We start from the raw sequence: 288,358 nt of genomic DNA, 5'->3' as shown, positions 1-288,358 counted from the left end.
TTGCTCAACTACCAGTTGCAATACAACATCATTACCAGTTACAATTGACATCAATGACAACACAATAGTTCATCAATGCAATCTTCAATCAAAAGCCATTTCCTTGATCTATTAAAAACACTTCAAATACTCCACACTAGTTGTTTGTAACCCCATTGAAATTGATTTTTTTTGTCAATTGAAGTTTTTCAAAACTTACAAATTAGAGCTCACTGGCGAAAGTCTTGAATCTAAGACAAGAGGGATGATTCTAAAAATGTAATGCTCAAATCTTTACTCTTTCCCCCATTCCCAGCCTCTTGTTCCTTACCCCTATCTGGATAGAAGATTCCCTCTGATCTTTCCCATAAGAACTATTGTCCTCCTCATTCCCTCCTTCTTTTGTGTTTCTTTTGATCAGTGGAGAATTTGTTTCTCCCACTCCTACTTCAATAAATAGCTCATATGAGGAACTTGAATGCTTTAAAGCCCATACCATATGATTTTGAGATTCCATACATATTTTTATTTTGGGAAGTTCTTACCAAATCTCAACCCTGTAGAGATTTATCCATTACCTAGTTTGTTTGGAGGGAAATATGGAGGATTAAGAGAAAGTGGAATGTTGTTTGGAAAAGGATAAAGGATGGAATCACCAACTCTTCTAAAGTTGTTAGTAATGAGGAGGAAAATAAGCATTCGACACTACCTTTGTTGGGGGTTTATTCTTCAATCCATATGAGAACCGTAAAACATTATTTCCTCTTTTAAAGATTTCCTAGTGATCTATAGTTGAAGCCTTCTTTGGAAAGAGAGGATTAGCAGGAATCATAGAGGCCCAGAGTGGAAAGATTGGTATATTGTTTAGAAATTACATTGAGATTTCCCATGATAGGGTCTTTGACCATAAGAGCTCCTTCTAACATTACTTCCTCCGTTTTAAGAGAAATATCCATATTAATTTGATATTCTTCTTTTGAATGGTAGTCTGCGATATTGATCTGGATGAAATGAAGATTGGGGAACTCTTCCAAGCCGACTGAAATCCTTCCAAGAACCCAAAATCACCCAATAAATCTCCAACCATCTCTCTTTGGAACCGACCTCCATGCTCCATGCTCTAAGAATGAAGTAGGCCAACCTTGTGATCTTCTATCTTTCATATCATGGTTGAACACTATTTTGTTGTAGAACCCTAGGTTTCTATCAGAGCTAAACAATATCCCACTTCAAGTTAGGAAGCATCTATCACCCTCCTCTATGAGAGCACCCTTCAATCCAAATAATACTAAGAAGCGTCATTGGGCTAAGCATAATATTTGATCAAAAGCTGCGTGTGATGAGATCACAAATCAATTTTTGACTCATACCCAGAAAATCTAAAGGAGGAATAATTTGGTATCTAAGAGCTCCTTGCAAAGTAAAGATTCTCCTCCTAAATATGGCAAAGATTGAGATGGGGGATCATTTAGGGTTGTATTTCTAGAGAATCTTATTTTGCCTCATATTTTTTTTGGGGTAGAGAACTTATTGGTAAGTTCTTGAATTTCTCTCCTCACCCATCTGAGTTGTCTTCATAGGAAAAGAAGGTGTGGAGAGGGGTTAAGGAAATATTTTTTATGGATAATGATTCTCAGTTCTTCATTGTTGTATTTGACTCGAAAGAGAATAGAGATTTAATCTATAGGTTTAAGGGGTGGTTTTGCAATGGGTCTAGACTCTTTACTCTGATATGGATTCCCAACTTTAAGCCTGACTATGACATTTGTAAGTTCACTCCCTTTTGGATTTATTTTCCAAGTTTACTCCTAGAGTACAGAGATCTAGAGTTGATTGAAATATTTGCAAATCAGATAGCCATTTTTGTCAAACATGAACTTATTCCTTTTGAAACGACTTACCTAAGAGATTGCCAATTGTTTACAAGTTTAGTTTATGGGAGAAAGTTATTATTGTTCGAGACCCCAAAGCAGTGGAGTATCGTGAAGATTACTTGGGCCACTTCAATTCACAATGCCAAGGTATCGACTGCCAATTAGTTAAAATTTGTGATGATCATTCTTTTGATCCAAAGCTCTATTCATTTTTTACTCATATGGTGGTGGGTTATCAAGATGTTAACATGCACAACAACATGTGTATATACTAATGCTAACATGATATATCATAAACCATATTTATAATTAACTTTAGATATTTGCATAGAAAGATCATTTAAAACCACTATATGACACCCTTAGGTATATGTTAAGATAGTTTCAAAAACACTTTAAAAGTATCATCTTAGGAAAACATTATAATCCAAATGTCATCTAATTATAAGGCCTAAGTAGGGGTATTATATCAAAAATTTATAAAAGTAGAGCCATTGTTTAGACTCATCATCTCGCCCTAACTTAACTTCTTGTTGATCCTCCAGCAATAGGAAAATTTCGGATTCTGCCATTAATTCAGAAATTGCCTAAGGTAACCTGCCCAGAACCGCCATTCTTTAAGCTCCAGTAGAATCCTTTCATTTTCTCCAATCTCTTCCACCTGGTACGTTTTGCTTCTTCACTGTATGGTGGGTCAATGTCTCTACAACCCATCAATAGCTATAGGAGGATTAGAGGCTAAAAATCGAGAGGAAGCCAATGTCATCCCTTTGTCCTTCCCAAGTGTATGTACTTGAGTGCTCTGTTTAATGCTGCATAGTAATTTTTCACAGAGTGTGGCTCAGATTGCTTTAATTCATCTGTTAGGCTATCCCAGCGTTGGACTATATGTTCTTTTTCTTCATGTCCTTCCCTTGGAGTCATTTGTTCATATTCTTTATAAACTGCTTCCTTAAGGGGTAGGATTTCCTTTGCATAGTCTGGTTCATAAACAATCTTTTGCCAATCAAAATAAAATCGCCTGGGTTCTCTTGATTCAGCCCTTAAGGGTAATGAAAGCTCAATTTCTTCCCTGTGATGCACATGAAATTGCTCTCCCCTTGATATTTCATTCTGCATCCATGACATAAGAGCCCTCAAGTGAATATCTCTAATGTAAAGGAGAGGGTTCCAATTAACATCTTGAGGGACAACATAGTTATGGACATACAATTCATAGAGTAAGTTTTTTATTGTCGTAGGAGATGTCTGAAAATCACTATAAAATTCTTCTGGTGTTTGCAATGAAGGACTCAAATCCCTAACAATCCTCATCATTTGGAAACTGATGTGTTGTTCTTTTAAATATAGAGATTAGACACGAGGAGGAGCTCGACATTACATCAGTTGTGGAACCATGGTGGCTATTGTTTCCACCTTAGCTTTAAGCTGGGCTATTTCCTCGTCCTTCTAATCAACAACCTTCTTCTGCCAGTCGATTATCATCTGCATTTTTACTTTCTCCAATTCCCAATCCTCATAAAGAGAAAGTCCCACCGCATGACTAGTAAGAGAGGTAGGTGGTCTATGAGCAAGCGCCCTGGGTTTCTTCATTTTTGTTTTATTCCTTGATTCAATAACCTACTCTACAACAGATGCCAAACTATTTAGTCTCTCAAAATCTACTCCTTCCTGTGGCTGCTCTATATTTGGAAGCTCCTCTTCTTTCTGAAGTTGCAGTTCCTGCTCTTCCCCCTTATTTTGCAGTTCTTCCTCCTCTTCATGTTCCATTTGAGGTTCATTAGATGGAGAAAGAGGAATATCATGTTGAAGCGGACTGTATTGATCTCGTTCTAGGGAGTTGATCAAGATGGTAATTTTTGGCTCGGTTGATTGGTCTTGGTTTTTATACTTCTTATGAAGCCTACCACTGCTTCTTCAAAATTTCCCTTTTCCAGTTGCAGGACTACTTCCTGTAGCAACCTCCTCAACTATATTAACAGTTTCTGCAGGAACTGGTTTTACAATTCTTCTCTTCTTGGCCGCGGGAAGGGGTACATTCTCGTTTTTACTGTCTGTGTCCTCTTTCTCTATATCAACTTGTTTTTCTTTGCCCTTTTCCTTCCATGCAACAACCCTAGTTTTTCTTAAACCTTGAGGAGGAACCCCTGTTTCAGCTTCTTTTTGTAAGGGTTGCTCTGTTGTAGGAAGATTTTGTTCTGAGGATTTTAAAGAGGATGAGAGTTCAAGAGGGGAACCAGGTTCTATAAGGTTTTCTTGTTCCTGTGACGGAAGTGGTTCCTCTATAACTACGTGCTCTACCCTAAACATTTTGGTTTCAATAAATTCATTCCAAAGCATTAGAGAAACATCTCTCAAGGATTTTTCAACTAAAAGCTTATTTAGACAACGGTGAGAAACAGAGTGAGGCCTACCTTTCTGGGTCTTTGTTGCACTTATAGAAAAAGGTTGTAAAATAAGCTTGGAACGTTCATCCTTCTTCCATGGTGCAGATGACTTAGGAGCTTGAAGTGATGAGAATGCAGACATGAAAACCTTCCTTCACAGGTTAAATATTTTAAGACATACAATGCCATTGCTCTCCATTCAGGCGAAAGGGACTCTCGCCTAGCTTTTTACCTATCTACTACTAATGGGGGGTCTTTTGGATGTGTAAACTCTACCCTTGCACTTCGTCCATCCTTGGATTCTGGGTACTTCTCCCCATTTGTTGGTAGCCCAGTTACCTCTGCTATCCTTTCCTTTGTAGCCACTACTCTTAAACCTTTTACTTGAGCTTCCCCATTTGATAGTGTGTGAGTAAATTCCCTCGCAATTTCCTCATTAAATTATGTCAACTTTAAGAAATAATCTAACCATCCACTATTCTTGAATACTAGTTCACAATCCTGGTCCTGAAGGAGAACTTCATGGACTGTCGACTCATGTCGAACAGGCGGACCACCCATCGCAGTGATAATACTTTCAATTTTATAATGGCATAAATTTGTTCAAACACTGCTCTAAGTTTCACACTGTAATGAACTCAATGTGCCTTTCCTTGGTCAGAATCTAGCTACATTCTTAAAAAATAACTCCAAACAAATAGACAAAACAGAACAAAAGATATTACGTCAAACTAGGAATTTTTAAAAAATACAACGCGATTCGAGAGGACATCACAATTATCTGGCATAATAATTATCAGTGTACTTCCCCCCCCCCAACCTAAGGCTTGACAGGTGTCCACACATGTGGAGGAGGATTAACTTAAATGACCATATGCAAAATATCATAATGAAAAGTAATATGGTTTAATTATACGTATGAAGCAAAAATAATAACACACGAGTGTACCTGATATCAAGTGAGAATGACTGCATCTTGAAGATATGATGTCGCCATGCATGGAAATTGATGTGATAATGGGTGAAGTGAAAGGAAAGAAATGAATGAGTACAAAAGGAGATATTTATTAGGTAAAAAAGTGCTTCTTCGAGATGCGGAAGCATTTATTATGATCATGTGAGATGGATATTAAAATGGAGTGGTGACGGCTAAGACGTCATCACTGGCTGTAGGAATCTCAACATGCAAAGTAGTGGAAAACTACAGTAGGAAATCATCTTTGCTCAAAGGTTTACGGTATAGGCGTAGCCGATGACCGTTAACTAACAATTTAAACCGAACAGGATCTATGGTAGATAATCTAATAGCACCATTGGGAAATGTCTCAACTATCTCATAAGGGCCTAACCATTTGGTCTGCAATTTGCCTAAGTTATCTTTGTACTTGGAATCGTAGAGAAGATCCCAATCACCTTCCTTGAATGATTTATCCTTGACATAGCGATCATGCCATTTCATGCTCTGATTCTGAACAGATTCAGTATGTTGCAGGGCATATTTTTGTATTTCATCCAGAGCATTAAGCTACACGATCCTTTCTTCTTGTGCTGCAGAAAGTGTCATATCTAAGGAAATAGCCCTTCTCAAAGTTTTATGTTCAAACTCAATAGGCATCATTGCTTTTGTTCCATACACCATTTGAAATGGTGTAAACCCTGTGGTAGTTTTCTAGGTGGTTCTATAAGCCCATACAACCTCAATGAGTTTGCTACACCAATCTTTTCTGTTAAGGGCTACTGTTTTGGTTAATATTGATTCAAGCTCCCTGTTAGTAACCTCTGCTTGTCCATTGGCCTGTGGATGATAAGGAGTGGATTTCCTGTGCCTAACATTGTATTCATGAACTAGGGTTGTGATTAGAGTAGAAGTAAATTGTGCCCCTTGATCTATTACTATTTATCTAGGAACTCCATACAGAGTGAAAATTTCTTCGTATAAGAACTCGACCGCTTTATTATCTCGGGCATGCTTGAAGGCTTTGACCTCTACCCATTTAGTAACATAATCACTACAAACAAGGATATAGGAGCGACTATTGGATGGTGGATCAATTGGTCCAACAAAGTCTAATCCCCTTTTGTCAAATGGCTTAACGACCACCTGAGGGTATAGAGGCATTTCATCAGACCGAGTTGGTCTACCCATTCTTTGGCACCTGTCACATTTCCTGGTGTATTGAGTTGCATCCTTGTGCAAGGTTGGCCAATAGTACCCTGTAGTTAATATCTTAAACGTTGTTCTCTTGGCTGCAAAATGACCTCCACAAGGTTCATCATGACAAGCATGAAGTATGCCATATGTCTCATCTTCCCTTACACAACACCTCATAACCTGATCTGGACCTGTGTAAAATAAGCAATCTGAAATCCAAGAGAAGTTAAAACTTTTTTCTACAAGCGGTCTCTTTTCTTTAGGTGAGAAATGTGGTGGTGTCTTGTTGGTTATGTCAGCATACCATGGGCTATTGGAAATAATGGAAAATAGATGCTCATCTGGAAATGCATCATCAATGATGTCATTATTGTCTGATGTTGGAATCCTTGATAGAAAATCTGCCACCACATTTGCTTTTCCAGGTTTATCAATAATAGTAATATCAAATTCTTGCATTAGTAACAACCATCTTGCTAATCTACCTATAATGGAGCTTTTGTTCACGAGGTACCTGATGGTTGCATGATCAGTATGCACAAATATTTTATATCCTATTATAGTGCCCAAATTTATTAAGGGCATAGATGATAGCTGACATCTCTTTTTCTCTAATAGTATAATTCAGTTCTGGTCCTTGCAAATTTTTACTAGTGTGATAAATTGCATTTTCCAAAATCCCTTGCTTCTGCCCCCAAACTACTCCTATTGCAAAATCAGATGCATCGGTATGAATGTGAAGAGGAACTAGCCAATTAGGTCCTTTAAGTACATGTGCTTGAGTTAAGGCTTCTTTTAGTTTAGAAAATGCATCTTCACATTGAACTGTCCATTCAAACTCAACATCCTTTGTTAATAAAGAATACAATGGCCTCGCTATTTGACTAAAGCTTTTGATAAATCTCCTATAACACCCTGCATGGCCTAGAAAACTTCTCACATCCTTTTGTTTAACAGGGGCAGGAAGATTAAGTATCACCTCAATTTTAGCTGGATCTACTTGAATACCTGTTTGAGAGATTCGATGCCCAAACACTATTCCTTCCTACATCATCATAAAACATTTTTCACTATTGAGGGATAGATTATGATCTTCACATCGCTGCAATACTTTTGTCAGATTTTGTAATGCCTCCTTAAATGTAGTTCCATATGTAGTAAAGTCATCCATGTAAATTTCCATACAATCATGGCATATGTCTGAAAATATACTGAGAACTGCCCCTTTGAAAGGTTGCAGGAGCATTACATAAACCAAAAGGAAGGATTGAATAGGCATATGAGCCCCAAGGGCAGGTAAAGGTGGTCTTCTCTTGGTCTTTTGGAGCTATTTTGATCTGGTTATAACCACTAAATCCATCTGAAAATAAAAAGTATTGCTTACTCGTTAGAGAGTCTAACACTTGATCTATAAATGGTAATGGGAAATGATCCTTTTTAGTAGCAGTATTAAGTTCCCTATAGTCCACACAAACTCTCCATTTTCCTCCTTTCTTGGGAACTATCACTAGAGGAGAAACCCATTACTATCTGAAATAGGGTAGATGAATCCTGCATGAAGCAAGTTTTGCAGTTCCTCTTTAACTATTTCCCTTAAAGCAGGATTAATCCTTCTTTGAGGCTGTCTAATTGGTTTACAATCTTCTTTGATATAAATTATATGGGTACACAATGTAGGGTTTAATCCTTTCATGTCTTGATAATCCCATGCAAAAGCTTGTTGTTGGGCTTTAAGTAGTTCTATTAATGACAATCTTTGATCTGCTGGCAATTGACCATTGATATTCAGATTTCTCCCTGTAGCAACTTCTATTGGAATTATTGATTTTGCATTAGATATTTCAGACAGACAAGAGGTTTCAATCTCCTGTGGTAACAATGTGTGAAACATATCGGTGGCTGCAGGAGAATTTAATAAGCCCTCTGATGGAAGAAGGGTATACAGAGGACTTACTGATATACCCACTGACTGTGGGGTTGTTCCATAACGATTCCTTATTATGTTAGAAATTATTGTATCATCCTCTTGAAGGGATATGGATGGATCCCTTGATAACATCATTAGTTGTTGAACAAAGTTAATTTCCTCCGCTTCTTCTCCTATATCTGGCCACACTACTCGGTTTTGGTCAAGTTGAGGTTGTGCTGGAGAATAGAGCGCAAGTGTTTTAGTAGTAATACCATCTAAAATTATCATATCTCCAGACCTCCAACCTATATATGCATCAACTGTTGCCAGCCAAGGTCTTCCCAAAATAATTGGATATCCTCCTAATGTTGCCTTGGGAGAAAGGATTATAAAATCAGCAGGATATTCCCAAGAATCTAATGTGACAACAATATCTTCAACCATTCCTTCGGGCCGAACAATTGAGCTATCAACAAGCTATAGGACTGATGGAGTTGATCTAAGATTAGTAATTGTAGACACCCAAAATTGTCATGTCTGATTAAATAAATATTTTATTTATTTAATTATCTAAGCCTAATTCTTCTATTAATTAAATAAATTTTTATTTATTTAATTAATTCATTTATCCTCTTCTAGCCTTATTTCTCATTTAAATAAATACATTTATTTATTTAAATTATCCCTTTCCTAAATTAAATAAATATTTTATTTATTTAATTGTCCTACTTCTTCTATTAATTAAATAAATCTTTATTTATTTAATTAATTCATTATCCTTTTCCACACATGACACATGTCATTCATCTCTTAATTCATACACTACCTACCTCTTTCATTATTTTACTATTTCTTATACCTACCCTCTAATCCTAGCCGACCTCTCTTTTTACACCTCTCAATCTTAACCCTCCATTTCTCATTGTGTCTTCTATTTAAGGAGATGCTTTCTTCATTGTCAAACCCTAATGGCTAATGACATATCCTAATGACACATCCTAATGACTGATTTTGGAGTACTTGGCTACACTACGATCCTACTTGCAACCACATTCCGTTCTTTGTTGAGCTCTTGTGCATATAAAAATCTAAGAGCAAATATATCAAGCAAGATCAATGGAGATAGGAAGAATGGAGATCAAAACCCTATTAGACATGTGATGGTATAATCTTTGTGATTTTGAGTTATTTGCATTGTCTTAGGTAATCTTCATATGTTATGGTGGATCTTTGTTCATTGTTAGGCTAGGGTTTGGTGGTTGAATTCATTTAGCCTTTCAATATTGTTATTTGTTATCCATTTTCACCATAAACAGTAATGTTGAGTTGTTGCAGGACATCCTTATTCATCACATTTATTGCTGCTCCCAGGTCTACCAAGGCATTTTTTATTCGAGTTCCATTAATAACTATCTTGACAATAGGGCTACCTAGAACAGAATATTTAGGGACTGTTATTTTTCGAAACATAATATCAGCCAACTGTCCTACTACATGCACTGTTGTTGGATCTTTTTTCTTCCTCCTAGGTTTCTTCAAACAGGCTTCTTTAATAGCTTTTCCATATATGGGAATATCCTTAATAGCTTGGAATAGTGGAATTTCAACACATATATGTTTTAGCTGATCAATAAGATCAAAGGCTATATCATCTTGCTGCTTAGATACTTCTAATTGTAACCTTTGAGGAAATGGGGGAGTTCTTATAGCGATATTTGGGGTTGCTAACCGCTAAACTTGCTCAAGATTTCTCGCTTTACCAGGCATGCTTTCCTGAGCAGGTTTCCTCTGTTGGTAACTCTGTTATGATTGGAGGAGATGGAGTAGGCAACGTTGTCCCTATTCTCAAATGAATATCACTTATATTGAGAGAATATGCAGGATAGTTCTTAGGATCAGTTGAAAAAACTTGTTGTTGCTATTGTGGTTTATTATTTGGATTTGGAACAGGCTGAGTTGGCAATTGGGTTGGCTTGGGTGGAGCAGAATTAGAAGTTGGTGGCATTAAAGCTGGATGTTGGGACTGTTGTTGTGGCTGCAAGAAACCTAGTGATTGGTTTACCCATTATTGTCCTCCCCTCCATTGTGGTGATTGCTACCAATTACCTTGAGGGGGAGACAAATTCCCTTGTGGCTGCTTCCATTGAAATGAGGAATTCTGATAATTGGGCCAAGGATTCAGAGAGTTATTCCAAGACTGAGGAGTATAATTTCTAAATTTTTGGGAATATGGTGGTTGCTACTGATTGTTTTGTGCATTGAAGTTCATATAAGGATTAGAAAATGACAATGGGTCATGTGGCATACCTTGTCTTGGAGGCCAAGGCCTTCGTTGTGCAACATAAAAAAGTTGTTCATCATCTCCATAAACAGGCTTGAAATCCGGGGAACTCTGCTGGTTGTCAATTTTAGCTAACATTTTGCATCTACAGTCCTTTTTCTTTTGCCGACAGTGAGGATAAAATTCAACAAGCATAGCCTCTGCCTCCTCATGCTTCTTCTTTGCCTACAGTGTATCCAATTGAGTAGCCATATTATTAATTATATCTTCTTTAAAATCCTTCAGCAGATGATTTATTTCCATTCTTGAGACTGTTGAAGATGATTTAGCAATTGAAGAACCAAGCCTATAGTGTCTTCCCCTTTTTGTTGCAGCTCATGAGTATTTTTGACAGATTTGTCTGATGTCATCCCATTGGACTTGAGTAATGTCTCCTCCCATTAGATCTAAGGAGTCAACACAATCATCATTGATGCCCCTCATAAATATCAACTTCATAGAGTCTTCACTTAAGTTACTATGTTTAGATTTGCTGACACTAAATAAAAACCTTTCCAAATAGTCTTCTAGGCTTTCATCTTCTTTTTGTGTCATTCTGAAGATATCATAACCATGTCGGTTCATTCCTCTGCAATAGTCTTTATATTTATCCAAGAAGTTTGTCTTCATTACATCCCAGGTAGTGATTACATTTCTTCCTAAACTCATAAACCATCTTAAAGTAGCTTCTTTCAAAGTAGCAGGGAATAACTTGAGTTTATGAGCATCGAAAGTATAATCATAACTTCTGCACAAAATATCAAATTCAAACAAAAAGGTGTCTGGATCCTCTATTACCAACCCATGAAATTTTGGAAGAGAAAAGATTGGTATATTATTTAAAATTTTCATTATCATGCAAGTCAGGAATGGGAAACTCAAATGTTGGATTTACAGGTGGAGGTGGAGGATTTGTTGTCATTGGTCCCTGATAAACGACTAAAGGTAAAATGTTTTCTTCAGGGGGTTCGTGCAGGAAGTCTAGATCTCCTTCTGACAAATTAAAATCACTACCAGGTAGCACATAGGTTTCTGCAAAAGGGTTTATTTCAGGTGCTTGATTTGATCTTATATATTGAGTAGAATGTGAGGGAAGAAATCTTCCTAATGCATCCCTTCTCCTTCTATGCATCTAGATGAATGAAAGAAATTTATAAAGGTAATTAAAAAAACTTAAAGCTAATGGTTTGCAACAGATTCTTAGCTTAGCACCATCCCCAACAACGACACCAAAAATGTTGGTCCTCACAACTGGAATGGTAACTAAGTGATAAAACACAATTCAGAGATTAAATATCCTTAATTAGCTAACTTTTCCTGTGGCAAAGGCTCATTTAGTTATCAACCAGGGACGTAAACTTGAAATGGGTCAGCACTGTATGTGCACCAAGTTCATATTGCAACCATTTTATATAACTACAGGAAATGAATTCTTCTTAAATTAAACACACACAATCTCTAAGAAACTAATATTTAATCCTACAACTAGAAATTGCCTTAAACAATTACTGTTAAAAGATAAAGTTCTGGTGAGCAGCAGGAACTACTCTGCTGCTGTGGCTGCAGGAATAGACACGGGAACTATTTCCTATGGCTGCAGGAACAGACAACTGCAGAAAACAACTATAACAGAAGTATGAAAACTAGTTTAAAACATACCAAGGATTACTCACCAAGTGGGCCCCCTTGAGTGAGTATTTCTAGAACTTTGGATTACACTTATCTAATCATCCAAAATTACTTGATCTCTTTTTATTTCATCTTTACTGGAAAATACATAACACCAAAAAACTGTTTATTACAAAATACTATATTTTTCTCTGTTATCCCCAAGAGGAGAGAGATCCCTTTTATTTATAGAAAAGCTTATAACAAACTTCTAACTAACTGCCCACATTCCTACGGAATAAGTGAACAAAATTTATTTAACAAAAGAAGAAGAAGAAGTCAGCATAGGACAGTGGAAAAACATCTGTCCTGCAGCTGAGAAAATATAGCATGGCCACCTCCTAGGTCTAAGATCCACTAAGGGCAGTTATAAATGTTTTCATTAATCAATCTGTTGAAGAACCAGTCCAGTAATCCTAATCATAACTGCATTTCCTTGACTGGGTTTGCATTGCGGTTACACACTTGATGATCTTTTGAACCGCCATCTATCTTTTCCTCACCTTTGCTGGCCCTGCATCAAGATGTTAACACACACAACAACATGTGTATATACTAATGCTAACATGATATATCATAAACCATATTTATAATTAACTTTAGATATTTGCATAAACAGATCATTTAAAACCACTATATGACACCCTTAGGTATAGGTTAAGCCAATTTCAAAAACACTTTAAAGGTATCATCTTAAGAAAACATTATAATCCAAATCTCATATAATTATAAGGCCTAAGTAGGGGTATTGTATCAAAAATTTATAAAAGTAGAGCCATTGTTTAGACTCATCACCTGTAATAGATATGGGGGTAACAATCAAGATCATACTTACAATACCAACTTTCCCATGGTCATGATACGTACAATTACCCTGGACCTAATTCACCTCATCATAATACCATACCAAGTGGTTTTTTTGTAAAAGTACAAACCTATGTCACACTTTTAAAAAGGAAAAGGCTAACACAACAATAAGTGTTCAATTTCGTTGCCATAAAAGTGGCATTTGTATTTTGAATTTGAAGATGATGTAAACTGATAAAATGTATAAAAATTGATGAAGTTTAAGTCTACTATTTTTTGAATTTTTTTGTCAATAATTGATATGTTTTTTTAAGCTTTAAAGTCAATTTTTTTTGTCAATAATTAATATGTTTTTTTAAGCTTTAAAGTCAATTTTTTTTATTGCTGAAAATCAGGGGGTTTAGTTCCCACCAAAAAAGAAAATGTAAATCAACTTTTTTTTAACGATTTTGATATCCCTTATAGATGACATCCATATACAATGTATCAATTTTTTATTTTTATTTTTGATGTATATTTTCTTTGTTATAGCATTTGGAAGTCGAATATACCAGAATTTGATAGTTTTTTTCTCCCACCACAATTTGTCTATTAAATTTATAATAATCAAAAAACCAAAAATACCCTTTTGGAGAAGACTCTCTTCTCTAGTGAACAATATTTTTTTGAATTTTTTTTAGGTTATTGAAACATTTTTTTTGTTTTTCAAATCAGCCTCTTACCAAACATTAGAATACCTACTTGTAGTATATATATATTAAATTGAATCAAAAAATTATAAAAATTATACGAGTAGATTCTTGACTTTGATCTCGACAAAAGGGTATTTTTTATTTTTTTAATAAATTGAATTTACCTATTAAATTTTGTTGCAGAAGTCAGAAGTTTCAGAAAATGACCAAATTTGGTGATGTGGCTACCACTTAGGATGCCACTTAGACGGTTCCGACGGGAACCCTTTTGGCCAAAACCTTGAAGGTCGATGTGCCCGGTCATTTGCACGACCAGTCGCTTGAAGTTCATATAAATAAAACATAATTTTTCATTTTAAAAAATCAATTTCAACTCAGTGCGAATTAATAAAAAGTGGTTTTTTAATAAAATCATTTTTTTTAAATAAAGTTGTATTTGGGTATTTTTCAAAAAATATATGTCTAATTTACATACATTTTAATCATTTTAAACATATATAAATAAATATAAAAAAGAAATTTACACATAAACATACAGTTTCATTATTTTAAGTTCAAAGGAACATTTAAAGATATAAAAAGATATTTAATCATAAAAATAAATATAAGCATAAGTGATCCCTTAGGACCACATATGACCCCTTAGGACACTATTGGGTCCTATGGGGTCAAATTGGTTCTTAAGGGGTACATTATACACACTAGGATGCTATAAGGGGTCATATGTGGTCTTAAGGGGTCACGCATGTCACACATGTGTTAGAACACATGCATGACCCCTTAGCACCACATATGACCCCTTATAGCATCCTAGTGTGTAGATTATGCATACTATTGGGTCCTATGGGGTCAATTTGGGTCCTAAGGGGTACATTACACACATAGGCTATAAGGGGTCATATGTACTCCTAAGGGGTCGCACGTGTTCTAACACATGTGCTACCCCTTAGGACCACATATGACCCCGCGGACAAATTGGGTCCTAAGGGGTACATTATACACACTAGGATTCTATAAGGGGTCATTTGTGGTGCTAAGGGGTCACGCATGTGTTAGAACACATGCGTGACCACTTAGGACCACATATGACCCCTTATAGCATCCCACTGTGTAGGTTGTGCATGTTATTGGGTCATAAGGGGTATGTTATATAAACTATGATGCTACAACAAGTCATATGTGCTCCTTAGGGTTCACGCATGTGTTAGAACACATGTGTGACCACTTAGGACCACATATGACCCCTTATAGCATCCTAATATGTACATTGCTTTCTATTGGGTCATGAGGGGTATGTTATATAAATTAGGATGTTATAAGGGGTCATATGTGGTCCTAAGGGTCACGCATGTGTTAGAACACATGTGTGACCCCTTGGGACCCTATATGACCCCTTAGGACACTATTGGGTTCCATGAGCTCAAATTGGATCTTAAGGGTACATTATACATATTAGTATGTTATAAGGGGTCATATGTGGTCCTAAGGTGTCACTCATATGTTAGAACACATGCATGACCCCTTAGCACCACATATGACCCCTTATAACATCCTAGTGTGTACGTTGTGCATGCTATTGGGTCATAAGGGGTATGTTATATAAACTATAATGCTACAACGGGTCATATGTGCTCCTAAGGGGTCATGCATGTGTTAGAACACATGTGTGACCCTTTAGGAGCACATACGACCCCTTAGGAAACTATTGGGTCCTAAGGGGTACACTATACACACTAGGATGCTATAAGGGGTCATATGAGCTTCTAAGGGTTCATGCACGTGTTCTAACACATGTGTGACCCCCTTGGACACTATTGGGTCCTATGGGGTCCAATTGGGTCTTGAGGGGTAAATTATACACACTAGGATGCTATAAGGGGTCATATGTGGTGCTAAGGGGTCACCTGAGATGTGTGACTACTTGGGACCTCATATCACCCCTTATAGCATCCTAGTGTGTACGTTGTGCATGCTATTGGGTCACAAGGGGTATGTTATAAAAAATAGGATGTTACAAGGGGTCATATGTCATCCTAAGGGGTCACATATGTGTGGCCCCTAAGGACCACATATGACCCCTAACAACATAATATGACCCCTTATGACACTATATGATCGTATGGGGTCAAATGGGGTTAGTGGGGGTCATCAGGAGTCATAAGTTGTCTTAAGGGGTTATTAGAGGTCATAAGGGGCCATTAAAGTCCTAAGGGGTCTTATGGTGTTGTTAGGGGTCATAAGGGGTCATTACAATCCTAAGGGGTCTTATGGTGTTGTTAGGGGTCATTACATTATACGACCCTATGGGGTCATATGGTCTTCTAAGATGTATTTTGTACATACTGGGACTTTAAAAGTGGTCATATGGGGTCCTAAGGGTTCACATGTGTGGCCCCTTAGGACACAGGAGTGGCCCCTTAGGACCCCATATGACCCCTTAGGATACCATATGACCCTATGGTATCCTAAGAGGTCATATGGGGTCCTAAGGGGTCTCACATGTGTTAGAAGGTCATATGGGTTCCTAAGGGGTCACACATGTGTGGCCCCTTCAGACCCCATATGACTCCTTATGACACTATATGAATGTATGGGGTCATATGGTGTCCTAAGAGGTATGTTGTACCTACTATAACTTTAAAAGAGGTCATATGGGGTCATAAGGGGTCACACATGTGTTAGAAAATATGTGTAACCCCTTAGTACCCCATATGACCCCTTAGGACACTATATGACCCTATGGGGACATATGGTGTCCTAAGGGGTATGTAGTACCTACTAGGATTTTAAAAGGGGTCATATGTGTGGCCCCTTAGGACCCCATATGACCCTTAGGACACCATATGTATGGTGTCCTAAGGGGTCATATGGGGTCCTAATGGGCCACACATTTGTTAGAACACATGTGTGGCCCCTTAGGATCCCATGTGACCCCTTAGGACACTTATGGGGTCATATGATGTCCTAAGGGGTATGTTGTACCTACTAGGACTTTAAAAGGGTCATATGAGCTCCTAAGGGGTCACACATGTGTGACCCTATATGACCCCGTACGATATTATATGACCCTATGGGGTCATTTGGTGTCCTAAGAGGTATGTTGTACCTACTATTACTTTAAAAGGTGTCATAACACATGTGTGACCTCTTAGGATACCATACGACCCCTTATATATGGTGTCCTAAAAGTTATGTTGCACCTACTAGAATGTCAAAAGGGGTTATATGGGGCCCTAAGGGGTCACATGTGTGGCCCCTTAGAACCCCATATGACCCCTCGGGACACTATATGATCCTATGGGATCATATGGTATCGTAAGGGGTCATAAGGTGTCGTTGGGGGTCATATGTGGTCCTAAGGGGCCACACATGTTAAAACACATGTGTGGCCCCTTAGGACCACATATGAACCCTAACGAAACCATATGAACACATGTGTGGCTCTTAGGACCATATATGAACCCTAACGACACCATATGAACACATGTGTGGCCCTCAGGACCACATATGAACCCTAACGACACCATATGACCCCTTACAACACTAGATGATCCTATGGGGTTAGTAGGGGTCATTAGGTGTCATAAGGGGTCTTAAGGAGTCATTAAAGGTCATAGGGGGTTGTTACAGACAAAAGGGGTCTTATAGTGTCATATGGGGTCTTATGTTATACATGCTAGGATGTTGAAAGGGGTTAAAAGATGTTTTAGGATGTATTAAGGGGTTTTTCATGTCTTAATAGCTCCTAGGATCTACTAAGGGGTTTCATGATGTCTTAAGAGGTCCTAGTATGTGCTAAGAGGTTGTAGGATAACATTTTAACATCTAATTGTATACGTGTACAACATTTATAAATAATTAAGCATTAAAAGATTTTAACTATTAAAAAAAAAATTAACCATTAAATAATTTAAAACTAATATATTATTAAGCATAAAAAAAAATTAAAATTAAGTATTAAAAAACTAAAAAAATAATAAACTATACAAAATTATGAAAAAAAAACTAAAACATTAATATATTAACACTAATTTATTTGCCCCCTTCTTCTCCTCGGCCGCTAAACTCTAAGACGGTTAGTGCAAAATGAGGTGAAAAGCCTTTTTTTGCAGGTTATATAACAAAGGGGTTCTAGTCGGAAGGTTTTCGACCGAAATGCCTTTGCCATGCTGGCGCCACGTGACTGCCACATTGGTCCAGCCGAATCGAACAAATTAGCTCTAGGTGCGACACATATCGGTACTTTTACCCTCTTACAATGACTATGTTCCTCCTCCATATGAGCATATCTACAATCAATATAATCCTAGGTCAGACATGGTAATACCTCAAAGAGAGAAAGCACTACCTAGCAATGACTTACAACAACATATTAAGGATTTGCAACAACAAATGACAAGTATGTAAACACCAGCAAATCACACCAAAGTCAATGACATATGTCCTTATTCTTTTTACAAAAGCACACCAATGCCTCTTTTTCCTCCAAATTTTGTGACACCTAAGTTTAACAAGTACAAAGGAAAGGGAGATAACGAGGCACACGTTAGAGAGTTTTTCACGACTTGCATAGAGGTAGCAAGAGAGGAATCCTACTTGATGAGATTATTTCCACAAATTTTAGGTGGACAAGCCATGGAGTGGTTTGCACAACTTCTGTCTGGGATCAAGCCATGGGATGAATTAGTAGAAGCCTTTATACAACACTTCTCATACAAGATTGAAATGGACATATTGCAATATAAAACCAAAAATTGGGAATCCTTTGCATCATTCTGATAGCATTGGAGAAGATTGGATAGTTGTTTCTCTTGTCAAATTCTACAGAAACAAATAGTTGAAAACTTTACTCAAAATGTCAACAAGGATATTGGATATGAACTAAGGAAATCTTGTTTGTCTACCTTTGAGGAACTCATTGAAAAAGGTCTAGTAGTGGAAAAAGACCTTATTGAGCAAGGTACCATCGAAATATTTAAGGACAACAAAGATGACTCTAATAGGAAAGATAAACCTTATTTTTGGAAGAAAAACAATAATACCATCAATGATGGGGTAGTGGATACTAATGTGGTTAAACCAAAGTTAACTTTCCCTGGTGCAAGTTCATCCAATAAACAAGTGAATACTCAAAGGACATCAAAGCCACCAAGAAAGTATACTCCATTAGGAGAACCAATTGAAATCACGTTAAATAATTTGGTTGCAAACAATCTTATTACATTACCATATAATCAACCATTCAAACCTAAGGTAAAGCCATCATGGTGGAATGACAATGAGTTTTGTGAGTATTACAAGAGCAAAGGCTATAAGACTAGTAATTGTTATAAACTGAAGAATCTCATCCAAGATATTATTGACAATGGCATAATAGAAGTTGATGGTCACACTTTTAATGAATATCATGTGATGTTTAAGGAATGATTCCCAAAACATGATAAGGGAAAAGCCCCTAAGACATACAACAATGCCAATTATACCAATTGTAAAGCGGAAAAATCAAACCCTAGTTGTTCTCCCCTCCCCAACTCCAAGGAGAGAGAAGGGAGAGTCACTAGGGTTGATGGTTTTCACTTAGGAGAGACTTTACAATCAAAAGAGGGGTTGAAACCCACAAGATCCAATCCCACGCAATGCAAGATTGGATTCTAAATGAGTTTCAAGGGTTAAGACATCAAGGATACCCTCTTTTGTAAAGAATGTAGATAGAAATATTGAACTAGGAATGCATGTAGAAGCAAGAAAGATTCACTTATAAACAGAGATAGGGATATGGGATGAAGCTGCGGACCTGGAATTAGCAGTAAAATGTCGAGATGGTGCTGTCCTGCAAATTTGAGCGAAAGTTGACGGGACAATGGCGCCCGGCGTGCACACGGTCCTCTGAAAAATCCGCGAAACGAAGGGGGATCTGTTCGTCTCTGCACAAGGATTCCAGATCTTCAATTACAGCCGCGTACCTGCAACCTACACACAGAAAAGAGAGGACGATTGGGGGGTTAGGGATGAGGGGTTTGCCTTTAGGTCAAACCTCGGTTTTGGAATTAACCAAGAAATGAGAATGCTGTAAATGTAAATGTTTGTAATGTAAACAAGTACTGATACCTTGTTGTAAGAATGTTTGTATTCTTACATGCGAAGGTGTAATGTATGTAGTATGTTGTATGTTGTATGTGATCTCCTCTTCAATGGTTGAATCCTTGTCTTGAATGCAACACTTAGCCTTGAATGGAGACTTAGAATGCTCAATTGCTTGAAGGAATGCTTGAATGCTTGAATGTTTGAATGTTCGAATATCGCTTCCGCCTTTTGCACACATATGTCTTCCTCCTTTTCCAGGAGAGGAAAGTAGTTTATATACTTGTCAATTAGGGCTGATAGATTGATTTTCTCGACCTTAGGCCGACTAGGAAACATTATTTTCCAATTTGCAAACTTAAAGACCCGATGCCCACAAGAGACCGGGCCCAAAATAGGGCCAGGGACCAGGGCACTGGGCGCCATGGTCCTGGGGGACCAGGGCGCTGGGCGCCATGGTCCCACCTCCCGGGACAACAGGGTGCAAGGAGGGATCAGGCCAGGGTGCAGAAAAATGCAGTTTTTGGTGTCGTAAACAAGTTTCAGGGTCTCCATTCAGGTTCAACGTTGCGCCGCCATCGTGAAGACCCAAATGCAGTCGAAATTGCAAGTGTCACAATTTTAGGACACTACACCAATATATCCTATGATTACACCATCGACCATATTTCAAAAATGGACAACCATGTGTCTATCGTAATTATCAAGGTTAAAACCCACAAAGGTACTGCAATACCCTAAAAATGGTCATCTAAACCATGGGCCCCTAATCTCAACAACATCACCAAGGTCCTAACCAAAGGCAATTAAATAAATCTTGAGCACACAATTAATTCCTAAAATCATCAAATGTCACATGGCAAATCAATCACTCAAAATTAATTAAATATTTATTTAATTAATTAATCATTCCAAGTAAATCATTTTAAACAATTATCTTATTTATTTTAATTAAATATCCTAGCATATTTAATTAAATAAATCAAATTGCCATAAATCTTCAAAAAACGAAACAAATCAAGAAGAGGAATTAATTTAATTAAATAAATCAAATTGCCATAAATCTTCATAAAAGGAAACAAATCAAGAAAGAGGAATTAATTCAATTAAATAAATCAATTGAGCACAAATCTTCAAAAATTGAAATAAATCAAAAAAGGAATTAATTGACAAAAAAAGAATTAAAATTTGAGAAAAGAAATCAATTGGAGATAATCTTGAAAAAACAAATTAAAAATTGATAGATAATCTCAAAGAAAGCAATTAAAACAATTAAATATTAAAATTGAATGAAATAGATAATAAATCAGTTTTTTCCTGATTTAATCTTAATTTTAGTTCAATTTCCTTTAAATTAGTTTTTTCTTGATTTAATCTTAATTTTAGTTCGATTTCCTTTAAAACTGAGAAAAGCATCCAATCACATCAATTCACCTGGATTGTGCTTCCTCTTGGAAAATCTTGTCCGCTCATCATCATTTGATCTCAACCGTTGGTTTCTTTCTGAATTTTCTATAAATTCAGGCTCATCTCTCATTCAAAGAGAGGCTGGAGAATATATTGTTATTATACTATTTTTGCTCTAGACTTATTGATATATTGCATATTAATTATTTCATATTAATTAAATCATTTATCTTAATATTGCTTAAATCTTGTTAGATCAATATTGCATCCATCTAGCATTCATCATGTTCATATAGATAAAATCCTTCGTCTTGATGTTGTCTAGTCACTGGTATTGTTAAATAATCTGAGAGCAATCTTATACTCGCATCTTTTAGAAGGCAATAGGTCGATTTGTTATGGTTTATTATTCATTAATTATATCTGATTAACCATGCATGTAATGGCTTGATTGAAGTGTTGTGCTTACTAGTACAGGTCCACTTTTCACACACAGGTACTACTCAAAGGGGTAAATTTATTTTGCAAGGCATTGGACCATCATCTTCGTCATATGATCACAAAATCCCTAAATGCAATGTTACTACTCGAAGGGGTAAAGTTACCTTACAAGGTGTTCCATCCAAGACAACAACTTCATTATCTACCAAGAATGAGTATGACCTTGTAGACCAATTAGGAAAGACACCTTCCCTTATCTCCATCCTTGATATTTTGTGCATTTCACCCTCACATAAGACCATTCTAGACAAAATTTAGAGAGAGACATTTGTTCCTACTGATTTGAACATGACCGGTTTCAAGCCTTGGTGGGATACCTTTCCACTCCAGATTGCCTCACATTCACAAAAGCAGAGATGCATCTCCATGTCAATCACACAATGCACCAATTCACATTGAAGCTTTCCTCCATAAAAAATGCAGAAAATGAGTCTTGATGGATGGAGGAGCAGGTCTCAGTATTTGTGCATTGAAAACTATCTTACAATTGGGATACTTTGAACAAGTTATGGATTCTAGAAACAATATCATCATAAAAGCACATGATGATGAAGAACACTCCTCAAAAGGAACAACTACCCCATCTTTAAGCATTGGGGCAGTAACAAAGGATGTTGTTTACCAATTCCTTGATCTTGATCTCACATACAAAATACTTTTGGTATGTCTATGGATACATGAAATGAGCAAATAATAGTGTCGAAGTGACAATCAAAGGTTATCCAAATCCATGCATATATTGCAACAATATTTGACCAAGGTCTAAAACAATAGTCCTAATCAATCGAGAGACTCCTCCATCTTTAGAATATGTTGATCTAGAATCATTTAAAGCTTCTACTTCAAAGAATGCAGAGCTTAAATAAAAATTCAAGGTTAAAGACATGGGATGCGGTTAGTATATTTCATATTGATCAACTCCCACTATCTCCTAAGACAATCGATCGACAAGTTTAGGGTACTATGGACAATAATGTCACAGAGAAAGATATCAAGTACGAGTATGGTGAACACAAGACCAAGTTACAAATTACGCGCTATCAATGAACACATATTGGTATACTTGAGCAAGGAATGCTATATCTCTCACAACCTACAAATAATTTGTAATGCCAAGGAATTGGGTATAAACCACCCAGTGTTGTGGCTACTAAGTCTAAATGCAAATCTCCTATAGTGGTGCAAGCAACTCTTGATATCAATAGTCCTAAGAGTGGTTTTGACAAATAACCCACTTAATATATCACCAACCCTTTTCAAATCGTATATCCTTACCATTTCATCTACTCATTCTATTTCCATTTCTCTCCTAAACTTCGATCAACAAGAATCACAAAAGCCCTTACTAATTGGGGATAAAAAATAAAGCTTTGAAAAGAAAAATCTAAAAGGAAAAAATAAAGAGAAGTCCTTTAGTCCAAATCAAAATCAAAAGCTATTGGAATCTACAAAAATCAAAGTCAAGGATAAAAATCCTATGAGAAAAAAATAACAAGAGTTGATCTCCCCTAATACCAAATTAATTTGGGGCATAAATTTCAAAAGTTGTAAGTCAAAATGCATACTCATTTAACCTATGTCTCAATCAAGTCATCCTAATTTCACTTCTTCCCACATATATAAGACTTCACCTCACAAACATTCATTCCATAAATCCATCTCCCTTGGTGGTATATCACATTAATGGACCTTTAATGAAACTTCCTTGAGGGGCTTTGTTATTAGGGATGCTCAAACTTCTTTAGGTGACATGCATATGGGCCAATGTAGCTCACACATCAGTAATTATACCTTATCTCCTTCATTGAGAAAGACAATCAATGTCCAGCTACACATCATTCGGTCAAGGAACAGGTCTCCTTACACAATCTTATTGGTGATGAAGACTATAGGGTCTCCCACTTGCAAGACTTGGAATTGTTAGATGAGTGTCGGCAAACTACGTTCAATCACCTAAAAGCATATCAACAACACATGAGTGACACCTACAATCAAAGGCTAAAGCCTCACACATTTGAGGTGGGTGACTTGGTCCTAAGAGAAATCCCTAAAAATTAGCAGGACAGAAAGAAAAGGGGCAAGTTTGAACCAAATTGGCTTGGGCCTTATGTCATCACATCAGTCTATGTATTAGGTGCATATCAATTATCAACTGTAGAAGGAGAACCATTGGATGATCCTATCAACAACATGCACCTTCACAAGTTTTATACATAGCTTTTCCAAACATCCTAATAAAAAAGGCAAAAAATATCACAAATACAAAAAAAAAAATCAAAATTACAAAAAAAAATAAAAAAATCGTCACTTTGGTGAAAACCTAGCAAACAAGCACCTTGTGACAAAAAGAAAAGAAAATTGAAAAAAATAAAGAGAAATAAATTAGAGTAATGGTGAAAACCACTTTGGTGGTGCCCTGGGCAACTGTGGTGAAAACTGGGTTATGGAAACCATGTGTAGAGACTTTTGTTGCTCCCTCCTTCGAGAATTAGTTTCCCCCCTCCACTTTAAACACACTCACTACCTATCACTCCATAATGAACTTGTCCATCCCCATCATGGCTTATTATTTATCTACCTAGGATTGGTTCACCATCCATAATAAACCCTTTCCACCCTTTTCCTTTCACCCATACTAAATCAAGTCCCATCTATTATCGGGGGAATATCTTAAACCTAGTGTTGGATGTGGAACCTTGGAATCACATGTTTCGAGGAGCATTCTCTTTTCATCCCTTCCTTCTTTTCATGCACAATCCGCAATAAAAGATCACTTGCATCGCTGACCTGCAATAAATTTTTTGCTCTTCTTCAAAATAATGTATCAGTTTCATGGAATAGGCCAATTTCAGATGAGACACAAGCAACAGTTAGCTTTCAACAAAACAATCTTTTGATAGACTTTGACTACAACAGAGTTTTTCAGCATTATCTGTCCTTTATCGGGATGACAACATTGTGACCAGATCAAACATGTTAACATATGTGGAAAGATACTTGTAACTTGACGATTTCAGTTTATGTTGGTGTGAAGTCTTGGATTTTCTTTTGATTTGATCTTTTCTGGTGACATGTCTTTTAGCTTTTCTAGGATGTCTTCGACTAGATATTTAATCTCCAGGATGTCTTTGACTAGAAAGACAAGGATGGGGTATGTTAATCTATTTGTTATTCGTGAATTGTCTCTTAGTAATACCATGGCTCATGCAAGGATATGAGGACATTGTGGGTCTAGTGTGAACTCAGGCATTCCTTGTTTGTGACTATCTGGTCTCCATGCAAATGATATAATGACTATCTAGGTTGAACCTATATCTAGAAGGTCACAATACATTTGCCTTAATAAAGCTCAATAATGATAATAGTATAAGAAGCTCATTTACCTCCATATCTTCTACCTTCCATCCCCTTTTCCCCTGTGTACTCCATCGTCATTCGCCGAGTCCTTGTAGTCTGGAATTACATGACTAAGTATAATGACACACCAAAAACATTTGCATTTCATGTAGTGTCCACTTCCATCATCACATGTTAGTTCACATCATGTATATCATATACATAGAAATCATGTTTGCATCCATCCTTCATATCAATAGATTAATTTCATACATTATATCATATCTGTGTACATAACATCACATCCTGCACACAATACTTGTTAGCACATCATATAAACATCACTATCATATTGCATCCATCATATATCATCATAGCATAGAACATTTGCATTATCATAAATATAACATTACATCATCTTCATCCATAGCATAAACATTTTTAAAAATAAAAAATAAATACATCTCATAAGTATCGTATCACATCATAGGATCATCAACATCACCTTTGCATCATAGATCACATAAGAATATCATATAGAATAAAATACATCATCATAATAGATGTCATAGAGCATATAGAAGCATGCATAATAAATGAATCACATGCATATCATCACAACCAAAATATATCATCTTGCATATATATAAAAAAATATTGTGTCATGATACAATGATGTCCAAAAATCATATAACTACAAAGTCATATGAAGGTGTCTACATCATCATACAAAATTGATACAGTAATGGAACCAAGAGAGAAATGATGAACTCCCTCCCTCAAAGCTGGTAGTCCTCGATGAAATATAAGCTCTCAAAGGCCTAGCCCCTGGATCATCCCATCGTTTCCCTCCTATTTCCCCTGCTGCTAGTGGTGGTCCAATGAATCTACCACAAGAAGGCCTCTGTTTGTCTTTGTGAGTAGTGGTCTGAGACGCTATCTGTAGCTCCCTTCTCTAAGGTGAGGTTGAATTGTCACTTCATATAGGATCCTGTAGTACCCAATCTTGTCCCCAACCTTGATGTAGTAGGCATATATTGATCCAGAGTTAGTCTACTGTGTAGCCATAGCTGCTCTTATGGTCTCCTTTATGGTTATATACTTCTCAATGGCCCTATCTCTCTCATCTTTGGCCTCCCGTAGTTGCCTCCTCAGCCTATCCATCTCCCTCTCTAGGTCCTCTATCTCATCAGCCTATCCCTATGTGAGCTCCGTGTTGGCATTAGATTGTCATTGATGTCAATAGTTGAGAAGATACGATTGACAAATACATAGAGATGATAAGTGCCACATAGAGCAAGTGTGGCTTGACAAAGAATATGCAAAGTGACAACTTCACACCCATTGGTCAGAGATGCAAAGGCATTTAATCATATACCACAGAGAAGATAGAGAATACAATTGGAAGTTTGTTTGGTGTTGCATTTGGACAAAGAAGTCATAGGTCATAGTTTGGTGAAGACATTGGACAAACAAGTTTGATTCAGAAAAAGTGTAGTTGCAGTTATACTAACACACTATATTAGTCACATGCAGTTACAGGGATTGTCATTTGCACACTGTTACAAGAATATCATAACACGTTGTGTTATCGCTATTGCTATTTCATGGTCAACTCTTTGTGTTCACCAAAGATAGCTGTGAAAACTATGACAAGGGATGTAAATAACATGACGGGTTAGTTGCCCGCCATACCACAACAAGGAAGACTTAAAACAAAAGTCTCTGCGGGGTAGTTTCCACTGTGACGGGTTAGTTTCCTCACCATCATTCAGTAAGGAAGACTTAAGATAAAAGTCTTTGCAGGGTAGTTTTCACTGTAATGAGTTTGTTGGCCCGCCATCCAGTAGCAAGGAGGACTTAAGACAAAAACCTCTATGGCGTAGTCTCCACCATAAATAATTGATAGCCCCACCAGCCTGCAACAAGGACTTGGGGAAAATGATCCTGAATGATAATTAAAATGCAAGATTGGGTGCAATCCCACTAGCCTGCAGGAAGGATGTTTTGACGAAGGCACATAATACACATGTTAGTCAATCTGCAAAACACACCAGCACGTAGCTCGTGAATCCAACGTAGATTTCTTCTACACATGGACTTTTTTGTAAGTAGAGGGATATGTTGATGGGTCCCACCATCCACCATGTGGTTGAGTAGCATGTGAATGCTCTTTGGACAAAATATTTGACTGGTCTATGAATCTAAGAGCACATGCATGAAAGGAGATTATTTTTCAGTCAGAACATAAAACAAGAAATGGAGTTAATGTTGAATAGTGTTGCAGTTAATCGATCATTTCTAGAATGGAGATTGTGTGTTAAAGAAAAACTAGACTACAAAGATAGCTGAGAAAATAAGGAAGGTAGCATTTAATATGGATGACTACTAGACTGGAATGAAGAGACAAGGTGGATCTTCTAGTGGCTCAAGAACATTTTGTTTTTTATTTTCGTTTTGGAGGGAAAGCTCTTGAGATATGTAGTTGACCAAGAAGAAAAGTGAGAAGAGATGGGTAGTTCTCAAAGGAGTCAGGGTGTGCAATGATGTGTAGGTGAAGGATCTCTGCAAAAACTAAGATTACTAAACATATGATAAAAGTAAAGGGTCACAGGTGTGCATAACATGATGCCAATGTAAGCATAACATCATAGAATAAACTACATGCGGAATGATCAAATGGTGAACAGGAGATAAGAGGCTGTTGGAAGCTAGAGCAAAGAGCAGATAGAGAAGATAATAGAAGTGAAGAGTAGAGATCAAAGACTAGAGAGTGGAGAGTCAATGCCAATAACACAAAAGGTTAATCACATAGAGTGGGGTAGAGAAAGAGGACTAAACTAAGCAAATATTAGAGAAGCTATGTGTAGAGATAAGAAGAGGATAGAGAGCAGAAGAAAAAGATTGTGAGCAGCGAAGAGTCACACAATCTAAAGTGTAGAACAATTGTGAGTTACAAAACTTCATTTGTAACAAGGTACTAAACTTGTAATTGTAATTTGCTTTCAATGTAATCGTCTGAGTTGGTGCTTAGATAGGGGGTTGACCCTCCTTTGGGTTCGTGCCCATAAACTTCAAGGGTTGGTGCACTCCTTTGGGGTAGTGTCCATAAAAGTGTAATCATTTGAGTTGGTGCTCAGATAGGGGATTGGTTCCCATAAATGTGTAATCAAACTTTTACTTGTGAGGATGGATTAGAGAAGTAGATTCTAGCAACATTTCTCACCGAGGTTTTTCCTCACCGTGGGTTTTCCTTGTATAACTTATGTTATGTGCTTTCTTTGTGTGTGTGTGGGTGTGCAAATGGGTTAAATGTCTCTACTAATAGTTTCTTGACTTCTATTATTAATGTTTTAATTACCATTGATTCACCCCCCCTCTCAGTGGTCCATTTGTGTTTAAAACTCCCTAAGGGAAATCAACTCTTCCTCCTCCTCATCTCCTCTACCTACAGCCTCTGCCATCCCATCATCTCTCATCCCTTGTCATGGGGTATCCTATATCTATCCCTATCCCTATAAGGAATCCTATGTCGGTTGTCCCCCTCTCCCTCTAAGTGGCTTGGGTGGTCTGTTTGCCCTATCCTCTCCATCTTCTCGTCGACCTCCATCATCCCCTCATCGGTTTGCATCCCCTCTTTGTCTTGGGTGGTCTTCTTGCCCTATCCTATCCATCTCCTCCTCGACCTTTATCATCCTATCATCGGCCTCCATCCCCTCGTCGGCCTCCATCCCCTCTTTGGCTTCCATCTCCTCCTAGGCCTCCATCATCCCCTCCTCCCCCCCTCCATTAGACTACCCTCCTATCTCCTCCTCTCCCATGACTCCTCTATCTACCCCCACCATCCTCATCCTCATCATCCAAACTTGGTACTGGCTCTCTCGGTCCTATAAGACATGGAAATGGATATGCTCTAAAATAAATCTAATACTTAGGTGTCATACCTGCATCCACCACATCTATGATAAGGTCCCATGGCATTGACACAAGCCCCTATAACTCTGTAACTACAACATCATGTGATAAAAATGGGCCCTACCATCCCTTCTCTCAAACTATGCGTGCAAGCTCCCAGATCCTTGTGGCATTTGTTGGGTCTTACCAAACCACCTAGATATCTTATCAATAACCTGTTTGTCAAAAATATATGGTGTCCGCCCAATCAAGTATATGGTTCTAAAGAAAAATAGTAGTTCTATACCATCCTCTAGCCACATCTCATAGTCTAAGTATGGTCACCATATCATAGTGTTAATGCCATTTATAAACCTCCGCTAGTACTCCAACTTCCCTAGCCATTGTTGAGAAGTGATCATAGAAAATGTATGAACATATGCCTGTCCCTGACCCCTGAATCTGAAGTGAACCAACCTAGTCACTGCGATATGCTTGTAACCTCAAACTTGTAACAAAGTAACCCTACATCTGTGGCCACATCCGCTGAGGTACACAAACTGATGTAACTCATGATATAAGTGTGCTAGTACATACGGTCCCATGCAAACCTAGTAGTTTATGTCATAAGCCTCTCCAAATCCCTATCTCGTCCAGTAGCCAACCCATGAATCATCATGTCTAGACATAGGAACCTGTTGATGATCCCTCCCACAAATTCTGCCCGTACATTCCCATTGGTTGACACATCCTCCCAACCCAAGTGTCCTCCCCCGATCTCTAGATTTGAATATCTGAACACTCAATGTAGAGAATCCACATCCCCATCATGATCATAGATGACTATCTCTCCTTTGATAATCGTCCTCAATATCCTATAAATATCCTATAGAGTGATTGACATCTCACCAGTTGGCAAATGAAAATAAATTCTCAGAGTGCCATCTCTCTGCAAGAGCAGTAAATAATCTTGTGTTCGCATGGATCTTAGGCATGAACATAATCTATCTCAAACCCATCACTTCTATAGCTATATGGTCATCCTCTGTTAGGTCTGGTCGTAGCCTTTGTGTCATAAAAAAAGCTCTCCATGACTCCAACTGAGCTAGATACTCCTGCAATCATAGTGAACCAATCACATCAGTACTAGTAATACCTATGTTTATCACATGGTGCTAGTTATTTTATCTTATCCTAGCCATACAATATTTATGTTTATCACATGGTGTTGTGTTGGCATTTGATTGAACCGGTAAAGATTGTTGTTGATATGCAACCGATAAATGATTGATTGGTGAATGTGATAAAGAGATTAAGATTCATATTTTATGACTAGGTTTTGTGCTGTCATTGATGGCAACAATGATTTTATAGTCATCTAAGTCTTAGAATCCAACCGATAAGGTATAACCGATACAAAAGACAGTTTATCAGAGAACCGGTAATTAGGAATTTAACCGGTAAATAGTGAAAAAAGTTGCATTCCGACAACCGGTACAGGGGATTCTTGAAGAGTTGGATGATGCGGTTTTAAAGAAGTATTGGAGACAGGTATTTGGTGTTTTGTTCACAACCGCATTGACAGATTCAACCGGGTAAGCAAGATTTGATGTACAAAGTAGGCATTATGATGAACACTCAACCTGTAGTGATATACTCACTTAGATCGATAAACTGACATAGGTTTTATCTTATTTTTTATTTATTATGTCCGTGGTCAACATAAGTAAATCATGTAATGTAAGAATGTCTAGATTCATTGAACCTAGGAACTTGTTCCAAGGTTGTAGCCAACTAAAGTTTGATGAGGTATCAAGTCGGTATATGTATGTAAGAGTGAAATCAGAAATGATGTATACGAATTTGAATATATTGTAATTAGTGAAGCTGTGTATTGATGTGTTGTTGAAGTTTTAAGGATTTGAAGCGGATCTTATTAGACATACAGGTGTTACATGAAGATATTTTGATTGTTGTTTTCCTAACAATTTGCAACAGTAAAATCCCTTAATCGGGTAGGTCCTAACATACCTTAATTTGTAAATCCACTAATAGTGTATCTCTATATCAGAGTCTTAAATCCTCTTGAAAGGTTGATCCTAACAGGGCATAGCTCCTAACCAGGCTCATCATCTAAATCCCTCAACCAGGTGACTCTTAACCGGGTCTGCTCCTAATAGGGCATATTTGTGAGACCTTAACCGGTCAAGATTTCTATTCTGCAGATTGTGAATCTTGTGGGTACTAACTCCCACCATGGTTTTTCCCTTTTGGGTTTTCACATATAAATCTCTTGTGTTGTGTGGAATTTATTTTATTGGGTGTTAACTTATATGGTGACATTCCTCTTATGTTTGTTAAGCTTTAAGTTGTTTAAGTTGGTGATCAGATTCATATTGTTTTTTCTTGCAATGATTCACCCCCCCTCTCAGTGCCTTATAAGTTCATCAATTGGTATCGGAGCCACACTTCCTTGAGGCTTAACCACTTGGGAAGGATCCCTAAGGCAGTCATGGGAGAATGAATGAGATATGGAGAGATGTCCAAAAGACTTGTAGAAACTGAGGAAGCCCTAGAAACATTGACAGGCAAGTATAAAGCTTCACTTGCTAAGAGAAAAGAGCTAGCTAAATAACTGTTGGAAGTTTCTGAAAGCAGTTCTTCTGATGAGGCAAACATAGATGCATTGGTTGATGAAGTGGAGAAACTAAATGATGAGAAAGCTCACTTGAGGAGAGAGCTAGAAGCCCAAACCACTAGAATGACTCAAGAACTTGAAGCAAGAAGGACAACAAAAGACAAGATCAAAGAGAAAGAACAAGAGATCTTTAAGTTGAATTAGGAAGTTGGTACTATGTATGCTCACTGGCATAAGGAGAAAGAAGAAAATGAAGAAATAAAGGCTTATCTTGATATGGCAATGTCTCTTGGAGAGACTCTTATGAAGCAGAATGAAGACCTTACAAAAGAGCTTGCCGATGCTAATGAAAAACTTGCTAAGCTCAATAAAAATTTTGCCATGCTTGATGAACATATCCAATCTTAGAGGATGAAAGGTGATACAATTGGATTAGGTTCTACTACTATTGAGAAAGGTGAGTCTTTCGATACAAAGGACAAAATGGAAGAAGGTAAACCTGCACCTAAGATTCAAAAATCCACCGGTAAGAAACCTTAGAAACCTGTATGTTTCTATTGTCGTAAACCTGGACATACTGCTAATGTTTGTAGAAATAGGCCTATTGTTGATAATGGTTATAGACCCAATACATATAAAGGTTATGTACCTAGAAAATTTAATGGATATTAGTACGCATGCAACATGTATGGGCATAGATCTATTGAATGTAGATATGGAGAAAATAATCCAACACCTCACATGAATCAAAGATCTAGTGGTGATTGGAGAAGAAATTTCTATGACCAGAGGAATACAAATTGGCAGAGACCCTATGCTAACCGGTCTAGCCCTTATGAGATGGAGAATAGAATGAATAAGATTTGCACAATCTGTAATAATTTTGGTCACATGGCTATGAATTGTAGAAGAAGGACAGGTAGAGGCAATGCAGGACCTTGGAGAGCATCTAGTATGGCTTGTTATCATTATCATTAACCGAGACACATTGCTAAGTTTTGTAGAGCAAAGAAGAATCAATCGGTAAATCAACTTGTTGACCAGAAAGGAAAGAAGAAAATCAGTGTTGAGGAAACCAGAGCTGAAATGAATAAAATCTAGAGGAAGAAATCTGATGAGGATTCATCGGACCAGTCCCATTCTTCACCTAGTGTGGAGAACCCTTCACTGGTAAACTAAGTTGTTTATACAACTTGGGGAGAGCTTATTGTCAGATCTTTAGAAGAACCCCTTGATGATGTATGGTAAGTTTGATCTGTATATTCTGATAGTTTTTGATGTTATGAAGTGTTTTTGGATTATAACCGGTAGAAATGATACATCTTTAGCAACCGATAGTATGTATTAGTGTGTTAAGTAATGTTTTAGGGTTTTACCGGTAATAGCATTTAATGCGATAGATAATGGGCAAATAAAAGGAACTTTTTGAATGTTATTTATCACATTTCATACTATTAAGCACACAAAGAGTGAATAGAGTAGAACATAGCTTGTGTATGCAACATTTGAACAGTTTGGTAGGAGATTTGGTGTGATTTGTGATCGAAAATCAGTGAGAAAGCTTTGTCAGGGTTTGGAACCCTAGTGCAGAAGCAGTAAAAGGTATTTTTTCAGAAAACTTATTTATCCTTTTGAATCGTTAAAAATGAGCACCCCACATTTGGTAGATGTTACCAATAGACCTTGACCTGAATTTAAGAGGCATCTCTTTACGTCTGAAGCAACTGATCCTGTCGGAGCTCTATCCGGAGTCCCTTATGGTGTTTTACATGTTGAATATGCTAGATATTTATATCATTGCAAATTAGAGGATCTTGGTATGGTTGTTATTTTTTATCAATATAAAGCATTGTGTGATAAAAATGGTATTTTGAAGGAATAGTTCAAGAAGGTTACTAAGAAAGGGTTTCACCATGTCCTAAATTTCATTGATGATTTTGATGATGAACTTGTTAGATATGTGCTTAGCCGAATTCATGACCATTTTATGTGGCTTGACTGACCACATAAAATCTCTAAGGAAGCCATTCATGCAGTCACCGGATTTTGTGCCATTGGTGAGGTTCCAGTTTTAAGATCTGTTCCAAAGAATGATGTAGAAAATTTAACAAGATCTAAGTGGGATGGCAGAGCAATGAATGAAAAATATCAATGATCCGGTAGTAAAATATGCTTCAATGGTTATTGGTTACCGGATCTACTACTCTAGTAGGATGAACAACAACCCTGCTGCTGCTATTCACACTGCCTACGTGATGATCAAGGAGGATGTTGACTATGACTTGTCAGAGGCATTGAGGAGTCAACTTATGCTGAACATGGAATCCATCAAGAAGGATAAGAGGTTAAGGTTTAAATTTGGGTAATAGATTCTTATTTTTTTCTTTTACTTTTAGAATTATTTTCTCGGTATTGGTGATATCCAATGGATAGATGACACTCTAGCAGACTAGCATTGATGCAAATGAAGAACAACATTAGGATGCTTGGAAATGATTTTGGCAAGATTACATAGGGATATTTCAAGGATTTTCAGAAGAAAATGCATGCAAGGGAGAGGATACCAACAAAAGTTGTCAACTGGTATGAGAACACTATTTATTTTATGATTGATACAAACACTTGCATGATGGAGGTAGTAGAACCCCAAACTACATGGGTAATGCCCATGGGATATGAGGTAGACAAGGATCTTTTGATTGCATATGTTGATCATTTGCTTGCTCAATTGGTAGATACGATACAACTACAAAGAGATTTGACACTTACGAGGCGAAATCCCTTCAAGTGCACTCTGAACTTCACAAACTGGTAATTACTAAAAATATTAGAAAGGAAGTTGAAGCTTTTGCTGAGAAATCAAGATTCACAAAGGAGCAAATTGTTGAAGCAAGTGCAAACCATGCTGCTCAATAGGCTGGAACATCAGGTGCTCCAAATGGTACCTCCACCGATACGAAAACAAGAGCTAGAAAGGAGAAAGTTACAAAGAAAGATAAACCAACAACTATTAAAAAAGAGAAATCGGTAGAAACAAAGAAGGAGAAACCTTCAAAGATTCAATTCCGAAGAAAAGGAAAGATTGTTGATCCACCTACTGCACTGGTAAAGTCTGGTAAAAGAAAGAAGCAACAAGCTCAAAAACCAGCATCGGTAGATACTGATGATGAAGAGATTGAATCCAAGGTAGAGAAGCAAGCCCTAAGGGCTAGTGGCAAAAGGCCTAAGGAAACTGTGAAATCTTCAAAGGAACCGGTAACTAAACTCTCACCCCTTGAGAACTTAATAATAAACATTAAGGAATATGGTGTATTGATAGGTATAAAGAAACTGTATGATATGTTTAATGAAAGTGAATAAAGAGAAATAGAAGATGTTGTTGTATATAGCATGAATAAATACAAAAAATCCCTAATTGAGTTACAAGGGCAAATCCCTAATTCTTTGTATAATAAGATTGATGCAAGATGGCAAGCTTCCATGAAATAAGACATGGAATATATTGAATTTGTTCTGAAATACTTGCAGCCTGAGGCAACAAAAGAAGAATTAGATGAGATTTTAGCCAAGGTGAAATCTTCTATTATATCTAAGAAGAGGCTGACAAGAAAACACAATTAGTCCATAAGGAGATTGAACAAATTTTGAAAAGAGTACTGGGCTTGATCCCAAATGAGTAGGAATAAGATGAGGAAGATGAACCGGAAAGGCCTAAGGCTGAAGATCTTCCTGAAGGTGTGAAAATAAGTGACTTTGAGCCGAATGAAATTGCGATGGGATATGATCAGTTAGATGATCAACCAATGAACAAACAAATTGAACCTATGATTATCCCTGATGATGATGATGCCGATAATAATGATGATGCTAATGCTACTAACAATGTTGATGTTCAAATGTCTGGACAACATCAATAGGAACAAGGATAGGAAGAAAATGAAGATGAAGAAGAAAAGAAGGATGAGGAGCCATCGGTAGTAACTCAAACTGTTGATACACAACCCCCACCGGTACAAGTAACTGATAAGGATAATGAAGATGAAAAGAAAGAGGAAGCAAAGCCTAAAGATGTAGAGAAGAAGATAGAAGAAAAAGAAAAGGAAAAGGAAAATGAAAAGAAAGAGGAAGTAACATAAGATAAGCCTGACGAAAGGCAAGAAGAGAAGACAAAAGAAAAAGAAAAGGAAGAGGAAAAGGACAAAATTGAAGACAAAGAGAAAACTAAGGAGAAGAAGTCAAAGAAGACTGAAAAGAAAATTGCAGATGAAGATGATGATGATGATATAAGAATTCAAGGACCACTTGACATGGATAAATTGAGCTCAATTGAGTTAATGGAGATTGCATCTGCCATGCAATCTTGAGCCAAAAAGAAGAGGATGAAAGAACATCAGAAGGAGGTTGAAATAATAAGAAATGCAATTGAGATTTTGTCAAGTCTCCTACTGGAGACTGATACAGATATTTTTGTTACTCCTATTGACAAGCTTGGTCAACTTGTTTCTAATGTTGGAGAACAAATGAAATCTCTTGAGGATGTAGCCTATGTGAGTGTTGAAAAATATTACAAGAAGAAGAGAGAATAGCACTTAGTGAAAGATATTGATAAAGGGAAAGTTGCTATTACTGTCAACAAGGACTATTTAAAAGAAGCACTTGAAACCGGAGGTAAAATCCTCTCATCTGTTTCTAAATTTTCATATTTTTGTGCTTATTTGAAGAAGAAGAAGAAGGAAGCTGAGCAAGAACTTGAAGTTCTTAGTGAGTCATCCAAGCCCCTTAAGCACTCTGTTAGCAATTTTGGAAGATTGGTTGTAGAACTTTAGCATAAGCTGAAAGCTTATGAGAGTGAACAAGTGAAAAGGATCAAATCACAGCAGGAATTACATACAACTAATACCAAAGATGGAAATCTTGCAGAGAGCCTATAAAGAATCTGAAGCTATCCTTGCAACACCAGAGATGAGCATAATTAACGCCATGGAGGAGCTTGTTGGACAGATGAAGACACACGTGGAGATAACCGACACTATTTTGGAGACATGGCATAATGATCTTAAATAATTGAAGTCTCATTTTAGTGATGATTTTTCTAAGATTGCATTGCAAAGACATTTAAACTCTTATATCTATATATGTTAATACCATTTTGCTACAAATTTTGATGTAGCATGTATTTATCTTTCATGCATTTACTTCTTTATTTGACATTGTTGTCAAAGGGGGAGTAATAGTTGAAGAGTCAATCAAGTCATCAAGTCAAAATTTTGTATGTAATTATATGTAAAAATAAAGGGGAGTAATAGTATGTAATAGTATGAGTCTTATACTTGTTTGTAATAGCATGCAATTGTTAAGGGGGAGTATATCTCATGAAGTCAATTTTTGTCCTGCACACTTAGTTGACATTTTTTTTCCTAAGTGTTGCCATCAATGCCAAAGGGGAAGAATGTTGCCATTTGGTTGAACTGGTAAAAATTGTTGTTGATATGCAACCAGTAAATGATTGATTGGTGAATGTGATGAAGCGATTGAGATTCATGTTTGATGACTAGGTTTTGTGTTATCATTGATGCCAACAATATTTTTGTAGTCATCTAATTCTCAGAAGCCAACCGGTAAGGTATAACCTGTACAAAAGATAGTTTATTAGAGAACCGGTAATTAGGACTTCAACCAGTAAACGATGAAAAAAGTTGCATTCCAACAACCGGTACAGACAATTCTTGAAGAGTTGGATGATGCAGTTTCAAAGCAGTGTTGGAGATAGGTATTTGTTGTTTTGTTCACAACCGCATTGACAGATTCAACCGGGTAAGCGAGATTTGATGTACAGAGCAGGCATTCTGATGAACACTCAACCGGTAGTGATATAGTCACTTAGATTGATAAACTAGCACAGGTTTTGTCTTATTTTTTTATTTCGGTGGCCGACACAAGTAAAGCGTGTAATGTAAGAATGTCTAGATTCATTGAACCTAGGAAATTGTTCCAAGGTTATAGCCAACTAAAGTGTGATGAGGTATCAAGTCGGTATATGTATGTAAGAGTGTGAGATTAGAAATGATGTATGCGAATTTGACTATGCAGTGATTAGTGGAGATCTGTATTGATGTGTTGTTGAAGTTTTAAGGATCTGAAGTGGATCTTATCAGACATAGAGGTGCTACAAGAAGATATTTTGACTATTGTTCTCCTAATAGTTTGCAGCAGTAAAATCCCTTAACCGGGTAGGTCCTAACAAATCTTAATTTGTAAATCCCTTAATAGGGTAGCTCTATATCATAGTCTTAATACTGTTGTGAGGTTGATCCTAATAGGTCATAGCTCCTAACAGGGCTCATCATCTAAATACCTTAACCGAGTGACTCTTAACCGGGTATGCTCCTAACAGGGCATATTTGTAGGACCTTAACCGATCAAGATTTCTATTCTGCAGATAGTGAATCTCGTGGGTACTAAATCCCACCTTGGTTTTTCCCTTTTGGGTTTCCACGTATAAGTCTCCTGTGTTATGTGGAATTTATTTTATTGGACATTAACTTATGTGGTGATATTCCTCTTATGTTTGCTAAGCTTTATGCTGTTTAAGTTGGTGATTAGATTCATATTATTTTTGCTTGCACTGATTCACCCCCCTCTCAGTGCCATATAATTCCATCATGCTGCTCGTCAGTATCTATCCCTATAGTGCATATGTTTATCATATGGAGTTATTTTTTTGTTAGTGTATATGTTTATCACATTACACTCAATCCTATCTTATCCTACTAGAGCACTTGCTAGATTTGATCAATCCAACAACTTATCCTAGAATTGCTTAGCATTCTGCATCTCGCTAGGGGCACCTATCATCGTTTATCACTTCGATAATTTATCCAATTGGCTATACATATTTATCACATTGTTGTTGATTCTTGCCCCAATCTTATCGCATCTCATATGGGGAATCTATCCGAGTATATCACTCTGGCAGTTTATCCAATCGACTACGTATGTCTATCACATAACTGTTGATTCTAGCCTATATGAGCACATATGTGATAAGGTATTACCTATACACATTTATATTGCACATATATAGTTTTATCCTACCCATGCGAGGTTTTGGAGACATACGTGACACTACTAGACCCATACATGACTTTGCAAACACATACCCTACAGTAGACCTATATGTAGAAATTTGTGACACATACATGATTGTAAACCTATACGCAGACTCCCTAGACCTATACATGTAATCACTTCACATATGCGTTCAAGACCGTGAAATTCACATCCACGTCTACGTTCTAACCAAAATTCCAGCCTAATAAATGTACAATAAATGTGAAATGTACATGCATGTTTGAGGTACATACAAACTCGCCCATGTCTACAAGCCACTTGAATCGTCAAACTTGATCAAAGCGGTGTAGTCTGATTGACATTGCTCCTTGACTACTTACTGCTCTCGTAAGCTCCTTGGATGCTCTTCTCTATGATCTCTCAAGTGTTGTGGATAAAAATGAGGATGTTTCTCCCTATGGTTGTTATATATAGGCTATGGAACCCTGATTGGCTGTGCTCGCCTCCCACTATCATTTTTTTGCTCGTTGATCCTTTTTGAGTCTAATGTTCATTCGTTTGACCTTGTTGCCTTATCCCTTCTAGCCTTTCTTTATTTTCGAGAGATTGCCTACGGTTTTTCAAAATAATTTCACCTAATCTCTTGAGGGGGCATGATGTCTTCCTTACTTGGGGAAAATTTTGTATTAATTAATCTTGTCTTCTTTGAGCCAATGTGACATGCTGCATTGCCTTAGAGGGGCAAAATGTAGACACCTAAAATTGTCCTAGCTTGATTAAATAAATATTTAATTTAATTAATTATTTTATCCTAAGCCTTCTATTAATTAAATAGATTTTTATTTATTTAATTAATTCATTTATCCTTTTCTACCCTTTCCTTGTTTAAATACATTTTTATTTATTTAAGTTATTCTTTCCCTGAATTAGATAAATATTTTATTTATTTAATTGGTCCTACTTCTTCTATAAATTAAATAGATCTTTATTTATTTAATTAATTCATTAGCATTTTCCCTTCATGGTACATGCCATTTATCTCTTGATTTTATCCTAACGACTCCCTTCATATATTATTATTTTTTATACCTACCCTTTAATCCTAGCTGACCATTTATCCTTTCACCTTTTAATCCTATCCCTCCATTTTCTAAGGTGTCTTCTATATAAGAGTTTCCTTTCATCCCTATCAACCCTAATAATCTAGCTAATGCAACCATATCTCGAACAAGAGAAATCAATATTTTAAGCGATCAAGCATCTACATAACCACAATCCATTCTTTGTTGATCTCTTGTGCACAATACAAAAATATGAGAGCAACTATATCAAGCACGATCAATGGAGATAGTGAACAATGGAGATCAAACCCTACTAAGGATGTGACTAGAATAATCTTTCACATTTTTTATATTTTGCATGTTTTTGGCTCTTTATTGGTGTATGGTGGATCTTAATTATAGAACTAGGGTTTCACATGGTTGGATCTTTGCTAGCTTTACAATAGTTTAACATTCCATTTTCACCGTATACAATTATAGGTTACAAGTTTCATGAAAATGAGTTGGATTCACATTTTAAAAAGTGATAGGAATATTGAGAAGACAATTTCTATCCTTAGGTCTTTTATTATCTTTCAAAATTACATTTTTGAAGACTACTGCAATTTCATTTGCATGTGACGATCTTTGATAAACTGAAGTTGAAACATGTCTTATCTTTGTATTATAATATATCTTACAGATAGAGGTTCCTTAGGAAAGATGTACGTTTTATTTTATTTTAATTTCTCTTATACATTATCCTTTGAATTTTGGTTACAGGTTTGCAATGCAATTTAAGCAAGGAAATATTTTATTAATTGAATTATTTAATCACAATCTTTAATCAAGTCTTTGTCTATGTATAGTTGCATAAAAGACCACCTTATTAAAAACTCTAACTTTTAATTAGGTCTTGTTATACACATGAATATGGAAAGATTGAGAAACTTGGATGGAAATTCTGATTTTGTAGATGTAATTGGTAATTATCTTGATTTTGTAGATAGAACAAATAATAATGTTGATTTTGTAAACATAATTGATAATTATCACTTTCATCTTAAATCAACAAACATAACAACATTTATACAATAAGGAATACAACTTTTTGCACAAGTAAAACACAAAAAACATACAATTTTTTTTGATAAATTTATGCTAAAATATCGATTCAATAGAATATTAATGCTCTTGTTAAAAAATTTCATTGATTCTTTTTAAAAGGGTCAAATTGTTTTGATTGGAAAGCTATTATCCTCATACCAATGCTAAAAAAAATAAGGGTTTTCAATTCTGAATTCTGTGATGTTTCTAAAATCCAATTAAGAAATTAAGATTATGTCAAAAGTATTTTTCCATATTTATAAATATCAATATATAGCATAAAAATTATTATTTTTAAAATATCTATTTGTTTCCTTTACATTCAATTGTTAATTCTACGATGTTTCTATAATTTAATTATTCAAAATAAATTAAGATTATCCTAATTATATTTATATGAAGGTAGTAATAAAATTATTATTTTCGCAAAGAAAAATATTTAGATGAGGATACACGAGAAATAATTTTTACAATAGCAAATCTCCCTCATGGTTCCTTCTATTTGGACTTACATGATGAAATGCAAGAATGTCATCACGAAACATTTATCTTGGAGGATAAAAAAGGAGAGACTGGCAATTTTTGGCTAGACTAATGGAATGGTTACAAACATTTGATTGAATTACAAAGGATCGAAAGGGGTCAGAATTACAAAGGATCGAAAGGGGTCATGAGATTTTAACTCCACAATGGGGACATAAGATAAATAATTACATTATTACTACTAATGAATTTGGTCTTGTTTCTTGCAAATGGAAAGACTTTGGAAGGTTAGATGGGGAGACCAAAGTCACATTGGATAAAGAATTAGCATCTAGACAGATAATATTGATAAAGGGGAAGATGACATATTCTAGTGCGTACCAAAATCAGGAAACTACTCCTCAAAATTAGATACAGTGTTATATGGGGGACAAATAACGAAGTGAGTGGAACCCTATCTTATGCTAGAATTCTATCATTCTTCCAAAGGCAGGAGCCATTGCATGGCTTGCAGTCCAAGGGAAGATTCTCATGGGAGAAAGATTGATGAAACTGGGGTTTGCGGGCCCTTTCAGGTGTCCTATGTGTAAATGCAATGAAGAAACAATAGATCATTTATCTGTGTAGTGTAAATTAACACAAGAATGTTGGATTTTTTTTTGTAAATAAATTGAATTATCAAACACCCCTGCCAACATCCCTTAAGGAATTTTTTGTGAGTTGGCTGCTTTTGAACAAAGTGCGATTTGGGGAGGATATGGTATGCTATTCCAACTTCCATTATTTGGAATGTGTGGAAAGAGAGGAACCAACACATTTTTAATAATATGGAGTTGAGTATGGAGACCATCCTCAATAAAATAGAAATTTCTATATGTGAACACCTTAATACGATAGTCCAAGGTAAAACACATCGCTAGTATATGGTGTGGGATGATCGTATACACAAAGATTGGCCACATCTAATTCCACCTAAGGTGGACAACAATAAAAATAATTGGGTGCATTCGAATGTGGAATGGATGCTGCCTCCCGAAGGCTGTCCAAATTTAAATTTCGACAGGACAACACAGGGGAACCCAAAACCCTGGGGAGCTGGGTTCATTGTCAAAAATGAAATAGGGAGGCTTATCTGGGCAGGATCGGTCAAACTACCAAATGGTACAAATCATGATGCAAAATTTGCAGCTTCGATGAAAGGATTGGTGATGTGTAAACAAAAAGGAATAAATAATTTAAAAATATAAGGGGACTCTCTAAATGTGGTTTGAGCTATCATCTCAGGTCAAGCCTCGAGCTAGAAGTCCAAGATGTAGACAGAGGCAATCCATGATATTTTGAAAGATTTTGCAGAGTACTTTATTAAGCACATCTTCCGGGAGGCAAATTCGGTGACAAATTTCCTTTCAAATCACAAGGACCACTGGGACACATGAATCTACAGAGAAGGCCATAAATCGTTTGGTGGCAGAACAGTTTAAGGAACAAGCTCTGAACACGTTGGGGGAATTAGTTTCAATTGCCTTTATAGGCCTAGTGGCATATTCTTTTAAAGTTGAAGATGTTCTAAAAAATGGGTTGATGTATGACACCATTTTGGTTCTGAGAAATGGTTTGGGGAGGGATAATCTGGAAATCTATGAGTATATGATGTCTATGAATGGATATTTGTTCCCTCTTGAACAGATTGAGAGGGCTCATGTGATCATTGATGCAATCAGGACTCTGATGTTCTCATGAAGATATTTTTTATATTTTCAATTTTATGATGTTTCTAAAATTTAATTACTCAAATAAATCAAAATTATGTAAAGTATCTTTTCATATTTATAATTATCAATATAGTAATAAAATTGTCATTTCTTTAAAGTTTCTATTTGTTACCTTATTATTCAATTTCAATTGAATAATATTTCAATAATTTAATTACTTAAAATAAATTAATATTATAAACCAAATTAAATTTTAAACGTAAATCAAATCGACATCTACCCATAACACTAAAATAAATTAAACGTTAACCATATACTAAATTGAATTCTATGAATAAATAAAAAAAGTAATTATTAAGAATAAAGATGTTTCTATACTTAAAAATATTAAACAAGGAGGACAAGTCCCAATATAGATATATTGATGATAGTTAATTTAATTTCCATTAAATATAATTGGCTGTTAAAATGCTTAAAAAAATGGAGGAGGAAGCCTGCGACAAGCCGAGTGATTTATAGGAGGACGCCTTCGACAGGAAGAACAACAAAGCGAAGGCTGCGAGACTAAGAAGGCCTGTCAAATGGCGTACTGTGGAGGTAGACTGGGATGAATTTGGTATCAAACGGACCTGGTCGGAGGGAAGTGATGGAAGCATTGACCGGGAGACGAACCGTCACACAAAAGTAGGAAGGGGCTCTGTGGATGACATTCAGGAAATCGATCTTTCGGATTGTATTGAGGATGAGAAGGAGATTTTCGACAGACATGCCATCATAGCAAAGTTTTTAGGGCCTAAATTGCCAAGAAAAGATATTCAAACATGGGTTTTGGAAAATTGGGGGAGTCACGTGAGGGTGAAATTTCTACCAAAGGGTTTCTTTGTGGCGGTTTTTTCCTGCGAAGAAGATAGAAACCACACCATTACACTCAAAAATTGGTTCCGAAAAGAACATCCCCTGTACATTCAACCGTGGGTTCCGAATTTTGACCCTACTGAGATGGCAACATATGACAAACCAATGTGGATTCGTTTATATAATTTGCCAATTGAATATTGGAGTGAGGGCTGCCTAGAGATGATTGCAAGATCCCTTGGTACGCTGTTAGAAATTGATGAAGAAATTGTGGAAGGAGATCTGTATACATACGCTAGACTCAAAGTTGCAGCCATAAGAACAATTCCTTCTGAAATTATGCTCCACACTGCAGACGGGAATTGGAAGCAACAGATTGAAATTGAAAAGGAAATTGAGGTTTGTTCTCGGTGTGGAAGCAAACTACATAACATTGTCAATTGCAGGATGTTCGTAAGGTTCGTAAGGAAGGCTTTTAAGCGCTCTGGGAAAAAAATAGAGCAAGTTTGGAGGGCGAAAGAAAAAACACAAGGGCTGGAAATTCTTCTTTTGGAAGGTCCTAGAAGAAGTAATGGCAAGGAGGAACAGAATGATTGTTCGAATACTCCCACCAAAAATACCCCATTCGGCGATGAACAAATCCTAGGCAATGTTTCTATGGTGTGTCCAAATGAGGTACCGACGGTGGAGGAAGAGTTGCAGTTCTCAGAATCGGACACTGCTGAACAAGGGAGTGATGATGATGACCTGAACATCATAGAACCAAGGCACATCAGTCAATCTGCAAATATCATACTCGGAAGAGAAAAAGCCACAAGAGGAAGGAAGAGTCACAAAACAGTTAGGGAGCAGAGGTCAAAAGAAAAGGGCATAGTTAGCATGATGAAATTCTTGAATTCAAACAAGGGAGGCAAGGCCTCCTTTGGGGGAAGATGAAGATGACATCATGGAATGTCAGGGGTCTCTCAGCCCCTGACAAAAAACACCTGGTCAAAGAGAACCATGACCTGGTTAGACTAAGATATTTTTATACTACAGGAGACTAAATTGAACAAGGATAAGGTGTGTGAATTCATTAAATATTGCTATAAATGGGAAGGTTTATTTCAGGATGCAAGGGGCTTGGCTGGGGGCTTGGGAATCTTGTGGAATGCTGCCAAAGTGGAAGTACATCCCATTGCTTCTTGTGATCACTGGATGGCGTGTATTATTACCTGCAAGTAGTCCAAAATATCATTTCCATTGTTTAATATATACGGCCCCTGCAAAACGAAGGAAAAGTTAAGAGTCTGGAATGAGGTTTTTAATCAAACAAGCCAAATGAATGGAAGTAAGGTCATTGCAGTGGGGGATTTCAATGCCATTTTAGACATTGATGAAAAGATGGGTGGCCTCCGGAAGCCCACCAAAGTGATGGAAGATTTTCGGGATTTTATAGCGAATTGTAAATTGGTGGATATTCATCCAAAAAATGGTAGATTCACTTGGACAAACAGGAGACTGAACTTTGCTAATATATCAAAAAGGTTGGATTGGTTTTTGGTTGGGGAGTGGTGGATCAATGGAGACTATTCCTTGGAAACTGAGATTGTGCCTCAAATTGGATCAGACCATTTACCTTTATCCCTATCTATTGCACAAGAGGTGCGTAGTCAAAAGAAGAATTATTTTAAGTTCCAAAGCATGTGGTGGAGAGATGAAACATTCCTGAAAAACTTAAAAATTTGGTGGCTGGAAGGTAACATACACTCTGGCTCCCCCAGTTTTAAGTTTATCAAGAGATTACAACATTTAAAAAATCAGATTAAGGAGTGGAATAAGAACACATTTAAAAACATTTTTGCGAAGAAAGGTAGAATTGAGGAAAAATTGGAAGAAATTGGCAAAAATGTTATGCAATTTGGCATGACAAATGAAGAGTATGAAATGGAGAAGGGCCTAAAAAAGCAGTAAATAGAAATTTTAAAGAGGGAAGAAATTTATTGGAAGGATAAGTCTAGGGAGCTATGGATTTCTGAGGGGGCTCTCAATACAAATTTTTTCCATGCATCGTCAAAAGCAAGGAGAATTAATAACATAATTTGCTCAATCAAGGATAAGAATCGGACACTACAAACCTCGGATACAGATATGGAAAGAATTGCCACTGAATACTTTGAAGGCATGTTGGGTAGTGTGGAGGAAGGAAACATGGGCACACAATCAATCATAGAAGAAGTCATATATCCCTTAATTTCCAGCTTTGACAGAGACATGCTTGTGGCTCCCTACTCTTTGGAGGAAATCAAATTGGCCACTTTCGTACTACACCCACACAAAGCACCAGGACCAGACGGATGCACGACGGAGCTTTTTCAAAAAGGTTGGGAATTCATGGGAAAAGATATATGGGTGGTGGTGGAAGAATTTCGGAAAAAACACAAGTTTGTTAAGGAAATGAATCATACCATTATTTGCCTCATTCCCAAAAAGGTAGATTGCATTTCCATGTCTGATTATAGGCCAATATCTTTGTGCAATACTATTTACAAGATAATCTCTAAGGCTATGGTTGAAAGATTGAAGAAAGTACTCCCTAAGCTGATTTCAGAAAACCAGAATGGGTTTACCCTAAATAGAGAAATCGCGGACAACATAATATTGGTGTCGGAAGTCATTCATTCAATGCATAAAGGAAGACTAAGAGGTATGATAGTTAAACTTGATGTAGCTAAAGCTTATGATAAAGTAATCTGGAGCTTTTTGTGCCAAGTTCTTATCAAATTTGGGGTCCCTGATAAATGGATTAAATGCATAAAATTCTGCATTAGTACTGTTAAGTTCTCAATACTAATTAATGGGAATGTAAGTGGGTTCTTTGATGCCACGAATGGTCTACGAAAAGGAGATCCATTGTCTCCTTCACTGTTTGTGCTCATGGCTGAGGTATTGGGGAGATTAATCAAAAGGAGGCACCACGAAGGCATTTGGAAAGGAATTAAAATTCATGATCAGTTTGAGGCAATCACACACTCACAGTTTACAGATGACACTATCATTTTCGGTGAGGCTACGGTACGGGAAGCTTTGGGCATTAGGAACACATTGGAGGAATATACTCTGGCTTTGGGACAAGTTATGAATAGAGGGAAATCACAATTGTTCTTTTTTAATACCAATAAACAAATGCAGGGCAAAATAGCACAACTTCTGGACATAAACATAACAGAGCTTCCAATCAAGTACTTGGGGGTGCAGATTAACAAAGGGAGCAAGCAAACACAAATTTGGGAAGATGTAACCCAATCTTGTCAAGCCAAAGCAGAAAAATAGAAAAATAGGTGGCTGACTCAAGCTGGCCGAATCATTATGATTAAGTCAGTTCTATTCGCAATACCCACATATAGCATGCCATGTTTCAAAATGTCGTCTGCGGCTGGCAAAAATCTGAATAACTTACTAAAGAAATTTGTGTGGGTTGGAGCAAAAGACAATAGGAAAATTCCACTGATCAATTGGGACACTTTGTGCCTTGTCAAGGAAGAGGGGGGTGCTGGTCTTAGAAAAATGGAAGTGCAGAATTGTGCCCTTGGGGTGAAGCTAGCTTGGAAAATGTGTAAGGAACCTCAGAAGTTGTGGTGCAGACTATTCCAGAAGAAGTATCTGGATTCAAACAATACCAGTAGAATCCTCACAATGGCAAATTCGGAGAGGGGGTCGACAACCTGGAATTTTATTTGGGATAATAGACACATAATCACAGATCATATCTCATGGCAAATTGGGAATGGCTGCTCCGCGCTGTTTTGGAGGGACTCATGGGATGGGTTTCCTGCATTAGCAGATGCTTTTGAAGACAAGGGATGGGTGGACATGGTGGAGAATTGTATAGGACGACATGTGTGTGATTACATGGAAAGACGGGTTGATCAGAATGGAATAAGAATATGGAGGAAAGTAGACATGGGGAGTCTCTCATTATGTGAACAACTATGGAAAGCAATTAAAGATAGTAAAATTCTGGAGACTATGGAAGAAGATATCATAATGTGGTGTGCAGCAAAATCCAGAAGGTTCAGCGTCAAACTAGGGTATGAAATTCAAAGACAAAGAGGATCCATCAATAGTTGGCCACATAAATTGTGCTGGAATCGTAAAGTGCTCCCAAAACCCGGGACTTTCTTATGGATTGCACTGCATAACAGAATTCTAACTGGAGACAGACTCAAAAGTATAGGCATCTCAGGCCCTAGTCGTTGTGTGATGTGATGTGAGGAGGAAGAGTTAGCAAATCATCTGCTTTTTTGGTGTCCAGTGGCAGAATTTTGTTGGAAATGTTTCCTTGAAAGTATCAATTGGGTGGTGGTAAAAAATGAAAAATTATTCGAATTCATTCTATCATGGCTAGACAATCAGAAGACAAAATGGGGTGATATATGGTTAATAGGACCTTCCTTAATTACATGGCACATTTGGAAAGAAAGGAACAGGAGGATTTTCAAGGAGACATCATTATCATAGGGCATGTTGGCGGAAAAGATCAAAACAACAATAGAAGAAGTAATGAATGGGAAGAGAACAATAGGAAGGGCCAAGATATATACTAATTGGGATGCACAAATGGAGAAAAATTGGTTCCTCAAAGAGCCACAAATAAAGGCGACCCCAACAGAGTGCCATGATAGAAGTACCATCAGATGGGCAATTCCTTTGAGGAGTTGGGCAAAATTAAATTTTGATGGTGCCAGCAAGGGGAATCTGGGGGTTTCAGGTATCGGAGCCATAATCTGAGATGAATAGGGTAAAATCCTTCATGGGTTGTTTGGTGGCATTGGAGTTTCCATAAACAACGAAGCCGAGATACGTGCATTAGAGGCAGGTTTACGTCTTTGTGTTAGGCAGGGAATTTCTAGAATCATGATTGAGGGCGACTCACAAATTATTATAAAAGGGATCAGTCGACCAAGTTTTCATAATTGGAAGTTGAATAAATGGGTCCCTATGATAAAATAACATCTGAGGAGAATTTGGAGCTATGAGATTGGGCATGTCTACAGAGAAGGGAATCAAGTGGCTGATTACCTAGCAAACCTTGGGGTGGGAGAATATGATGCTCCTGTTTACTTTTGCCAGACTTCTGCAATGGAGGATATCAAAGGACAATGCTTGAAGGACTGCATAAGATATCCTCGAGAGGAGATCGGATAGCATGGCTACGACCTTTTGGTCCTTATCGGCTGCTAGGGTATTATAGTGGCAAAATGATAAACATTGGCGAAGTACGAATTGGAGGCTGCAAACAGGAAATTGACTCTTTGGCAATAGGAACACATGGCACTCGAGCAGTTCATCATGATGCTTAGAAATTGCTACTCATCGAAAATGATATGGTTGCAGAATGAAAGATTCTAATAGGGTATGGACAAAATGCGCTTGATTGGCATCACAGATCAGAACTTTATATGGCGAATTCGGTGGGCAAAGGCAAAACAGGAAAGTGCGAGGGTTGTTTCGGGAGTGTTGCAGAGAATTTTTTTGGCAATGGCTTACTTTGGAAGGGTCAGTTGTGTAAACTGTAAGAATGCATTGAATGTGCAGTTGAGAAACTTGTTTTGCACTGATGAGTATTTATACGACTCTGTGAGGGGGCTCGTGGGCATCACTCTAAATTATGACAAACAGTGGTGTGATGCTATGGTGTTGGAAGCAGTTCTCCTGCCATCGGTGGATATCATTGAATCGAAGGAGCGTGTGGTTGAACTGTTAGCAAGATTCATAAAATCATTTATCACAGACATGGTTGTTGATGCCATTCTGAGTATGGAGGAAGAAGTCAAAGTGAGCATTTTGAAGATATACTTCCAATTTGAGAACTACTTACCCTCGGACCCGGAGGATGATGGTGAGGGTGATGAAGTTGGCAATGAGGAAGGGGAAGATAGTGAGGAGTATGCAGATGAGAAGGAATTTGTGGACAGTGATGTCATTCGTGAGATGGCCCGCAGAGAAGTATGGAAGGAAGAGTGAGTGAGATTGAAGGCTTTCGAGGAAGAGGCGTGGGAGATTTTTAGGTGTGTGATATTTAATGGAAACTTGGAACCATTTCGAAGGGTAACCGAGTCGGATGACTGGTGGCTTCCAGAGAACTCCATCCGCAATGCAATTGGTATTGGTGAATTTGCTATTGTAATCTATCAAGCCATCGGGGGGCAGGTGTAATCTTTGGGTTGTGTTGGAATAGTTGTGGGGTATATATGGATAAATATGCGCTGATAACTTTTTGGTTCTTTTATGTAATATTGGGTATATGTGCATAGAGGGATAGATGTGTATAGACAAGTGGGTCTTTATTGTCTACAATCATATGTAATTTCCATAATTTCAAGCAATATAGGGAGTTATCCCCATAAATGATAGCACTTATCTTAAAAAAAACAAAGATGTTTCTATACTTTCAATTCCATGACATTTTTTAAATTTAAGTACTTCAATAAATTAAGATTATGTCAAAAGTTTTTTTTTCATTTTTATAAATATCAATATCAAAACCTAACCTATCTATATCTATAAATAATGAAGAAAGTGGGCAAACATGTCTCTATCTTGCCCAAAACAATAATAGTTCAATACTAAGGCTTGACATGTGATGAAGGATCGTGAAGTTTCTTAATCTTTGCATATACATAATATAGACTATCATTAAAAAAATGGATCATGAAAATTATAGAAATATTAATTCACAAACTATCATGTAATCATTAAAAAAATCTTTCAAATTAAATTAGATGATATTTTTTAAAATTAATGTTTCAAATCACACTAGAATTTATAAAAAAAGAAAGAAAAATAGACCAAGAGGTCCCTTGAAATATTACCTTAAACTAAACTGAACTGAAATCCTAAACTAAATCGATACTTAACTTAAAACTAAACCAAATCGAACCCTAACCATAAAACAAATTTAATTGTAACCATAACCCTCAATTGAACTCTAACTCTAATCTTAATTAAATATTAAATCTAATTAAACTCTAACCCTAACCATGAACCGAAATCTACCATAAATCTAACAGTAAACCAAGTTGAACCCTACCCTAAACCTAACTAGATAATAAATCAAATTTAACCCTAACCTTAACCCTAATCCTAATTAGATCAAATTGAACCCCAGCAGAAAACCACTTTGAACCTTAATCCTATACCAAATTGAACCCTAACCCTAATTGTAAACCAAATGGAACCCTAAGCTAAATTCCATTCAAAATCAAATTCAAACATAATCTATACAAAATTGAGCCCAAACCCTAAATAAAATTAAACCCAAATCTTTAGGTCATTGATAATCCTATTGAAGATATAAAAATAATCACCCTTGACAACCAAATTAAACATTGAACCAAATTGAACCCTAATATTAACCCTAAATCAAATTACACATTAAACTAGATTAAACCCTAACCTTAACACTCAACTAAATTGAGATGTGACATCATCGTTATGATCTCTCACGGGGACGGAGGATGTCGCGGGGGCATTCAGTGTTGAGGGCTGAGCTAGGGCATCACCCTAGCTCGTGATCGGGGGAGTTACAGAGGCTACAGGGAGCGCGAAAGGGTCTACACAGAGCGGGGGAGTCAAGGCAATGCGGGGAGCAACAGCGGGGGAAGGGAAGAGGAGCAGTGGGTTGCGGGGGGGCTCGAGCTGAGCGGCTCGACCGCTTTTCCACACAGACAGTGGATTCCAGCGGGGTTGGGGGCCACGGGTGGACATCCATCCTAGGAGAGTGAGGGAGGGGTGGATTTTTGGGGCTTTTTAATCTTTCGGGCCCCTTTGGGGTTTAGAGTATCGTCCGCCTCAAGCTTTATGGTGAGTATTAGTGGGGAGGCCTCGAAGGCTCAGCCAGTCATGGATTTTCGTGCCGCGGTGGCCCCAAAACCCCCATCATAGGGCATGAAGACTTTCAATAATAACCTCTTTTCTTCAGAGTTGGGGTCTGATAGTGCCGGTAGTTCCCGTATTTCGAAGATTAATGGGTGCTTGGAGAGATGAAGCGAGAGGCCAAAACTGGTTATTCCTCTCGAGATGATAGCGGAAGACGTCGAATATTTCTCAAAACACTCGCTATATTGCAAGTTTTTGGGAATGAGGGTTTCTTTACAGTTCTTGGAAAATTGGGCACTAAGGACATGGGCTCTGGAGGGGGAAATGGAGATTATGCTCCTGGCAAATAACTACTTCATGGTTACCTTTAACTGCATGGAGGATCGCAATAGGGTGTTTGAAGGTGGTCCATATTTTTACAACCAGGTGGGGTTGTTCATCAAACCCTGACATGCAGGGTTTAACCCCTCAGAGGAACTTCCGAATAGGGTTCCTGTGTGGGTTTGTTTGCCATGTTTTCCTGTGGAATGTTGTCGGGAAGATGTGCTTCAGATGCTGGCCGCTCTGCTTGGGAAGCCAGTGGGATCCTCTACGCAAACCCTGGGAAGAAAGGTAATGACCTTTGCACGTATTTGTGTTGAAATTGATCTTAGTAAACCTTTGCCAGATGCCATAGATATGTGTGCAGGCTCTTATTCGTGGGTTCAACAGTTAGATTATGAGACTTTACCTTTTCATTGCCGGTTGTGTCATGAGTATGGTCATCTTCAACGTAAGTGTCCTAGATATAAACCGGTGGTGCGCCAACCTCAACAGTTGGAACTGAGACATGATAGGGCTCAAAAAGGGAAAGCTGCTATGTCAGTTGAGGTTGGGGGATCTGATGGTTTTGTACTAGTTAAGACTAAGAACAGGAACTGTGGACAAAAGAGGCCCTTTCAGGAGAGAAAGGAGGAGGACACTTTTAACAGATTTGAGACCTTGGATGACCTTTGCCATCAGGAAGTTAATATGGGGTTAACCCCACTGAATCAAGGTGTGTTAGGGGGGGCTCCGGAAAGAGCACTTGAGGACCCCATCCAAGCCATGATTGTGGTGGGAAGCTAATAAATGGAGATGGATCATCCAGTAGGGGCTCAGTTGGGACTCACTATTGGGGTGGAGGTGAATTTGGTTGAGGGGGAGGGATCTCTGAGTGCTTTGAAACTGGAATCGGCTGGGGCCAAAAGCAATAAGACCCCCATTCATCTGGGTTTGCATCAGAAAGACATTAAGAAAAGTGTGTCAGAGAAGAGCTCAAAGGTTGGCAGAAAGAAGGATCTGGACAAGATCAAATTGATGGGGGAGAATTTGGTTGAGTCAGGGTTGGTAAAGACTTTGGATTCTCTCTTTTCCAATCCTCCAAAATGATTGTGCTTTCATGGAATGTAAGGGGCTTGAACAACAACCCGAGACAAAAAGTTGTTTGAGAATTGATTAGGAATCATTCACCTGATGTCTTATTTCTGCAAGAAACTAAACTTATTGTGGAGAGTATGATGGGTCTGGTGCCGAAGTTGTGGGCTCGAGGAGAGTGTCAGTGTGTTGGGTCAGCTGGGTCCTCTGGAGGGGTGGCCTATCTTTGGAACCCCTTAAAGCTTCGCTCGGTTTGGTGGGTGGCCTCTCGGTCTTCGTTATCCGATGTTATCTCTAGTCTCGAGACTAGAGAATTCATTTTGTTTTCCAATATCTATACCCCTACTGATCTTTAGGGGAAGCAAATATTATGGTCTCACATTTCCTATATGCGTAGGTTAGCCCCTTTACATCCGTGGATTATGGTAGGAGACTTCAATGCCATCCTTGAGCTGAGTGAGAAGAAGGGGGGGGTGATGTGGTTGGAACCCTCTTCTTTCCTTTTTCAGGATAATATTTCCTTGCTACATCTTGTTGACATTAAACCTGGTAATGGCTTGTTCACCTGGAACAATAGGAGGGTGGGAGAGTATTGGATTGCTGAGAGGTTGGATCGCTTCCTAGTTTCTAATTTTTGGATTAGCGGGGGGTGGTCCACCAGTTCGTAGATTCTTGACTAGAGAGGATTGGATCACTGGCCCATCAAGTTGGTTTCTTCTTCGGCTCGAGTTGCTCGCTCACCTCCTTTTAAATTCCAACTGATGTGGCTTCGGGATCCTCATTTGCATGCTCTGGTAGCGGAGTGGTGGAGGAAAGGGAGGCCTGCCTTTGGCACTGCCATGTACTCCTTTGCCAAGCAGCTGCAATTTGTTAAGTTTAAGCTCAAACAGTGGAATCGATAGGGATTTGGGAACATTTTTTATGCCAAAAAAGCTGCTCTACTTGTGCTGAATGGGATCACCAGCGAAATCAGAGAGCAAGGTTTGTCTGAGGACTTGCTCAAGGAGGAAGATAGGGCTGTCAAAGTGGTTGAGGAATGGGAGCTTAGGGAAGAAATTTACTGGAAGCAGAGGACTCGTATTGATTGGCTGAAGGAGGGGGAGAGGAACACTGCTTTCTTCTTTAACTCACTGAAAGCTAGAAGGTATGGAAATGCCATCCTGGTTCTGGTTGATGACAAAGGCGAACAGTGCTTATCCTTGCAGGCGATATCTAGGGAGGCGTCTCAGTATTTCCGGACCCTTTTCAGGGAGGACTCGCAGGGGGAAATAGGAGAGGAGAACCAAGTTCTCGCCTGTATTTCCTCTCTGGTCATGGGGGAGATGAATGAGCAGCTTTTGTTTCCTATTTTTTTGGAAGAGCTTGAGAGGATTGTCTTCCACATGAGGAAAGGAAAAGCTCCTGGTCTGGATGGGTTACCAATAGAATTCTTTCAAGAATTCTGGGATGTTGTCAAGCTGGATTTACTGGAGGTGGTGTAGGAGTCCCACAAGAATAAGCAGATGCTTTAGGCGTTGAATGCGACTTTCATTGCTCTTATCCCCAAGTGTGAGGGGGCTGATCGGCTAGGCCAGTTCTGACCCATCTCTCTTTGCAATGTGATTTATAAGAGGATCTCTAAGTTGATAGCGGATAGATTGAAGAAGTGCCTGGGGATTGTTATCTCTGAGGAGCAGAGTGGGTTTGTGGAAGGGCGCCAAATCTTGGATGGGGTGGTCATTGCCATGGAGACCATTCACTCTATGGCAACTTCCAGGGAAAAAGCTATGTTTATCAAGTTGGACATGGCTAAGGCATACGACAGAGTTTGGTGGTCCTTCCTCCAGAAGATCCTCAAGGAGTTTGGTTTTGTTGATGAGTGGATTCAGTGGGTTATGAGTTGTGTTACGATTACTTCCTTCTCTGTGCTCATCAATGGCAATCATACTGAGCTATTTGGTGCTTCTAGGGGTCTCCGTCAGGGGGACCCCCTCTCCCCTTATCTTTTCATTCTTTTGGTTGAGGGTTGGGGGAGGCTGATTAAGCATAATGTGGGTCTGGGGATGATTCAGGGCTGGAGATGGGGTAATGACTTGCAGCCGCAGTCTCATCTGCAGTTTGTGGATGAGATGACTCTTATGGGGATGGCTCGGATTAGAGAAGCTAATAATCTGCATAGGCTCTTAGATGTTTATCTTGCGACGTCAGGCCAGATGATCAATGAGGATAAATCCTCTATCCTCTTCTTCAACACTCCAGAAGCTATTCAACAGAGGATTGCTCTTATCTTGAGATTCCAGGTTGGCTCCTTGCCGTTGATTTATTTGGGTATCCCTATCTCTCCTAGTAACCCTCCTAGGACGTCTTGGCAGGGTATTTTAGATAAATTCCGCTCGAAAGTTGAACATTGGACTCATAGATGGCTATCCTTTGCTGGGAGGGTTCAATTGATTTAGTCGGTGGTTCAGTCTCTGTCGATCTATCGGTGTATGCTTCATGTGTCTCCTAAGTGGTTCTTGAAGGGTTTGGACTCTCTAGCTAGACAATTCTTATGGGCATACAATCTTTCCTCTTCAAAATGGAGTCTTGTCAATTGGGACTTGGTTTGTAGCCCGAAGTAGTTCGAGGGGCTTGGTTTAAGGCAGTCTATTCCTTTTGGTGAGGCGTTGGCGGCTAAATTATATTGGAGGTGGTGTGTAGAGTAGGATCGGGGATGGGCCAGGATTTTGGCCAACAAATATATGCAGAGGGTTTCGCTGGAGGAAATCCCTAGATATTCGCTTGAGGGAAAGGGCTCTTCAATTTGGTATACTCTCAAGAGGGGGGCTTCTCTCATTAAGGCAGGGCTCTTTTGGACTTGCAGGAGGGGGGAAGAGGTCCTTTTCTGGAATGATTCTTGGGATGGCTACCCTCCCATTCTTGATCAGTTCCCTAACCTTAGGAATCTGTGCCAGATATTTTTGGAGGCTAGATGGTCAAGGGTGAGTGACTTCAAGGCTGCTTATAGGTGTGGACATCTGGAGTTGGAGAGGTGGAAGTTTCCTGATGAGTGGCCGGTTGGTGGGATGGAGGAAGAGTGTGCGGAGTTGTAGGGCATTTTGGCAAGTAGACACTGTAGCTCCCTCAAGGGTAGGGATGGGCTGGCTTGGTCTCCCAATCCTAAGGGCATGTTTACGGTGGTTGGTGGATACCGGGAATTTTTGTACTGAAGACTTAAGGGAAGAGAGGTGAACTGGTGGAAACAGGTGTGGAGTAATGTGTCTTGGCCGAAGTGTAACTGCTTCGCTTGGACTTTGGCTTTGAATTGATGTCTAACTTGGGACAATATCCGCAAGCGGGGATTTATGGGGCCCTCTATCTGTATGTTGTGCGGTAATGGGGAGGAAGATTCATCATACCTATTCTTCAGATGTCCCTTCTCTCAGTTGATTTGGCATTATTGGTGGGGGGTGTGGAAGCATCCTTGTATCCATGCGGATTCTCTGGTGGAGTTCTGGAGCAATTTGGGCAGACCTCCTATCCTGTCCTCCTTCCTTCAGACTGTTTGGTATGTTGGGCCCATCTTCATTCTGTGGTAGATATGGCTCGAGAGGAACAGGAGAATCTTTCATGAGGTCAGATTGTTAGTTCAACAAGTTTGGAATATAATCATTGCAATGATCTGGGAGACGGTGGAAGCGAAATGTGAGGTCAATTTTCCTTTGGGTAGGGATGAGACTGATATTGTGAGTAGGCTTGGTCTGCAGGAGTTGTCTCTGGCCTCAACTTGTGTCAGGCAAGGTAGACGGGCCATAAGGAAGGTGCAAAGGATGGGAAGATGGATACCCCCTCAGGATGAGTTTATCAAGATTAATACTGATGGCTCGTCTAGGGGTAACCCAGGCCTTGCTGGAGTTGGTGGTGTTGGCAGGAATAGCATGGGGAGGTTGTTTTCCTCTTTTCGGTGCATAAAGGGTGGCAGTCTAATAACTCTATGGAGGGATTAGCGATTCTCTATGCCCTTGAACGGGGTTGGGAACTGGGTCGTACGAAGGTGATTTGTGAATCGGACTCACAGATTGTTGTTAACTTGTTGATGGAGCAGAAGGTGAGCGGGATTCAGTGGCAATTGGCAGGGATTGTTCAGCAGATTCTCCAAATTAGTTCTTTAATGGAACGAGTCTCTTTCATCCACATCCGCTGGGAATGGAATAAAGCTGCTGATTGTTTGGCCAAGTGGGCCTCAAAGCATGGTAGTGATCGGAAAGTTGAAGGTTGGGAGCATCTCTCCGGAGATTATTGTCAAGACTTGCAGAAGATTTGTACTGAGGATATGGTTGGGCATGAAGTTGGATGATCTGGGGATGGGTTGGTGGTTCTTTCCTGGAGCTTTGGGGCTCTGGGTCTCTATGTAATTCTTGTATCTGATTTTCAAATAAAGTTTTTACCCCTTTTATTCAAAAAAACAAAACAAAAAAAACACTCAACTAAATTGAACTTTAACCCTAAACCTTGAATCGAGCCTTATCCTAACCCTATTTTAATGATTTTTTAATTAAATGGCAACCCTAATTAGTGTCTTATCAAGTGATCTCATTTCTAATTAATATGTCCTCATTACGTATTTTTAAATTAATATAATCTAATTAATCATGAATATGAAAACAATGTAAACCTTAACCTTAACACCAACAAAACTAAACCCTAATACTAAACCAAATTGAAGCCTAACTCTAAAACCAAGCCTAAATCACACTCTTACACTTATAAAACCTTAACTCGAATTAAACACTAACCTTAAACCTAATTAAACATTAAATTGAGCTATAACGCTTAATCTTAAAGCCATCATCATCAAGTTTATTTGCTCTAACATTTAAAATATTTGAATTTCCAAAACCTACTCTCATGTTGGATGAATTTTTAGAGTCATTATTAGCGTCAATTAAGTAATATTCAATAAAAATTACAACTATGTTACAAATGAAATGGTAGAATATTTAGTTTTGTATTTGATATGATTGAATCATGAATTGAGATTGATTAATTATCATTATCAAATATATAATACAATTAGAATAGTGATAAAGAAAGAGCATAGAGCATAGTGATTAGTTGATTAAGATTGATTAATTATTAATTTGAAAGCAATATTTTATTAGATTCTATTGTTAAGTTGTAGGTTTCATTACATTTCTTGCATGCATATCTATCTTGTAAATAAGGCTTCAATGTCTGATCAATTAATCAATTCAATATGGTCCTTATATATGTTTTAATTGTTTTAAATAGAAAATCTTGTCATTTTTTTATATTTATGAATGCTATTTTAAAAAAAAAATTGATATCTATCGGTGTCCTCTACATGAATTTTATTTATTACATCGAGACATGTATTATAAGCATAGATGAATGTAAAAACCTCCGTAGATAAAAAAAAAAGTCATTTAATTTGACGTGCATTTGGACATCAACAAATTTGTCAATTAATAATATTTTTTTTAATTATTATTTTATAATTTTTAAATGCAAAACTTTTTTGCTTTCAAAGAAAAAAAAATCAATTTTCTTTATTATTATTCGATTATTAAAAATAAAAATCAATTGATTTGACGTTGCATTTGGATGTTAACAAATTTGTCAATTAATAAGAAAAATATTTTTTATTATTATTAAATTTTATAATGTTTTAATGCAAAACTTTTTTGCTTTCAAAGAAACATTTAATTTTCTTTATTATTATTAAATTATATAAATTTTAAATACAATTTTTTTTGTTTCCAAAGGAAAAAAACATATCATTATTATCAAATTTTATAAGTTTTAAACACAAAGTTTTTCTGTTTTTGAAGCAATTTTTTTTTATAATATTTTTATTAGTAGAAAGATCAAACCCCTTTACTTAGATTGACTCCATCGCCCACTACCTGGACAACCTCCTTAAGCTACTGGTAATCATTTACATAGTATTACAAAATATCGAGAACAACATCTCTAAATTTTATAACAAAACATAAACCCAATAGACTACTAAGCCGCAATAATTATTTCCTTGGCTTTATTGCTCGTAGTCCTTCCACCACCACCTCAAGATAATCTGCATAATCAATGTGCTTTGGCGGGAACCTTGTCCATAATGTTCTCTGTACCTTCTTCTTCTTCAAGCTGCACGAACGATCTCACTTCAGTCTCAATGAGGAACCCATTGCCAATCCTGAAGACCTTATTTCATAGGGACTCTACTTATCCAGCTCCCTTCAAACCTCCAGTCATTCACGAGCCCTCAAATACTCCTTAATACCATGCATCAGGTGATTTGTGTAGAGGTCTAACAAACCTCTTTATTATAGTTTACACTCCATATGAGATATGTGTGCAGAAAATTCACCAACATGAAGCCAAGGACCGTCAAGACAAACGAATTCGTTCTCATCACATGTCATCCCCATGAAACTTTTAAGTTCTCCACACCATTCTTCTCTGACTTAATTGCTAACTATCCACCTCGCCTTTTCTTTGTTTTCTAGCTCAAAGCACCATGCAACAAACATGGAAGCAACATCGACATTGGTGCGGTATTTGAAGTGAGCCCTCAGGTATTCCTCCCCAGAAACAATCTTTACCTAGTTGAGGAAATCCTTATTGTCAAATTAAAAAACTTTTCTTAGTCTTTCATTGAAGATTTGATCCCAAAAATGAAACCATGGGTCTCACCGCTTGCAGGAAGAAGTTTGGCTCCACTCTCCAATGATGGATGTGATTCATTGAAGTGTATCTTGATATCAACAATAGGAAAATGATGAATGATACATCCTTTCTGCTTCTACAACTTGACTCAAAGTCTTTTGGCTTGCTTCATACACCAAAGGCACCTAAATCAAAGAAACCACTAAGATGTCTTTAATGCACTTAGTCATTGAAAAGGCACGTAGTACAAATTGTTAATAACTGTACCTTTATACAACTTGCAATTGGTACAGTTTAATGAAGAAATGTTGCCACCTTGTCCATTCAAAACAAAACAATTATTTTCCATAATAGAAACAAAGGATTTGGAGAGGATCCCCATCACTCTGCACACCCTTAGAAATATGTCATCGAATTTATTCCGACAACCAGTAAATGACCTTGTTTACTGCTAAAAGTTGACCCACCCATATCTATCTTCAAATCAATCTGAAACATTACCATTGGGGAGATAAATATCTAAGTTGAGATCATCTACTTGTAAATCAAAAGCTTGGTTAGCACAAGAATCAACATCCTGATTACCCTCCCTAAAAACAGGGACACTTTGAAATTTTGAAAAGATGCTAGTAGATTTATTTTTCGTTCTCTCTCTCTCTCTCTCTCTCTCTCTCTCTCTCTCTCTCTCTCTCTCTCTCTCTCTCTCTCTCTTCGCCTTTGATAATAGCATGTGTGATAATCTGGGAGTTCCCTTCCAGATGTAAGTTCTATACCTAACCTCCCAACAAATTGAACCGCCAAAAGAGTCGCTTTTACTTTCGCTTCATTGTTGGATCCTGCTTCAAGCCACTGTTTACATTTGCCCATCACTATACCATTGCTATCCTTTGCAACACAACGAGCGCTTGACGGTCCAGGATTGCCACAATTTTATTATTATTATTAGTTATGTTATATTAAAAAAGCATAAGAATTACATGGATAAATATATGCTTTCAAAAAATATATTTTTTTAAAAATATTAAATAATAAATTGTCATGATAAGGATATCCTTCCTAAAAGTCAACTTAATTAAAGTAAGTTTCTAAATTCATATTTAAAAAATATTTATGATAAATTTTTTTTCAATATTTTAAAAATGAAAAACAATTTATTCCTAGTTTTTTTCAAAATAATTTAATAATGTTTATAATAATATTATAAAATGATATATATTAATATTATGAATTATAATATTATATTATTTGAGAAAAATAGTGGGAAATTAAATTATTATATTATTTTATATTATTAATTTTACATCGAGGCATAACTATACATTAGCACCACACTTTCTTATCTATGTCACGAAAAAAAAGAATGGGTAATATCTAAGTTTCTAATTTTTCCATATTTAAAAGATAAGTTTGTATTTAATCATTGCTAAACTTGTTTCTTTTAAAACATAGCATGAGGGTTTATTGTCTTAGAAAGAACACAGGGTGACCATTGTTCTATGAAGTTTCATTTTAAAATAATTGGCAGATTGATTGGTAAAGTTGATTTATGAGCATAATTTAACAACATAGGAAGAGTATCATTTGTTTGTTTTGTTTATTATTTTCTTTTATTTTTGAGCATTACGGGTGGGGATGAGACAAAGGGAGATAACATTTGAGAGGCCCAATAGAGCTTGACTATCAACAATGTATTTATAAGAATACTGCTAATATCTTTTTAATTATAATTACAAGTTACAAGTTTGATGAAAATGAGTTGGATTCACCTTTTGAAAAGTGTGATAAGAATATTGAGAAGACAATTTCTATCCTTAGATTTTTTATTTATTTTTAAGCAAAAAGTGACGAGCACTTGATATATTAATAATAAGAAGATCTAGTTCGAGAGCTCATCAGAGAAAGAACTAGGAAGAAAACTCTGAATCCTGGCTCAATTACAAAAAACTAAATCTACGCTATATGGGGACAAATCACCCAATCTTAAAAAAAAGGATTCATCAAAATATACGTGTTTATGATGTGCAGAATTTGATATAGTATATCAACATAACAAAATTATCAAAAAACAGTAAAAAATTATGAGCTAAATCGGCTGCCAGTGGATTTCCTTATACATTGAAACTAGAACATATTCTAAGCAGCAAAAAACAGAGAGCCAGAACTATCTTTTTACTCTTCCATGGCTGCGTCACCTAGGATTTGATTTTCGGGGGCGTTGAAGGCTGAAAAATCTTCCTCTATCCTTAGATTTTTATTATCTTTCAAAATTACAATTTCAAAGACTATTGTAATTTAATTTGCATGTGATGATTTTTGATAAAAGAAGGTAATCAAAACATATTTTAATTTAATTGTGTAAAACACAATTGATTCCTCTATGTTGCATTTAGTCATATGTATTATAGAATAACTTAGAGGCAAAGGTTCTTGTGGAAAGAGGCAAATTTCATTTGATTTTAATTTGTCTTATATATTATGCTTTGAATTATGGTTGTACGTTCACAATGTAATATGGACAAGGATGAGTTTTATTGATTGAATTATTCAATCACAATCTTTATTCAAAGTTTTGTCATGTATAGGTATAGAAAAGATCACCTTCTTAGACAAAACTCTAAATTTTAATTAAGTATTGTTATACACATGATTATGGAAAGATTGAGAAAATTAAATGGATTTTTTTTTTAATCGGCAATACATGATTTTTTTATTCATAAGTCGGTTTTTATCTTGGTCCAAACCATTGGGGCTATAATAAGGGAGCCACCTCCCCACAGTCATCACCTCCACCAAGAGGAGGTACACAAGTACTATTGCTCCTCCTCTTATCCTTCTTCTGCTTAACTTCAACCCAACCATCCTCCTTTGCCATCTTCAAAATATTCAAATTAGTCTTTTCCACTAGGTCCAGATGCCTAAGGTCACGACAAATCTGCTCACATTGCCGCCCATCCACCTAATCCGTGCCATCTCTAGAAGAGCCAACTTCCAATCAGGGATAAGTCATACAAACACCCTAATTTAAACAAACTTTTGAGTTAGATTACCTTTGCTCCTTAACATCTCTACTCTAACATTTATCATGCTTTGAAGTCGAGTTAGTCTCCAAATCCTGAGTACTAAAGGCTATCTTACCATTGCCCTCCAACCCCACCAAAGCTTCCTGATTTTCCTCAATCTTTCCCACTGTATACAAAATAGGAGAAGCCTCTTTCTACTAGGAGGCTGATCTCTCTATTTTGGCCCTATCATATGAATCCACATTATGTCTAATGTTAAAGCATCTGCGACACCTAAATGGGATCCCCTCATAGTCCACAAGCTAAACACAACAACCTTTTGAGGTAGAAATAGAAATCTTTGAAGGAAGATCCAGGGACACATCCACCTCGACCAAGATTCGCACAAAAGTAGTGTGCAAAAAATTCAAAGAACCTTCATCGATCAAAATAAACTTTCCAATGAAATTCCCCATAACCTCAAAATAGGAATCAAACCAAAACTGCATCGGGAGGTTCAGAAGTCTAACCCAAAGGGGTGAGTGATCAAAAGACTCTATCAATGGGTTGAAAGTCGGATGCCAAGGTTTCAACATCATCGGTTGGTTGTCTTGCTAGCACCACTGTTCACCCCCAAGAACCTTGTTCTTATCTGCTTGCATTTGAAAAACCACCACAAAAAACCCTATAACATGAGGATAAATCTGCACACAATCATCAACCAAAGGTTCCTAATGATCACAAATCCATTTATGTAATTCCCCAAGGCTTGGCCATATACCGCTAAACCTCCCAATCAACCCTAAACTAGCGAACACTGTTTCATTATGCTCAACTTCCTTCTCCAGTTCCTCTGTCAAGTTCACAGTAACTTGCCTAGTTGTTGAAGCTACTGCCCTGTCATGAGGACTCGGTAACACCGTCTCAGAAGGCGAAAAACCCCTATAAAAGGCATCTTCTCGTTTCACAGCCACACTACTTCCATACACCCCAAACTCCTGCCTTCTAATAAGAAATCTTGCTTCTATGCTTTCTATGGCAACCAAAGCCACCCCTAGCAAAACTCCTATCATATAAACCATAACGCCCCCTGCATTGTTGGTACTGTGAACCATAGTTTCTTCCATATATTCCTCCAGGTCCGCTGCTAGAAACTGCTAATGCTCCACCACTCTGCGCTTTATGTGATGCCTGTAAGGGCATACCAATCCATCCCCAACTCCCCTTACACACCACACTTGCCCAACTTGGGGCACCCTGCATTGCTAGTCAGCCATATCGAGGGCCTACAACCAGAATAACCCTAGTCCGCAACTTGACAATTCAAAGCAATCAACTTAGATGGAAATTTTAATTTTGTAGATGTAATTGGTAATAATCTTGATTTAGTATATATATAATTGATGATAATGTTGATTTTGTAAATGTAATTGATAATGACCACTTTCATCTTCAATCAACAAACATATTAGCATCTAGATAACAAAGAATACATCTTTTTACACAAGTAAAACATAAAATACATACAATTTTTTTTGGTAAATTTATGTTGAAATATTGATTCAATAGAATATTAATGCTCCTATTAAAAAAAATTATTGATTTTTTTTAAATGAAATTGTTTTAATTGGAAAGCTATTATCCTCATACCAATGCCAAAAAAAAATTAAGAGTTTTCGATTTTTAATTTTCAATTTTCAATTCTATGATGTTTCTAAAATTTAATTAATTTAAAAAATTAAGATTATTGTTAAAATTATTTTTTCATATTTATAAATATCAATCTACTATAAAAATTATTATTTTTAAAATATCTATTTGTTTCCTTTACATTCAATTCTCATTTCCATGATGTTTCTATAATCATAAGATTTAAAATATATTAATATTATATCAAAATTTTTTATTTTTTTGATAGGTAATAGGCCGTAGCCGCGATATATATATATATATATATATATATATATTGAATTATTATTATTATTATTATTATGTTTGATTAGATTGACCCATGACCTTCCCCATCCTATGGAAGGCCAAGAGTCACAACTTAGAATTCCACTTTAGATGTCCCTATTGGGAATTGAACTCGGGTCTCCACAGTGAGAACCCAGTGTTTTAACCAGTTAAGCTCAACCCCTTGGACAATATTATATCAAAATTATCTTTTTATATTTATTTATTAAAATTATTATTTTCAAAAAATCTATAAAATTCTATAAAAAAGTAATGAATGAGATTAAAGATGTTTTTTTATATTTTCAATTGTACGATGTTTCTAACATTTAATTACTTAAATGAATTATAATTATGTCAAAGTATCTTTTCATATTTATAAATATCAATATAGTAACAAAATTGTTATTTTTTAAATATCAATTTGTTGTTTTTACCTTTAATTCTCAATTCCATAATATATCTGTAACTTAATTACTTAAAAATAAATTAAGATTATAAACCAAACTAGATCTTAAGCCTAAACAAAAATGACCTCTACCCCTAACACTAAAATACTAGCAGTCGCAGGGGGAGTGTCTGCAACAGGAGGCCAATAGGTGTGATTGTAAAGGCATTATAGAGAAAGAAGCAAATAAAGGAAAATATGCAAGGAATGAAAGGGATAGAAAAGTGCGGTGAGTTTGTAGAAGCATTATAAAGAAACAAAGCAATTGAAGAAACAATTGCAAGGAATGAAAGGAATATAAAAGAGTAATATTTATATATATGTAAATATGTAATTGTACATAACCCAACCAATGTTTATAGTTGTTCCTAAAATATGAAGTTAACCACCCTCCATCCCCCATGCTCCTGAATGTAGCATGATGTACAATATCAAAGACAAAAATAAAGTAGTTATTACAAATGTTTTCTATTTTAGACTATATAAAACCCAACCAATTTAATGTGTTGGTCCCAGAAAATCTACGTTAGCCACCCTCCAACCCCCATGCTGGCGTTGCCAACATGTTATACAACCATTTGATGTATATATTTGTGAAGTACAAAATTGATGTTATGTAAAATGTTGGTCGTAAAATTGAATCAAAATATTGAGTAGTTGTTAATGTTGTATTGTTATGTATGTCTTTGCTTGGTTTTGTAGAGTGATTTTAAGTTGCCATTGCGTACCTGTGAGAAATAACATTCTATTAGGAAATTCTAAGTGCATTAAATAATTGAAAGTGATAAAACTTGCAAATTGAAGAGAATAGGAAAGGAAGGTACTTACAATAGTTGTTGATGTTGTATTGTTTTGTATGTCTTTGCTTGGTTTTGTAGACTGATTTTTAGTTGGCATTGCGTACCTGTGAGAAATAACATTCTATTAGAAAATTATAAGTGCATTAAATAATTGAAAGCGATAAAACTTGGAGATTGAAAAGAATGGGAAAGGAAGATACTTACAATTGTTGAAAGTATGGTGGATGATTTTTTTGGTAAAGTTTGTGGTGGTTGTGAAATCTGCAAACAAGATGGACGGTACAAACAGAAGTTAACATCATTGAACACAAAGGTCAAAGAGATTGGAATACCCTTGTAGCATGTGTGGTTTAAAATTATGTCTTCTTTGATGGCCTGCAAGTAGAAGAACTGGAGAGAAGTTTTAGTGGAAAATGAGATACTAAAATTGTAGGGAGTAACCATTAGAAGGAGGGTAAATTGAAGTAAGGAAAATAGTATGAAGAGTTAGTGGATGGGATTTGCGGACCTGTATTTTTATGAATGTGTGAGAAAGGCAAGTTCTTGCTGCGATGCAAGCATTTACATTTCTTGTTGACCCTGCAAGACACAAGAGTTATAATGTGTGGCAATGAATGGAAGAAGATATATGGTATGCAAAATGGCATAGACGTTGTGGTTGCAGTACCTGTGTTTTTTTTTTGTAAGTAATTTGCTTTTGTGATCTAAGAAAGATTCAACAAACGAGCTTCTTCATTCTTTCTTAAAATGGTTGATGGACCACCTTGCAATTTTAATACCTCTGGTAAGTGAAAGGCGTGTGAATCCGGATGTGTTCAACTGATTTTACTCGAGACAGTGCTGTAAATGTAAGACCTTGTTTCTTTGTTTTGCCAATGTCTATTGTAACAAAGTCTAGTGTGAGACCTTGTGATTTGTGAATAGTAATACCCCATGCCATCATTAATGGAATCTGTGTGCGGTTTCCTCTAGTAATTGGTGCAATGGGAACATGTTTTGGTTTTGCAACATCCCATGGTGGGCCAGTGTAATGTTGGAAGAGATAACAACATATTTAGATAGATCTGGTGGTTTAGAACCTGCATCGTAAACCACCCCGAAACCCTAATAAACAAAGGGAAAACCCCCCAAAAATGATCCGACCTGTTAGGTTAAACAAAATAGAAATGGTAAAAGCACTTATAGAGGAAAAAATATTTAGGGTTAAGCAGTTAAAAAATTTCACCTTCAAGTGCGCTAATGTATTCACGAAAATGAGTTCCAGGCAAAAAATGAAATCCTAATCAACTGGAAGCTTGCATATTAACAGGTGTTAAAATATTGTACCTCAACCATGACGAAACCCTAATAAATAAAACCACTCCCAACCTGTAGAGCAAAAAAGAATTAATAGGAAAATTAGGATCGGGAAACAAAAGAGGACAAAATTTGTGAAGAACGAAACCCTAATCAACCACAAACCTACAAATTAATGGTTGTTAAACTATTGCACCTCAACCACCACGAAACCCTAAAAACTAAAAGCACTCCCAACCTGTAGAGGAAAAAGAATGAACGGGAAAATTAGCACTGCGAAACAAAAGAGGAGAAAATTTAAACCGTAATGAAACGAAAATGAGAACAGATGATTACCTTGTAGAGCAACAAGAATTCACAGGAAAATGATGGCCCCAAAACAAACACAAGAAAATGACAGATCACGGTAAACCCTAACAAGTCGATAAATTGCAGAGCAAAAGCAATTCACGGAAAAATGAGGACGGAAAAACAAAACACAAGGAAATGACAAATTAAGGTTAACCGGTTACCATTCCCTTTCATTTACCGATCGATAAATATCAAGGATTCATGCAATACACACGCTACAATCTAAGCCAAAATGGACTTGCCCACGTGTCGTTGCCCCGAACATGTCATGATCGCTGGGAAAATGAAGTTGACCACCGGAAACCCAAATCATCGGAATGTCTTACACTTCGGTAGGCAAAAGGCCCCACTAAAAGTCTATCGACTTAAAAATAAACCTCAAGCATAAACTAAATTGAACTCTATGATTAAATAAAAAAGTAATTTTTTATTTTTTTTAAAAAATAATGCCTCGTAAACTTTTTAACGTGACCAACGACGTTGGCATGACATGCCCTCCGATTCCACGTGAAACGCTTTTGACCCGGAGCTATGAACTAGTGAGGCCACAACCGAGGGACCTCATCCCCACACTTCACTTGTTCAAACCCCACTTCACTTGTTCAAACCCGCGAGCACAATGGCCCAACGAAGACACAAGGCCTGCAAGCACAATGGCCCAACAGGGGTTTGAACCTTGGTGGTCGCTTCACGAACAAATTTTTTTAACCACGACACTACATGTCCAAAGACAAATAAAAAAGTAATTAATAAGAATAAAGATGTTTCTATATTTTCAATTCCATAATATTTCTAAAATTTAAGTTCTTAAATAAATTAATATTATGCCAAAATTAATTTTTCATATTTATAAATATCAATAAGGTATAAAATCGTTCTTTTTATGTTTTTGTAATTTAATTATTGAAAATAAATTAAGATTATAAATGTAGTAAGTAAATTCTTATTTTGAATAAATCTATAAAATATTTCTTTCTTCCTATTATATATAATCTTTTACGAGTTCTCTAAAGTGAACCAATATGATTAACAAAGAAAGTGGGCAAATATATCTATATCTTTCCATGAACAATAAAAATAATTCAATAGTAAGGCTTGACAAATGATGAAGGATGGTGAAATTTCTTGATCTTCACATATACATAATATAGTCTATCATTAAAAAAAAAGTATCATAAAAAATATATAAATATTAATTCATAAACTATCATGTAATTATTATATAATTCTTTCTAATTTAATTGGGTGATAATGTTTTGAATTAATGTTTCAAATCACACTATATTCCAAATCTTAAACTCAATCAATACTTTAACACTAAACCAAATTGAACCCTAACCCTAAAACAAGTTTAATTGTAACCCTAACCCTCAATTGAACTCTAACCCTAATCTTTATTAAATTAACTAAACTTTAACCCTAACCATGAAGCAAAATCTACCATAAACCTAACACTAAACCAAATTGAACCATAACCATAAACCTAAACTCAACTAAAGAATAAATCAAATTTAACCTCAACCCTAACTCTAATCCTAATAAGATTGAATTGAATTCTAACACAAAACCACTTTGAACTTTAATCCTAAACCAAATTGAACCCTAACCCTAATACTAAACCAAATTGAACCCTAACACTAAATCAAATGGAGCCTCAAGCCAAATTCTATATGAAATGAAATTCAAACTTAACCTATACCAAATTGAGCCCAAAATTCTAAATCAAATTAAACCCATATCTTTATAGGTCATGGAGAATCCTATTGAAGATATAGGAATAATTACCCTAAAAACCAAATTAAATATTGAACCAAAGTGAACCCTAACCTTAACCCTAAATCAAATTACACGTTAAATCAGACTGAACCCTAACCTTTAAACTCAACCAAATTAAACCTTAACCCTAAACCTTGAATTGAGCCTTATACTAACCCTATTTTTATGTTTTTTTAGTTAAATGACAACCCTAATTAGTGCCTTATCAAGTGATCTCATTTCTAACTAATATGTCCTCATTACATATTTTTAAACTAATATAATCTAGTTAACCATAAATATGAAACCAAATTAAACCTTAACCCTAACACCAACAAAATTAAACCCTATTACTAAACCAAATTGAATCCTAACTCTAAAACCAAACCTAAATCACACTCTTACACTTATAAAACCTTAACTCAAATTAAACAGTAACCTTAAACCTAATTAAACATTAAGTTGAACTATAACACTAAGTCTTAAAGCCATCATCATCAAGTTTATTTACTCTAACATTTAGAGTATTTGACTTTCCAAAACGTACTCTCATGTTGGAATTTTAAGAGTCATTATTAGAATCAATTAAGTAATATTAAATAAAAATTACAACTATGTTACAAATGAAATGATAGAATATTTAGTTTTGTACTGATAATGATTGAATCATGAATTCTATCATAATCATATATATAATACAATTAGAACAATGATTAATAGATTAAGATTGATTAATTATTCATTTGAAAACAATGTTTTTTTAGATTCTATTGCTAAGTTTTAGGTTTTATTACATCAATCTTGTAAATAAGGCTTCAATGTCTCATCAATTGATGCATGCAATATGGTTTTTATATCTATTTTAATTGTTTAAAAAAATGAATCTTATCATTTATTTATATTTAGTAATGCTATTAAAGAAAAATGACATCTCTTGGTGTCCTCTACATGACTTTTATTTATAAAATATAGTTATGCTAAAACAAAACAGATTCTATTTTTTTTTATTAATTTTATAAAAGCAATGCTTTTAATTTTAAAAATGAAAAAATAGAATTTCTATTACATTTTATGAAGACAATGTTTTTAAATAACAAAAAGCAAAAGTAAAACAAAATAGACATTATTTTTGTTATTAATTTGATAAAAATAATATTCTTTTATTTTAAAAACATAAAAGTAAAATTTCTATTAAATTTTAATTGTGCAACAAAAACTCATTGTAAACTCAATGTTTTAAAAAAAAAAAAAAATTCATACAAATATAATTTTTTTAAAAAATAACGAAGATTGAAGACAAATTGAAGGTCTGGAGAGAAATTACAATGCAAGCAACTCTTGTTGAGAACAATAAAGCTATCATAGCAGGGGACTTCAATGCTCTGCTGGATGTGGATGAAAAAAGAAGGAGGTCTTAGAAAATGCTCAAAAGTAATGGTGGATTTCAAAGATTTCATTGAACACAATAAACTTATCGATATTATCCTGAAAAGCGGTAAATTTACCTGGACGAATAGAAGGCTGAATTTCTCTAAAATATCGAAAAGACTGGATAGTTTTTTTGCTGGAGAATGGTGGTTGTCAGGGGACATGCTATTGGTAAACTGCATTATTCCCCAGTGTGGCTCTAATCATTTACCGATTTCGTTATCAATTGGGAAGGAGACTCACAAACAAAGGGGCTACTTCGAATTCCTCAAGTATGTAGTGGTGTGACCCTGGTTTTAAAGAAAAACTCAAGGAGTGGTGGATGGAAGGAGACACCTTCGTGGGCACCCCTAGTTTCAGATTTGTTAAAATACTTCAGTCTTTAAAAATAAGATTAAGGCCTGGAATAAATCAACCTTCAAAAACATTTTTTCAGAAAAATTGAGATTAGAGGAAGAACTTGAAGCATTACACCAAAAAGTGATGTTGGTCGGTATGAATAAGGAGGATTTTCTGCTTGAAAACAATTTGAAGGAGGAGTACAATGAAGTTTTGAAAAGAGAAGAAGTTTTTTGGAGGGATAAGTCTCGGGAGCTATGGATTTCAGAGGGTGACCGTAACACCAATTTTTTTCATGCATCTTCAAAAGCCAGAAGAATCCATAATAAGATTAATGCCGTTAAGGATGAAAATGATCATTGGAAGATGTTAGACGAGGAGATTCATCATACTGCCCTTAATCATTTTCAAAGCATTCTAGGGAATGCTGAACTGGGGGGTGTTGATTTTGAGCACCTTGTCGACGTGAATATTAACAATAATCTGCTTTCCAGTTCGGATGTTGAATTGCTGGTAGCTCCCTACTCCATGGAAGAAGTTAAGGCTGTGACGTTTGGACTACACCCAAATAAAGTCCCTGGTCTGAATGGGATGACTGCAGATTTGTTTCAAAATTGCTGGGAGTTCATGGGAAGGGACATTTGGTTGATTGTTGAAGACTTCAGAAAAAAACATAAATTTGTTAGAGAATTGAACCATACCATGATTGTGTTGATTCCTAAGAAAGAAGATTGTGTAACCATGGCGAATTTTCAGCCCATTTCGTTGTGCAACACAATATACAAAATCATATCGAAATCTTTGGCCAATAGGCTCAAGAAAATCATTCCTAATTTAATTTCTGAAAACCAAAATGGCTTCACACCTGACAGAGAGTTAGCGGACAATATCATTTTGGTAGTAGAGGTGCTACATTCCATGTAGAAAGGCAAACAAAAAGGTATGACCATTAAACTTGACATTGCAAAAGCTTACGACAGGGTGGTTTGGGATTTTCTTGTCTGTGTTCTTAATAAATTTGGTTTCCCTAAAGATTGGATTGATTGCATTAAATTTTGTATTTCTTCGGTGAGTTTTTCCATGATTGTAAATGGAGCGGTTTGTGGGTTCTTTGAGGCCACAAATGGGTTGCGCCAAGGGGATCCTCTTTCCCCTTTGCTGTTTGTCCTAATGGCAGAGGTGTTGGGAAATTTCATTAAAAGGAGAAATAGTGAAGGTTTTTGCAAAGGCATCAGGGTGCATGAAAATTTCGAGGCCATCGCGCATTCGCAATTCGCAAATGACACAATTTTGTTTGGCGAAGCAACCATGAAAGAAACGATGGAAATCAAGAATGCCTTGGAAATTTACACTCAAGCTTCAGGACAAGCAATGAACAGGGACAAATCGCAGGTCTTCTTCTTCAACACCAACAAACCCCTTCAAACCAAAATTGCAAACTTCTTGGAGTTTAAGATTGGGGGGTTCCCCATCAAATACTTAGGGGTTCGAATCAACTCTAGTTGCAGGCAGAGCCATACCTGGGAAGATGTGATCCATTCATGCCAGTCGAATTCTGAAAAGTGGAAAAACAGATGGCTCTCACAAGCGGGATGTTTGACTATGATCAGAGCTATCCTCTCGACTATTCCTGTCTACAGTATGTCTTGTTTCAAGATGTCGCATGTGGCTGGGAGGAAGTTGGATGGGTTGCTCAAGAAATTTGTGTGGGAAGGTGATAAATATCAGAGGAAGATTCCCCAATCAACTGGGACACCATGTGCCTTCTAAAGGATGAAGGTGGAGCAGGGTTGAGGAAGATGGATCTTCAGAACCTTGCATTGGGGGCGAAATTGACTTGGAAAATGTATGAACAACCGAACAAGTTGCGGTGTAGACTCTTTAGGAGGAAATATTTGGATATGAAGAACCCGAATAGGATCCTTACCATAGCTGATGCTGCTAGAGGTTCATCGACTTGGAATTTCTTGTGGGACTGTAGGAACATCATCACCGATCATATATCTTGGTGCATTGGCAATGGGCAGATGACTATGTTTTGGCGTGACTCATGGGAAGGTGAGTAGGTGCTTGGTGATTTTTTTGCAGAACAAGAATGGATCAAAGAGGTCGAAAGCAAAGTCAGCCTATTTGTTAAAGATTATGTTGTTGACAGATCGAGTAATGGTGGGGTGGAAATATATTGATATTGGAGATAGAAGGCTATGTTTGACGTTGGCGGATCTTCTAAAAACAAATGCATCTTGCAGTTGGAATAGGAGGACACCATATTTTGGTGTGCATCCAAATCAGGTAAGTATAGTGTGAAATTGGGGTACGAGATCCAACGTCACAAAGTGAGGGAAAGCAAGTGGCCTTATTATCTTTGTTGGAACAACATTGGTCTCCCTAAAGATGGAGCTTTTTTGTGGATTTCACTTCATGGCAAAATTCTGACTGGTGATAGATTGAAGCATATTGGGATTTCAGGACCGAGTTGGTGTGTTATGTGCAAAGGGAGTGAAGAGATAGCCAATCATTTACTCTTTCAATGTCCCTTTGCGGATGCATGCTGGGATTGGCTCGTGGATAAATTGTAGTTCTTTTCGGTAAAAAATGAGCTTCTTAAAGATTTCCTTTTGGTGTGGCCTAAAGTAAGTCATTCGAAGTGGTGTGGATTGTGGTTGATTACCCCTGCATTGGTAGTTTGGCACATCTGGAAGCAGAGGAACAAGAGGATTTTTAGAGAAACTTGTCTTTCGTTGGAGGAGGTGATTTTCAAAATCAAGGTGGCAATTGAAGAAGTGATTAATGGCAAGCCCCCCAAAGTTAAATCACTCAAGTATTGCAGTTGGGACAGGGATATGGAACATAATTGATCACTCAAGGACTGGGGGTTGGGGTGCACTCCAGTTCCCAAAACCAATAGGAAGTTAGTTAGATGGGTTCCTCCACAATGTGATTGGGTGAAGCTGAATTTTGATGGAGCAAGTAGAGGGAATCCTGGGATTTCAGGTATCGGTGTGGTCATTAGAGATTCCTCGAGACAATTGATGGGAGGCTTGTTTGGGAGTTTGGGCCTAGCCACAAATAATGAAGCAGAGATTAGGGCATTGGCGACAGGATTGGAATTATGTGTTCAAAAAGGATATGACAAAGTCATCATTGAAGGAGACTCACAAATTATCATTAACAGTATCACTAGATCTAGCTTTCTAAATTGGAAACTAGGTAAGTGGATACCTTATATTAAAAAGCTTATGGGATCCATTAACTCTTTTGAATACAAACATACATTTAGGGAAGGTAATAAGGTGGCAGATCTTTTGGCCAATAGTGGGATTGATAAGGATCTTGGTACAATCATTTTCGACAAAGAGGATGCAGACACAATAGTATTGGAAGCCATTCTGATTGAGATCCCAGATTTGAATCGTACGGGGATTGGCTAGACATTGTCTGATGCTAATGCCTCTCGCGAACCGAACCATAGGTGGCATAGTTGTATGATAAAAGGGAAAACAAAACTGTGATTCAGTTCCTCGTGAGTCCCAGTCTACAGAAAGTGGTGGCGATAGGTACAGGTTAGTCGCACATCTGGCATAACGCAATATGAGATAGCAGGTTAGTGTGCAGTGCACAAATCCCATAAGATTTCTTGGAATGAGAGTTCAGAAGGTTCTAGTAGTCTGCATTCTATTTAAGGAGGGACAAGAGAGAGATGGACATCATGTTTGTATAGCCAAAATGCTGCCTTTTGTGGGTCTGAGTTGTGTTAACTGTGGAAAATCCTTGGAGCGACAATGTCTCAACCTGTTTGTGCTGGAAGAAGAAATCTGTGTGGCAATTATCACCTTGGTGGACTGTTCTTTGAGCTTAGAGCGTCATTGGTGTGATGGACTTGTATATGGAGTGGTAATCACTCCCATAGTGGATATCCTGGAGTCTCGGGTGGAAGGTGTCAGTTTGATGCAAGGATTTGTTAACCCTGTGAATATCCATGCTGTGGTGGATGCTATTTTTGAACTACGAGAACGGGTTAGGGAGAGCATCCTGAAGTTGTATTTTGAGCTTGCCGAGAGCATTTCTTCCGCATCTGACACAGAGGATTCGTCGGGCAGTGGTCAGGAGGAGTTTGATGGTGATGACGTCGAGGAGATGGATGCAGAAGGAGAGGAAGAGGAGGAGGCTGATGAGGGAGAGGAGCTGGACGAGGGCATGACAAAGATGACAGACTCGGACCACGACGAGGAGTAGGAGGTTGATGGTGAGGCAGCTCGCGGAGCAGAGTAGAAAAGAAAGGCCCGGTTCGCGAGAGAGGCCTGGTGTCTTGAGTGACAACCTCAACAATTTCAGGAGGCTCCTGGAATCTGATGATTGGTGGCTATCAGAGGGGTCAACTGGCAATATCCCTTGCATAGGGGATGCAGTGGTGGATATCCTTCGCTTTATCAAACAAAATTAGGGAACAAGATTTTGATGTTCGGGTTGGTTAGGGTGTATTTGCTAAGGTTTTCGTAGTCGGGCTCTTATTGTAGCTATGCTCTTTCCAAAGTTGAAGAGATTTTGGATATGTGATAACATAACTATGTATTTATTTTCTTAGAAAAAGGAGGCATTAGCAATGTTATGAATAGAATCTTAGAAAATTGAATTCTATGAGTTTTTTCTATTATTCATCTTCTTCTAGCCATAGTGGTTGTCATCTATGCAGTTATGGTGGTTGGAAAGTTTTGTTTCTTTTACTTACATTATAGTTCTATTTCCTTATGATAAGAGTTATTTTGATTTATTTTTTCAAATTTGATTATTATGTGTATATTGTTTGACAAATGAAATGTCTATAATCATTTTGATTGTTAAATTTTTTGCGTTTAATTCATTACCATAATTTATTTTAATTATTATTTATAAATATTATATACCTTCAAATTTGATCTCTCTATGTATTTTACATAGATTTTTAAAAACATAGATATACTAATATCATATAATAATTAAAGATTTAACTCATATACATTAAGTTTCCACAATACATAAGATATTATTCAACTATTTCTGACATTGATGAAAAAAAATTTACACAATTGATTCTGCAAATTAGAAAACTAACCGTTGCCTATTAATATATATATTTCCCCCAACTTATCATACATGATTCCCAATTTCCCACGCCTCGGCTGCCGCCTCTCCAGAAGAAGATTGAGAGAAAAGTAGGCGAAAAACCTATATATAAGACTAGTAGGTAAGACTCGCATTAACTACATTTCTAAATTTAAATAGAAACAAGATCAGATGCTACTGTGGCCGAGCTCGAAATGGAAAGCCATTATAAAGGAGTAAGTAAATCCTCGCTAGTGTCGACACCATGATCAACGGCAAAACAATTCAAACGATCGAAACTGCAGTCATTGCAAAATTACTGCCGATCATATTTTCTGACAAAAAAACAGTAAAGCCACATAGAATTGCTGAGACAATATAACAGAGGAAGGGCGCAGGCCATATGGAGACCATGGATCCACTGCCCAGCCCCAAATTATCCCCCCTCAATAACAACCCAAATTCCTCTTCAGCTGAAGAATTTCCTTCCATGGAACTGGGGACCAGAGAGAATGAAAATGCTATGGGCGAAATTTGTGAGGGGGCCGATCTTTCTCTGCCATTACAATTGCCGCAAACTCCTAAGGCAATCGATTATTTTCAGGTGAATTTAAATTCCTTATTTCACCCTTTCTAATTTCAAAAATTAAAATTATTTTAATTTATTTTTCGAATTTATTTACAATTACCATAAATTCCCAAGGCACTCGATTTTTTTCAGTTGAATTTGAATTCCTTCTTTTTCCCTTTCTAATTACAAAAAACTAGAATTATTTTGCTTTATTTTTCGAATTTATTTTCGGTCTCATTTAAATCTTTATCTAGTTTCCCAATTACAAAGTATTTTAGTGCAGGTTTTGCCATGTATTGTGGTACACATAATTGCATAGATTGTAATTCGGATGTAGTAGAATTGCATAGATTGTAATCCAGATGTAGTAGAGCTTGCAATTAGCATGCCCACCATGCCTACTATGATGGTCAAGTGTTCTTAACAAATGTTTTGGTAAATTCTTTTTGTGGAGAGTCCTTCCTTTAAGATTTCACAACCAAGAATTATTCTTGGTTCAAATTTGCTTAAGACTTGCATTGAGCTTTGTATATTGAAGTATGCCACACTCTCGATTGGATGTGGTAGTTTCTCAACTTGAACACTCATCACTTCGTGCACATTAGAATGACAATTATATATAATATTTTATTCAATGTAAATACTCAACATCCTGACCGAATACTTGCACCAGGCCTCGTTTGTTGGGGTACGTCATACCCACAGTGGATGTGGTAGTTTACCCTATTTAAACATTCAACTTTTTCACATATTAACATGTAACACGACTTGTAGGATTTGAACACAAGTCTCCCCTTTGAAAGCTTGAGTGCTTTACCATACCAGCTCATCCCATTTGATTCACTATGATCGTAAGCTGAAATGTAAAAGATAATTTTATTCTGTTTTTTGGTTTTGGTAATGTCTTTAACTGGTTACAATTATGAACCTACTAAGCTGTAGTCCACTAAGGAGTCAACTACTAGTTGCACAGAAGAATAGAATCTGCACAAGTGATTGTAAAACCAAGCAGCTTTACTGTTGGGCTGAAGGACACGGTTATGAAAAAGATTATTTTTAAGGTTTCAACATAGTCACCATACCAGTTTGGTTTATGGGCCCCAAGTATGGGGGCAAGGATACTTTTTATTTGTTTGTTTTGCTTTACATCTTCCATGGGGAGCATAACTCTTACTATTACACATTAAATAAATCTTTAATGGGGTCAATCAAAATTGCTTTCTAGCAACGTGGACAGCTAGTGTAGTCATACCTTTGTTTAAGGATTGGGACTCAACAATTCGTTAAACCTGTAAACTATCATAATGTATACGTATCCTTTCTTTGCTAAACTTTTCAGAAAGCTGGCAGAGTGTAGGATTAGCAGTTGGGCCAAGGAAAAAGGAAAGGGAGCTAAGGATCAAGACGGTTTTAGAAAAAACACAGTCAACAATGGATTACTGTCATGGTTAGACACTTGATTTAAAAGATTTGGAATAAAAAGAAGTCTTGGTTGTTTCATTTATTTGAAGAAAGCCTATGAACATGTTACAAATTGGAATGGAGGAACTAGGAGTTGCCGTTTATTTTGGGGCAACAGTTCAAAGATTCTATGAACAAGTCAAGGTCAAAATGAGTGCCTTTAGAGTGGTACTAGTGTCAAACAGGGCTGCCTTTTGTGGTCCACACTGTTTATGTATTGACATGTTGGAAGACTGGATAGACAATGATGGGGGTGGAGAATACCTCTTGGCCGGCTATCTGTTGAAGCTCTTCTTGTATGCAGATGGTATCATTTAAATTGCAAAGACAACCCCGAATTGGAGAGTCTGCTTAAAGGATTTGGCACTATTTTGTAAAGAGTCAGGGATATAGGTCAACAATAAAAACTAAAATACTCATTTGCTGCCTTAAAAGAAAAATAACAGTTCAACTTTCAGTTGAAATGTGAGTTTTTTGAAGCCCTATGAGAATATAAATATTTTAGTCTAAACTTCACAACAAAAATTGTTGGGATACGTGTAGAAAAAAGAGAAGCAAGAAGTATCGACAGCTAAACTTCATAAAAGATGCATGAAAACTAAATTAATTAGATTAGAAGATCACTAAGGTCTTATTTCGGTTGCTTTACACTCTATTGGTGTTATAAGAGTTTGAGATCTAGGCGTATGGCACATATATTTTGGAATGGGAGCTAACAGAAAGGATCTAGAAGCACTTATTTTTGATCCTTAGTGGCTTGAACCTCACAACTTCCAATGCTTGAGAAGTTCTAAGTTCCGTTTGATTGATTGCCTCGTAACCCTTTAACATGTATTGAGATCTCCATGTTCCAATTTTGTAGGACCAAGACAATTTACAGATCCTTTAGTTGCCTTTAATATTGGAGAGAAATAAACTCTTATGGATACTCAAATCTTATACCAGCATCATTCCCAAGGACAGAAGGTCCCAAGATGCAATTATTTCTTTCTAACCAAAACCCCAAAGAGACCACATCAACGAGATCTTCTATAAGGGGTGGAAAGATTGTGAACCTTTAGGCGAGTTACAAAGGGGTTGTTTGATTGAGGTTGGGACTACCCAACTGAACCCTATCACCAATCAATCCTTCATTGGAAAATAGTGTTTGTTGTGTAGAAGGGGAATATCCTTACTGAACCGAGTACTTACTAATGGGACCACCAATCTAGCGAATAGAATCCCCTTTGCAAAGGCAATGAATTTGCAAAGAAGGGAAGCAAGCATGGCCTCTTTTTGGTTTGTGCGGAAGGAAAGTTCTTCAAAACTTTTCCACATATGGAAGAGACAATCATCAATTCAAGACTCAGACTAATAATTGCACGCTTTATGACCCCAAAAACAACATAATGCTTCCCTAGCTTCAACCAACTTTAGGTTTTTGCATAAGGGGAGGTTTTGAAGCCAAGAATAACAGTTTAAGTTTGTAGACTGGTCGTCCCCTGAATCCCAAGAAAGCTAGGAGCCAATGATATCTTGTGAATAGATCAAGAAATTCCAAATAGATGAACCTTTAGGAGGGACATCTTCACCAAAAAAAATGAGAATATCTTGCTCACCTAGATACTTCATCTTGAAAAGAGCACCAGCAAGAATTGGGATCACCAATAAATTTCTAGGCTAACTTCACATCCAAAGCTTGATCATGTAAATTTTGGTCCTTTACATCCACTCCACCTTGAGATTTTAAACTACAAACTTCTTCCCACTTAAGTAACCAGAATCCTCTTTCCTTGCTAGTAGGATGCTCTAATTTTGATCCAATGCCTTGCTAAATTGAGCCAACTCCCACTTTAAGCTGCAAAGCAATCTTGGATTTTTTGTACCACTTCATCTCAAAGTTTTAATCCATGAAGATTTGTGAAGAGAGGTATATCCAAGTATTTGCATAGGGGGTGGCCACTTGAAACCTGAAGACTTTGAAGCGAGGGCTAACATGAAAGAAGAAGATTTTTGACTTTGTATCATTGATAAATTTACTTGAAGCAGAGCTATAGCAATTGAAGATCTGTTCCCAAGTCCTTGCTTTTGTCACTGTTGCAACATTGAAAAGAATAGTGCCATTCACAAATTGCATGTTTGGTCTAAAAAGAGGGGAGGCTTTAAACCAACAATCTTGCCATCTAAATAATTCTTGAGACTGAGTATACTGAGAGCTCTAGCCAAAATGATAAAGAGATGGGGAAAAAAGGATCTCTCCATCTTATACCATCAAAGTGTTGAAATGAACATGTCGGACTGCCATTGATGAAAATAGAGACATAAGCACTAGTAACCCAATTGACTCATTTAGGAGAAAAGTGATGCAAGACCATCCGAGTTCATTGGTGGTCTTGCATCTCACAAAAAAAATAAAAATTGTTGTTTCATTTAATCTTGTTTTATTTGTTTTTTCTTTGTCCTTTGCAAGCAAGGTTCGCAAGCACTCAATGAACACATCTAGTACACAGAAAATTAAAATGTTTCACTATGGTAAATTTTTGGCACCAGTATTTTGAAGACAATGGATTTAATTGCACATCAAATTAAAGTTATGACTTCAAATGTGAGGGAGAGCAAATTGAGTATGGAATTGGGCATTTTTGTTGCTAATTTGGACTCCATACATAGAATTTCAACGCCTTTAATTTGACAATGTATTAACCCCCACACCTAGTGGTTTTAGGAGAATGAGTTATAAAATTGAATTCTTGTAGAGGAGTTACAATTTGTTGGGTGCCAAATTGCAAAGGAGGGTTTCTTGGTGATTCCAAACGCCCAAATTGAGAGGAAAATAAGTAAGGAAAAAGAAGATTCAGGATGCATGATCTAATGCTGAGGAGAGGAGAATGATAGGTAGTTGGAGATACTTGATTTTGAATATTATCAAGGAAGAATGGAGGAGAAAGAACTCTAATGCCCAAGTTGAAAGATTCCAGTAAAAAGAAGTGCATTAGTTTGGTTGTGTAATGCTGATTTGAAGGTATCTTGCTTAGATTTGTAATTGTTGTTGCCATAAGTTTTTGAAGACAAATGTTTGGTTTGAAGAAGCAAGTTTTTGGATTTAATGTTGCCTGCAACTTCTTGCTGATTGTAAAAACTTTTATTTTGATTTAATTTCAATAAATTGTAAGTGGAAGCTCCCTCAGATCTGACAAAACCTAAAATTATAGGCAAAATCTTCAAGTATGCACACCACACAAGATTTCAATGGGGTTTTGCATTAATAGAAATCACTAAATGCCTATGTTTTCAATGCAAAGGTTGACTAAATGTAATCTTCTTTCAATTTAATTCATGAAATTACAAACATGGGTTTCATAATCACTTCAACTAAACAACAATTTTTGCAACATAAGCCTAGCATCCACTAACATTAAGAGATATGTGCTCGAAGCACTTATTTATAGGCTTCCAATAAATAACTTTTAAGGATTTGAAAATAATAATAAAATATCCCAAATTATATTGTTTCAAAGCAAACCTATTCTCATCTGCAGAAAAAGTGGAAATAAAGCTACTTTAAAGTAAGGCTAGTCCTAAATCAATTAATAAAAAGCAAAAGAGCCTAAGATAGGCTTATAAATGTTGCTTGGAAATAGCCTCCGCAAGAGTTGACAACTGCCCTATGCAGTTATTGTTAAAAATGGAAATTTTCTCATGAATGACCATTAGGATTTTGGAACACATTTTTTCTCTGGTATATGAAGAAGCAATTGTCTTTGGTAAAACAACCTTCCTGAAAAAGCACCTTTCTGAAAAAGTAACTGTCTTTGAAAGGGCAACCTTCTTGATAGAACAAATTTTTGAAAAATAGAAAGTTGAATATTCAAGCCCCTCTTATGATTCCATGAAAAAGCAAACCTTCTAAAAATAGTAGTTTCTATAAATAAATTGTTCTAAAAACTTTGCAGATTTTCCACCTAGCACTAAAAGCTTAAACACTAGGAATCCATTGCCATTTTACCAGCCTAACCAGTGCAAAAAATCTGATGCCTTCTTGATATACTAGAAACCCTCAACTTTGGAAACACGTCAATCTGTTCAATGATCTTTATGAAGGCCTATATTTGATGATATGCCAATCCTTTGTAGTTGGAAGAATACTTCAGCAACAATTTGATTTAATCTTTTTCGATGATAACTCAAAGTCTGAAAAGTGACATCCTCTGAACTTGTCCTAGGGTATACATCTTGATCACCTCAACTGACGTGTCTGTAAATAACAGGTGCTACAAAAACCTTCACAAATGGCACTGAAAATTTCTTCTAAAACTCTGGAAAAATCAGAAAAATACTTCATTCTTCTGATATGAACAGTAGGTGAAATTTTCTCCTGAATTTCAAAAGGATTTTTCCTTCATATATAGGCACTATTCAACTTTTGAACTCTTTTCTTTTCTTGCTTTCAGGCTGACTAAGGACAGGAAGGTGCCATTCTTCCTTAGATTGTTTTTTGCAACTCAGACTTAGGCACTTGATTCAGCATGTTGACCAATTGAGTATAGCACGGAGAGTTATCATGGTAAAACCTAAGGAAACATGCACCAAACAGAGAAAGTGAATGGCGAAGCCAAGAAACAAGTGTGCCTCACCTTAGGCTGTCTCTTTGTATTAACTTAGGTGCATATTTTCTGTGTCGAAACCACTGAAAACCACCTAAAAGGTGCACTTGGGGGAACCGCTGAATGATTCAGTCATTAATGTGCGTCTACATTATGTATCAGCACCTATAACAATCCTGCTCATCATGGGAAGATTCATCTTGAATGAAACCTATTGAAGATTCACCATTGGGCTCTTTTGGAGAAAAAAAATGGTTTCCAGAAAAACCTTGATTGTTGACTTCAAACATTGAAATCAGGTACAACAATATATGTGTCTTGGGACATTCACTATCATCACAATCTATTGAATCTCTTCAAGTAGCAGATTACCTTGCAAACCAAGGATGTTTCATACAGGAGGGAGAAATAATTGTATCTGAAAATGAACTTCTTCAGAATGAAGATCTCATGAATAGAGTAAAGGATGACCTGAATACTAAAGACAAAAATAAAACTAATGTTTTATCCTAAACTTGTGTTTGTTTTTGCAGTTTTCCAAAATCTGGAGTTTAGCGGGGCATGTTTTTATTTGCTCCTACATGGACGTGTTCATGCTGTGTTGGTGACATCATCTTAATCATTCCATGATGGGATTGTCTTAACAGCTGGCTTGCGAATGTGATAGATAATCATACTGAGATCATCCTCAGTACTTCCCCTTCATGTGATACTGCTATCATATGCATCATAAAGTTTTATTTTGTCCTTAATCTGCAATTTCACTTTGGAGCAGAGCCAGATGGCGATTTCAGTTCTCTTGCCATGTGTGTCCTATCAGAAGTTCGCTCGTGCTACTTCACTTGTTCTTGATTTGCTTAGGATTGCATATTATTCAAGAGATTTTGCATGTGTTTAAGGTCGATAAATATGCAACTCATAAAGATAGTCTCCTTGAAGTGGGTTTCAGATTTGTTTTTGTTTGTCATGGCGTTCAGAGTTTGCTGAGAGGAAAATTTTTGGGTGTGTGCCCAATGGGAAATACCCCTCTTTTCCCTGCCATCGGCTTTCACAGTACCCTGTTTCAGTATTCACAGAGCTATATCCTCTGTTTTGGGTGAAAACTGGCTGCAGGTCAACCTGTTTCTTCTTCCATCAGATGCTGCATCATGGTTCGGGACAGTGGTCATGGGTCTTACCTGGTCTGGCGACATCACCAAGCTGCTCATAGGGTCTTTTGTTCATCCTGCCTTGTACAATTGGGATGAGTTGACAGTAGCTTTGGAGAGTTATAATATTTCTCATGGTATGTAGTGGATTGGAGGCTTCATCAACATAGACGATGTGTTTGAAGAATCAATCCCACGATCAGTGCTCATCTCAACTATAAATGGTTTCAAGTTTCAAATTCCTGCTCCTTTCCATTCATGGATGTATTCTTATAGATCTCTTATTGCTGAACCCTTGTTTTCAACTGCATTATTGAAATTTGATGCAATTTGGGAGCTCATTAATCACACAGAAGTTGATCCTCATGGCTATGTATCTTCATTTCGTACTCTGGCTGATTTAGCTTCTTTAGAAGAAAGTTTGAATGGATTGTAGTCTGTCATTGTGGGATTCTTTTTTTCAGTATGGTTCTGTTTTGTATTCTGAAGGTAGCTCTTGATAGCGTGGGTCTCTTTTTGATGTGGTATGTGATAGTTGAATTCCTCAGTGGAATTATGGTTCAGGGATGTCTTTTCAGTGATTGAGGGTGTTATCTTTCCCCTCATTTTGACAATCTATTATTGTAATTATCCTTTATATATATATATTAAAGGCTTCGGCCTTTTGTCCAAAAAAATAATTGTTCACACTCTTGCTAGGAGGAGCCTCCAATGCAAGCCTTTGTGGGGTAGGAAGTAATCTCGGCCTGTTCATTGTAATTGCAGGGCCGAATGTCCTGCAAGGTGCTCCTTGATATGGCCACATTGGAGCATTTTGTGGGTATTGAAGTTTCATCAGAGCCACATGATTCACCACTTTTTATAGTAAGGGGTCAGCTGAGTTTTGATTGAGGGGTCAAATTGAATCTTTTTAAAGTTATCCAATGGTAATCATACCATCTTCTAGCTTAACTCCTTGTGTTTGAATCTCTTCAAGTTGATCTATGTCACATATCTTGATTAAAGTGGTAATCTTTAGAGGTAGTGCATTGATAAAACAACTTGGGGGAATTTTGGTTGAAGGATTGAGTGCCGCATCAGTCCTTACCACAAGGTGATTAAGTTAGCCAATGAAATCTTGTATAGGTTCATTGTAGTCCTTCTTCAAATTGGACAACCATGCAAACAAGAAGTGAATGCCTTTGGTCATCTCAAAGGGAGATGAGAATTTGCTGGTCATAAGGGCCCAACTAGTGATGCAACCTGAAGCATGATGGTGAAACCATTTAGGTGTCCCTCTCTTTACCATTTGATAAAAAACCACACTACAACATCTTTGTGAGAGACACTCAATATGTCGCAAGCTGTGATAAATGCTAAGACCTTTTTCATCCAAATATTGAGTATTGTCACCATGGAATTGGGGGAATCCCTTCTTGGATCCTTGAGGAAAATCATGACAAGCGTGAAACACACAATGGCTAATATTTGTACCCCAAATTAAAGGAAACAGTGGAACCCCATTGTTGTTGTTGCTTTGATCACTCATCGTATGATCAAGACAAAATAGATATCTACATGTGTTCAAGGATAGATGGAAGTGATCCTTTTGGTTGAGGCTTATTGTTCAAAAGCTGGAAAAGTAGACTTAGATGGATCTTCTTTTCTTCAAGACCTTGTGTAAATTTATAAGTCAAGATTCTTTAATTCTGCAAGTTATGGTTTTCTTTCTTCTTGTCTATTATTGAAATTGTTGCTCCCAATGGGCAGGATGTCATTTGATTGAATGGGAAGTGTCTTAGATTATCTAGGATGTCCTCTTGTTCAATTTAATTTAGACTAGGATGTAAAATAGGAGTTTGGATGGTCATTTATTCTAAGATGGAAGACTTTCAACAATTTTTTCCCTAGGGTGGATGCCAAAAATTGTTAGTGTTTTAATTTGCCCCTTTAAGGACAACTTAAGTTGGAATAGTGTTTGAACAAATTCTCTCTTCAAATTTGTTGGGGAATCTCCTTGGTCTAAGACTCTAATCTACCCTTAAAATCTAAAACAAATCAACTCGATTACTACATATGCATGCAATAAATTGTTTTTATTTGGGGATTTTGCATGTAATATTATGCTAGAAAGAAAGCTAGACCTATTTCTTTTGATAAAGCACAAGGTTGAAGATACTTTATCTTATCGTGAGTACTTATATTTATATATATAACTAAGCTATAACACAAATTAAACATAAATGCCATCCATTAATTAAAATTTAAAACATAGCTCAATGGATTTACACCAATAGTAGGATTGATTGAACAAAGAAAACAATATGAATAACAAGATGAATGAAGCATGAAAATGAACAATAACCCAAAAGCATACACATCTACTTCAAAGATAGAAGACAAATGTTATGCAAGGTTAAACACGGATCTTCTTTATTTCTAATTTGTCAAACTCTCACAACTACAACACATTGATCTAACTTCTTAGCTTGGATGAAAATTTTTGTAGGTTAAGTCTTACATAAATTCTCATTAAAATTTATGCTCAAGGCAGTTATTTATAAGTTATCTAGGAGAAGCTTTAAAATAAAATAATAATAAAACGACGTCGTTAAAGTTTCTTTAAAGCGATCTTTCTCTATCTACCACAAAGAGGAAACATAAGACTAAAATTGCCCAACAAAGTCTGATGCAAAGCCCTCCTTGTAACCTGCCAAACACCTCAAAATGTATGACACTGACCCCCTAAAACAAGAATGGGATCCTATCAAGGTAAGGCTCTACAACTTTAGTTCAATCTTCTCACCGTCTCCAAGACTCTTGCCTACTCAATCAAGGGCATCTTGCTACAACACACTCCATGATACCTCCAAGGGTTACAAATCATTTGCATACCGGTTTTGGGTCATACAAGACTCCATAAGGTCAGACAAAGCACCGGTTGCAAGGATACATACCCATTCCTTAAGAAACTCACCCAATTAGGCCTAGTTGCTTGTAGCCCTATTTAGCGGGTAAAGAGACCTTAAGTTCAAATTTTCCCAAACACCTTGGCAAACAAATTATGGATTCAAACACCCTTTTGGAAATTATACAAGTCCATAAAAGGAAGGGTCAGGGTTTGGAAAATAAAGACCTTAGCTGGTAGGATGTTGACTGTCCTAAAAGGGCTAATTAGGTCTCTTTTGTGAAGCAACTATGCTCAGATGAATGAACCGGCCAGTTACCATCCCATGGGCATGTTGGGAAACATAAATCAATAGGGATTCCAGGGTTACACGCCTGGAATCATCGCCATTTACACACAAGGTACTTTTGTTTGTTCAAGGTCTAGGTAGCCACATAGAGATGTCTACCTAGGGTCGCTCCAAACACTTCTCTCCCTTGCTCCTCCTGCAAAACACTCTTGTAATCCTAGAATACATTGACCATACTTGCCTTTCACCAAATCCCATGAGTCTCAGATTGGTAAAGTGCAAGATATGGCCATGGAGGAGGAAAAACCGAAGGTAAACCCTGGTTTTCTGGGTACCTACAGTAAAACTTGAATATCAGGAGCAACACACACAATCAAGACTTCAAATCAAAACCAAAATAGTTAACTCTCCTCTCCAACCAATTCACATCATTGGGAATGGATCCCAATCCGTACAGAACCGTACCACGGACCAAAACTCTAGAATTGTAGGAAAAACTCAAAATTCTATTAGTTTGTTGGCATCAAAACTCTTCTTCGTACAATCACCTCATTGGGAATTATATCCATGAGGTGTATAAACTATTCCACATCTGCTCTCAATCGAAAATCAAGAGGTTAGAGCCGTTGGAGGAGTTTCAAATTAACAAAATGCAAAAAGTGCATAAAAGTTGCTCATGACAACTTTAGACAACTTTTGCAAAAGTTGTCAAAATGTCATCTTTCGCCTCCTAATGCCTTGAGTCAAGTTCAACCCCTCCTAAAACATCTTAAACCACAAAAACCAACACATTTGATCCCCTATTGTCCAAAAGTCCTAATTGGCTCATAGAAATGCCAAAATAGGAGTTTGGCTCACAAGATGGGGTTCATTATTACAAACACATAATGCATGATTGAAAACCTATATAAAACATTCTAAAGACATATTTAATGCCTTATCCTCCCTCCTCAGAGTCTGGTTTGTCATCTTGAAGAGTTTGATGAGGTGCTCCTGCACCACAGTCCCCTTTTCGCTTTAAGTCTGCTTTCTCCATGCCACATGCACTAACTAGGATAAATGGCACCTCCTTTTGAATAATTTTTGCTTTAATATACTGAGCTTGGTGTTTGGGTTTTAAAGTGATAGATTTCGGCATGAAAACATAGACCTGGGTACAATTTTGAGGTGACAATGACACCCAAAAAGTGTGACATAACTTTGATATGTTTTGTTTTTACCTAGGCATTTTTTACTTAAAGGTCTGCCTGTCATGTCAGAACTTTCAATTGCAATTGCCCTCTACAAACCCTGTCATCTTATTGTTTTCCTTGTATTTATAATTGAGTGTAGTTTCCTTGTCTCATTGTCACCTTTGGTCAAATATTGTAATTGGTAATGCTGTTGAAAAACTATGGTTTCACTTAGTCTTCTTACCTATCATGCTGGTTGCGGTTGAATCACTAGTTTAGAATGGTGTTACCAATGAAAAAGCCATGACTTGGTCTTTGATTTATCTTGACTTCATACTTGGGGTGTTTTCCCTTGAGGTTAGCTACTTGAAACGTCATATTTCCTTGGCATTGTGAGCTAAAAGATGTGAATTTACTTAACTCATTCTTGTCGTCTTATTGTGACTTTACCCACCATTTGCCACTTTGATCACCTTTTTTAATTGGCTTAACCATCCATAAAGTGCAATAGTTAAGTTAAATGCATTTCTTCTTTGGCGCACTTTCACCACTTAGCCACTCTTTTGCAATGTTGGATTGGTTTGACTGCTGAAAAAGTGTGACCAATTGTCATTTTACTTGGCCTTCAATTCTTTGGTAGAGCTTCGACTATTTTCATCAATTTTGTAGTGGACTTCTTGCTGGTTGGTGTCAGTTGAAGATGTGCCACATCCTTGATACTAAAAAATCGTTCTTTGTTAAGCCTGATTTCTTTAGCAATTTTGCCATTTTATATAAGCATGGAATCAGATGACATCACTCATGTTGTGTTCATTTATCCTTGCCATTTTGTGCCTTGTGTTGATAATGTTGCTTGAAGAACAAGCTTGTAATGTCCCCTTCTCAACAACAATCAACTTAGCCGACCGTTAGCCTATTTTGGAGACCCGTAGGCTGGTCGGAAGCAAAAATTAGGGTTTCCTACCTCTGGGAGGATGTTTCTGCATTTTCAAAGGCTTGCATGTTGGAGATTGTCAGTTCGGGTTCTGGATTCCTTCTGGGTTTTCAGAAAGCTTCGCAATGAGGGTACATGCATAGCAAGTAATGGAGTTTGATTGCCTTACTATTTTTAGTAAGTGGAGGTAGAAGCAGCTGTGTTCTCTGGGTTTTTTTTGGTTTTCTGAGAGCTCTGCGATGGTATAACATGGAAACCTATTTGAAGACCTTTTCGAGACTTACCATTTTTAGTAAGTTCGGCAGCTGCTCAGAATGTGGTAAAAATCACCTCGGAAGCACTTACTATTTTTAGCAGTATGCTATTTATAGTAAGTACTGTTTTTGGCAGTGCTATTTTTAGCAGGGGTTCGGTAGCTCAGTTCAGTGTCTATTTTCGGCAATGTAGTTCAACACTTTGGCCTCAGGTCATTTTGGCAGCATTCAGTATTTGGAAGAGGAAGTATTTTTTAATACTTTATTTTGGCCTAGGCGAAACTTGTTTATGACTTCAAGGGGGTCAACATGGTGTTAGTGATTATATTTTCTAATTATATTGCCTTAGTTATATTTTTATTTGGAAGTCATAGTTGGGCACCCACTTTACACTTTATTTTATGAAACTTACAGTTATCAAAAAGGGTGACTAAGGGTGAATGTGAGTTGGGCATACTTGTGCAAGGAAATGAAATGAAATGCAACACCAAATGTGGGTGAAATGGAATGACATTTGGTTTGGGCGCATTTGGAGAGCATTTGAATTTGAATTTGGCTAGCAAAAAGTTATAGGGCTCTCATTTTGGGATCCATTCTTGCTTTGATAACGAAGTTTTGTCGAAATACTGTCAGACTCTTGCTTTGAGGGATGCTTACCTCCTAGTGTTTTCAGTTTCGTGCTTAGCTGAATCTGTGACTGTTTCTCATCTAGAGGAGCAGATTGGGGCTCAATGAAGATGAAGTTTTATGGATTTCTGATTTTTGGTAGTGCTGTAGTGTGTTTCCAGGTTGCTGTTTTCGAGTGTAGCTAAAGTGTTGTTTTCGTTCGTAGCTCCTTGTGTTTGCTTGTTCAATTGCTATGCCATGGGCGATTCATCCTGTAATTTTTCATTGACTATCTTGGAGTATTGGATTTTTGGTTGCAAGTCTAACTTTTCTGCTGTAGACGCCCTTTGTTGGGAGGTGTTGGATTGTGTGTTATGCTGATTAAGAATTGTTAGTGTCAATTTCTCAGTGCTGCCTTAGTCATTGTATGTCTTGGGTCTCTTGGGGTGTGTTTGGAGTGAGATAGAAGTGTTTCGTGGGGGTTTTATGTTGCTGGTCTGCATTTCCAGCCTACTGTTCATTCATATCAGATTTAGATTTTCGAGATTGAAGTTGGTTTTTGTTAGTTTTTAGCAATCAGATTAGCAGTATAGAACAGAAAACCAAACTAAAAATAAAGCACACACATAACATGCTTATACCCTGGGAAAACCTCCCTCTTGGAGGTGAAAAACCCAGCTACAATATCTCAGATCTTAATATTAACAAGGGTAGAAAATTGGTTACAACTTAGCCCAGCTAGGGCACAAATCTGAATATCAAATAAGCACAATTATCTGATGTCCTGATCAGATCTGAATATGACCGAATCCTTCAGAATATTATGTGCAGACCTTGAGTGAAGTTCGCTGGTAGGTGACATCAGATTCAGCAAGCATAAGTTGTCATTTGCCTCAAGAAAGAAGTGTAATTCGCTTCAGCTAAAACCCAAGGGGAATTCGCTCACCCAGAATTCATTCGCTTCACTTGTAGATAGGCTCGCCTACCTCAAGAAGACATTTGCTGATCATGTAGACAAGTTTGCCACTTCAAGGAGATATTCGTTGATCAATTAGCAAAGAGATATATTGATTGATGTGTAGGTTCTATTTGTGACTTCAAGTCGCTTCTTATTTATATGCCTCAAACTCCTTTGCCACCTAGGTCGGCCTTGGCGCCAAATTGCATTTACAATTTATATATTAAATAGGTCATGCCCCATAACACTTACATGACACATAAGTTGTACGGCCAAATAGGGCCAGATAAATATAAAGCCGAATTGCTAAGGCCAAAGGGCTCTTAGCAATTAAGTGAACTAGGTTGGCCCAAGCAAGGGATCTGACCTAGCTATAAATCAACACTCCCTCTTAGCTAGGGAGGATACCTTTTGAGTGACCAAGTCACATAGTGACTACCACCATGGCTACTCCCATGGATGAAACACATGATACATTCACCGTAGCTACTCCCAGAGGGTGGACAAACTCATCATGGAATTTCATCCATGATACCCACCATACCTACTCGCAGAGGGTGGAAAGGGCTCTAACCTCAGACTTCTCCCATAGAAGAATACAACACCACCATGCCTACTTGCAAAGGGTGGAATGAGGGTTTTCACCTCAACCTTTTCCCAGAAGATTGCCTTAACTGAGGGCTTTCACCTCAACCTTCTCCCGAAAGATAGCCTTAACCGAGGGCTTTCACCTCAATCTTCTCCCGGAAGATTGCCTTAACCAAGGATATGGCTACCTCTAAAGCTGAAACAACAAACAAGCTCCTTCTGAAGCTGAATACAACAAGCTCCCTTTGAAGCTGATGAGCTTCCTCTGAAGCTCCTTCCGACATTTGCTTCCTCTTAGAAAAGGAAGTCTTCATTTGACTTCTGTTCCTTCTGAGGAGTTCCTATGACAACTTCTGTAGAGGAAGCAAGAGAAGTCCCGATTTTGCAATCCCGAGCAAAATGACCAAAATTATTACAATTAAAGCACTGGATGTGAGATAAGTCCTTCCTTTTTGCTTTAGGAGCAGAATCAGAGCCTCTGTCTCTATCCCACTTTCTTCCTTTACCTTTCTCCATATGCGAAGCAAGAACTTGATTTTCCACATCATAATGATCACGCCCAAGTCCTCTTGCAATTAGCCGTGACTCTTCTTGTAAACAATCTGTCCTCAAGCGATCAAACTGTGGAACCTCAATCCTTGCGCTGATTCCTTGAATGAATGCTTCCCAAGATGATGGAAGACCATTGAGAGCCATCATGGATAGATCGCTATTTTCAACAACTTTCCCAACGGAAGAGAGCTGATCCTTTAGATCAGAAATCCTCTTGAAGTATGCAGTGTTTACCTCACTGGGTAAACAGGAAGAATACAGAAACTGAACAGCAATGTACAATGCAAATATAAAAGAAGTAACAGATTAAGCTTTCCATTAATGTCAAAGGATGTTCATATTATATCCGTCGTTAACAATACATTACATCTGACACGGCTAACATTACCTGTCTCAACACCCGAAGGTGGTACAATATATGACTGCCGAAGGGGTGCGACCCAACCGTCGCGACTCCAACTACCTACCCGTCGGCTAACTAACTATTGATAATTAACATTACTAACTATACACTTTTTCCCGATAACATCATCCCCCCCCAAAAAAGAAGTCGTCTCCGACGACTAACAACAAAATGGAGACAATGTAATATAAATATACAACCAAGTGGAAGTCAAGGAGGGGGCTGAGGAAGCGTCCCTGAAGTCGAAGGGTGAGATGCAGGTGTCTGGGCCGCCAGGCGGGCGCGGAGCGCATAGACCTGCTGGGTGCGCGCTGCCACATCCCGCTCTGCGACCAACACCTTCTCTAAGGCAGTCTTCACCATAAGCGCAGCCTCCAGTAGCTCCCTCTCCTTGGTATCGGCGGACTCTGTCATGCGAACCAACTGGGCCTGAACACCATCTAACTCCTGCTGGACTAGACTCCGCGCACTCTGTTCCTCTGAAAGACGGGCGTCCACCGCAACCTTCTCTGCGCGGGCTGCCTCAAGCTGTGCGACCAACTCTGATCTCTCGGCTGCCCACGAGGCTTGTTGCCTGGCCATGTCCCACTCCAACTCCACTCGAGCAGCCTCGCGAACCGCGGACTCATGCTGTGTCTGGCGTAAGGTATAGTAGGCCTCCCTATAAACCTGCTCAATCTCCCGGACGAGAGTCGTCACCCTACTCTCCACGACGGGCTGAGGCACACGCCAAGCCTCCAACATCGCCTCCGTCTGGGTAACTGGCCACCCTCGTGCCTCAAAACATGAGGTAAAAGCTGCGGGACAGCCCTCTCGCATAAACTGGAGGACCTGCTCTAATTCCTCCACAACCTGCTGTAGAGACCGTGTCTGGGCCGCGGCCACCACTCGCCGACCCCTCGTCACCATATCTGCCAGATAAACCTCAATGTCCTCTCCCTCTAGCCCCGATGTAGGTACAGGAAGCCCACGTGGTAACTCAAAAGTCTCCTCAACCACACCAACTGCATCCTGCTGGCCCAGAACACCTTCTCCAAGGACCTGTCCCTCTGCTGGTGCCTGCGTCTCCGCCGAGGAATCCTCTAGATCCACCACCTCAGTGGGAGGCTCTTGCCGAGGTGAGAGTACAGCTTCTCCTACGGGTGGCGTCACTGTCATCTGGAATCTCCGGGTCAGCCAACTCCCCATAGCCGCCACCGATGGAACTGCACTCAACACCTCTGACCCTCTCTCCCCCTCGGAAACATGTCCCGCGACGGGCTCCTCCAACAAGGAGGCCGCAACCGTCACCACTGCATCGGATCCTACGACATCCAGTCGCACCTGAGGCTCCGTCTCAACTATCTCCTCTGCCACGCCTCCCTGCGATGGACCACACAACTCTGCCGTGCTGTCGGTACATGCCTCGGCTGGTATGGTGGAAGGTGCTGCGGCCGGCTGCACGGGCCTGAGTGTAACGGGCGTGCGGCTCTGTCCAAATGCCGGAATCGAAGTACTGCCCGCGGACGACCCCACAAGTGTGCCAAGTGGGAGTGTGGGTGGTGCAAACAACACTCGCTCTCCGGCGGGCTCCATCCTCCCCTCGTCTGTGGCCCGACTACTACTGTTGTCCTCATCCTCTGAATCCTCGGAATCCTCTGCACTGCTAGAGGTTTCTCGCCCACTATCTGGTTCTGCTGCGGTGGTCTCTAATACCCGTTTCCGCTTCGCGGAAGAGTGTCCAATATCCAGATGTCGCCAATGCATGATAGGAGGCTCACCCTCCGCCAAGGGTCCCTGTGGCCGTACCTCCAACTCAGCCTCTGGCACTGCTTCCCGCGTAGCCTCCAAGAACAGTCCAATGGCATAGTGGGGCATGTAAAAGGTGCGCTGCTCCATCAGCAAGAATGCGCACATCCGCTCTGATAACAAGGTAGCCCAATCATAGACGACTCCGTTCATCAACCCGTTCATCAATACTATCTGTGGTAGAGCGATGTCTGATGCCCTACCCGACCCTGTCAACCTGCTTTTGATGACGTCCATAATGCATCGCCAGTGACCCTCTGCGACAAAGGACCTGCGCATCCCACGACCCTTCGTGGCATCTACGATGCTCGCCAACTCTGCGGGGGTCAAGTCTCGGGACACTCGCTTAATCCAATGTTCTTTTTCTTCCCGTGTCATCTTCTTCGGTTTCAAGTCCACTTTCTTGCCATGTATGCCAGGGATGCCAAATACTCTGGTGAAATCTGCAGGTTTGAAGGATATGGTGATATCCTTCCCCAAATACTCAAATGTGCTCGTCCGTGAGCGGCTATCAAAGGTGTCAACCATATACCGCAATGCTCCCTCGTACTCGCGAATGGCGAACACAGGCATCCGTATAGCCCATTCTACCCCTGCTCGGCGAAGACTTGTTTTCACCAAATTATCATCCGGCGTGTCTTGCCACCATTTCCGACATTCCACCCCATTCAATCCCTCAAAAGTGATATTCTGTGAAGTGGAGGTGTTCTTCCCTCGTGCGGTGGACTGCTGTGGTGTCTTTTTCTTCTGCCTGGCTTCCATTGTGCCACCTGCTATTCGAACACCTGAAGGGAGAATACGTGCATCTGGCTTCCTATGGCTGCTATCCTGCAGTTGTTTTTTCCAGTTTCTTTTTCCCGCAGACTCCATTAGCTTCCTGTAACTGATTCTTGATTTTAGCCGTAGTAAAAAAAAACGGCTAACTGCCTCCAGGCACCCAAGAGCGAAGACTGTGCGGTGCGTTTTTTTTTTCACGCTGTTCGCCCAGAATCCCCCTTCTTCCTTCTACCGCACGGTAGCTTCTTTCTCTCCGTTTTATCTCCCTTCGGTAGGCGTGGCTGTGCGGTGAAGGCGCGGCTGTGCGGTGTAGGCGCGGCTGTGCGGTGACTTTGTCTCGTGCGGAGCCTGTGCTTCGTGCGGTGTTTTTGTCTCGTGCGGAGCCTGTGCTTCGTGCGGTGTTTTATCCTAACCCTCGGTGGCTTCGTGCGGTGTTTTATCCTTTGCTTCGTGCGGTGTTTTATCTTCTTTCCCCTTCTCTCCGTTTTGTCTTCGGCAACTTTATGCGCGTGTTGTGTTCTTTTTTTTTTTCTTTGTGCGGCTTTTATAACCCCGGCTGCCACCGCACGGTGGCTTCCACCGTCGGTGGTGCCACCGCACGGTGGTGTCCACCGTGGGTGGTGCCACCGCACGGTGGTGTCCACCGTGGGTGGTGCCACCGCACGGTGGTACCACTACGTGGCCACCGTGCGGTGGTGCTTTTTCTCCCTTTTTCTAACCTTTTTTTTTTCAAAAATTTTTTTTCAATCAATTTTTTTCAATTTTTCTTTTATATATATTTTTTTTTTCAAAATTTTTTCAATTTTTCCTTTATATATTTTTTCAAAATTTTTTCAATTTTTCCTTTGTATATTTTTTTCAAATTTTTTTTTCGAATTTTCTAATTTTTTTCAAAATTTTTTTTCCATTTTCATTTATTGCCTGACTGCGACTGTGCGCCTCCTGTCGGGCTGCTCCTGCGCGCTTCCACCCTCTGGTGATACACTTTCAGTTTCGACCCATTGACGCCCTCTGGGATTTCCTGTCCGTCGAGGGTTGAGAGCTTGACGGATCCATTGGCTGCGACCTCTTGGATCCTGTAAGGGCCTAGCCACTTCACCTTAAACTTGCCGGGCTTAATCTCGTTCCTTCCGTTATACTTTAGGACTAATTGGCCCGGCGTGAACCTCGCCCGCCGAATGTGTTGGTCATGCCAGTATTTCCTGCGTTGCTGGGCCACGTCTGTCACCCATTGTGCCATCGTTCGTCTTTCATCCAACTTATTTAAGGCGTATAGTCTCTCTCGAAGGCTTTCCATGTCGCCTAGTTTGTTGTCAATGGCGATTCTGAGACTTGGCACCATGAATTCGATCGGCACTACAGCTTCCTGGCCGTACATCAATTGGAAAGGTGTCTGCCCGGTGGTTACTTTGTAAGTTGTGCGGTACGCCCAAAGTACCGAAGGCAGACGCTCTTCCCAGTCTTCCTTTTCCACCCCACAGGACTTATAAATTACCGACACGATGATTTTGTTGGTTGCCTCGGCCTGACCGTTTGCCCTGGGATAGTACGGACTCGATAGAGAATGAAAAATTTTGAACTCGGTTGTCAGTAGTCGAACAATATGATTTACAAAGTGCCCCCCTCTATCACTTGTCAGTTGAATCGGTATTCCGTACCGGGTGATAATCTGTTCATAAATGAATTTCGCCGTGCTGACGGCGGAGTTGTCTGCCAACGCCCTGGCTTCGACCCATTTGGTCAAATATTCTGTCGCCACGACAATGTATCTACATCGTCGGGCGCGACTCGGTTTTAATGGACCAACGAAGTCTAACCCCCATCTTTCGAACAATTCTTGAGCATGCGCCGGGTTAAGTGGCATGAAATCTCTTTTTAATGGTCGCCCAGCACGCTGACATGTATCACAACTTGTCACCCATTCTCTGGCGTCATTATGCAGTGTCGGCCACCACAAGCCAGCTAGTAGGATCTTCCTTGCTGTCGTATCCGGTCCCATGTGCCCTCCAGCAGCCCCTTCATGGGCTTCTCTCAATACTCCTGGGATTTCCTCTTCCAAGATGCATCGTCGTAGGATCTGGTCAGGTCCCATTTTGTAGAGAAGACCATTTATAAGTTGGAATGTTCGGCTTCTTAATACAAGTTTCCGTCTTTCACCTGGTGGCATTTCCTTCGGAAATGTTGATGTTGACAGATATTCCCCCACACTCGTGTACCAATGAGGAAGGATGGCAATGCGGAAAAGATGGGTGTCCGGAAAATCCTCGCTAATGCCTTCGGCCGGCTCTCCCGACTTGATCCGTGATAGCTGGTCAGCTATGACGTGGCTCCTGCCAGGTCTGACAATGATGTTGAATGTAAATTCTTGTAACAGCAACAGCCATCGACTAATCCGCCCCTGGATGATTGGCTTGTTCACCAAATACATCAACGCCTGGTGATCCACATAAAATGTGAATGGTGTCGCCAATAAATAATGTCGGAATTTTTGGACGGAGTATACCATGCTGAGGGCTTCTCTCTCCGTCGTGCTGTAGTTCCTCTCCGCGTTTGACAAGAGTCGACTTGCAAAATATACTGGGTGGTCTAGCCCGTGGCTGCCGACCTGTGCCAGGGTGGCCCCTATGGCGAAGTTGGATGCGTCGACATGTACATGGAACTCTTTGTCCCAGTCTGGGTATGTCAAGATTGGCGCACCCACCAATCGTGATTTTAACTCTTGAAAAGCCTCTTCCTGGGCCGTCCCCCAGACGTACGGCTCCCCCCTTCGTGTCAGCTTATCAAGTGGGTATGATACTTGGGCAAAGTTCTTAATAAACCGCCTATAATACCCGATGTGTCCAAGAAATGACTTGACGCCGGTGACATCGTCGGGCGGCGCCTCCATCTCTACAATGACTCGTATTTTGTCAGGGTCTGTCTTCAGTCCAGCCTTACAGACGATGTGCCCTAGTAATTTGCCCTGAGGCACCATGAATCTGCATTTCTTAGGGTTTAGGGCGAGGTGGGCTTGTCGGCATCTCTCCATGCATTCGCCAAGTGCGGCCAGATGTGCCTCCTCCGTGCTGTAAATGGACCAATCATCCAAGAATGCTTTGAAGTTTCCTACGGACATTTTATCGAAGATATGGAGGATTATCCGTTGAAAGGTAGCTGGCGCATTGCACAACCCGAATGGCATCCGGTTGTATGCATAGACGCCATCTTCTACGACAAAGGTGGTCTTCAATTTGTCCTCCTTTGCAATGGAAATTTGATTGTATCCGGAGAATCCATCCATAAACGAATAAATTTCATGACCCGTGACTTCCTCGAGAATGGTGTCTGTGAATGGTATGGGAAACGGATCTTTAATTGTGACAGCATTCAAACACCTGAAGTCTACACAGATTCTTATCTGATCGGCCTCCTTTTTCAAAGATATCACAATGGGTGATACCCATTCACTCGTCTGGACCTTGAAGATAATCCCTGCTTCCAGCATGCGGTCAATTTCATTATTTACCCTGGCCGCATAATTTTTGTTCATTCTGTATGGCCTCTTCCGTACGGGCACGGCTCCGGGAACCAAAGGGATCCGATGTACACAGAGTTCTTGTGGTACCCCCTTGAGGTCCTTATATGTCCAAGCGAACACGTCTTTGTATTCTGTAAAAATTTTGAACGCCGCCGTCTTTAAGACGGGATTCCAGTCGTCGCCGACTAGAATATTTTTCTGTTCTGAAGTTTCTCCAAGATTTGTAACTTGAAGTGCGGATTCTTCATACCTTATGGGCTTACTTTTGTCAAACTTGTGCGCTGGTGCGTCATCCACAGGGACATCCCCTTCCTTGTATTGTCCGTACTCTGGCGGAAACTCGTTCATGTCAGGTCCTTCAATCCCCAACATATTGCACCCATACAATAATTCATAGTCTTCCATTTGCCAATGGAAGAGCCCTCTCAAAGAATCCGTCTCATCCTCAGAACAGGCTTGAATTCCTAAGATGCCTTCATCATTTGGTTCCCTGCCCTCCTTCCCTTCGTCCGTATCGTCTCTGTCGGACTCTGACTCCGACGCCAACTCTTCACTGACCTGTTGAGTTTTGAGGTCAATGGTATACCTTCGGCCAGCCTTTTCCATGGACAAGGTGTTTTTCTTCCAATTGTGATTTGCTTTGGCCGCCACCAACCAGCCTCTGCCGAGGATGGCGTCGTACCCCTTCTTCTTCAATGGGATGACCACAAAATTCAGGACGAATGGCTGTGTTCCGATCGTCACCTGTTGCGCCATGAGTGTGCCCAGCGGCTTGATGCCGTGTTGGTCTGCTCCCAATAAAGTAAAGGTGGACGGCCAGAGAGTAGGTTTACCCAATTTTTTCCATGTTTCCTCTGGCAAGACATTTACTCCCGACCCGCCGTCGACAATTGTGTCGGTCAGGATGGTGCCTAATATACCCATTTCCACCACTGCTGGGTGTCTACCACTGTTGATCGTCAGGGTTAATGGGTCTGCTGCTGTCTCGCCAAGGTTGTCCTTGCCATGTATTGGTTGGCCTACTGGGGTTACTATTGCGGATTGCAACAACGTCGCTCGCAAGTGCGGCATACTTTCCAGGAGGTCCTTCATTTTGACAGGTATCTCGACCTGTAACAGTTGGTTTATAATGTTTGTTTCTCCTTCAGAGCGAGAAGTACCCGCCAGCTTTTGTGCACCCTTGCTCCTCAACATCTCCTTCTCCAATTCCGCTCGTGCCTCCAGTGCCTTTTGTTTTTCCGTACGGGGGTCTGGATAAGTGGCTGCTTTCGTCTTGGACCTTGTTATGGCGAGTGCATCCTCCGTTTCTACATTCAATAGGTTCACGCCAGATTTGGGACAATTGCCATCATCATGGTCCCCGGGACCGCACCACTTGCAAAGTTTTTGTGGTGCTTCCTCCACCGTACAGTCTCTAGCGAAATGCCCCCAGTGATTGCAAGCTCGGCATTGTATCATCGGCCGCCCTTTAGCGTCGTATTGGATTCGGCTTCTATTATTCGTATTGTTATTATTGCCTCTTCCTCGCCTGTTGTTTCGGTAGCCGCCAGACGAGGCGTTGTTGCTCGCAGGCTGGGACGTGCCGGCTGACGCAGATGGTTCTGCAAAGAGAACCTGTTGGCTACGAGTCCTCATATTGTACGGACACTCCTTGGTAAGGTGTCCGACAATCTGACAAATATCACAAAATGCTTTTTTCGGACAAGACCCCTTGGTGTGTCCGTCGGTACGGCAGTCCGTGCACCATAACTCCCCTTCGTCGCCCTTGCTTGTGCTTCCTTTTGTTGCCTTTATCTCTCTCATCATTCGCTCCATATCTTTTTGGAGAGCCCGTACCTTCCGATTAGAGTCGTCATCACTACTATCACTTTTGTCCGAAGAGGAATCATCGTCCGTCGAGGATTTATTTTTCTTCTTCTTGGACGTCTTCTGTTCACTTTCTAAATCCATTGCCCTGTTATAGGCGTCCGAATATGAAGAAGGGGGTACTATCTTCATTTTTCGTCTAAGGGATTTCTTTAGGCCTTCCACGAACCACCGTTTTTTCAATCCGTCTGCCGGCTGGTTCTCCATCTTTCCTAGCAGCTCTTTGAGCCGCCGGCTGTAGGTTCGGACAGTCTCGTCCTTCCTCTGTTTCGTGCCGTAGATTTCGGCTACGATCTCATTATCGTCTCTTAGGAGACGAAACTCTGCTTGAAATTCCTTCTTTAGGTCTGCCCATGTGCCAATTTTGGCCTTGTCCGTATCCGAAAACCAGTCGATGGCTACGCCCCTCAGTGTTGCGGGAAACTGTGTTACCCAATCGTCCTCGTTGGTAACACCATTCGCTCCCCAAATTGTTTCACACGTGCGACAGTGGCGGACAGGGTCTTCTTTCCCATCCCCATGGAACTTTGGAAGTTTTTGTTTTTGTGCCATACCTTGCCTTTTTACTACTGGTGGTGGCTGTTGTCCTACTCCTGATGGGTCAGATCCTATAAGGGGTGCTTGACCGCCGTGCCCCGGTGTCCCTCCGACACTCCTGGCAGCCCCGGTGTCTTCTCCCTCTACTGCCTCCTCCCCACTCCTTGGAGTTTTGCTAGCCTCTGGTGTGTGTGGCAAGTCCCTCAACTCCCTCAATTGAGTTTGGGTACACTCTATCCTGCGGCGGGTTTCCGCAAGTAACTCCTCCCGACTCCGTGGGTGGCCTCTGGCCTCACCGTCCCCTTCGGAGCGTTCCTCCTCTCTTCGCTTATACCTCTGTCGCCTTTCCGCTTGCTGTTCAAGGATCAAGGCACGTTGGGCTACTGCACGTTCATCTATATATTGTTGCTTATTTTTGTCTTTATTCAGTGTATTGGGCATTAATTCCTAGACCGCTTTAATGACATAAAAAGTAGAACACTTTTATTCATTCATAATGTGGAAGACAAGTTTATGCCAACAATATGACATAATTATTACAGTAAGTGTTCTTTATTCCGTCCCGTATTGGTCACGGTTCAAATGCCCCTGGCGCCATCTCGTTCTGCTTCCCGTTCCTCGTACTGTTGCAAAATTTCTTGGCGTCGCTCCTCCCGGGCAATCTCCTCCAGGCGAGCTTGTTGTGCCAACGATGCTTGTGCTAGCAGTCGAGGGAGATGGTTCATCAACCGATTTACCTCCGGACTCACTTCCAACGCTGTCCACACGACACTTGGTGGGACTCCTGCCTCCGCCGCCTCTCGTCGCACGTGGGTCTGAATGGCTACTTGGAGTAGAATCGAAAATTCTCTCGTCGCAGTGTCTTCTCCTATATAGAGTTCTGTTTGGGCATCGTCGACCTCGGGATTCACCTCACCAACGGGTAGGCCCATTGTGTCTGTGCACCATCCGTGTCTTCCGTTCCTGAGTTCGTGTCGGCAACGGCGCCAAATGTTTACCTCACTGGGTAAACAGGAAGAATACAGAAACTGAACAGCAATGTACAATGCAAATATAAAAGAAGTAACAGATTAAGCTTTCCATTAATGTCAAAGGATGTTCATATTATATCCGTCGTTAACAATACATTACATCTGACACGGCTAACATTACCTGTCTCAACACCCGAAGGTGGTACAATATATGACTGCCGAAGGGGTGCGACCCAACCGTCGCGACTCCAACTACCTACCCGTCGGCTAACTAACTATTGATAATTAACATTACTAACTATACACTTTTTCCCGATAACATGCAGCTTCACATTCTTCTTTTGCCATCTTGATGTGGTGAAGCTGCTGCTTCAACGATAGGATGCGACTGGTGTTGTTGATCTCATACATCTTCTCCAAGGTGCTGAACATTTCTTTTGCTGTCTTTAGCTTGGCGATGAGAGGCACGATATGATCCTTGACATAATCCACTATTATCCTTTGAGCTTGAAAGTCTTTCTTTCTCCAAGCTTCCTTTTCTCCTTCAGCTGAGGGCTCAAAAGACTCTTTGATGATGAACTCAGAGAGATCATTCAATGCCATCATGATTCTGAATTTCCATGCAGTGAAATTGGATGCACCATCCAATCTATCTTTAGCTCTAATGTATGATGCCATGCTGACTGAAGAATGGAATGATAGACCGACGATGAAGACTTCCCGATAATCTGATCACAGTTAGTACGAACTTGGCTCTGATACCATTTTAGTTTTTAGCAATCAAATTAGCAGTATAGAACAAAAAACCAAACTAAAAATAAGGCACACACATAACACGCTTATACCCTGGGAAAACCTCCCTCTTGGAGGTGAAAACCCCAGCTACAATATCTCAGATCTTAATATTAACAAGGGTAGAAAATTGGTTACAACTTAGCCCATCTAGGGCACGAATCTGAATATCAAATAAGCACACTTATCTGATGTCCTGATCAGATCTGAATATGACCGAATCCTTCAGAATATTATGTGCAGACCTTGAGTGAAGTTCCTTGGTAGGTGACATCAGATTCGGCAAGCATAAGGTGTAATTTGCCTCAAGAAAGAAGTGTAATTCGCTTCAGCTAAAACCCAAGGGGAATTTGCTCACCCAGAATTCATTCGCATCACTTGTAGACAGGCTCGCCTACCTCAAGAAGACATTTGCTGATCATGTAGACAAGTTCGTCACTTCAAGGAGATATTCGTTGATCATGTAGCAAAGAGATATATTGATTGATGTGTAGGTCCTATTTGTGACTTCAAGTCACTTCTTATTTATATGCCTCAAACTCCTTTGCCACCTAGGTCGGCCTTGGCACCAAATTGCATTTACAATTTATATATTAAATAGGTCATGCCCCATAACACTTACATGACACATAAGTTGTACGGCCAAATAGGGCCAAATAAATATAAAGCCGAATTGCTAAGTGTTGTGATGTTTTCACACATCGCCTCATTGCAAATGGGGACCCCCTACTTTTTAGGCCCTCCCGGTCTTTTGGCTTGCGTTTTTGGGGTATTTTCGCAGCAATCTCGTCACTCTCTCTGCTTTGAAAGTGTTTGGGGGTCATATTGATTAAGTCTGCTTTTCGTTTAAGCAAATTTGGTTAAGTCTAGGACTTGTTCTGTTAATTTTAGGGTTTCTGTCTTCAGTCCTAGATTTTAGGGGTTTCTTTTAGGCTTTTGGAAAAACTGAACTTAGAACTGGAATTGGGACCCTTCAAGGAATCTCCTAGTAAAAATTTGAGTGAATTCTGAGCACTTACTATTTTTAGTAAGTCTCACTGCCTCTCGGATTGGTCTAATTTTGCCAAAAATCAAACTTACTATTTTTAGTAAGTGCTTTTTTGACCTATTTTGCCCAAACCTTGACATTTTGAAACACTTACTATTTGGGAAAATCTATTTTTTGGCAGGATCTTCACAGGAAAACACTGAAAGCTGAATATCTTCGAAGACGCTGAAGACTGAACGCTCCTGAAGACCATTTCTAAATCCGGAAGAGTCAGAAGGCAGACAAGTTGGATGAAAAAAATGGTTAAGTTTGGAACTCCTATTCCAGAAGAGGAAAGCATGCAAAATCATCCAAGTCTGGAAATTCACATCAATCCACCAATGTCATCCTGATCCGAAAATGGCCTGAAATTTGACTGTCTGAAAATTTGAAAGATCTTCCAAAATCCAGAATTTGCATTATGATTCCTAGGGTCCTGAAACCACTCTCAAACATCTTGACAATATATATGAAATATAACTTAAAGTATAACTTATATTTAAATGTTATATTTCATATATATATACATGTTCTGAATTGGTAGAAAACATCAAATTCCTCCTTCATGGCCAAAATTCGCCCAAGCACTCAGCAGGGTGCCAAAACAGAGGTCTCATGGAGGATTCACAAATTGATGAATTCCTCCTCCATAGCAAAATTCTGCCCTAGGCCAAGGACAGGCGCCAAAATGGATGTCTCATGGAGGATTCACAAATTGACAAAATTCCTCCTCCGGTGCAAAATTCCGCCCAACACTTAGGTAGGGAGCTGAAGTAAAGAGGTCAAGGAGGGAAGGAAAAGTTGTGAATTCCTTCCTCAGGTGAAATAGCGCCCAAGCCATGATCAAGGCACCAAACAAGAGAGATGAAGGAAAATGAAAGAACAATGAAAATCCATGACCCAAGCAAATTAGCGCACCCACCAATTCCTCTATCAAAGTCAAAATTCCAGGCCCAGTTAGGAAGTTAAAAATTTTCTAAGGCATGGAAATAATGAAATTCCTTCACCAAGCTGAATTCCACATTCCACGCCTAAGTTTGAAAGTCCGGGATGGAAATTTCCAAGGCAAAAGAGAATTTCGAGGGTCAAGGAGGAATGGAAATGCATAAATTTCCCCTCGAGAATTTTTTTGAAAAATCCATTCTTGGGCATAAAATCACATCCAAATTTCAAAATTCTTTCAGTTTTGGATTCATGGGATAATTTTCTCTCTCCTAGAACCCTATTTTTGGAAAGTTCCTAAAAAATAGGAGACGGTGGAAAATCATAAAAAATCTCCTCTTGAGCAAGGAAAGTTCGCGAAACTTCAAGAAAATTCTTCATGGATCAAATTCTTCTCTCCTGATGTTTTCTCTCTCCAGGGTTTTCTCGCCAAGTGGCAGCCGAGTCAATGCATGAAGAATTAATGGAGCATCTTTTGCATGTAGTCATCACATTTGAGGCATTATGGCAGATTCCTTTTGCATGTAGCCGTCGCATGCGGAGGTGATGGTGCATTTATGACATCATGGGCGATTTTTGCATGAGGGTACATTCATTGCATAGTGAGCACTTTTTGAGTGTAATGGTTAATTAATGCTTCATGGGTGTGATTTTTGGACGGATTGTAATTAATTGTATATGGGCTTTATGGGGTATTTATTGCTGATTCCCAACTTGTTGCATCTTGAGTGGAGAATCTTTTAGGGAAAACCCTAATTAGGGTTTGCATGTAATCATGGCTTGAGGCCTATATAAAGGGGTGACCTTGCTCATTTGTAACAGGGGGGAGACTTGTATGAAATTGTTGCAATAAGTTTTGAGATAATAACAGTGAAACATTGTTCTCTGATGGTGTCCACTTAAATTATTTTTTCAAAGCTTGCATGGTTTCACCTTCCTCACTTAGATTAGAAACAGTAAAGTGCTTTGATTTCAATGGAGAATGTAATGGTGTCTGATGAATTTCCATGGTTCATACTTTGTGCATCTTGCTGATTGTAAGTTGCAGTGTAAAGTTAGTCTGACCCCCCAAAATTTGTGCTAAGTTCGATTGTGGATAGTCGTTTGGATTGTGTCGTTTTTGGGTATTCAAATGTACTTTCTCGATTTGAAAATCCTCTAACATCCCCAGAAGATTTTACCGGTTCTTGCGGAGTTGTAGTTGATCTTGGCGAAGTAGAGCTTGGTTTATTTGGAATTTGTCCACCAAAGCATTATTCATTGTTATCACTGCCCTTAGGAGTAGATTTAGATCCTTCTAAACCCTTTCCCTTTTACTTTCAGTTCGTTTTAGTCCGTTCGAAGCAGCAGCATCGCAAAATTGCCATATCCAGTGATGGAGTTCCAGCCACAACAAAGAAGTGAAAGAATGTTGCAAACGTAAGGCCCCTTGGATTACCAACAATCACATCAGCCAACTGAGTCACGCCCGTAGCATAAAGGAACCTTGGAGTCGATTGTTTGAACTTCTTGCAATCTTAGCATGCAATCGCACTTTGATCAAGAGAGAGTGAAGTGACCGTTAGGCAACTTTATTCTGTGTTCGACGTAGTCATAAAAAACACGTCAACACTAAGGCCAAAGGCCACTTAGCAATTAAGTGAACTAGGTCGGCCCAAGCAAGGGATCCAACCTAGTTATAAATCAATAGTTTTTAGGTGTGTGAGTTCATTGGCGTGGTGAGAAGGGTCTTGGTAATAAGTTGCAGCTGTTGGTTTGGTTATTAGCATTCAAATAACTATTATGAATCATTTTGTAATGCTGGTTAGTAGTACTAACAACAATTCTACTGATTTCTCTAGTCCCACTGTATAAGTGGAAGAGGCTGGCTTCGCCGCCTAGCTTTGGACAGTGTTTTCTAGTAATTTTGATAATCCATGTTTGCATTGTAAAGCTGATTAGTAGTACTAACAACTATCTATTTGGATTGTTGCTCTTAGTCCCATTGCATAAGTGGAAGAGGCTAGCTTACTGCCTTCTTATTTGTTGTAACGCTATCCTCTTGTTGAACAAGCAGTTGAGTTGATTGTAATTTCATTTTCAGTCCTCCCATTGAATAAGTGGTCAAGTGATTGCTGTTCTTTCAGTTTTGTAATCTTCTAATTGGCTGGTTTCACCGCCATACAGCTGTAGAAGTTCTTACACTCGCTGTATAAGCGGAAGGGACTGGCTCGCTGGCCAGTATCGTATTTGAGATTTCATTTCCAGCGGTTTATTGAGCTAACGATCCCCTTGACACCGTATGCTCTCACCCTCCCATATTGGGCTCTCGGTGATCAAAAAGTGAAAGGGTTACTTTCAGCAGTGTTGATTTTTCATTGTCTGACCCTAACGGGTGTTGGTGTTGATTGTGAATTGTGAAAAAATTCAAAAAATATTAAGGGGCTTATTTCAAAGCTGAAATAGTTCCCTTTGCCAACTCTGGTGATCCTAGACTCCACTTAGTGATCTTCACCTCCTCATTACATTTCTAGAGCTACTATCATTCATCAATCAAGAAACATTTTCAACTTGGAAAGCTTAATATTGGTCGATCTTCAAGACTTGTTAGTTGAAAAACAGGACTAAGACAAAACCATTTTGCAAGTTGACACGAGAAATTTAGCAAGCATTAACAATACAACAACAAAGATATGATTATAGGCAAAGTTTCCTAGGGGTATTGACAATGTTCCAACATATACGAGATAACTAAACCCTAGCACTTGAAATTTAGAACGAAGGCACAATTTTTTTTGGAAATGTGTCACATGCTTGTGAAATGCAGCTGATATGCTCACTAAACTTGATCAGTCCTCACTCCCAAATGCTTGCAAACAAATGCTCAAAAAATATTTAAAAAATTTATGAAAATGAGTGTTTGTTGGGCCAAACTGATCTATTTTTGTGGCCAAATTAGTCTTTGAGTCAGCCTCACAAGATTTTGCTGGTTTTTAGTGGATTTTGGTGAGTATTGCTAAAAAATGAGCAGTGAGTTACTTGCTGAGTATGCAATGTCCCCTTCTCAAGCATAATCAGTTTGAGAACAATTATCCTTTTTTCAAGATTTCTCGAAGGCAAATTGGTGGGCAAGGGAGAATTCCAACTTTCTTGGAGAGCACATGATTCATCAAGCCATAATTTTGTTCTTGGTAGTCAGTTCAGGTGATCTTGATAAGCCTCCTGATGCTTTCAGAATGCATATCCATTCTTTGGGGAGCTCTCCATTGTTCTTGGAGAAGCAGGCTATTTTTAGAATGACACCAAGTTGCTATAAAAACGAAAAATGGGCAATGGGCTGCCCAAATAGCCTTGAGCTCAATAAATCACATTCTGCTTGTTACCACCCCAACGGTGAGGATGATTTGGAGGAGGATTTTACTGAATGGATTGTTGAGAATCAGCAATGAACAAGTGGACGGTGGGATTGTCAGGAGAACAATATGCATATTTGGAAGAATGTTTCGAACAGAGCACTACAGTATAATTTGTATGTGTCTTTCCACCATATACTGACAGTTGATTTTGTGTGTATTTTCTTCTTAGCATACCTATAAATGTTTAGGCGCTGTCGATGGGTTGATAGAACTGATCAGATTCATAGTGTATTTTATAAGTAAGAGTTATAAAATATATTATAAGACTGGTGTATTTTGATTTGTTAATGTTTATATCTTATATATAATTTTTATAAACATTTTCTTTTTTTTATTTGAGACTATAAAACTAGAAGCTTGAATAGATTGTAGACAATAATTTATTTTTATTGATATCTTTATCAGTTAGTTTCTTAATAGAGATTTTGATTTGCTGATTTTCATAAATTGTTTGATCTGTGTTCTCCACCAAAGATTTACAAGCTGTTAATTATATCTATGCCATCAAAATTTATCTTGTTAATATTGGATCTGGTTTAATTTAATTTTATTGTTTCAGTTGATCAATAGGCAATTTTAAAAACTACCTAGCTGCAAACAACCAACTGTAAATAAATATTGGTTTTAGGGTTCGATTTTAAGATTAGCTTTAGAAATCATTTTGTATATAAAGATTCCAAAACATATTGAAAAGTTAAGTCAAATTGATTTTCATGAATTTTACCATTCATTCTTGATCAAGATAGGTATTGCTGTTGAAAATTGTAGCTAGCTCGGATACCCGACTTTTGAATTTTAATGTTGTCAATGAAAATTAAAATTCCTATGTATTATCTCTCATGCAATCCAAACCACTTAGGTATTTTTCTTTTTTTCCATTCTATTTTTAACTATAGTGCTAACCGAACTTCTGGACCTGTAATGAGAGGTAATGCAATTCTTCTCCAGTTGAAGCAGGATCAGCTACTTATAATGCTTCCCTGTAGGCTCCCGTATTATTCCGATCCTGGTGTAGGCACTCTGGTTTGCATCTGAGTGAGTCTCGCACCTGAGTATGTCTTGACCCTTATATGCTTGCTGCTGTCAGGGACGTGCAGCAAGGGTATGTCTGTCCATAACCCTCTGCTGATATCACCACAAACTGTGATTGCCGTGGAGATTGGTATTGCACAATGAAGACTGGTAAAATGACAAAGATTAGCCAAGTAGGGTTCACATCCCACTTGACCAGTAAGTACTTTGGGTTTTTATCGAAGAGCACATGCATTTGTTTAATGCAGGCTGGAATAGAACTTCTTTGCTGTTGAATGAGCCCAAAACACCTCTATATATATCCGCCTAGCTAAGTCGGCCATTACAAGTAAAAACAGATACAAATAGAAACTGCCACAAAACATCCTGTCCTCCTCTCAAGGCAAATCAAGTAAAAATAAATAAAAAGGTAACAGGTCGGCCTATAGAGGCAAGTTTATAAAACTTATTAATAATTAACATTTTTTTTATAAATTTAATTTATTTATTATTTAATATTTAATTTATTTATTAACATTTAACAATTTGCTCTCACCAAAGAGAAAAATGAGCCTTGAAAGGCTTTTAATAACATGACCAAGCGATTAGCATATATTCTATTTTTTTCCATTCTTGAGGTTCTGCTTAAGGCGGATTAATGGCCAGTACAGAAATACAGAATTGATTTCTCTTAATTTTCAAGATTAAGCAAAATTACAATAATTGAATTCACGCATAATATGAGTAGTTGGCAACAAGCAACCTTGATTACCCAATATTACACCTAATCATAGGAGGAATCATCCTTATTGCAAATGGTAAAAGCTCAATAGACTCACATGTACATACTTCATAAGGAGGGTTTCCATACCCAATTTGGGTTTGAAATCTTTGCCAACCATTAACAACACACCTAACCAAATTGGTATCTTTTTTGATTATTTTGTGTTACATGGAACATTTTTTTTGACAACTGCTGTGGTGTTTTCATAGAATTTTTCAGATAAAAGAAAAAGCAAACTCTTGTCCAATGGTTTCTTAGAACATATGGGACTCACTGTCTATTTTCTTCTGCTACCTTGAGGAGCACTTTATTTTCAGATGCCCTATATACAATGAGATACTAGGGAGATACCATTGCTTGTACAAAGACTTTTGCGGCTCACTATCCACTTTTTTCCGCTAATCAGATTAGTGGTGCTTGGCTCTTTTCTTGAGGGAGGTTGTCATCATTAAGGTGTTGGGCTTCACATGGGACCTTTAGTTCCACTGATTATCTAATTTTTTCAGCCCATTGCTTGGTATTGGAGACAATAGACACACTTGGAATTCCTTAGAGTTTCACATTGTTGATGATAGATTGGTGAGATGACATACTTTCTGCTTGCACTACCTCTGCATGCACTTGGACCAAGGCATCTCACCTCTCTCACCCAAGGTATCACTTGAGGTGCCATGCTCTTGTTGTGTCTCCCCCCCCAATTGGGGTTTTCATATTCAGGCCTGTGTCACCAGTTTCTTTCCTACCTTTAGTAGTATGCGTGATGCTCTTTTTGCCTTCTCAGAGTCATCCAGCCAATGCCTCTTAGCCTATGGAATTGTACATGGGACACCATCTGATCATTTATTGGTGCCTGCACAGTTATTGGTGAGTGTTTTGCTTTTTCTTCTAGTTGTCCAGATTAAACCCAGTTCGCCTATTCTGGCATTTTGATGAACTAGGCTTTTTTTCTTTGAGAATTAGTCTTTCTCTTGGCTATTTGGAGTTTTTATTGAGTTTTTAAGTTTTCAGTCATCTTGGTGGTTTCACATGTTCTTTCCTTTCTAATAGGACTATGGTTTCCCCCTCCTTTTTGTTCATCAAAACGGCATTTGTCTATCAGCTTTTGTTTTGATTTCAGTTGTCTTTTAAGTTTTTAACTTTTGGCTTTTTAGTTTTTGGGAGCCTCTTGTTGGTTATTTCCGTTTGTATCTCTGAGTCCATTGACCTTTTATTGGTTAGTTGTCAACATTAATGTGATTTCTTTCTTCTGATGTATATATGTCCGTTCAGTGTTTCAAAAATTTGTCCTTCAAGTGTTCTTTTTTAATTACAATTGGCCTTGGTCATGTTTGCTTCTTGATGATTGATCTTCTTAATTGGTTCAATTACAAAAAGTACTGCATTTATAACTTTAAAGGATAAGAAAGCAAATTGATGTAATTTTTCCTTTATTAAACACTGTGTAAAGATTTAGAAGGTTTGATACTATCCACTTGGAGTTTGTTCCATGTGGGAATATCACTTTCTAGTTACAAGGCTCACCTATAAATTTGAAGACCACAATTTCCCAACTCTGACTTCCTTGCTAATTTCATACTTGATCGGTAGGGCTATTTTTTTAAGTTTCTTTCTAATTCTGGACAACTGTTACAAATTTCTATGTAACAATTTTATTCATTCTCTGAAAATACAATTTCTACTTAAGACTCTTCATGAACATGACAGATTTGTCTTTATCAGTTACAAAGGGCTATTATGAACCAGAATATTAAACATTATTGGTAATAGATTTGTTGCCAAGTTAGTGTCATCTGCGGTTCCATATTTAATTTATAATTGGGTGACAGTGTTTTTCTGGTTCCCAGAAAGAAAATGCACACTTAAGGTAATATCCCTTGGGCCCTCATTAAATTATTATGATACGAATAGATGTTTGATTTTTTGCTTCAGTCCATCAGAATTTACTTTAAGCATGTCCCTAAGCTGTCAACTTTGTAAATATTTATCTTAAAAAAAGTAGCCTAGATACAATCATCATCACTAGTAGAAAGGATACATCTGACCATAATTACTGCTTATGCCTTAGCTACAATTTCTGTTGTATTTGTCCAAACATAAAATTATTTTGCCATTAGTTTTTATTTCTGTTCAAAGGGAGCTGAGTGAAGGAGGGTGTCATATGTATCGTGTTCTGGCCAGTTTCTAGCTGGTAAAGAAAGAAGGTTGGTTGTTATCTCCCTTCCTTTGGGCAGTGTGACATTGAAATGGAGAAAGACGAACCGATTGATGATTTGGGTTTGATGCCTGTGTCTTCTTTGCTTCACCAACCTGAACTCTTATCCATTGTATTAGTGATTTAATGGTCATCAGCCCCTACCCCCACTAAAATGAAGTAATTAGCATTTTATGCATTGCAAAACTGGTACTGAAGGATGCTCTGCATTATAGATGTGCTTGGATGCTTTTGGAGAATGAATTTATTTAATGTATGTTCAGCTAGTTTCCATTATGTTTCTGTTTTTGTTATATGTTCACATTGTGGAATTTAATTGAAACTTTTGCTTCTTCACAGCCTGCATCTAGAAGTGAAGAGTATCGGCAATTATTCCATCTTCCACCAGAGGAGGTATGTGTTTCAAACCTTCCTCTTGTAGATAAAGAGTTATAGTACACATTGGTTGAGAGAAACAAGGGAATGATGTTAGATTCAACTGTCAAACTTATGGAATATAAACATTGTGTAACAAAATCTCACTATTAGCGAATTAAGACTGTTTAACATAGGACATGACACTGTCTAACATTCAGTTGAACTTAGTTTTTTTCTTGAAGAAGCACTTCGGCCATGCTGTCTAGGATCCCCAAACCATTTAAATGTAATCACAGTTACTTTCTAGGAACTGTATCTGTTTCTTGAGTGAACTTTTCCATTTAAGTGTTGTGTAGATGTTGATTAAGTCCTGAAGGTAATAACCTGGACAAACTCTTTTACCAAAATTTTGAACCATTTCTCCAATGTTTAACAATGAGGCATTTTAACAAACATTTAGTGTACATTCTGATTTGCAAAGGTTGTGCCTGTTTGTTTTGCTGGAATTGTATTGCACTGATTTATCATTTTTTTCATGGGCATTCATAAGCTAGTTTGCCATCTATTTCTTATTGGTGTTTCAATTTCTGCAATTTAGAGACATTTTCTTTCAACTGGTGCTGCATGGGGCTGACAGGTTATTCCTTAAATTTGATGGTTCATTGTTATACCTTCTAGCCTTTATTGGTTACTTGCAGTTGAATCATGGGCTGCAGTTGAATCATTCCTACAACCATGTTCATTTTTACAAAGCTCAATGTTGTTTGTTAGTTAAATTAATGCTCTCAATTTTCTCAAGCTGGTCCTTCCTCATTATCAAAGGACTCTTCAATCTAGAAGAGGTTTCTGGATTTTGAAATTTAGATGACTTTTTCTTTCTCGAAAAATAGGTATCTTATTAGGCTTCTTTCGTTGACCTTGTAAGCATAACTTGTTCACATTGAAAAAAAATATGAGCAACTTTTCTGCTATTAACCTTGACATTGTCACTTAGGAATTTCCAAATTTTTAAAATGATGATAATCAAATGATGATGATCTATTATGGATATACATGTAGCTAATATAGAAGTCATACAAATTTAGGGCACTATAAATGCATCACGGATGCCAATACTCCTCATTTGTAACAGAAAATTACTGTTAGCTTTATGTATTCATGCAAATCATCATTAAAAACAAATTAAGTTCAAAAGTCTTTAAATTAAGAAGTAGAAGAAAATTTCAACATCCGAATTTAAACATTAATCTGTGATTCTGTGATGTCCTCATGAGTCTATATGATATTATAAGACAGATTTCAAATTCCATTATTAGGCAAATCCATATGAAAGTCTACCAAAATAAACAAAATTATCATGTATCTAAATTAAATCTATTATGGGCATGCTGAGACCTCTGATATTCCATGAAAGCAAAAGCATTTGCCCTTCAATTTTTCCAGTGCCTTTAGCATCCCAAATCTGGGATTGACGGTCTGTTGTGCATTATGCACACCCCACCCCGTCTTGGATAGGGGATCCCCATTTTTTCAATCTACCTGATAGAGAGGAAGTTAGACCAAATTCGACATACTCATCCATTTTGTCAAAAACTCGATTTAAGCCAAAATTGCACATCTTAAGAAACATACCCGAACTATGAAAAGGCGTTTAAAATTTGACAAGTGAAACAAAACAAGGTCGTGCATCTAAGTCAAAATGCCCGAATTTTAGGGCAAAGTGAAGGGGCGTTTGAAGAAAATCACACATTTTGCCCAAAAAACCCGATTTTCTCACTGAGTGAAAGAGACAAAAGCAAAAATCGCACAAAACTTAGAGAAGTCCCCGGTTTTATTTAGGCAACCAAGGGCGGGAGTAAGAAATTTGGCATATTTATCAATATTGCAAAAGGAAACCAAGTTTAGAAATTGGGCAATTCTTTTGAAAAGCTTGAAATCTCTTGAAAAGAAAACTCGACATGATTAGTGGTTTCACAAGGAACATAAATCGCGCGAAATGCTCAGAAGGCCCGAAAATCATTAGGTGAAGGGCGATATGCAAGCCAAAAATCGCGCATTACCAGTCTTTGCTTGAGTTGTGATGAGCATAAGGGTTTCCCAAGAGTTCACGCATAGTAAGGGATTCTCAATAAGTGAATATCGGGGATTCAAAGCCAAATCACGATTTTGCAAAATGAAATGTGGGGTGGGGGGTTCTAAAATCCGAAGGGTTTATTTATTTATTTTACCTAACAAACCCAAGTTTGGGCCCTTTTCGATATCTCACGTTTTACCTGAAATGACCGAATTTCTCCCTTAAGCGCAATATAAAGTTTGAAATTATAACATAAAGTGAAAGGGTAGAAATGAAAGTCTCACATTTACATGGTTGAGCTCAAATTTCATCTATTTTCGGGGCGTTTAAAAGCAAGAAAGAAAAGTCACACATTCCATTCAAAAATCCCGAATTTTCATGTTGCAAGGGGCGTCTATAAAGTTAAAATTTGGTGTTTGAGAGGAAAGAACAAGGTCAAAATAAAGTTCGTACATTTTCGTAAAAATGTCGAGTTTCTTTAAAGGTGAAAGATGGAATTAATTAACAAGTTAAAGTTCGGCATTTTGCCTTGCTTTGCAAGGGGGGAAATGAGAATTGCCCATTTTCTTCTAAATCGCGAATTTCATCAGGCTAGGGGGCGTTAAAATAAAATAAAGTTTGACTTGCATTTCGTGAAAAGAAGCTGAGTTTTCAAAGTGCCTTCAAAGGCTGAGTTCTGCCAGGGCATTTTAAATTGAGATGCAAAGTTCGCATTTTCACTCACAAAGCCAAGTTCTCTTCAACAAGGGACATTTAAAAGTTAATTTAATATTTGTTGAAATCATTTATTTAATTTTGTGAAGTGATTGATTCAGGATGAAATCAAATGTTTGTAGATCGACGAAGATTGGAAAAGGCTAAAGTGACAACCTAAATCACAAATTGAGGACATGATTGCGATCGACGTCGAGAGGCGAAGATGTGGAACAAGATCAAAATGACGATCCCAGAGCGCTGCCATTGAAGAATGCACCGCAGAGCATAAAACGAAGCACGGGGAAACACGCCACCACTAGACGACAAGTTGGAGCCCCAACAAGATTGAAGACAAAAGAGCACTTAGAATGCATTTTGAGAAATGCACAGCTGTAATTAATTCCAGAAAATCAGTTTAAAAACTGAATTGCTTTATTGTAAAAGGATTGCCTATGGGCCCCATCTAATGTATTTAAATGAGGGGACACAGGTCAGTTATTTCCAACTACCAAATTGACCTGAATTGATGCCAAACAATTGTGGGTAGTTGAGAATATGACTGGGAGGACAAGTGAAGAGTAACTAGGCATGGGTTAAAGCTGCCAAGTTCTAGAAGGCAGATCAGGGCCCTTGGATGTAGTCAATCCTGGCCTTTGGTTCAAATTGTAAAATCTATAAAAGGCAAAGGCCTTTCTCTTGTAAAGGGTTAGATTCTAGTTAGATAGTTAGATGGTAGAGAGCTAGGTTTTAGCAGTTAGTTAGAATTTAGGAGTGACTTGCAGTTTGCAGACTAAAAATAGAGTAGAATTGTTGCAGAAATTGTTGCAGAAATTGTTGTAATAGCAGCTAAAATCAATATATGAATATTGATTTGGTGTTTTTTAATTTTGGTTTTATTCTGTTTGCATGGTTTCCTTTGAGCTAGTTAGAAGTAGAGTTCAATGATTTCAATGGCAAAATGTGGGGGTATTTGATGCATTTCAGATTCATAGCATTGGGGGCTTGCTGATTGTAGGTCATTGTGCATGGTTAGTCTGAACCTTACTTGTGCTTAGTTCAATCGTATGTATTCATTTTAGGTTGCGCCAAAGTTGGGTGCCTAGAAGAGTAACTCCGGTCTGAAAATCTTTCATCCCCTTGGAGATTGCACTGTTCTTATCGAGTTGTGAGGGTGTCTCTGGCAAAACAAGAATCGTTTTGTGGAAATTTGTCTACCCGCAACACTAGTCGTTCTTATCGTTGCACTTAGGATCCCTAAACCCTTCCCTTTTGATTTTATTTCCCAGTCTGAGAATCGCAACATCGTTGGATGCAAACCAGCTTATTGTAAACGTAAGGTTCCTTGTGTTACCAACAAAAACATCAAACCGTTGAGCTATCTTGCAGTCATGACTTGACATTCGGAACTTTGAGGTTGTCCCCTTTGATCATTTAAAACAACATTAAGGATTTCCTTATTTCAAGAGAGGATAGGATACTCAACAACATTCTATTTTGCGTTGATTGAAAGGAGTTGGTTATTCGACTTTAGCCACGTCAACAAGGTCCTTAAAATCTTAACAATTATCTAATAGATCTATACTATTTTTTGTGGACAATTTCTCTTTTTGATTATTCTAAAAACTTGCTACCTGATAACTTTTGGTTTTCCTTATATGGTTTATATCTAGTCATTGGATTTGAGTTGCAGAAAGCATGCACTATTCCTTATCAACAGTCTCTGCATTTTAGCTATAATGTCCCCTTCTCAGTAGTGATCAGTTCAGTTGGCCGTTAGCCTATCTCGAAGACCCATAGGCTAGTCAGGAGCAGTAATTAGGGTTTCCTATTTTCTAGGAGGATGTTTTAGCAATTTTGGTGGCTTACATGTTGGAGTTTTACAGTTTTGATTCTAGATTCCTTCTGGGTTTTTAGAAAGATTCACAATGATGGTACATGCATAGCAATCAGTGGAGTTTGGTATACTTACTATTTTTAGTAAGTGGGGGCGAGGACAGCTTATTTTTATGGTTTTTTTTTTTGGTTTCAAATAGCTACGCAATGGTGTGACATGCAATTGGATCTGAAGACTTTTTTGGACTTACTATTTTTAGTAAGTTGCGATGACAACTCAGAATGTGGTTAAAATGCATTGGGACACACTATTTTTAGTAAGTGTTATTTTTGGTAGTGCTATTTCCGGTAGGTTTCAGTGGTCCAGTTCAGAGGCTATTTCTAGCAGTGCAGTTTTTAGTACTTTTGGTCTTCAGTTCACTATGGTAGTTGTTCAGCACATGGGAAAAAAGTATTTTTAATATATTTTAATGCCCCTTTGGCCTAGGTGTGTGGCTTATGTATTTCTGGTTATGACTTCAAGGGACACCTTAGGGAGAAATAAGTTAATTTTGTAATATATTTCACTTATTCACCTTGGATGCCACATTATAGTTTATTGACATTTTTATAAAGTATATTCGCTACCTAGTGAAGGTCTATTTGGGAAGAAAGGTGAAGTGAAATGTAATTTCAAAATAATGTGAAATGAATGTGCATTTAGGTTTGGTGTCCATTTGGATTTAATGTGAATTTGAATTTGGAGGCTCCAAGGTTATAAATAAGAGTGCTGGGCTCTTGTTTTGGCATCCACAAATATTTTATAAGGAAGTGTTGCTGAATTTGTGCTAGACTTGTACTTAGAAGTTGAGAGCTTCCTAGCCTTGTGTCAGTTTCGTGCTTGAGAGATAGCACGTAGCTGATTGGAAAGACTATTTCTCATTTAGAGGGATAGATTGAGCTATTTGGAGATGGATTTCATTGATGCATTTTCAGTTTTCTGAGTTTCGAAGTGTTTTTCAAGCTGCTAGTTGGGTTCATGGCTGTAGCAGTTAATCATTCATATCTCACTGCCTGATTTTTTGATTGTTCTGGGTAATGGCTCGTTGGATTCCTATGTGCTAGGTGCCCCTTCTTATTGAGTTTCATATATTTTTGTGAACCTAATTTTTAAAGCAGATCACCCCTCTCCAGGCAGATTGTACCAAGCTGCAGTGTAATATCCCCTTCCTTGTGATTTTGCATTCAGTGGTCCATTGGCCTATTCCGGAGACCCGTAGGCTATGTGGAAAGGTGAATTAAGGGTTCCCATGTTCCTTGGAGTTACGACCAGACTTGTCAGGGGTGGAATGTGAACTTACTTTTTTTAGTAAGTTAGGGTTTGGCCATCGGGATGGTACAGAGTTGCTAAGCTCGCCAAGCTCTTTCTCTTGCGAAGATAACAATTTTTGGAGCATTATTTCATGACTTACTATTTTTAGTAAGTAGCAGTTTGGGGCATTCTATTTTTGGCAGTCTTGGATTTGGTCCTGTTCCAGCACAATTCAGTGATCCTCATTGCAAAGCTTCATCCGGATTCTGTTGATAATCAGTACTGGAGTTATAAGCAATTTAATTAAATATTATTCCTTATCCTAAGGTTATTATTTAATTATTTTATCACTGATTGATGTTATGAGGAATTGTGCAGAAATTGATATTTTTCCTAAGTCTTGCCTAGACGAATTATTTAATGAATATATGAGACTTTATTTTCGATATACTCCAAAGTTATATCATGCCAAAATTGTGGTCTTCTTCCTAGGCACGATTTTTGGACTTGGGAAAGTGGGCGCCACTTTGGGTCCACCACTTGAAATGAAACACAATTTGAATGAGGCGAATTTGGAGGTAGTTTCATTTGAATTTCAGAATGGAAAAGCTATATAAATAGGTGTTTGGCTCCTCATTGGATCATCCAGAGAAAATATATTGTTATGCTGTCGGAATGACTCCAGACTTCTTCGAGGGTGAATACCTCCTAGATCCTTCCTTTCGGTTTCGAGTGTGAGATATCACTCCTAGCTGTGGTTCGTAGTTGTGAGCTATTTGGTGACTTATTGGGTGTGTTGGTGAAGAGTTGTGTGCTGCTGGTTTTTTTGGTGTTGCTAGTGTGTGCCGGCTGGAAGTGTATTTTGCTCGTGGCTACGTGTGTGTTGAGTGCATCATTCTGGGTGAGGGCTTGTTGGAAGCGCATCGGGGAGACAATAATTCTCCTACATTGGTGTGGCAATTGGAGAACTTTCCAATTTACAGTTGCAGATTGAACTATTCAGCCAAAACGTCATTTCCAAAATTGCCTTGGGTTGCGTGCATTGCTGTTGATGCTCTCCAGTTGCAGTTTCAAGGTATTGTTTTGTTTGCTTATGTCATACGCTTCATACGCTTCTGGTTTGGCATGATTCTATTAGGTTTTGAGAGAGTTACAAGCGTTTTAGTGGGTTTCAGGATGGTTGGTTCTTGTGTTCTCCTTGTATCTGATTTCAGAACAGCAAGTAGTGTTTTTGGTTAGAGTGTGCTAGTGAATTCTTGAGATATGTACTTCATTCTATCTTCTTTCACATCTCTATCGTTGTAAGAATTGCTTCAGTAGTAGTGACCAATTCATTCTTGCTACATTTTCTCGTTGAACAAGTGGAAGAGGATGGCTTAGCCGCTTGTATGTTTTGTAATTCAGTTTTTTATCCTCCCACTGAGCAAGTGGTTGAGTGATATTGTCCTCCCGCTGAGTTATGCGGTTGAGTGATCGTTTTATGTAAAAGTCCTCCCGTTGCATAAGCGGTAGAGTGATTTGGTCTTGTTATGCTCTTGTTGCCTTGGCTGTTTTACCGCCAAATTTTTGTTCTTCATCCCGCTGAAAAGTGGAAGGGGCTGGCTTGCCGGCCGTTATTTTATTTGCATTGTAATTTCCATCAGATTAGTGAGCTAACAAACCCCTTATCACTGTATGCTCTCAGCTTCCCACATTGGGCACTTGGTGATCAGAAAGTGAAAGGGTTACTTTTCAGTAGCATTGGGATTATATTTCCTAACTTTAACGAGTGCATTGTACTATTTGTTGTCTTTGAAAACTGAAAAAAAATAAGTTGGAATATTACAGTGGTATCAAAGCCGGTTTTTCCTGCCAGCCCGTGAAGTCAGGGTAAACAGAGTTCTCCATGAGTGATAGAGACGTCTGCTACTACAACAGAGAACAGAGACGTCAGCAGTATCAGATTCTTGCAGTGCCTTTTGAAGAGACTTTTTCAGAAGTCTTGAGAAACAAAGATAAGGAAGTTGATTCAGTGGACTCAACAGATTCAATGGGGGAAAGACTATTTGGACAGAATGAAACAGCTATGCCTGTAGAGAAAATAGAGAAAATTTTTGACACTATGATGGACATGATGTCCCAAATGATAGCCACCTTTAGGTAGAGTGCTAGAGGAGGGCATAATCAAGATCTAAATCAGAATATGAGTGGTAATAATGGCAGTACTTCCAACAACTCCGGTGGTAATGAAAATGGCAGCAACAATGGAAGTCATGGTAATGGAATGCCCGTTGGATCGGCGACTAGGCCATTGCAACCCATTTTCCTTCCAAGGGAAACACCGCCTGCAGAAGTGGAAGTTCTTGTAGCTGAGGAGATTCGGGCCAACTTTGTGGAGTATGCAGCATTTCCCCAAGAGATTTGAAATGCTACGTCTCTTGACCAATACATGAATCAAAAGAAGAGAAGGGAAGGGAGATTTGATAATCCTTACTCCACTCCCAGAGATTTTCAATAGGCCCTTGGGAAGGTCACTCTAGCCTACTTCGATGGAAGCATTGTGAGCATGGCTAGAGCTTGGGTGCAAAAGTTGGACAACTACTTGTCTTTGAGACCTATGCCTGAAGAAGAGGCCATCAAGTTCGCTACCTTGCACCTAGATGGAGCTGCTCACGAATGGTGGTACCATGGGTTGATCACCCTTGGTCACAATTTGATCCATACCTATGTTGAATTCACTAACAAGTTGATAGAAAGATTTGATACCAAGGATCCGGAGGTGAAATTTAGAGAGCTAGCACAACTCAAACAACAGGGTTCTGTGGACACCTTCATAATTGAATTTCAGAGTCTTTCAGTTATGGTTAGTAGTATCTCGGAGAAAAGACTGGTGGTCCTATTCACTGAAGGACTTGAAGAACCATTGAGAGGTTGGGTTAAAGCCTTTGACCCGTCCACCTTGGCTGATGCAATCAAGAAGGCTAGAAGCGTGGAGTTGGCTGCCCCTAAGTCTAAATTTCAGTCAAAGCCTTTCCCATTCCGTAAAGACAAGAAGAAATTTTTTAATCAGCCTAAGAAGTTCCCTCCCCGGATGGATGATGAGCTCCGTCAAGAACTTCGGAGGAAGAATTTGTGTTATTCATGCAAGGAACCTTGGGTTCCGGGTCATAGATGCCATGGAAAGGGTAATGCTCGACAAATGGAAGCATATTCAGCTGATGGATCAGATTCTGAAAACTCAGAACAGCAGCTTGATTCGGAGGAAAGTGATTATGAAGAGGCTCCAGAAGGGCCTAAAAGTGATCAAGATGATAAGGGTATAGTTGCCCAACTCTTTAGCTCCCACAAGAATGAATCATTCAGAGCTCGAGGAGCATTGGGAGAGGACCGACTTGTTGCTTTAATTGATAACGAAGCAACTCACAACTTCATTGATGCTAGGATTGTTGCCAAGAGAGGTCTTAGCACTAATGATGTTGAAGACTTCAAGGTCATGGTGGCTGATGGATCAACAATTTGTTGTAAATGGATGGTGTCGAACATGTCAATGAAGCTTGGTAATTATGAAGTCAAGGATGACTTCTATGTTGTCAATATTGGAGGGACTGATGATGGGGTCCTTGGCATTCAGTGGCTGCGATCTCTTGGTGAGATCACTCTTAACTTGCAAACCATGGAGTTAAAGTTCATGACTAAAGGGAAAAAGGTGGTTTTGCGAGGGATGTCTAATGGGGGTCCTCGGATTGTATCCTTGAAGAGGATGGAGAGGCTGATCCGCCATAACCAAGTAGAGTGGGCAGCAGAATGTGTGATAATGCCATCAATCCCATTAGAAGACAAGGGTAGCTACACTACTGATATTCAAACTCTAATCATAGACAAGAGCAAGGTCCCTGGAAATCCGCCACTTAGAAGATCTCTTGAGTGTATGGTCATGCCATCCCACTCATCTGAAGAAAGGAGAAGCTATCTTGAAGACATTCAGGCTTTGATTTCAAAGAGGAGCAAGGTGTTTGAGACTCCACCTCCGGGTAGGCCGCCTGAGCGTGGTAATGAACACATCATTGAGTTGGAAGAGGGTACTAAGCCTATCATGATTACTCCTTACCGTTACCCAAAGAAGTAGAAGGACGATATTGAGAAAGCCATTAAGGAGCCTCTAGACATGGGTTGCATTAGGTCAAGCAAGAGCCCTTTGCTTCGGCTGTTGTATTGGTGAAGAAGAAGGATGGGACCATGTGTATGTGTGTGGATTACCGACCCTTAAATCATAAAACCATCAAGAATTGGTACCCCATTTCCCGGATTGATGAGCTCATTGATGAGCTGCATGGTGCCGTGTACTTCTCCAAGATAGATCTCAGATCGGGCTACCATCAAATCCGAATGAGGGCTTCTGATGTTGAGAAGACTTCTTTCAGATGCCACTTTGGGCATTTCGAATTTCTAGTTATGCCTTTTGGTTTGACTAATGCTCCAGCCACATTTCAGTCCTACATGAACAAGATCTTTCAAAAGCAATTGAGGAAGTTTGTGCTCATATTCTTCAATGACATTCTCATCTTCAACAAGTCTTGGAAGGAGCACTTACAACACTTAGATGAAATTCTTAGCATTCTGGAGTCTGAATCATTGTTTGCCAAAGAATCTAAGTGTGAGTTTGGAATGAGGGAGTTGCTCTACTTGGGGCATATCATCAGTGCAAAGGGTGTGAAGGTGGATCCCAAGAAGATTAGAGCTATCCTTGATTGGCCACCACCTAAGAACATAACTCATTTGAAAGGATTCTTGGGTTTATGCGGTTTTTACAGAAGGTTTGTGAAGGGTTATTCTCAGTTGGCTGCCCCCCTCACAGATCTCATTAAGAAAGGAGCCTTTGAGTGGTCTACAAAGGCACAAACAGTGTTTGATCAGTTTAAGGAAATCATGAGCTCTTGCCTGGTTTTGGCCTTACCAGATTTCACCAAGCCTTTTGAACTGCAATGTGATGTGTTAGGAGAAGGCTTTGGTGCAGTTCTTATGCAAGACAAGCATCCTATTGTCTATGAAAGTAGAAAGTTGAGAGGGTCTGAAAGGCTATATTCAATCTATGACAAGGAGATGCTTGCCATAATGCATGCCCTTGCGAAATTCAGGTAGTATCTGGTGGGAAGTAGGTTCGTTGTTAAGACTGATCATAACAGTCAAGCATTTCATGCACCAGAAAGATTTGAATGAAAGGCAGCAAAAGTGGGTTAGTAAGCTTCAGGCTTATGACTTCGACATTGAGTATGTGAAGGGGAAGAACAACATAGTGGCCGATGCCCTTTCACGGAGACCCCATCTAAGCTCTATATGTGAGCTTACTGCTGATTGGATGGACCTATTGCTTGTTGATTATGCCAAAAATCAGTTTGCAACCAGCATTGTGGAAGGCACTTTTCATGGTGAAAAGTACAGTTTGGTGGATGGATTGATTTTGTATAAGGGAAGGATCCTTCTTCTACCCGAATCGAAGTTGAAGAAGAAGGTATTGCAGACTTTTCACGACATTCCTCTTGCTGGCCACCAAGGTTTTTTCAAGACTTTCAAGCAAATCCGAGAGAGATTCTCTTGGAAAGGGTTGAAGAGAGATGTCTTGAAGTACATTAGGGAATGCCATACTTGTCAGAAGAACAAGATGAACACACAGCACCCGTTGGTTTATTGCAACCATTGCCAATCCCTAGTCAAAAATGGGAAAGTGTCTCTATGGATTTCATCATTGGGTTGCCAAAGGCCAGTGGGAAGGATTGTATCTACGTGGTGGTGGATAGATTGACAAAATTTGCCCTTTTTTTGGCCATCACTAGCTCATTTACAGCAGCTTAGGTTGCTGATTTGTTCTTTCGTGAGGTGTTTAGGCTACATGGGCTGCCTAAAAATATTGTGAGTGATAGGGACAGCAAGTTCCTATGCTCCTTCTGACAAGAGATTTTCAGATTATGTGGTACTTGTTGACGTGTTTTTTATGACAACGTCTAACACAGAATAAAGTTGCCTAACGGTCACTTCACTCTCTCTTGATCAAAGTACGATTGCATGCCAAGATTGTGAGAAGTTCAAACAATCGACTCCAAGGTTCCTTTATGCTACGGATGTGACTCAGTTGGCTGATGTGTTTGCTGGTAATCCAAGGGGCCTTATGTTTGCATCATTCTTTCACTTCTTTGTTGTGGCTAGAACTCCATCATTGGATATGACAATTCTGCGATGCTGCTACTTCGAACAAACTAAAATGAACTGAAAGAAAAGGGAAAGGGTTCAAAAGGATCTAAATCTACTCCTAAGGGCAGTGATAACAATGAATAGTGCTTTGGTGGACAAATTTCAAATAAACCAATCACTGCTTTGCCAAGTTCAACTACAACTCCGCAAGAACCGGTGCAATCTTCTGAGGATATTGAAGGATTTTCAAATCGAGAAAGTGCATTTGAATACCCAAAACGACGCAATCCAAACGACTGTCCACAACCGAACTTAGCACAAGTTTAGTAGCTCAGGCTAACTTTACACTGCAACTTACAATCAGCAAGATACAAAAAGTATGAGCCATGGAAATTCATCAAACACCATTACATTCTCCATTGAAATCAAAGCACTTTACTACTTCTAATCTAAGTGAGGAAGGTGAAACCATGCAAGTTTTGAAAAAAATAACTCAAGTGGACACCATCAGAGAACAATGTTTCACTATTATTTTCTCAAAAACTTATCGCAACAATTTCATACAAAGCTCCCTCCCTTTTACAAATGAGGGGGGTCACCCCTTATAAAGGCCTCGGGCCATGATTACATGCAAACCCTAATTAGGGTTTTCCCTAAAAGATTCTCCACACATGATGCAACAAGGTGGGAATCTCCAATTAATAACCCATCATGCCCATATACAATTAATTCAAAAGTACCCAAAATAGCATCCACTGTGCATTAAATGCACCACCTCCTTCAAATTCGCCCAACATGCATTGAATATTCATACATGCAAAAATCACCCCATTATGTCATAAATGCTCCATCATTTCCACATGCGGCGGCTGCATGCAAAAGGAATCTGCCATAAATTCAACATGCAATGACCAGGTTGCCATTTGGTCAAATATTCCGGCAATGAATGCGCCACCATACTGCCACGCGTTCAATAGATCCTCGCCATGCAAATGGACTCTGCCGTCGTATATCTGCTCCTGCACATCAGGAATTGTTGGAGAGGGAAAATTCGATTCAGGAAGAATTTTCTTGAAGTCTCCTCAACTTTTCTTGCTTGAAGAAGGTTTTTCATCAATTTTGCACATTTCCTATTTTTTAGGAAAATTTCCAAATTAGGGTTCCACGGTCCAGGAGAGAAAATTCTCCTACGAATCCAAATCTGTAAAACTTTTGAAATTTGGATGTGATTTGATGCTCGAGCATGGATTTTTCAAATTTTTCCGTGGAGGGGAAATTTCTTGTTCAGTTCATCCCTGATTCCTTCCTTGTCTTAGAAATTTTATGTTCAATTCATCCTTGGGTGTATTTCTTCCTTGCTTGGAATTTTGTCCCGAAGGAAGGAATTTCCAATGCTTAGCCAAATTTTCATATTTCCTGGAATTCTATCCTGAAGGAAGGAATTTCCAACACTCAGCTAAATTTTTCACATTTCCAAGAATTCCGTCGTGAAGGAAGGAATTTCCAACACTTAGCCAAATTTTCACGTTTTTCAGGAACTCTGTCATGAAGGAAGGAATTTCCAACACTTAGTCAATTTTTCACCTTTCCTGGAATTATGTCTTGAAGGAAGGAATTTCCATTACTTTGTGAATTGTCCATGTCTCTTTTTCAACATCCCTATTTTTTAGGGATCCTCCTAAAATTTAGGAGCCAGGTTCATTGGATGAAGAATTTCACCCCGATTCTGAATCTATAAAATTTTCCACATTTGGTCAGGATTTGGTGTCTAAAAATAGCAAATTCAAAAATTTGCCCGAGCGGAATTTTTTTTTAATTCCTCCTTGACTCCTTGGATTCCGTGCCTTAGGCAAAATTTCAATTTTTAGCTTGGGTGAAATTTTCACCATGCCAAGGATTCATGGATTTTCCCCCTGTGAATGCCTTCTTGAATTCAGCGCCCCAACCCAGTCTTGGTCGCATTTTAGCCCTGCCCCTGGATACATGGAATTTTCCTCCTGTGAATGCATTCTTGGTTTTAGCGCCCCAGCCCAGTCTTGGGTGCATTTTGGCCTTGTCCATGGACTAGTGGATTTTTCCACTTGTGAATGCATTTTTGAAATTAGCGCCCCAGCCCAGTCTTGGGCGCATTTTCACCATGTTCATGGATTCATGGATTTTTCCATCATTTCAGGCTCTTCGTCAGGATATATATATGAAATATAACATTTAAGTATAAGAATACTTTAAGTTATGTTTCATATATATTGTCAGGATGTTTGAGAGTGGTTTCAGGTCCATAGGAATCATAATGCAAATTTTGGATTTTGGAAGATCTTCCAAATTTCTAGACTTAGTCAAATTTCAGGCCATTTTCAGATCAGGATGACATTGGTGGATTGATGTGAATTTCTGGACTTGGATGATTTTGCATGCTTTCCTCTTCTGGAATAGGAGTTCCAAACTTAACCATTTTTTGACCCAAATTGTTTGCCTTCTGACTTTTCCGGATTTAGAAATGGTCTTCAGGAACGTTCAGTCTTCACTGTCTTCAGAGATATTCAACTTTCAGTGTTTTCTTGTGAAGATCCTGCCAAAAATAGATTTTCCCAAATAGTAAGTGTTTCAAAATGTCAAGGTTTGGGCAAAATAGGTCAGATTAGCACTTACTAAAAATAGAAACTTACTAAAAATAGTAAGTTTAATTTTTGGCAAAACTAGACCAATCCGAGACTCAGTAAAATCCCTAAAAAAATAGGAACTTTCTAAAAATAGAAAGTTGCTCTGTTGGCTCAAATTTTACTGGGAGGTTCCTTGAAGGGTCCTAATTCTAGTTGTATGTTTAGTTTTTCCGAAACCCTAACAGAAACCCCTAAAATCTAGGATAGAAGGCAAAAACCCTAAAATTCACAAAACGAGTCCTAGACTTAGATGAATTCGCTTAAACAAAAAGCAGATTTAATCAATATGACCCCCAAACACTTGCAAAGCAGAGAGATTGACAAGACTGCTGCGAAAAGACCCCAAAAACAACGCCAAAAGACCGGAAGGGCCTAAAAAGCAGGGGGTCTCCATTTGCAATGGGGCGATGTGTGAAAACGTCACAACAGTACTGTGCTCATCCCAAGCACGAGTTATCATCCCCAGACACATGGACAAACATAAATAGTAAATAAGTGGTTGGAGGGTTATTTGAGGAACTACGTTTCAGAGCAGCAGAAGGCCTGGGTAAGATGGCTACATCTTGGTGAATACTGCTACAATTCCACTTATCACATGTCCATTAGGATGTCACCTTTCATGGCACCTTACGGTTATGAGGCCCCTAATTTTGCTGATTTGGTGTTTGGAGATAGTAGAGCACCTCAGGCTAGGGATATGGTTCAGCAGTGTCAGGATATTCTGAAGGCATTGAAGGACAACCTCCAGATTGCTCGGAATTGGCAGAAGTTGTATGCTGATCAACAGTGTATTGAGCGCTCATTTGAGGTTGATGATATGGTCTACCTAAGACTTCAGCCCTTCAGACAGTCTACTCTCAAGAAGAGTGGAGCAAAAAAACTCAAGCCACGTTTCTATGGACTATTCAGGGTCATCAGGAGAGTGGGAGTTGTGGCTTACGAGTTGGAGCTACTAGCGAGTAGCCGAGTACATAATGTCTTCCACGTGTCACGCCTCAAAAAGGCGCTTGGGCACAGTGTGATAGTCTCTTCTGACTTGCCTCCTTTGGATGAAGAGGGAGAATTGGTGCTAGTTCCTGAGGCCATCCTTGATGTGAGGGAACGATTGTTGAGGAGGAGGACCATCTGAGAGTATTTGGTGAAGTGGAAGGACTTACCGGTGGAGGATGCTACATGGGAGAATGAGGAGGTTTTACAGCATCCTGGCTTGCGATTGCTTGAGGACAAGCAATTTTGGGAAGGGCGGATTGTAATATCCCCTTCCTTGTGATGTTGCATTCAGTGGTCCATTGGCCTATTCCGGAGACCCGTAGGCTATGTGGAAAGGTGAATTAAGGGTTCCCATGTTCCTTGGAGTTCCGACCAGACTTGTCAGGGGTGGAATGTGAACTTACTATTTTTAGTAAGTTAGGGTTTGGCCGTCGGGATGGTATAGAGTTGCTAAGCTCGCCAAGCTCTTTCTCTGGTTGCGAAGATAACGATTTTGGGAGCATTATTTCATGACTTACTATTTTTAGTAAGTAGTAGTTTGGGGGATTCTATTTTTGGCAGTCTTGGATTTGGTCCTGTTCCAGCACAATTCAATGATCCTCATTGCTCAGCTTCATCCGGATTCTGTTGATAATCAGTATTGGAGTTATAAGCAATTTAATTAAATATTATTCCTTATCCTAAGGTTATTATTTAATTATTTAATTACTAATTGATGTTATGAGGAATTGTGTAGAAATTGATATTTTTCCTAAGTCTTGCCTAGGCGAATTATTTAATGAATATATGAGACTTTATTTTCGATATACTCCAAAGTTATATCATGCCAAAATTGTGGTCTTCTTCCTAGGCGCGATTTTTGGACTTAGGAAAGTGGGCGCCACTTTGGGACAACCACTTGAAATGAAACGCAATTTGAATGAGGCAAATTTGGATGCAGTTTCATTTGAATTTCAGAATGGAAAAGCTATATAAACAGGTGTTTGGCTCCTCATTGGATCATCCAGAGAAAATATATCGTTATGCTGTCGGAATGACTCCAGACTTCTTCGAGGGTGAATACCTCCTAGATCCTTCCTTTCGGTTTCGAGTGTGAGATATCACTCCTAGCTGTGGTTCATAGTTGTGAGCTATTTGATGACTTTTTGGGTGTGTTGGTGAAGAGTTGTGTGCTGCTGGTTTTTTTGGTGTTGCTGGTGTGTGCTTGCTGGAAGTGTATTTTGCTCGTGGCTACGTGTGTGTTGAGTGCATCATTCTGGGTGAGGGCTTGTTGGAAGCGCATCGGGGAGACAATAATTCTCCTATATCGGTGTGGCAATTGGAGAACTCTCCAATTTACAGTTGTAGATCGAACTATTCAGCCAAAACGCCATTTCCAGAATTGCCTTGGATTGCATGCATTGTTGTTGATTCTCCCCAGTTGCAGTTTCAAGGTATTGTTTTGTTTTCTTATGTCATACGTTTCATTAGCTTCTGGTTTGGCATGATTCGATTGGATTTTGAGAGAGTTACAAGCGTTTTAGTGGGTTTCGAGATGGCTGGTTTTGCGTTTTCCTTGTGTTTGATTTCAGAACAGCAAGTAGTGTTTTTGGTTAGAGTGTGTTAGTGAATTCTTGAGATATGTACTTCATTCTATCTTCTTTCACATCTCTATCGTTGTAAGAATTGCTTCAGTAGTAGTGACCAATTCATTCTATGCCGCAATTTCCCGCTGAACAAGTGGAAGAGGATGGCTTAGCCGCCTGTATGTTTTGTAATTCAGTTTTGTCGTTTTGTCTTCCCACTGAGCAAGTGGTTGAGTGATATTGTCCTCCCGCTGAGATATGCGGTTGAGTGATGGTTTTATGTAAAAGTCCTCCCGTTGCATAAGCGGTAGAGTGATTTGGTCTTGTTATGCTCTTGTTGCCTTGGCTGGTTTACCGCCAAGTTCTTGTGCTTCATCCCGCTGAAAAGTGGAAGGGGTTGGCTTGTTGCCCGGTATTGTATTTGCATTGTAATTTCCAGCAGATTAGTGAGCTAACGAACCCCTTGTCACCGTATGCTCTCACCTTCCCACATTGGGCGCTTGGTGATCAAAAAGTGAAAGGGTTACTTTTCAGTAGCATTGGGATTATATTTCCTAACTTTAACGGGTGCATTGTACTATTTGTTGTTCTTGAAAACCGAAAAAAAATAAGTGGGAATATTACATAGTGACATTGGGAAGCGTGCATAAAATATTAAGGGCTGTTTGGCATAGTTAGTTGTTTGGTACTTGGTCGCCCCGTTCCTAACTCCCATTCACCACTGACTTGGAGCCATTCAGAGGTGTTTTGATGGAGATATGGACTTCACAATGTTGCTGGTTTGATTTTTGGTGATGCTGATAGGCTATATCGGATTTGGTAAACTGTTCATTTTGGATTGTGGTTTTTAGTTTCATGTTTTGTAGCTTCTTGGAATACCTTCTTTACCTATTGGAGATTGGAGCTTTATTGTACTGACAGTATCTTGCAGAGTTGCTCATTGTAAGGCTGTATTTAGTAGTACTGAAACCGTCCATTTCATTTTGCAGTTTACTTTCTTGTATTGCCCACTTCATAAGTGGAAGAGGCTGGCCTTCCCGCCTATTTCTATTTCATATTTTACTCTTGTCCTCTCGCTTCATAAGTTGAAGTGGCTGGCTTCACCGCCTATCTCAATTTCATATTGTACTCCTGTCCTCTCGTTGAATAAGTGGTTGAGTGATAGTTTTGTTATATCTAGTCCTCTCGCTGAAAAGTGGTTGAGTGATTGTCATTTGCTTAATTCAGTCCTCCCGCTGACAAGTGGTTGAGTGATTGCTTTACTTTTAGATTTCCTTTCAATGCAAGTTTTTGATTATCCTAACCTTAATGGGTGCTAATGTTGTGTTAAATTTTTAAAAAAAGCTAAGGGGTATATTACATTAGGTTTTTTGGTGTAATTGTTCCATTTGTTCTCAGGGCAGTAGAGGTAGGCTAGGGACTTTTTGGACATGCTAGGTGTTGGTCCTAACCGGTGCTGAGAGGGGAGGGGTGAATCAACACTATACTGGTTCTACTAGATTTAACCTTAATCAAAGTTTCTACTCAAACTTAACACTTTTTAGTATAAGTAGCATTAATAAGAAACATGCACACATAAAAAAAATCAATCACACATGAACACCAAGGTTTATCATGTGGAAACCCAAATGGGAGAAAACCACGGTGTGAGTAGAAACTCACAAAATCTGCACTCTTCTGGAGTACGCCCGGTGAGGAGCTATCCCTATTAGGAGATTACAAAGACGCTGTCAGGTGCCACCCGGTTAAGGGATTTCCTTCAAGGCTTGTTAGAACCTTTACCCTGTTAGAGGTAGCCTTGTTAAAGGACTTAGGATCATCAATTAAGATGTCACCCGGTTAAGGGATTTTACAAAGGGACCTGTTAAAGTCCACCCGGTTAAGGGATTTTATTGGTGTAGTTATTAGAAAACAACAGAGAGAATGATCTACTATAATAGCTACTCTTAGCTTAATCAGATCCAATTTAAGCTCTTTGTTTTGACCATCGGTTACACTTGCTCTGCACTTTGCATTCTTTCTCTACTCTTCACACTATCCAATCTCTGCACACTCTCTTAACTACTCTGCTATTCACTTTTAGTAATTCTGCACTCTTCTCACCTTGCTGGATTGCCTCTCTTCTAGATTGCACTTAGCAATTTTATGATCAAACGTTTTGGTTTTCGCCAAAAACCTTTATACCATGTTTTGCCAACACATAACTGCTGTTTTCTAAATGAGTTCAAACCTAAAAATTGGTAAATTTGAAATTCAAATCTTCTCGCACTTTCTCTACGTGCTCTCCATCATTCTTGCCAGCAATTCATCCTTATCTGCCACCACAACTCATAATTTTAGCAACTTCTGGGTCGTGTTATGACTTTTTAATGCGAACTGGAAAATCCGCACAAAGCTTGCCTTAACTGGTTGTTAACTGCTGTAGACTTCACTAGCAGTTTGCTTGATGATATCTCACCCTGACTGACTCAGCTTTGGTCATCGCGTCCAACTTACCTGTCACTGCTCCGAGATTCTTGGTGGATAGCATCCTTCAACCTGTATCACCAGTTCACCGGTGTAACTCTTCATCTTTTGCCACCAGTCACTGATCATCAAGCAGACTAATCACCTGTCTGTCCAGAGTGTTCCGGTTGTACATAAGACTACTAAACTGCAATCTGAGTCACCTCCCGTGACCGCATCATCATTTCAATTGCCAGTTTAAGAAACTAATCTCAACACCTATCGGATGCTTGACTAACCGGTCAGGTACTCTGTTTATCCTTCAACCGATTAGTCTTCGACCAACACATTGCTTAAGTGTGTCAATAATGCATATTAGGGAAGCACTAAATCCTCCATACTGTTTGCAGCCATGAGTAAACCATTGAGGTTTACCACACCTCCTTGCCTATGAGCTTGGCCTTATTCATTGATAAGTGTTTGTCATCAATGACAATACTAACTGATGAACCGGTTGTGCCAACACCATCAGTTATGCCAACACTAGGTACCTTTGATATTAATTGAGAACTGATTTAGGGCCAATAAAAAGGGTAGAAAGATTGATCTTTTATGTCATTTGATTGGTAGCTTTATTTTCCATGTGTGTGCATGTTGGAATTTGTTATCTTCTATGGCTTGTTTACTGATGTTCTACTCTATATCTGAGCTGAATTTTGTAGGGAAGGTCTTTGCAGAAGTTTTCGGTTGGATTCCACAACTTGTTCTCCTTGGGTTGCTTTTCCTTCACTTGCTCTTTCTCATATAGTTCATGTGGTGAAAGGGTAGGGCACATTCTATCAAGTTGTCCATGATCATTGTAGATGCATCATTATAAGGAATATTGTTGTAGTCAATGGACTGTTCCCACTCTCTCTTCCACATCTAGTAGAATCCCATTGGGCAGTGGTTTCTCTTGATCAATGTTGAACATATCCTAGTCTAATTGAGCACTTTAGATTGTGCAGTGAACTAATAAGCAATAATATGTTCACATATTGCATTTCCTATATTGTGCAGTGTAAATTCTTGAATGAAGCCTTATACAAATGGGAACAATGCTTGGAAGATCCTCCATATGATTGAATTCTATAGACATTGGCTTCATGAACATGCCAACTTTTCAAAAATCAGGAGTTTCTTGTGGAAAACCTAACCCTTTTCTTGCTTGAGGACAAAGAAACAAATAATATATCGCTTAATCATCATCATTATATGTATTGGCCTGGAATGTTTCTAGTTTTTATGTATCCAAACTTTCATGTTTTGTGGGCCAGTATATACAGCTCACATCTGCAAATTAAAGCATTCTTTTTGAGAAGACTCAACCTCTGCGCCAATTATATATACCTGGAAATCTCCTAATCAAGCATTCTCTTTAATAAGGCACATTTTCTGGCCCTTTTTATTCATAGAAAATAGTACCTTCGGAGGGTTCTTCATGCTCATATAGCAGCCATTGTCCTTTTTGGAGGGAAAAACAACTTTTCAATCAATTTGTGGGAGTGGTAAATAAAATGGAGAAGACTTTTGTAGAAATCGTAGGGATATATTTATTAATCTCAGATTTGAAAGTGGGAGAAGGCTTGCTTTCGTCTCCTTGTGAGGGGCTTTGGCTGTTAGGCTTGGGAGTATTGGAGGAGGAGTGTTGTGCTTTGCACACACTCCTCGTTGCGGACAAAGTCCTGAAGTCCAGCCTAGAACGAGAAAGATTCCAGGATTTCAGTTCTATAGGCGTAAAAATTACCGCACGGTTGCAGACCCCAGTGAGCCCAGTTCGTCAAACCAGCAATTTGTTGCCCAGAGGGCACTGTTTACACAGTCCTAGTTGCTACTACTCCGGTTGCCCCTTCTATTCCACTGATTCAGCCACAGATGGCACAAAATCAACCTGCTCCAAATGGTGCGACCTGGTTGGCGGACAACCCATCCTGAATAGTTTTCACAAATTACCATGATATGCCCAAAAGTCCGGATAGGTTTTGTTTAATCTTTCATGTAAATGATCTAAACAGGACAACAAAAGAGCATATCAAAATATTTGAGGATGCGTTGCGTAACAGACGGATCGAGTATGCAGATGTTGCATGTAGTCTCTTCCCTTACTCTTTAGGAGAAGACGAATTTTACTGGTTTATCCACTTGCCAATATCGTCTATTGATTCTTGGGAAAAGATAAAGACAACTTTTATAGGAAAATATGGTATTCCCACAACTCCAACCGAGTTGTACAAACAGTTCGTAGAAGTGAAGAGACAAGGCCACGAGCCAATTAGTTCTTTCAATAACAAATTTCCCAAGGCCTTCACCCGGTTGCAAGATCCGTATGTGGTGAGTGATGCTTCGGCAAGGGAGATTTATTATTCAACTCTGGATTATCTGACAACGATGTTTATCCGACAATCCTAACTTGCACCAACTACATTAATGGAGGCGTATACTAAGGCCATGGAGATCAGTAAGGGTTTAGCCCAGAATATTGCGGGACCATTGCTGCAATTGGGACCGCCCGCGATGCCCAATCAGATTCAAGAGATCAGTCAAGCCTTAGCCCACTAAACACCTATCATGAATCCAATCCCGCAATTGACATATCAGCCCCCGCAAATCAGCTGGTGCTCCATCCTGGACCACCTATATCTCAAATCCCCCCCAATCAACCCGTGTTTCTATAAAATACTGCAGTATCTTCTAGAACACAGGAGGAAAAGGATGAGATGCAAGAGTTAACTGACCAAATGAAGAAGCTTTTCTCTGAGGTCACTTATTTGCGAAACCAGAATAATCAATTGCAGAATAACTAGAGGAACCAGCACCAAGGCCAACACCAAAATCAATATCAAAATCAAGGTTATCAAAGGCCAGCTAGAACATGGAATACCCGTCCTAACAATGGTGGAGTTCCTACTCTATTAGGTAACCCACCAACACCTGAAAACAAGCCGACAGACAAGGTATTTCTAGCAGAGGCAGCTCTATCCAAATTGGTGTAGGCTACATAACACCAACCAACACTCAGAGCTGCAGTGTGATGAATTTCAAGTGGTGGCTAACATATTTCAACGGGAGGTTGAAAACACAACATCCCAATCAACGTCTCCTACTGGATATGAGATAATTCCGTCACCTAGGTATGATACAACCCTGGTCTTGGAAACCTACATTCCACCCTTCTTCTTTCCTAATCAGGATGAAAATGAAGTGGCAGATCCAAATCAGCCCGCAGATGTGAACGCTTTCCAGCAGTATGAGCACGACAACCGGGGGTATTATAACAATAACAATCAGAACAACAACAGTGGCCCATACACCACTTCCACACTTCCAAAGGATATTCAAGTTCCCCAAGACCAGAACGCGAATAATAACCCAGGTTATCCCAGGGCGCCACAAGAGTACGCAAGCCAAGGTCAACCGCAAAAAGCGCAAACTTCTTCTAAGGCACCTCTTTTCCCAAACCAACTAACTGCCACAAACCAGAGTCCAAATGCTAAACCCTCTCAAGTAGAGCAGCTTTCCAGTAATGCAAAAGTTACTAGGTTAGGCCAATTGGTGGCAGATGAATTCAAGAAGGTCAAAACCAGTTTGTCCCTCGCTGAACTAATGAGGCTTTCTGAGGTCAGAGATATGGTCTCGGGCAGCCTTAGGGAGGGATCACCAACTCAGACGAAGGGAGGCGATGAGAACCTGGGACAAAGAGCTCCACCAGAGCAACCTACAAAAATCAACAATGAAGTAAGAGAGAGAGGACCAACAAATCCTAGAGGTGCAACAGTGAATTAGTTGTATAGGCGGAATCCTTAGTTGATCAGTCCATGGGAACTGGTTTTGAAGTTCGTTCATGGGGAAGAGCTCAAGATAATTCAGTAATGAACATTGATACAGTCCCAATAGAACCCACTATCAATCTGTTCACGAAAAAGTTGGAACCCCCACCTTTCTTACTGACACTTAGGATCTTTGGCAAAAATCTACACAATTGTCTCATAGATTCAGGAGCTTTAGCTAATATTATGCCCTTATTTGTGTGCACTGCTTTAGGCCTAACCCCCACCAAGACTAACTGGAAAGTGACACAATTGGACAAATCTGAGGTAAATGTGGTGGGTGAGTTAAATAATATCCATATGCAGCTGGCAATAGATCCGTGCATCCAGATGTACGTTGATATCCATGTAGTGGACATTCTAGTGGCATGGTATGTTGCTCAGCCGAGACTAGACCCGCGTCCTTAACGGCTGGCCACATTCAAGCTTTACCCACATGTGGCTGCCATGGAGAGGGGTAGTAAACCAAATCCGAATTGAGTTTGAACCCAGGCTTAAGCTGATCATTACTGAGTATAATCAGACCAATGAGACTCTATTTTTGGAGTCTGATATGGGAACCTACAGAACTGATATAAGTTCAACAAATGAAGTTTTGTTGGTTCAATGTTCGAATCCAGTTCTAAATCTGGAAAGAATTGTAGAGGATCATGATGATGTGACATCATCACCAGAGCAAAATGAGCTGTTTAGCAGCTTCAGACTTTTTCTGCAAATGTGCAGAACGAACACAACACTTGAACACAGAATTTTCATTGAAGACCTACTTCTACCCAACTGGTGCAGGGTTCACAATGTTGCCCATTCTGAAATAACATGTTCATTGTGTAGGGTAGCGTTGAACCAAGTATGCAAGAAACACCCGGATGTATTAAAGACTCATGCATTTAGCAATAATTAAAGACCCGGTAGTAGTTTGATGATTCCAGTTTTTAGGTACGTTGGCTTCATTCAATCAACTCTCCACACTCAGCAATAATTAACTGGCAGTTCACCGAGGACCCAAAAGGAACATTAGAAGAGAGCTCTTTGTATATGACAGTTTTTGCTGCTAAGATTTCTCTGATGACTGTTTGTGGAACATAAACGATTCCAAAAATGATATTGTTACTCTGTTAGCTTATTCACTATATAGTTTAAATAAGTATAATGTTCACTAATTGGTGAAGTTTGGCCATGAATACAGGTTTTGGTGAGGGATTTCAACTGCGCAGTTCAAAAAAATATACTTCTTCAGGTGCATTTGCTTTTAATTATAAAATTAATAATCAAATGGGTTTGGTCCCTCTACTGAAAGAAACTTTTTTCCATTGTTCAATGTTTGTTAGATCTACTATTAATGTATTTTATTCCTGGAATGTTAGGTGTTTTAAACCAAATGATTAAGAGATAATGTAGTTTAGCGAGTGTACAACCAAGATAGTCAGTGAACTTAAAACACACAAATTTACTCTTTATTTGTATTTTTGCAGGGTCACATGTATTTATTTGTGCGATATGTTTGTTTCTATTCCAATATATTTGGATATGAGAAAAAGGTACACTCTAAAAATGTAATGCTATATTTATCCTTTTTTGGGAAGTGAATAAAGGCATGGCTTAAAGGACTAGAATGAAAGGAATTTTTAGATTTAGAATTTAGAGATTTAATTTGTACCGCTGTTGAATCGTCAAATAAGTTTATTTTGTTTAATACCTAGAAAAATGTTTCAGAATTTTCTCATATTCAATCCTGATTATTTGTTAATATTTTTGAATTACAAGATAATCTCCAGTGAGCTTTTCTTTTTTCCTGTATTTTCCATAGATATACCCTGTTATCATTTTCATTTCTTCTTCCAATTGAAGTTTATATTCATGTCATTTGTTTTCCAAGGATTATAATAAGTGTATGTGATCTTTGTTCTATGATTTATTGTCTTGTACACATGTTTCTTTTGAGATGTCCATGAGTAACCATAGTTACCAAGAGACTCCATTATAAGAATTAGGATTGTGTCCCTGTCCCTGTACCCACAATTCTGGTGACTGCATTTGTATATAATATAGCTGTCTGCTTATTCATTTACTCTCATACCCTAATGTGATTGGAGTACCATTCCCATATGGATACCTGAATCCCTGTGTCTTTTGGTAACTATGTGAGAAACGGAATACTATTAGTAGATTGCTATTGCATTTCCAAATCCCCTGCTACAGAGTTTGGTTCAGGCTTTGAAGCAACGAGTGTTATTTTCTGTGCAGGCTATTCTCTAGATGAATCTTTCAATGATGGTTATGCAGGTTGCTGTAGGAGGTTGTATGCCAGGATATGCTTTACAAGAAAATAATCCTGACATGGCAGCTTTGGACAGGAGGATTGCATCATTATGAAAACTGTACAATTATGTCATGAGATTATGTGTATTTTGCTGGAACATGTTCTTTAGGTGGAGGAGCAGTTGCATTTTATGGGAGGTGTATATTTGCCAACGAAATTGATGTTGATAATTAATGGAAAATATTGTTGAAGATGATCTACAAATGATAGTTTTCACCATAGTTTTAGGATTTGGACTTGTACTTTAGCTCGGCATCCCAAAATTTTGACTCAAGCTCAAGACTCACAAAAAATTCGGCACGGACTCGACAAAAAAAAAGAAATTAGTTCCCTCAGACAACATAAATGATAAAAGCCTAATTTGAGTATCAATTTGTCATAACTTAAATATTACACATCATATGATCCTCAACTCTCAAAATTTAAAATTTCATAGTTTGAATTGTATAACAGCAATATAAATTTATCATTGTTTACGTATGATGATATGTCAAAATGAAATAAAAAACCAAATACAATCTACATCTTCCACTTTCCCCTTCTAATGTTAACATAATTTTTCAGGTCTTGAACTAGAAGATTCTATAGTTTAAAAAAGATATTGGATTATTTCTTCTAAAGTGTCTTCGTTTTCATCCATTGCTTCCAGTTTTGCTGCTTCTGCTGCTCCTCTCTCTAATTCTGCCAGATTTTTATCAATAAGGATGATATTATCTTGTTCATTGACAATCCATTCATCTTAAGGATCAACCTCATCCAAGTTGATGGAATCATGTGAAATGCCCTCAACCTTTCTAGTTCTAAGGCGACGGTTGTACTGAATGAAGACGAGCATTGAGGCACTCTAGGGTCAACCTGTTTCTCTTTTTCATGTGAATGCTCTTAAATAAGCTTCAATTGTCTTCACAACTAGAAGTACTACATGGCTGGGACAAAATACAAATGGCTAGCCTTTGAAAATTTGGCATGGCAGCACCATGATTCTCCCACCGTAAATCTACAAAAAAGCATTTAAATTTTTTAAGAATAAAGTTAAAAATGTAAGAATCAAGTTTCTAATTTCTACTTGTAGTATTGAACTAAAATTTTTTCCTGGTTGTTATAATATTGAGCTAAAGAAAATAGTCTCCCCTTTGCACCCTTGTAGAAGTTGAATAGATAGATGAAATATAGAAAATATTTATTATGTATGTAAAATGGATGTTTCTAGAGACTCAACATTTCCAAATTCATAAATAAGATATAGTAAATCTCACCTCCAATTTATCAAGAATTTTGTCTCTCATCTCACGATTTGGCTCCATCTTACCAATGCATGTAATAGCTCTTGCCATGACCTACTCATCATCCTTAAATGTATCATAGAAGTAAAATCTCAGGTTCAAGTAGTAGGTCAAGGCATGCATTGGTTGGTGGAGTTGGTTTGTCCATCTACAACCATTGATGTGCCAAATGATTTCATATTTTTTTTCTACAATAGTAATGCAAAATGGCCTCTTTGGCCTCATCCATGGCTTCATAAAGGAGACCCATTGGCATGTCATTTCCATCCAGCATACAAAAAACCCTGACCAAAGTTTCTATCACCTAAAAAACTCAAAAACAAATTTTAAATTATTACAAAATCAATCCTTAATATTGTTGTATTTGTTACTTACCTTGATTAACTCCTCTCCATTTTTAATGAACAAGTCATAAAAAATGGAGATTCCAACCAAGTGTCAAATAGAGACATTTGCTTGAGATGAGGAGCTTTGCAAAGTGAGGAAATGGCTAGCAAATTGTGTCACTCTTGGTCACACAAGCTCTTTGCCATTTGTATTTTTTCTATGATAGGACCCAAGTATGGTTATAGATAAATTTGATAACTTGTTTAGAATCTTCCACCACACTTTTGACCCATCCGATTTTCCCAATGTCCTCTAACAACAAATCCAAGCAATATGAAATACAAGGAGTGCATGAAATAGTAGGATGCCTCTCCGTAATAAGTCTCCTTGTGGCTACATATGTTGTTGCATTGCCCGCGATAATTTCGACAACATTTCCACCCCAACCTCCTAGATCACCTTGCCCAATGTGACTACATGTGAGGCATCTATAGACTTCAATAACACCAATGTGCTATTAGAAGCCACTAAAACGTTAAGGAGAGACCTATTGATGGGTGTTTTATGACCACACCAACATAGAATAAAGTTTCCACTGGACACTCTATCCTCTCTTGAGCAAAATCTCGTGTATGATAAGATTGCGGAAGATCAGACAAGCGATTCCAAGGTTCCTACTGTGAACATGCGACTTTGTGATGGATATGAGCTTGTTTGGCTTGATGTATGCAATTTTGTGATGGAAAGTAAATGAGTGAAGAGTTTTGAGAAGTTCTAATCTAAATCTAAAGAACTCAAAAGACAACAAAGGCTCAGGTGAAATCAACCACACTTTGTTTCGCCAACTCTAGACAACTATGCAAAGGGAGGTGCAATATTCAAGGGTTGTGCAAAAGATTTTCATATCACCAATGAACACCATCGAGACGAACAATGTTCAGTCGTGATCGAAGTTAAACATACACATAAAAGGGGCGCAATCCAACCTTACGCTGCAAATAGAAATCATCTATTTGCAAAAGGTATGAGCAAATGATCTCACCATGAAATAATATCATCTATCTCATCCATTGCTTGAAAACAAATCTAAACTACTTGAGGAAGAGAAACCGTGCAAACTTTCAAAATTACAAAAGTAATCACCAAAACCAATGAGTTACTTCTTATTATCCTGATAGCTTATAGCAACAATCTCATACAAATTCTCTCTCTTTTACAAATGAAGGGGTGAACCCCTCTTATAGGTCCCAAGAATAAAAATGGACAACCAAGATTACATTGAAATCAAGGGCTATGATCTATCCATGCAAAACACTAATTAGGGTTTGACCATAAATAACCTACGCAGCACCAAGTAGTTGGCCTAACAATAAGGCATCAAACCCACTATGCATTAAATAACCCATCACTCCAAATAAGGTGCCCACTATGCATTAAGTAGCCCACAACTCCATCATGCATTAAATAAATCATCACCCAAAATAGGGTGTCCACTATGAAGTCATGATGGACTTGAGCTCACCTACGAAGATACTTGGCGTAGTTTCAAACTTACTCTAAAATGGCTGTCCTTTTCACACTTGGAGAAAATCTTCTCCCATCCTAACATTGTCTCCCAAGTCTTGCTAATGATGCTTGAAAATAAGGCAACATTCTCTAGATGATCCCTTGAGAAGGATTCCATGAAGAAGAATTCATGTAGCTTGCTTTTAAAATCTTCCACTGTTAGCTCCTCGTCAGTTAGTCTCTTTGTAAACAATGTCTTGATGGTATTGAGGATTTCTTCCTAAATTTTCTTGACTACTGTCCTCAATTGAGCTAACTCCTCATTTGATCTTTCGAAGAACTTGACATTTACTACATAGTAACACCGAGGGAAGTTATACACTTCATTTTCTTTGATGACTTCACCATCTTTCATCAATACTTTTAGGTGTGTGATAGTCATGTTCTGATAGATGTATGTGTCCTCCCATGGCTAGTCCTCATTCTCCAGTCTACCAAGGACAACCAGGACTCTAGCATATTTGGGCCAAGTCCTCAACGAACTTACCTGCTACAGTGAAAATGTCCTCCACCCATTTCTTAGTTCCTTGGGCGATTTTTCTTATAACTTCAAGTTTATCAACTGATTCCTTTGGAAGCGCTGTGGGAGGAACAAAAGTCTAGTCTTCCTGCTTGAATGGATGCATTAAGCGTTGCACATAAGCACATAGAGATTTGTTCTCATTTTTCAATTTCTTATATTTCTCTTCCATCTCCTTCATCCGTTCCTTCGGTGCTTGAGAGGAATCATCAAAATCCTCTATCACTTGTGCCCTAGTAGCACGCCCCAAATCAACTGGTGTTACATCATACTCTTCTGGAGTGATATCACTTTTGGCCTTGTCAACCCTTGGCACTGCAACATGTAGAGTCCTAGACACTGATTCATTTCTGGTTACCTTAGAGAATTTATTTGCCGCCTTCTTTTCCACTGGCTTGTTTATCTGGCTTAGAAATTCTTCAATTTCAAGTGTAGGACCAATTTCCTCCTCTAGCTCCTCCCTCATTCTTTCTTTCAGCCAATGTAGAGCGGCTGATTGCTCATCATGTGCTTCTAGCTGCTCTTGTTCCTATGTTACTTCCTCAAGGAGCTCCAAAGCAATCCTAGATATGCTGTTCTATATTCAGAGGAAGTTCTTGTTCCTCATTTCTTTGCTGAACAAGCCTTCGAGAAGCATTGACACTAAGTATATCTAGTGCTTGTGAAGTGTCTTGGCCCTCTTCCTGTGCCTGGTTTCTTGTGTTGAATCTTGCTACTTCCTTTGCGAAGATGCCAATTTCTTGCACACTTGATGAGTTACCAAGCGATTGCATCTCTTCTAATCTTTGTTTCTTTTGTTGTGGCTCTTCTCTTTGGAATTCCTACCTTTTCTTTGGCTTTGAATCCTGGGCAATGCTTTCCTCTTTTCCACGTTTTTCCCTTCTGTCAGGAATTGCCTCTTCTTTGGCTTGAGCTCCTGATGACCCCTCAGTGGCTTCATCTTGTGATTCCAAGTCTCCCATCAAATTATAAGTCAGGTGGGTGTTCTTTGCTTTTAGCTTGTTGATGTGAAGCTCAACCCAAAGTCCTGTAAATTTTGTAACTGGTCAGCTTAGGATATCTAGATCAACAATTTCTGGCTTTGACTAATTAGGCACTTGAATTGACTTATCCTTTTCCTTCTCATAATCATGGTGAACATTGTTCACATCCTCTTCTACCTGACCTAGCACTTGGATGGTTTTGCATATCCTTATCATCCTAAGAGGCAACTTGGAAAACATTCTTTTCTTGACCTCATAATCATCCTTGGCGTTAGCCCAATAATCTTCCAGCTGTATCTTATGCCTGTGCCTTACGCCAACCACCATTCTTATCTTGTTGTACGGATCAAAATATAATCTTGCAGTGTGGGCTATGAGGTGGTAGAATTGCAGTTCTTCTGCTAACTTCGCTGCTGCTAACGATGGACACAATTCATCATAACCTCCCATGACGATCATGAACTCGAGTCCACCTTTCTTCTTCTTTTTCTGAATCTTATCATAGGTAGTTAGGTGTCTTCTTACCTCAAGAAGTACCATCTTATTTGTTGGGTATCTTGGGAGCCTATAGGGATAGTAAGAGAATCCATGGACCCGGATGTAGGTGAATCTCATAAACTAGATGAACCAAGCTCCGTACTTCTTTACCAATTTCCTCACGTCTTGCGATAGCTTCATGTGAACACCTCCCTATAAGGATTGGACAATGTGCATGGTGAAGGCGTCATTTATTTTCTTGAAATAAGTAGTGCTGTACAAGCGCAATTGAGGATAACACTTGTGGACTTTCAACTGTCCTGGACCGCAGCTCATAGGTCCTTCGCTTGACAATCACTGAACTTGGCCATTCTTGCTAGCATGTAAACAATGTAGGAGCTCATGTAGAAGGACTGGGAATGCATCAACTTCTTCAGTTGTTCGTCCAGGTTATTACTAATTATCCTTGCCCAATCCACCATCTTTACGGCATCCATAGCTTCCTTAATGAAGTAAAAGATGCATGGCTAAAAAATGAATGCTTGTGGACATCCCATAATCTGGCTCATCTTCAACATGAGGTCACTATACTCTTGCTTGAAGTCCATGCTGGTGAGCTGCTTGGGCATTTTGGAATGGTGAGGCTTTGGCTTTTGCATCCATTTTTTGTTGACGATTCCAACACATCCATCTATTCTGGAATCATAGAGCATGGCTGCCCTTTCCTTTGTCTTGAACACCATGGATTGACACATGGGGATTCCAAAAGCTTTAGTAATTGCCTCAATTGTGAGTTTTGGAAGGAGTTTGCCATCAGGCCGCAATTGCTCCTCTCAGAGCTGTAGTGTTTCGCACATTTGATGATGAGCTTTGGGCATTGGATGGCAGGAGGAAACCAATTGCCGCCACAATTCCACTTCTGGCTATCTTCTTGGCTACAGCTGATGGCAGATGTCCATTGTCACCAAATGTTCTTATCTTTATTCCAACTTGAATGCTCCTAAGTTGGTGTCACTGACTTCTCTCCCCTTTGAAATGATCTTTGACTCAAGGAGTTATCCTTTTTGTTCATTTTTTGATCTGCGTTTGCCTGGAAGTGCTCGCCACCTTGCTTGACTTTGCCATTTAATTTCTTGCAAAATAAAATAACTAACATTAGATTCATGCTTATGGAAGTTTTAAAATCCACCAAGGTAAGAGTTCTCTTTTCATGTCTTGATCTTGCTTAAATTCTCCAAAATGCGTTGTGAAGAATGAACTTGCATGCCTTGTTTAAATAAGAAATTCGCCCACCAAGTTGCCAAGTTGGCACTGGGACAATTTAGCAACTTCATTAATTCTTTCCCAAACACATTTCGTGTTTCCTTTGTGAGGGGGAGATGACTTGTCGTTCTGGTGGACCTTGCTCGTCATACTTGACTTCATAAATAGAAATTTCCATTAGGTTACGCCCCATTAATGGAGAATATCCCATTTTGGACATTTCAAGCTCGTCTTCCACATCACCTTCTTTCTTGGGTGCATAAGGGGATATATTTTTCGAATGTTTGGTGCCAAATCCGTTTTTGGTGGAAGATTCTTCTTAGCTTGGGTGCACATGAGATAGTAGGAAGGATTTTTCTATTCCTTAGAAGATTTTGACCATTTCTTTCTCTCCTGGAGACTTGGGTGCGTTTGGGGTTTATAGGAGGATTTTCTTACTTGGTGTCATTTCCACGCCCTGAAAGTGCTTGGGTGTATATAGAGCAGGAAGGGGGATTTTCACCATTTTCACCATTTCCAAGATTCCATTCAAACATGGGTGCATTTTGAGGGATAGGAAGATTTTTTTCCACACTTGGCCATTTTTGCCATTTCCAAGACTTGGGTGCCTTTGGAGTCCAGAGGAGGAAATTTCCAATACTAGCCGTTTTTCACACTTTCCAAGACATTTTTTATAAACACAATGTGTTGAGAATTTGATCTGAAACTGGGCAGATAAGAGAATCTTATATCATAGTTAGTACTCTATATTGGCAAATATTGTATCCCAAATAAAAGGATCCATTGATGCTCTATACAATGCATATATGATTATATCAAGCAGCACTATGCAGTAGCATCCACACAGGACCGCATCTATGGAAGTTGAGCATGTCAAATTTTTTAGATCTCTAAGGTATTATGGTGTCAATTGCTGTTAGTTGCTTCTAAGCATACATATTGAAATACAATTGTAATGCAAGGCAAGAACAAAGAGATTCCAAATTCCTTTATCTTTCCATGTAAATGGTATCAAAGAGGTCTAACCAGTATCAATATATAACTACAGTATGTACACATTCTGGAATTACCACTAGTATTTTATTTAATAGCACTTACTGGTCTCATGATAAAAATTAAAATGCATACTTCCTAGAAAATAAATTCCAATTTTTCTTCAAGTGGCATTAAACAAATGCAAGAGAATAAGTAATCTTGACCTGTCTGCGAATGGCCTTAATGTCATGGCTGACATCACCCTCTTCTCCTCTTGATGTTATCTTACACTTCTGTAACATTGAAAGTTCAAGCTGGCAAGCCACTCTAATCAGATCTTCCTCAAGTGATTGAGCATCCTTGACTTTCCATACCACAAATTGATAAAGGTAAGAGCACTATGCAGCATCAAACGCTGCAAGCTGACCTTCAAATGGCTGCTGCGAATTTGATGTTTGAGGTCTTTTGGAATCCCAACTGCGAGCTTCTTTGTTTAAAGAGGGTGATGTTGAATGAGGACTGCATGAGGGCCCATCCAGTATAATATGGATTAAGGATTCGAATTCTGGAACAAGCCTAGTAGTTGCTTCTGCAAGCGCAATTTCACGCTCTCCTCTGTCACTAAAGACTGCCTCAGGATGCCCCAAAATCATGTATGCACAAAGAAAGACACGTGGAGGATACCTCAAAGGCTCCTTTTCATCAGTTTTTTCCTTTTGACTTCTATTTGTTGCTTTAACAGATCCTTAAGAAGCAGTCTTCTTTGCAGCTGTATTACCATTCGAGGGCGTTCTCTTATTTCGGCTGTAGCTAATCTGGCTCCAAAATGCCACAAATTCTGCATAACACGAGGGTAAGTCGAAAATTACAGATCTTGGCCTTGCTCGGCAGAACTAGCTGCGTCGTTCACTTTTCGGCTGTGTGTATAACATGAAGGTTAGTCAGCCATTTTGGAGCCAGATTAGCCGCGTCCTCTTATTTCTCAGAGAAATTCGGTTAAGCAGATGGTCTATGTTTGCAATGTTGGAATCACTATGTTGTGACACCATGAACCATCTCTCAATACGAGCTAAAAGTGCTGTAACTGACTGCAATGTGGAAAATGACTGTATCCGAGCTGCAAACTTATCAAAAGGAAGTGAATTAACAGTAGAATGGCCGATTTCACATGCAGCAAACTCTTTATTCAACCTCTATATTCCCTCACAAGTTAGACACTGACCTTGCTAGCTTTCTTGACAGGCATTCCCCGTGCTTGACCATTTTATGGTGATTGATATGACTGGCACCTCCAAATCTTCCTCTCTGTCTCAGAAGTTCAGCTCTCTTATGCTTTGCCTGAGTAAAGGCAAGAGAACAATGAGCTCCCAGAATGTAAAAATAAGAAAAGCGATGACAAACTAAGGTTCAATATGCATACCCTTTGCAAACGGTTTTCCAGCTTCTCCTTTTGCTTCCTCATTTCCATCTCTCTCTGAAGAGAGACAGAATTGGCTACCCTTCTTGTTTGCATAACTGATAAATGCGCACGAGTCTCTTCAGCTTCTAAAATACCCAAACCTTTCTCCTCTGCAGCTGCCACTCTCTGACAGATGGTTGCATGAAGTGTTTCCTTGCACTCTTTATCTTTGTCTTCCTGCACCATCCACTGCAAATGGGAATTTGCCATCCTCTCCTGGGCAACAGCCCTCCGTTGCTTCTCTGCTTCAAGAATAGCCATCCTGTTTGTTTCTGCCCGCTACACATGGGATTCAACTTTTGATTCCAGTTCCTCATGCTCCCTCTCAGCACGCAGTTGCACTTCTGTTTTCACAGCTTGTCGAAGCTCATCTAACTTGGCCAAACACATCTGTGCCTGTGACAGCAGGCCCAGCCTGTCAACATAAACGAAAAAATACTACAGTTATGAAACAGATTGAATGCCTTTTCAAACAAGATGAAAAGACCAGAACATCAACCTCAGTTTTTTTCTCTTTACGCTTTTCGGAAAGGATAATGAAATGAGCTACATTTCAAAATCCATTTGACATCTATTCACCTACGGAGGTAAAGATAAATCACAAAAATCAAAGCAGAGAAGTCAGCTGGGTGCAAATGAAAAGCACAGATCAATCTCTCCAATTTTCGGATGAACCTCACACAATACTTCTTCTATTTAAAGGAATACGAATAAAATTGTACCAATTGTATTGCTCCGAGTTAACTTGCCATTTCTGATGGATCTTGTCAAGGAATTGTCTTGAGTTTTACCTAGAGTCGACTACTTTGTAGTTGATTCTGTCAAGCAGCTTTTTAGAAAATACTCCTTAAAACCAAGCAGGAATATTTTCTGCTACTCATTTTTTCACCCACATTGTAGAGTTTTTTGCCTTTTAAATATTAATGGTACACAACATTCAATATTGATCGATTTTAAAATTGAGTTTCACATCCATTCACCTAAAGCAAAGATACAAAAAGTAACCATACTGCAAAATTTAAAGGGAGATCTACAGCATGGAAAGGAGATCATAATCTCTCCACTTTATCGATGATGCTGGCAGCATACTTAGTTTACTGGAATAAGGAAAATTGCATCACAATCTCAGATATAATGGCTCTGGTCTAGCTTGCACTTTGCAGTGTATTTTGTCAAGGAATTGACTAAGTTTTACTTTTACCTGAAGGATACTACTTCATGGTTGATCTTGTCAAGCAAGTTTGTTAGCAAAACATACCATTAAACCTTGTATAGGATATTTTCTACTGCTCTTACTCAACCATATTTTTTCCCTTACATATTCATGATAAATAACCCTTAATCGGTAAAGTTTAGCACCAAGTTTCACATCTGTTTATCTATAGAGGTAATGATACAAACAGTCATCAAAGGAACATCAGCAGGATGGAAGGGGACATCATTAATATTATGCTTATTTAGTTCAATGGAATTAAGATAAATTGCACCATCCATAAAATAAAATCTCAGATACGACTTATCAAACTTGCACTTTGCAGTGGATTTTGTCATGGAATTGTCTGAATTTGACCACAAACTCACTAATTAGTTAATCTCCATCAATCAATTTTGTTAAGAAAAATTAAAACACTGATATTAGTTATAACAATGGCAAGCAATTTGTTAAGATAAAACACATTAAAAATATATGCTAATATTATTTGCTAGTTCTCTTTAAAAATGGGTGACCTGATTTAAATTTCTCATGCATCCATCCAATTATTAATTGTGTTCAATACATGTCTAAATAAAAATTAGAAACTATGCACAAGCTACTAAATGGCAATAGCCAATAATTTTTTGTTCCACCATAATACATATTCAGCTTTTAAGACAATATTAATAATTTAATAATATGCAGGAGATTTTTGGGATCAGCATGCATGCTTGTGGAACTGTTAATTTTAACACTTTCAGATTAACTAAAATTCAGAAAATCAGAATTTGTTTACTGATTAGATTAATTAGATTAGAGATTTATAGTTTCAAATTTAAACATAGCAAAGAAAGATAATGAAATAGAGACAAGACACAGTTACCTTGGGAAAACCTCCTAGGAGGAAAAAGCCAGCCAGAAAAGATCCTCAGATCTGATTATGGATTATAGTTATGCAAACATTACAACACTTATCTCATGTGTTTGTAGGTTCAGATGTTGCTATCATAGGAGGTATGGCAGATCGAGGTGGCTGCCTTCAACATTCACTTGCTGTCATGTGAGAGATGGATGCTGCTGTTCCCTTAACCTAGATTGCAGACCTTCAAGGAATTCGCTGACTCCTTATGATGGATTCCGCACCTCCTTTTAATGGCAGATGTATATTGCTACAGATGTCATGTATTTCGCACCTCCTAATGGCAGATTGCTGTAAGTGCAGATGTCATGTATTTTGCACCTTCTAATGGCAGATTGCTGTAAGTGCAGATATCATGTGTCTACTTGAAGTTTGCATTAGGCAGGCATGTAGGTTTCGCATGAATGAAGAAGCAGATCGAATTGAGTTAATAATAATGAGTTCTTGCCTTTACTTATATGAGGAGAGAAACCCTTTTGGATAGGTCAGCTTCCTTTATAATTAACTTTAATTAATTATATTTGTTTTCTTAAATGCCTTGTGAATAGGGTCGGCCCTATTAGCAACACGTTGAGTGTTTTAGGTTTGTGAGGCGAAGTTTAAGGTTGCCGTGAGGATAGGGCTCTGCCCTACATGTTTGAGGAAAGGGCCCAGCCCTTTTGGGCGGATTCCAATGTTGCCTAAGGCAATTGGAATCCGCCATTCCCTAATTAATATCAACAGTCCCTCTTAATTAGGGAGGAGAAACATAACTATAATCTTCCATCTTGCACACAAGCAAAGAATGGAATTACATAATATAATCTTCTAGCTTGCACACAAGCATAGACTGGATCCACCTTACATTGCCCACAGAGGGTGGAGAGGATCTTTTCTACCATCTTACATTGCTCGCAGAGGATGGTCAACAATTACACTTCTCCCTGAGAAGATTACAATACCATCTTACATTGCCCGCAGAGGATGGTCAACAATTACACTTCTCCTTGAGTAGATTACAATACCATCTTACATTGCCCGCAGAGGATGGTTAATAATTATACTTTTCCATGAGGAGATTACAATACCATCTTACATTGCCCACAGAGGATGGTTAATATTTACACTTCTCCTTGAGAAGATTACAATACCACCTTACATTGCCTGCAGAGGGTGGTTTGATACAACACAATGTATCACTGAGATTGAGACTCCCTCTCAATTAGGGTTTCATTTTCCACAATACCAAGTCTGTCCCTGAAGTACACAAACTTCACTTTGGATAGAGGCTTGGTGAGGATATCTGCAACCTGCTCATCAGTGCTAACGTACTTCAGCTGAATAGCACCTCTTTGCACCATATCCCGAATGAAATGATAATGGGTTTCCACATGTTTTGACCTGTCATGAAACATTGGATTGATAGACATTTTGATACAACTCTGATTATCACAGTGAATAATTGTAGGATCCCAAGGCTGACCAAACAACCTAGCAAGAAGCTTACGAAGCCACACAACTTCTCTAGAAGCTACACTTGCTGCAATATACTCAGCTTCAGCAGTACTCAATGCCACTGAGGATTGTTTTCTGCAAGCCCATGAGATCACTGCGGATCCCAAGCTAAAGCAAATACCGGAGGTACTATTCCTGTCTTTGACGCTTCCAGCCCAGTCTGCATCTGAATAACCTTCCAAGGTTATTGAAGTGTTAAGTGGATACTTCAGCCCAAAACCAACTGTGCCTCGCAAGTACCTTAGGATGTGCTTGGTTGCAACAAGATGAACATGTTTCGACATGCTCATAAATTGGCTGAGAGCATTCACAACAAAACATATGTCTGGTCTAGTGTTAACTAGATACATCAGTGATCCAATCAACTGCCGGTACTTTGATGGATTTGCAAAATTAGAGTTAGCTACAGAAACACTTAACTTCTTTAAGTTAGATTCCATAGCAGTAGACATAGGTTTACAATCCATCATTCTAACAAAATGTCAATAGTATACTTTCCTTGACTTAGAAAATTTTTGTTAGATCTTTGCCATACTTCTAGACCTAGAAAATAATGCATTAGACCTAAGTCTTTCATTTCAAATTTTGAAGCTAGTTCTTCCTTGCATGTAACAATAAGTTCATCTTTACTAGTAAGAAATAAGTCATCCACATATAGAACTAGAATTAGCATTTCATCATTGGCTAACTTAAAGTATATGTTAGAGTCAGCATCATTTTTATGAAAACCTAGACTTAACAAGTATTTATCAATTCTTTCATACCAAGCACGAGGAGCTTGTTTAAGGCCATACAGAGCTTTCTTCAACCTGCACACATGAGTTAATCTATCTAGAATCTCATAACCCTCAGGTTGTTTAATATAGACCTCTTCCTCAATGACACCATTAAGGAAGGCAGTCTTAACATCCATCTGATGTAGTTTCCAGCCTCTAGCAGCAGCAATAGCTATTATTGTTCTAATAGAAGTATATCTAGCAACAGGAGCAAAAGTTTCTTCATAGTCTATGCCTTCCTTTTGAGAAAAACCACGAGCAACAAATCTAGCCTTATATTTTTCAATACTACCATCAGCATTATGTTTAATTTTAAACAGTGTTCCACGGGCGTTGGGGAAGGGGGGACGGGGGGACGGGGGGGACGCGTTTCCGGGACGGGGGGACCAAGGGCCTAAATTTGGGGACGGCGGGGGGACGGCGGCGGGGGGGGTGGCGGGGTGGTGGTGCTCATATACTTGTACATATACATATAGTACTTGAAAAACTAGTTTTGAAAAGATGTATGACAGTATTACAGTGTAAGAATTACATTTGAAATGAGACTATAGGAAATTTGAAATACTAAATCTAAATACCAAGATTTCTAAGTTGTGTTGTTATATGGAGCCTAATCAAACTTGGAGGTTAGATTTTCCCTACTTCTATCGGCGCGGTTTCCCCCTATATTTTTCAACGGGGGTTTGGGGGCAGCGCCCCCAAGTTGGGGTCAAGGGGCGTCGGGTGTTATTTTTCTATTGGCCCACGTCCAATTAGAGTTACCCCTTAACCCTCAAAAAACTTAAAAACTCACTTTTTTTTAAAATTTTAATTTTAAACATTGCATATAAGTGGGGGCGATAGGAGACGTCTGGGCGTCTCCCCGTCCTTGGAGAGACGTCTGCACGTCTCTTGAAGGACAGGGAGACGCCCAAACGTCTCCCAAGGAGACGTCTCCACGTCTCCCTGGGAGACGCGGGGACGCGGGGACGTCTCCGCGTCCCGGTGGCGTTTGGGTGGCGGTGGCGGGACGGCGGGGGACGTCGCGTCCCCGCCCCCCCGTCCCCGAGACGTTTCTGACGGGGGGACGCGCCCAAAAAGGGGGGGGACGCGTCCCCGTAGTTCACTGATTTTAAATAACCATTTAGAGGAAACAACAGATTTACCTTTGGGTCTGGGCACAATATCCCAAACATCATTCTTGATGATTGACTGATATTCTTCATCCATAGCAAGCTTCCAGGCATGATGATTCAAGGCTTCTTCAACATTGCAAGGTTCAGTTTCAATGAGATTGCACATCAATGCAACGTAGTTGGAGAATACTTGTGGTCTCTTAGTTTCACGGAAGGTGCCGCTGGGGGCAGCAAATCTTTCGGCTTCTTGAATGATGTTTCTTACCCAACGAGGCCTCTTTTTGGTAACGACAATGTCACTAGGAATATCAGTGGGATTCATGTGCTCTGGTGGATCATGATGTTCATCTTGAGGTGGAGGTTCAACCAGCTCCCTCTGAATCTCAGGGTTAGTATCAACATTCATATCTTGATTGTCATTAGCTTCATCAATAACACAAGAACCTTTTGATTTCTTAAGAGCAATATCTTCTTCAAATGTAACATCCCTACTTACCTCAACATACCTTTGACCCAGGATGTATATCCTGAATGCCTTGGAGGATTCATTGTAGCCGACTAGCATGCCTTTCTTTCCGGAGGGTTCCAACTTGGATTGCTTTTCCTTGGGCACATGAACATAAACGGGACTTCCAAATTTTTTTGAGGTGACTGATGTTTGGTTTGGATCCTGTGAAGGCTTCTTCAGGGGTTATGTTCTTTAGAACACGGTGAGGACATCTATTCTGGATATACACTGCTGTTCTAGAAGCCTCAGCCCATAGGAAGGTCTTTAAATCTTGATCGTGAATCGTAAGCTTTGCAGCCTCAACAATAGTCCTATTCTTCCTTTCAGCAACTCCATTTTGTTGAGGATTGTATGGAACACAAAACTCCCTCTTAATTCCTGACTCAACACAAAAGTCATGAAAGCTACCGGAGGTGTACTCACCTCCATTGTCAGATCTTAGACATTTAATTCTTTTACCAGAGGAGTTTTCAATTAATGCCTTAAACTCTTTAAATTTACTTAAGATTTCATCAGATTCTTTAGATTTCAAGAAGTAGATCCAAGTTTTCCTAGAGAAATCATCTATGAAGATTACGTAATAAAGAAATCCACTAGGAGATGCTGTAGACATAGGACCAGATAAATCAGAGTGAACAAGTTCTAGTCTGTCTCTAGCTCTATTTTCACTTTTATAAAAAAGACTTTTAACATTTTTACCTATAACACAACCTTTGCAAGTTTTATCATGAATTTGACTGAGTTTGGGCAAACCTTTGACTAACCTTTTAAGAGACGGAAGAGATTGATAATGCAAGTGTCTAAGTCTTCTATGCCATAGCTCACATGATTTAGGAGCCTCATTAATGAGGGCTTGAATAGGGTTAGTCGAGAGCTTATAAAGACTATCATATCTATGACTGATTATATGAGCAGATTTAACACTAGATTTCTTAGGCCAAGCAAGAACTTTTCCCTCAGAAAATGCAATTTGATAACCTTTATCTTCTAGAGCAGAAATGGAAATTAGGTTTCTTTTAATTCCAGGAACAAACAAGATATCACTAAGGTGCAGATTAATACCAGAGTCTAAATTTAAAGAAGTAGAGCCAGAACCTCTTACCAAATAACGAGCGTCATCACCGATTACCACGTGAAGGCTGGTATCCTTTTATACTAAGTCTGAAAGATGATCACAGTAGCCTGTGATGTGTCTGCAAGCACCACTGTCAATCAGCCATGTATTACTATCTGTAGGATTACTGCTAGACAGAGCGGAGATGAATAAGAAGTCATCATTTTGTTCTGAGACTTCATTTAGGTTGGCTTCTCTTTGGGTAGGGTTATTTTGACATTCTTTAGCATAGTGACCAAATTTGTCACATCTAAAACATCGGACATGCGAGGTGTCTCTTGGTTTCTTCCAGGGGTGCTGGGAACTAAATGGTCTGAATTCCTTATTTCTTTTTGGATAGGGCTTCTTCCAATTTCCCCCTTTCTTGCATTGGGCTACAAGCATGTGTTGATCATCTACATGGGTACTTTTGGATTGCCCTCTTGTGATGAGACGAGACTCTTCTTGGATGCAATCATTCTTAAGGTGATCAAGGATAGGTAACTCAGTTCTGCCACTTATGGTTTGGATAAATGACTCCCATGAGTGAGGTAGACCATTTAGGGCAATCATGACAAGGTCTTTGTCTTCCATGTTATGACCAATTAAACCTAGCTGATTCTTTAGTTCTAAAATTCTCATAAAGTAGGAAATAACAGAATCTTCTTTTGCCATTTTGATATTAAGTAGTTGTTGTCGTAAAATAATTGCCGTACTGAGATTGTTAACTTCATATGTGCCTTGTAGATGGTTGAACATTTCCCTTTCAGTAGTAAATGAGCCAATAGAGGTGACTAGGTGGTCTTTGATTGAATCAATGAGAATCTTCTTGGCCTTGACAGCATCCTTTTTGAATTGATTTAGCTCAGCTGCATCTGTAGGTTCAGTTAGCTCTTTCGCTTCTATGAATTGGAGAAGATCTTCTTCCTCTAGAGCCAACTTGATTCGAACCTTCCATGCAGTAAAATTGAGATTCCCATCAAGCCTATCTTCAACTTTCAGCCCCATTGACCTGACCTGAGAATGCGACAACAATCTGAAAATAAAGGAGTACTCAATTCTAAAATCTGAAAGTTGATCTAGCCTATAGCTCTAATACCATGTTAATTTTAACACTTTCAGATTAACTAAAATTCAGAAAATCAGAATTTGTTTACTGATTAGATTAATTAGATTAGAGATTTATAGTTTCAGATTTAAACATAGCAAAGAAAGATAATGAAATAGAGACAAGACACAGTTACCCTGGGAAAACCTCCTAGGAGGAAAAACCCAGCCAGAAAAGATCCTCAGATCTGATTATGGATTATAGTTAGGCAAACATTACAACACTTATCTCATGTGTTTGTAGGTTCAGATGTTGCTGTCACAGGAGGTATGGCAGATCGAGGTGGCTGTCTTCAACATTCACTTGCTGTCATGTGAGAGATGGATGCTGCTGTTCCCTTAACCTAGATTGCAGACCTTCAAGGAATTTGCTGACTCCTTATGATGGATTTCGCACCTCCTTCTAATGGCAGATGTATATTGCTGCAGATGTCATGTATTTCGCACCTCCTAATGGCAGATTGCTGTAAGTGCAGATGTCATGTATTTCGCACCTTCTAATGGCAGATTGCTGTAAGTGCAGATGTCATGTATTTCGCACCTTCTAATGGCAGATTGCTGTAAGTGCAGATATCATGTGTCTCCTTGAAGTTCGCATTAGGCAGGCATGTAGGTTTCGCATGAATGAAGAAGCAGATCGAATTGAGTTAATAATAATGAGTTCTCGCCTTTACTTATATGAGGAGAGAAACCCTTTTGGATAGGTCGGCTTCCTTTATAATTAACTTTAATTAATTATATTTGTTTTCTTAAATGCCTTGTGAATAGGGTCGGCCCTATTAGCAACATGTTGAGTGTTTTAGGTTTGTGAGGCGAAGTTCGCATTAGGCAGGCATGTAGGTTTCGCATGAATGAAGAAGCAGATCGAATTGAGTTAATAATGATGAGTTCTTGCCTTTACTTATATGAGGAGAGAAACCCTTTTGGATAGGTCGGCTTCCTTTATAATTAACTTTAATTAATTATATTTGTTTTCTTAAATGCCTTGTGAGTAGGGTCGGCCCTATTAGCAACACGTTGAGTGTTTTAGGTTTGTGAGGCGAAGTTTAAGGTTGCCGTGAGGATAGGGCTCTGCCCTACACGTTTGAGGAAAGGGCCCAACCCTTTTGGGCGGATTCCAATGTTGCCTAAGGCAATTGGATTCCACCATTCCCTAATTAATATTAACAGGAACAACCATCTTAAGCTTGTCATTTTATCTGAGACTTAAAAAACTTAATATTCTTTAAACTGATAATATTAAATCCTGACTTTTGCCATGCATAAAACCTACTATAATATTATATAAAATATAAAGTGCAATAAAACAGCTATGTCAGCTACTTTTTAGAGATTTAAAAAAAAATCACTAATCATTTTTATCTCGAATTCCCAACTTTTTTACCTTGATAACAATAAGAAAAAAAAACAAATTTATCCATATTTCTAAGACTAGTTTTGTGCAAAATTATGTGTCAATATTTCTTTGTTCCACACAAATTTGAAAAAACAATTCGGTTTAAGATGGTAAGTAATCACCAAATTTCTCCCTCCATTATGTAAGGGTTCCCAAATGAAATCATTTTAGGTGTCTACAAATATTAAATACAGCAGGTATCCATTTATCAATTATTTAAAATTTTCAGTCCTAGCATTGATAGAAGCAAACCAAAACACAAGAATAAAAAGAGAGCAATACCAACCAAATTTTTTAAGAGTTTTCATGTATCTATCATTTGAAAATGTTGAACCCTAGTAATAGCATCAAGTAAGCCAAAAACTAACAAGAAAATAATACCTCTTTTGCTCAGCAGCAGATAGCTTGGCTTCAAGTTGCTGGGCCAAGTCTTCGGGATTAGCAGAATGTGTGGGACTTTTCAGCTTTGAACAAGCTTTGTTTGCCAGCCACTCATGAAATTGCTGCAAATTTGAATCTCTAGATGATTAATTTTCCTGAGAAAAATGGACAAAACCCTGCCATGTTTCCAATATCCAAAACCAAAAAGAAACAGAAAAACATGAAGGCAACCTTGTGAATACAATACATGGATAATTCCAACACATAATAAATCTGTTCAGTGTATTTAGCAATTTGGGATAAATAATAGCTTCACAAAAAAATTCTGCAAACAAGTGGTGTAGAAAGAAATACAAGGAGGGTAAAACTGAAGAATCTTGAGAAAACCCAATACACAAGGAAGTAAAATGAAACCAACCTTGTGCATATTAGGCCCTAAAATAATTCCAACACCTAAAATTTATCAATTTACAGAAATTTCCATGACACAAAGGCTCTATGAAGAAAAGAAAACAACAGCAAAAAGTCCTAGCATGCTTCCAAAATCACAAAACAAATGAAAAAAGGAAAACCAGGTGCTATCTAGGCTAGGAGAGTTCCGAAAGATTAACATCCTTAGTTCTACCATCAATTCAGCAACATTTATGGATTTCATTGTTAATTTTTTTAAAGAGATGTATGAAAAATACAACATGAACAAAGCTTGGGGGCACATTTGGGGTACAAAGGAGGAAATTCCCAACACTTAACCATTTTTCATGATTTCCGAGATTCTTGGCATGCTTGGGTGCATTCTGGATGATATGAAGGATTTTTGGATTTCTAGAAACTTCCTCCCTGCCTTGGGATTTGCGCCCAGGTAGAGATCTCTAGCACATCGGAGTGGCAAGGAAGGATTTTTGAATTTTTGGAAAATTCTTCCTCTCCTAGGAATTTGCACCCAAGGAGGTCTTCTTGGCGCATTGGAGTGGCAGATAAGGATTTTTGGATTTTTAGAAAATTCCTCTTCTCCTTGGAATTTGCGCTGAAGAGGTCTTCTTGGCACATTAGAGTGGCAGAGAAGGATTTTTAAATTTTTGGAAAATTCCTCCTATCATATTGGAGTGGTAGAGAAGGCTTTTTGGATTTTTGGAAAATTCCTCCTCTCCTTGGAATTTGTGCCCAAGGAGGTCTTCTTGGCACATTGGAGTGGTAGAGAAGGATTTTTGGATATTTGGAAAAATCCTCCTTGGGGTTTGCACCCAAGGAGGTCTTCTTGGCACATTGGAGTGGCAGAGAAGGATTTTTGGAATTAAGGATAATTCCTCCTCGTCTTGGGATTTGCGCCCAAGAATAGATTTCATCGTGCTTAGTGCTCCCAAGGAGGATTTCCAGACTTGGTTAACATTTGATCACCTGCTTGCTCATTTGCTTTTCCAAATTTAGAACTGGATGCTCATGATCTTTCTGCAGTCAGTGCTTCGCTTGTTGCCAAGGATAAACCTTCAAAAATAGACTTACTAAAAATAGTATGTTCTTCCAAACACAAAATTAGGGCAAATGGGGACACAATGAATCTTACTAAGAAAATTAGTTATCCAAACTCAAAATTAGGCCAATCTGGGCCACAATGAAACTTACTAAAATAGACTTACTAAAAATAGTAAGTTCTCAGAAAACCTACAATTTCACTGGTAGGCCCTTTGAAGGATTCTCTTTTTTACGATTAGCCAAAATGTCACTATGCCCAAGGTTATTGACTTCTTTTCTAAGTCTATAAGATAGAAACCCTAAAATAGACAATACTTGCTTTCAAACTTAGTCAAAATTCATCAAAACGCTTGCAGACTTGAGGAGATTAAAGAAATTGCTGCCAGACTACCCAAAAAATCACAACCAAAAGACAAAGTGGACAAAAATGTAGGGGGTCCCCATTTGGAATGTGGTGATGTGTGATTAGGTAACAAGTCCTATTCTGTCCTTTTGTCCATCGATTTGAAAAGATGATGTAGCCTTTTTTCTACCATACTTTCTTCAGATCAACCACAAACTGTTGTGTTTTTTATGACTTACTCTAGCAATGGACCACTCAATTCTCTAGTTGTTGGGAGTCTTAAACCCCTTACCCACAATTGTCAATGCATTCACCAACCCTTCCCAATGTGGGCTGTTCGCCACATTGAAGGGTAAATTATTATAGTAACAAAGTTTGCTATTGCCATCCTAATCCCATGGTGTTTTTCTTTATTCCGAGCTGTAGCATAAACTGTGAGGGTTGTGCTCTTGGAACATTGTGTGGAACAAGGAAATTTAGTGATGATGAAGGAGTTTTGCTAGAAGTAGAAAAAGAACCGTCAAGATTCTCACCAATAGATGAATGTGGTGACAAAATCTTGGAGTCGGGAAAACAAAGGAATCTGTAGGCGTAGAACTAGATAATTTTTACTCATCAAACAATTGCTTCCTTTGTCTTTTGCTTTTCCTTTTCTTCATCCTGTACTTAGCAACTAGTGCATCCATCTCTCTAGCAATCTATTCGGTTGGCGTATGGCATATCTTCACATTTTGTCTAGTTGTTTTAGCAATGTGGTATCTTAATCTATTAATTCCACTTGTCATAGAATGGTTGCATTCAATACAAGTGACTTGGCCCTTGATAGCTTTGGGTATCCCATACTTCCATTTAAGATCTTTTTTACCATTCATTTGTGTTGAACTTGAAGTTGCCATTGCTATTTTAACATGGAAAAAAAATCAGTAGGGTTTTGCAAACAATCAGCAACAAGAAAAATGGTAAGCATTCATTTAAAATAAATAGAATCCTAAACAAGCTAAAAGTGTTAGGAAATAAAGGTGAGAGGAAACGGAATAAAATTTGATTGCATTTCCCCTAATTTTTCAAGTTTTTAAAGGAAATAATAATTTATTTGTTTGATGACACAATCTACTTTCAATCCCAAAACCTGTCTTCTCCACTTGTTTCCTTGCTAGGTTGCTGTTTGGCTGAGTTGAATAGATGAAAAAGAGCTCAAAATGAAAAAAAAAATGAAGTTTTTTGCCAAAAACCTGGTTGGGCGTGACTAGCAGCAAGCTGCAAGTCCAAGCCTAGGACTCGTGTGAGTTTTTGGCCAAGAATCGGTCAACTACTCGCATAGACTCAACTTGCGATCCTAGTCGATTCACCTCATTTGCCTAGAAAACACAATAATAGACATTGTATGTTGACTACAATGACATCATTTTTACAAGTAGTGAGCCACATGCTATTGAGTAGATAAAATCTAATATGAGTAAAAGCTTTTGACATTATTGATCTAGGTCTCTTACATTATTGCCTTGGTTCAAAGTTTGGCAAATAGGTAGCAACATTTAAGACTCATAAACCAAATATGGCACAAGTTTGCTCAATAGACTGCAAAACCTTATCTAAACTTATGGAGAAAGGCCTAAAGCTTTCAGCTAAGACTAACTCCAAGTTAGTTAATGAGTTAGCCAACAAGCAACTAGTAGGGAACTTAATATACCTTGTAACCACTAGACCTGATTTGAGCTATGTTGTGAGTTCTACTTCTAGGTTCATGATAGCACTGAAGATAGAACATTAGATTGCAATAAAGAGGGTGTTTAGATACGTGAATAGGGACCTTGACTTTGGCATTTTGTATTGTACAAGTTAAGGTCCTAGCTTGTGTGGGATTACATATTTAGAATGGGTAGGTTTTTTGCATAATAGAAAATCCATTTCTAGATATGTTTTCAGCCTTGGCATGGGTGCAATCGCCTGGACCGGCAAGAAGCAACATGCAATAGTTCTTTCCTTGACTGAGGTAGAATATCTAGAAGCAATTCAACTTAGGAAGATGCTTTCAGACATGAACATGCTACAGATTGAACCTACACTCCTAGTTTGACACAATCGAGGGGTTCTCAAACTCCCTAAGAATCTAGTTTTTGACAAGTGTACCAAGCATGTTTAAATACATGCAACTTCGTCAAGCAACTTGTAGAACATTGATCTATTCTGTTTTAGTATTGTCTAGTAGAGGACCAAATTGTAGATATTTCTACTGTTTTGAGAAATTTGTGAAACTTCAAGATAAGCTTGGTGTAGTTAGTAGATTGATGACCATTAAATGAGGGTTTAAAAGTATCTATGAAATAGTAATGTTTAATTAGTTATTTGATGTGGGTTATGTCTTTTGATTGCAATCCTTTATAAGAAGTCTTTCCTTTCTTGTTTATTTAATGAATATCTTTTTTCTTTATGTGCTCTTTTATTGTAATATAATTTACCTCACATAATCATATTGTTGTTTACACTATGGTTTTGTGCATGTATAAGTGTTTGCATGTGTATGGTGTCATGTTTTTGAGCATGAATTGAAAAATGCAATTGAAGTTTTTAAAATTGTTAAAATAAGCATAGAACTTGTGAACAATAAGGCTTTGTTAAGAAATCCATTTTACACTTCTGATGGAGTATCCATGAACCATGTTTGAGAAACATATGGAAGACCCTCTAAACTAAATGGTATTTCAATTTCTCAGTTGATCAAATAGTTCCCACTAACCTCCTAGCTCTAGAATCTATCTTTTTCTTCATATGACTTACATATCATCTTTGCATCCACAACCAATTAAATTACCTTCATTTGTTTTTACTGCTTTGGTTGGTATATCTTTTTCTAATGTAAACTGGAATTTCTCTCTTTCTTTCTATCCTGTCCTGCAGGAAATTTCTTTGTGATCTTTTGACAACTTGAATTGGTTTACATGGCTTTCTGAATAAAGACATCATGTGTTTGAACTGCCTATGGACAGGCTTCAATAAATTGAATTCACTTATTTTTCTTTCTATGTTGGTAGTTTTCCTCGACTTAGTACTTTGTTTCAACACTCTTTCATCCTTCCCTCTATCAGATGCCTTAGAAGGTAAATAATTGGTAATTTAGGTTAATCAATTTCCATAATTTTGTAAATTCTTTCTTGTAGCTTGTTGAATTAGCTGAATCAGGTATATGTATCGGAAGCCGGTACAACCGTAGGACAATTGTTTTCGTTCGGTATAGTTACGAGAATGTATGTATGTATGTACGTATGTATGTGCGTATGTACGTAGGTATGTATGTATGTATGTATGTAGGTACGTTATGTATGTATGTATATGTACGTACGTACGCATGTATGTATGTATGTAGGTATGTACGCATGTATGTATGCATTTATGTATGTATATATATTTTATATACATATATAAAATACACTTATTGAACAATTTAAAATTATATAAGATAAAACAAAGATACTCATAATTGTCAATAAAAAAATATGTTTTTACCTCATAATTTGCAAAAATGAAAATATTCATAAATTCATAATTCAATAATTTGTCAAATGTCAATACAATGAAAATTACAATCATTATTTAGTAATCTTCATATTGATCTTTGTCAAAGACTCAAAAGTACCAATGTCTTAACATTTGGTTCAGTTTCATGTGAACCACAATGAGTTACAATGCCACTTCCACTAGCCATGTGTTGTACAAGCTGCCTCATCTAAATATATTTTCTAGCAAGTTTTGCAACTACAATGTCTAAGTCAACACATTCAAGAGTTAGATCCCAATTCCTTGACACACCAACACAGCAATCAAGTTTCTTATGTGACAAGAGATCCTAATAACTAGAAGGGGTTTGGGAGTAGAGACCTCAATGGGGTTGAGGGGCAGCACCCTGCATGGGGGTTTGTGGGCAATGCCTCTCATGGGGGTTTGCGTGCAATGCCCCCATGGGGTTGAGGGGCAACACCCCTGTGGGGGTTTGGGGACAACGCCCCTAGTGGGGTTCAGGGGCAGTACCCCTGTCGAAATTATATACATAGGTCCAAATTAAGGCCTTTGAAATGACACAAACCTTCATGATGCATGCCAATTTTACAATTTAATCTCTTAAGGGCGAAATTATGTATGTAGAAATTTTTTTGTTTATAAGAATGTTTTAAAAAGTTAAGTTTTTGTTTTTTTCAGACAACCCTTAGATCCCCTGGTGTTAGCCTGGGTTTGGCCCAGGTTCACCTAGGGTACCTCTTGGTAACTCAGTTTCCCTATGGTCTTTCGTAGAAGGACCCACAGAGAACCCAAGTGACTGGGCTATATCCTAGGTGTGCCCAATGGCAAACTGGTAGAGGGAACCTGAGGCTAAATAAGTGTACCTAGTAATATGGTACAAATACATTTGCCTTGGAGATGTAGTTTGTTGTCCCTTTGCATTATTTGCATCTATTTAAAACTTATGCAAATTGTTCATTTTGATTGGATATACTTTATTATATGCTCTGCTAATTTGCTTAAGGATAATGTTGTGCAACTTATATCTTGAATTCTAAATGTATGTATGTATTTGAATTTCCAACTTTATTATGCTATCACTCCATGAATAAATTAGATATTGAATCTTCTTTCAGTGGAAATGATGTTATCACACAAAAAACAGTATTAATTGGGATTACTTATATTGTTATGAGATCCTGGTCCTTTATAACATTCTGTGTTGTATAATCTGAAGGTGAATGCTATCTATAATGATGAGCAAAATATCATTTGTTTTCTGAGATGGTATTGTGTTGCAGAAAATAATTCCACTTCGAGACATTACTTCTGTAGAGAAGGCAAGAACAGCAGGAATCTTTCCAAATGCCATAGAGATTGTAGCATGGGGGAAAAAGGTAACTCTTTGTAGTGACTGCTGCAAATTCAGTGATTTACTAATGTTTTTAATGGCTCACTTTATTGTGTTCATTTTTTTCCTCTGTTTTGCAGCATTTTTTTGGCTCATTTTTATCTCGAGATGAGGCTTATCGACTAATTGTGGATGGATGGATGCAACATAGTGAACATGCAAAGTCATTTTTGAACTCTCAGGTTGTCATCATTTCCATCGAACTAACATGTGACTTTGCTTTCCATAGATAGTTTATGAAGATGGGCTTTACTGTGTTACATTTGTGGCTTCTGTTGTTGAGAGGGTTAAATACTGGATTAATAAATTATTGGTATTTAATATTGTTCCTTTTCTTTGCTGTTTGTATTCAAAATTTCAAACAAATTCAATGAGTTTTTCATTATGTTCCAGGATACTCCAATAATACCTAATGGTCCAGATGGGACATTGTGTGCTCAACTGGAGGAAAGTGAAACCCCACTTTTGATAACTTACCCGAATATGGACTTTGTGGGAAGGTAGAGATCAGGCTTGATTGAATTTTGTTACAATCAAGAAAACTATTTATTTGAGACTGAAGGTTTGTCTGCAGTTTGTTTGCTCCTCTCCTTGTTTTTTGTTATACTAGATTTTAGTTCCTTTGTGAATCGATTTGCAGAGATCTTGAGGAGACACCCCCAGAAATAGAGGAGTCCAGTAATGAAATTGTCACTGAAGATGGAGTCTGCAATGTAGTCAATGAAAAGATTTCAGAAAATTCAGTAACAAATAAATTAGAAGATTCCACTGCTGAAAAAGTATCACCAGATGTGTGCACTTCTATATGGCAAGTAGAAGACATGTATGCTCCAAAAGGTCTGTCTGCATTGCATTGCATTGTCATTGTTCTGTAAACACTTGAACCCATTTATGTATTATCTATGCTAGCACTCTTTGACATCACACATGTGAAAGAGTTTAATATTTTCAAGCGTTACTGGATCAACTTTCTTTTCAAGGACATTCAGTCATTTTAATTAATTAATCTGCATAATCTCACTTTCAATATTTATGTGATACAGTACCTGAACAATTCAAGATGGTTGGTGAATCAAAATTTCCGGTATTCTTTTCCGACTTGCATCTCTAAGCATTAAGCATTAAAATTTAATTTTAAAGTGTCATATCAAGTCAATCTTGATAATCATAAGAATTCTATGGTAATTTACAGATTGATGTGAAGGAGTTTTTCCAGCTGTTCTTTTCAAACGATGCTACCAGTTTTGCTCAAAATTTTCATAGAAAGTGTGGAGATGAAGGTGAACAAAATTACATTTATTTCCTAAATAATCAAATATGGTGATATATAGGAGGTGAAGAGAATTTATAACTGTCAGAGAAATGCAATATATTCATATATGATTTGAAGTCATTATGCTAGAAATTTTCTAAACTTCATAATATTTGGTGGTCCCAGATTTTCAATGTACTCCATGGAATGAGGATAAACATTTTGGGCATGTTCGTGATGCCTCATTTCGACATCCTATTAAATTTTACTTTGGTAAGGACATATTAGCTGTTGTACAGTAGTGTTTTTTGGTGTACCTAATTCAGTTACAATATTTCATTAATTTTCTTTTTTCTTTTTTAAGGTTCAAGGTTCACACATTGTCAAGAAGTGCAACGGTTCCGGGTGTACAAAAACAGGTAACCTGGAGCTCCTATTTATCAAACAAGATGTAATCGCTATTTGAATTTGTGTAGTAATGATATGAAGTGGGCTCTTAAAAAGTATTTTTAATTGCTTATTACCTTTCTAGTTTTTATTACTTGATAGGATTTGTTCAAGGGCCAGACTTCCGTGTTGATTTTTGAAGAGAGTGTGAGGACTCTTTTCACTAATTTTAGACTTTTCTTTCAGAATTTAAAATTATGATTTCCATAAATTATTGTCTTTCAAATGGAAATTAGTCAAATTACATTCTGAGATTTCTGTTGTGGTTGTAATGCCCAAGTCCTAATTCTTAAATGCAAACTTAATATGAATATTTCAATCATATCTTATGGATTTATATATTTCAAGTATTTAGATATTATCTTGGTACAGTTCTGCTTGGTGTAGCCTTCCATGTTGCATTTATACACCATACAGTATCACAATCCTTTGTTTGTCCATTTTGAGCTCTTCGAAGATAAAGTTCATGTCTTTTCTTGTGGTGAGTGATGGAAAAGAATCATCATCCTCTTTATTAAGACCAGCTATTTGGCTATGCCTGACCTTCGACAGTTAGACAATGTGATCAAGACAGTCTCAATGAAGTAAAGGAAATCTCTATCTTGATCTGTATAAGGAGTGTATCTTCCCATTGCAAACCTCAAGATCAATCTGATCTTTGTTTATTTATGCCTTAAAAATATCATGGGAAAATGGTCTTCTCATCCCTAATTTTGAATTTACATATTGTGTTAGAGCTTTGGCCTATGGCAGCACCATCTTTAAAGAGAACAACCATGAAAAGTTTGGCATGAGGTTGGGAGTCTGATGTACAAGAAGTAGAGCTCTTTGTTAGGTATCAGATATGTTTAGGGATTTGTTTGAATCTATAGATATATTTGAGGGGATGTTGAGTTTGATTTTTGATATTGCTTTTGTTTGGAGGAGATTGCTTCTTCATTTTTGGTTAGTGAGGACAAAAACCCTTGCATGCAACATTCTCTACGTTTTTGAGAGATACAATCTAGAGAATACTTGGTGATTTCATTTAGAGGTCACATTTGGGCATATTGGAGATTATATATCAGACTTTCAGAGCTTATTGTCTATCAGATCTAAAGAGAGCAGATTTGGAGAATATTGAAGAGTGTTTATTTCTATTTGCTGGTTATATCTTCTCCCTAGCTAGCCGTACCATCCCCAACCAGCTGTACCACTTCTTGAAGGGCTTTGGGAAGTTTCTAGAGCAGTTGTTGGGGTTTGTAAGAGTTGAATCTGCATTTATTGGAGTTATTTGCTTATGTTTGACATTTCCAGACCTAGCCATCCATTTTTGGAGCATTTTGGCACCTCAGGAATGCATTTGTGAGGCAGCTCCAGTTATTTCCTGGCTGCATTTTGTGGGTATGTGGGATTTAGATATGCTATGTCATTTTATGATCTAGGTGCTTATTATATTTGAGAAATATTGAAAAATCAGATCAAGAATAAAATCTGGAATTTTCAGCTGTGTAATTTCTGAGTATTATCCGTTTGTATTGTATTTGAAGTGCTGCAATAATTCCTATTTTACTGCACTATATTTGTTATTTGGAAACATTGCAAAAATAATCAAAACACATTTCAAAACAAAAAAAATCAAAGCACAAACAGGGCTGCATACTACTTAAAGAGGCAATCGGAACATTGCAAATATATTATGTTTAAAAACACAAAAAGTGTAATGCCGCCTTCTATATTCTGTACTAAAAATCAGAAAATTATGAAGTTAGGGTTAGAGATGATACCTGATCAACTTAGAAACATAGGATGAAATATAGTTTCCTCATCCCGCATATAACAATAAAACCATATGCAAATAGATACATTCCTTTGATTAATAAACATGAGTTTTAATATTATGATATGAATTCCAATTTAATATAAACATGGTGTTTGGAAGGAGGATACTATGAGGACTGCTTTAGAGCCTCTCTACCCAAGCTCAAGAGAGGTTGTTTCCTCCAACCTTCTTGGTCCACTTGGTGACTCTAACTGATCCCCTCACGTATCAACCTTCTTCGTGGCTTACTTACCTTGTGAGTTTGGGTTGAGGCTGTAGCCAGGTTGCTAGAATCCTCAAGGTAAGTGCTCTCAAGGTCCTAGACGCCTCTAGGGTCGTTCTAGCCTCTAGGACAGCCAACTTACGAGTCTCTCCTAACCTCTCCATTACACCTCCATTCCCTCCCTCACAAGTAAGCACTATAATTCTGATTTAAATACAATCAGTATGGTTCCTAATGGTTGAGCATTCATGATTCATTCATAGTCTTTCATATTACAACATTCATCTTGTATTTATTATGAGAAATTACTGAGATAACATTGACTTGCTTGTGTAAGTTATCATTAAATTGTAAATCCAGTATATTAATCTGCTTTTGTTGTTAGGGCCAATTATCTGTAGATTACTGAATTTATTAAAATTTATATGATTGTAAAGCTGTGTTTGTGAATCATAACAGTATGCAGATATGAATCTAATAAACATTCAGAAAGATGTTACTGTGACTGGTGTGCTGGAGTATTGTGTTTCTGTCAATGGTGTTTGCTGGCCCTGTGTGAATTCTCCTTTTCTTCTCTATATCCCATCCTTGGCACACGATGGCCCTTCTTATTCTCCTCATACGCTGTCCCACTTTGTTGTGAGGAGACGTGTCTGTAAAGAGAGGCGTCTCTCCTCTTAATTGCACTTCCCAAAAGGGTTATGTCCCTTGGGGGTCAAGGCACTCGTTGATTATTTTGTTAAGGTATTCGTTAAAGAGATTAGGATAACCTTTCACCAACAATATACATAATTAAATATTATTATTTTTTATTCATTGTATAAAGGATAAATGGCGGATTTAATACATAGCTGATTCAAATATAAAACAAAAGGTATTTAAGGTCCGAACATGACAAAAAAGTCTGTGAACAGGTCTCAATTTTAAATCCTATTGGGTTCATAGTGGTCACACAAGTCCATTAATCACTATCCTTGCTCATGACATAATATTGGTATGGACACTTTTTGATTGTATCGGTTATGTTGCCAAGCATTTTTGGCAACTAAGCCTACTTATTGATTATTCTTACACCTTGCTAGCATGTTTACCACAGTTTTTAAAAGACGTTTTCTGGTGTGCATATCTTCGATAGATTTCTTAGTCTTTGATGCTTTTGTATCGAAGTCATATGGCATGAGGATTAGGAAGAACTTGGATACTAGGAAAATCCCATCTAGCTAAGGAGACATAAGCCTTATAACTTTGAGCTAATAGTGTCATGGTGAAATGCATGTAGTCATACTATCCCATCTAGCAAAGGAGAGAGCAGCCTTAATACTTTGAGCTAATAGTGTCATGGTGAAGTGCATGTAGTCGTACATTTATACCTATGGTGTGAGGATATTGATAATGTTTGAAACAGATTCCTTAGCTGTGGATTTTGTGGCCGTCATTATAAAATTTTAACCATTGCATAACTCATTACTCAATTGGGTCTATATCCATTCTATCAAATTGATCTATCAAGTATATCATGTCCTTGTTTCTTTGGATAGTAAGTCAGGAACAGTTACATTAAGGCATTTCAAGAATAGAGATATTATACCATTGCTTAAATATAGCTACAAGAGAAGAATGTAATTAGTTATAATTATTTATTAGTTAATAGTTATCCCTAATTTTACTGATTTCGTTTAAACTAAATTAGTCAATGGTTTCAAGGTCAAAAATAAATAAAGATAATTTTTAATTACTGAACGTTTTAGGCCACAATATGTATGCTTCTATCAGTTCCAAAAGGATTTGTAGGATTTCCTAGGTACTCGTTTTGGATGGATCTATTTACTTTATATTACTTTTATCAACTGCTGTGTTCTTATGCAAGTGTCAATGAGCATTAGATGGTCTGATGGCTCATAATGCGGTTTTTATTGGAATTTTATACAGAGTTGTATGGGTATGTAGCTGCCATAATTTGAAGTCTGGAAAATGCTTTGTGATTGCTTCTCTTTATAGGGTGCCTTGGCAAACTAAATAAATAATCTATCAACGTCTAAATATATGACTACCTTTTTACTGTATTACAAATCTTTGGAAGGTACTAACAATAGCTGTTTGAATCAGTCATTTGGTGGTCGAAACATCACAGCAGATGAATGATATACCTTATGGAGATTATTTTCGTGTTGAGGTATGGACAATGGAAGTCATTGAAGCCATAATATAAATTATGTTTACTCTCTACATTCTCAGAGCATATCCTTTTTATTATATCCAATATAATTTCACTGTTTTGCATTTCTTGTTGTCATTTTAGAAGTTAGCTATGGAATTAAGCGTAAAATCCTAGAGGTAATTGTTGGTGTCTGTTTTATCATCTACCAAACATTAGAATAAGATACCCAAAGGTATTCTATCCTCTCCTGAAAAATCACCGCTTATCATATGGCGATTCCAAGGTCTATCAAAAACCTAACCATTTGATCAAAGAGATCAAATCTCTTTTAGAACTTTTACAACCAATAATAAAAGGGCCAAAAATTATTTTGAAAAGCCTAAGGCACCAAAATATCTTTTATATGAGATTCAATGCAGGCCTATGTGACTGGTGCAAGACTTCAACAGACTATGTATAATGTAAGATTGGCTTTGATCATGCAGGCCAACTAATGTGCCTATCTTTCACATTATAACACCTAAACCATAATTAATCTCCAATGCACAGATATCTCAATGCAAACTATCAACATACCTATTAAAAGAATTTTCATGTGTATTTTACACCATTTAAGTTTCCAGACTTATCAATGCATTGGTACTTCAATGTACATGTTTGACAGAAATAGAAATGACTATACATGCAAGTATCCAGTTGTCAGCAAGAGTACTGTTAACACTCTTAATCAGCAAAGAACATTCAAGTAAGGCTTCAAAAAAGGCAGATGTGCCCTTATGCCTGATGCTTTGTTCTCTTGAAATCTGAAACGACATAAAATAATAATCCTCCTATTAAGTAGGCAATTGTTGATGAGAAAACAACTCTTTTGCAAGATAAAACTTTGTTCTTTCTTTACTCATAATCCTTCACAAACCACAGTGGAGGACATATCCGTATTCTTCCCCATATTGATTCAGAGGGGGAGAAAGGCTAGGATTACATGTATTTGATACTATAACATATGAATTGAGCAGCAACAAATGCAAGGAAATATAACCCACGATATTACCATTAAGTAAAATTTTATTAAAAGTGATACCATGAAGTATACATCTTATTTCCACCACCCTATACAAGTAAATTCCATTGTGACTCATAAGAATTTCAACAACACTCAGATGTGAATGACTTTTGGCTGAACTCTCACATCAGCTTTTGGATTCCTTAATTACAAGAAAATTCCTACTAAATTAATTGCGTTCTGACATTGTAACTTGAGACTATTCAATAACTTAGACAAAAAACCTTAATATATAACAGTTCCTAACAAGTTGATCATCAACATACATATCCTAACACTGATACATCATGATTTGTGACTTGGGAGACTAATAAAATGTTGAAAAATAAATAGATATACAGGTTATTCTTCTTCTTTCAATGCTTAGATACCATGTTTGAAAATGTAAATATGAGTCCTGTGTGTAACTTTAGTTGTATTTCAGAGTTTATATCATGATCATGCGATTGAGTAATTTACATAACATGATATGGGATACCAATCTTTCTTGCAAACTTTTTGGTAATATTTATTATTGTGTTAAAGCCTTTACATATTTGATGTAATGCCAACATTCAGGGCCTATGGGATGTGGAATGGACGTCTGATGAAAACAATACTCAGTGCATACTAAGGATCTATGTTAATGTTGCATTTTCAAAGAAAACGTTTTGGAAAGGTAATTTTTTTCTTACTAGTATGTCAGAGCACAACAGTCAAAAATGATGGCAAGGAACTTGTTTAATGAGTGGCCTGAAAATATTTCGCACATCATTTATAAGTAAAGAAAGTTGTAGATAAATTGCAAACAGACCATAATGGTAATTATATATCTGGAGTGAAGTAATGCACGGATGAACACAAGATTTTCAATACATAGATTTATTTAGCAAGCTTTTAGAATTAAGTTATTAATCGTACATTATATTTTAGTATCAACATTTTGGATCATATTCCATGATCCATCATTAAATTGAGATGATGGTAAAAGGATTGCTGGAAAACTAACATAATTAGTGTGCTGCCAAACAAAGTAATGGAAACCAAGAAGAGGAAGAGAAGGTTACTGTAATCAATAAGTAAAATAATGATTAGTGATGTACATAGTGATATAAAAAATAAAACAATAACAAATTAAACCATAATAAAATGTTAAAATAATGATACTTCATAAAGTAAATGCAAGGCGACAAAGGCCAAAATGATCAGGTGAGTTGGGAAGAGTAACAAAATAAAAGGTAAAAGGGGGAAAGTGGACAGGTAAACAAACAAGAACAAACAGAGAAAAATCCTAAAAGATAGATGCCAAGACGAGGAGGTCATGCATAAAGATGAATGATATAGCTCCAACATATGGAAGAATGAGAGTATGGGAGAAGATGAGGAGAAGAAGTGTTTGAACAAGAAAGGGAGCAAAATTCGAGCAAGGATGAGAAGGAGATGAAAACAATAGGAGTGAAAGTTGTCAGTGACTAATGATATGAATCTAGTGGTAACCCAAAAATTTTAAAAACTTGGTAAATTTATCAAATGTTTTTAAATATATAATTTTTTAATTTTTTTCTTAAAAAACACACACATTACTTAATTTGTAGAACATTTTATTGATTTCCACCATGTATGAATCAAAATTAGAGTTTAATACATATCATAGACCAAAAAATGAGTTTAACTTCTAAATACATATGAACTTCAAGTTTGAATATCAATTAAGATTATAAATCATAAATTTCTTCTATGACTAAACCTCAAAAAATCTGTTGCCACTCTAAGGGTGTTGTGGAAGTATATTCAATAGCTGTAATATCTTCAATAGGAGCCTCAATAGATGCCTCATATATAGTGATAGGATCAAGCTGTGTATGCGAGGAACCTATCTCTAATGGATCACCAACCTCACCTAAGGTTGGTGATCCATTAGAGATAGGTTCCTCGCATACACAGCTTGACTTATATTAAATGCCAACCTCATCTTCAATAGGAGCCTCAATAGATGCCTCATATATAGTGATAGGATCAAGCTGTGATAAGATCTTCCTAAACTTCCTCTCCAAATTAGCTAAATCGACATTGGTTAACAATGGCTCCACATCAACATCTTGGGCTCAACAATCCAATCTGAATATGGATTGTTGTTATCAAGGTCAAGTGTGTGATGAGTATCTTGTCCTTTTACCTCCTTTTCTTGCAATTGAAGGTTGTAGCCCACATAAACAAAGTCATTCAAGCTCTTTTGAGTTAACCTATTGTGCTTTTTTATGTGAATGGCCTCAAAAACACTCCAGTTGTGCTCACAACGAAAAACATTGTAACACTAGGATAAAATGTGGATGGCAAAGATTTTGAAGATTAGGTGTTGTAGCACCATAATCCTCACACCACAAATCTTCAAATATAACGTTTAGAACTTTGTAAGAATTTTAGTAAGCTTAAAAGTTAAAATAAATAGTAAATTAAATTTAAACATAAATATTTTTTTACCTAGTTGCAGAGTAGCTCTTTTTTAAATACAAATATTTGAAGAAAATAATGCCCCCTTTACTCTATTATAAATCTATATCCCATCAAGTATGAAGTCTCAAAATTTTGATGTATAGCTAGGTCAGATCCCTTGGGTGGGCTGACCTAGTCAACCGAATTACTAATGGGCCTTCGGCCTTAGCAATTTGCCTTTGTATTGGGCCCTATTTGAGTGGGTAAAGTAAATTCCTATAATTGTAACATGTAAAGGACTTCATGTAACGTGTGGCCCTAACTGTGTAAAGTTATTTCAATTTTAATTAAAGAACAAGTTATGAACTATGAATGCTATATATGGATATGAGGAATTATGTTAATGTCTAATAAATCTGATTTTTATTTGCAGGTCTGAAGGAGAGAGATCATTTAATATTTTCTATGTCTTCTCCAAATGAATTCAATTGGCATATATATTATTTAGGTAACCGGTCAATTGGTGTATTGACCGGTCATGCCTTTAGGCATGACCGATCAATGCACCCATTGATCGGTGCCTTTACAATTATACCATTAACACAATGCTGATTATCGGTTCAAAAACCCCCAATAGCATATTGTAATATCATAATATAATGACTGATCAATTTAATGAATCGGTTCATACAAACACCGATGATTCAAAGTGCACGATGAATATAATCCAACCGGTGCATTTGTTAACCAATGTTAATGCCAAATGAAGCGGTGTATTCATTAAACCCGATAACAAATATGCTCGATATAATTAAGCCCGATAACAGATGTGAATCGGTGCCAATGTTTATGCATCCGATAGCAAGTATGTATTGGCTAATTTAACCTGATAACTTATAGCATTTAATATAAGTCAGACATGAAGCATGTAGATAAATAACAGAACAAGGAAGGTTAGGAAGATCTTATCTTGCATAAGCTACCATGCATTAACAAACTGGGCGTATGGGTTAATGTAACTTGTAATTCAATAGGCCAGGACCTATTGAATGTGTAACTTGTAACTTGGGGCAAGACCTATGTAATTTGCAATTTAAATTATGTAACTTGGCGCCAATCTCTCCAAGGCCGACCTAGATCTTCAAGTGTTTGAAGATATATAAAAGGGGAGTGACTTGAGGTCACAAAGACATTCATTCATGCGATCATCTTCTGCCATATGCGAATTCTGATCTGCACTTCAGAAGTCAATGATTTCACCCTAGAAGATGGTGAATTCTTCCTAGAGGACAGCGAAGTCATTATCATGCATGGCAAACCTGATTTCATTTGACATGTTAGGTTTCTAGGCAAGCAAATCACCCTCAAGTCTAGTGAATCTCTCCTCATGCTGGGCGAACATGTTTGAGTGGAAGATATTTGCTTAAATCTGCCCCTACAGACTGTGAACATGAACTAGGGTCTGCTCTTTATCATTCTGGAAATTAATTAAGTTCAGATCAGAACTTAAGTCTCAGATAAGTCTGCTCCTATTCTGCCCTAGCTGGGAGAACTTGTAACTGGTTATTTTCGGCTCCTAATATAATCAGATCTGAGATCTTAGTTGCTGGGTTTTTCCTCCAAGAGGGAGGTTTTCCCCAGGTATCATCGTGTTATGTGTTTACTTTACTTTGCATTCTTATTTTCTGTTAATTACTGCTAATCTGATTGCTAAAACTAACACAAAGGTTCTCATTAACAACTTACATGTGTTGAATCTAAGCATAACCTTTGCATCTCATTCAAAAGAAGGGGAGGAAAAAAAACTTGGAGTTCATTTTTGATCTTATTTGACACATACAAATGTTGATTTCCCTCTTTGGCTTTATTCGTGGTCTCATATAAATACCCCATGGGGTTTTGATCCCCATCCACTAATGGTAGAATTGTAACCAATGGTTTTAACCACCAAATATTATGAGTTTACAAAATTAGAAAAATTTAATGTTAGAAAATTAAAAAAAAAGAAATTGGAGATTGAAAACTTATATTAGTGATCTCCTCCATGACTTCGACAAATCTATCATAAAATATTGTTTTCACAACCTTCTCTATTACAGCATTCCTACAATAAAAACTCTATAATCATCTTTCACTCACAAACATGCACCTAAGATTGGGCGTTATAACTAATATACTTTGCAAGATGAGGAAATTAGTGGCCAAGCATGTCACCTGTAATCCCACAAAACCCTTGTCATCAATGCGCACTCTCATAATATTAAGAACCCATGTGTGGTTGTAGATATACTTTGTGATATTCCATCTTCAACAACATTTTTCACCTGCGTTCAAGGAGTAGATCAAGGCAATGGGTAATGCAAGGGCTCTAAAGCAATGTTGGGTGCCTTGTTTGTAGAAGTCTATCAACTGCTACATATAGAGCTACTTTGTTCCTTATTATTTGAATGACATTCTCGGTCCCACCTCTATCACCACTTCATCCTACATGTTTTTTTTTGCTCAATAATAGGCCGTAGTTGAGATTTTATTAATATTATGAAAAGAGATTACATATAACTGCCAGAAGCCAAAATGTTTCAAGCCATAAACTAGAACTAGACCGAAGAGAATAGAAAGAGAAGAGCTATAACTAGACTATCAGAGAACCATTCTGACCATAGATAACACCTTCCACAGACGAGGAGGAAAATAGACTTCTAACATGCTCGATATACTGTCTTTACATAAACAGACTAAGAGGAGAAAAACATATTAGAAGATTGCAAACAAAAGAGTTGTAAGAGCGCAAACTCATTGAACAGAGAAACCAGTTAACAACCCAAAACAAAGGATACATCCACAGTGGCCTCCATCAGCTCCTCATTCGAGTTGTTGCTGCTTGAAGACTCTTCATCATCCTCATCCCACAAACCCATTGATGTTTTGTAATTCTTGACCCATGGAGCTCTAACATCCACCTCGTTGCCAACCGTCAACACCAAAGAGCCGTCCTCTACAAAACCCATCAATTGTTTCAAGAATTCTAGACTCATTCTGATAGCAGGCTTCCTATCCTCCCACAAGGCCTGATTCCAAATGTATAAAATGGGTCCATCCGAGTGACCAAAATCCCATTTCTCCTAGTTGTTCTATAGTTGGAAGCATGAGATATGGTAAGATTTTGATCAATTTCCTAGATAACACTATCCAAATCTCAAAGGAAATCTTGTTGAACACCCAGATACATAAAACCTGTGTTGCAGCCTTTGAATCCTCCATATTTAGCACCATGGCAAGGAAGAAGGCCGAAACCTGTGGCCCACAAACAAGAACTTGACCCCAAGTATTTTCCGGAGAGCATGAAGAAACAGTTCATGCGAAAAATTTGTGATTTCTCGCAAACTTTTTATCTGTAATGGCTCCGAAGAAGGCCATTTGCCTTTTGCTGGCTGCAAGACAAATGTTGGAGTCCATCCTTGTCCAAACCTCTAATAGATGCAAAATGAAGAAACTCGGAATGAACCAAAAGCCAACCATCTACCTATTTAATATCTCCTTCATTCATCTTCTTGGGTAAGTTTCCATCATGAAGAGTAAATGCTAAATTCAGCTCCCATCATATCAAATCTGCAATAATCTTTACTTGAAACCAAATACGTGCGACTATACGAATTCATCCGTTGGTGAGTTCGAGACGCCAGAGCTTTGCCATGGGGAAAGGAAATAACCAAATGAATAATTCCCAAATATCAAAAAGATATGATAACCCGTCACATCGATCTAAATACCTCATAAAGGAAGAGAGACGACTTATGTGGCAAGTGAGTTTGAACTCTACATAAGCTGCCTTATTGGACGTTGGATCCCATCTATCTACTTAGATGTTTCCCATAGTCTGGGAAGTGGATTTGAAATTCAACTTACTGCCCTATTATTCATAATCTTCAGATTTGATTACTCCCTTTTAAAAATTGTCACAGAAGATATCAAATGACACTTATAAAGGTGGTATTGGTGACCCACACTTAATATTAGATAGAATTTCAACCTTGAAAATTGACTAGGCTTCCTTGAGATTAACCTTGGCAATCCAAACATACCACCTTGCTATATTCAAAGCTCCTTTATCTACTCTCCATCTGCACCTTTATTGGCTAACTCGTCCGCCAATCCATTCCCCTCCTTGTAAATATGATTGAGCGTTATTGCTTCAAAGGATCTAAAAATGTCCATTGTTCTTCCAAGTAAAGCATTCAATTTCCAATTCAAGGTCGATTCCCTTCTCAAAGCTTTGATCGCTATAGCTGAATCTCCCTCTATTTCCAACCTTTGTATGCCTAAATCCTTACATTTCAAGAGTCCTATCAGTTATGCTTGAAATTCAGCAACATTATTGTTATCGGGAAAAAGTGTATAGTTATTAATGTTAATTATCAATAGTTAGTTAGCCGACGGGTAGGTAGTTGGAGTCGCGACGGTTGTGTCGCACCCCTTCGGTAGTCATATATTGTATCACCTCCGGGTGTTTGAAGACATGTATTGTTAACGACGGATATAATATGAACATCCTTTGACATTAATGGAAAGCTTATTCTGGTACTTTTATATTTGCATTGTACATTGCTGTTCAATTTCTGTATTCTTCCTGTTTACCCAGTGAGGTAAACATTTGGCGCCGTTGCCTAGACGAACTCAGGAATGGAAGACACGGATGGCGCACAGACACAATGGGCCTACCCGTTGGTGAAGTAAACCCGGAGAACCGACGACAGCAAATTTTACGAGAATTTCATGAGCGCCAGGATGACGGACGTAGGGAAGACCGACAAAGGACAAATAATCCTTAAATTGTGAAAGGAGAGAAATAAAGAACACTGTTAGAAGCAGAAGAATTATGTTGATTGTATACAAAAGAATGAATTAATAAAGACGTGTTGTGTTTTGATTTATGTGTTGAGAAACATGAAATTGTACCACAATTAATGCCCAATTTACTGAATAAAGACAGAAATAAGAAATTAGAAACCGACGAGTGGGAGGCTGCGCAGAAGGCTTTGATTCTGGAACAACGTGTAGAACGTAGACGGAGGCTGAGGCAACTTGCCGAAGGACGACCTGCCGAAGGGTTGCCCGAAGGGAACCAAGGAGGTGTCACGGAAGGTGCAGAAGCCGAGGGGAATTTCTACGCGTCGCCAGACTACGGTAGAGCGAGAAGCCTTGAAGAGTTTCTGGAGGAAACTAGGTTACGGAGAGAACTAGTTGAAGAGACTCGAGATCGGTTCAAAAACTTATCTCTCACGCCACAAAGGGAGGATCACCGAAGGGAGCCGGGCACGGGTGACGACGAAGTGCCACAAAGGGAGGATCACCGAAGGGAGCCTGGCACGGGTGACGACGAAGGGGAAGTTAACCGCACGGTAGGTACAAGGCAGAACACCGTACCTTTGGTCACCACCACAGGAGGCATCAGCGGCATCGGAGGGAGCAGCACCGGAGGGCAGACACAGCCACAACCACCTCCAAGTAGACGATTTCCATCAATGGCGACCAAACAGAAGTTACCCAAATTCAACGGGGATAGCAAAGATGATCCCGCACGGCATTGCCGTACATGCGAAACCATCTGGACAGCCAACGGGGTGACTGACCAGGATGAATGGATGAAGCAGTTCCCCGCCACACTGAGAGGAGTGGCTATTGACTGGTACGCAGACTTGGATAAAACCAGTGTAACTACGTGGGATGAATTGAAGAAGGCATTCGAGAAGGAATTCCGGCTTCTCCGGGATGATAACGAGATAGTTTCCGAAATCTACGGAACAAAGCAAGGAAAGAAGGAGACTGTACGGGCGTACGGGCGCCGACTAAAAGAGTTAGTCGGGAAAATGGAAAGCCAACCGGCTGATGGCTTGAAGAAGAGGTGGTTTGTCGAGGGTTTGAACCCTAAGCTACGACGGAAGATGAAAATTGTGCCTCCAACATCCTACGACGACGCATACAACCGGGCCATGGACCTGGAAAGTGAAAATAAGACGGCCAAAAAGAAGAAGAATAGACCTTCATCATCATCTGAAGATGATGACACATCGGAAGAAGAGAGTAGTAGTGACGAGAAGTCGAGGAAGAAAGTCACAGCCCTTCAAAAAGATATGGAAAGGATGTTAAAAGAATTTAAGACAATGAAGGGGACTACAAGTAAGGACGATGAACTATGGTGCACGGAGTGTAAGGAGAGCGGCCACACGAAAGGTGCCTGTCCCAAGAAGGCATTTTGCGACATCTGCCAGATTATGGGTCATTCTACGAAGGAATGTCCATACAATCTGAAGGCACGTAACCAGCAAGTGCTCTTTGCGCAGGAGCAGCCATCCACATCGGAGGCAAACAATAATGCATCATCTGGAGGATACCGGGACAACAGACGCGGCGGTGGAAGGAATAGCAACAATACCAATAACGGAAGCCGTCTCCAGTATGACGCCAAGGGCCGGCCAATTATCCAATGTAGGGCCTGTAATCAGTGGGGGCACTTCGCCCGTGATTGCACGAAGGAAGCCACCCCTCAGCACCTCTGCCGTTGGTGTGGGCCAGGCGACCATGAGGATGCAAATTGCCCGCAGGCAGGGGTGAATCTCCTCAACATTGAGAAGGCTGAGAAGACTGGTGAGAAAGAAGTACTGGCGATCACCCGCGCCCAGACGAAAAAAGCCACTTATCCCGACCCCCGTACGGAGAAGGAGAGATTACGGGAGGCAAAGGCCAATATTGAACATGAGATGACAACCGAACGACGGGACAACGAGGTGGCGAGTACATCATTCCGTACGGAAGTGGAAAATAACATCATTGGGCAAATATTGCAGATGGAGGTGCCGATAAAGGTAAAAGACCTTCTAGACTATATGCCACAATTGAGGACTGCCATCCTCACCAATGTGCAAAGCACCGCATCGTCGAGTGCACCACAGGTAGGGGTTCCCGCCACCGCTACGAAGAGTACACCACAGGTGGAGGTTTCCGTCAGCCCTTCGACTGACCCGATGTTACTAGCCTTGAGCAGTGGTAGACACCCAGCTGTGGTAGAAATGGGTATCCGTGGGACTATTCTGAAGGACACCATTGTGGACGGTGGATCTGGGGTGAATGTACTACCAGAAGAAACATGGAAGCGGCTGGGGAAGCCCACCCTGTGGCCACCCACATTCAACCTGGTGGGAGCGGACCAACACGGCATTAAGCCACTCGGCCTGTTGATGGCCCAGCAAGTGACAATTGGTACGCAACCATTCTTGTTAGATTTCGTGGTCATTCCCTCGAAGAAGAAAGGCTATGACGCCATCCTGGGGAGAGTGTGGTTGATCAACGCAAGGGTAAACCACAACTGGAAGAAAAATACACTTTCCATGGAGAAGGGAGGGCGAAAATATACCATTGACCTACACACCCAAAATGTCGGCGAAGAGCTCGCCTCTTCCGACTCGGAGGACTCTAATAAAGGGGAAGGGGGTTCCGATGAAAGTAAGGGCAAGAACGCGATGGAGCCGAACAGTGAAGGGGTGCTAGAATTGGAGGGATGCTCTGAAGATGAGAGATGCTCACTTAACGGGCTCTTCCATTGGCAGATGGAAGATTACGAAATGTTCCAAAGCTACAGGCTCGAAGTAGAGGAACCAGAGCAACCAACAGAGGTGTACCTGCCGGAATACAAAGAATATTGGAAGGGAGACGCCCCAAACCCTGGCGACGTAAATAATCCGAAGAGTGTCGGCACCGATTGGAACCCTGTGTGGAAGGCCGCAGCCTTCAAAATCTTTATTATCCTTCTTCTTCTTATGTACGGGAAGGAGGTCGTGGTCCCTGTAGAATTTGTGGTTCCAGGTCTTTCAATGACCAGTGAAAATAGATTGGCCACCAACGGGTACAAATTGAAACCTTACCACGCGAAGCGCGTAGGGGACCCGAGAGGCCAGACAGACACTCGAGAGTCCGGAGGGGGACCCGAGAGGATGGAAGGAGACTCGAGAGGCCGGGCAGGCGACTCGCCAGGTATAGGACCAAAACAGGAGACTGTCGAGCGAGGAAAACCGAGAAGGATGAAGGGCAATCCCAGAGATAGGGGACCCGAACAGACGACTTTCTAAGACATCTAAATTAGGAGAGGAGGGAAAAAAAAAAAAAAAAAACCGTACGGTCATATGACAGGCGACCGTACGGTCAAAAAAATTAATAATATAAAAAAAAAAAAAAGAAAAAAAAGAAAGAAAGAAAGAAAAACGAAGGAAAAGAGACCACCGTACGGTGGCACCACCAACGGTGGACACCACCGAAGGTGGAACCCACCGTGCGGTGGAAGCCACCGATGGTGGAACCCACCGTGCGGTGGACACCACCGAAGGTGGAAGCCACCGTGCGGTGGCACCACCGAAGGTGGAGCCCATCGTGCGGTGGAAGCCGCGAAGGGCCGCGTGGGCATAAAGCCGCCTACCGAAGGGAAAACCGTCGAAGGAGATAAAAAGCTACCGAAGGGAAAGCCGCACATGCCAAAGGAGATAAAAAGCTACCGAAGGGAAAGCCGCACATGCCGAAGGAAGAAAAGAAGCCGAAGGGAAGACAATCACCGCACAAATGCAGAAAGAACCAGTTACACCGCACGAAGTAGGGAAGTATGGCGGGACATTACAGTGCCTAAAAATAAAAAAAAAAAAAACGACGACGGATTGAAAAATGATTCGATGACATCTGGAGCCTGGACACTAAAAATATTGGAGTGTAGAAGAAGGGTTTTTGACATCATAAAATATCACAGAAATGCAGTGCGCCATGGACTTTCATGGGGTTCTGAAGGTTGTAAATTGGTGTCCTGTACTGCGACAGGGAGCGCACCTGGGGCGCTGCCCCAGGACCCCGCGAGGGGCGCTGCCCCTCGACCCCGCGGGGGCGCTGCCCCTCGACCCCGCTGGGGGCGTTGCCCCCAGACCCCCAGTTTATTTTGGAGCTACAGAATACCATGGGAAGTGTTGTGCTTGTCCGTACTGTGAGAAGGAAGCCTGCAGCTAAGCATTGGCGGGAATGCCATAAGCCGTAGAGGGAGACGGATTTGGAGGTTGGGAACAAACAGAGTTTGAGGGAAGGCATTGCAGGTCCGCACAGTTGTATGACACCAGGGAGTTATTCAGTTCAGTTTTTAGCCTTTGGGGAGTGTGATGGCGGATTTGAGGTGTCTCCTAGCATTTGTGCCAGCGGATTGTGGTCACCTCCAGGCATGACTGGTACGCTTTGAGGAACTCGGAGGATGTCTCGGCGGGACGTGAGGTTGCCGTGGTGGATGCATAGAGGGCTCGGGAGGAGGTTGCCCTGGTGGATCCAATGGTCTTGCCACACTTAGCAATATCGACTCCATCTCATTGATGAATGACACAACCTGCCCCACATATACGAGGATTTCCTCTAGCCGAAACTGTCAAAATTCAATTTATGCCAACCCTCTCGGTGAGGTAACCAAATGTAGTCCATCCTTGCTTGATTACTCTCCACCACCCCCCCCCACCGCTTGCCAAAGAAGTGTGGGACTTTGAGCCCTTCCCATCTACCTCTGGTGATGCCATCCCAGTGTGTGAATTTGGAGTTCTTATGAGAGAGCTTTTCATTTCTACTCTTAACCACATCGACTATTGTTGTTTCTATTTTGTTAAGAATGCAATCTCCATGCATTTTATCCCCTTTGAAGATCCTTTTGTTTCTTTCTTTCCAGATTTCCCAGACCAAGATTGAGGGACGGACTATCCACAATACACCATACAACCCTGTCCTATTGAGCAACGACCAACTCTGGAAAAGGTTCAATATGTCCAAAGGCAATGTTGCGGACCATCCCAATTTTGCACACAAGCATTGCTAGCAGTTTAGGGAGTAAGGGCAATGCAAAAAGAGATGATTAATCGTTTCTTCCTCCTGATCACATAAAACACATTTGGATGGGCGATTAAAGCCAATCTTCTTAAACCACACTATTGTGAGAATCTTACCTTTTAACATTGCCCAAGCAAATATCCTTCTTTTGGCAAACACCATTCACTCCAACATAACAGTAAAGGTAGATCTGATTGCACCCAATTCTGCTTCCTAATGAGATCCCTATATCCGTCTTTAGCATTATAGGTTCTTGATTTAGCCCCAACCCACACTAATCTGTCACTTGAATCCCTAAAAGCCAGGGATTTGCCCTGAAGGATGTCATTTAGTTGTCGGATGTCTTCCCTTGGTAATAGGATGTCTTGAAAAGATTTCCATCCCCACCCTAAGGCTTTTCCTTCATTAAAACTCACATAATCCTTAACATGAATACCCCAACTCCTCTCCAATACTACTCTTAACTGAACTGTATCCATAGAGGAGTTGATTGAGGAGTAACCACCCCAAAAGTCATTCCAAAACAAAGCCTTGGAACCATCTGCTATGTCCCAAGTCAGTTTTTCCATAATTAATCCTTTGCACATTAAAATGAAATTCGGTACTCTTGAGACCCTAAGAGGGTTAACCCCTAGCATTCCAAGTTATTAAGGACCTCTTGTTAGGGGCATTAAGGCCCCTAGCGTTCCAAGTTATTAAGGACCTCTTGTTAGGGGCATTAAGGCCCCTAGCGTTCCAAGTTAGTAGCTTCATGATTCCTTGGGAAGGTTCTTCCCCTTCCTTGCATTTAACATTGTAGCTATCCTAGTTTGGTCAACAACAAATCCATCTTTCATCCTAAGTTCAGCTAGGGACTTTCTTCCTCTTCGTTTCCTTGATACTTTACCATAGTCTCATGTGTCCCTCTGAGGGCAACATTGACATAATCCTAAGCAGTCCTCCTCGCCCTCCACCTCCTCCATCAAAAAAGGGTTCTCTCCACCTAGAGGAAGATCCTATTCGATTTCCTCAATCCTTTCATTTTCCAATACACTCTTGACCATTTTGTCATTTGCTTCTCTTAGCTTCCCTAAATTAATATTTCCTGATGGAGATAAGCCTAAAAATTCACAAACCGCTTCTAACTTTGAATTCTCACCTTCTTGCTCTATATCTACCACCTCTGTTTGGATATCTTCTAATGTCTCTCTTGACTTGTGTCTCCCAACTAGCACATCCTGTTGGTCCTTTAAAGAGACCAAATTCCCTTCTTTGTTAAACCCCTCCCTCCCATTCCTATTGAGGAGAGACATTTGCAAAGTGATTTCTTCGTTTAGAGCCTTACTATCCTTCTTTAATTCATTGAGTTTCTCTAAACTCGTCACACTTATGATAGTTTGATCAAGCTCTGTCAGAGGCTCTTTATTCCTCTCCAAATCCTAATTCATGCTTTGAATTGGAGCCTCCAGAGTTCCATCTAAACCAGTGTCCTCTTTACCTTTGTCCTTTACTACCTCTGGACTAGCTCCTCAAATCAATTGATCTAACACCTCTTGATTAGTTTGGATGACAAACTCGCTCTCCCTAACCCCTATGATTATCCTCAATCAACTTAACTAGCAATTGTGTTTTTCCTCCTTCTGATAATCCAATTCCTTTACCCTTAATTGTTCTTTCCATACTAATCCTCTGAGCTTCTTCCAAGATTGTGGAATTCTCTTCGCCAAGAATATTAGTAGAACTTCCTACTTTCATGATTTCCCTCAGCAGGTATTTCCTAAGAGTTCTATTATTCATCACCTCAATTTTTTGCTTCCATTTGCCAAATTCAAACAATATTTATATCTCTTTGTAAATCTCCATGTCTGAGTCTATCTCTAAATATAGGTTTGCTATGTCTCCCGACTTTCCATTTAAAAAAGACCTCTTCTACTCCTAGAAATGCTCCCAAAGCATCACCGATCCTAACTAGATATTCTTTGTTCCAAAACTCCGTTGGGAGTCCAACTAGACTAATCCATATTTGTTTTTTGCTAAAAATGTTTTTAGAGGGGTCAAAGCTAGGGTTCCAATTTAATCTATAGAAACTTGAACCTTTGTAAAAAATTGGAATGCCATAAAGAAGCTCCATCTTTAGGTTTAAATCTATACATTCTATCAAGAAAAATCTTTTTGTAGGGGGCAAATACTCAACTTGCCTGGAAAGGACAATTTCCACCAATCCATGATTTCCTCATGCGAGCCGCCTATCTTGCACCATTTGAAAAACAATGCCCTATTCTGTAATCGTTCTGTCGTAGTTGTCAATAAGTTTGGAGGTAGGACAAACAGCTTGCTATCGATTTTCCTAACCGAAAATTGATCTGCTTTTTGCTTAGCTCCTATGAATCAATTCTAGCTCAAGCTTCCACCCCCCAGTGGTTTCTTTTTCCATTTCCATAATCGTTTCTAAAGCTTATCCGGATTCATATTTTTCAATTCCTTTTGAGCCCATGTCGAATTTTTGAAGATCTCCCTTCGGACCTTTTGCCCCCCTCCATTTTGTAAATCACCAAACCTCCGGTTAGGGTTTGTCCATGATTGATTTTGGGAATCACGAAACCATCTATCTCTGATTGGATTTTTGTTTGCTCCTGAAGCCACCCCATTTTCCTGAGTGCTTGCAGAGTCCAACTCTCTCCCCCTCCATCTACGAAACGGTTTTTGAGTAATTTTGTTCTCCTTCCATGGCTGTCGTTATAGAGGCCATCAAGACCCCATTTTTTTATTTGTTTAATAATAGCACTTCATCCTACATGTTACACAAGTTCTCGAAATTTTTTATTTCATTGGAGGCATATTAATCCCGTTTTTTAAATCGACAATTTTTTAACTTTGTATGTCCAAATTTGTAATGTCCCCAAATTTTTATTGACTTAATTAAATTAATTAATTAAGCTGCCCAAAAATTAATAATGTTTCAAAAGGGATTACTTTAATAGATTTTAAATATGGAATAAAGTGAAAATAATAAAATAAGTCACTTCATTAAATAAATTTCTCCAGCAATTAAAGTCAGCCTAATCTAGATGTTTCTTGTCGATCCTTATAACGAGGTTCCTGAGGTTGTAGCAAGGCATGCTTGTGAATTTGATATGATCAATGATGAGAGGCTGAGGATGGGAACCTTCAGTTGATCAACAAGGGTTGGACGAAAATCTGACTCTTCCTATTGATGTAAAGATTCAATAAAAGACATGAATGAAGAGTGTGATGAACATTCCCTCATCATTAGTGCCAAAGAAAGAAAGTTACAGCAAGGGAGAGTTATAGGGATAATAAGAATGATAGCATTGATGTTAAGAGGAAGAATCACAAAAAGTATCTTCAAATGAAACCTAAAAGCATAAAAAAGGGGAATTCACTTGTGCAATAGTTCAGCAACAAGGGAAAGTAATAGATTGGTAAATGCATATCCAAGATCCTAAATAATAAATAACTTCATACTCTTCACCCATGCACATGAAGAGATTGAAGATTTTGAAGAACAAGGGGTTATCATTTGAGAGCAAATAACTAATTCCCATACAAGAGGAGTAGCAGAGCATGGGGGAGCATTAGAGAATCTCCAACAGGGGGAGAAGTTTGGTCCTGTCACAATTGATGTTGCTGTACAATCAGATGTTTCTCATGATCAATTCAGTGAATGTTTGATAAACATCCCTTTGCCATTGTTGTCAAAGGGGGAGAGATATAGAAAGGGGGACAGTTAGAAGGGATGATATGGATTATGTTGCCATCAATGACAAAGGGGGAGATTGCTGGAAATATTGTCATTAATGTCAAAGGTGAGAAAGCGATGTTGTCATTGATGTCAAACATAAAAAGACAAATGTTTATCATTAACATCAAAGGTGAAATGAGTCGTTATAATTAATGTCAAGGTACATAAGCAAGATCATAAGTGGTTTAGTTAATGCCAAAGAATTGTGTGATAGAGATATGAATAGAGATATTAAAGTTTAAATTAAAGATTTAAACTCATTAGTTTTTTACTCCCATACGGCCATGACAAACACTTCCATAATAAATATCAGCAGCAACATGTTGATAACATAGGCAAATTATTTTATAAAGAATGGGGAGTTTATGAAATGGAAAGTTCATAAAAGACAAAGACTATACCTTGTTATGGCATTGAGTTTAAAACCAATGCAAATGGCAACTCCATCATCTACATGGTCGACTTTATAAAACAGTCGACTTCATCCTTGGTGAGTGATTATTAATGAGTAGAGATAAAAGTGAAGGCAGTGATAAAGACAACAGTTATAGTACAACATGGATAAGCGATGCATGAAGATGCATAAATTATGATTGATACACAACAATTAAAGACAAAGTTAAAGAGGCATATGCTTTTTGGTCTATTTACACACATCTTACTTCCTAATTAATTTGATATAATTTTCTCAATCTGCTATGATACAGATTATAAATCTGTTTTGAACACTCCCAAAATCTGTTTTGAAGACACACACACACAAACAATTCTGTCATACAAATCTAATCATGATCTGTCCACATGTCTACAACTGATCTTCTCACAGTGTTCTCAACAAATCTGCACTTGATCCTTTTCAAAATTTTCCTTATACCTTCAGCATTATACACTTCTCACTTACAGGTGTATATAATTATTATAATCTCAGCACGCATACACCCACAAATTTCTAACATCCCCGACAATTTTTATTTTTAATTTTTAACAAGATTACAATCACACCAACACCTGTTAGGGTTAGAATAAGAAAACTAAACCAGCTGAAAGGAACCCTACATCTTTTGATCACCGAGAGCCCAAGTTGGGAGGGTGAGAGCATACGGTGGCAGGGGATCGTTAGATGCAAACCTCTGAAAATGCTTATTACAATAATGGCCGGCAAGCCAGCGCCTTCCACTTTCCAGCAGGTAAAACAAGGAAACTTGGCGGTAAACCAGCCAAGTAAACAAAACACACTCAAGCACAAATCACTCTATTGCAATATTTCAGCGGGAGGACTGGACACTTACAACAAAGCTCAACTCAACCACTTATGCAACGGGAGGACCATTACAAACAAAATATCACTCGACTGCTTATTCAACGGGAGGACAGAATTACAAAGATCAAATGTAAGCGGCAAGCTAGCCTCTTCCACTTTTCAGCGGGGTTTGCTTTACAAACATGAAATGATTGATAGTACTACTATTCAACCTTACAATAATGAGACAGAATCTTAGAATAGATAAGTAATGTTGTCCACAAATGAAAGTTACTTTCAATCCCCACACTCTAAAAGATAACAAACCACTACTGACTCCTATTCTGAAAATCAATAACACGCAGACCAGCCACTACAAGAATCACTGAAATGCCCATAACTCACCCAAAACAACTCAGAGTGACACAAAAACTGAAGCAAATGGAAAATATGACATGAGCGACCAATTTAGAACCCCAAACCTGCAACTTAGATGACTTAAACCTGATGCACGCAACCCGAGGCAGCCATGAATGGGGCGGCCGAGCTATGAGGTTCATTTTGCAATATAAGTTTCAGATCAGTGAACGAGCAGCTGCAAATTGGTGGACATCGTCGCCTTTGTGGTAGGAATAATCAGAACCCTTACCCATAATGAAATGATCAACAGGCAAGGAGGTATGATCAAAACACTGCTTCAGCCACTACACAACCGGCAACACACCAAAACCATGCCTTCACTCAGAATACTGAAAATATCACAGCAACATCCTTCACAATGAAGCTCATTCTATTCCTTTGGATGAGAAATAGGCTCTCCCACAGCTAGGTGCTATCTTACAAGCACGAAACTGGCACAAGCTAGGAAGCACTCAACTTTGAAGCAAAAGTTTGGCACAAATTCGATAGCACTTTGTTATAGAATGTTTAAAAAGATGCTCAAATGAGAGCCCAAGGCTCTTATTTATAACCTTTGCTCAACCAAATTCAAATTAAACTACTCCCAAATTCACCCCACATCAAATGACATTACATTTCACCCAAATGGCGTTGCATTTTCATTTCATTTGACAAGCATATGGCCGCCCAAGATGAAAAACCCTTTCTTCTAGACAAGTTCGAACTTATACATAGTCCACTAAAAATAACTTAAAACACTTTTCTACTTTGGTGCCTGACTTAGGTGAATTAATAAAATCTTATGAATAAAATATGCCTTTTTCCTCTTGCCTAAGTTGACCAATTAATAATTAAATATCAAACTTTAGCATAAAGTATTAATATTTAATTAATCACTTGAAAATCAAATACTGATAGTGCCAAATTGAACTTGTGGACTAAAGTGCTGAAAACCATCAGCTAGACTGGGTTGGAGCTCTATACTGCACTGCTAAAAATAGCTCTGCCTGAACTGCCACTTACTAAAAATAGGAAGTCATGAAAACATCTCCGAAAAACATGCTCATCGAACCCTGTGAGAAATCTCAGAACACCCTGCAAAACCTCAAAATCTTAACAGCTGCCACCAACTTACTAAAAATAGTAAGTTCAAAATTATTCTCAAAACTGAATGCATGTTTTATCACCGTGAAGCTCAAGGAAAACCCAGAAGGAATCCACAATCGGAATTGTAGAAGCCTTACCAGAAAAAAATTAATTGGATCACACAAAGCTCCACAAAAATAAGAAATCCTAATTCTTCATTCCAATCAGCCTACGGGTCTCCGGAATAGGCCATTGGACCACTGATTGTTCCTTACTGAGAAGGGGACATTACAAAATTTCCCTTTTGATTTATAATATTAGTATTCTACTGTCTACAACCTTACTATTCACACACTACTCACATAATGTGATTCTTCTTTTGAAAATATAATTATGATATTTCCAGATCGAGGAACTAGTTCAGTCAGTAACTATTTCACTTTCTACATTGTAAACTCTATTAATACGTGTCTCATTTATCTTGAAGAGACACGTCTTATTTCAAATGACATCTCTTTGGAAAGAGACATTTTCTACTTAATAGCCTTTCACCATATTCTTTGGTGAAACGTATCTCTTAATGAACAATGATTTGTTCATATTAAATATAATATAAATCCTTGTAATAAAATAAGAATCGCACCTTTATAATAATCGCTACCTTTAGTTACTGTGAGATTTCTTATATTAATTTTATCTTTATTTACAAGAGAGATTGCGGCCTTTTATCTTATTAGTCTTCAAATAATGAATCGCTGTCATTTCATATTTGTCTTATATTTGCTTTGTCTTTTTCTTCTTGTCTTATGTGGTTTGCTGTCTTCCTTTTTGAATAAACTAACCAATCGCTGGTCTTTCACAATTTGTCTTTTCTTTGACAAATCAGCAAATTACTAACCAATCACTGGTCCTTTATTATTCAAAGACTTTAATTACTGCTCCTCAAATTTTAATCGTTGTCCTTTAATAAAGTGGTGCAGCAGCACCTAGTTGAGTTCATGCCTCCATGAGGCCATTTTGTCAAATTTGCTTTGGGTTTGTGTTTTGATCATGTAATAAGGCCTTATTAGACCATTTTTGATTGTTAGGAGTTTAGTTGGAGTCATTTGGGGTTAGGAAGTGCAATCATGTAAAAGTTGCTATTGTTGTCAAGCAACTTTCCTTGCTAATGTTGCCATAAACACACAAAGTGATGTTTGTTACTTTGTAATTCAAAAATTAGTTGGTAACCACTGGAGGAGGTTGAAAAACCTATAAAATGCCTTGTATCATCGACCACAGTGTTGGTTGATGGATTTTGATAAAGTTTGAGGAAGAAACAATCAATAAAGAAGTTCAAATTCCTACATTTCTGAACATTACTTTGCTGTTCTCGTCAGTTGTATGGTCCTATACGACCTGTAGATGATCTCTCATGCATTGGAATTGATGAACCTGTGAACTTTATCTCATTTGCAATTGGTTTGACTCGTTTTCATTAAGTTTGAAGGATTTTATTGCATTTTTAAGGAAAACAGTCTTGAAACCCCAGTTTTGAGGGTTTGAAAGAGAAAAAATTAAGTTTTGAGTCATTCCACTGGTGAAATGGCCTGAAAACCAGTGTAATGGAAGTAATTAGGTTGTGTTTTGTGTTTGTGAAGTAAGAAGGGGCAGGGAATAAGTTTTGGTGAAGAATAGGTGATGCCCTAGGGTGTTAACTCTCAAGATTAGGCCTAATTGACAGAAGGACAGTCCATTTTTTAGGCATACTTTCCAAAGAAACCCTATTTCATTTTGACTTATGTTGTATAAAGCCCAAATGGGTATCCAAAAGTGGTCTTATATTTTCTAGATCGGTTATGGTTTGAAAGCTATGGCCAAAATACACGAGTTGCTGCTCCCTTTAGGCCTAATTGCTGAATTACCAGTCTATTGTTGAGGGTGTTGGTCCAAAACAACCCTACCTGCATTTTGGATATGTTACAGAGGGGCATAAAAGGGTACCTCAAAAGGTAACTAGATTGTGGAGATCAAATATGCCTGGGAAGATATGGTTGAAATACCCGTTTTGATGTACTACTAGGAATTGGGAGCCTAGAAAGGAGTAATCCACCATTTAAAGGTTTGAAACTTGCATTTGATGTTTGAAAGCCTTCATAGTTGCGAAATATGGTATTAATGAAGTCATAGCCACCCCTGCTCTGCATCATAAAGTGTACTCGCCATTTTTTGTTGTTGTTACCTCTTTGTCTTTATCATTGTTTCTTATATTATAACCTCTTGCTGGTCTTCATAATACGATAATTGTTTTGACTTTTTATTGATTGTTGTCTTCTAAAACATGTCTCATTTGAAGTCAATCACTTCTGTCTGTTTGTTGCCATGCATACACTGGGACTGAAATCACTGTATATATAAATTTAGGTTGGGACTGAAATCAGTATATATACATTACTGGGACTGTCTGTCTGTTATTGTATGATCAGACTGGGACATAATACACATGTAAGATCAGACTGTAAAATATTTATCAGATTTAGGACAATATGTTCATCAACTATACTAATTCAGTAAGTATAGTGGTTCAATATGTTCATCAATCTACATACATCAATCTCCATAACATAGTAACATGTTCATCGATCTCCATTAACAAATTCCTTTGACATCAATGACAGTTATTCCATCAATGTCATCCATTCACTGTGACATCAGTGACAACTATTCCAACATAGGAGTCCTTGCAAATGTATCCAAATTCATTTATTTTATTCTCAGTTACAAGACTAAGACTCAACAAAGACACAAATTGAAGAAACTATAAAATATAAAGATTTATAAGGATTCAAAGCTTTTATTATACATCTTTCAATAAGTCAACATATGAGAGAGAGGTCTACTTGTGTTGTATCCTATCCTCTGAAATCCTTAGTATTTTTAATCCAAATATAGACTTCCTTTTTCCTTTGATATTGGTATATAAAACTAATTCAAACACTGAAATAATCACTACCTAAAAATAGAAGATATAATAAGGCTTTGTTTTTAAAGTTAGACTGCCTTTTTCATAGGCAAACCTATAGAACATTTTTCAAACTTTTTGTTAAGAATCCTGTTGGCCTTCACTAAGATGTGCCCAATATAGACTTGCACAAGGTTTAAATAAATTTGGCATGCAACAATGAACATATAGGCATGTAAACCCTTTTTTGATTTCCAATTGGCCCTTTTTAGGTTGTGCAACTCAGCATACAAGCATTTTTATCTTCAAAAAATGTCTTTGATGCCCTAGGATGTGCATTTGTTGAGCTGCTTGCCATTTTCAGTTTTTAATAGCAATGTTTCCCTCTGCTAGGCGTGTAACAGATCATACTCACACATTCAAACTCGAACTAAACAAAAATGAGCATTTTGTTCTATTTGGCATGTGCCAATGATATTGATTGCATCATTTTAAATTTAAAGACTTTGGGCAAATTTAGGATGCACATTTTTGTGTGGCAACTTGATTTCGCTTTGCAAATTATGTCTTCCCCTTTCATGGCCGAGTCTTGATGATAGTTTGGAGTGTTCTGCAGCCTTGGATCAAATAAACCACATTAAGACTTGCCAAGTTTCTACAAGTTTGGGAAAATCTTGTATCTCTGATTTTACTATTTACATCACTTATCATTATTAGAATTCTTTGTTATTTTAATCTTCTTTTTCTCATCTTGTTTTCTGCTACCTCATTAGGCAAGCCGCAAAACACAACTTATGTGAGTTTTTCAGCAATACTTGTATCATTCTTTCTCATCCTACTGATGGATCACAAAGTGTGATCCGAAATGTTGATACAAAAATATACATAGGTTATTCTAGAAGCTTGTTAAATAAAAGTAATGTATTTTCAATTTCTCATGGTTATGTAAAAATAAAATTTTGAACAATTTCTGTTCTATAATTGACCAGATTGCAATAGCAATTTTAAACCTGGATCAAGAATTTGTGGCATTTATGTGTCCTTCATCACACAGGCTTCCAAGATCAATCTTTATAATTTGATAGATTGCACTGCCTATTGCATTTGATACATTGTTATATATGACGTAAAATTGCTTCTATAGCTAATTATTGAGTGGTATTTTGTGGCTACACAGGAAAAATTGAGCAAGGTACATCTGAAGAATGCAAGGAAGCTTATGCCTCTTGGATACATGAGGTATGATTATCAATGTCTATAAGTCTTACAGTACTTCCATGTTCAATTCAATTAATTTTATTATCGCGAAAAACCACTGTAATTCTGTATTCAGCGTGCTTGGATTTATTGTAGGCTCATTCTCTCCTGAATCAAGTTAAAGGCGACAGCATCAAAACAGTGAATTGTGAGCCTCCTTTTACATCCACACCAAATAGTCCACCCTCTCCAAAAGTTGTGCTTAGCGCAGATGGTATTGAATTCAATTATTTATTATGCTTGCAATAAAATAAAAGAGGTACAAAGTTTATTATTTTTGCTACTGATTACTATTGTTTTTAAAGAAGGAAATGGACAACCAGCAATTCCAGAACAAGGACAAAGTGATAATACCATTGCAAAAGCTTGTAATATAGCAGAAGATGCTACGACTAGACATCATTTTGGAAATCTTGAAACGGAGTCACTGCAAGAGTCCAATTTTAAATTGAGTAATGCACAAAGAAGTATGGAAACTTTGCTGGCCAAAACATTTAGCTACAGATCGTCACCACTGCTATCAAATGTTTATACTAATCTGACATTGCACTGGAAACCTGGCGGACAATTTACCTTAATTTTGGCTCTGATTTTAATAGCCATATTTGCTGTTACACAGGTATTTAACACACAAAACTTGTCTTCCATCATATCAATTTCAATTTTCTGGTTCATTTCCTTTCAATGTATTGAAAGCGATTTGGTTTTGAAATTGAGCATAAGAGACATTTTGATATCTTAGTATCTCTTTTTCATCTTGAAAGTGGAAATAAATCTCTCTCTCTGTCTCTCTCTGTCTCTCTCCCTCCCCGCCCCCTCTTTTCCCTAAAATCTGTGAGCTTTCCTTTTTTTCCTACAATCTGTGAGCATTTTGTTTTGTCTTTTTCAAACAACTCAAATTGGAACAATCTGTGAGATAAAACATCTCTTCAAATTACAACGAGAAGCTCCATGAAAATTAATATTAACCTTATTCACCAAGCTATAAACAAGATTTACAATTATTGATACTTTGCACAATTTCTCTTAGGTATTTTGCAATAGTGAAATAAATAAAATAAACTTCTGCCCTGTCTTTTTACCTTGCGTATGAGCATAAAACTTGTAAAAATTCTTTCTCATAAACAGGATTTTGTAAATTTTACGACCTAAATCAAGACAATTGAATCTAATACCACAAGACTTTCCTACTAGCTTAAAATAAAAATCAATTAGTTGATGCTATAACCACCACTATAGGGTGTTAGCTCAAATCCACATAAATATTTTTCCAATCACTCAAATTATAACTCTTTCTAACAACCAAGTTTCTGAAGTGGGCAAGATGAAAGCATATAGACATTAGAATGAGGACAAAGAATTATATGAAAAATATTGGTGACTAGCCATCCTATTTACAATTAAAAAAAATCATAGAATTGGTCAAGCCAAACTAGTTGAATGCAAGTTGAATTATATCAACTCCAGAAGGGCATACTCATTCACTCGATTTCAATACATGTCATGCAAGGTGGAAAATTTATTGAAAATGAAAGAAGGATCCAGTGGATTAACTAACAAGGATCTTTACAATAAAGAGCAGGGATCCAGTGGTGAACCATCCAAGATCTTCGAAAATTCAAACATTGGTTGTAAATTGTCCAATTTACAATAATAGATTTCATTGAGAAAATAATATTATAATTGAACTTCAAATGATTGTACAATTAATCCAAGAACAGCCAGCGACAATAGAATGAAATTGTTTAACTCTTCTAATCAACAGAATCAGAATAAGGTGTCCTCCAACTGAAAAATATAAATTAATATTATACCATGGAAGGTTGGACATAGTCTGAAGCTAACTATAAACTGAAACTGAAGGAAAAATCGTTGGAATAAAAGGGAAGTATTATAGCTGTTGTTCTGCACCCTCCAAAATGAAACTGTATAACTTAGATTGATTTAAGGTGCCATAGAAACTTAGATTGATTTAAGTGCCATAGAAGCCTTCTAAATTAATGTTGTTCCAGAACCAACACTAATAATGACTGTTGTAAAGGACTGTATGGAAGAGTTAAGGGGCTGCGATTGGGTCTGACTGGTTCAGCAATGACCCACTAGAACAAAAAAACTTGTTGTTTGAAAGGCATAATTAATAGAAATGGCACAGCTTCACACCATATTGCTGGTTACAGTCACAACTAGAACATAATTCAATATTAAACAGTAATGATGGCTGAAAAACCCAATGCCCAGCCAAAGAAAAATGACACTCAACACTGATTGGACGGCCATGGCAAAGGAAATAGTAGTATGGACAAGGGAATAATCTCCAACAGAAATATGCAGAAATTAATTAATACTAGCACATGAATATAAAATTTGGCTTCGCAAAGATCCCATCCAGCTAGTATTGTATGACCCTCTTAGTGTGCAAACTGGTATGACCTGTTATGGCATTTAAATATGTAATGTTCTCAACCCAAAATTTAATATGTCAGATCTGGAAAATGGATTCAGAAATATTATGCCAAATTTCACTGAAAACACCCAAACTAGCTAGCTACTCTTACACAGAAAAGGCTAATTTAAAATGGAACTTAATAGAATATCACTGAAAATGATTTTTCTGTTATGTGCATCCTATAATCAAGTCTGAAACTGATCTATTACAGCAGCAACACAAATGTCTTCAAACTCCAAATTTTAAGCAAAACCCACAAAAACTATTACAACCGAATACCTCTAGTGTCACTGAAAACAGCACAAACTGATATTGTTTGATTTCCAAATAGAAAATACATAGTATATGATTTCATACAAGATTAATAACAGCAACAATTCCCTGCAACACACACAACACCAAACTACAAAGAAAATCTAAATATGTTTAGAAAGTCACTATGCAATACAATCCACGGTGCCAAGACTGCACAGCACTGACCAACAATACTCGTAAATAATCTCTGATGTTTGGGAATAATGAGCTACAGAAACACTTAGAAAATACTGAAATCACAACAGCAAACCAAAAAAACACTTCCATAATCACTGCTACAACACCAATGATGCCCTAAACACAAACAAAGGAAAACTGCTGAAACTACTGAAATTTCGAAGCTCCAATGCAACCTTTGAATGAAGTTGCTCTATGTGAACAATGGGGTTTTGACCACCATCCACTTGAAGCTTAGGGATTTCTATGTACAAGCTGTAGAATCTTTTAATTCCAATTGAGATTGGAATATTAATTCACAACTCAGGGATGTTCATCCATACTGAATAACCCTTAATGGCCTAAAAGACTACATTTACTTATCAACCAAGGGTTGTATAAATTGAAATGGTACAGCACGGTATGTGCATTACAATCCTATCTAGGGCTGTTGTCCTACATTAACTGCAAAAACAGTAGTAAAGGAAAGTGCTGGAAAACAAGTGTTAAATATTACTATAACGCAAATGAAAATGTCAAAGAAAGAACATGTGCAATGAAAGCTAAACATTATACTACAACTGTGGGTCCCGCAGTTATACTGAGAGGTGGGGGGGATGAATCAGTATAACACATCTTTTTTTTTAATTCAATTTCAACAATATAAAACCAAATAACACAAATCTACACAGCTGATACAAAAGTTCTAAATATAATATTATATATATGTATATATAGGATGATTACAATTGATAGAGGCACCGACCCCTCAATCACTTTGTGAGCACCAACTTACTAGAGGCACCAACCTCTCATTCAATTCTTTATCAAACTGATATATTTTCCACTACAATCTGCCTTCAACTATTCCACAGTTCTGATCATCAATCTGCCTCTTTGTATGCTACAGTTATGATCATAGATTTGCCTTCATGTAGGCTACAGATCTGCTCATAAATCTGCCTTCCTATCTTCCTTAATTCTGTCCAAAATAGGGATAATATACTCAGAAATTCTTCATAACATACTTCTCATCAATCGCTAAATCATATTTTTATCTTTTACTTCAGTCCAATAAAAATCACAGAAAAGTGTTTCCTCTTTTTATGCAGTCTTTATCTTATCATTAATCTGATGTAATTCAGACAAAAAGTCTGATCGTGATATATCAACCACAAAATAATTTGCTCCAACTGTAGGTATACTTTCAGCCCATATATCTTCAACACTCCTTTCATTTCATTACAAAATTCTATATATATACCTTTCAGTTCTAACGGATGTCTCATTGAACTGACATGTCCTTTTGTTTTTTAATAAACAAATTATAACTGCCACCTCTAATCACAACTTTTTAACATCATATTTGTCACTTACTAATCGTATTTTATTAGCTTGTTATTTTGGACATGATTCTTCCAAGAACCGGGTCTCTTCCTCAACTCGTGCCTTTCCAAAACTAATTGATTTGTTTATTTAACAAATCATGGCTGTTGATTAATCAAATCGTGGCATTTTGTTTAACCAAATCGTGGATTTTGTATATCTTGATTATTAATAACACTGTGGCATTTTGTGGCATTGAATTAATAATATAATATCAAATATATTAATATCTTATCTTGTACAATCTTATATTAACATCAGATTTTCACACATAGTCATCAGTTTGCATCCTATAATCTGATTATAAATAATCATGCTGCTCCAAGACATCAATGGTAATATTTCAACAATCTCCCCCTTTGTCATTGATGGCAACGTCTCCTTCTTAACCTCTTAATCAACCTAATTATACACTACTCCCCCTTGGTTCAATGCTTCTGCTTGCTCCTATGTTCCCCCTTACTAGTCTTCTCCTCCTTTGACATCAATCCCAAAGGGTATGAAAGAACTCCCCCTTACTCCTTGGACAGATAGGGTAGTACTCCCAATTTTTGCCCGAGACACTCAAAAGTTTCTCTTGGTAGAGGTTTTGTAAATATATCTGCTATTTGTTCTTTGGTAGGCACATATTCCATCTTCACTTGTTGTTTAGCAACTTGTTCTCTCTAGAAACGATATTTGATGGGAATGTGTTTTTTCCTAGAGTGTGCATCACTAGATTCTTGGAAATGTTGATGGCACTTGTGTTATCACACAATATAGATATTGGGTGATCATATTCACTTTGAGATCCTTTAAGGTTTGACGCATCCAAAGTACTTGAGCACAATAATGAGGCTGCTGCTATGTACTCCGCTTCAACAGTAGATAGTGTAATGTCCCCTTTTTTGCAGACATGGATTTTGGATGATTAGCCTATCATTTTGACCCTCGTAGGCTAATAATTGTTGATAGAAAGTCTTTTGAGACAGAGGCTTGGTTAATGGAGGTTCATGTCTTCCCCAAAATTCAGTATGTTCCAGTTTGGTCTTCGTTTGGCTCAAACTGGACTTCGTTTGGGCTCAGTTTCATATACTTATAATAAGTCGAGACGATCGAGAGGGACCCTTTCTATTTTTAGTAAGTCTGTGGGTTGGACAGAGGATAAAATGGTCAACTCCCCGGTGCAGACAAAATGAAGAAATATTGATTAATCATGGAGTTATGTTTATTTGATTATTAATAAAGTGATAACTTTATTAATAAATTTTATTATGAGGCCATTTAATGTTATATTATAAGTTATTATTATTTCATAAAGAAAGGGTCATGTTCATCATTAAAAGGGGGCCATTTATTCAATTAAGCATGGGGGTCCAATATTAATTAAATGTTAAAAGATTTCCTAAGTATGAAATGAAATAACATTTTAAATGTTATTTAAATGCTTTTCCTTGGAAATCGAACTTATGAGAAGTATATAAGTCTTCAAGCCAAAATTGATTTCATTCTCTATTGAGCATTTGTTTTGATGAAATTGTATGAGAGGAGGAAGCCAAGGGTTTCATTCTTCGAGCCATTGGAGAACAATACATTCTTCAGTGTTGCGGCTATTTGAGGTGGTAAAATAGCCATTGAATTTGGCACTTGGGAGAGCTTCATCCAGGATTTCTATTTGGGCTTAAAGGTGAAGAATTTTTACTTTGGGTTTGAAGATTATTGAAGGGCTATCAAGTGCAGACCTGAAGATTCATCAGTTGCAGCCATTAGCGATCAGATTTCAAGCTGTGTTGGCTGCTACAGTGACACGTGAGCAGTACCCGCGCTACAGTAAAATGCTACAGTGATGTGCTTGGTTGGTGTTGTTTCATCGACATTACTAGAGGGTTTCTATTGCTGTGAACATTCCTAGAATTTGCCAGTATGCTGATATGAAGTTTGCTGAGAAACATTTTCCAGATTGCTGGTTACATTTCCAGAATTTGCCGTGATACAGTTTCAGACCTGCAATGATAGATATCGATTTCCGAGTACATTTGTCTTGTTTTGCAAAAGAATATTAATCTGATTTGAGTCTTTATTGTATCTGAGGAAATTGTAATCAGATTTGAGACTGTTATTTCATTATTGATGCATTACTATATTTTATAATTGGTAAATGTTATTTGCATTTATAAATATTGCCTGGCATCTCAACAAATCAAATCAAACAAGCAAGGATTTGGTAAACCCAAAGTAATTAAACAAGGCAGAAAATTTGTGTTCGCAAGAGTCCACCTAGGGTGGGTTCTTACAGATAGGGAGATAGATGCTTGTTTCTTACTCAACCATGAAACAAGACTATTGCCTAGAAAGAAGGTATTGCCACAAGCGATAGTCCAAAGTCCCTTTCAAGTATTTGAAGATTCTTTTCACTACCTGAACATGTTTTTCCATGGGGGCTGCTTTAAATCTTGCCCCGATTCCAACTGCTTGCTTAATATCTGGCCTTGAGGCTGTTAGATAGAGTAAACTTCCTATCATTGATGGGTAGAGAGTTTGATTTTCTATAGGAGAGTCATCATTGTTACTTAGTTTACACCCTGTAACCATGGGTGTACTAACAGGATTGCATTCTTCCAACCTAAACTTTTTCAACATTTCCTTAGCATATTTTGTTTGTGAAATAAAAATTCCATTTTGAAATTGAGAAACTTGTAGCCCTAAGAAAAAGGATAATTCACCCAACAAGGACATTTCAAATTCTTGTTGCATCCTTTTAGCAAAGTCTTGACACATTTCCTTTTTGCTCCCTCCAAATATGATATCATCTACATATACTATTACAATTAATTGATGTTCATCCTCAATTTTTAAGTGAAGTTTACTATCTACTACTCCTCGGTCGAAACCTTGATCTTGCAAATATTTGTCCAATCTAGAGTACCAAGCTCTTAGGGCTTCTTTTAACCCATAAAGAGCCTTCTTTAGTTTACATACATAATCTGTTCTCTGATAGATTGAGCCCCTCTGGCTGCTCAATATAAACCTCTTCTTCTAGGTGCCCATTCAGAAAGGCTAATTTGACATCCATTTGGTACACTTTGAAAATTTTGTAGCAAGCATATGCTAAAAACATCATAATAGCCTCTAGCTGTGCAACTGCCGCAAATGTTTCTTCAAAATCTACTCCTTCCACTTGTGCATATCCTTTACACACCGACCTTGCTTTGTTTCTCATTACTTGACCATTTTCATTCAATTTGTTTTTGAAGATCCACTTGGTGCCTATCATGTTCTTCTCCTTGGTTCTTGGGACAAGTTCCCAAGTTTCATTCTTCTCTAGTTGGTTTATTTCTTCCTCCATGGCTTCTACCCAATGTGTGTCTTGGCTGGCTTCTTTGAAATCTTTAGGTTCGATCATGGTAATTAAGGCCATGTGATTTGGCGTGGTTGCCAATCTTCTTCTTGTCTGAATTTTTGTCTTCACATCACCAACAGCCAACTCTTCTTGATGGTTTCTTTGAACAATTTTTGAGGGAGCTTTGGATGCCTTCATTGGTGTAGAAGTCTTCTCATTTTCATCTTCCTATTCTTCTTCTTTGCAGCTTTCTACCTCCTCAATGTCCATTTCTTGAATAATCTCTTTATGGCTAAGCTTATCATCAACACGAACATTCCTACTTTCAACCACCTTATGGAGTCTATTATTGTAACATCTGAAAGCTTTACTTGTTGATGAATACCCAAGAAACACTCCATTCGCTCGTGTCAAACTTCCCTAGGTTCTCTTCATCCCTTCATATGTAGCATTTGCTGCCAAATACTTACTTAACTATAGCAGCCCTTCCTTTCCATAATTCATATGTGGTCTTATCATGATTGATCTTGATTTGTGCTCTATTTAGGATGTATGCAATTCTATGCAATTCTTTTCTCCAAAATGAATCCGATAACTTAGATTAATTGAGCATGGTGCTGTGACCATTTCACACATCGCCCCATCACAAATGGGGACCCCTCATTTGCGTTCAGTTTTAGGAGTTTGTTATGTTAGATTGCTAGATCGATCCTTTTGACAATGAGAAAATTTTGAGTTGATCTCACAGTTGGCATTTTGAGGGTCAATAATTCACATCTTTTGTTGGTTTTGATTGAAGTAAGGCATGGATTTGGCTAGGGAAGGATACTTTCGGAGGATAAGCTTCCAGGCATAGTCATTTTCCCCCCAAAAGTGCAGCATAAGCATTGAAGCTTAGTCATTGCCACATTGAAAGTGCGTCTTAAGCATTTTAGATACTTTCTCGCCCTAGCCTGGCACAGCGATACTTTGATCATCATTGTTTGACAAGAACATTGCTAGGATAAAGCAATATTTGGTTAGGAAAGAGATCAGCCTCTCCAAGGATATGATCAAATCTTTGAACTTAATGTATTGATCACTTCTTTTGCCTTCTTCAATCAGCAACTTGAGAGATGAGACAATTTCCTTGACTAGGCTAGATGCGTGTTTAGGATTCGAGAGACTTTCTTTGATCATTCCAATCAGCGACTAGGCATTCCCTTTGAGGGTCTAAATGTGCGACTTAAGCATCAAAGCATTTCCTTTGATCCCTTGGAAGTGCGACATCAGGATTGAAGCTCAGTCATTGACCCCTTGGATGTGCGACATCAAGATTGAAGCTCAGTCATTGACCCCTTGGATGTGTGACATAAGGATCACATCTTTCTTTGCTATGTCAAAAGCGCGACTCAAGAAATAAGGTCACTTCCTTTGCTAGGTGAAATGTGCGAATTAAGAAATGAATCCGATAACTTAGATTAATTGAGCATGGTGTTGTGACCATTTCACACATCGCCCCGTCAAAGGAAGTGCGACATCAGGATTGAAGCTCAGTCATTGACCCCTTGGATGTGCGACATCAAGATTGAAGCTCAATCATTGACCCCTTGGATGTGCGACATAAGGATCACATTACTTTCTTTGCTATGTCAAAAGCGCGACTTAAGAAATAAGGTCACTTCCTTTGCTAGGTGAAATGTGCGACTTAAGAAATGAATCCGATAACTTAGATTAATTGAGCATGGTGTTGTGACCATTTCACACATCGCCCCATCACAAATGGGGATCCCTCATTTGCTTTCAGTTTTAGGAGTTTGTTATGTTAGATTGCTTTCAATTATATGCAATCCTTTTCTCCAAAATGAATCCGATAACTTAGATTAATTGAGCATGGTGTTGTGACCATTTCACACATCGCCCCATCACAAATGGGGACCCCTCATTGGTGCTTAGGATTTGAGAGACTTTCTTTGATCATTCCAATCAGCGACTAGGCATTCCCTTTCAGGGTCTAAATGTGCGACTTAAGCATCAAAGCATTTCCTTTGATCCCTTGGAAATGCGACATCAGGATTGAAGCTCAGTCATTGACCCCTTGGATGTGCGACATCAAGATTGAAGCTCAATCATTGTGTAATGTCCCCACTCTAGCAGATTGACCAAGTATATGTGCGTTAGCCTAGCTCTACATGGTCCCGAGGGCTAACGAAGGGTTTAAAGGGATCCTGGAGTGTTTTTTCCAGCTACAAGCAGCAGCATTATTTGGTTGCATTTCCAGCTACAGGCCGCGACACTATTCACGCGGGTACTATTCACGCGACACTATTCACGCGGGTACTATTCACGCGGCACTATTCACGTGGGTACTATTCACCTGGCACTATTCACCTGGCACTATTCATGCAGCACTATTCATGTTACTGTAGCAGCAGAATTAGAAACTTTGGTTGGAACATTATGTCAAAATGCTGGAGTATTTAGTGAGTTGAAAATAACCTGCTATGTATTTGATTTTGTTAATTCTGGAAATAATATTATAACAGCAGTAGTTCAATTTCCAGCTTGCCTATTATTGTAAATTCTTTTTAGTTCATGTTATGTGGTTTCATACCTGTGCAAAGACTTAAAAACAAAAAAAAAACATTGAAACATTAAACGGAGGAATAAGGAGTTAGCTGCAAACTGTTTGACTAAATTCCTATCAGCGGTGGGGTTAGTTTTTGGGCATTCTAGGGTGCCCACTACAATGGTATCAGAGCAGAAGATTCTGCCATCTTGTGGGAAACTTTCACCAAAACATATTGCAGAAATAAAACAGGTCCAGAATGTATGATTGAGCATGCGACAGGGGCATTATAATTTTCGCAATACCAGGGCCAGACAAAATAGAAATCCGGAGAGTCAGAGTGAGCAGTCTAGTTCATCCGTGCAGGTGGACATAGAATCCAGTCATACAAACATAGAGGAAATATTCTTCGATCAGGACAGCAGTATGGGTGACCGAGATGAGAGGAATATCGTTCCAGATCAGGGGGAGGTAATGTTTAGACAGTTGCTGGGTACGTTAGAGTAAGGGCAGCGCATGCAGCAGGAGCAGAATAGGCGAATGGACATGATGTTGCAGCTTATGGCTAGACAGATGGGCGTTAATATTAATCCAGGTGAGGCCAACAATGGAAACAATAACAATGGGGGAAACGATAACAATAGGGGCAATGATAATAATGGAGGCCGAGGCAACAACAATGGCCCTGAGAATAACATTAATGGTAATAATGGACATGGCAACAATGGAATTGAGGCGGATAACTTTAGACACATTGCACACCCAGCTCGAACAGCGAGCTCGAGACCTCTTCTACCCACCTTTCCACCTAGGGATCCGGTTCAACCAGTGAACGAACCGCAGATTACTGAGTTACAGGGTCAGTTCAGGAGGGACTGGGAGGCCAGTGGGCCCGAGTTTCAGGCAGATATTTCCCTCAGAGATTATATGGACTTGAGGATGAGACATATGCCTAGAGCAGGAGGGAGGAATCAGAATTTTGAGCTGAGGAAGAAAGTTGGAAAACTTTCCTTGCCTTATTATGATGCTTCAGGGAAGATGACTGCACGAGCTTGGGTGCAGAAGGTAGATACATACTTGCAGCTAAATCCTATGCCTGAGGATGAGGCTATCAAGTATGCGGCTATGCATTTGGAGGGCGTTGCGCATGAATGGTGGCATCATGGCATGGTGACTCTGGGGCATAATCAGATTACATCCTATGAGGAATTCACAGAAAGATTGATTGAGAGATTTGACACTAGGGATCCCGAGTTACATTTCAAGGAGCTAGCACAGTTAAAACAGTCAGGGTCAGTGGATGCTTACATCGCCGAGTTTCAGCGTTTGTCTGTACTTGTTACTGATATCTCTCCTAGGAGATTGGTGGTGTTATTTTGTGATGGGCTTGCTGATCCATTACGTGGTTGGGTGAAGGGACATGATCCACTCACCTTAGCAGAAGCAACTAAAAAGGCACGAGATTTAGCCCATTCGGTATACAAAGGAAAATACCATTCAACAGATTCTTCCTACCGCAAGGACAAAGACAAAAAACCATTTCAGAAAGAGTATAACAAACCCAAAGAAGGATCAAAAGGACTAGACAGTGAAACCTTGAATGAACTTCGAAAGAAGAAACTGTGCTTCCAGTGTAGAGAGCCTTGGGACTTATCTCATAAATGCCCTCTCAAGGCTAAGGCAAATCAAATGGAGTATTTTTCAGCAGAGGAGTCAGAGTCAGAGGGGGAGGATCAACACTCCGATTCAGATGAGGGTAACATGATAGAGGAGAGCAGCATTCCTAAGGATGATAGATCGTTGGCACGCTTGACAGGGGCCCAAAAGGCAATCACATTTAAGGTCAGGGGTACTATCCAGGGGCAGAAAGTGATATCTCTCATTGACATTGGGGCTACACATAACTTTATAGATACACAGTTGGTAGCCAGGAGAGGTTTACAGACAGAGGAGCATGATGGTTTTAGGGTCATGGTGGCTAATGGCCAAAAGCTATTATGTACTCAGAAGGTTTCAAATCTTCACATTAGATTTGGAGATGGCTATGAGTTGGAGGATGATTTCTACATTGTGGACATGGGAGATTACGACGTCATCCTCGGTATGACATGGATGGCATTGCTGGTTGAGTTCACTTTCAACCTAGCGAAGTTGGAAATGAGGTTTCAGCATGAGGGTAGGACTGTTGTTCTCAGGGGACTTTCAGATGGGAGTTGCAGGGTAGTCTCTTTGAAGAGAATGGAGAGACTTTTTCGACATAATGACATAGAGTGGGCAACAGAGTGCTTAGTTATGCCAACTTCACCGGAGCCTCGGGTGAAGAGTCATCCATCAGATATACAGGAGATTCTTGACAGGCATGCCAAGGTATTCAGTGATATTCCTCACGGGGTTCCTCCTGACAGGGGTGCAGAGCATGTTATTGAGCTCGAGGAGGGAGCCAAACTAGTGATGATCACTCCCTATCGTCATCCTAAGAAACATAAAGATGAGATAGAGAAGGCAATTAAGGAGTTGTTGGAAATGGGGCACATCAGGCCTAGCAAAAGCCCCTTTGCTTCAGCTGTAGTTTTGGTAAAGAAGAAGGATGGGACAATGCGCATGTGCATCGATTACAGGGCACTGAATAAGAAAACAATTAAAAACAGGTATCCCATTCCTAGGATTGATGAGTTGATTGATGAGTTGCATGGGGCATGCTTCTTCACCAAAATTGATTTGCGATCCGGATACCATCAGATCAGGATGAGAGTAGAGGACATTGAGAAAACAGCCTTCCGATGTCACTATGGCCACTTTGAGTTTATGGTTATGCCATTTGGACTAACCAATGCACCCGCTACATTTCAGAGTTGTATGAACCAGGTATTCAGGGAGCAGTTGAGGAGATTTGTCTTGATCTTCTTTGATGACATCTTGGTCTTCAGTAAGACCTGGGAGGAACATTCACAGCATTTGGAGGAGGTATTATCTATCCTACAGAGAGAGTCTTTATATGCCAAGGAGTCTAAGTGTGAGTTTGGTATGACAGAATTACTATACCTTGGGCATATTATTAGTGCAGATGGAGTTCGAGTAGACCCTGAAAAGATTAGAGCTATAGTAGATTGGCCTACTCCCACGAACCTCACACAACTTAAGGGGTTCTTTGGTTTATGCGGGTTTTACAGGAGGTTTGTTAAGGGGTTTTCACAGACTGCAGCACCTTTGACAGACCTCACTAAAAAGGGAGCCTTCGTATGGACAGAAGCAGCGCAGCGATGTTTTGACCACTTCAAACAAGTGATGTCATCTTGTCCGGTTTTAGCTCTACCAGATTTCACGAAGCCATTTGAACTTCAGTGTGATGCTTCAGGTGATGGGATAGGGGCAGTATTGATGCAGGAGAAACATCCCATTGCATTCGAGAGTAGGAAGCTCCGAGGTGTTGAGAGGAGCTATTCTATCTATGACAGGGAGATGTTGGCCATAATGCATGCATTGGCCAAATTCCGATCATACTTAGTAGGCGGACGGTTTGTGATCAAAACTGATCACAATAGCATAAAATATTTCATGAGCCAGCGTGATCTTAATGACCGGCAACAGAAATGGGTTACTAAATTGCAGGCTTATGACTTTGACATAGAGTTTGTCAAAGGTAAGAAAAACGTGGTGGCTGATGCCTTATCTCGGAGACCTCACTTATGTGCTCTGGCAGAGATTTCAGGAGATTGGAGAGATCAGATTATAGTAGAGTATGTTGGAGATGCTTGGGCTTCTGGATTGATTTCAGGTACTATACAGGATGATCGCTATGAGGTGATAGATGGATTGATCAGAGTTCAGGACAGGGTTTATTTGATTCCGTCATCACATTTGAGAGAGGTGATACTAAAGGCATTTCATGATGCACCCACAGCTGGGCATCCGAGGATCTTCAAGACCTACAGGCAGATCCGAGAGCGGTTCTCATGGAGAGGGCTCAAGGATGATGTTCAGAGGTATGTCAGGGAGTGTGCGGTTTGTCAACAGAATAAGGGAGAGCACACATTTCCTGCAGGTTTATTACAGCCCTTGCCCATTCCTGATAGGAAATGGGAAAGTATTTCGATGGACTTCATCACTGGGTTACCACGAGTGCAGGGAAGGGATTGCATCTATGTGGTGGTGGACCGCTTGACGAAGTTTGCTCACTTCTTTGCTATTCCGTCCATTTACACAGCAGCACAGGTGGCAGATCTTTTCTTTAGAGAGATATTCAGGTTACATGGGTTGCCTAGATTCATTGTCAGTGATCGGGATAGTAAGTTTATGAGTGTTTTTTGGCAGGAGTTGTTTAGGTTGTGTGGTACAGATCTTACACCTAGCACTAGTTATCATCCGCAGACAGATGGGCAAACAGAGATTGTGAATAAATGGGTGGAGGGATATTTGAGGAACTATGTAACTGCACAACAAAAAGCTTGGGTCAGATGGTTGCATATGGGAGAGTATTGTTATAACACCACTTATCATATGTCCATCAGGATGACTCCTTTCATGGCACTCTATGGTTATGATGCACCTAGCTTCATGGATTTAGTTTTGGGGGACAGCAGAGTGCCCAAAGCCAAAAACTTATTGCAGGATAGTCAGGACATCCTGAAAGTGCTCAAGGAGAATATACAGCAGGCCCAGAATCAACAGAAATTGTACGCTGATCAGCACCGAATAGAGCGCAGTTTCGAGGTAGGGGATATGGTTTACTTGAGGCTACAACCATATAGACAGTCATCACTCAAGAAGAGCGGAGCTGAAAAGTTGAAGCCTAGATTTTATGGTCCCTACAGGGTGATTCGCAGAGTGGGCGAAGTCGCCTATGAGCTTGAGCTTCCAGAGGGCAGTCGGGTGCACAATGTATTTCATGTGTCTAGGCTTAAGAAAGCTATTGGTCAGAGTGTAGTACCTTCTGCAGATTTACCTCCTTTGGATGAGGAGGGGAGGCTCGTGTTAGTACCTGAGGCTATTCTGGACACCAGAGAGAGGAAACTCAGAAACAGGATAGTGAAGGAGTATTTGGTCAGATGGAGAGACCTGCCGGAGGAAGATGCTACATGGGAGAATGAGCAGGTGATACAGCAGGCTGGACTGAGATTGCTTGAGGACAAGCAATTTCAAGGGGGGTGGACTGTAATGTCCCCACTCTAGCAGATTGACCAAGTATATGTGCGTTAGCCTAGCTCTACATGGTCCCGAGGGCTAACGAAGGGTTTAAAGGGATCCTGGAGTGTTTTTTCCAGCTACAAGCAGTAGCATTATTTGGTTGCATTTCCAGCTACAGGCCGCGACACTATTCACGCGGGTACTATTCACGTGACACTATTCACGCGGGTACTATTCACGCGGCACTATTCACGTGGGTACTATTCACGCGGCACTATTCACGCGGCACTATTCACCTGGCACTATTCATGCAGCACTATTCATGTTACTGTAGCAGCAGAATTAGAAACTTTGGTTGGAACATTATGTCAAAATGCTGGAGTATTTAGTGAGTTGAAAATAACCTGCTATGTATTTGATTTTGTTAATTCTGGAAACAATATTATAACAGCAGTAGTTCAATTTCCAGCTTGCCTATTATTGTAAATTCTTTTTAGTTCATGTTATGTGGTTTCATACCTGTGCAAAGACTTAAAAACAAAAACAAAAACATTGAAACATTAAACGGAGGAATAAGGAGTTAGCTGCAAACTGTTTGACTAAATTCCTATCAGCAGTGGGGTTAGTTTTTGGGCATTCTAGGGTGCCCACTACACATTGACCCCTTGGATGTGCAACATAAGGATCACATTACTTTCTTTGCTATGTCAAAAGCGCGACTTAAGAAATAAGGTCACTTCCTTTGCTAGGTGAAATGTGCGACTTAAGAAATAAGGTGATTTCCTTTGATGGGTAAAAAGTGCGACTTAAGGTTTTATCACTTCCTTTGCCCCCTTGAAAGTGCGACTTAAGGAATCAAGGCATTTCCTTTGCTACCCCAGAAGTGTGACTTAAGGTTTTAGTTATTTCCTTTACCCCCCAAGAAGTGCGACATAAGGATTAGCACCTGTCATTGCTCCCCAAGAGCAGCGACTTAAGGAAATGTTTGCATGGACCCCACGATTTGAAAGTGAAACTTTTTATTTAAATTTGAATTTAGCAATTCAAGTTGGCCTTAGAGTTTTTATTGCAAACATTTAAATGATGTCAGCCATGTATTGAATTACCCCACCCCTTCAAGTAGCTATAAAGATGCGTATGATCATTTCATTTAATCAAACTTGAACGATTCCTATTGAAGCCTAAGATTTCTTACATGCTACAGAAAATTAACCCCTTGAGCAGAGAGAATTTTGATCAAGAAGCAAAGCAAAGTACTTAGAAGAACCCAAATTGATCATCTCCTACAGCGAATTTGTCTCCAGGTATAGCGATTTTAATTGTGATCAGATATTGTCAACATCGTCATTGCAAATCACAGCAAATTCACTTCTGATTGAAGGCGATTCTGACTGAAGCAGAGGCAAAGGACATTCAAGACATCAAACTTGATCAATCAACCATAGTGAATTGACTCATTCCAATCAGCAATTTTGTGATTTGGGCAGTGACATTGTTTCTTCAAACATCAGCAAGCTGATCTACAGCGAATTTTGGAAGCAAATCTATCACCTTTACATAAGCAACTTGACGAAATACAGCAATTGGTATCAAGGGCACACTCATCTAGAAAGACAATTTTGACAAAAGGCAACCAAATTGAAGTTCCCAATCTGTTTTGAAGCGATTCACAGGTCTGAAATAAGGATCATTTGATGATTTCTACACAAAATCAGACCTTGTTTAAGAACTTGCCTACCTTTTCGAGGAAGCTATTAGTGAAGCATTCCATATACCTGAATTCAACAACATGATCTACAAGAGAAAGGACAAAGGAGGAACATTCTATGACGACGATCTTGACAAATGTCTAGGCATAATCAACAAATACTAGCTATTGAAGAGCAGGCCTGGCTTATCCACGATACCCTCCAAGCTCCACAGGATTGACTTTAACGAAGAATTCAGTGATCTAATCACACTGCTCAACCGAATTACAAGAGCTACTCATGCTTCTCCATTTGAGAATTGGATGTTCTACTTAAATTATATCAACAAAAAGAGAGAATCAATTGGATGAAAATTATTAGCAACTACGTTGATATACAACTCAAGAGGCTTGAGTGAACTAACACATTCTAAATGAGCTCATATGTCATATATTCACTTGCTAGAGCTTATGAATATGCTGGATTAACCTATAGAGGTCCAGTCGGTACAAGAGTCGGGGAATTGAGGGCATGTGAGTCATACATACAGTTACAGTATCTTGGCAAGACACATTACAAAAGAGTGAATGATGCCTATACTATGCACATCACTAGGACTTTACAGGGTGGCATTCATCAAAGGCTATCTCCACAAGCGAAATAACTAATAGAGAAGTATATGCTACCAAGGTATCCTACCGAAATGATAGTATTGCTTGAATTGGTAAGGTAGTTGATTGCTTACAACAAGGTGCAAAAGAACAAACACAAGATAATGATTCCATTTCCAATCTTAGTCGGACAATCATTGGAGGTGTGCCCATCCTTGCAAGTGGAGAGAAAGTGGATGAAGAATTGAAGTCCCTCCATCTCATTCCATACTTTTCCAGAGACAGCTTTGATCCCTACGACAACATCAAGAGATCAAGTGGAAGGAGGCATAAGCATAAGTTGCAATTGGAGGATCATTTCATGAATGCTAAAGATGATCTAGATATAAGGAAATAATGTGTTCAAGGCTACCAATTGCTATTTGTTAGAGCAAGTAAGGTCTTTGATGTTCTTGGTCAAGCACAAGACAGTGGAAGGTGAGTCTTACCAGTATATGAGCAAGAGAAAGATGAAGTGAAAATCAATTGAATTGAGGTAGAGATCACCAACTTAAAAGAACTAATGAGGCCAATCCTTTCATACACAAAGCAATGGGTAGATGCTCAAACCCATGTATTGAAGAATCAAGACACTCAACTAGCATTTGAATTGATGGGAGAAGTAGAGTCTTTTGATGATGAGACAAAAAGTGAAAGTCAAAGCGGAAGCACTAACCAATCAGCTCATTCCAAAGGATCCGAGAGAAAAGAGATCAACAAAGAAGAGCCTTCAGAGAAGAAGCATAAGCCAAGTTTAGGACACTACCCTTCCACCAGTACTTCTTTCGTGCATGAAATGGAAATGAATCAAGGAGTTGTTCAGGAAGATCACCCATCTAGAGAAAGCATTGATCAGGCCATGAATAAGTCTATGGAATCTACAATCCAAATTAGTGGGCAACAAAAGACAAACAAGGGAAAACACCAGCAAATCAAGACAAGACAACCCCACCTAAGTCAGCCAATGATAGAACAGGCAGTGATGCACATGTGAGCATTGAAGATGAAGATCAAGAAGTTACATTGCCACCCCGAGAGGATCAACAATTGAGTGAAGTGCAATTGAGAGAATAGAGATCGGCTATTCCTGCATGGCTTAGGGAAAGACTAGCAAAGGAAGTGATAGTGGAGGAAGAGGAAGATCCTTTTGATTTGAGCGGCTACTTAGATAGAATTCGGGAGATTGAAAAGAAGAAGGGAGTAAGGATCTCAAAAATAACAAGAGATGGTGAAGGATCCCGGATAATATAGATTGCCACCCTAAGAGTAGACAAGCCCGAAGATGAGATTACAGCCAAGGAATATGACTTAGACGCTATTGATCTAGGTCCTCCCACCACTGATTAGGCATTGGAAGATATGAATGACACATTGAGGACCGTTCATGACATGCTTAAACTAGAAGTAGAGAAGAATAAGAAGTTGGAGAAAGAAAACAGTATATTAAGGAGTCATCTCCAACAACTCAAGCAACCACTGAGACATCATGATCCTTTGGCTATGCCACTACCATTGCCTCCTCCGGACGCAGTTGATGATTTTGAAAAGATGAAAGCCTCGACACAGTTGATGGGTACTTGGATCAACAAGACTTTGAAAAGGGTGACATAAGGGAGTTCGTAGAGATATTCAATAGAGCTATGAGTATTCTCAAAAGAACACAAGCGCTCATGACAGCATATGATACTTTTGTCTACACTAGAGACTTTACCATACCCATATTGCAAGTAATGAAGAGTACACCAAGGCAAATGTTGGTGAAAGAAGGTATATTGAAAGATGGGCAATCACTTAATTCCCATCAATGGTGTAATTTGCTCCGCATGAGGAAGGTTATTTTTTAAGATATCGGTGGTGGATGCACTCAAGTGGATCAAGCCATAAATTTGATACATGACAAGATCTTGGAAGTGGCTGAGATCATTCTTAAGAAGAAGAAGAATGAAGGGATTGATATTATTGCTGAAGAGCTAACTCAAAGAGTGAAGACTATCTTCTTTGGGACAAATGGATCACCTTCTGAAAGGCAGTTGGATGATATCCATTCATTCACCGTACTTGCCAGCAAGTGGAGAGATTTCAGGCCTGATTGGGAGACAACTTTCGTCTCAAGCTTAGATTGTAGAAATCCCTGCAAGGTTCTAACTCCACCCAAGTGCAAACTCATGTAGTTTTGGTTTTGGTTTGCAAATATATACTTTCTATGGTATTTTTTCCAATATATGAAATTCAAGAACAACGCATAAAATAAATTCCGAAGGTAACTAATTGTCTGCAACTTAAATCTAAATGTGAGAAGCTGTAAATTATGTGACAGCAGCAACACATGAAACTTTATTGATTTTTACAAGTTACCACATTACAATATCATTTCTTGCAAACATTGGGAATAACCAGCAATTAAAAGAACCTGGTAGTGGACGTTGCTGCTCCAATAGTGAAGACTACACTCAAAATACTATGCAAGATGTCTATGCTGCCCAAGGCACCCAGCATGGAAGAGAAACATGCATCAAATGGAAAGCGATCTGCTGTCAGCACTCACACGTGCTGCTGCTGGGAGCTTATTCTCTGTAAATTCCCATTCGATGTGCATCAAATCTGCTGCTATTACATAGATGTTGCAAGGGGATGACATTACATGCTTTCTACCCCAAGCGATTTGTCACAAATGAGGACCACGACCTTGGCTGGGTGATCCCTGTTGACTGTAGCAGCAAATAAAGCTTGATCTCTGAGTGATAATGGCTGCCAAAGATGGAACTACAGGTCTGCAACTAATTATGCTTCAATAATCTTCAAACCCTAGATGAAATTCCTTCTCTTTTGAGCACAATTAGAACTTCAGGATGAAGTCCTCCACAAGCAATGATTCGGCTGATCTCACAAAACCTCAAAATTGCAAAGACACTGAAGAGTTTTCGTTCTCCAATGTTGGAAATGACTGAAACCCTTGTGTATTTCTACACACAGCTCTCATATCAAAAAGAACGAGTTTATAATCTTAAAGAATGATTAAGCATTTGCTTTGAGTCCTTTTATAACTTCAATCTCCTTAATAGCATTTAAATCCACTTTCAAATCCACTTTAGGGTTTGCATAATAACTTTATTTAATATCCTCATAAGTGGGCGCCCAAGACTTGAATTATTAGATGCACATTGATATCATTTAAAATGATATTTTATATTTATCTTTTGTCTTTATCAAATGCATCAATAAATAGTCTCAAATATTAAAAATGATTAATTGCACTTTAAGTCAATTGAGGGTCATGGCCCCATTGCACATAAAGTGACTTTAATAATTTTATAATATGCCTTTAATGATTAATTATTAATAAATTATTAGTTTATTAATAATTCAATTAACATAACTCCATAAATTCTCATTATTTCCCGATCCTGTCTGAACTAGGGATTCAACCACTGCATCCATTGTGCATCCATTTGCCTTACTAAAAATAGTAAGGGTCCCTCTCAATCATCCACTGACTTACTATAAATAGTATGTGTGCAGAATTGAGTCCAACGAATGCCAAACCTAAACTCTGGATGGGAATGAGCCTCCAGCTCTGATAAATAAGTCCCTCTAACCAACTGCCTTAGCTTACGAGGGCCAAGAATAGGCTAAACTATCCAAAAACAACAACAGGCTAAAAAGGGGACATTGCATAGATGAAGTTAGTAACTTGGAAGAACAATTGAAGAATCTACCTACAGCTCCAATAACTGAGATTGAATCAATGATGTCCAAATTTGTTGAATTTGCCAAAAGGGAAAAGGATAAGGGCAACAAGATTCTAGAAGATAGTTTGTTATGATCCCATGTGGCATCAAATTTTCCTATTGGGGGATTTTTCCTCATATTTTGTGTCAAATGGATGTCACATTCCCATTGGTGGATATTTAATATTTTGCAATAATTAGGTGTTTTGGTTGTAACAAACCCTAATTAGGGTTTAGGAGGCAAAATCTAGGCCCTTGATTCTAGTTTAAGCTTGGCCATTCATTATAATTGAGAACTCTATATAAGCTCAACTCATTTCATTTTTAAAGGATGGATTAGAAGAGTTTTGAAGAATTGTTGTTCGATGTTGTAGAAGAATGTCACGCCCCGCCACGAGGCCCAAAGGACAAAACAACCATGAACCAGAAAATGTGAATAATTTTTTTTTTTAATAAGATAACATACACATATGCTAAGAGATCCAATAAACAAGATACATAATGAAGCACAATTAAACAACTAACAAGTGTCCTCAAGGCCCCATAACGATGCAACACGAGGTGAACATCATCTCAAATATTTAACAAGGAACTGCTATACAAATTACAATATAGATCATTACATGGATACAAGATTCTCCTTGCATTACGTGAGAATTTACATAAGAATTTCAATTACATAATGATGGATCCTCAATATACAAATCTCCAAGAGTCCCAAGAAGGGAAGAATACATGTATTTGGTACATCAATAACAGTCTTCAAAACTTCTCTCGAGCCATCACGATCATGAAGGTGAAGGAGCCAAACCCAATGGGTGTGAAAAGCATTGCACCCAACCATGTGGCACCATAAGGTCCACCCCTTGTGCTAGGAGGTACCAGCCAGACCCACTAGGCAGAAACAAGACATACAAGGGTACCAACATGACTCACAGGAGAATCAACATAACAATACTAATAAAGAAACAATTAATCTAAACATATAAGAGACTCACAAGAGAACACCACAAAAACACAAAATAACAACCAATCACCAGAGGCCCAAAGCAACCACAAAAGGACAAGAAGCATGAGAAAACCAACCACTTTCGGAAGCTCAACAATACACAGAAGGATAAAGATGCGAGTTACCACTAGGTAGCAAAGGGGAGAGTGTCATCACTAGGATGTCATGGGTTACCCTGGTAGGTTTTCACTAGGTCCCGGCCCCCATCCTAGGTTACCCTGGTGACCTCTCCCAACCCCCGGCCCCCATACATACACTAGTGGACCACACCAACCTTTCGAGGTGACAAGATTGGTGGAAGCCATTCTAGGCCCTTCTCCACTTATCCCCAAACCTATACAAGTGTTTGCGGGCAAGGAGACATCAAAGAATTATCTTAATTAATGTGAACTAACTACCCACCCAAGTTCATCAATTAGGTTATCACTTGATTACAAAACTTCCATTGAGTTACCCAGGCGACCACTTTGGGTCCTGGTGTAAAGTTTATTCAATTTTCAATTGAAGAACAAGTTATATTTTCAATGATGCAATGTTATTATTACTTGCAGATTTACTGTCTAACAATGTCTGATTTTATTTGCAGGCTGTGGGAGAGAGATCATTTGATATTTTCTACGTCTTCTCCAATTAAACTTATCGGTCTATATATGAGAATGAACCGATCAATGAATGACTTGATCGGTCATGTCTTTTGGACATGACCGACCAAGGCATTCATTGGTTGGTGCCTCTTCAATATAATCACATCCGAAATCGGTTTTAGCTTGGCATTTAACAAACACTATTCATAAGCAACCAGATAGTGAATCGGTGTTATTAACAAAACCGAGTTTAATTTATGTTACCTGATAAATGCATTGCGGGTTTATAACATAACAATAACACTATATGTTATCGGGTTAATACCCTGATAACATATTAATGTCGATTCATAAATGAATCGACATTAATATGCTATCGGGTTTATTAGCCCGATAGCATATAGATTAATGCTTAACATATATGCACAGTGTTAACAATTGCTAATGACATAATAATCAGTGACATTAATTTTGTCAATCATCTAATAGAACCCGATAATCATATTCAAATCGGAAAGCATAAAATAGATGAATAAACTATAACAGATTTAAGGAGATCAATTGTAACTATCAAATAGAGTGATGGTTAGAGATGTCTTATCTTGCAGAAGCTATTATGCATTAACACCTAGCCCCCAATGGAAGCCACTTCTACTTACATGCACCTAGGAATCAAAATAAACACAAGGCCATGATATCCAAAACACAAGGTGACAGGATTCCAACCATAGCATGGCTTACTTCACATGCTAGAAAAGATCCCCAAAAAGGAGTAATAACATCAATAGGCTAGGAAGCATGCAAAAATCCATTGAATTCAAAATATCAAGAGAAACAGTACATCAATGACCAACAATGAAGGCTTGATTAACAAGGAGGTCTAGCTTGACGCCAATCTCATAACATTCAAGGACAATGAGAAATATGCACATAGGAACTCTAACACTGACCAAGCCTTTGGAAGCTAAATACAATTAAAGCATTGTAACCGAGTATCCAACTATGATGGACAAAACAAACCAATACCATGGACTCATAAAACCAAAAGTAATGAGTACAATTCTACTATAAAACTAAGGAGTTCAAGATAACATCTATAACTTCATTAATTCATTAAGATTCCAATGTTCCAAAATTCAAATCATTAGAGTTCATTCGATTCACATTTACACATTAAAACTAACTTTACAATGAATAATTCTTTACGATAACTATATACATTTCTACCAATCCACAATCATGATTGAATCAATAACAATAAGGAAGAAAGTAGAGCTCAAGAATAAATATACATTTATTTATACAATCATATTATGACTTAAATAGTCTTCGGACATGTAGTGTCGCGGTTGAAACACTTCGTTGGTGAAGCAGCCACCAAGGTTCAAATCCCTGCTGGGCCATTATGCTCGCAAGGCCTTGTGCCTTCGCTGGGCCATTGTGCTTGCGGATTTGAACAAGTGAAGTGTGGGGATGAGGTCCCCCGTTTGTAGCTTCAACCGTTCATAGCTCCGGGTCAAAAGCATTCCCGTGGAGCCGGAGGGCGTGTCGTGCCAGCATCACCGGTCACGTTATAAAGTTTACTAGGCATAGTTTTTAAAAAAAATAAAAATATTATGACTTAAATAAAACTGGATTTTAAACACAGTTTTGAAAACTGCTATATTCCAATATCAGAGAGAAATATACGAAAATATTTTTGTATATAAACACACACACACATATATTTATCATACACTATACAAAACCGAATTCGATAAATATATATTTTGATCGAGCAAATTAAAAACAAAACTATCGCACAAAGTTAATGTTTGGAAGGCGGCCGATGCAGGGAATACACCATGACAAAGGCAATGGCACGGGGTGCCATGGGGATTCCCCACTACCGTTCAACCGTTCATAGCTCCGAGTCAAAAGCGTTCCCGTGGAGCCGGAGGGCGTGTCGTGCCAGCGTCACCGGTCACGTTATAAAGTTTACCAGGCATAGTTTTTAAAAAAAATAAAAATATTATGACTTAAATAAAACTGGATTTTAAACACAGTTTTGAAAACTGCTATATTCCAATATCAGAGAGAAATATACGAAAATATTTTTGTATATAAACACACACACATATATTTATCATACACTATACAAAACCGAATTCGATAAATATATATTTTGATCGAGCAAATTAAAAACAAAACTATCGCACAACGTTAATGTTTGGAAGGCGGCCGATGCAGGGAATACACCATGACAAAGGCAATGGCATGGGGTGCCATGGGGATTCCCCACTCCACGGTAGTGGGGATGGCTTCCCACAGCGAGGGGAAGCCCACGTTGTGGGTTGAGCCCACCCCACATCGTGGGTAGGTTTCCCTTCGGGCCCCCAAGAACCACGCACAGTGGTAACAATGAAAACCGCAGGCCGAACAATGAAACATAACACAAACAGATTAATATTGCGAAATCAATGGTATTCCAAAGACAACGATAAAGCGATATTCATATATATATATATACATATATATATATATATATGAAAACTTCAATAAATCAGACATGAATAACAGAACAATATCACAAGTAAGATCAGCATTTATAATTTGAATTCCAAATTTAAGAATAACAGACTCCCCATTATGAATTGATTCAACCCCCCCCCCCCTCCCTCCCTCCCAATTTTTTTTTCAATAGAAATAACATTAAGGGACAATATGAAACTTAACAAAAACAGAGCCACAGATATAATTTCTTTCAGATATCAATTTTTTGGTATAGAAACTCAAAATTCTAAGATCTAACCGACACAATCCTTCGAAAACAAACTAATCCTTAATTTTTTCTCAAATTAGCAATACATCATAAAGATATTCATTCAAAGAAATTAGCATGCAAAAGAAGAAGAGACAAAACCTTACCTCTTTACTTTATCTGGAAGGCAACACAGAAGATGAAGCCAAGATTTTCCAAGAGATCCACGACAGCACTCACTATTTCAGAAAACTTCTACAAAATCTATCAAATTCCTTCAATAACCCCAACAAACCCGAACAAGAAATACACTAATTTTCCTCAAATTTTTCTTTCAAGAACAGAGTGATTTCCCAAAAACTTTCTTCCTCTCAAAACCTCCAAAAACTAGAAAACCAAAGAAAAGCCAAAATGCAGAACAAAATTTCACGACAAAACTCCCCCCTTCAAAAGGCCAGCAAACGTAATAAAAATACCCTTTTTCCAATGTAACTCCCAACATGCAAGATTCCTCCAATAATTAATTCCATTAATTAAATTATTTTGTAACACCCACATGCACATGCAATATATTAATTAAAATAAATAACAATTATTTTCTTTTAGATTTAATTTTTTAAACAATAAGTGATAATAATATTTTTATTTTATAGATTATTACATGAGTAAAGGAATATTTAATTAAATGTTTATAATAGATCAAACGAGACAACTATAATGAATTTTTAATTAACTAATCTTTAAATAAATAGTTGTTATTTTAATTCCCTTATAAATACTCTTTTCGAAATAATTAAGTAATTAAAATATTTTAAAACTTTAAGTACCACAATCACAATTTATTAATTAATTAAACAACCATATCCCAAATACCAAAAGAGATAAAATACTAATCACTCCACAAAATTATTATACTATAAGCAAGAGTAACAAATTACGACAAACTCAAAACGCAGTGAGCTAATAGAGGGTGACGACTGACAAGACCTGATGAACAATGAAGTAGGGTACCTGACATGAGTCTGACTGATATCTCCTTTGTCCACTTTACCATTGGGTTGGAGAGCACGCTCAGACCTGAAGATTCAGGTGGAGTTGATACTCGGTACCTACAGCTGCATAAACAAATTGTCGAACATGTACATATATAAACCGCATGATATCATACCGTGAATAGGGAATGAAAGCAACGTAGCTTGCTCGTAAAGAGCAGTGCAACGCTTTTCCCTTTCACCCAAGCACATCAAACATAGAAGCAGTGTACATCAAGTCAATATGCATTGATAAATGTAATGAAACTCATAAATAATCTAGCCCAATAATGTACTATTGAATATGAATAGCATCTAATAATCACATCATAAACTACATCATATGATTCCATCGAAGACATTGACATATAATTATCAATCACAACCACATAACAACATTAGAAATAATAAGCAATGTAAGATCAAGGCAGATATACATCTAAGAGTATCAAGATAAAATTCTAACATTACAAGAATATCCATCTATAATCATCTAACACGTAAAGCGAAGATACAGCATATAGCATCACATGCTCAAAACATCATTATTCTGACCATCCACATAACATGAAATATCATAGTCACGTAGAAATCCAGGAAGCATAGACAAGCATCACAATCCAAAACCAAAATAAGGGTCGAACCACACAGAACCCAAATCACAAGGTCTGACAAGCCAAAAGAGGGAGGGGCACTACATAGAAATTAATAGAATCATTGAAGTGTTGGTGACTTATTGAGTTTTGGAGCATTTGCTTGTTTCTTCATCCTTTTATTAGAGAAGTTAAACTTGAAAAGATAAAAACAAATTAGAGTAAAATTTGCTTTAAGTATTTTAGATGAGTGAAAGATGTATGTATATGATTGAAACTGAAGCTCGTTGTTCATACTACTAGTACTCCATCAATGGTGAAGTATCTTGCGTAGTCGATTGAACCTATTTTAGCCAAAGCTAAACTTCAATTGCTATTACATCGTGGATATGCTTCATCTTGAAGGTGTCTGTAATTTGTGATAGTGATTTGAAAATCACCAAGCTATCCCTAGAAGATTGCACTAGCATTGTGGAGGTGTTCATAGCATGTCAAAGCAAAGCTTAGTTGAGCTCACTTGAAATTGTCCATTGTCTTGCATTCCTAGTTTTAGAGTAGCATCCCTAAACCTTACTCCCTTTTCCTATTTTTTTTATCAAAGACCAACAGAAGTACAAGAGAGCTATATTGCAACATCATTTGAAGATCGTCATTCCATTGAAATTGAATAGAACAACTACGTAAGTCCCCTCGTAGGTACAACAAATGACATCATACCATTGAAGCTATCCAACACGTCAAGATCTGACATCAAGAACCTTGGAGTCATCTCAAGTGATCTTTTTGCTAATCTTCAGCATTTGAGAAGTCTTTGTTCAAGAGAGGATAGAGTATTCAATATCTTATTTTGTATTCGATTGTGCATAAAAACACCATCAACACATGGTTCTTTACATATCTTGTACAGACCTGTTTTTTCTTTCCACAACTCCATTTTGTTGTGGTGTTCTGGCTGCCAAGACTTGTCTCTTAATCCCATGTTTCTCACAAAATTCTTCAAATTCTTTTGAGGTGATCTCACCCCCTCTATCTGATCTTGAAGACTTTAATCTTAGTCCTATCTCATTTTCAACAAGAGCTTTGAATATCTTAAATTTTTCTAGTGCCTTTGACTTTTCTTTTAGAAAAGTGACCCGAGTAAATATTAGAATATTTAATTATATTTTAGTCAGTTATCATCATTTAGCTTTTTAGTCTGTTTAGTGTTTTAAGTTCAACTATTGTTTCTTTTATTAGAACACATAGTTAGCTTTTAAGCTAATTTAAGCATTTTTAGCTTTTTGGCGTCACGTTGAAGTTTTAGTTTAACGATTTGTTCTTTTTAGAATATCGTCTTGTAATTCTCTATATATACATTGTATATTCATGAATAAATCATCCAATTATTTTTCATGGTATCAGAGCGGGTTGATGGGGCTTTTTAGAATTTGGCGAATTTTTTAATGAAAAGTTCGTAGCCTCTTGCTACCTAGATATAATTTCCAGAATTTTTTTTAAGGTGTTTTTTTTTTTTTAAATTGAATTGCTAGGGTTACTGTTTATGAAAAAAAAATGGCTATACCTAAAAATAGAGGGTTTTTATTAGCATGTCTTTTCTAGGAAAATTTCAAGGGTTTTGCGGGTTAGAGCCTGGTCTGTTCAAGAATCGTTGGGTTTTTTGTGGACTTTTATGGGTCATTTTTTCCTTATTTTTCGCAACCTGTGTGACGGATCTGTGCAGTGTCCGGGTTTTCTCCTACGCATTTTTCTCTGCACATGACCGTATTTTTGTGAGCTCCCCATGCCTAGATTTCACATGGCAAAATTTGGCTATTGTTTTTTTTCTTTGCATGGGAGGGTATTTTCACATCAATGTCTAAGGGTTTCTTTTTAGTGATTTTTCCATGAACTTTTGCTCCACACGACATAGATTTCAGTTCATGATTGTTTTTTTGTGGTCTGTAGACGCGATTTTTTTGTGCGAAAAAGGTTTTCTTTTTTTTTCTCTGTTCGTTTTTGGGCCATTTTTTTTCTTCGTGAGTCAGTCTCTACTCTTGCACAATGACTTCAAGCCTCTACTTGCATGGGTATTTTTCATGACAGCATTCTTTGTGTTTCAGCTAGGGTTTTTTGAACAATGGGTTTTCTAATTTTTTCCTTAAAAATTATTTTTGGGCATTATCAATTTTTTCCTAAAAAAGTCATGGGCTGGTTTTATAATTTTTCACCTAAAAAAATTATTTCAAGGTTTTATAATTTTTGTCCACAAAAAAAAAAATTGGGGTTTATAATTTTTCCTCAAAAGTTGTGTATGGGTTTTTTATAATTTTTTTTCCTTAAAAAATTTATTTATGGGTTATCTAATTTTTCTCGACAAAAAATCATGGGAGGGCTTTGCTTGATTTTTCCTCAAAAATCAAGAAGTAATGTTTTGCCACATGATGTTTGGTGTTTTGTTGCGTGATGTCTAGTGTTTTACCGTGTGATGTCTAGGGTTTTGTTTGATTTTTTCCTCAAAAATGTTTCAAGGTTTTTTTTCCAGGTTAGGGTTTTTACCATTTTTCCCAAAACAAATGATGATTTGTAACTTCAATTTTTGAGGGTTTGTCAATTTTTCCTCAAAATTGTGGTTTCAGGTTTCAGTTTGGTTACCCAACATTAGGTTGGATGAATTCTGGTAATCTTGGTCATTAACACTTTGCAGATTCTGGGAGGGTCTCCGTCGCAGTAGAGTGTTCTTTGCATTTGTGATCAAAAAACCTGCAGTGTCTTCTATAGGGTAGTTAGTAGATAGAATGACCATAAAGGGAGGGTATTAGAATATTTAATTATATTTTAGTAAGTTATCTTTAGTTCTTTATTAATGGTCGTTTAGCTTTCTAGTTCGTTTAGTGTTTTAAGCCCAACTATTGCTTCTTTTATTAGAACACATTGTTAGCTTTTTAGTTTTTAGCTTCAGGTTGAAGCTCTAGTTTAATGGTTCGTTCTTTTTAGAACACCGTCTTGTAATTCTCTATATATACATTATATATTCATGAATAAATCATCCAATTATTTTTCAATAAATCTAGAATAGTCATCTATTAGTAACATGAAGTACCTTTCACCATAAATGCTTTTGTGCAAGTTGGTCCACATAAATCTGTATGAATGAGTTCTAAAGGCTTGGATGCTGAAAACTCTTTGGACTTGTAAGAGACCCTTGTCTTCTTTCCAAGTTGACAATGATTGCAATTAGAGTTTGAAGGGTTTGAGATAATTGGTATATCTTTGACAGCTTGTGACTTGCTGATTTTGACAAGATTGTCAAAATTGAGGTGTCCCATCCTTCTGTGCCATAGCCAACCTTCATCTTCTTTTGTCATAAGAGATTTCTTTCCCCTTCTTTCATTTAAAGTGTACAAGTTGTCAGATCTACCTATTTTAGTGACAATTTTCCCTTCCTTTTTTATTTGACATCCTTGAGCATGAAATAGGAGTGAATGACATTGATCACATAATTGACTTACACTTAGAAGGTTGTGTTTCAAACCTTTGACGTGCAAAACATAGTCTATTTCAATCTTTCCATTATCAAGGCTTACGGTTCCTTTGCCTACAATAGCTGCTGTAGCATTATCTCTAAAACGCACAGTTCCACCATCTATGGTTTTTAGTTTGATGAACTTGCTTTTGTCACCCGTCATGTGACATGAGCACCCGCTGTCCACATACCTTTGTTCCCTATCATCTTGGGCATGTATTAGTAGTGACCTCTCTTTTCTAGCTTCCTTCTTTTTCTTCCACTCCTTTGTATTGTTTTCTTTTTGGGCAATAAAAGTCTTCTTTACATTATCATGTTTTGGAGTATTTGTAAAGATGGTTCTACAAAAGCATGCTATGTGTCCATAATTGTTACATCTATACCATTCAACATTGTATAATAAAGGATAAAAGGAATGCTAGTTCCTATCAACCCTCTTGGTGATATTCCGATTTTTGTTCCAAGTAGCATTCATTAGGTGGGATTTACAATTTACAGCGTTGTGACCAAAATGTTTACAAGTAAAACAATATCCAACAAAGTTATTTAAAATTTTTGCTCTTATTTATGTGATTATGTCTTGGATGAACTACCTTCTTATGTCTCTTCTTGGAGATGTTGCTTGGATTTCGATGGCTCTTCTTAGCTTCTTCATTCTTCACAGATTTTATCAAGACTTCAACACATTTTTCTGCTTCTTCTGATTTTTTAGATGATTCTCCCTTTTTGCTGCTTTCTCCTTTGGAAAAACCCTTGATTGCATCAACATAGGCTTTTGATCTTTCTTCAAATCCTAGTCCTGTTTTCATAGAAGTTGATCTTTGACTGTTAATAATATCATCCAAAAGTTCCGAACTTTTCTCATACATGAGATTAGTTTTCAGTTTGAGTGATGTTTTATTCAATTCATCCTTTAAAGAGACTATTTGAGCCTCAAGTTTGCTACAAGATTCTTCCTTTACCTTCTATTGAGACCTTATCTCTTCTTCCACTTTCTTTGCCTCATCAATCTGAAATTTCAAGTTGTTGATCTGCTTTTCAGTTTCTTCAAATGTTTTAGTTTTTGAACATTCTTCTTGGAATAGGTGCTTGTATTTTTGTACCCATTGTTTTGTAGCTAGGTAGGATCCTTCTAGGGCCGACCTAGTACATAAAATGCTAAGTGGCCTATCGGCCTTAGCATTTTGGCATATAACCCTATTTGGGTCAGGCCCTATTTGGGCGATGGGTGTAACTTGTATAACTGGCTGTTATATGTAACTTGTAGTAATGATATAGGTCAAGACATATTCATATAACTTTTAAAGCATTTGAAATTATGTTCTCTTGGCACCAAAATACACAAGGCCGACCAAGGGTGTTATTGTATGTGTCATCTCCTATATATGAAAGGTGATTTGAAGATCACAAGCAATCAATCACAAGTGAATTATCACTCTCATATGCAACTGATCTTTGCACTTGCGAATCTTCCTAGGGCAGCGAATACTTGTCTTTGCATCAGCAAATTTGCCTAAGGTGGAGCGAACCTATATTACTGCTAGGTCATTCTAAGGCTGAGCGAATACAATCCTGGGTTGCCGAACTTGTCTCAGACTGGGCAAAGTATCTTAGGACTGTCGAATTCAGTCTCAAATTAGCTTATTGTAACAGCGACTTGCATATACATTCAGTCCTCTATCTTTAGATAAGTTTCGTTGTAGTTGATGTGTGCCCTAAAGGAGGGTAAAGATTGTAATCTGCTACTGTGTTTATTCTAATCAGATCTGAGACATTTCTTGCTGGGTTTTTTCACCTCCAAGAGGGAGGTTTTCCCAAGGTATCGTTGTGTTATGTGTTGCAATTGCGCTTTCTGTTTTTTTACTTTCAGTCTGATTGCTAAAATTAACATGGTATCAGAGCTTGCTTCAAATTAAGTGTAATCAGATTGACAGTAATTATTTATCTTCATTCTGCTCTTATCACTTCTTCAAGATGGTGCACAATCTTAGGGTTGAAGATAGATTGGATGGTGCTTCCAATTTCACGTCATGGAAGTGATCTTGCAGACTTTGTGGACAGAAAATCCACCAAGCTTGAGGCAAAAGAAGAAAAGATTCAATGGAGGAAGAAAGACATTCAATCTCAGAAGATACTGGTTGATTTCGTGAAGGATCACATTGGTCCCATCATCTCCAAGATGAAGACAGCAAGCAATATGTTCAGAACCTTGGAGGAGTTGTACGAAATCAACAACACTAGTCGTGCCCTAGCCTTGAAGCAGTAGCTTCATCACATCAAGATGGCGAAAGGAGAGTCTGTCATAGCATACTTCATGAGGATTTCTGATTTGAGAGATCAACTCTCTTCTATCGGAAATGTTGTTGATGACAAAGACTTGACCATGTTAGCCCTCAATGGTCTTTCGGCATCTTCGGAATTGTACATTCAAGGAATTTGCGCAAGGGAAGAACTTCACATGTTTGATGTTGAGGGCAGATTGCATACAAGAAGAATCAAGACTGGCCGCAAGAGGAGTTATCAAAAGCACTCATGGAATGCTGCCCAGTCCATCGAGAAGAAAGGAGGCTATTGGAAGAAGAACAATTTCAAGAGAAATAGAGACCAAAGGTCTGGTCCAACTCCTAATTCAAAGAAGAAGAAGAAGAAGAAGGATCTTTCACGCATCGAGTGTTTCAGGTGTGACAAGTCCGGTCACTATGCTAGGGACTACTTATCCCAACCAAAGCAATAAGGAGCAAACATAAATGAAGTTTCAAATCAAAATGATGTTGAAGATGTCCTCTTCATCTCTGCCTTGTCAAGCAATGTTTCTACAGACATTCATACATGGCTGATTGATAGTGGAGCATCTAGACACATCACCGGCTATCGGGAGCATCTTTCAGACTTCGTGGAGGAGTCCAACCTACACGTGATCATTGGAAATGATGCATGCTATTCTGTAAGAGGTTTTGGTACTACTTCCTTTAATTTAGATTCTGGAACTTCTCTTCACCTTAGTGATATATTGTTTGTGTCGAGAATCAAGAACAACCTTATCTCGTGTCATTGGGAATCGGTATGAGAGCCTATATAAGCTTTCAGCTCGCCCAGTTCAAGCTCTCATTCATGAAGCACCTGAGTCAAGTGAGCTATGGCATAGAAGACTTGGACATCTTCATTTTGAGCCCTTCCTACCCTAGAGAAGATGGTTAAAGGTATGCCTAAACTTAGTCATATTCATGATGATACATGTAAAGGTTGTGCTATGGGTAAAAACACTAAGAGTCGATTTCGTCAAAGTGAAAGTAGGTCTAAAGAGAAATTAGCTCTTGTGCATTCTGATTTATGCGGACCTATGTATGTTGCTTCTCCAAGTGGATTCTTGTATTATGTAATCTTCATAGATGACTACTTGGGGAAAACATGGATTTACTTTCTTAAGTCAAAAGAATTTGATGAAGTCCTAGGTAGCTTCAAAGAATTTAAGGCCTTAGCTGAAAATCTATCTAGGAAAAGAATTAAAGTTTTAAGGTCTGTCAATGGAGGTGAATACACCTCGGGTAGTTTTCATGATTTTCGTATTGAGGCAAGAATCAAGAGGGAGTTTTGTGTTCCCTACAACCCTCAACAAAATGGGGTTGCAGAAAGAAAAAACAGATCTATAGTTGAGGCCGCGAAAGCTATGATTCATGATCAGGACCTGCAGACTTTTATTTGGGCCGAAGCATCTAGAACAGCAGTATACATTCAAAATAGATGCCCTCACCGTGTATTGAAGGATATGACCCAGAAGAAGCATTTTCAGGGATCAAACCTGACATGAGCCACTTGAGGATCTTTGGGAGTCCAATATATGCTCATGTACCCAAAGAGAAGAGAACCAAGTTGGAACCTTCTGGAAAGAGAGGAATTCTTGTGGGCTATAGCGAAACCTCCAAAGCATTCAGAATCTACATTCCAGGTCAAAAGTATATTGAGGTTAGTAGAGATGTTACTTCTGAAGAAGGTATTGCATTCAAAAAGTCTAAAGGTTCAAGTATGGAGATTGACAATGAAGATCATGATAATCCTCAAAACTTGGATATCGATCATGATACTAAGATTCAAAGAGAGTCTACAGAACCTGAAGAGCATGATGATCCAGTTGAGCCTATTGACTGATGGGCCTAGAGATATTACTATGAGCAAGAAGAGACCCCTTTGGGCAAGAAACATTGTACAGGAGGTAGAAAAGTTTGCAGCTCCAAGTGGCACATTCAGAGAAAGTAGGACACCTCAAAAGTTCTCCAACTATGTTGCATTGATGTGCAACATCATTGAGTCTAAACCTTCCAATGTTGAAAAGTGTTGTGCGTTGCACACACTCCCTGCCGCCAACAGGGTCCCCCTCTTTTGGTTTTTAGCCTCCGTCTTGCTGAGTTTCGAATTTTGATTTTTGTCCATCATCCCTCTTGTTGGGATCCAAGGAGTGGTAAAGCAGTAGCCTTTGCAGTCGTTGAAGATAGGGCGTGTTTGGGTTTTTAAGGCGCATCCTCTAGGAGTTCTACGCAGAGAGTCTCGCATCAATTTTTTGAGTGCCCAAAATCAGTCCAAGGGAGATCTGGTCATAGCGTAAGCCTGGGAATCTGCAAGGTGAGTTTAATGCTTAAGTTGAAAACTTTTCAAATATCGCTTCTTGGCCGATTTTCGCCAAATCTAAGGGCAAAGTTAAAGTTTTGAAAAATTCGCAAAAGGCCTTGTGGCCCGAAAAGGAAAGTTGAATAAGAGTTGGCAAAATCCCTCAGGAGGTCGATTTTCACTTTGAAGTAAAACGTTCAGGCTAAAACCTTGCGAAATATCCTTTTGACCCGATTTTCGCCAAATCTGAGGGCAACGTCAAAGTGAAAAGAGTTCGCAAAATCACCTTAAAGCTCGAAATTCGGCGGATAGGGATGAAATGTCAAATGTCTTTAAAAAGTTTACAAAAGCCCCATATTTGCCGATTTTTGGGAGATAAAGGTAAAATGTAAAAGGTCAAGGAAGTTGCAAAAGCTCGTTTTGAGCTGAAATTCTGCAACCAAAGGAAAACTTTAAAATGTAAAAAGGCTTGCAAAAGGGCGATAAAGGCCGAATTTCGGCGCACCAAGGTAAAACGCAAAATTAGAAGACCTTTGCAAAATCTCCTTAAGGCCCGAATTTCAGCGAATAGGAGTTAAAACCGTTAAAAAGTTAAAGTTTGCGAAAGAGTGTAAAAGCCCGAACTTCGGCGATAAGGGGAAAATTTTAAAATATCGAAACTTTGCAAAAGAGCGAAAAGCCCTGAAGTTCGGCGATAGTAAGTAAAACGAAAAAATTAAAAGTTTGCGAAATATCCTTATTCGCCGATTTTTCAGGAAACTAAGGTAAAATGTCAAAAGTGAAAAGGTTCGCAAAAAGGCCTTGTACCCCGAAAAAATGTTGGAAAACTTAAAGTTGAAAAAGCTCCATAAAAGCCCGAACTTTGGCGATAAAGGGGAAAACTTTAAAAATGTCAAAACTTTGCAAATTCACCAAAAACCCCGAAGTTCGGCGATAAGTGAAAATTAAAGTTTGCAAAAGGAGCAATATAGCCGAAATTCACACCAAAAGGACAAAACGCGAAACTTTAAAAGGTTTGCAAAGATGCCATAACCCCGAAGTTCGGCGAAAACAAGTAAAAGCGCAAAAAAAAAAATTAAAGGTTTGCATAATATCCATATCGCCTGAAGTTCGGCGGATAAAGGTAAAACGCCAAAAGAGAAAAGTTTGCAGAAGAAGGTTAAAGGCCGAAGTTTGCAAAGTAATCCGGTGAACCTTTCGATTTCGCCCCCCCCCGCCCAAAGCTAGTTTTCGCCAAAATGACAAAGCGTTGAGCTTTAATGTTTGCAAGAGGGCTCATAACCCCGAAAGTTAGGTCAAATCGCTGAGGGGAAGGCTTTTCTTAAACGTCTCTCTCAGGTGAAAGGAAGTCGTGCAAGGAGGAGAATCATCAATCTGCAGTTTGCAATACCTTTCTTTTTCCCGAAAATCTCCAAAGATCACGAAATCACAAGAGAAAGATTAGGAGTTTTTACGATTTGAAATTTGCAGACCCTCCAAGCATCGAAGCCGCGAAGTTGAGCCTAGGTGGTGTCTTAGGGTTTACATGTGTTTCCCCAGCCCGAAAATTGGGCAATTTGAGAATCGCGTGAGTTGAAGTAAAGGGCATTTTCAAAGTTTTTTAGAACAACCCTGCAGGTCGAATTTGTACAAAGCCCTTTTAACCCGAAGTTTGGGGAAATTGCAGGATTGACACCTTGTTTGCCAGGTAAGCTCGCTTTGTCTCCTTTGAAATCATTTAAAATAAATGCAAGAATGGTTAGATGTGTTTAGGCAGATAATAAAAAAATTAATTAAATGATGAAATTTTGTGGACCGCATCTTTTTCCTTTTGAAAGGCATCAAACAAAGCAGTTAAAGCAGAGTCTGTCAAGAAAATTAACCTGGGAATGCAAATTTCAGACTTACGAAATTTTGAACCTCATTCATTTTTGAAAACTGAACTTAAAGACTTTGAATGCAAATTTAGCAATCCTTGAACACTCAAGCCCTAAACCGCAGTCGAGTAGCAAATTTTAAACAAAGAGCTTAATAACATTTCATGTCCAAATTAATCAAGCTCTTTTGTTGAAGCGTCGTACTTTCTTCAAATTTCAGTTTTCCATTGATCCTTTTATGTGCTAATGTTATCTGCGTCCGATTGTGCAGGATAAATGCCTAAATCTGTGGTAGAATCCTCAAAAACGCCTGGTGCAGCCGGAACATCTCGGGCTTCTAAATCAGACATCCCCCACAAAGGTGAAAAGATGAAATACAGAGGTGATGCATTCGAGGCTGATAATCCTCCGGCACAAAACAAGCTAAATACAGAGGTGAGGATCATTGATTCTAGTGAACCTGAAAACCAAGTTAAGGAAGGAGAAATTCCGTCCAATCGAGAGGCTGATGTACATGAACTCACCCAAGGGAGTCGACATGAATTACAACTGCATAGTACCAGCAAAGATGACACCACCGTCGAAGGAGAACGAAAGGGGGATGAGACCCACGAGCCCGACAGAACTGAAGAGCAACCATCACAAGGGGATACCCTTCAGTTGTTCAGTGAGGTAGGGGAGAACTCAGCTATAAGTAAAGGGCTGGATACTGCATCTGTTCCTTCTATGACAGATCAATTGCAGATAGGCAGTGAACCAGTTGAAACCTCTAAGGAACAGAGTGGAAATTTGGCCATAACATCTGGGCAAACCATACCTCAAGATTGGTTAGTTGCTCGTGCACAGCGAAAGGCAGCCACCAAGCCGCCTATCGACTTGGAGGATACCTCAAGATTTTCTCTCGCATAGGGGAAACAAAGTCCAAAGGGAAGAAAAATCCTAAGACCTACTCTCGGATCACCAAGGATGAGCAGAGGAACCGCACCATCCATATCGCTACCCTGCCTGTCGATAAGCCAGCAGATCAAATTGCGTTGGCCGATTATAGCATTACAACCGTCCCGATAGGGTGAGCCACCAAAGAACAAGAAAGGGAGGAGTTCAAGGACTCTGTGCAAAATATGCTCAAGCAACTCGACGAGATAACTGCTGAGAGAAAGATGTACCGAGTTCGTGCTGAGCAAGCCGAGGGGTACATTGATCACCTGCTGAAACCGTTGCATCATGCCCCCGAATCCCATGTTCCCCCATTAGCATTAGCACAAAGAACCATAGCTGAATTCGACGGAGTGCGTGATACCGCCAAGGCCGTCAGAGAATGGATTCAAAGCATTAAGGAAAGAGGAGAGCAAATCTTCAAGGATCTGTGCGAAATGGCCCTCCATAGGGAATCCACTATTAACAAAATGTGTAAGCTAAGGAAGGAATGCTATAACACTCATGAGGCGATTGCCAAGGCATTGTCCCTCATTAGGGCTCTATTTTGGACCTGCTCTCAAATCCCCACTATTGATATTATCCTAAATCCTTATAATGTCAATACCTTCAACGAATGGTATTGGACTCTCAGCATGAAGAACGACATGAAGGATAATATCGATAAAATGCAAGATAAGTGCGATGACGCTTTATCAAATGTGAAGGATCTTGGTGAAAGGATCCTCAAATCAATGGTTCCTGGTTGGAAAAATAATGAGGTGCAACCACAGTGGGAGGACAGGCTTAAACCCAGGGTCACCTACTCCATGGAGGATCTAGATTTTGCTGGTGGGCTGCAAGCGAACATATCATGCTTTGAAAATCATAAATCATACTGGGGGGAAGAGCGGGAGAATATAGATAGCCTCCTACATGCTGTTCATTACAAAATGTTTAATCGTCCTATGCTGCCGACAACCGAACTATTCAAGTTATGTCTAAGATTCCAAGACTACGTTCGGGTAGAGCGTGTAGCCGATTGGGATATCTGGGGAGAGTACCTACGCGACAAGGTTGAATTTATCGCAAAGGAGTCTAGGAAAGGAAAAAGTGCTTTCATAAAGTGCAGAATTCTTTTAAAATCTTAAAAAAACACTTTTTGGCCATAAAGTTCATTTCTAACTGCCAAGTCAGTTGTAAATTTTGAGCTCCGTGCATGTGCACTTTTTGAGCTGCTTTTTGGTAGTTATTAATTGCCTTTTTAGGTAGTTATTATTTCTCCTTTGGTGGTTGATATTTTGCCTCCTATTTATGGGCATGGGTACTATGTTGTATGGATGAATCTAGGCCACTTGTTTTGTTTTGATCTTGGCCATTCATCTAAATTTGAAGCTCTATTTAAAGGGGTTGGTTTTCCCTTATTTTTGTAAGAAGTCTAAGATTGTTGTTGAAACTCTGGCGAAATTCATGCAGAATTAATGGAAATTAAAGTTGTTTCATTTCTTTGTGAGTGCATGGTCTCCTTTTTCACCATTTAATATTCTTGTTATGTATTTTGTTTTCAGATAGTATTTTTAGGATAATATTTGATAGAAACCTTGGTGTTCATACCATTAAGGATTGGTTGATTGTCACTCCTCCTGCATGGTTAGTTTGAACCCATTTGTGTGCTTAGTTCGGTTGTTAAACATCAAGTGAATGGATGTCAAGTTCTTCATTTATGTTTAGTAGCATGAAAATTCAGCTCCCTTTGAAGATTGCACTAGATTTTACAACATTGTGCTTTACTTGCTGATAATGTTAAATCTGGTTTTTTTGAGGTTTCTGTCTGTATTCCTGAATACGTTATCTTAGATAAATTAATTGGATATTCTCTATCTCTTTTCTCCTTTCCTTTTTCCCTTTTTTTTATCAAGAAGAAACCATACAGTCAAACTGAGATAATATCAATCCAAGTGAAATCAAATGATATAGGACTGTTAAACTTTAGGGAACTCGCTCAAAGCCGTCTGTCTAACCTTAAGTCCCCTTTGTGTTTCCAGCAAAACACATCAAACTGCTAAGCTATCCTGCAGTCAAGACCTGACAACCGAAACATTGAGGTAATCCCCATTGATCAATTAAAAACAGCACTAGGGATTTCCTTATTTCAAGAGAGGATAGGATTCTTAGTATTCTATTCTGCGTTGGCCGGATGGAGTCGTAGTAATGCGATTTCAAACACGTCAACAAAGAGGCCCTGAACCAACAAGCACGGAAGAATGCTATGGATGAAGAATATCAGTCTATCATCAAGAATGATGTTTGGGATATTGTGCCTAGACTCTGTTGTATCTTCCAAATGGTTGTTTAAAATTAAGCATGCTACTGATGGAAGTATTGAGAAATACAAAGCTAGGTTTGTGGCTCGTGGCTTCTCTCAAAAGGAAGGCATAGATTATGAGGAAACATTTGCCCATGTGGCTCGATATACTTCTATCAGGACTATCATTGCTATTACCGCAACTAAGGGATGGAAGTTACATCAGATGGATGTAAAGACAGCTTTTCTCAATGGAGTTATTGAAGAAGAGGTTTACATAGAGCAACCTGAAGGCCTCGTGATCCATGAGAGAGAGTCTCATGTATGCAGATTGAATAAAACATTATATGGCCTTAAGTAAGCTCCCCATGCTTGCTATGAAAGAATTGACAAGTACTTAGTAAGCTTAGGTTTCTGTAAGAATGATGCTGATCCAAATATTTACTTCAAAGTATTCAATGGTGAGATGTTAATTCTGGTTTTATATGTTGATGATTTATTTCTGATTGGAGAAGATCATCTCATTCTTAGATGTAAGAAAGAACCAACTTTAGAATTTGAAATGAAAGATCTAGGTCTCATGCATTTCTTTCTAGGGTTAGAAGTATGGCAAAGACCTAATGAGATTATTCTAAGTCAAGGAAAATATACCATTGATATTTTGAAGAGGTTTTGAATGTTAGATTGTAATTCTATGTCTACTGCTATGGAATCTAACTTGAAGAAGTTGAGTGAATCTGCAGCTAGTGTAGATCTTGTGGATCGAGTATTGGCAATTGATTGGATCCTTGATGTAAGTAGTTAACACTAGACCTAACATTTGCTATGCAGTGAGTGCTCTCAATCAGTTTATGTGTGAACCTAGATAGATTCATCTAGTTGCAGCCAAGCATATCTTGAGATACTTGCGTGGCACAATTGGATATGGATTGAAGTACTCTTCCAACACAGTACTGAACTTGGAAGGTTATTCTGATTCTGATTGGGCAAGAAGTGTCACTGAGTGTAAAAGCACTTCTGGAGTTTGCTTCAGCTTGGGATCCGCTATGGTTTCCTAGTGTAGCAAGAAACAATCTTCAGTGGCATTGAGTACTGCAAAAGTAGAATACATTGCAGCATGTGTGGCAGCTAGAGAAGCAGTGTAGCTTCGAAAACTCCTTGTAGGATTGTTTGGACAACCTTGGGAGCCTACAGTTATCCATAGAGATAACCAGAGTTGTGTGAAGCTTTCTGCCAATTCAGTATTTCATGACAAAACAAAGCTTGTGGAAATCCAGTATCACTATATCAGGGATATTGTGCAAAGGAATGTTGTTCAACTGAAGTACATCAACACTGATGAGCAAACAATAGATGTTCTCACCAAGCCTCTTGCTCAAGTGAAGTTTGCGTATTTCGAGATAAGCTTGGAGTTGTGAAGAATGAAGCTCTAGCTGAGAAGGAGTCTCAGCATCAGTGATACATTGAGATGTATCTTCCACCCTCTACGAGTAGGCATGGTGGTAATGCACTCTTCTCTGGGAGAAGTTTGAGGTGAAAGCCCTCTTCCACCCTCTGTGAGTAGGCATGGTGGACCCACCCTCTACCAGTAGGTATGGTGGATGTCATGGAAGAAATTCCATGATGAGCTTGTTCACCCTCTAGGAGCAGCTATGGTGAACTTCATTTTAAGATGACACTGAGCACTTATGTGCCCCACCTCTAGGAGTAGCCATGGTGGTAGTCACTATGTGACTCAATTATTTAGAAGGTATCCTCCCTAGCTAAGAGGGAGTGTTGTTTTGTAGCTAGGTCGGATCCCTTCTAGGGCCAACCTAATACATAAAATGCTAAGTGGCCTATTGACCTTAGCATTTTGGCATATAACCCTATTTGGGTCAGGCCCGATTTGGGCGATGTGTGTAACTTGTATAACTGGTTGTTATATGTAACTTGTAGTAATGATATAGGTTAAGACCTATTCATATAACTTCTAAAGCATTTGAAATTATATTCTATCTTGGCTCCAAAATACACAAGGCCGACCAATGGTTATTGTATGTGTCAACTCCTATATTTGAAAGGTGATTTGAAGATCACAAGCAATCAATCACAAGCGAATTATCACTCTCATATGCGACTGATCTTTGCACTTGAGAATTTTCCTAGGGCAGCGAATACTTGTCTTTGCATCAGCAAATTTGCCTAAGGTGGAGCGAACCTATGTTACTGTTGGCGAGGTCATTCCAAGGCTGAGCGAATACAATCCTTGGCTGCTGAACTTGTCTCAGACTGGGTGAAGTATCTTAGGACTGTTGAATTTAGTCTCAGATTAGCTTACTGTAACAGCGACTTGCATATACATTCAGTCCTCTATCTTCAGATAAGTTTTGCTCTAGTTGATGTGTGCCCTAAAGGAGGGTAAAGATTGTAATCTGCTACTGTGATTATTCTAATCAGATCTGAGACATTTCTTGCTGGGTTTTTTCACCTCCAAGAGGGAGGTTTTCCCAGGGTATCACTGTGTTATGTGTTGCAATTATGCTTTCTGTTTTTTTACTTTTGATCTGATTGCTAAAATTAATATGGTATCAGAGCTTGGTTCGAATTAAGTGTAATCAGATTGATAGTAATTATTTATCTTCATTCTACTCTTATCACTTCTTCAAGATGGTGCACAGTCTCAAGGTTGAAGATAGATTGGATGGTTTCACGTCATGGAAGTGATCTTGCAGACTTTGTGGATAGAAAATCCACCAAGCCTGAGGCAGAAGAAGAAAAAATTCAATGGAGGAAGAAAGGCATTCAAGCTCAGAAGATACTGGTTGATTCCATGAAGGATCACATTGTTCCCATCATCTCCAAGATGAAGACAGCAAGTGATATGTTTAGAACCTTGGAGGATGTACGAAATCAACAACACTAGCCATGCCCTAGCCTTGAAGTAGTAGCTTCATCACATCAAGATTGTAATCTACTACTGTGTTTATTTTAATCAGATCTGAGAGATTTCTTGCTGGGTTTTTTCACCTCCAAGAGGGAGGTTTTCCCAAGGTATCACTGTGTTATGTGTTGCATATGTGCTTTCTGTTTTTTAACTTTCAGTCTGATTGCTAATATTAGCAGTACCTTCTTTCTTACTTTCTCTATTTCGTCTATGGCTCGGTAGAGCTCTTCTTCAAAGCTGTCTTTATTATCACTTTCAGCATTGGGCTTGATAGCTCCCTCTTCATGTGAGAGATCCCTTTTGTCACCATCTTTTGGAATAGTCTCTTTGGTTTCAAATGCCATAAATAGCATTTCCTCCTTGTAGTTATCCCAATCACTCTCATCAAATGAGCTATTATCTCTATATGCATAGAGACTCTTTTTATTGTCAAAATTCCTTTTCTTATTCTTTCCATACTTTTTATTGAACTTATTCTCTTTTTTGGAGTAAGACCCTTCATCATCAGTGCTGTCACTATCCTTTAGCTATGGGCAATTTTTAATGAAATGTCCAACCTTTGCACAATTGAAGCATTTAAAGGGTAATTTCCCTTTATTCTTTCTTCTCATCTTTTGAACAAAAAAGGCTTCCTCTTGGTCTGTATCTTCATCGGAGTTTTTGTTTGATGAAGGTTCTTTGTTCTTCAATCTTCTTGTTGCTTTGAAAGCTGATTCCCCTATTGATGAATCTCCTTTTCTAGTTCTCATTTCATAGGTTGTAAGAGTTCCATGTAGCTCATCCAAGGTTAGCTTATCCAAGTCCTTCTTCTCTTCTATTGCTGATACTTTAGTATCAAATCTATCAAGGAGTGATCTTAGTATTTTCTGGATTACCACTTCATCATCTATTTCTTCTCCTAGACGTCGTATTGTATTGACTATTTCATCAACTTAATTGAAGAAAGAATGCTACAATATTCTCCTCATCCATCATTTTGAAGCTTTCAAATTCTCTTCTATGGCTTTGGAGTTTAACCTTTTTCACCTTAGTGTCTCCTTCATAAATGTTTTTCAACTTATCCAAAACATCCTTTGCTGATTCACGGTGCATTACTTTTACAAGTTTCGGTTCACTTAGCCCACACAAAATTGCATTTTTTGCTTTTGCATTGTTCTCATATGCTTTCTTCCTTGCTGCATCTAGTGGGGGATTTGGAGCTTTATATCCATTCACCACTGCTTGCCAAACATCATACCCTAAGGAGCTTATGAAGGTTTCCATTCTCAAACTCCAAAATGCATAATTAGTTCCATCAAACAATGGAGCTTTACTTGAAGAGAGTCCATTATATTTGGCCATGATCTTCCTTTAGTTGGTTAGACTAGTTTGAAAGGCCTGCTCTGATACCAATTGTTGGTCCCACAGTTATACTGAGAGGGGGGGAGGGTGAATCAGTATAATACACCTTTTTTCTGAATTCAATTTCAACAATATAAAACCAAATAACACAAACATACACAGTTGATACAAAACCTCTAAACATAATATTATATATATAAGTATATATAGGATGATTACAATCGATAGAGGCACCAACCCTTCATTCACTTTGTAAGCACCAAGTCACTAGAGGCACCAACCTCTCATTCATTTCTTTATCAAACTGATATAGTTTCCACTCCAATTTGCCTTCAGCTATGCTACAGTTCCAATCATAAATCTGCCTCTTTGTATGCTACAGTTCTGATCATATTTTTGCCTTCATGTAGGCTACAGGTCTGCTCATAAATCTGCCTTCCTATCTTAATTCTGTCCAAAATAGGGACAATATACTCAGAAATTCTTCATAACATACTTCTCATCAATCACTAAATCAAAGTTTTATCTTTTACTTCAGTCTGATAAAAATCAGAGAAAAGTGTTTCCTCTTTTTATGCAGCCTTTATCTTATCATTAATCTGATGTAATTCAGACAAAAAGTCTGATCGTGGTATATCAACCACAAAATAATTTGCTCCAACTGTAGGTATACTTTCAGCCCATATATCTCCAACACTCCTTTCATTTCATTACAAAATTATATATATATACCTTTCAGTGCTAACGAATGTCTCATTGAACTGACATGTCCTTTTGTTTCTTTAATAAACAAATTATAACTGCCACCTCTAATCACAACTTTTTAACATCATATTTGTCACTTACTAATCGTATTTTATTATCTTGTTATTTTGGACATGATTCTTCCAAGAACTGGGTCTCTTCCTCAACTCATGCCTTTCGAAAACTAATTGATTTGTTTATTTAACAAATAATGGCTTTTTATTTAACCAAATCGTGGCTTTTGTATATGTTGATTATTAATAACGTCGTGGCATTTTGTGGCATTGAATTAATAATTCAGTATCTAACATATTAATATCTTATCTTGTACGGCGTTATATTAACATCAGATTTTCACACATGGTCATCAATTTGTATCCTATAATCTGATTATAAATAATCATGCTGCTCCAAGACATCAATGACATTTCAACAACAACAACTAACTGTAAACAATAAACAAGAATCAAATTACTACTTCAACTATGTTCTACACTTCTATGGCTGCTGCAAGAAAATAAATAGTTAACAACTATTCTAACATAATTCAGAAACTTCTCTAATGGAAGAAACAAAACCAAATCTAAACTATACTAACAACGGTACTGTACCTCAAGTGGGCCCCCTTGGGTATGTACCTGATAACTGGTTCACAAGATTATACTTCAACTGAGAAATGCATCATATCTATTGGTCATAACTTTCTTGTCGAAGAAAGAATAACTATCAGCATAAGGGCAATAACTCATTAACCTTTTTAGGTTATTAGAATAATATATTTTATATTTATTTAATGGTCAATTATGTAAACTATTGTACATGGTAGGTTCAGTTTTTCTTCAATTTACAATTGTTTCTTAAAAGAAACATCATCTTCATAAATGCTATATGTATATATGAATTCTTTTAATAAAAACATTTCATTTCATGAACATGGTATCAGAGCCACATATATAAAATTCCGTTTTTCTTTTTGAAAATCGTTTTTCTTAGCACAGATTTTCGAAAAATAATTTTTGCAAGTTTTTGGCGGGATCTTTTTCTAGTGGTGTTCGTTCTTTTTCCGTCGTGTCCTGGGTTACTTGTATATTTTTTTGTGCCCCGTGTGACTTTCAAAACCACGATTTTTCTTCAGCAGAATTTTTTGTTGTTTGCCACGACCTCATGCAAACTCTGCACAATTTTAAATAGCGTCGCATTTTTTACCGGCAAAATTATTTTCCGCTTGACTCACCACTTCTCTGTGTTGCATCCAATGTGGTTTTTCCGCGACACCATTTCCTATGTTCGTGATTGTTCACGTTTGTGGTAGATTTCTTTTCCCGCGACGGAAATTCTTCTACATCTTCTTGTGACGACGACAAGACGTATTTTAGTGACGGGATTTTTTTTGGCCGCGTCTACTCTAGACGACCCATGTTTTGAAACACCTTCTACTCGATGCAAAGGCCCACCTTTGTGTGTTTGGTGAATTTTTTAACGTCATTTGTTTTCTGCTTCCTGCACACGATTTTTGTGCCGCCATGGGTTTTTAAATTTTTGTTGCAAATTAATTATTTTCTGCCATTTTTTGCAACAATTGCGTCTACATTCTGATACGACCTAGGGTTTTCCTTCCGTCGACTAGGGTTTTGCCATAAATCCTCCAGTTTTGGTCGGAATATTTTTTTAAACTACAGATTCTTTCTGGGTTTTTTGTGAAGTTTTTTGGGTCGTCATTAGAGTTTTTGGGGTTTGCAAACATCCATGCCTTGGGATTTGTGCCAATCATACTTGGTATTTTTTGAAGTTTTTATTTGATTTTGCCTCTGTTTCTACAATCAGTTCTTCAACTTTTCAAAAATTCTCGATTTGTGTCTTGCGAAGTGTGCACAATGGCGTCATTCAACGGCAAAAATTATAACACATGGAAGCAACAGATGATGACCATCTTTGAATACCACCATCTTGATGATCTCATTTTGGGTAAAGAGACTTGTCCTACCATAGCTGGACAAGATCAGGATAAGTTTGACAAGCGCAACCGGGAAGTGGTCATGCTTATCAAGCTTTCAGTTACTGATAATCAGCTGCCACAAGTCCCATCTAGCAAGACAGTTGCAGAGATCTGGACCATTTTGAAGGATCTCCATGAGACATCAAATAAAAGTTGTGCTTTCTTCCTGAAGAACCAACTATTTTTTATCATGATGGATGAGCGTATGTCCTTATAGGAGCAGCAGACAAAGATTAAGGGCATTCGGGATCAGCTGGAAGCGATTGGCAGAAACATGAAGGGGATATGATAGTTATAACCTTGAAAAGTCTACCTAAATCCTATGAACACTTCATAGAAACTCTCAAGATTACTTCAACGAATGTTGATTTGAAATTTTCAAAGTTGTGCACCAAACTTCTGTAGTAGGACCATTGGAAACAATAGTTTGGTAGCAGTGCCACTTCGTCCTCCATCGAGCATGCCTTCGCAATCAAATCCTATCACAAGGATAAAGCAAAGCTCGATTATCTCAGCAGAAAGGCCCCAATCCAACTCAAAATAGCTTGAAGAAGAAGAAAGGGTAGTGTAGCTATTGTCACAAATATGGTCACTTGATCAAGGATTGTCGGAATCGGATAGCTTCCGAACAGCGAAAGCAGGGAGGGTCTCAACCTAAGGCCAATGTCGTAGAGCACTCCGAGCAGAAAGAATCTGCATTCTATGCTTTCATGGCAAAGTGTCCTGCAAATCATGTGAAATCTTTTGCTCGGTACATAGACTTCGGTGCCTCTTGACACTTCTCTTATCGACATGATTAGTTCATAGACTACTCACCTTTCACCAATTCAGTCATTTTTGGAGGAGGTGAAGAGTATACTGTTGTCAACAAGGGCAATGTTCAGATGCAGTCTAGTGGGAGGAATCTCATTTTCCTCAATGTATACTATGTTCCTGGCATGGAACTGAACCTTCTCTCAATGAGCCAAATTATGCGGCACTCTCCTCAACTTGATGCAGTTTTCAATTCACACAAGTGTTCGATTGTTGATCGTGCATCTTGCACTACTTTGGTTGTTGGTATCGAGGATCATGCTCTATACAGACTTGTAGATACGGGTGATTCTATTGAGCATGCCTTTGCAGCTAAATCATCCTCAATCAGCAATCTCTGGCACCAACGGTATGGCCACCTAAACATTCATTACTTTGCTCAGCTTGTTCGGGAGGATCTTGTACTTGGCCTACCTAAGATCCAGACTCGGAATCAATGAGTTTGTGGAGCTTGTCAGGTTGGGAAGCAACACAGAACACCATTTGAGGATGGTGACTCATGGCGAGCCTCAAAGGTATTGCAATTGGTTCACACTGATGCATGTGGTCCAATGAATACACCTTCTATTACTAGTTCCAGGTATTTCTTGCTTTTTTTTTCTGATTGTAGTCGTAAAATGTGGGTGTACTTCCGTAGACAAAAATTAGATTTGTTTACTGTATTTCAGAAGTTTAAGGCCTTAGTAGAAAGAGTCTGGCTGTCCCATAGTCACTCTTAGGTCAAATAATGGGGGGGTGCTTTGTTCTACTACTTTCTCCAACTTTTGTGATACACATGGCATCAAACACCTATTAACCACACTGTACATGCCTTAGCAGACCGACATTGTAGAATGTTGGAACACAAGAATGTTCCTAAGAAATATTGGGCAGAAGCAATCTACATTGCAGTCTATGTCCTGAATCGGTCTCCCACATAGGTTGTTAAGGGTAAGACTCCTAAGGAAGCTTGGATTGGTCGCAAACCCAAGATCAGTCATCAAAAAGTCTTTGGCTCTTTAGCATATGAATGCATTCTAGATGCCAAATGCTCCAAGTTGGATTCCAAGAGTCGAAAACTTATGATTACAGGGTTCAATGACAACCACAAGGCTTACCAATTGATTGATGTAGATACTTATTGTCTTATCTTCAGTCGTGATGTTGTCTTTGATGAAGAATGAGAACCTTTTCAACTTTCCTCGTCTAAGCAGAATTCTTAGGATCAGCCTTTGAAGGCTTATTATTTAGGTGTTTGTCTTCCATTTGGTTCACCTGATGGGAGGGATGATGCAGATTCTGAATTTGATGATGCACTACCTGAATTTCCTCAAGATGATGCTAATCTTCCACATGTTCCAAATCCTATTCCACCTCCAGTTCCAATTATTCCTCTTACATCTGATGTTGACACTTCTACTCTCTGGCCTAAATGGTGGGCTAAGACCATTAGTGATCTTCATCCCGATGAACTCATTGAGGGTAGATCTTCTAGAAATAAGAGCAAGCAGCAAAATATAGTTAACTATGCTCTCATGGCCAACATTCATAGTGTTTTTGAACCTCAAACATATTCTGAGGCTAAAGGGATTCCTGAGTGGGAAAAGGCTATGGAAGCTGAACACCGGGGTTTTTGGAAGAATCCCATTAGCTGCAAATGGGTGTATAAAGTTAAGTACAAAGTTGACGGAACTCTTGACAAGTACAAAGCTCGTCTCATTGCTCGAGGTTTCTCACAGAAGGAAGACATTGACTATGAGGAGACTTTTGCTCCTACAACCAAGATGAGTACCATTCGGCTTGTCCTTGCCTTAGCAGCTCAGTTTGGTTGGAAAGTCCATCAGATGGATTTTAAGAGTGCATTCCTCAACAGTGAGTTGTAGGAAGAGGTCTACATGACGCAACCTCCAGGGTTTAAGGTTGCTAGAAAAGAACACCAAGTGTGCAGACTAGTGAAAGCACTCTATGGCCTGAAACAGGCTCCTCGGGCTTGGTACATCAAGATTGACAAGTATCTCACAGATAATGGCTTTTAGAGGAGTCCATCCAATTCGAATTTGTATGTCAAAAACACTAGTGATGATATTCTTATTCTTGTTGTGTATGTTGATGATCTCATTATCACTAGTAGTTCGACACTTTTGATCAATCAAATCATACAGACACGACAGACTTGTGACTTCTACACTATTGCTTAGGTGTTGAAGTTTGGTCGACTGAGGGTAATATCTTCATATCTCAGTCAAATTATGCTTGCAATTTGCTGAACAAGTTTCGATGCAAGATTGCAAACCTGCATCCACACCTATTGAGAAAGGGCTAAAGGTGACAACCAGATCTGATTCACCTATGGTGAATGAATCAGCATTCAGGCAACTAGTGGGCAGTCTCTTCTACCTTACTGCTACTAGGCCTAATCTCAGTTTTGTAGTGAGCTACATTTCACGCTTCACGACAGCTCCAAAGGTTGATCATTGGATAGCAACGAAGCGTGTGCTGCGTTATGTGAAGGGCACTTCTAATTTTGGACTCTTGTACAGCAAAAGTCAGGTTCCTAGACTCTCTGATTATACAGACTCAAATTGGGCAGGTTTCGTTGATGACAGAAAATCAACATTTGGGTTTGTTTTTAGTTTGGGATCCGATGCAGTCACATGGACTAGCAAGAAGCAGCAGGCGGTGGCTCTTTCCTCGACAGAAGTTGAGTATCGAGGAACAATTAAGGCAGTTTGGCTTCAACAGATGCTTTCAAACATGCAAATGTCTCAAGCAGGCCCTACTCCCCTTTACTGTGACAATCAAGGGGTGCTCAAACTAGCCAAAAATCGGGTCTTCCACGAAAGAACCAAGCGTGTTGAACTTCATTGTCACTTCATTCAGAAGTTGGTTGAAGACGGATCAGTTCGGTTGCTATATGTTCCAACAACAGATCAGACAACAGATATCCTCACCAAGTCTCTGAGCCCGGAAAATCTAGGGGACAACTTGGTGTAGTTGATAGATTGACCATTAAGAGAGGGTATTAGAATAATATCTTTTATATTTATTTAATGGTCAATTATGTAAACTATTGTACATAGTAGGTAGTTTCTAATTTTTTTCAGTTTATGATTGTTTCGTAATAGAAACATCGTCTTCATGAATGCTATATGTATGAAAGATCCCTGATGGATCCCCTTGCTGATCTGCTGTAGTTTTTAAAGTAATAAACTATATTTTCCTGTGTTTCCTTTAATGGTTTTAGAGAATAGACAGAAGTTGCAGAAGGTTTGTTTATTTTTGTGTTTTTGATAGTTTTTCAGCAAGTAATAATTGAAGAACAAGTACATGAAAAGAGTACTGGAAATAAATGTTCATACACAGCCAAATCAGAATCGTACCAAGCAGATTTCTGATTATTTAAATCAAATAATTATCCAGATAGTGATTCCAAACTATTCCAGGAAGATCACAATAACAATGATTCCAACCTGGATAAAGAGTGAATACTGCAATCAAGAATGAAGCTGCTGCAAATGTCCAACGCTCTTACATAGCTACACGTGGGAAGAGAAATGGCTGCAAGGTACAGCGGTACGGCTGTTAGGTGATGCCAAGCTGGAAACCCCAACCTCCACGTTGAACCCTAACTTTGTCCACTGAATCCTCCAGAAAGATGTCATACCAACTCCAAGGCACTGAAATTGAATGCTAGAACCAATAACCACTGTGCTGGGGGCTACATCCCAGACAGGCAAGACCCTAGGGTTTTCGTCCCAGATGTTGAATCGCTCTCCAGAGCAAATTCTCCAAATCAAAGATGAAAATGTGTAAAAGATACCAAGAATTAGGTCTCAACTTCCTTATAACACCTTCCCACTTAGCTCGAACCCTAAAAGTGACTCAATGTGGCGTTTAGGGTTAAAATGTTATATTTCTCATTTTAAGTTGCCAAGTGCATAGAAAAACGACCCTTTTTCAAATATAAAGAAATCCGTTCACCGAAAGGATCTGAGTCAAAAGAGAAATATTTAGAAAAGTCCAAGACCTTTCCAACGAGCTATTACACCAAGGGATACGCATCCAGATGAGGCCAAAAACCCCTTATTATACCAAAATGGCTATAAACATAGCCTTATTTAAATAATAAACGCTAACTTAGGAAATATTAAAAATATAACCCAAATAGCTGCAAAATGCTCAAATGACACCACAAACCAGAAGGTCAACCTGCCACCTGTCTGTGACTGAAGTCGGAAATCAAGGATCCACTGGCAATCTCATCCCAAAAATCTAGGGATGCTCCTAGAAACTAGGAAACAAACCCAAATCCTCTGAAACTGAACCCAAGGAATAATCTCAAGGAGACCCAACCCTGGGTATGATCATAACCTCCTAAATAGTAGGGATATCCTCCATAAACGTAGGAACTACCTCCTAAAAATAAGGAATTGCTCCAAACTAATCAACTATTGCCAGAACACCAAGTCCCAAACACTGTATAACCACACTGAGTCTCTATCCATCACTGTCAGCCTACAAGACCCCATAATAAGCTGACTCACATGTCTCTGCTAGACAGAGCTAAAAAGGGGACATGACAATGTACATATGAATTCTTTTAATAAAATCATCGCATTTCATGAACATAGGTTAGAGCACTATCTTATTTATACTATCTTGCTTGTGACTAAGTCTCTAACTAATTATAGCTCGATCCTAGTATATAGGGAGAGATTTATTAACAACAATTAAAAGAGCATAAACTAAGCAAGAGTCCTACTAGGACTACAACTCTTAATAACCTCTCAGCTACATAATTATCCATTACATAGATTCAACAAACTTCCTATTAGTGCATAATCAGGCAATTGAATTCATAACAGAAAGAATCCACGTGGAAGTGTTGCCCTTAGACAATTTAATCTGTTTGAATTGTTGCTGACCAAATCAACATTCATTCTGCAATAGCTTCAGGAATTGAGACAATGAGTGGCTACAGGAACAGATAGTTTTGGCCATGAAAGGATGCTGCAAAACAAGTTATCACACACAACATCAAAAATCATTGCAACTAACCATTCTCATCACATCATGCACACATTTATAAGCATATATATATATTAGAGTCATCATCAACACATATAAATGGTGCTCAAATAAAGTCTCAATGCAAGTGCAAACCATACTATGACTGATGTTCATGGAAATTAACTATAAAGTTTGACTAAATTCTAAACTGTAACTAATAAAAATGTTGATAAAAACAGACATTCTAGACCCCTATCTCCAATGGGTTTTTGTCCACTGAAGAATATTGCAGAACATGAAGTTCATGATGAAAATTTTAGAAATATCGTAAAGATGAATCCCCCCAAATATGCTTTCTATTTATCTTGTCCTTGGCCAATTTCGTGGGAAAATCATTAATTAGAAATATTACAAAATATAACTCCACTCTTGCTTGCCAAATTCGCTCTTGGTGGGAAAATCATTGATTAGAAATATCTCAATTTCCACTCTCCTCTTGGTGGGAAAGTCATTAATTAGAAATATTTCAAACTTGCCATTATAGTACAAAATCCAATGCCTTAAATGACCCTTCAAGTAATTAATTTAATATTTAATTGTCCTAAAATTGGAAATAGTTGAACAATATTAAATATTATATCAATTAATCTTCCTATGCTTGCCCAATTAACCCACAAGAGAACAAAATGGGTAAATGTGTAATGTCCCCTTCCAAGTGATGGCTAAGCAAAGAAGAAATATCTAGCCTTTCCCATTCCTTGAGGCTAGAAAATTCAATGAATAATAAGGGAACGAGTGAATAATTAAAATGAGGCCAAAAAGCTAAAGTTTTAATGCAACTTATTTAATTATTCATTAAGACTAATAAGGGGGCCATTTTAAGTTACAACGTTATTTCTTCTAGGTGATTATATCATGGTGGGGTAATTATTAATTATGTTGGATATTGTACCTAAGTCACCCATGATGAGAATTCTAGAGGCATCGATGGCTTTTTGGAGTGGATGGAGTTATTATTAAGGGGTCGATTCACCAAAGAATTCATTCATTATTAACTTCTTTCATCGATTTATGAGTTCTCTACAATTTGGTATTCAAGCAGGACGAAACCCCTGTTATCAGCAGTTTCGGACGTAGCCACAGTTCTGCAACAGCAGTCTGATCCATTCTGGAAGCAATAAATCTATTCAAGGGTTCTATCTCTAGAGCTGAAGCTGTTCATTTTGGCAGTTAGAAGCAACTTAAACAGTTTGATTGGTATCACTGCCTCAGCCTGGTAGAAAGACCTACAACGCTCAATACAAAGGTTATCATTGCTGCTAATTCAGACCAGCCATCATCAACAAGAGCAGATCAAATAGTGAAAGCCATTTTCAGCGTCCGGTTCATATTAGCCTTTGTCAAAGATTGTAACTTGATCTTGATGCAATGTTTGGTACACCTTGTGTTCAATATTTGATATTTAATGCTGTCTCTAGTTGAAGCTTTGTTTGATAGTCTTGGAATTAAGAACCCTTTGTTACAAGTGCGGTTGCCGTTGCACCAAAAGATTGACTTGTTAATGCCCGATACAACCACTAGACTTATAGAATCCACAGGAGGCGGTTAAGCCATGTCACAAACCCGAGCGCTATGTTGCACAGCACAAGGAGACCAAGGGTGCACACCTTGCAACAATCCCCCCCCAAGCGAAAGCGAGGGGTTTGAACCTGTGACCAAGATCTGATACCACTTGTTACAAGTGCGGTTGCCGTTGCACCAAAAGATTGACTTGTTAATGCTCGATACAACCACTAGACTTATAGAATCCACAGGAGGTAGTTAAGCCATGTCACAAACCCGAGCATTGCGCTTCACAGCACAAGGAGACCAAGGGCGCACACCTTGCAACACCCTTGTTGCAAGTTAACCAATACTTCATCGATCTACCTGTAATTTTGTGAAAATTTCATGGGATGAATTATCTCTTAGTTTGGTTGTTTGTTTATACTTGTTATTAGTAAAAATCTCTAGCAAGGATATTTTAAAATGTTTGCGAAAATCCAATTTTGAACAAAAGGGGACATGATAAAATACTGCACTTTTTACCTCAAGGGTGCAACTTGTTCATAATGTTAATCTTCTCCAAAATATGAATGGTAAACCAACAAGTAATAGCAAGATCTAGAAAAACTCTCAAGGCATTCAAGTTTTATAGCTTTGGAGTGTTATTCTAAGGCATTCAAAGTATACGGTCAGCGAGAAGATAAACTCTCAAAAAACAACACATTGATAATCATAAATATAATAATATTCTTATGCTTCCATCAACCCAAAAACTAAAACGAGGCTATAGACGTCCGATTGGCAACGAGGCAATGAACTCAATTCTCAAGCAGCAACCTTGAATTTGACTAAGTATGAGGTCACTTCCTTTGCTCCTTCTTAGGAGCGAAATTGACTTCCTTTGCTCCTTAGGAGCGAATTTGTCTTCCTTTGCATACTTAGGGGTGATTTGATGAACTTCAACTAATACAACCTCGTTTTGATCATTGAAGGGGTCAAATTCATCACGATTTTGATAAGGAACAGATGGAGGTGGTGATTTTAAGTCACTTCCTTTGCTCCTCAATTGGAGCAAACTGCACTTCCATTGCTCCTCAAAAGGAGCGAATTGCACTTCCTTTGCTCCTCCATGAGAGCGAAATTGCTTCTAAGGCTTTCCTTGAAGGTAATCTGACACATCTACACACATGGAGAGCAAAACCCCAAGACATAAGTTGATGAAAAGAGGGCAAATTGATGAAACCCAGCTAAGTGGCAAATTTAGTGCACTTCTATTACTCCTTGATTGGAGTGAACTACACTTCCATTGTTCCTCAATCGGAGCGAAATTGACTTCCTTTGCTCTTTCTTAGGAGCGAATTTGATTTCCATTGCTCCCAATTTGGAGCGAACTTCCTTTGCTCTTGCCTTGAAGCGATTTCCTTTGCTCATGCTTTGAAGCAAAATGTACTTCCATTGCTCCCACTTTGGAGCGAATTTCCATTGCCTTAGTCATGGAGCGAACTTTTATTGCTTTAATTTTGGAGCAAACTTTTTTTGAATGCACTTCCATTGCCCCCACTTTGGAGCGAATTTTTGGAGTGACTTCCTTAGCTCCTCAATTGGAGCGAAGTTCACTTCCTTTGCCTAAACATTGAAGCAAATTTCCTCTTTTGCTAATTGAAAGGTATGATTGAACAAGTATTTGTTTTGGCGCCAAGGTTTTAAATTCAAATGGGAAAGGTTTAAACATTATCAAGTCGGCTCTATAAACAATTATGATCTTTGTGCAAAACTTTATGAAATTGGCCTACCAAGGAAAAGACACACCCTTTCCCTTAGACGCCTATAAAAGGGCATTCAAATGTTCATTTCAATCATCATTTCAAAGCAAATTTCTTCTCTACAAAAGTAGAGCAGCGAATTCAATAACAAGGAAGGAGAATTTGTTAATAAGGGCAGCGAATTTTATCATTGGTGCAGTGAACTGGAGCAGATATAAGGCGACTTCAGTCATCCACCTTTTCTTTGGATAAGGTGCATCGATTCAGGGTTAAAATCGTCCAAATAAAAAATCAAAGATCATATCAAATTAAGAGGGTGTGTAAAGATTATGTATCATGTGTGTTTGATACCATATTTGTTTTGTTTTGCAGATGTGAGAGGATGATGATGCAAATTGCAAAGCAACACCTTGAAAGAATAAGAGAAGGAGGATTGCAATACCCACTCCACCATGCAACTTCAAGGAGAAAACTTCATTGGCAAGCACGAGGGTATCAAGGAAGGTGACTACACAAGAAGGATTCACTTATACAAGAATCAACAACGTGAAGGGAATCACAAAGAAAGAATTCCAAATGAGTGAAGAAGCAGTCGTGACATCAAGGGTTCATTCCAAGGCAATATCAAGATTCAAAACTAAGAGGAAGTCAACATCTACACCTTGCACCTTCATGGCTTTCAGCATTGAGACATTCAAGAGGATAGTTTCAGAAGAGTTAATCAAAGTTAGAAGATCAGCGAACAACATGATATAATTTGGAAACACGCCTTCATCATCATCACCGCTGAAGCTTGATAATGTTGAGAATCAAGAGATATTATTCAATACTCATTCATGATGATGAATCAAGTCTACAAGTACAAGCAAATTGAGGTGTCATCCTACTCACCACTCACCAAATCAAGGAGTTCCAGATCAGCATGTCTAGATGCAATGCACCTAACTCATCTTATGGATTAACAACAATCACAATGACCAACTGTGCTTATCCACGAGTCATGACCCGACATTAGGAACCTTGGAATCTTCCAATTGATCACATAGTTTAGCATTTGGGGAGATTTTGTTCAAGAGAGGATAAGATACCTTTGTATTTTATCCTGTGTTTGATTGTGCATAAAAACACATCAACAAATAGGTTAGACGTAGTTCCTCCTAAGGATAAGCATAGCGCAAATAGTTGAGTCCGACCCTAGTTACTTTGGTGTATGCATGGATTGCAATGTGTTCCCTGCTTCATGCATCATGGTTGTTTCTTGATGAATTCTGAGTTTGTCCAAATTCATCAATTGATTGGTTGTAAGTACGATGAATTGTGCAGGGTATCAGAGATCACATATGAAATTATATTCTCTCCAAGTCTCAAGACTATATGCAGAGGGGAGTGATGGAAATAATTGCATTATAGTTAGTTTGCTTAATTAATGTAAATAGATTTAATATATTAAACCTATAGCTATAAGCTTGGTTAGGAGGTTAAGATATTCACATAGGTCAGGTTGTTGAGTTGTTATAACACCCAACATAGAATAGAATTTATTAGAAGCGTGAGTGCTAGAATATAGGTTACACTTCTAAAATAATAGGATCATAACAAATCATATAGCATGTATGGATATTCCCCTAAAGTTGATAAAATAAGACAAGTTGATTGTGTGTATGCATATTTTCAACTCTCTTCCAACAACCATTTTGTGTTCATCCTCATGCTTAAGTCCCTCATCTTAGCTCTGAAAATGAAAACAATAAGATACCATAAAAAAGCAAAAAAAAATAGTCTCTTAGCACATTGAAAGTGGGAACAAAGCACTTACTAGATGAAGAAGATGAAAATAGCAAACTTTTCAGCCCACAAACAAAAAAAGCAGCAGCTTTATTGTCCATAGCAATTGCAAAAATAAATTTAAAAAAGAAAACTCATTGCAAGTTTAAAAGTGACATTTTATTTTAAAAAGCAGCAACTGCCAATAAATTTTCATAGATTACAATGGAATAGGACAGAATACCCATAGCTCTGAGCTATCTAATTTATTAGCAAACAAAAATTAAAAACATGTTTTTGAAGTATGCAAACAAATGGTGAAGAGTCAATATACCTGAAGAAATGATGATCGTTGACCTATAAATCTCTTCCTTTCTTCTACCTGTTTCATTTCATTTTCTCTTGATCTTTCCTCGTGACATGCAAGATGAAATGGGCATAGGATCTAGCGGTTGAATTAGGCTAGGGGGCCTTGGTGGGTCCCTTTTAGTGTCAGGTTTTGTATTTTAAATATTAAATATTTCTTTTGTATGTACTTTAAAAATCTCGTTAACTGTTTATGAGTATGGATGGCAAGACATACTCTACAAGTTTCCTAAATCGGGATTGCCTCAAGGACATTCTACTTTTTATTTGCCATGGAAGAGGACTGGAAGGGAATTTTTTGTCCCTGTTGAGACATTCTAGACATTCAGGATGTCCCCTAGACCTTGGGGATGTCCCCATGGAAAAGTGAAAAATCAGCAGCTAGCAAACTTTTTAAAAATGGATGCACTAGCCCGTATCTGTGTGTTATGTGCAAGCGATAAGAAAAAATTTTAACATCCCTGTTCTCAAATATGGGGACTGTTTACATTGATTTGATATCATAGTAGTAAGTTAGTAACAATGGATGACCTCATTAACTTACACTCTATTTCAAATATAAGAATCCTTAGCTAAATTACAATCGATGGCTAATGAAATATAAGAATTTCAAAAACAAACTCAAACCATTAAAAATCCTTCGCTAAATTACAAACCCATATTCAATGCGATAGTCTACAAATATAGGAGTCTTCTCATTATCTCTAACACGCTTCATTATGATCTTCCACAAGCCATGCATCTTCCTGTAAACAATTGGCTCCTGAACTTTACTATCTCCCTTAGACTACCTAGACATCTCCGTCTCTAGTACTTTATGAAGTCAATTTTGATGGTTCTAATCAAAAGAAATGAAAGGAAAGTTGGCATATGATGCACTCTGTGATCACAATGGTTGTATGATTAAGGCCTTTATGACCAATGTTAAAAGGTTTGAGACTGTCCAAGAAATCAAAACTCCCTTTTTATGGAGGGGAACCCAAAGAGAGATCTCCATCTCCCCTATTGTATGAACTCAATTTCAATGGTTCTAGCCAAAAGAAACGAAAGGAAAGTTGGCATATGATGCACCCTTTGTGATCACAATGGTCGTATGATTAAGGCCTTTATGACCAATGTTAAAAGGTTTAAGAATGTCTAAGAAATCAAAACTCCCTTTTAAGGGAGGGGAACCCAGAGAGAGAGAGAGAGAGAGAGAGAGAGAGAGAGATCGATCTGTAAGCTACATGATGTTTCTGAACATGTAGCATAAGTATCAGATGGAATTTTGTTTGTAGGCTTTTGGATTTAGGGAATCAAGTTATGTTCACTCTAGTGCAGGAACAGCGGAATCCACCTCTGTTTTGCAAGTTTGCATGCTACTTTTGTATGTAAATAGAAATTCCTAGCTTTTGCTCTTCAACCAAAAAATACCTGGTCATCTGTGCATATGATGATGAATGGTGTTAATACTGCATCAATTTTTACCAGCTACTGATTAATAAATGTAAAATGCTGAAGAACAAATATAATAATATTTTATTCAGCATTAGATGTTCTTCGTTATTAAAGTAAAACCATGAAATGCAAGATTCTATCATAAGCGATAACAAATATGTTTTAAATTTATATTATCAAATGAATACAACTGTCTTATCCAGCTTACAGACGATACTATCTACAAACTGTAAAAATCAGAGCTTGCATGATGCAAGTTCACTCCTTGTTGGTCAGAAAACTTGTTGGGCACTGTTAAGTTAAAGACCATTACCAACTGGTGTCCCAATCTCATCTATCTGAACAGAACATAATTTTCGTTTATATTTGTTATTTTAAGAATTATTGTCCAGATTTTGGAGATGACTGGCTTAGGCAGTGTTCTTTATAAAATGTGTCTTTTAAATCTGATAATGGCTGTTTTGGTATTAAATAATGTTGACAATGCCTTATTGTTTGGAAATTCTTTTGTTTTAAACTATGCTTTTGTTTCACTCTATGAAATCTTGAAAAATATTGTTTGATTTGCCTCTCTATGCTAAAATACATATTTGCTTTAAAGTTAAAGTTTTCATGCAATACTGTTTAGTTTCAGAATTTTTAAGCTTGTCAAAAATGTAAGTGCCACTGGAAGTTGAGTTTTAGATAGTTTTGGGAATATTAAATGGATGTTTGAGGAATAGTCTATGCAACATAGCGGTATCTCTTTTCTTCTCTCCAGTGCTCACTACTTTGACCTTTTTTTATGGAAAACAGATTGCAATCATAATAATGCTGGTTAGATATCCAACTGCTCAATATGTTTCTTCAGTTAGCCAAAAACCTCCTGAATACACAGGGCAAAGTCTGCAAAAGTCTAATAGTGTGGAAGTGGCAGCTTGGTTAGAACGACGTGTTTACTATCTAGAGGAAGAAGTGTCAATGATGGAAGCTCGTTTCAAAAGCATCCACCATGAGTTTGTATTGTTGAAGAGGCATCTGCAGACAGTGAACCGTTTTAATTCAAAAGCTCAGCCAGATTAAAGCAGGCACTAAATTTCAGAATATTCTCTTAAGATGGACGTGTTTGCCTGTTTTAAATGCTGGAAAGTAGCTTTCATATTCCGGCATACATCTGGCTGTTGGAAGCCCCTTTCAGACCTATGTTTGCTTTCTGCGGTAACTTCTCAAGTGTAATGTGCAGAATGAGAGGCCTCTTATCTTTGGAGCTAATTATTGTTTCATCGGAACCGAGTTTGGATAAGAACAGAGAGGCAGTGATTCCCAGAAGTTCAGTTTTTTCGGGATTGCAAATGTGATCCCTTAACCTGTTTTTGTCACATCTATTAATTTGATATGTTAGCTATGGCTTTTAGCTAGTGCAATAATTGGGGACTCAAAACTGTAAAAAAAACCAAATAGGTTAAGAGTGGTTATCATTTGTATAACAATTTAAAATGAGTTAAAGTCATAAAAGGCATACTCATTTGGCTTCTCTAAATGTATTTGAATGTAAATTTTGTTATTGTAAGAAACCAGTTGAAATTTTTTGGGTCGAGTAGAATTAAAGAACTTGTAGAGTCTCATAAGTGGTCCCACTTTTGGAGCCCTTAATTTTTATTTTTTTGGCAGCATAAATATTTATAAGCTAACAAGACTGTTTTATTGGCTTAAAAACCGATTACCTTGACAAATTCTTGTTCTTCTGTCAGGGCTTAAAATGGATGGCTGTATGGCATATTAAGCATTTTTGCCATAAAATACAACTAAAATTTAGGAAGACTCTACCACATAGAAGGGGAGATTTTGGATCAAAGATCGAAATTTATCTAGAATTGTTTATTTATATATATTAATGTTCATATATAATTTTATTCATAATTAGAAATGTCTTAGTGTTTAAAGTGCAGTTCAAATGAAAATGCATCCATTACGCCATGAGATTCATCAACTTTATCTATTATTGGCAGTCGTGTATGCAGTACATAACAACTCGACAAGTTCAAAAGTAGACAATCTCGAGAAATTCTATGCAACTTCTAGCTTACATTCTAGGTTATTATGATTGAATTTGAAAGCATCAGAACCCTTCAAAACATTGTGGATACTAAATGCGCATCCATCTCATGGAATTGTAATGGATATTTTATGAATCATGGTAGAACACGGACCAGGAAAAAAAAAAATTATAAACATTAAATAAACCCCATGTTGGCAATCAAGGAAAGTTAAATCAAGATGATCGTGCAATTGGAAGTGAAAGAACATCTTCAAGTAATAAAGGTGCGTTGCCTCTATTTTTTATTTTTTTTATGAATAGGCCTTCTCTATTAGATAATAATATTAAGTACATATTCACAAAAAAAGGTCGAGGGATACAAGATCACCCCGTGAGAGTCACACAACAAGAAGCCGGAGTCAAAAAACAAAGCTATTCATCAAAAAACTTCCTCAAGTTGTCGAGGGGGGAGGATCTTGATCATCTTTCTTGCGCCACACATCAGCGGGGCCAGGAGTCGGGTCTGACACAGACCATTCATCTTCTGGGTCTTTTTTTTCTCCTCCTTCCTCCCGCCTGGGAGGCAAAATAGCCAGAGCCAGGCAAGGAAACTTGGAGGTGGTGGAAGCAGAAGGCCACCCCGAGGCAGAGCCACGACACGGAGGAGAAGCCAAGTGGTGCCTCCACGCGTCGTCTCTCCCACCAGAGGAGTGGCGAGGAGCCTGGAACCGCAGGGTCTAAGAGCGTCGGGCAGAAGAACTTCAGCCACGGGGCGAAGTGTGGTCGGCAGAAACAGAATCCGGTGGCACGCTGGTAGCCGCACAAGGGGCATTGCCCCAATGCTGAAGGAGCTCTTGTAAGTGGCCCACCTCAAGAGCCACTTTATTTGCTTGTACTTGAATCTGCATTAATACATTATTACAAATGCAAGTTTTAGCATAAAGCGAGACATAAATATCCAAAAAATTGTGAGTAAAAAGAACAGCATTTCTATCTTTCCAAAGTTGCCTCTATTTTGATTTAAAGTAGAGGCTAAAATCTTTCAGAAAAATATCCATACTCAGACTAAGTAGACTCTAAATTAAGGAAATCATTAGTATATAGTAAAATGCCAGAGATTTTGTATATTATAAAAATTGGTCATATTTATAATATAACTAATTATCAAATAGGTGTTTGGACAACTGTTTCAAAAAGGGTTACACAAACAATATATGTTAACATCTTGATGATGTGTTTGGAAAAATCGCATTTTTAATTGATAAGCTCTACTAATGTGCGCATGCAGGCTAAAGGAAGCTTTGTAGAAAGCGTTCAAAAGAAATAGAGAAATTGAGACTTGTATTTTTACCAAAAAAAATTAAATCGTGATCGTCAAGATAAACCTAACCGGTAGTCCATACCATGTATTACTTTGTGTTGAAGTATCTTTTACCCGCGGTCTTATATGTTGCTTACCTCAGGAATGTGACTAAAAACATACATATATGATATATTCATTCATTGGAGTAATTAAATACTAGTATACTTATATTTTCAAAAATCTAAGGTACGTCGATAGATATCAAATTATGAAAATATTTAATATTCATACATAATAATATATATTTTTAAATAATAATAAATATTTTATTAATAGTGAGTTTGAATTATAGAATGTAATGCACAACGTAGATGAACAAAATCACTATATCAATGGTTGTACATTTTGATAATTATAGTAATATATTATTTTTTGTTTTAAAACAATTATGACTTCAAGAATTTTAAGCATGCATAGATAAAGTATAAGGTGTTATGGAGAAAACTAATATTATACTTTTTATGTGTAGGTATTAAATAATTTAGACATTACAAAAAAAAGAAGATTTTCAAACAAAATTTGAATTATGTATTAATAAATAAATACATAAAACTATAAATAATATTTAATTGTGTTTTGTTTGGATAATTTTGAATAAATAGTAAAAAAAATAGAATGACTTTGATCAAACTATTTGTCACAATATAAGTCATTAATAAAAGTAAAACTTAGCAAAAAAAAAGGATATTAAGACAAAATTTCAATTGTTTTTTATATTAATAAGCAACAAAACAAAGTTGTTCTTATAAACAACAGCCCAAAATATGTAAAGTTAATAGCAAAAATATATATTACATCAATTATCTTCTAAAAACTTTAATTTGTTTTCATCGGCCTTTTGCTTTGCAAGTTGTCTATCGATTTTCATTTTTTTGTAATGGTCATATGTGAATACTCACATTATTTTGAAGCTTTCTAGAGATTTTACTCGAGACACTGCCACAAATGTCAATCCTATTCTTTATGTTGGTCCTATATCTATTGTGGTTTTTGATAAGAGTCAACCCCTGAGATTTATGTATAGTTAATACCCATGCAAATCTCAATGCTAACCGAAATGTCCTACCCCTTTGTATTGGTGTTATTAGAATTATATTTGAATGATGATCTTCAAATGGTATTCCTGTCTAATTGTTAAATTCAACTGTGACATATGATAGTGGTTCGGGTGGAGAACTTCCTAGTTTATAGATAAACTTTCAAACATATCTTAGAGCTCCATTTACAAGTCCTCCTTGTATCCAAGAATTTGAAGTCAACATCACCCTTTCAAATTCTTGTTGATCAATATCTCTAGATCAAGTTCATCATTTGAAAAATCTTCTGCTTGATGTACACTTCCTACTTTTGTTGTGAGACTACGTGCAACATGATATTTCAATGTATACAACTTTTTTTTGTTATGATTATGAGCATTTTCATTTGTGGAGAATAAATGGACAGTATTGTCAAACTCGACATTAGTTATAGCATCTATGTTAATAGGGGTTCTTGTCATAAGTAATCTCTAGTCATCAATTTGTGGGTTTGCATATCTTAGATTTGTCAAAAGTTGATGAAACATTTGTTGTTGGTTGTTTTGTCGATCTTGTTTGAATATTTTATCGAATGTAACCACAGTTTTGTATTCTTGTCACAATAACGTTGTATGTCTATTGTTGTCATATATTGGTCTATCATTGACTAGAGGTAATTGGCTCAAATCTCCAATCAAAATCATAGATATACTTGAAAGAAGATCGAGAAAAAATATTTTAAAATTATATAATAAAATTATAAAAATTTAATATAAATAAATATAATATAAAATAGTTGTCTTGATTGGTCATAATGAAAGATCTACCTGCAAAGCTTATGTGTGCATTTTGTGGGAATGCTTGTCGGAGCCGAGAATCTATATTTTCCAACATGTTTTGACCAATGAAGCTCATTTCATCAATCAAAATGTATTTGATATGTGATATCTTCTTGAAAGCTTGTAAGTCTTGTTCCTTTTAGCTAAGAAAAGTCTCATATTGGGATTATCAATTTTCAATGTACTGTAGAGGCTCCTATATTAAATGTTGCAACTCATGTTGGTGCAAAGTAATAGAAGTGCAATAGAAAGGGAGAATGACATGGCATTGCCTCATTTTCAAGGGCTTGACTAATGGCATCAATCAGATATGACTATCCTCTTCCTGCTATTCCCTGTATTATCATGAATAATGACTCCATTTTGATTTCTATGGTACTAGGCTATAGATATGTTGATTGTCTTTCTTTGTTTACTATTGAGGGTTATGTAGTTGATGCATTGCAATATATAATCATATATGAGACATCCATAATATTTCATGTTGCTTATGAAATTGATCGCTTGAACCATGTACTCTTCACCTTGATATTCATGAGACCAATCTGCATGTCTATCAAACCAACATCTATTTCAGAAACTTGTATATTTTGACCTTGATGCAATGTAGATATAATTTCGCATGCATGCTCTATGGTATTTCTTTGAACAAGTTCATTGTCTTCAATTTCAAAATCATTGGTATTTTCAACATTTTCTTCAACCAAAGTGGTAGTTGAATGACTCCCACTTTGCTATTATGGAGTCATGATCTTGACAGTCGATATCTCTTCCTATGTCATGAAATGGTTTGTATAACAATAACTCTGAAAAAAGAAGTCAATGCATTTATATAAGTCATGTGGAGAAATGGATAGAAACCTAGGGATAACTCTGATGATAGATGCACTTTGTCTTGGCTCCCGTTTGTTGTCTCTTTTTCGTTTAGGATTATAATTTCATGATCTTGTCACATCAATCAATGAGACATGTTCCATAAAAGGAGGCCTTATTTCATATCCATCAATGAGAGATATTGTATGTTCTTCATTGTTCTCTTCAATATGTACAGCTATAGGTTTAAACACCTCATGTGAAACATTTATATTAACAAATCTTCTATTTCTTTCTACTAATGGAAGTTCTAACATGTGACATGTTTCTTGAGCTCCAATGTCTCTTTCTATGGTTGTCCCGGTTAGAAGCCTTATATATGGTCGTGTAGCTAAATCATCAGGGTTTTGCATGTTTGAAGACATATCAATATCTGGCTATATGTTTTTGAGATTTTTTCTACTTTTGTGGCATACTTTTCAATATATTTGATTACAACATGCTTAGAAAGAACAACTTGTCAATCTATATTTGCTCTCCATAATTGCAATATGTGGCGATTATGTGAATTCACTCGCTCATCATTTCTTACTGGTTCAAATTTTGTCTCCTATCTCTATGTCTTCATATAATTTGGATCAATCTAGATTCAATGACCAAGGGGCTTTATACCTACAATGAATATGAACTTGTATATTTCATTAATTGGCATAATTTTTATATATTTAAACATATGAATTTTTTTGACTTATTAAATAGTTACCTGCAAACCATCTTGCCTCATTTTTTTCCTTAGGCATTCACCCTCTCTACAAATTGTGTGTCATTCTACAGAGTTTAGTATCTCTTCATAGTCATGCTTAATATCTATCTCTGCAAGTTGTGTTATGTTTTTCTGTTCATTTTTTTCTCACTGCTTTCAAAGGCCTATTAACCCACTGGTCTTTCATCTCGAATCTTGCTTCATGTTCTTCCTCCAACCTACCTTCCTCTTTCCTTTGGCTTGCTCTCATTCCTTCACCCGCAAGTAATGAATCAACAAATCCTAATCAACATACGTTTCTGCATGGCGCTCATCCTTGTTCATCCCCTACGCTCAATGAATAAAATAAATATAATATATAATTTTTTAAATTAAATCATGATTATGCTCTTAAGAAAAATATATATTTTCACTATTAAATTTGTGTTATATTATAATTATTTATATTTTTTAATTAAAGTAGGAGTTGTAGTCAATATTACATTAATATAATTTTAAAATAAGAATGATTCAATATTATAATAATTAAAAATTAAAAAAAAAATTATTACAATTCTAAATTATAATAATTAAAAATTAGAACAAATATTTTATTACAATATTATGATGACAAGTACTCGCCATTATGTGACACACTTTTTTTTTTTTTTATACAATTCTTAAATTTTAATTAGCTTAAATTTTGCTATATTTAAATTATTTAATTTAATTTAAGTTACTTAATTTCAATTAATTTAAATTAGTTAATTTAATTTATTAATTTAAGTGATGCATGTAAAGAAACTTAGCGTTAGTTTCTTCTTTTTCTGAAAAAAGAAAACTATTTAATTTAATTTAGCTTTAGTTGTTTAATTTAATTTAAGTTTTTTTATTTGATTTTTTAACTCATACAATTCTTAAATTTTAATCAACTTAAATTTTACTATGTTTAAATTATTTTATTTTATTTGAGTTACTTTATTTAATTTAATTTAATTTAAGTTGTTATTTTATTTATTTATTTTTTTGAATAAAGGGGTAAAAACTTTATTGATAATCAGAATCAAGAATTACAAAAGAGAACCAAAGCCTCAAAGCCCGAGAAAGGAACTACAAGCCCAACCAAAGATCAACCAGCTTCATAACTATCCATGTCCTCAGCAAAGATCTTATGCAAGTCCTGACAATAATCCGGAGAGAGATGCTCCCAAACTTCAACTTTCCAATCATCACCATGTTCCGAGGCCCACTTAGCCAAACAATCAACTACTCTATTCCATTCACGAGGAATGTGGATGAAAGACACCTTCTTCATCATAGTACTAATTTGTAGAATCTGGTGAGCAATCCCTGCCAACTGCTAATTAATCTCACTCACCTTCTGCTCAATCAACAAGTTAACAATAATTTGCGAATCTAATTCGTAGATAACCTTCTGCCACCTCAACTCCAAGGCATGCTCCAAGGCATAGAAAATTGCTAATCCTCCATAAATTTATTAGACAGCCACCCTTTATGCATCGAGAAAAAGAAAACCACCTCCCCCATACTATCCCTACCAACACCACCAATCCCAACAGGGCCCGGATTACCCCTACAGGAGCCATCGGTGTTAATCTTGATGGACTCATCCTGAGGGGGCATCCACCTTCCCACCCTTTGAACCTTCTTCATAGCACGTCTACCTCTCTTGACACAAGCTGAGACGAGAGACATCTCCTGCAAACCCAACCTACTCACAATATCAGCCTCTCCTCTATCCAGAGGAAAATTCACCTCACATTTGGTTTCCACCGTCTCTCGTATCATACCAATGATTCTATTCCACACTTGTTGAGCTAACAATCTAACCTCTCTAAATATCCTCCTATTCCTCTCTAACCAGATCTGCCAAAGTATGAAAATGGGCCCAATGTGCCAGACAGTCTGGAGAAAAGAGGACAAAATAGGAGGCATGCCTAAACTACTCCAAAACTCCACCAAAGAATCTGTGTGAACACAAGGATGCTTCCACACCCCCCACCAGTAATGTCAAATTAGCAACGAGAAAGGGCATCTGAAGAACAAGTGTGAGGAATCCTCCTCCCCATTACCACACAATACACAGATGGAAGGCCCAAGGGGTCCCCGCTTGCAAATATTCTCCCATGTTAGAAATCTATTCAAAGCCAAAGTCCAAGCAAAACAGTTACACTTCAGCCAAGAAAAATTATTTCACACACGTTTCCACCAGTGCACCTCCCTCCCCTCCAATCTACGGGACAACAACTCCTTGTACCCACTGGCCACAGTAAAGACGCCCTTAGGATTTGGGGACCAAGCAAGTCTATCCCTATCCTTAAGAAAACTACAGTGCCTACTCGCCAAAATGTCATGCAGCTCAACACACTCTTCATCCATACCAACAACTGACCATTCATTAGGAGCCTTCCACCGCTCCAACTCCAATCGCCCACACCTATAAACGACCTTAAAGTCGCTCACCCTAGACCACCCTGCCTCCAGGAATGTCTGGAAAAGATTCCCAAGGTTAGGAAACTAATCAATGATGGGGGGGTATCCATCCCAAGAGTCGAACCAGAAAAGTATCTCTTCCCCCCTCTTACAAATCCAAAAAGTCCTTCCTTTATAAGAGCAGCCCCTTTCTTGAGAGTACTCCAAATCATTGAGCCTTTTCCCTCAAGCGGATATCTTGGGATTTCCTCCTTCAAGATCCTCTGCATATATTTGTAGGCCAAAATCCTATCTCAACCTCGATCCTGTTCAGCACACCACCTCCAGTACAATTTAGCTGCCAAAGCCTCCCAAATAAAGTAGACTGTCTTAAGCCAAGCGCACCCAACTGTTTCGGGCTACACACCAAGTCCCAATTGACAAGACGCCATTTGTAAGAGGACAGGTTGCCTACTCATAAGAATTGCTTTGCCAGAGAATCCAATCCCTTCATAAACCACTTAAGGGCCACTTGGAGCATACACCAATAAATCGAAAGAGCCTGAACCATCGACTGAATCAGTTGAACCCACCCAGCAAAGGATAACCATCTATGTGTCCAATGTCCAACCTTCATGCAAAATTTGTCCAAGATACCCTGCCATGAATCCTTGGGAGGATTACCAGTAGAGATAGCAATACTCAAGTAAGTCAAGGGAAGAGAACCGACCTAGAATCTCAAGATATGAGCAATCCTCCTCTGAATAGTTCTAGGTGTGTTGAAGAAGAGAATGGAAGATTTATCCTCATTGATCAACTGGCCCAAAGCAGCAAAATAAACATCCAAAACTTTATGTAGATTTGTAGCTTCTTTGATCCGAGCTAATCCCATCAAGGTCATGTCATCAACAAACTACAAATGGGATTGAGGATGCAAGTCATTACCCCAACTCCAACCTTGAATAATACCCAGACCCACATTATGCTTAATCAACCTACCCAGACCCTCAGCCAAAAGAATGAATAAGTACGGAGAGAGAGGGTTCCCCTGGCGAAGACCCCTAGATGCACCAAACAACTTGGTATGATCTCCATTAATTAGCACAAAGAAGGAGGTAGACGAAACACAATTCATTACCCATTGGATCCATTCATCAGCAAAGCCAAAAGCCCTAAGAATCTTCTACAGAAAGGACCAATGGACTCTATCATAAGTCTTATCCATATCTAGCTTAATAAAAATAGCTTTTTTCCTTGGAGGCTGCCATAGAATGAATGGTCTCGGTAGCAATGACCACACCATCCAGGATTTGGCGACCCTCCATGAACCCATTATGCTCCTCAAAAATGACATTCCCAAGCCAATTCTTCAACCTTTCCACTATCAAATTAGAGATGATCTTATAAATCACATTACAGAGAGAGATAGGGCAGAACTGGCCTAACCAGTCAGCCCCATCACACTTGGGGATTAGTGCAATGAAAGTCGCATTCAAAGGCCAAAGCATCTGCTTATTCCTTTGGGACTCTTGGATCACCTCCAATAAGTCCAAATTGATAATATCCCAAAAATCTTGATAGAACTCAACCGGAAACCCATCTGGTCCAGGAGCTTTTCCTTTCCTCATGTGAAAAAAAATCCTCTCAAGTTCTTCCAACAAAATAGGACCCATAAGCTACTCATTCATCTCCCTAGTAACTAGAGAAGGAATACAAGGAAGAACTTGATTCTCCTCTTCTGATTCTCCCTGAGTATCCTCACTAAAGAGGGACCAAAAATACTATAAAGACTCCCTATAAATCTCCTGCAAGGATAAACACTTCACACCTCTATCATTGACCAGAACAGGAATGGAATTGCCATGTCTTCTTGCTTTCACTGAATTGAAAAAGAACGTAGTATTCTTGTCCCCCGCTTGAAGCCAATCAATACGAGCTCTCTGTTTCCAGTAGATTTCCTCCCTAAGCTCGCATTCCTCTAAAGCCTTGACTGCCATGTCTTCCTCCCTGAGCAAGGCTTCAGACAAACCATGGTCTCTTATTTCTCTGGTAATGCCATTCAACTCTAGTTGAGTAGCTATCTTAGCATGAAAAATATTCCTGAAACACTGGCGATTCCACTGTTTAAGCTTAAACTTAACAAATTGCAGCTGCTTGGCAAAAGTGTCCATAGCAGTGCCAAAGGCTGGCCTCCCTTTCCTCCACCACTCCGTGACATGATCCTGCAAAGAAGGATCATGTAACCACATAAGCTAGAATTTGAATGAAGGAGTGTGAACGACCCAAGCAGAAGAAGACACCAACTTTATGGGCCAGTTGTTCGACCCTCTCTAGTCTAAAATCTTAGAACATGTGGACCAGCCCCCACCAACCCAAAAAATAGAAACCAGAAAGCGATCCAACCTCTCTGCAATCCAATACTCCCCTACCCTCCTGTTGTTCCAAGTGAACAAACCATTACAAGGCTTAATGTCAACAAGATGCAATGTTGATATACTATCCCGAAGAAGGAAAGAAGAAGGTTCCAATCATGTAACACCACCCTTCTTCTCACTCAACTCTAAGATGGCATTGAAATCACCTGCTATAATCCATAGATGAAAATGGAACAACTCTCACATAAAAGAAATATGAGACCATAAATTTTGCTTACCCTGAAGATCAGTGGGGGCATAAATGTTAGTAAATAGGATATATTCCCTAGTCTCAAGACTAGAGGCAACCCCAGATAAAGAAGATCCGGAAGCAACCCACCAAATAGGACGAATCCTTAAGGGGTTCCAAACATAGGCCACCCCTCCAGAGGAGCCAACTGCCCCAATACACTAACACTCACCTCTCCCCCATAGATTCGGCACCAAACCCAACATACTTTCCACATAAATTTTAGTTTCCTGCAAGAAAAGGACATCGGGAGAATGACTCCTTATCAACTCCCGAATAGCTTTTGTCTAGGGCCACTGTTCAATCCCCTCACATTCCTTGATAGCACAATCATTTCTGGGGATTGGAAAAATGAGAATCCAGAGTCCTTACACTCCTGACTCAACCAAATTCTCCCCCATCAATTTGATCTTATCCAAATCCTTCTTTCTGCCAACCTTCAAAATCTTCTATGTTACTCCTTTTTTAATGTCATTCTGATGAAGACCCAAATGTAAGGAGATCTTGTTACTTTTGACCCCAGCAGGTTCCAATTTTTGAGCTATAGGAGAACAATCCCCCCCAGCCAACTTCACTTAAGCACCAGATTTGGGTCCCAACTGAGCCACTACTAGCTGATCCATCTTCATTTGTTGACTCCCAACTACTTGCAGAACCTGGGTAGAGTCCCAATTCACACTATCAGGGGCCAACCCTGATGCACCTTGATCCAAAGGAATTAACCCTGGGTTCACCTCCTGTTGGCTGAGGTCATCCAAGGCTTCAAATTTGTTAAAGGTATCCTCCTCCTATCTCTCCTGCAAGGACCTCTTTTGTCCTCGATTTCTATTCTTTGTGTTAACTGGGACAAAACCATCAGCACCCACTACCTTATCAGACATGGCAGCTTTTCCTTTATCAGCCCCATCCAGGTTACAGGATAGCTATTGAAGTTGGTGCATAACCGGTTTATACTTAGGACACTTGCGCTGCAAATGACCATACTCGTGACACAGATGGCACCGAAATGATAAAGTATCATAATCCAACTGCTGGACCCAATAATAAGAGCCCGCACACATATCTATAGCATTTGGCAAAGGCTTACTAAGATCAATTCAACACAGATATGAGCGAAAGTCATTGCCTTTCTCCCCAAGGTTTGCATTGAAGATTTGATCGGCTTCCCAAGCAACGAAGAGAGCATCTGCAACATATCCTCCCAGCAACATTCCATCAAAAAATGAGGTAAACGAACTCACACCGGGACCCTATTCGGGAGCTCCTCCGAAGGGTTAAACCCTGCATGCCAAGGTTTGATGAATAACCCCACCTGGTTATAAAAATACGGGCCTCCTTCAAAAACCCTATTGAGATCCTTCATGCAGTTGAATGTAGCCATGAAGTAGTTGTTTACCAGCAACATAATCTCCATTTCCCCTTCTGGTGCCCAAGTCCTCTGAGCCCAGTTCTCCAAAAACTGCAGAGAAGCCCTCATCCCCAAAAAACTTGCAATATAACGAGTGTTTTGAAAAGTATTCAACATCTTTAGCTATCATCTCCAGAGGAATAACCAATTTCGGCCTCTCACTGCATCTCTCCAGACAACCATTAATCTTCGTAATCCGAGAGCCACCAGCACTACCAAACCTCGAATCTGAGACAAAAATATTATTATCAAAAGTCTTGATACTTTGGGATGGGAATTTTGAACCCACCACAACACAGAAATCCATGTCAGGAGATGCCTTCGAGGCCTCTCCTCCAATACTAGACATCGCACCTCACGCTAAACTCACACCCCAAAGGGAGATGAACAAGGAATTCACACACCCCTGCAAGTCACCAAACACCCACCCCTCCCGAGCCCCATCAAAGGGCAGAGCAGACCACAGTCCCCCTAACCCCACAGGCTATCCACGAACCAACAGGGAGACCCGAGCCCCTGTCGCGCGCAACACTGACCCACCACCCACAGGCCACCGCACCTCCACCAACAACAGCCACCTCGTAGACAGATCCTCCCCTCCCTGCAAGAAAACCCAATGCCCTCCCCCCGACGCACCAACAAGCAGAGACCGCCCACGAGCTAGGGCATTGATGCCCTAGCTCGAAACCTGCAATTGCCCTTCACGCACAACACCATCCCACTCATTTTATTTTTTAATTCTTATACAATTTTTCAATTTTAATTAGTTTAATTTATTTTTTTATGATTCACAACTAAAGTAGTGTTTCTTAGCTTTTCCCTGCAACTAAGAACCTATCAAGTAGACTCGAACCCAAGACCCCCCCAACTAACTACTGGGTTGTGGGGTCATCCCCATTAATTAGCTTAAATTTTACTATGTTTTAATTAATTACTTTAATTTAAGTTACTTAATTTTAATTAATTTAAACTATTTAATTTAATTTATTAATTTAAGTGATGTGTGTAAAGAAACTTAACTTTCGTTTAGTCTTTTTCTAAAGAAAGAAAACTATTTAATTTAATTTAATTTAAGTTGTTTTATTTGATTTTTTAATTTTTATACAATTCTTAAATTTTAATCAGCTTAAATTTTACTCTTTAAATTATTTAATTTAATGTAAGTTACTTTATTTTATTTTATTTAAGTTAATTTATTGTATTTTATTTTTTAATTCTTAAATAATTCTTAAATTTTATTATGTTATAGTTTTCATTTTAATTTTTTGTTATTTAATTTAATTTAAATTATTAATTTAATTGACTACATTAAGTTTAAGTTATTTAATTTATTTTTAGTTATTTAATTTAATTACATGACATTCATATTCACATCAGAATAAATGGTTTTAGTTTATATTAACACATATTTGTGCATCCATTATGTGAGTGTAATACACCTCTCGGCATAATTATTCATATTAATCAACCCAAATTGACACAGTGTTGACATGCCAAAATGGTCATCTCATGATGTATGTGTGTTGTGATGTAACCACACATTGCCCCATTGCAAATGGGACCCCCTTGTTTTTTCTCTTTAGGGTAGTATTTTGGCATCTTAGGTTTTGTCTCCGGTCTCTCGCCCTCACAAATGAGTCATTTTTTTTCAATATTTGGAGGAGTCATCAAATCAATAAGGAGAAAGAATGATCAGAACGTTCTGATGCTTTGGATGTGCTCAAATAAGTCGGAGTAAAAATGCAATTTTTCGAGATCAATTCTAACAACTTCCTATTTTATAGGAAAATTATTTTTTCTGTTTTTTCTTTTTGCATTTTTGAAAAGTTTTATTTTTGGCATTTTGGGGCCAATTTGGGAACCTACTTTTTCTAAAAATAGAAAAAAAAAATTATGGGATCATGGGTAGTTCATGAGTCAGAAGAAGTGTTCATTGTCAGATATGTTAATGGAAGGTCACAAAAAAATGGCTAACTATGGAGTTTCGACCAAGAATTCTCACTTCCAGGCAAAGTCCACCTAGACATGCAAGACATTCTTGATTCCAAGTGAAGTCTACCCTGGACATGGGAAATTCCTATTTCCAAGTGAAGTATGCCCTAGACATGGAATAAATTCCTAATTCCAAGTGAAGTATGCCCAAGGCATGGAAAATTTATGTTTCCAAGTGAAGTCCGCCCTCCAAGGAATAGAAAATTCTTGTTCCCAAGTGAAGTCTACCCTTCCTAGCATAGGAATTCCTACTAAAAGCAAGTTCGCCCAAGGTGAGTATGAGGAAATTTTTGGCTAAGTGTTGAATGTGAAAAATCAAGATAAAGTTCGTCATGAGGAGAAACTTCTAGAAGAAAGCAACAGATCGCGATTGAGGTCATGAAAGCAAAAAATAAATGGAAGGTTCAATTTAGTGTTCAAAACAAGACCAGATTCGTTTCAAATAAAACAAAAAAAAAAAAAAAAAAGAAAAGAAAGAAAGAGTTCAACTCTATAAACATGAGCATTGGCATTTCATTCACTCACAAATTGTTTTTCAAGGTTGAAAATTAAACCTAAGGAAATAATCTCTTCCACACTTCAAGGCAAATTTCAAAGTAAATTGCAGGTGCTAGACAATTCTTAGGAGAATTCAAGCCAATTTCTATGCTTGGAAATAAAGTTGAAGGTGATTCCTTAAAGCAATTTAAGGAATTTCATCAAAATTCTTAGGTCTACAAAGGATTGAAGACAAATTTTCAAAATTTCAGTTTCTTTCAAACTTCAAGATTTCTTTCAGACTTGTAGAAGAACGTTCATTTCAAATTATTTGAATTTTACCCAAGATCATATTGCTTTTTATTCTTTATGCAAATTTGGAAGCAAGAAAATTTTATAATAAGACTTAATTTCACAATTTCCAAATTTCATTATCTAAATTTAGAATTTCATAAGTTAAATCAGAATTATCCTTCAAAATTCCTTCAAAAAAGCATCAAACCCCCTTATTATTTTTGTAACTTCAATTTTTTTTTCATGTTTTTCGAGTGGTAGGAGGGATTTCTAGAAAGACACAGATGAAGTTCAATAACAAAGGACCACAACAGGAGTCCAAGATTGTGACAAAGTGGAAGAAGGTTGGAAATACCGACCTTGGCCAAGTGGACCTCGATGACTTCAAGAAAAGAATGTATGGGCTCAATGATTTATTTCCTTCACCATTAGCACGCAAGATGATGAGAAATGGAATTGTTCAAGTATCTAGACTTCCTCCAGCTATGCAGTGCAATGAGTTGATAGTAGAATGTGTTGAACACAATGTACCACTGAGAGGGGGGTGAATCAGTGGTTCCTAAATTCTTCTCTTTTTAAACCAAATCTGGAATATCGGTTATCAACCTAAACACTAAACAAACAAACCTGTAAGATAAAAGTGGATATCAAAAAGGCAAACACACAAATGCATAACCCACAACACCAGATTTTACGAGGAAAACCCAGTATGGGAAAAACCTCGGTGAGAAATGCTACTGGTGTTTATTGCTCAAATCCAACCTCACAATGAAACAACAGATTACACTGATTTAGGAAACCAACCCAAGGAGCACAAACCCCTACTGATTTAGGGCACCAACCCAAGGAGCACCAACTCCTACACCAAGCTCCAACTCGGTGTTAAATAATAAAATATAATTTTGATACAGTGATAGCACCTGGTTGCAAATGAGTTCTACAACACTTGATCAATGGATTTTTTGCCGGTTAACAAACTCCCCTTCTTCACTGGTTCTCACGCTGTCGGTTATTAGATTACTCTCTTTGATCAATCACCGGTTACTCCCTGCCCCTCTTCTCTCTCTCTTAGCCTCACACTTCACAGTGTCACTCTTGGATGCCTTCCTAATCAATCACTCTTTACTAGTTCGCTTGACTGTTAGAACTGCAACAGTTTGTCGGTTACTTTGTCTTTACCAGTTTAGCCTACTAACCCACACTGCAACTTTCAGAGAATAAACTCTAAGGCAAATAATATTTCTTTCTACTCAGACTCTCTTCTCTGTCACACCTCGCATCAAGCATCAACAGATTTCAGTCTCGAGCTGACATATTTATCTTTTAGGGTTCCCACCAAAAGTTGCATTCAAACGACGTCATGTTAGGTTTTACCTTCACCAACTCAATTCATATTGGATTTGATGTGATTTGGTTTTCTAGAGTGATGATCTGCATGTCATCGACCAACACCGCCAACCCCTCGCATTCCAATTTGCGTTTTCTATATTTGGATGTCTACAACATGCTTTTTTGTGTTTCTCTGTCAAACGCCATTAATGGCTTGGTTGTTTCCTTTGACAAATGGGTACAAAGAGAAGATCTTCTTGCAGAGTCTATTCAATCACTTGCCACCTTGTCTTCCTCGAGCCGCAACATTCTACCATCCTCCCATGATTTGCGGGTTCTTCATAAAATTCGACTTGCTTGCTGACTGTTACGTTGATGAATACTTCACTGACCTCTGTGTGATGACCATCTGGCTTCCACCTGTCATCCTTGTCAACATCCACCTATGCTTGGTTTTCTATGTCGGTTTTACATCCTTCACTGACCAAGATTGACTACCGGTTCAACTCACCTTACTGGTATACCCTACGTTCACCGGTTGTTCTTCATACCTCTTGACCTATTCTCTGTCAGTGGATCAACTTGGCCTTCCATCAAACATGTTGGTCCAACTACTCAGTCCATTTACCGGAAGCATTAAACTTCTCTATGTATATCGGTTCACATCCTTTAGTTCTTCTTTTGTTTGTTTGCTTTGCCTTGCCAGTGGTCCTGCTTTACAGGTCAATGATGCATTTCATATATGTCGATAACATACCTATATGTCTTCGTACACACTCCATCCTTCATATCGGTTAACATCATTACTTACTTCACCCATACCAGTCACCACTACCTACTCACTTGTGACCATTCCATACCGGTTGACATCAATGACAACATAATGCCAACAATCTCCCCCTTTGGAATTGATGTCAACATACTGTGTTCCTTCATCCAGCCCATTTGACAATTATCCCCCTTTGACAACAATGACAAAGGGTCGGGGCATCCTTCTATCTAATCCATTCTCCACCAGTTATACAGTGTATTTTCCCTTTTGGCCACAATCCGCTGAACCAACAGCATAGAAGAATCAAAGGTGATTGTACTATGAGTACTGCCAAGTGGGAAAGTAAATACTCGTAATCATGAAATTCTCTTGGGTATTCCTACAATAATTTCCTTCTTCTGCAATTGATGTTGTCAGTACACCCATAAGGTCATGCACGTTGATTCTGCATCATAAACACTTGATCTCCCCCCGTGTCCAGCATATGCTTCAAGAGATAGGAGATTTTACAATGAACTCCCCCTGAACCATAGATCTCCTTCTAGTCTTAAATGCATGAGGCAGGTGACACAACTCCCAACTTGTGTCTTAAGTACTCAAAAGTGCTTACCGATAATGGTTTGGTGAATATGCCTGCCACTTGTTCTCCTATAGGAACATATTCCATCTTTACCTCTTGTCCTTCAACCTTCTCTCTTAGAAAATGATACTTGATGGCCATATGTTTTGTCCTTGAATGCATTACCGAATTCTTTGATATGTTAATGGCACTTGAATTATCACACGGGATGGGAATAGGATCAGATATGTCCACCTGTATGTCCTTGAGGGTTTGCTTCATCCAAAGCACCTGGGAGTAGCATGTAGCAGCAACAATGTATTATGCTTCAGCAGTTGATAGGGAGACTGAATCATGCTTCTTTCTATGCCATGAGACCAACCGGTCACCTAAGAAGAATGCACCACCACTTGTGCTCTTTCAGTCATCAATGCAACATGCCCAATCAGCATCAGTATATGCTTCCAAGATGAATTCCCCTTGTTTAGGGTACCACAATCCATAATTGAGTGTCCCTTGTGTGTTGGGTGAAAAGTGGACCTGTATCTGTATCTAAATATGGACCTGTATCTGTATCTGAATACACAACACTTCAATTAAGTCATTAGATGCATGGTTAGTAAATCAATAATCAATGAATAATAAACCATTACAAAGCGACCCATTGCCTTCTAGTAGATGCGAGTTTAGATTGCTCTCAGATTTCTAAGGTATCCAATGACTAGACAACATCTAAACAAAGGATTTTTAAATCTATATGAGCATGAATTCAAGCTAGATGGATGCAAGATTTAAGCTAGATGAATAAAAGATATGCAAGATTAATCTATCATGATTTAAGCAATATTAAGCTAAATGATTTAAGCAATATGAAATAATTAATATGCAATATCTCAATGCAAATTCTCAATGAACCTAGAGCAAAAACAGCATAATAACAATACATTCTCCGAGATTTTTGAATGAGAGATGAGAGCCTAAATTTATAGAAAATTCAGAAAGAAACCAAAGGCTGAGATCAAATGATGATGAGCGGTCAAGATTTTTCCAAGAGGAAGCACAATCCAGGTGAATTGATGTGATTGGATGCTTTTCTCAGTTTTAAAGGAAATTGAACTAAAATTAAGATAAAATCAAGAAAAAACTGATTTATTCTCTATTTCATTCAATTTTGAGATTTAATTGTTTTAATTGCTTTCTTTGAGATCATTTATCAATTTTTAATTAATTTTTTTCAAGATTATCTCCAATTGATTTCTTTTCTCAAATTTTTAATTCTTTTTTGTCAATAAATTCCTTTTTTGAAGATTTGTGCTCATAATTTCCAATTCCTTTCTTGATTTGTTTCCTTTTTTGAAGATTTGGTGGCAAATTGATTTATTTAATTTAATTAATTCCTCTTTTTGATGATTTAATGGAAAATTGATTTATTTAATTAAATATGCAAAAGATATTTAATTAAAATAAATAAGATAATTGTTTAAAATGATTTACTTGGAATGATTTCATTAATTAAATAAATATTTAATTAATATTGGTTGATTAATTTTCCCATGTGACATTGATGATTTAAGAATTAATTGTGTGCTCAAAATTTATTTAATTGCCTTTGGTTAGGACCTTGGTGATGTTGTTGAGATTAGGGGCCCATGGTTTAGATGACCATTTTTAGGGTATTACATTTGCCCCTCTTTGAATTAATGTGCGAGCAGCACGTTGGTTCAAAGAAAATTTGATGTCTAGGAGATACCAGTTCTGAACTTGATTGATCACGAACTAGATGAAAAGCGAGGTGTTTAGCTTGTTTCGAAGCGATGAAGCTGAATGAAGTCTAATTAAAGCGATACCGTTCCCGAACTTGACTGAACTTAGGAACGATAGAAAACAAAAGATACCGAACTTGAACTTGATTGATCAAGAAGTGGATCTTACTGATCTAGAACTTGATTGATCTAGACACAACGAGTGATGATAAAAATCGATCTTGAACTTGATTGATCAAGATACGATGAGTGAAGATAAACTGTCCAGCTTGATCCAAAGCAACGAATACTGAACACCTACTTAGATTGAGTGTGATCAAAGATACTCTTTAAACCCTTGATTGAGTTTAAACGAATAATCAGCTTGATGAAAAGCGATGAAACTGATTAACGTTAAGAGATTGATTCAGATAAAGACAATATCAGCTTGATATGAAGCGATGAAACTAATATGCCCCTAGAGATTGATTTGATTCAGATGATCGAGAGATCTCAACTTGATTTGAAGCGATGAAGTTGACATGCCCCTAGCAATGAGGATTTGATTGATTTTCTCTAGTTGAAAAAGATGTTTTGCTCAACTTTCGATGAAGATTTGAAAATTTTCTCGACATTTGAAGGTCACGAGTATGCCCCCTCGGGAGCGAAATCGAAAGATAGTGAGGGTACATGATGATAGGCAATTTTGAGCGATGATAATGATTTGAGAACAAATTGATTCAGAGGAATTTTTAAAAATTTTGCGTTGATTGATAAGAAATTGAGCGCAAAGCTGATTTGTAGAAATTAAATTGAGATTCAGCGTTGATTCATGAGAAATTGAGCGCAATTATAAGAGAGAATGAATTTGTGATGAAAGCGCTAAGTGGTCAACATCATGAAATTTTGATGAGAGAATTGACATCAGATTTCGATTTCGATCCCGAAAATGGACTCAGGACAATCGATTTACGAGCTCTTGATTTGATTTCATCGTACTTGTGTTGATTGATTATGAGATGTTGTTCTATATGCTTTATTCTATATGTATGCATATCTTTTCAGTAGGGATGAATGAATGCAAATGGAATATTGGTGTTTATTTTTGTTTCTTTTTATGCGAATAAATGATGATGCAAATAAATGAGGAGAATGAGTAACTAGTAATGCAAATGTTTATTTTTCTTCATGCAATAATATGAATGCAAATAAGTGATAATGAATGTATGAATCTATAGAAGATGCTCATGTATGCAGCTAACATCTCAATACACAAGCACTCAATCGGAGAAATGATGAAAAGAGACCACTTAGCTAAGAAATGATGAAGCTTCCAACTCTCATTCAAAAGATACATAGATTAGTGTTACCATATCGAAATCACCCTACATTCACGAGATGCAGAATGAAATGCAAGATGAGATGCAAAACGCAACCTAAACCTAGTCACTCGATTGTGAAAAGCTTAATTTTCATCATTGAGTGTTTTACAATTATAGCAGGCAGATTAGAGTTCCTTGCTTTTCATGTGCAATATTAATTATCTTGTCCGCAATGACCCTTTTTTCGTTCATATCCTTGGACAGATTTCACAGGGACCTAGATTGCACAATAAAGAAATTCCCTCAAAACAGACAAAGAAATGATGGGAACCTCCCTATAGCATTCAAATAAGTGGAGTTGAGGTATGTGAGGCGATTTCACCTTGATGTGAAGGCTCTTATCAAAGACACCCAGCTAATTTAGATGTTTCCATATCATTGGGACCATTCCTTCAAGAAGAAAACAAAGAAGATAGTATGCCCCCAATCTTTGCTCCTCTTAGTCAAGATAGACTTCCTCGAGTTACTCAGAGGGATAATAATCAAAAACCAATATAAAAGACAACACACAAAGAAAAATTTTATGAATAGCTCACACTGTTTAGTGATTGTTTTCCGTTTTGTTGTTTTGCTTGTTAACTCAGTGATAAAACTCTTTAGTAGTCAGGAGATAGGTAACTGACTCGGAGTGGATGACCAGGTTTCACTGACGTAAGGTTGACTTGGTTGATACTGCTTAGGACATGCAATGTGCTTGGTTGATTACCCTAAGACTAGGACATTGATCGGTTTTAAGCCATGAGGGTTCCAACAAACCAGGATGTTATGAAAGTTACTGAAATATGTACAAGCGAAAGCAAAGATGCATGAAAGCGGGAATGTCAACGTTATGTTGATAGATGGAGTGCTTGAGTACAAGAGGCGCCTGTTTGCCAGGTTTTCACTTGCTTGGTAGAGATTCCCTTTTTTTTTTTACCAAGGTGCCTATTTACCAGGTTTTCACCAAGGCATTTTCCTGTCTTTTTTCCTTTTTTTTTTCTTTTTTTTCTTTTTTTTTTTTTTTGAATTTCTTCAGGACTTTTTTCGATTTTTATGATTTCTTCAGGATTTTTTATGATTTTTAGGATTTCTTCAGGACTTTTTCTAATTTTTAGGATTTCTTCAGGACTTTTTAACTACATAAGCTGCTGGAGTAGAGAATATTTAAGAGAAGAATTTCTTCAGATGGATAGTGTTGATCGGTTCACGAAGCTGTTCTCCTTCTGATGTTGAGAGTTGATAGGCACCAGAGCCAAAAGTTGCAGTAACGATATAGGGACCCAGCCAGTTGGGTTCAAACTTCCCTTTGTTGTCTCGAAATTGTTGATTTTTAGGATTTTCTCTCAGAACTAGATCACCAACCTGAAATTCTCAGTGTCGAACCTTCTTGTTATATCCTCTAGACATTCACTTTTGATACACTCTGAGATGATCAAATACCACTTGTCGATGCTCATCCAGCAATTCGAGCTCTTGCAATCTAGATATTCTATATTCTTCATCAGTAACAAGACCTTGCAAAGAAACTCTTAGAGATGGCATTTCCACCTCAATAGGTAATACTGCTTCAGACCCATACACCAGAGAAAAAGGTGTAGCCCCAGTAGGTGTTCTGATACTTATTCTATAAGCCCACAGTGCAGGATTGAGTTGTAGATACCAATCCTTCCTAGATTTGTTCACTATTTTGTGCAAGATAGTCAATAGGTTTTTGTTAGATGCCTCTGCTTCTCCATTATCTTGAGGGTAATATACTGATGACCAGTGTTGCTTTATTTTGAATTTCTCATAGAGTTCATCTAGATCTTTGTTCTTGAACTATCCTCCATTGTCAGTTATAATGGATGAAGGTATACAATACCTGCAGATGATATAATTAAGAATAAAGAGAGCTACTTGTTTGTCGGTTGCCTTGATGAGTGGAACCGCTTCTACCCACTTAGTGAAGTACTTAGTGGTAGTGATAATAAATTTGTGTCCATTAGATGATGCAAGATATATTTGACCAATTAGATCAAACGCCCATTGTTGAAAGGGCCAGTGTGTCACAAAGGGTATGAGATCCCTTGTTGGAGCGTGTATAAGGTGCCCATGAAACTGACACTTTTCACAGATTTTAGCAAATTTTATAGCTTCTTTCTCCATGTCTGGCCAGTAGTAACCAGCCCTTAGTAGTTTTCGTGCTAAAGTTAGACCGTTCGAATGGGATCCACAAACACCTTCATGAACCTCAGATAATGCACATTGAGACTCCTCAGTTTCTAGACATCTAAGCAAAGTATTATCTAAACCTCATCTGAATAGGTCGTTAGCAATGATGACATATCATGACGCATTTCGGATTAGGTTCCTTTTTTTATTTCGGGAAAGATTAGCAGGGACAACTTGGTCACGCAAGTAAGAATAAATGTGGCTAGAACAAGATGAGTCATGTCCAATAATAGAACAGACTACCTGGGACTCGGGAGAATCATAGGCAGGGTAATGTAACTCTTCCACCAAGAATTCAAAGCAAAAATTAGATTCCTGTAGTTGTGGTATAGAAGCCAAAGTGGCCATTGCATCTGCTGCTCTATTTGTTGTTCTAGGATCTGCTGAAATGATACAAAGGTAAAGTATTTCTTGAGATCATCCACCATTCTCTTATAAGGCATCAATTTTTCATCTCTTGTCTGATATAGATCATTGATTTGGTTGATAATGAGTTGAGAATCTCCATAGATGTGTAATTCAACTATCTTCCACTCAATGGCCAACTTGATCTCGTTTACCAAAGCTTCATATTCTGCAATGTTGTTTGTGCAAGGGAAGAGAATCTTATAAGCTTTTGGAATTGAATATTTATGAGGAGTAATAAAAAGTATTCCGGCACGAGAACCATGTTGAGTGAAAGACCCATCAAAGAACATCTTCCATGATTGTTCAGTAAGGTGCATGATTGATTCATCTGGGAATTCTATATACAGAGGTTGATTGTCTTCAAGTGGAGCATCAGTAAGTTGGTCTACAATAACCTATCCTTTGATGGCTTTACGTTCCACATATTCAATATCAAATTCCATAAGAACCATGACCCATTTGGCCAGTCTTCCTGTAAGAGTTTCTTTACTAAGAAGATATTTGAGTGGATCAATCTTAGCTACTAGCTTAATAGAGTGTGCCAACATATAGTGCCTTAATTTTTGTGATGCAAAGACCAATGCTAAGCATGCTTTCTCTATTATAGTGTAGTTCATTTCATATGACACCAATTTTCTACTGATGTAATAGATAGCTCATTCCTTTTTATTGTCATCCTGTTGTGTCAGAAGTGCCCCCAGTGAAGTATTTGTAGCTGACATGTACAGGATCAGTGGCTTACCTTGAATCGGTGGCATTAATATGGGTGGATTAGAAAGATATTCTTTGATTTGTTGTAAATGTTGTTCACAATCTTTATCCTAGTTGTATTGAATTCCTTTCCTTAATACCTTCGTGAAGGGTTGAGCTTTGTCGGCTAGCTGAGATATAAAATCCCTTATTGATTGAAGACGACCCTATAAACTTCTCATTTGACTGATTTTCTTGGGTGGAGGCATTTCCATTATAGCTTGGACCTTTTCAGGATCGACCTCAATTCCTTTTTTTGAAATTATGTAACCAAACAGTTTTCCTGATGTTACTCCAAATGCACACTTTTTAGGATTTAACCGGAGCTTGAATCTTTCCATTCTATCCAATATGAGGCCTAGTTCTTGAACATGTATAGATCTCTTCATTGTTTTTACCAGGGTGTCATCAACATAATCTTCCATGTTTTTATGCATTATGTCATGGAAGATAATGGTTACTGCTCTTTGGTAAGTTTCTCCTACGTTCTTTAGACCAAACGGCATAACATTCCATTAGAAGGTTCCCCATGCACATGTGAAAGTTGTCTTTTCTTGATCTTCAGGTGCTATCTTGATCTGATTGTAACCAGAGAATCCATCCATTAATGAATGCATCTCATATCTAGCAGTCATATCTACTATCATGTCAATGTTGGGCAATGGAAAATCACCTTTCGGTCATGCTTTGTTGAGATCCCTGAAGTCTGTACAAACTCTAATGGATTTGTCTGCCTCTAATACAGGTACTATATTTGATATCCATTCTGCGTAGTTTATAGCTCTGATAAATCCAGCTTTCAACATTTTTTCTAGTTCATCTTTGACTAGCAGTGCCACATGAGGATGCATCTTACGGATTTTTTGCTTGACTGGTTTAACTCCTGGTGTAATAGAGAGATGATGCATGATGAGATCAGGATCTAGTCCTAGCATATCTAAGTATGTCCATGCAAAGTTGATCTTATTTTCTAAAAAAAGGTTGCTGAAATCTTTTAACTCTTATGCTGATAGTGATTGAGCTAAATGAATGATGTGTGGTGTCTCTTGACTCCCAATGTTCACTGGCTGAGTTGGCTCGATCAATATGGAAGATCTCTCCTGGAAGTGACTTGGCAATATATCAAGTATCTCACCTTCAAGCGCCTCAGAGAGGTTTTCACCTTTAGGTACATCCTTTATTTTCTCTTTTTTAGATTCTGACACCGCCACAATGTGGTTTTCGCCATCAGATCTTTTATTTTTATTTTTATTTTTTTCGACTAAGATACTTGATATCCGCTTCAGTCATGTTTTCATTTTGTTCGCTGGTGGAAGAGTACATGGGTTCAACTGCATTGAGATAATAGGCTAATGTATAGTCATTGGCAAAAGTAGGTACATTCAAGGGTTGGTTATAAAGAGTACAATCAATCAGTTCCAGATGCATTAAGGATAAGGTTGGAACAGGCTCAAGGGAGTTCATGGTACTATCATCATGGCTTCGGACTGACCAGTCAAGTTCCAGAAGACTACCTTGCGTATGTGTCTTGAGACCAAGAAGAGTTACGACACGATTATCGAAATGCATGTTAGTATTTATTGGACCTAACCCAACTGACCTACTTCTAGCGTTGTCACCTACTTCAGACTGGACTACATACCGTGGTGTGACAGTAGACAGTATCTCATCATTCATGACAAAGTAGTCATAATACATTGTTGAATAGTTTTTGTTATTAATAGAGCTCATGTCTGAGTCATTAGAGTCATAGGATGAATTTTTTGACTCATCTTCAAGTGGCTTAGTAAAGGTATATATAGTATCAACACCCACATCTTTGATGTTGCAAGTTCCTTCATGATTTGGTTCATTGATTGCTTGTATTTGACACACTTGTGGACATGACTTTGACGGTTCTGTTAATCCCTGTCGTCTCTTCCATTCAGCTTCCTCTGGACTGATGACTGGTTTTGTTTCTGTAGCTTCTAATTCTTCTTTTGTAGTTCCATACCTGATTTGTCCTACCTCATTAGAGGTACAGTTAGTAGGTGAAGAAATTGCTTGTGTCCTTTCTTCCTCCATCTGTTGTTCATAGTCTTCTTGTCTTTTTAGTCTGATTTCTTCCATTTCTTTTTGCATTTTTAGGCATATCATCTCTTGTGCATCATCTATGATATCACTGGATTCTTCAGGGGTTTCTGTAGTAGATGTATCTAAGAGATGGTCAGGACCCCATTCATACTCATTTGAATTAGTTTCTAAATCATCTACTTGTTGTCTACCAGTATATGTGACCGGAATGTTCAGCGGTGCAAACAATTCTCTGATTTTGTATACTTCGTCTCTCATATCCTCTAGGACTTCTACTTTCTGTGGTATTATAGCTGATATAACTGGAACTTGATTACCATTTGTTTCCTCTCTCTGGATGGGCAATTCTTTTTGTTCATCGTCACACTCTTCTTGAGTTTGTTGAGTATTAATTTCTTGTGTTGTTAAAGGTAGTACCTTTTTCTTCCACTTACGTTGATGGTGGGACGTGTACTTCTGATATGATTGATTTCTTGGATCATATCCAGTCCAGTTTTATCATTGACGGACTTAGTTTCTAATTGAATAGGTTCAACAATACCTTTTTGACGTTTGCCTAGACAACCAGTACTTGAATATCCCATGCGGTGAAGCATCTAATAGCCTGGACCATATTGTGTCAGAGAAATCTCACAATGTCGTATTTCTTTGTTTGCATTGTCTCCTTTGAAAAGCGATTTGAGAACATCATCCTCTTCTATTTCACTTGCAAGAGAAGTAGAGGATTGTAGAAAGAGACAATCATACATGACTTTTAGAGTTGAAGTTTGTGGCTTCATAGCCTCTGATGGTTTTCCCGACTGTCTTGGTGATGGAGGAAGAGACATCAGTGAAACTATAGGCTCTATTTTGTAGCCATCTATGCCAGTGTTTGTAATTTTCAATTTCTTTTGTAAATCTTTCAACAAAGATTCCAAACTTTCAGTTGTGGAGGCTGCTCTATTATGAGGAACAAAAGCATCGGCACTTTGCGTTAATGCATTGCAGGTGTAACTTGTATCGATAGGAATACTGACTTCAACTCCATTATAAGGAAACTTCAGGAATTGTTGATACGTAGATGGCATTGGTTTCATTTCATGAATCCATGGCCTGCCTAGTAAGATGTTGTATGAAAGATGAAAATCCAGGACTTGAAAAATGACATCTCTTTCTACAGGTCCTACCCTGATCGATAATCACACCAGACCCTTAGAGGTTCTTTCTTCTTCTTCATCATAAGCCTTGATTGTTATTTTCTTTGTTGGATCAATAACATTTGCAGAAAATCCTAGCTGTGTCAGTAGATTGTATGTACAAATATTCAACCCAGCGCCTCCATCTATCAAAACACGTTTAACTTAGTGTTTATGGATCATGGATTCAATGTGTAATGGTTGGTTATGTGGGTGACTCAGTGAGTTATCATCTTCTTCAGAGAAATTGAGATAATGAGGTGAAGTCAAGTGACCCACCATAGATTGAAATTGACCTACGTCTAAATATTTAGGGACACTGGTGGTAAGTAGAGCCTTGTCCAGGACCTCCCTATGAGCAGAAGAAATCTTAAGTAGTTCCAAAATGGAGATTTGAGCATTGGTTCTCTTCAATTGTTCGACAATACTATAACCAGGAGAAGGTGATGAAGCTGGTTGTTTTGATTTGGCCATGATTGTGTCTATTTGTCTATTTGGTAGATTTGATGTTGTTTGATCGAAAGTTGAGTCATGGCATTAGCAGTTTGTCCTTGATTTTGGTGATCTGGGACTATGATCACATTGCAATATTCAGGTTGAATAGATTCGATCATGTTGATCACATTATCATTGTTAGTGTAAGTATAATTGACTCTATCTCCTCCCTTGGATTTTGAGGAATCTCCTTGTTCATAAGTGGGTAAGGGATCTTTAAAGGCCTTATAATCAGCATTAGTCGCGTGATTTCCAACAATGATCTTGCCTACGTCAATGAGATATTGGATTTCATGTCAGAGTTTCATGCGGTTGTTCATGTTATGTCACTTGTTCCGATGGTAGTCACAGTATTTATTTTCTCTCCACCATTTGGGTCTAATTTCTGGGTCATATGGTCTAGAATTGTCTGGTAATGTTATCAGATTATTTGCCAATAAAGTTTAAAAGTCGATTCATATGATTCATCTAGAGGAGTAAAATCATGCTCAGGCTTTGAAAGCCAAGGTTTTTCTTTAAACCATTCTCTTGTTTTCTTTGGGGGATTCTCTGTTGTAGTTTCAGCTACCTTGAGTGCTTGCGTGCCACTGGCCAAGTTAAATATTGTGGATTTTATTTTTGCTTGGACAGTATCTACCACTCCATCATTAACGACGTTCTTGTTTCTATCTTTTCCATATTTCCAGTAGTTACTCTTTTCTTTAGAGCTAGAACCTTGCGATGTTTCTTTCCAAAGTGATATATCTCCCTTTTTGATAAGTACGTCTTCCATTCTGAGGGCGTTATCTACCATTTTGTTGAATGAAGGGTGTACTTGCATCTGGACATTGTACTTCAATTCAGGAACTAAGTTGTTGACAAAGATATCCATTTTCTCAAGATCTAGGATAGTCCATGAATATCTAGAGAACATCTTTATCCATCATTGGAGGAAGGGGAGAAAGGGTTCTCCTGTCTTTTGTCTGGTATTACACATCTCTATCATAGTGACTGGGTGACGAATGTTGTATGAGTATTGTTGTAAAAATAGTTGGATTAGTTCTTCAAACATTTTTATCCCTTTGGGTAGGCTTGTGAACCATTCCATTGCTTGAACCCCTAAACTCCTTGGGAAAAGGCGCATGAGGTACGTTTGATCGTGCGTGAACTCCATACAAGCGGCACAAAACTCTTTGACATGATCTTGAGGATCTGAGGTACCATCATATTTGTCAAATTTTGGGATCTCAACTCGTGAAGGAAATGGAGATATGTAAAGGTTTTTGTCAAATGGGAATGGGCATATTGTGTCCAGAGAATATTGTTTTGGTGTTTTATCTTTGTCTTCTATTCTTGTGACCGCAGTTTTTAATGCTTGCACTTGTTTGCTTATTTTTCCCCATGGTGTCTTTTCCTCTTTAGCGACGAGGGCCTCCACATTATAACCAGTAGGGAGTTTGGCACCTTCCCTTGCTAATTCTAGGAAATAGTCCTCTTTTTCCCTAGCCATGATGACCTTCATCATTTTTCAAAATTGTGTATCATTCTGACATCTATGTACTTCAGCTTCAAGAGGTTCAGGAAGCTCAGATTTAGTTGATGAGGAATCACTGTCAATGGCATGATTGCTAAATTCGTCGTGAGTGTCTCATTTATTAGCTTCTCTTTCTTGTCTTTCCCCAGACATGGTGGGAGATAGGGGTTGACCAAAGATTGGTATGTCGTAAACTGGCATTTGTGACGAGGACAGTTTATTGTAAAAGGGGTTTTCCACAAAGAATGGATTGTCTTTTGACACAAAGGGTGTTTCTTTTTCTTTGTCCCTTTTGCTGTGAGAATTTCTGGTTTGAACAGGCATTTGTAACCGACAGGACCAAGAGCTAGATGTGTTGCAGAAGTCAAGATCAAATTGTAGCTAGTAGTTCGTTTAACGTAGTGATTGAGAGAAGTAACTAAAATCTGGTCTGGTTTCAGGAATGATCTATCCTGTGTAAGATGTTATCTAACTTAACTTAGGTTTGATAAGATATTTGTTTGAACTAGCTTAAAGATGATTGACAAAATCGTGCAACACAACAGCAGAGGTACACTATCAAGGTTGTTTATGCTCAGGAGGATGATAACCAGTTTTAGGCTCGTTGTAGACTGTTTTGGACAGGTTTGACTATTCTGGACTGGCAAAATTAGAGACCCGTACGATAGAATTTCTGAAACCGTATGACAATATAACAGGTTCAGGACGACGACAGTTCTATTTCGTACAAGTTGTTGTCTAGTATCGTACAACAAATGGGTAGGTCCCGAACGACAAATAATTCTGAGCAGTTATGTTTCGTACGACATAGGATTTAGCTTAAAATGATAGATTGTTGGGTTTCGTACGACAGAGAATTGAGCTTTGCACAATAATTTAGTAGACTCGTACGACACAGAATATGGTGCAGGATGACAAATGACCAGGCTCGTACGACTGTTAACAGGACAGAGACAAAAATTCTGAGTTTTTCAATGGCTGGGTATGACAACAGAGTATGACCAATTCTGAGATGGACTGATTTTTTACCAGGATAGACTAGTTTGTGACACGGATTGAGTTTTGATCACTGAGTTTGTTGATTTGTTTTCTTCAGTTTTAGTATTCCAGTTTTAGTTTGAGGGATGAAAACATAGAAAACACGCAATATGAATAGTAACTCCAATCACAGCATGCAAACCCTGTGGAAGTTTGCTTAGAGAAGAAAACCTTTTCTTGTTGACTTAGGTACACACCCAATAGCTAATCAGAATACGACCACTGAGTCTCACACAATGGATTCTCAACGCCGTATTAGCTTACTCCAAACGCTAATGGGGGCACGATATGGCAAGTGTCTTGGGAGAGTTACTATCTCTCTTGCACAAAGATTATCAACCTTTCGTAGGTGAATCGGGTAGCTTCTAATTTTAATTGGATCTAGTAAGGGTTCTATTCGGCGCGTCAAGGTATAAACTAAATTAAGAGGTCTCCCAGCCTTGAAAACCAAGGTTCAATATACCCGAAAGTACTGAGGGGAGCTATTCCCGAGCACTGTCATTGACTTGATTTTCATCAAATCACGTTTATTTTATAGTGGGTTGGAGTACTTGGCATTTATCCGTTCCCACTTAGGTTGTTCCCCTCACACCAGCCATAACGGCTTTAAGAGTTTTTCAACCCCTCGGGAGGGCAGGCTTGCTAAAGATGTACAAATCTCAAACAAAGAAAAAGCCTCAAGGGTCTAAATTTCTTATTGTCTTAGAAAGATAAGAGCATACTCTCCTACCTCTCGGAATTTTCCAAAAAAGCACAAAAGACAGATTTGTTCATTACCCAGATAGCAAGTTAGGTGCCTAGAAAAATTAAAGAATACACGATGTTTGATTGATTTCTCTTTTAGGCAACCTGCAAAAACAATGTATCAGTAGTCATGTTATTTTTATTCTTTGACAAGCATCCTGCAAGAAACTGGTTAGGCTGTGAAAATCTCAAGTAGACAAAAGACAATTCAGGGTCAGCGTTAGCATAATCAAAATTTAATTCAAGCAAAAACCTTGAAAAGTAGTTTGTTTTTAATCTGTCAGAAAACAGAATCGTACAACAATCCTCATAAAATAGAATGACAAAAAAAATTTATCGTACGAGTCAGAAATCAATACAAAACGACAGATGATATCATAAGCAGTATGTCGTACGAGTCAGAAATCAATAGAGAACGACAAAAGATAATAGAAACAATGTGTCGTACGAGTCCATATTCTGATTCGTACGAACCAAAGGCTGAGATCAAATGATGATGAGCAGTCAAGATTTTCCAAGAGGAAGCACAATCCAAGTGAATTGATGTGATTGGATGCTTTTCTCAATTTTGAAGGAAATTGAACTAAAATTAAGATAAAATCAAGAAAAAACTGATTTATTCTCTATTTCATTCAATTTTGAGATTTAATTGTTTTAATTGCTTTTTTTGAGATTATTTATCAATTTTTAATTTGTTTTTTTCAATATTATCTCCAATTGATTTCTTTTCTCAAATTTTTAATTCTTTTTTGTCAATTAATTCCTTTTTTGAAGATTTGTGCTCATAATTTCCAATTCCTCTTTCTTGATTTGTTTCCTTTTTTGAAGATTTGATGGCAAATTGATTTATTTAATTAAATTAATTCCTCTTTTTGATGATTTAATGGAAAATTGATTTGTTTAATTAAATAGACAAAAGATATTTAATTAAAATAAATAAGAGAATTGTTTAAAATGATTTACTTGGAATGATTTAATTAATTAAATAAATATTTAATTAATATTGGTTGATTAATTTTTCCATGTGACATTGATGATTTAAGAATTAATTGTGTGCTCAAGATTTATTTAATTGCCTTTGGTTAGGACCCGGTGATGTTGTCAAGATTAGGGGCCCATGGTTTAGATGACCATTTTTAGGGTATTACACCTTGCAGATACCTAAAAATGCTGCTTACGGCATTCATATGTGACTGCTTAGGTGTTGCTTGAAATCTAGCCACCATGCACATTGCCTGCACTATATCCGGTCTGGAGGCAGTAAGATACAATAAGCTGCCTAACATGGATCTATACAATGTCTGATCCACCACTAATGATTCATAATTCTTGCTTAATTTGCTTCCGGTCACCATGGGGGTACTCACCGATTTGCAGTCCTCCATTTGAAACTTATTTAACATATCCTTTGCATACTTGGTTTGTGAGATAAAGATTCCTTTATCTAGCTTTGATGTCTGGAAACCAAGGAAGTATGTCAATTCCCCAAGCATTGACATCTCAAATTCTGACTGCATCTAATCAGCAAATTCTTTACAAAGAGTATCTTTGTTGCCTCCAAAAATAATGTCATCTACATACACCACCGAAATGATCATGTGATTTCCATTTATCTTGATGTATAAATTGTTGTCAACGCTCCCCTTTTTGAATCCTTGATCCTTCAGATACTGATCTAGCCTTGAATACCATGCTTTAGGAGCCTTCTTTAAACCATACAAGGCTTTCTTCAACCGGCACACAAAGGTCTCATCATCATGTAACAGAAACCCTTCTGGTTGCTCCATGTACACTTCTTCTTCCAAATTTCCATTTAGGAAGGCAAATTTTACATTCATTTGATATACCTTATAACCCTTATAGGTACAAAAAGATAGAAACATTCTAATTGCTTCTAATCTAGCTATCGGTGCAATTGTTTCTTCAA

The 288,358-nt window shown here is 38.1% G+C and overlaps 2 protein-coding genes across 4 annotated transcripts; both read left to right on the top strand.

Moving 5' to 3' along the window:
* The first annotated feature begins 45,233 nt into the window (after positions 1-45,233).
* Positions 45,234-45,866, top strand: LOC131876487 (uncharacterized). The gene has a single exon (XM_059221905.1). It carries the CDS (start codon positions 45,234-45,236, stop codon positions 45,864-45,866), a length of 633 nt encoding a protein of 210 aa, XP_059077888.1.
* Positions 45,867-76,324: 30,458 nt separating this feature from the next.
* Positions 76,325-255,776, top strand: LOC131079419 (protein VASCULAR ASSOCIATED DEATH 1, chloroplastic). Of its 3 annotated transcripts, none has more exons than XM_058017360.2 (18): positions 76,325-76,871; positions 112,632-112,685; positions 137,421-137,471; positions 137,707-137,787; positions 164,001-164,096; positions 164,191-164,292; positions 164,504-164,610; positions 164,751-164,947; positions 165,154-165,194; positions 165,303-165,390; positions 165,549-165,635; positions 165,727-165,781; positions 169,940-170,006; positions 171,613-171,712; positions 193,943-194,004; positions 194,119-194,236; positions 194,331-194,641; positions 254,999-255,776. In XM_058017360.2, the coding sequence occupies exons 1-18, from the start codon at positions 76,671-76,673 to the stop codon at positions 255,263-255,265; spliced, it is 2,085 nt and encodes a 694-aa protein (XP_057873343.1). In that variant the 5' UTR covers positions 76,325-76,670; the 3' UTR covers positions 255,266-255,776. The 3 variants fall into 3 exon arrangements, with proteins under 3 accessions (XP_057873343.1, XP_057873344.1, XP_057873342.1); XM_058017361.2 differs by having other exon boundaries at positions 76,326-76,871; positions 137,707-137,772; positions 194,328-194,641; XM_058017359.2 differs by having other exon boundaries at positions 76,326-76,871; positions 194,328-194,641.
* Positions 255,777-288,358: the final 32,582 nt, after the last annotated feature.

Source organism: Cryptomeria japonica, chromosome 6, assembly GCF_030272615.1.
Source record: "Cryptomeria japonica chromosome 6, Sugi_1.0, whole genome shotgun sequence".
NCBI lineage: Eukaryota > Viridiplantae > Streptophyta > Pinopsida > Cupressales > Cupressaceae > Cryptomeria > Cryptomeria japonica.
This window is presented reverse-complemented; position numbering and strand designations above follow the sequence as displayed.

Bases quoted from the DNA above. Each gene is read 5' to 3' on its own strand.
- LOC131876487 (XM_059221905.1), top strand. From the start codon at position 45,234: ATGAATGGAAGTAAGGTCATTGCAGTGGGGGATTTCAATGCCATTTTA.
- LOC131079419 (XM_058017359.2), top strand. From the start codon at position 76,671: ATGGAGACCATGGATCCACTGCCCAGCCCCAAATTATCCCCCCTCAAT. The intron at 137,788-164,000 runs GTAATGCTATAT...ATTGTGTTGCAG, and splicing joins AAAAGGTACACTCTAAAAAT to AAAATAATTCCACTTCGAGA. The intron at 164,611-164,750 runs GTAGAGATCAGG...ATCGATTTGCAG, and splicing joins AATATGGACTTTGTGGGAAG to AGATCTTGAGGAGACACCCC.